Consider the following 284813-nt stretch of genomic DNA (forward strand, 5'->3'; position numbering starts at 1 on the left):
TGCTTATAAGCAATAAGTTACTTACCTGTAACTATTGTGCTCCAGCATGGGTCTGGCATGGATTCACATACTCATCCATCTGTTTGCGGCGTCTGCGAACTCCAAATGCCAGAGGTTTGCCAGCAGATTCCACCAACCGAGGAGCCTGGGGGGACACATTCTCCTTCCCATGGAAGGCCTGTTTCTGTACGCGTTCCTGCTGTTGCCTCACAGTGCCGATGCAGGATGATACTCATTGCCCTGGCATGGCTGAGGCAGATTTGGTACCCAGGCTCTTTCAGCCGGTGACAAAGGCTTTGTGAAAAACGCAGGTAACACCAAAGGCTCGTTGAGGTGGAATTCCGACGGAACCTCCGGCATTAAAGCGGGGTGCATCCCCAGCACCACCCTTGACTCGTGGAAAGTCAGATATGGCTGTTTGCAGGATAGGGCCTGGATCTCAACCCTCCTGGCAGAGGCGATGGCCACAAAGATAGCCGTTTTCCACAAGAGGAACCTGAGAGGTGCCTGATGCATAGGCTTGAAGGCGGCCCCTATGAGCCTCGTCAGCACCACATTGAGTTCCCACGCCGGGGCAGGAGCCTTCACCGGCGGGAAAAATCAAAACAGTCCTTTGAGGAACTCCTTGATGAGACGGTGAGACCAAAGAGAAGATCTTCCTGGAGACCTGGTGTAGCAGGAAATGGCCACCAGATGCACCTTGTTAGAGGCATGAGCCAGTCCTGCCTTTGCCAAGGACAACAAGTATGGAAGAATCTGCAGGGCTGTGACTCTGAGGGCCGATCTTCTGCGACTGTCACCACGTAGCAAACTGCCTCCACTTGTGACCTTAGCACTTCAAAGTCGACGATGCTCTAGCCTTGGCATGGACGTCCCTTGCAGTCTGGCAGCAACTCATATCCTCCAAACTCTAGGGCTGCAGGAGCCAATCCCGCAGGTTCAGTGATCCTGGGTCATGATGCAGGATTGTGCCTCCTTCCCCGGTGAGAAGATCTGGGACCACTGGTAGTTTGACCGGAGGCAATGCCGACAGGCTGAGAAGGTCCGGGTACCAAATCTGCCTCTGCCATGCCGGGGCAATGAGTATCATCCTACAACACTGTTTGAGTGTGTTAATGACTCGTAGCAGGAGAGGCAATGGTGGGAACCCGAACAGAAACAGGACTTCCCACAGGAAGGAGAACGTGTCCCCAGGCTCATCGGTTGGTGGAATCTGCTGGCAAACCTCTGGCATTTGGAGTTCAGCGCCGTAGCAAAAAGACCGATGAGCATGTGACTCCATGCCACACCCCATGCTGGAGAACAAGTATTGACATTGTACCCTTCTTGTTGGCTTTAGGCAATGCTGGCGAATATTACGAATACGAGAAGGAACGACCCACTCCTTGCCCAAAACAATGCAGTGAACGTAAAAGGACGAAGAACCCAGATGGAGGGAGAATCCAGAGCAGAGGTCGAGCCTCTGACGACAGCATATCTAAGAAGGGCGGAATCCCACTGGGCCGGCGGTAGCGCGAGCACAGAGCAGAGAACAAAGGATGCTGGAGGACCGGCAATACGTGCGATGGATGAACCTCTGAAGAGACAGAAGCAGAAAAACAGTGTCCACTGGTGGTGTGACCACGCAGAGACTTTGGTGGGCTGGGAGACCACTAACACTGATACCAGAATCCTGTCAAGGAAGGAAAGAAGTCTGTGCCGAGACAAGACTACCAGAGCTTGTAGCAGCAGCGGTTCCGGAGTGGTACCCACATAGAGAAGAGAACCAGAGGTTAACGGAGGAGTCATCAGAGTGGCCCTCGCAAGCCAAAGAGAAGCAGACACTGGAGCGTTGGCCTGTGGAGATGCCAAACCCAGGGAGCAGACCAGCTGCAGAGATGGGTAGCAGGGTTGCTCTGGAAAGTGGAATAAGACTGGAACGAAGAGAAGCAAAATATAAGTTTGGTTTCAGGAACATAAGAAACCCGAAGTGAACAGTATTAAATATAAAACAGCCATAGGGGTCTGAAGGACCCCATTGAAGTAACAAGTGGGAAAGAACTAGGAAGGTTCAAATATATGGAACACGTATAAAGAGAACATTACAATTGAACAGAAAAGGGAGATGAGAAGAATCCCTCGAATAAACAGAATTTTAAGTTTAAACCAATATCAAGAATTGATGCAGTGCATTAAGAGTGTGAAGGGGGTGAATTCTAGTACTTTGTTGTGAGAACAGATGAAGACATTTTCACCTAGAACCAATAAGGGAACTTTGGTGATTTTTTCTAATGAAACATTTTTTTTTTTTCTCATGTAACTGAAAACAGCTTTTGGTTATCAAAGCCAATACCTTGGCCGGGCAAGGCCAATCAACTAGTAGTAGAAGCCTCTGGTTATTTCGGTTGTTTTCAACAGTGGTCGGGCTAGATAGACATTGACGGAGGACAATTTCTTATTTCTTTAGAGGACAGACAAGCACCCTTTATTTTAGTTTTCTGAGTAGGGAATACTCTCATAGTGAAAAGGATAGCAAGTCCTTTCTTTATCATTTCAAAATAAACATCCTTGAAATGTCCTCTTTTGATCTGCCTCCTTCCGGTTTGACACATACAGTGTCGGAGGGGAGATTGCAGTGACCCGATAGAATCGCCCACATCACATGTCCAAACATATAGATCGCCTCCTGCCAATAGAGGTAGAACACAATTAGGTGCAACTCCCAAACATCTGATATCAGAGAAACACCAACCTACGGCCCTCTCCTACAAACTCACAGTAGATTCAGGGGATAAAGAGGAATTTGAATCCCCTCCTTCCCCTGAATTAACAGCCAAAATGGCATCACCCAAGACTCTCCTAGAGAGGATTATTGAAAACCAGGCCAGGGCCAAAGAATGGCACCCAGAAAGTCTTGACCACCTGGGGATAGGGAAGGGTCACATATTCCTCCTTCATAGTGTCTTACAACCATACCATGAGGGAGAAGATCTCGGCAACTTCCTTACAAACTTTGAAAGATTTGCTGCCAAGTTTCAATGGGACAAAACCTTTAAGGTTTGCCATTTAGCGCCTCTACTGAAGGGAGAATTACATGCGTCCTATCAGAATATCAATCCCAAAGGAACCACCTCCTTCGCCAATATGAAAAGGGCCTTGTTAGAGCGAGTGGGACAAACAGACCTTCTTCTGGCTAATGTTCAAAAACACTCAATTACTTCCTAATGAAAGTTCCATGGAATTAGCCAGACTAATCTAAAATCTTCTCCCCCAATGGCTCGAAAAAAAACCATTGCTCCAAAGAGATGGCTTCTAACATTTTGGGTAATGTATTAATGCCATACCTCAATCCCTGCAAAGGGCTCTGTTGCACCAAGCCCAACTTTCCCTAGAAACCACCCATCCAAATAGTGCAGGCCCTCTCTGAGTCACTTAAATAATTTAGAGCAACAGGGAAGCCGTTGGAACCATGACAGGAATTTAACCCCAACAATACCATAGAATCCTGGGTATTGAGACCCATAGAAAGCCAGAAAGTTCTGGCCTTGGTAAATCAAACCCGAAGGAGGAGAAAATTCAAAGATTCTATCCCACCACCTTGATGAAACAAAAAACCACCTCCCAGAAAGGACGTTGGACAGACAAAGCCCATTTTTTTCCACCCTATCCACAAGTTTCTCCTGTGGCTAGAAAGGCATTTTCACCCGTGCTTGTCCTAAAAACCTCATTGAGGAACCTTTGGAGGTGGGGTGGATAGAAGCAGAAGAATGGGTAAGAGAAGAAGAGGGCAAAGATAGCCTGGAAGCAGCTGAAATCTGCTATTGTAACCCTTTGCCCTTCCAAACCCAAGAAAAGATTAGTGGTAATAATATCTGGGTGAAAGCCCTCATTTAATCAGGGGGTATAAAGACGGCCATATGCTCCGACATAGTATATCCCCAAATACTTAAAATGGGAAGGAGCAGTCAAGATTACTTGTGTTCATGGGTATGTGGAGACATACCCAAACATTCATCTCATTTTACAGTTATGGGGTTGTTCCACTAAAATAAGTGGCCGGAGTACCAGGTTTACCAGAGGAAATCATCATAGGTGCTGACCTTGCAGATCTATTAAACTATCCAGTTGCCAAACATTGCTCTCTTTTAGTCTGCCTTCTTCTGGTGCACCACAGTGGGCCCATGTACACAGAAGCCAGTGATCGAGTGACATGCACACCACCGACCATTCCAATTTTTGAATTTCAAAAAAGCAAGAATGTATGCTCCGAGCCAACCACTAGATGCAGTCTGATGCAAAGCATGCAAATCTAAGCAGATTCACAAGCCTCAGAAATAATTTTTGTGCATATATATTTTACCACAGCATTCAATTTGCCATGCCCAAACGTACAACTTTTCATTTTGTGTAGATGAACCCACCTCACACTCAATGGGCATATTAGATGCACTTGGTGGTTCTTGTATGCTCCCATCATCTTTCTCCCACACCTAGCCCACTATGCAGGACTTCCCTGTGAGCCCACAGAATAATCAATAGCTGTGTGTGCAGAATAAGGAGGCCACACACTGGGGCATGATAAATGGTCAGAAGGCCAGGGCCTGTGGACACAAAACCATTGCAGGATATGTGAACACAGCAGATTTTTGAAAAGTACAAGGCTAGGTTGTGATCTGGGGCACATATTTGGCATCAGATCTGAGGATATAGTCAGGATTAAATCTGTAGATTTACGGCCAGGCTGCAGGATTGGATTATCATCAATTGGCACATGTCCAAGTGTGATTTGTAGGCAGTCCAGGGTGTAACCGAAAAAGCTCAAGACAAAATGGTAGAAGCTGCTAGCGCAGAGCCAAAATGATCTGTGATTTAGACTAGACTCCCGTTAAAGATCTCACCTTGGTGCTGTCGGGATCTAGTTAGTCTTGCTGGAACTATCCAAGACCTTTTTCAGAACTTTGGATGAATTTTATTAATCAGATCAACAATTTATCATTATTCTGATAGGTAATGTCTGCATTATGTTAATGTTAAAGGGTACTTGTACTGTACACTATCACCACCGGAGTGGTGCCCTAGTGCTCTGGTGGATATGAAAAGGAGGTTGTGGGTAAGAAAAAAAGGGGAGGTAAGTGAGGGGGTTAGTAGGACATAGCGGGGATAGGTCAAGTGAGAGTTGTGATGTCCTGTTGACAGCTTCATTTCGGTTTGCATCTGTTATATCCAGCCGAGACTAGCCCCGTCGTGTAGCCTAGGAGGTCTTCCCTGTATTGGTTAAACCTTGCAAGATAGGATGCAAGACGAGACACAGGAGGCGCAGGCCTGGAACACGGGATACTGCGGTTCCGCTGTTATAAATAATAAATATATCAACAGGCGGTTACCATCACAAGACAACAAGACTGATTGGTAAACAAGCGTAACCACACAGTAATTCAAGTAACCACTGACCTGATACACACAAGATGCGGAAATAACCAGGTAGGTTGACGTCTGTGCAACAGTTTCCTGTCTGGATGGCGTAGAGAAAAGATGTGCAGGAAAGAAATGTCCAAGTAATTCCAGTTATGCTGAAAACCCCAACTGGCTATTCCCGACGGCACGAGGACGCCTCTAGACTTATGGCACACCAATTTGAAGTCTCTAGTCCGTGTGCCAAAACCCAAAAGTCACTGATTGGTTTTGTGAATCCTAACAGGAAGTTCAAAGGCAATCCGTATGTGTTCCGTAGTCGGCAGGAGGTGGGCAGCAGAGAAGGCAAAACGTGGCCAAAAGCAGTCCGTTTGGAGTTCCGTAGTCGGCAGGAGGCGGGCAGCAGAGAAGGCAAAACGTGTCCAAAAGCAGTCCGTTTGGAGTTCCGTAGTCGGCAGGAGGCAGGCAGCAGAGAAGGCAAAACGTGTCCGGAGACACTCCGTGAGTAAGCTGGATAAGGGAAGGTAGGAGGGCAGGATAAGGACGGGTAGGAACAGGAGCAAAAACGAGAAAACAGGAAGCAAGGAATTTCAAGGGACCGAGGCAGAATAGCGCTAACTGTTCGCAACGAAATTCAGAAGCACCGAAACAACAATGGGAGGTGCTTAAGTCACATGAACCGGCAACCACGCTCGAGTCGAACGTGTCACGTGACGGAAAACAGGCTGCCAGCGTTGCCATGCCAACTTCCAGACGCCTGGATGAGAACGTGGAATTCTTTGTTTACTATACACAGGGACGCCTGGATTACGGTGTTTATAGGGTAAAGCCCGGGCTGCCATGAAGCGTGAGGGAAGCTTGACAGATTCCTCCCCCAAAGATGGCTTCCCCCACCGGGAGGACCAAAACTGCGACAGAAGAACTGGGGCATGAATGTGATCAAAGGGTTCCCACGTACGCTCCTCGGGACCATAGCCTTTCCAATCCACGAGATAAAGGCGTTTGCCCCTCCGAACTTTAGTGTCCAAGATACCAGCCACCTCATATTCATCAGAGCCCTGCACCTGTACAGGAGGGGGACGCGACGACAGTCGGGTCGCAGGGTGACAGGGTTTTACCAAGGAAACATGGAATACAGGATGGGTCTTCCATGAGGAGGGGAGTGCAAGACGAACCGCCACGGGGTTAACGACCTCCGTGATCCTGTAGGGGCCCACAAAACGCGGAAGAAGTGCTTTGCGACCCGGTAATCGGAGGTTGTGAGTAGACAACCATACCATCATGCCTAAGTGGTATATTGGGGCTGGTAGACGGTGGCGATCGGCACCTGCCTTGGTTCGCTCCTGAGCCTTCAGCAGATGTTCCCTTATTGAGAAGTGTAGTGCAGACAAATCCTTAACGCAGGCAAGAGCGGCAGGAGCATGTAGGGGAAGCTCAGGACTCAAGGGCAAGGAACGAGGGTGCCTCCCATACAAGGCGAAAAAAGGGGAGACCCCTGTTGCGGTGTGCAGAGAATTGTTGTAGGCAAACTCTGCCAGTGCCAACACCGACACCCAAGTGCCCTGGAGTTGCAAGGTGAGGCAACGTAAGTACTGTTCCATGGTCGAATTTAGACGTTCGGTCTGACCGTCAGTTTGGGGGTGATAAGCGCTAGAACACCTCGCGTTGACACCCAAGGCAGTAGTCAAGGCCCTCCAAAAGCGTGAGGTGAATTGCGACCCCCGATCCGTGACTATGATAGAAGGCAGCCCAAAAGACCTATAAACAGTCCCCAAGAATAGGTCTGCTAATTTGGGAGCCGAAGGGATACCCCGACAGGGAACGAATAAGGCCAACTTGGTAAAGTAATCTATTACTACCCATATGGTGTCATAACCGTCCACCATAGGCAGTTCGACGACGAAATCCATAGATATCATCGTCCAAGGTTGATCCGGAACAGGCAGAGGGTGCAGTAATCCAACGGGTTTGCCATGGGATGCCTTGCACTGTGCACATACTGCACAAGTGGAAAGGTACTCAGTAACGTCCTTCTCCATTGAAGGCCACCAGCACCATCGTTTCAGGAGATCCATCGTTTTTCTGATACCTGGGTGTGCGGCTGCTGCTGAGTCATGACACCATTTTATTGCGGTAAGCCTAGTGTCACGATTTGGCAGGTATATTTTACCCTGTCTGTAGGGGAGTGAATGGTATACCTTTAGGCCATGTTGAACCACCTCAGAAGGGTCGGTTTTTAGCCAATCTTGTACCTGATCCTTGAGAGACGCACCTAGAGTACAGCCGCAAACCACCTGATGGGGTAACACTAATTCCCCTTTATGGTGGGTTATGCCAGGGCCTCCGTATATACGAGACAAGGCATCCGCTTTGGAATGCAGTGAACCAGGACGGTAAGTTATATTGAAATTAAACATCGAGAAGAACTCATGCCAGCGGGCGTGCCGAGCCGTAGTGCATTTCACTGATTGGAGTGCCAATAGGTTCCTATGATCAGTATATACTTGAACCGGATCAGAGGTACCTAAAAGATGATGTCGCCATACCAAGAAGGCGTCGCGGACCGCCAGTAATTCCTTCTCGGTGATGGTATAATTCTTTTCATATGAAGTGAGTTTTCTTGAATGGTAAGCAACAGGATGCAAACCACTGGCGTCCGGACATTGTTGTGAGAGAATGGCTCCTAGAGCCACATCCGAAGCGTCGGCCTCCACAATATATGGTAAAGCGGGATTAGGGTGTTGGAGCACAGGAGCAGTGGTAAATGCGGTTTTGAGAGTATCAAAGGCTTGCTGAGCCTGGTGGTTCCACCGAAATATTTCTTTGGGACTGGTTAGAGCAGTGAGAGGGGAAACAATGAGAGAGAAATCCTGGATAAACCGCCTGTAAAAATTGGCGAAACCCAGAAAAGACTGTAGGGCCTTAAGACCGTTGGGTATCGGCCATTGGAGAATGGCAGACACTTTGGACTGGCTCATTTGTACTCCCCGACTCGTGATGTTATAACCAAGGAACTCTACCTCTTGGACATGGAACAAACATTTTTCCAGTTTGGCATATAATTGATTGTCCAATAAACGTTGCAATACATTGGTAACATGGGATACATGAGTCTCATACGAGGGAGAATAGATGAGGATGTCATCCAAGTATACTACCACATACTGGTCTAGCATATCGTGGAACACATCGTTGATGAAATACTGAAATGTAGCCGGTGCGTTGCAGAGTCCAAACGGCATAACGCAGTACTCAAAAAGGCCGTATTTGGTTTTGAATGCGGTTTTCCATTCGTCTCCCTTGCGTATGCGCACCAGGTTATAAGCCCCTCGCAAATCCAACTTTGTGAAGATCACTGAGGATCCTAACTGGTCCAACAGTACAGAAATAAGAGGGAGTGGATACTGATTCCTGATCGTAACGGCATTTAACGCACGGTAATCGATACAGGGGCGGAGATCTCCTTCCTTCTTAGGTACAAAAAACAAAGGAGCTGCCGCGGGGGACCGGGAAGGACGAATGAAACCGGAGTTCAAGGATTTGTCGATGTACTCCTTTAGAATGTGGTCTTCCTTTTGGGTCAATGAATAGACACGCCCAGAGGGTATCTTGGCCCCTGGAACCAATTCGATTGGGCAATCATAGGGCCGATGGGGTGGCAGGACCTCAGCCCCACCAGCATCAAAGACGCCTCTCAATGCTTGATATTCTTTAGGAAGTACATTGCTGACCACAGCCCCAATCGTGGAAGCAGAGTCCAGAAGAGCGTGACTAGGACTAGAGGACTCCTGGTTAGTACTGAAACATTTCGCTTCACAACACACAGATGGGAAGCTTACCTCCCCTGTGAGCCAATCGATAGTAGGATTGTGTAACCGCAACCAGGGAAGGCCAAGTATAATACGGTATTGTGGGGCAGTGATTAGATCAAACTGTATGCTTTCCTGGTGGCCGCATATTGTAGTCATGGTTACTTCTACAGTGGAATCCGTAACAGGGCCAGACACTAACATGGTACCATCAACGGCTTTGATCAATTCAGGGCATGGTTTCGTGACAGATGGGATCCCTAAATCATGAGCATAGGCACTATCGATGTAGTTGCCCGTGGCACCTGAATCAAGAACGACCGAAACACCTGATTTTTCTTCCCCAGAAAAGGCAAGAGTGACAGTCAAAAAATAGGGAGTTAAACAAATGGAGTCGCTTTTCGAAGTACCCGGCAATACGACTCCCTCTATTGCCGGGCTTTGGAGTTTCCCTGTTTCTTGACAGGTTTCTTGGGACAGGCACGTAATAGATGGTCTGATCCCCCACAATAGAAACACAAGCCATTTTTCCTTCTATGTTCTCTTGTTTCTGCTGACAAAGGACCTCGTATGGCACCTATTTGCATGGGCTCTGAGGTACTTGGGGCAGCGGCCGGAAGACCGGTTGGTGTTAAAGGGAGTGGCCGTTTTTCCCCTTTCCTCTTTGCGCGCCTTGAATCTATCTGTAGAACAAGATCCAAAAGCTCAGGAAAAGCAGTGGGTATGATCGGCACGGTAGCAAGGGTGTCCTTCAATGGATCAGACAACCCTTTGTAGAACAGGGATGCCTTTTTGTCTTCAGGCCATCCTGTTTCAGCTACTAATTGGTTAAACCTTGCAAGATAGGAAAGGAGAGGCGTGTCGCCCTGTTGAAGCCCAAGCAACTCTAAATCTGTAGCTTGCGTGGCATACCGGGTGTCAAAAACACGGCTCATCGCCTCAATTAGGGCATCACAATCGTAGAGGAGGTGACTGCCTTCTTCTAGTAGTGGATTAGCCCAAGCCGCGGCAGTTCCCCCCAGATGGGACAATAGAAAGGCGGCCTTTGTAGTGGAGTCAGGGAAAGAAGCCGGACGACACAAAAAATGAAGTCTACATTGATTCAAGAAAGTTCTGTACGTTTTTTGGTCACCATTGAATCTCTCTGGTGGTGCCAAAGGAAACTGAGCGGTCATATACACCGGACCGGAGTCTTGTCGAGGTGGGTGTACCCCTGACCCAGAAGCCATGGCCTGTGGTGATGCATCAGCGCCAATGGGCGCCCGGAGCCCGACCTGTAGGTCGTCTATGCGCCGTTGCATAGCCGTATGAGCTGCAGTCATATCGTTACGCAACTCTGCCACTAATTGCAAAATAGTGGCCATGGTCTCGTTTGCATCCATGGTATATAAGGCTTCTGAATATGTTATATCCAGCCGAGACTAGCCCCGTCGTGTAGCCTAGGAGGTCTTCCCTGTATTGGTTAAACCTTGCAAGATAGGATGCAAGACGAGACACAGGAGGCGCAGGCCTGGAACACGGGATACTGCGGTTCCGCTGTTATAAATAATAAATATATCAACAGGCGGTTACCATCACAAGACAACAAGACTGATTGGTAAACAAGCGTAACCACACAGTAATTCAAGTAACCACTGACCTGATACACACAAGATGCGGAAATAACCAGGTAGGTTGACGTCTGTGCAACAGTTTCCTGTCTGGATGGCGTAGAGAAAAGATGTGCAGGAAAGAAATGTCCAAGTAATTCCAGTTATGCTGAAAACCCCAACTGGCTATCCCCGACGGCACGAGGACGCCTCTAGACTTATGGCACACCAATTTGAAGTCTCTAGTCCGTGTGCCAAAACCCAAAAGTCACTGATTGGTTTTGTGAATCCTAACAGGAAGTTCAAAGGCAATCCGTATGTGTTCCGTAGTCGGCAGGAGGCGGGCAGCAGAGAAGGCAAAACGTGTCCAAAAGCAGTCCGTTTGGAGTTCCGTAGTCGGCAGGAGGCGGGCAGCAGAGAAGGCAAAACGTGTCCAAAAGCAGTCCGTTTGGAGTTCCGTAGTCGGCAGGAGGCAGGCAGCAGAGAAGGCAAAACGTGTCCGGAGACACTCCGTGAGTAAGCTGGATAAGGGAAGGTAGGAGGGCAGGATAAGGACGGGTAGGAACAGGAGCAAAAACGAGAAAACAGGAAGCAAGGAATTTCAAGGGACCGAGGCAGAATAGCGCTAACTGTTCGCAACGAAATTAAGAAGCACCGAAACAACAATGGGAGGTGCTTAAGTCACATGAACCGGCAACCACGCTCGAGTCGAACGTGTCACGTGACGGAAAACAGGCTGCCAGCGTTGCCATGCCAACTTCCAGACGCCTGGATGAGAACGTGGAATTCTTTGTTTACTATACACAGGGACGCCTGGATTACGGTGTTTATAGGGTAAAGCCCGGGCTGCCATGAAGCGTGAGGGAAGCTTGACAGCATCGTTCTCTGAGCTTAGGTGTGATTTTCAGCTTAGAGCGATTCCCATGATCTGTTGTGCAAGGTTATGTGTTGTTTGTATGTTGTAGAAGTAGTGTGGTGAAGTGCGTGCAGATTGCCGTGCAGAAATGTGGTCGTGTGAGTTTGTGTACGAGAGGTGTGTGTGTAAAAAAAGAAATTGAGGTTATAGAGTTTTGTTAGCTGGGTTTCTTTTTTTTGCTTCTTCTTCCTTACCTCTTTGCTTTGGGGTTCTGTGTTCAGCAACGCTGAACATCTTGTGTCACGTCCCCCCCCACCCTTGATAGAGACCATCAAGTTACGGGGTTGTGGGTCCCTCCCTGGGCTTTCAGGTTTTCCAGTTGCCTCAGGGCTCAGTTGCGCTTTACAAATAAATACAAAATACAAATTTGTTGATATCCCTGCAAACATATCGCCATACAAGAATGGTGCCATATTTTTGAGGCGATATGAACCCATTAATCCTGCAGGGGACACCCCTGCAACCCCCATAATATTTTTAAGGGGAGTGGAGGACCCCCCCTGCACCCCCAAGTCCCATTTACCCCAAGAATTATCCCCACTAATAATATCGCCTATGGCCGTTCATGATGACCATATATATATGGGGATATTATTGGTGGGGATAATATTACCTGATACTGCTTCCAGTTCCAAGCTGAGTCCATGTTTCCCAGTCGTTCCCTTCTGATTCTGATGTGAAGAGCCAGGTTTTAAGTCGTGTTTTGAATTTCAGGTGATCATTTGTATTGCTTATGTTTTTTGGTAGGCAATTCCAGGTTTTTGCTGCTGGTGAGAGAAAGATGATCCTCTGAATTTTAATTTGTTGTATGGTTTTGGTTGTAGGCGGATGTCGTTGCTTGATCCGAGCGGTCTTGCCGGGTGGTAGATGGTCATTGTCTTTGTTAGGAATTCTGCTCCTTGGCTGTGGATTACTCTGTGCGTTATGCACATTGTTTTGAATCTTATTTGTTGCTTTATCAGTAGCCAGTGCAGCACTTTCAGCACTGGGGGGTAATGTGTTCTCTTCGTAGTAGTTTGAGCAGGAGTCTGGTTGCTGCGTTTTGGATACGCTGAAGCTTCCTCAGTAGGCATTCTGGCATTCCTAGGTATAGACTGTTGGCGTAGTCTGCTCTGGTTGTGCGCAAGATGATGGTGAGTGTTATGGGTGAAGGAGAGGAATGGTAGCATCCTTTCTACCGTCTGGAGGAGGAAGAAGCATTTCTTGATTATTGCATTTACTTGTGGTTCTAGTGTTAGTTTGTTGTCCATCAATACTCTAGGGTTTTTTACTGTTGTTGACAGTGTCAGTGCCGTTCCTAGTTCTGTTGGCCATAGGATGTAGTGGTTATTTTCCCCACTTTGGGATACAACCATTATTTATGTTTTGCCAGGGATGAGTTTGAGGCGGTTTGTGTTCATCCAACTGTAGATTTCTTGTAGGCAGATTTCTAGCGTTGTGTTTGTCTTGTACTTTGTAGATGATCTGTGTGTCATCAGCCTAGTTGTAGCATGTGAGGCCATGTTTATAATGAACTTTTTTATTGGAGTCAGGTATATGTTGAAGAGCAGTGGAGATAAGGAGGATCCTTGTGGTGCTCCACAGGTGGTTTCCCTTGGAGTGAAATTGAAAGGTTTCATTCAAGCGGTTTCTGTTCTATCTATTAGGAATGATTTAATCCAGAGTAAGGCTAGGTCAGTGATTCCCATTTCTTCCAACCTCCTGATGAGGATGTCATGGTTGACTGTGTCAAATGTTGCAGAGAGATCCGGGAGGAGTAGAGCTGCGCTTGTGTCAGTCTGCATATCAGACTATTAATATTAAAGTTTAAAATTGATTTATTCCAAAGTTCCAGCAGGTTTTTATTTTAAAGGTTAGATTATAAATGAAATCACTCAAAAAGCAGTTAAATATTTAAAATTGCAATTAATCAAAAGTTTAAAAGCAATGGGTTGCCAGCACTACATTACTATTTCTTTTTCTTGGGCAGGAATGCAGTCCTCGGGAACTCGTCCGTCTTCAGTAAAACCAAATCTTTGCACGGGAAATAAAATGCTTCTAGATCATAAAATGACTTGGCACTGCCCTTTGTCGCTTTAAGGTACCCACGCCAAACAATCCTGCTCTTTTGCGTGCCCTGAGTGAATATGGCTGCAGTTCTATCCTTTGGGAAAAATGGCTCAGAAATTCGAGAAATTAGCATAAACATGGAAAAATTTAGTTCACTGGCCTTGACTTCCTGGAAACAATAAATCCCGGTTGGCTCAGTCTTTTATTTAAAGCGACAGTGTGCTTTAGGAACTTGAAAATCCTCACGCTGACTTTTCTTTAAAAATAAAATGTAGCAGGGTTCCATATTCAGACACCAGGTCCCAGAATCTTTGGGCAAAGTTACCATGTCTGAAAACCTTGGGAGGATTCCCCCAATGCCCTCTCCCCCCCCACCCACCCCCTGCCAGAGTCCCTCACAGTGAATCAGGGGCGTTGCTAGGGGGGGGGCTTAGCGGGCTATAGCCCCTGATCTTTTGGTTGTAGCCCCGGATAGAATCTCAGGAGCTACAGCCAAAAGACTAGCTAGCCCCCAGTCCCAACATCAGCTTAGCCCCAAGTATTTTCCAGACCTAGCAACTCCCCTGCAGTGAATACAGTCCAGGACGTTAAGGTCTTTCAATCTTTCCAGACTAAAAAGTCGAAAATTCCCATTCCCATCCGAGTGCTCCATTTCAGCAGTGTTCCTACTTAGACTGGGTGAAATGTAAGCACTGTGCAATCACCATAAGATTTTGTTCTCAAATTTGGTCAACCCAAGTCTGCCACCAATGAGCTAGTTCCCTTGAGGATCTCAAAAGGTCTAACAAAACGTGGTCTCAATTTCTTGGAAGAGCCACATTAGATGTTGAGAACCGTAACATGTGTTATTCTCGCCTACGTTTTCATCGTTTGCACTTTAAATGTGCATTTTTCCTCAATGTGCTTTTCGTCTAATGCTTTTTGGGGGGTAAACGTTACTGACTGTGTGGGGGTAGAGGGGTGGGGTTTGGGGAGCCCTCCACCGCCCGCAATTATAAAATAAATTCAGGAAAGGTACGAGGAGAAATGCATGAGTAAAGTGCAAACGAGGAAAACGTAGGCGAGAACAGCACGTAAAACCTACGGTAGCAATACCCATTGCCCCATCAGGAAGGGCCAGAGTTTTTCTTTTCTTGGTGTTCAGGCCTTGGCATGTTATTTGGGTTTATCCCATGCACCGCCGCAATTTGCATGGCGTCCACGCACTTTTGTGGAGTTGAAAGGGGGGAGTATACCTCAGGGTATTTAGATCACTTGGTGAGGTTTGAAAGTGGATTTGAGAGGTTTGGGATGTTTAGGTCAAAGGAGGTGGTTTGCTCTCGCCTTTTGTGTGTGCGTGGTTAGTCAGCATTTGGCGTGTGACAGTGAGTAAGCGTGAGGTTGTTCATGAATTTCTCAGGGACACCTAGGTATTAACAACACAACAGGGAACAATGTGTAACAATGCAAGGAATTTTTGCGGGTGCCTAATGGTAAACTTTGTAAACATAATAGACTACAATCTAGACATAATGCAGCACGCTACGAGATATGAAACAGTATGTTAAACAATACAAGGTGCTGTGTTAGGGATACCAGGATGTAAACATCATACATCACTAACAATACAGATTAATGCACGTTCAAAGGGACACATGGACATTTTCAATGCCCTATCTTGGGGATACCTAGATCTGAGAAACATGGAGACACAGAAAATGCAATGCGCTTTCAAGGGGTACCTAGATGCAATACCCAATTTTGTTGGCAATATAGAGATAATGCACTGTCCATGGGATACCTAGATGGGCACAATAATAAAAGGGCACAAAACAGAACAGATGCAATGCACTTTGTCTGGCTACCAAGATGACCAGTCAAAATGTAGAGCGTAAAAACTGCGCTTTCTTAGGGAGACCTATATGCAATACAATGTAAGGCACCATGTAGATACAAGTTACAAACTTGGGGCAGCTGGGGCCTTGGTAGACGTAGCACAAGCCAGGGGTAAGAGGCTGCCATCCATTAATTAATTGTAGAAGGTCAGGACCAAGAGCCCTCGTAGGGCAGAGGCAGCAGGCAAACAAGAGGCACATTTAGCCTCTGCCATTTGCCAGCTGCTTGGTCAAGGCTGCACTAGGACAGGGTTGGATTGGTCCCTCGGCCTTTCGGCCCGTGGCCAGGCCGAAATCGGCCCTGTGGAGTGGGGACCGGTTTCTGGCCATGCCTGGGCCGGTTTGGACAAAAAAAGTGGCTGCTTTTCCGACTGTAACAGTCAAGGGTAAAAGGATGGAATTTTTTCCGACCAGTGTCTTTCCACAGGAGTTTTACCAAAAAAGTTAATCAAAATGTTTTTTTAATTATTTTGGGGGGGGGTTCCCCCCAATCCTCCTTAATTTAATTTTTTTTTTTTATTTCCCTCCCCCACCCCAGCCCTTTACTCACCCTTAAACACCCACCCTCCAAAACAAATTCGATGAATATTGTCACCAAAACTGCCACGGTAAGACACCCATCAGAAAAACGGGTGTTGGCAAAAGGACGCTATACCGGGATGGAACTTCAATTGTGGACCGGATAATAGATGTGCAATAGGAGGAAGGCAAGATAAATGGGAATACAAAATACCATTCACGTGTACAACCGGGGAGGAGTGGGGACTCTAGTGAAAGGTTTGGGCCGGAATTGTACCCAATAACAGACACCATTGAAGTCCATTGAGAAAGTACAGCAAGGGTAAAGGCGACTGGTGTCAAAATAAGGAAAACGTCATTGCAATAGATGGGGTCTAAGGCCAATAATGTGAAGAATATTGAGGAAGGGTTAGACGGGCCGCTGAAGTTTATTGGGGCCAGCAAAGTGAAAGATATTTTATCAAACAGATCCATTGTGCCAAATTTCCAAAAACAGGTGCAAATAAAAAAAGCATAGAGGGACAGAGTTAGATTGGCCCCTCTGCCTTTCGGCCCTGGGGAGTGGGGATCAGTTTCTGGCCATGCCTGGGCTGGTTTGGACAAAAAAAAAAAAAAAATGCTGAAAAAAATAAAAAGTTGAAAAAATATATATATATTTTTGGGGAAAAAAATACCTGTGACGGCATAATTCATCAAAGCAAGGTAACGCATGTCACCTTGCTTTGATGATTTATTTGCATGCATGATGTGTGCATCATAAATTATGATTCATGCATCATTCACATGCTGCTGCAGCATGCAAAGTTGAGGCCGTGGCTGCCGCCGGCTGTCACTGTGCCGCCACTCCAGGGGACACGGTGTCCCCTGGAGTTGCTGTGCTGTTGCATTAGTGATATTAGTGATAAACAACCAATTTTAGCGTAGAACAAGCATCCATTTCGAACTATGTATTTTGCCTTTCGCAAGTGGCAGTAATAGCATGTTTTTTCTGCTGTCGTCTCCATTACGATCACCACAAGACATTCCGTCTCGGTGTGCTCGGTCACTTGACAAACTCCTTGTGCCTAAAAGCTTCTGTACAGTGTAGAAATATTTCACCATAGCACATCAAGTGGCCATTGACTTCATTGTGCCACAATGAATGCTTTGTTGTAATGTGTCTATCTTTCCCATCTCCCTGGCATGCTGTTCGGGATGTTTGTTTGCATGTATGAGGTAACTAGTGCTCAGAGTATGGGATGCCCTGTGAGTGCCCTGCTTTCCCTATTTTGCCAACCTCTGAAGCCTGAAAGTAGATGCATGCAGGCTTGACATGCGGCCAACTTTGCACCAGACCTGCAGATGAACTTAACTGGTCTGCTGTTAAATCTCAGTTACCAGTTTAACGGTATCCACTACAGAATATTTGCTAATTTTACTATAGCCGATATGATAGCTCAGTGGGTTGAGCGCTCGCTGCTGCGATGTGTGTGTGATCTGCAGGTTTGAATCCCAGCAAGGCCATCTCAGCCTTTCATCCTTCTTAGGTCGATAAATGAGTACCAACACAGGCTGGGTGAAATTATATGCATATTTGTTGTATAAATAAGAGCTTACGCATAAGTGCTATACAATAACATTATCATTTGGCCTTGGACGTCTACTTGCATTCACAGTAATTTGACAATATGAATCTATACACACAGATCTTAATGATACTTATGGGGATCCATTCTTGTATGAAATGTACATCACATTAGTGAAATCATAACCATTTTTTCGTAGTGCACTTAGGAACAATGCCATTTGATGCCACTTCCTGTTTTGTGAAGGGGTGAAAGGTCATGTTTCATCGCTTCCCGGGATGTCATTTTGGGGTGGGGTCAAATAACATCACTTCCGGTGATGTCATCAGATGTCAAGGGTCGTGAGGCGAGGGGTGGACCACGTTTTTGAGGCGAGGGGTGGGACACTTTTTCTTTGGGTGTCCGGGCCCATTTCTTGTCCCAGTCGGACCCTGCACTGGGATATCTGCAGAAATAGGACTGGGGTGGGTTAGGTGACTTCCTGGGGCTAAAGGAGGCCTTGAATTCACAATGGGGTTGTGTGAGAGGGGTGTGAAGAATGGATACCTGCAAAGTTATTTCAAAGGTGTAAAGGGGGGAAAACACAAATGCAAACAGGTAGGGAGATGAGATTCTTAGAGCCTCCATGAGATAAGTATGCCTGGTCTGCACTTGAGGAACAGTGATGAGACCAGATTGTAGGGTATGGCGTTGTGCCCACAGTAGACTTAGAAAGGAATGAGCTTAGCGGCATTGTGGACACTGTATGGGCAAATCTAACAGTCCAAGTAAGGTTCACCAAGTTGATGTCGGTCTTCTGAACAGAACAGTGTAAATGTTGCCCACCAGTTTGGTTAACCCGCTCTGAGCATGGATGAAATCTTGAACACTAACAGATTTTCATGCTTGGTGCCTTGCAAGAGCACCCCAAAACTGTAAGGTAAATACAGTCCGATTTGATATGATGCAATGCGGAGCCCAGTACCACTGAACTATATGTTGCAAGAGCAGGTCTGCTAATCCGATAGCTTTTGAAATCCCTTGCTCAGTATAAAGTGTGCCATTTTGGGAGTCAATCCACGTTGACTACGAGTGTTCCAACCATTACAACAGGAAGTTCCATCAAGAAGATAACACGTGGCATGCCAAGGCGCTGGCAGCGATGCTAAAAGACTAGGATCCAGCTGCCTTTGTGGTGTTGACTTTTCTCCTAGAACAAATATCAAATGTCTGTCGGTATTGGCACATGAAAGCTGCTAAACCAGCCGACTCGAAATCCGTACCGGAGAATCTTATTTGGAATACAATGCCCAGCCAGAGGTGAATCGTGGCACCTAAGTGATGTCTGCCAGTGTAAGGAAAAATAGCAAGCCTTAGTGTAATGATACACCTGCACTGTAATGGTCCTATTGGGTGTGCCATCTACCCAGTTACTTTCCTTTTTAACAGTTAATACTTCCCCAATCTGTTCAAGGAAGTAATCTGGGGTGAGCTCTCCTATCCGTGACGGGTGTCCTACAGGAAAGGGTGGGGGTGCTGTTCTATTGGGATTCTTTCGGGCAAATCTTGATATCTGGATAGGATTCCTGCTCTCCGATTAGGCTTCCCCCCTTCCCCGTATGTGGTCTTAATAATTTAGCAAATATCTAGCGCTACGAACCCTCAGGCATCTGAGCGCTGCTTATTATTACCCACGGTGTGTGGTGCGCATTTATCGACCTCTGATGGAAGAAAGGCTGAGTTTGGCCCTGCCGGGATTCAATTGCACAGATGTCAAAGGTAGAGCTCTGCTCGCTGTGCTATCGGACCGGCTGTTGTTGCTATACAGGAATATGTATACACTGGAGGGTAAATCCCCTACTCTGTGGGGGTCTGGGGAAAAGAATACAACAAGAAAGAAAATATAGTGACCCCACAGGGTGTAAAATACAGGTGATGTGGTATACTAATTACCGATACTCACCTCACTTTTTCAAACCTCAACAAACAAACAACTAATGTACGACACTGTAGCATACAAGAAAAATGCCACAGACTAGTCAACAGATCTAGCACAAGGTTTCCCTTGGAGGATCACTCTCACTTAGATCTACTATTTTCTGATTCCAAGGAGTGTCCTAATTAGTTCTGGCTCTATATGTTTTACCCCTGGTTAACAAGTAGTCATATCATCATTGCTATACATTTAACACTTGAATATTAACCAGAGTCTTGGCTATAATTCTCATTATTTTAATAGAAAGCATAAAACAACTTTTGGTGCAAAAACTTCAGTGACATTTTACACAAAAATTATTATTTCTCAAAAGATACATTGATTCGAATATAATCTTTCGATCAGAATGTCAACATTTGAATTAATCATGCACCATAGAGAACAATAAAAAGTTAAGTACAAGTAAAACAAAAAGACCGTACAAGTATTTTTTAAAAAAAAGACCCAATGAGACAAAGTTTTCATTTGGACAAAATCTATGAATAGCACAAGAAGTAAATTCTATTCCTATGGCAGAGGGATATTATAACATTACTTAGTTTTCACCCTATTTTGGTTTTACATTGCTTAGTTTTCAACCTATTTAGGTTCTGAAAATCCACATATGTGTTCGCCAAAAGGCCCCAAATAGAGAAAAACAAAAACCAATTATTGTTCCTTTATGGGGTTTAGGAATAGATAACTAGTGTCAACTAAACTTATATATTCACACTAGACTACTGTTTCTTACAGTACTGCTCAGCATTAGATGACCCTTTAGCCCATGGTTCTGTTGTACTCTGTGTCCCGTTTTGCGATTTGCGAATTAAACTCTGCAAGAGCCTATACTACAAAAATAGAACACACACTTTACATGCATTATCACTAGGCTTTGCTGAGATGAGGCTAAAAACTGCCTGCCCACTGGTTGGTGAACCGTCATTACATGTACGGGACTCTGGGTGCAGGAAGCCATGTCTAAGATGGATGAGTTGGAAACAAAAAGGCATTTCACGGTTGCGTTTGCAGTCGTTACAAAGTTGATGACTTATTTAATTATTTATTGATGAATGCAGCCAGTTGGTTGTTGGGGGGGGGGGGCCAAGTCAAGCGGAGTCTGATGTTATGCATATATGCAATCAAATTCAGAACATCTTTCAAATATGGGCTGCCTTTGGGATCTAATCTGCCAGCTGAAGCAGTGTTTCAGTTTCTTGAGCCCGTGATCACAGCTATACGTAGTGGGTCTCGCTCGCCCTCCCCAGAGTACCTTGGGGCCAGCGTATCACCCAATGGGAGCTCACACACCCGTCTGGATGGCCCAGATCATCCGCGTAGGGCTGCCTGGTCTTTACCCTTGTGCTCTGCCCTGACCCCCCCTCAGCCCATTACTAAAGCACAGTTATTCACGTGCTGGTAAATTAATGTGCGAGTCCAAGCAGGGTCGTTTAACCGTAATGCCCACAGTGTCTACTTAATACAAATGTGGGCACGGGAGCATAGTGCGGATGTGCCGTTTGCGTGCTGGCACTCACCTTGCTTGCGGGCATTTAATAAAACAAATTAAACTCTAAGGGGCAGATTACAGAAAGCTGGCACCAGTGCAATTCCAAAGTTTGCACGGTATTAGCACTAGGGCAAAGTTTGCCCAATTTTTTTAAAAATTGGACGCATTAAAAAAACCATTGCACCGCGATAAGTGCAGTTTGGCATATTAGAAAATCCTAGCGGGTGTTTCTCAATGATTGAGAAATCTGCGGGCTATATGAACTGGTATAGCCCGCAGATTGATCACAGCCCGCAAATCGGGTGTTCGCAAAGCAAGCAGCTTCAACATTGTATTCTGCAACACTGAAGCTGCTGGCTTTGGTGTATGAGAAAGTGTTCCTAGACACCACACGGGTGTATATGAACACTTTCACATACGGCCCTGTTCTCAGCAGCATTTTTGGAAAATAACGAATATGTTGTTATTTTACAAAAATGCTGCTGAGATTTCAGGATTGCGCCCGTTATAACTAAAACAGGCGCAATCCTGAAGGTGCACTGTCGTGCACTACGAGGGCGCCCAGGCCCACTTGAAAATACTGGTGGAACCTGGGCGTACTGATTTGGCGCAGTAAATCCTGCTCTTTAGCTTATTCACTGCACCAAGTTCAGAATCGAGCCCCGAGGGTGTTCTAATAGCTTTATAGACCTGCAGCTTTGGCCGTACTGGGCGTTATTGTCCCTCATACTTCGTTAACTCGGTCTTCAGGGCCCATAACGCCCAGTACGGCCCTTGCTGCAGGTCTATAAAGCTATATTATTACCTACCAAGTAATGCCCCCCTACCCCCCATCGAGATGTGTATTGCTATTAGAATACTGGCACATTGTGCCAGAATACTAATCGTATTTTTTCTGAAGTTCTCAACTTGAGCAGCCACAGCAGGGAAGGAGATGCAACGGGAATATCAAGTGTTCCCAGCACCATTGCGGGATGGAGGACCACAAGTTAAGTGGGGAGGGGTTGGGGTTGGGTGGGGTATGTGGAAATTGAGGTTGGGATTAAGGAAACGCAGCACACTTACCCGATTCCTGGCTGGGAAGATGGCAGCCTCCCACTTCAAGGAGGCTCGCAACGCAAGTCCCTGTTCTGAGCATACTAATTGGCTGGGATGCCACCACCCGCTGGGTACTAATTTAAGAACATTCTGCACTGCTCACCTTGATAACATTGTTCCAACTTCTCTAAAAAAGCAGGATTAGCTACAATGGACTAAGTTACAAAACAAAATAATTTTCTGACACAGAAAAACAGGCGTTGATTTCTGTATGTTTGGCGTTTTGGGGACTGCACACCCACCACTATTTAGGCCACGCTACACATTAGATGTCCCGCTCGATTTGTCATTGCACTTCAGGCACTGAACGGACCAACTCTCCCCATGCCCCCTCAGTTTTCGTGCGTATCTTAAGGATTCTCCTAATCATGCTGCATCCTGCAGTATCCAGACTGGCTGACATAGGTTCTTGCATCAATGTCCTTTTGGAGCCAAGGCTTTTGCACATACAGGCATCAAGTGACTGGTCTCGAGAAGTGGGGTCTCTCCATCAAGTGAAGTGGGGCTCCAAGACTTAGCAGTTCTTGCTTACCACCTACCCTGAAGGGGAAGAGAGGGGAGAACTGGCAGTGAATGGCTAGCAATTGGTGCCTTACCTGCAGACTGAACAGAATTGTCTCAGGAGCATAGCTCAGGGGCGACGCGCAAGACGCCGCTGAGCAACACAGGTTCGATCCCTGTGTCCGCGCTTAGAAACCTCTGGGTATTAAGCGCTTTATAAATAACCCATTACAATGGCAAGTTAACGCATCACATTTCTTGACCCCCTGCCTTTTCAAGCTGTGACCGTGACTGCTCCCCACCCCTATACTCACACTGGCTCCTGGGCAGTGCAAAGGATCCAGGAGCACACAAAAAGAAACATTGCATTGACTGAACATCACCCTCCCAAATCTCAAACCCACCTTACTCAACCAGAGAGACAGAAGCCACTCAAAGGTCCAAATCATTTTATTTGCATGGCATTGCAATCTAGGCTTATAAACACAATTACAGAAATACTGCATTGAATGGGGAGGCATTTAGCCCTCAGGGAAGGGAAAGGGTTAGAATCATTACTCTACACTTATTTTTAATACAGACAAAATGGACGCAATTCACTTTTTCCTAGATACACAACACTTTAGACCAGGAGTCTGGACATTCTGCTCACCAGATGTTTTGAACTACAACTCCTGCCAGCCCTAATCAGCACAGTCAATGGTGAGAGATCATGGGAGCTGTAGTCGCAAACATCTAGAGAGCCACCTGTCGCAGACTCCCGGTTTAGATTGTCCAATCGACTGCAGAAATATTTCGTTTGGAGCACATTCCGGGTGGAAACGTACACGTCCAAAGTAGAGCGACTCGGATGACGCTACCTTGAATGTACGGTGTACCAGTCAGAAGCAACTCTATAAAGAGCGTGATGCCCAAACACAGGGCAGACTTTTCGTTTTACACGTGTGAAACGGTGATTAGCAACTGTGATTGTACAAACCCGAGGGAGTAGCTCGCTTGGCACCCTAAGGGTTCCCTCTTTTTGTGAATAAATACAGACCATGTGAACAACCCCAAACACAAAGCAATGACAGACTTCAAATAATTAAAAAAAGAAAGTTAAAAAAGGCGGATGTCCTTTTCCACGTGAGGCACTTCAGTAGTATATACAAGTAAAATATCTCTGGCTGCAGTTAATAGGCTTTATACTCAGTAGTTTTACACAACTCCTTGTCACCGAGCAGGGTTAGCTGTGTGGCACTCACTTTGAAATGTTTGGATGAAGGCACCAAATAGTGGCCACATTAGAGAGCGTGAAATGCGTTAGCTTCACTCTTACACTGCAGGTGCCCCTGTACCCCCATTCATCCTCCCTCTCTCGTTGGGGATGGCAATATGGCACACTGGTTCAATCCCCTGCCTTCATAACAGGCCACAGGTTCACGCTGGCAGGTTGTGGGCAAGAACCTAGAACGACACGTTGCATAACACAATGCGGCACTCAAGTGTTGTGCAGGCAAGCGGTAGCAGCTGGCTTGAGGAAAAAAAAAAAAGGTTGCTGGGTATCTGAAATTGTGCCCACTACAGGAAACATGGGCGTAATTGTACAGGGGGACAAGGGCGTTTGTACCACCCCCCCTTCCCCCAACTTTCATGGCACACTATTTTGTCCCCATTCATTTTGCTGGATCACTTTTCCTTCAGATGTCATACCCCCCCCCAACATTTTCAGCAAAGTTACTCCACTGCCAGGAGACCAGAATGATCCCCCCCACACACACACACACACACACGTCGTAAGGTTATTTGGGTGACAATTGACAGGACGCCCACAAAGGTCTTAAGGGTTTGCTTGGGGCAGAAGACAAGGTTGTAACTACAAGTCGTATACATTAGGGACACCTTTGTGTTGTATGCCCACCCTCCCCCCCCACACACACACACACACGCTTGAACATTGACACACAAGTGTCCAGAGGCTTGAAATGCAGAGTGCTGCTCTGACAAATGTCTGGCATCTACGTTATAAGTGTGCGCTAGAAATATATTTAATTGTATCCTACAAGATTGTCATTGTTGAAACTAATCTTAGGGGGCACAGCAACAGGTGTGCCCTGCACCATGCCATGGTGTCCAGACGTCGACCGTCTGCCACACAAAGTCCATGGTACTTCAGGTGTCCCCCGCACAGCACTCTCCATGCAACAGGCAGAGCCCCCACAGTAGTGGTGTTCACACTTTACTTTGCTGAGCCCCCCTTGAGTAAAATGATTGCAGAGCCACAGTTTGAAGACCACTGCTATACAGTGACAGAAGACTAGGTGCAGTGGCGAGAATGAACAGTGAGAGGTGGGCGCAATGGGCAGAATGATATAAGCGGAGTCTGCCCGATATGCATTACTGGCGCTCCCCAAGCCAACGTGAATCCGCAGAAACAGGGCCCAGGGGTCATTTCATGGATTGCCGAAGAGACCCACCCCCGCTGCACTTTCTAACTGCAGAGTCGATCCCGCTGCACTTAGTCGCCACTCGCTGCACTTTCTAACAGCAGAGTCGCCACTCGCTATGCTTTCTAACTGCAGAGTCGCCACTCGCTGCGCTTTCTAACAGCAGAGTTGCTTCCTGCTGCAATTTCTAACTGCAGAGCCGCCCCCGCTTGCTGCAATTTCTAACTGCAGAGCCACCCCTGCTGCAATTTCTAACTGCAGGGCCTCCCCTGCTGCACTTTCTAACTGCAGAGTTGCATGGCTGTGTCACCAAAGGCATTTCGGGGAGTCAGATAAACCAAAGCCACACTTGAAGTCCCCAAGAGGCCTATTTCTGCATCAGCACATTGTATTGTCAAAAAGTGATAGGTGAGTGGGAGGGCACTTCATTGCAACTTGGAGACTTAACCCAGGATGGGAGACGCACCGTCAGATTCATCTAAACACACCAAATAGACACACACACACACACGTCGGGGGGACGTTGAAAATAGTTTCCAGCGACAGAGCAGCCATTTGGCTATCGTGGAACTTTGGTGGCAGACATTTTCTTCATGCCCGACATCACTCAAGGAGGGGAAAGAACTCATTGAAATAGGTTCACATGATTAAAAGTAAAGCCATTTTGGTTGGTTGGCATCTTCACAGGGACGAGCAAGCACCCTACCATGCCCAATCCATGTACATGATCCACTGTTGTACCACTATCAGATCTGAAGGAATAGGGCCTGGTCTGTAGAGCTGGCTGGCTTGCCCGGTCTGGGAAGCAATGGGATGGAGCAGCGAGTTCCCAGCATAACAGTAGCCCATCATTAGGCGCCCACCTGCTTCTTCTTACATGAGTCCGCGTATTGCGTCCTGCCAGGGCCTGGGAACAGGATTCTCCGGTCTCCAGCAGGGCATTGGTTTTGCATAGTAAACTCGAGGGATTAGAGGAGGCAAAGGGCAGTCCGGCCTTCAGTACGACGAGGCCGGGTGGGAAGAAGAAGAAAGGAGGCAGAGGGTGGGGACGCTGCAGTGTCTGTGGAGCTTTAGTAGGGTTCCGACTTGAGGCTCTTGTACAGGCAGCACGTGAAGATCATGCCAAAAATCTAGGGAGCAAAAAAAGAAAATGGAGGTTAGGGTAATAATAATAATGTCAAACACACCTGAATGGGAAACCATAGTCTCTGACCAGCAAAAGGTTTCTCAGCAAAAATTGGCTTCTTGGCTCCACCTGACCTGCCACCACACTTCCATGAAAAGCAGTACACAATCGATTTACTTACCCTCCCCATTCTAACGGAACCCTCCCCCACAACACACTCGCCTCAGCATTTTTTTTTAAATCGGTTTTTGCATGACTTTGCAATGGCAAAGTGCAGTGTCATTCACCACATCATTCGGCCTATAGAGGGAACCTCATCAGCCCTGACTGAGGCTGAAGAGAAGGATTTGCACTTAATGTTTTTATTTGTTTATTAAATACAACAGGCCAGGTTCTCAAAGCCTTTTTTGGTGCAAGTGATTATATGTGCTTGTGCACATCATCAGTGGCTCAAAAAATAGATGTGCCCAATGCTCAAAGGGCATGTATATTTGCCCATTATGGATGCTCGCATTCAAATGCCCCTTTCCACCTTTGCGCAAATAAGGGGGTGCATCAGTGCATTTTGAAAATTGCACTTTGTATCCAAAAAAGGGATGCACTGAAAACAAGGGCACTCCCCTGCTTCTGATTGGCAAAGGCAAAGAGACGGGGGCAGTACAAGGCAATTTCTATCTCGTTCATGCTTTTTTTTTTTTCAAAAAGTGCAACAGCAGCAATGTAAACCAATGCGGTCCCACTTGTATTTCTAGCCGTGGAAAAGGGATAGAAATAGCTTTTCTCGCCCATCAGATTTCATGCACTGTGATTGGTCCTTTAGTGGCCTGCCATTGTGGAATGCACTCGCCGCACCCACTCGGGATCTGGGGCCTGTAATACAGAAGTGACCGGGGTGCACACCCAAAACTGACACATGCAAGGAGGCTAGATAGTGCCTCTTTTGCACTGCTGCCCAGCCCCACAGAAAACTAGTGCAAAAGGAAAAACATAAAAAAAAATAAAAAAAATACTTATCCCTCTATGCTTTTTTATTTGCACTTGGAAATTTGGCACAATGGATCTGTTTTGCATCTGTTTGGCAAAACTGGCCCCAATAAGCTTCTGCGGCCGTTCTAACCCTTCCTCAATATTCTTTCCATCATTGGCCTGGGACCCCATCTGTTGCAATGGCGTTTTCCTCATTTCGACACCAGTCGCCCTTACCCTTGCTGTACTTTCTCAAAGGACTTCAATGGTGTTCCGGCCCCAACCTTTCCCTAGAGCCCCCACTCCTCCCCAGTGTTGTACACATGAATGGTACTTTGTATTCCCATTTGTCTTGCCTTCCTCATATTGCACAACGATTATCCGGTCCACAATTGAAGTTCCATCCTAGTATTGCGTCCTTTTACAGACACCCGTTTTTCCGATGGGTGTTTTGCCACGGCAGTTTTGCTAAACATTTTCATTGACATTTTTTTTTTGGGCGGGGTGGGAAAGGGTAAATAAAGGTTTGGGTGGAGGGAAATAAAAACATTTTTTTAAAGGGGCTTGGGGGGAACCCCCCCCAAAAATAATTAAAAAAAAACTAACTTTTTCAGCAAAACTCCCGCGGAAAAACACTCGCAAAAAAATTCCATCCTTTTACCCTAGACTGTTCCAGTCAGAAAAGCAGCCACATGCGCGGACTCATTTACTTATAGAGCGAGGCAGTCAGCGAGTCATGAAAGATCACAGTGGGCTTTCCTTCAGTGCCCCCAGAAGAGCACAGAGGTGGCCATTAAGAAAGATCCAGTTGACCCTCAAGCAGGCCCACCTCATCATATATGGCAGACAATCCAGAGGATCCCTTTTTGGGCCAGCCTAGCGCCCGACTGCTCAAGCATATGCATGAGTAACAACTGCTGCCCATCACTGGCTGGGGGGGGGGGGGGGTGAGCACATGCTGAAAAGGCAGGAGGAGTGCATTAGAAAGATGCAGACTTCCGGGGGCTGCTTATTTGCAGAAAAGGGCTCATCCTGGATGGCGGAAGCAACTGTGGCAGCGTCGGCTCCAGACAGCATATAGACATCACTAGAACTTAGTAAAAATAGCAACAGCAGAGTCGGGACACTCCAAGAGTTTTGGATCCATGTTTTCCAGACTACACTGCCCCCTCCATTTGTGTCAATCATATACAAAGCCAACGGCTGCATCCCTGCCGGATATTTCAACATTTAGAATCGAGCAGATGTCTTCCCCATTCCTCAAAAGTGTTACTCAGACCAAACTGGGCCCAAAACAATTCAAAAGGTGATTTAGACACAAACAAGATAATGTGAAACAGAACTATTGGTGGCATGCAGGATTTTGAATTAAAAGCAAACAAGCCTGCATCCTCAATGCATACACTAAATATTACAAGAGAGGCCTGCACACCACCCACACTGGAATCTGGATGCGGTGGTGGCCGAAGGTGACTGACAGCAGGCGGCCATGGCAGCAGGCGCTGGAGCAGTCTGCGGAAAGAGGACAAGCTCCGACTGCTGAAACGCCTCCAGGTCACCCAGGGAAGAGGTTCATGGACCGTAAGTTTAATTTCCTTCAGGAGGGGAGTCTGTTCCTCCTCCGTCTAGGGATCCAGAAACTGGGTCCTTTGTCGTCATCCCTTGGAGTTGGAAGTAGTGTCTTTAGAGGAGGGCTTACACTCCTAGATCTGGCTGGCTCCCGAACGGGGGGCGGGGGCTGCAGATGTGGCGCTCAAGAGGTTTCCCCCATCCCCTTTTCTCGTTGCGACCCACCGTCGAAAGCCTTTGGCTGTGTTGGCTGGCAGGATTCATAGGCCTCAGTGCTATGGAGCCGTCCAAGACACCAGACAGTGCTGGCATTCATCCGCCCACCTCATCGGCCTCTTGCACTCCCTCCAAAGCTTAAATCCTGAAACCTCCAGGGGAGACCGAACGCATTCAGCGTACCAGCATACCTGGTGCACGGAAACCAGGAGCTGAGGTATGTGGGCCTACTGCTCAGCACACCAGACAGTTGGTGAGTATATATGTGTATTATATTTCACATATTCTAAATCTAGGCACAGAGACAAAATTATTTCCTATGAATCACATGATTTTTGTTTTTGTTTTATGCATATTTAGTGAAGACAGACTCATCAAATCCATCCTATCTGAATGTGAGTAACTGGAAGGAGGGCCCTAAGACAAGCCTGCACACAGAACACACAGTCGGCGAAAGCATGGTCCGCTGTCTAGGGACGCTGCGCGGCGCCCAGGGGGACAGGAAGAGCAATGGGCCGCTAAGGAGGAACAGGTTCGGCGAGAGGATGGGTGTGGAGTGGCGCAGGCTAGGTAATGCCAGAGTTATGACACTCCTCTGGCAATTGGAGGAATCATTGAGTGGATGTTCTCCTTCCTGCTGTGCAGGACCCAACAGGTGCACATGAGGTCCCCAAACGTGTGTGTAAGCCCTGTCACTTAAAGGGGTGCCACAATGATTGGTCCGCCGCACAGGTTGTTCGGAGGCATGGACTGCAACACCACTGGCATGCTGAGGAAACCCATGTGTAGCTCAATTGAAGCCATGAGCTAGCACTAGGTTCCCTTTGAACATGCTTGATTGAAGACCATTTGGACGGAAACAAACTGGCTGAAACTGGAGACATACGGGAGATCACTGTGGAGTCAGAGAGACCCATGGGTCTAGGCCAAGTGGGGCTAAGCTGCCAAAAACGGATTTAGCGCAAACACCCCATGGAAAACAAGTTCACAAACCTGACGTCCTGTTTGGTGACAGTTTATTTTATTTATAGTTTATACAGCACTTCTACACATATGAAGTGCTTCAAAGCACTTCAAGGCGGGAAGGGAACAAGAGAATACAATAATCATTCTTAGGCCTTGAAGATTCCGAATGATCTAAACAGAAAAAGAAGACTAGAATACTAGGCCCGACAACATTTCTTCTAGTGTAAGTGCATGAAGTGTTACAGTTGCAACCAAGCTCGGGGAGGGGGAAGACAAGAAACGGGGGCGGGGAGAGCGGCGGGGAACAGGACAGACAATTAACTGGTCCTATTACATTTAGGTAATGCATACGTACATACAGAGGTGTGGGGAACGGGGTGGGAGTGGGAACGAGTCCGGTCCGGCGGGGTCCTGGGATTAAGTGCAAAGAGGTTGACCGGCTGATGGAGCGTAAGCTGAAAGTGCAGTAATGCTGATCAAAGTGCAGCGGTTGTGGCGTGTGAGAGCAGGTTACCACAGTGGTCTAGGCTGGGCACTTCCAGCTCAGGCTTCTCAGGAGGTTTGGACCACTTTGTGTCACCTACAACTCGGGAATCAAATGCATTCTCTGGTATTGATGCAGCTGGACTACGTAAAGCGGCACAGGAAATCCAGCTGGCGCTAAGCTTGCTTGCGTTTTGCGCACGTTACTCCAATCATGCACACTCTGCACTGGCTACCCATTATTTTGTGTGAAATACAAGTCGTCTGTCACTACTTTTAGAGCACTGCAGGCAGGAGCAGGTTATTTGGTTCATCGTGGTGGCACATCTACTAGAAACCTCTCCCAACCTTATGTCCTAAGAGGAAGGGTCCAATGTTGGGAGTAGGTTCCATCTGGGGCGAACTGGTCTGCTCCCTGCACTAAAATACACAGTGATCGTGTCCCTTTACTGGCTTCACAATAAGACCAACATTTTTATGTTTGGCTGTTTTTTCCATCTTGACGTAGAGGTTAGATGTTGTTCCATCCATTCAATTTATGGATAGTTCTGTTGCCTCATCACATGGGGACAGATTTCGGCTTCATTCAAACTTACAAGGATGAGGTGTTGTGGAGAACGCTACACGCAGGCTGGTGCCGGGGCCCCAGCCAATTCCGTCCTGCCTCACGCTGCAGCAGTTGCCATCTTCTGCAAACATATGTCTGCATATGCAATCCAAAGCCATGTGACCCGCTTAGTGGGTGACCCTCTTCATATATATGGCTCTCTTCCAATGATCGAGGTCTGCCAAGGGGCTAGCAGGGGGGCAGCGGAAGAACTGCCGAGGAGACAAGAGATGCCCCGTTTCCCAATTCTTCCCAGATTTAGTTAGGGCAAGCAGTAGAATGATCTTACAGTCCCTCAAAAGGACCTACGCGGGAAGTAATACAAGACCAAAAATATTTCTGAGGAGATTTTGGGAAGACCGCAGCATCAGAGTAGCGACGAAACAGAGGCGAGATAAATACACAACAAAAATGTTCTCCTGTCATAGTATTCAAAACCAATTATTTTGTGGAGTTGTAAAAAAAAAAAAAATAAAAATAAATAATAAGTATTAGAATGTAGCCCCGGTTCGAAGTGCTGCTCTTGAAATGGAGGACTTGAACACGCAAGGTAAGCCCAGGCCTCCAGCTGCACACTATACTCATCTCAGCCAGTCTGTGTCAATGGCGCCTTCTTCCTCCAAGCCTCTCCACCTTGGGTGTAGCGAGTGTGTGTTTTAAACCATGTGACCCATGTGTACATGCCATATTTGCAGAGTTACATGCCAGGCTCCAGATGATAATGTAAAGTAGCGGTATCTTATTATCTTATCTGGGAAGTTGGGAATACAAGGATTTTTAGGTAGTAAACATCTAGTTCTTGTTCCCAACTGGCGTTCATATGCCATCTCTGTATCTGGCATGGGCCCACGTTGCGGACGGCATGGTTCATGTCACTGGTCTGAACACATCGCCCCAGGAGTGCAGGTGGCGTAAAGGGTCGGCCACATGCTTACCCATTTTTTTTCTTCTAAATTTGGATTAGTTACCTGATTTTAATGGCGTAAGAGAGAGACAGAAACACTGCTTGTCCCGGAGACCTGGGGTTCTGCTCATTTGTACTTTTTCCAAATCAAAGGCGGCACCTGTGCTGATTTGTAAATGGTGGATCATATGATGTGCGGGCTGCGTTTATACCACTACACGCACCTTTGTCGTGCCACCCTCACGCCGTAAGTGAGCGTGTACTTCCAGGGGGTTTGCACTAAAAGATCGAATATGAAATGCCGGATGCAAGTGTTGGTCGCATTCGCATAGGGAAAAAAGACCCGAACTGGGTGTCCCCGCTCCCCTAGTTCGGTATTTTCGTGTTCGGGGGCGTCCCCCGCATACATGGAAGAGAAAGTGGGGACGATTGCGCTATTTCCGAAGAGCTCGAATTGCAAAATGCGGCAAAGTGGGCTTTGCTATTTTGTAATTCGAGCTTTTCGGAATTTGCAATTACAAAGGTACATCCTTTCCAGGTGCACAGCTGCATAGTTTGCATTTGCCCATCTGCTCCGGGAGCATTTTCCGAATGTACTGAACTTGACAGTAACTTTCAGGACCAAGCCAGACTAAGGGTGCAAAGTGCAATATTGTAATTTGCACACGCAGGGCCTGAGCCCAGATTAAGGCGCCTGCCCCTCTCTCACGATAGGCTGGCTAATCCGCAGCTAGTTCATACTGCAAGAGAAAAGCCATTGGACACCCTATGTATGACATCCTCCAGTCATGACAAGCAATTTGCTTTGACAGAGTAGCGAGCAGGCGAAGCAACTGCGCACACCCTTTTCCCACACGGGTTAAGGATTTCCCCGCTATGGTCTGGTGGCAGCCACTCAGTTTTGATCAGGGAACTGCCTCGTTACTGTTGGAGTCTGGGTTGCGGAAAGGGGCCTGCGGCATAAAAGAAGGGATTCCAGGGACGTCTTTGCATGACTTATCAGGTATACAAAAGCTTCCCTTATGCTAGCGGCATAAGGGTGGTATCCTTGGCAAGCTCTTAAGTTTTCCTATAGGAGAATGGCTATATACAGGTTTCATTTGAAGCACTTCAGCTTCACAGCCTTTCTTGCATGTGAAACCTACAGGATAAAATTCTCAAGTAAAAATGGTGGATAGTTCGGTAACCGGACGGATAACTGAGCGAGGTGGGAGGGACCCATTGTCAGATTCAGGTTTTTGCAAGCTAAAACCATTTCAATATTTGCATTATTTATTTATTTTTTTAAACAGATTAGTTTAGTTTATGGAGGATTTTAATAACCACACTTTTGGGGCTCCCACTCCTTGATGTAGGCGCTCGCCAACTCCTCGGTGTTGGCGCACTTCAATAGCTTCACTACAGTCGACCAGACGACCCGTGAGCCTGCTTTTCCACAAACCCTCGTACCCCTAGGGGAAATACATCCTAGTGTGGCTATGTTTGAGACACTGCATAGGTTAAGTTCCTGTGGACCTGTAATTGGTCCTTGGTTCCGTTTTATTGATGGCGGCCTTTTTATTTTTTTTAATTCAGAATGTTCTTTAAATAGGATCACTGCTGGCAGGTGGGCATATGTGAAGGAGGTCAGACTATTTTCTTTTAGGAGCAATGACAAATGTACAACTATGCGGCGCAGTCCTTCTGAGCATGTGTAACTTCCATTTGTCTGAGGTAGCCCAGGCCAAAATTGTTTGGGGAAGAAGCGGTCACGGGCAGAGTCACAACCAGTGATGACATTCAGTATTTGCGATTTTTGGAGCACCACCCCAAGTATTCGTATGTACTTCTTTTCGGATCACATTGAGCAGTTACTCCTCAGGCCCCTAACCTTCCCGCACAACCTTTGCATTCACCGCCAACAAGGCTGGAGTCTACGATCAAGAAACCCACCCATTCCTTCCAGATTTCCTTGGGAAAGGCCAGACTCTTGGTCACCTTGGGAGTTTGGTTTATGGCATTACCTTCAATAAGTTCTTCATTAACTCCCTCCTTCCCAGGCAGCTTTCCTAACTTCTCAGGCACCTCTTGATGGCCCAGGCTTGCACAGAACTAGGTCATTGGATGGAATGGCACAAATGCATGCAATCATATTTTCAGCGGTGTCAGATGTAATGGAAAAAGCTCGGAACAGCTTTGGCTGCTCTCCACCCAGTACAGGGCTAGGGATGGAGGTCTAATGAGGGAGACAGCCACCTCCCAAACGGCTTTCAGAACTTGTGTCTTTTTTGGTGGCCCATCATGGGCTGGATTTTCTATTCAGATATTTAATTGCAATCTGTGCAAAACGGCAAGTTTAAAGAAAGTCCCTTTACTGGTTTTACTGGTCAGTGGCACAGTAACGACGCCTCTGGCTGCTTAAGGTTGTAGATCAGCTCCGGTACATGTACTTGCTCCGGCACTATCCAGACCATGGCAATCTGCATAGACCACTTTCCAATTTCTCATTAAGGCTCCAAGCCGTTGTTCAACAGCATTAGTCCCACGTAGCATCACTTCCCCCTGGTCCCGGCCTTCTGGACCTTTTCATCTCTGGAGTGGCTTCCCATCCCCCCGATTGAGAGACGATTTCACTAACGATCACAGCAACTGTGCTCAATGTTCTGAGCTAAATGCATGGCATGCCGCACCATGGCATGGCAACTTCCAATTAAACCAGGTTCGCCGGCATCAGTGCATACTGCCAGGAGTGCTGGGTAGTGCTCTTGCTCTCTTCCACCGTTCCCCCATTGTCTGACAGCAGTCAAAAACAGGACTTGGGAGGACAGGCACTCCAAAAGGAGTATTATTTGTTCAAGCTAATTTTCCAGTGGGATGATCTACTCTAAGAAGCACAGTGGAGGAGGCCTGTAAATGACAATGGGCTTCATTACAAGTTTGGCGGTATTCTGGTGGTAAATCTGCAAGAGTACCACCAGATACTGTTACCGCCACTTTGTCCAGAGTAATTACCGTCAGATTACGAGCGATGGCATCGCAGTATTAGTTGGCATTTATGGAGTCTATAGGACTTCATGGGGATTTCGGAGGAATTGCGACCATTATTGGCAATAAGGCGGCAGAATTACCTTCAACATTTTGCTGGAGGTTTTTCCTCCGCCTCACCACAAAGTTGTAGTACGGGGCTGCGGTAATGAGGGGGTAATGCAGTGGTAATGAATGAAGTTACCACTGCATTACTGCCATTTTTACCCACACAGCCATACTTTTAATGAGGTCCAATATGTAGTCCGGTGGTAACAGCTTACAGCATCGTAAATCCGATTCAAGGGGTGATGGTGTCTTTTCTGGAGCACTCGAGACCTTGAATCGGTGGGAAACGTTCCTGCATGATACTTCCGCTACCTAAAGCTACTGAAACAAATAAAGGTGAACTCAACCTCTACGCTAAAGCACATGTATACATCGAGGCAGGCTACAAATATCTTAAACTCGATCAGTACATTCATTAACTGGTACTGCCTGCTTTCCAGGCATTTTGACTTTAGAAGCAGTCAGGGAAACAAAGAAAGCACCCCCAGCAAGAGTTACTTCAACACGACACTCTAGCCCATGTTAACACAACATGAAAGCCAAAACGTGGACCCAAGCCTTCAATTCTGCAAATAATACAGGTTTAACACTGCACCTAAAGGAAGCTCATGCTAAAACTGCCCCAGTTCAACCAAGTTTTACAATTAAAATGTTTACCTTCTAAAAAAAACAACACAGCTGTATAAATATAGCTAAATGAAACCACATATAACATGTCTGTGTAATTGACTGATTAATTAGATTAGGAAAATATATGGATGGATTGATAGAGCGATCTCATACTGGGTTTATGAAGCAACAATACGGTTATGACAATATTAGAAGTTTGTTGGACATTTTAAGTTTACCAGATTCAGAGGTTAAGGAAATGTTGTTGATTATTTTAGACGCCGAGAAGGCCTTCGATAGGGTAACTGGAGTTTTTTAAATTATACACTGTTGAAATTGGGCTTCGGACCATTGTTTATTAATGCAATTAAAGCATTACAAACTGATATAAAGGCTAAAGTGTGGTTGAATGAGGGTTTCGCAGCATCGTTTAATCTATATAGGGGTACTCGGCAGAGATGTCCCTCGTCTCCCTTGTTTAATTTGGTGTTGGAGCCTTTATTAGCATATATTAGGCAGCATTGGGGAGTTTGGGGTTTGTGTATAGGTGATGGTGAGGTAAAGACATTGGCTTATGCTGATGATGTAGTGGTTATTCTGAAGAACCCGGTTTGAGGGGGGGTCGACTTCTAAAAGACATTTATGAGGAAGTAGGAAGATTATCAGGTTACCAGATCAACTGGGGGAAGACTGTGGTATTTCCAGTTAAGCATTCACCAGGGGACGAACCATCATTAGATTGGAATTGTAAATGGGAAAATTCACGTGTGAAATATTTAGGTGTTCACATTGTTCGGGATATAAAGAAAATGATGCAATATAATGTAGATAGCATTACTGAGATCAGACAAAAAGATTAGAAAATGGGGACACAAAAATATGACCATTTGGGCTAAAGTTAACACGATTAAAATGCTCTTATTGCCTAAGATTCTGTATGTGATTCAATCACTGCCGCTACACTTCCAAAAGTGGGTGATTGGGCGTATTTAACGGGTGTTCCAAATATTTTTATGGGGTGAAGGGAAGAGGGCTTGAATTCCAAGGTATATCATGGTCAAAGGTGTAAAAGACGGAGGCTTTGGATACCCAAGTTTGAGGAACTATGTTAATGGTTTTTTGTTAAAGAAGGTGCTTAACTATTCTTACAGGGAGCGGGATCGGATGCCACGGTGGGTACAAACCGAATTGCAGAAGTTTTCATCGTATTACCTAAATAGTCTATATTGCTTTGGGAAGCTACCTGGGAGAATTTGGGGTTTAAAGACTATTTTGGCAACTAAAGATGCTCTGACTTCCTGAATAGTTGATAGCAGACAAGCCGTATTTCTGTATGAAGAGGCCTCCCTTTGGTATAATCCGGGGCTGCAAATTAATAACAAGGTACTGCATTGGAGGAGCTGGATTAGTAGAAGCATTTGGGATGATGGAAGAGTGGTTCCGTTTGAAAATTTGGTTGAGAAATGTGGTCTACAATTTAGGGAGTTGGTAAATTTAATTGCCGAGAGGGTTCAGATGATGAACGCCCCACTTTCAAAGAAACCTGAGATCTTCGCTGTGTTGACTAGTGGATCACAGTCTGTTTCGAATATTTTGAGATGCATACAGCCGGAAAAGAAGTGGATCGATTCCTGGGAGAGATTAAGTTTGCTGTGGTCGAGGATTTGGTTAGTGAACTTACACAGGAGAAATGGGATAAGATATGGAAAGCTCCGATAAAGGCTAAAGCAGATTTGCAGCTACGCTTTATAGATCAAAGAATAGTGGGAAGAATTTATTGGACCCCGATGCGTATGTGTGCTTTGGGAATGATTGATTATGACAACTGTTATGGGATTGTGAAAGGGTGACATTTTTGGAAGGATGTACTTGACAGAATCTAACAAGTCTGGAAAATTGCTTACCCCACGTAACCCTTTAACTGTCATTTTACAGTTACATGGTTGTGGACATAGTATGAACTGGATGGCATCAAATTGGATTAATAAAGTGCTATTGGTGGCAAAGAAGCAAATATTAAAGGTCTGGAAGACAAGGAAGAAACCAACAATAAAGGACTGGATTTTAGACGTGCAGGTCTTGTCAAGACATGAGAAAACTATGTTTTATAGGCAGCATAAGGGTGATCTTTATGATGAACTATGGGGGAGCTTCACTGATCTTTATGGGTGATCCTGGATTGTATGGTAATACATTGGGGTTGCCTTTGATTTTATTTATTGGGTTGGGGGTGGGTGGGTATGTTTGTTGCTTGTCTGTGTGGTGTTCTGTTTGTGGTTGTCGGATTCTTACTTGTTGGTTATATTTTGGGCTGATTTATCCTTAATTAATTTATTTATATTTTGACTGATGTTCACTGTATATTATCAGTTTTGTTATTGATGTGGTGGTGTTTATTCCACGGTGGCCTAAGATGTATCCTTTGCTGTACTTGATGCATTTCTGTTTTTTTATTGATAATAATATATAAAGAGTTGGAAAAAAAAATAATCACACCTGTTTTAATTCATCACCACAAATCCAAAACCTTTATAATTGCTACTAGTAGTATGTGCCAATAGGCTATTGGGACTGGCCATCCCCCCTTGGGATAATGATCTTTTCCCATCTTATGGCCCGAGGCGAAGACTTCGGAGTGGGCCATTGTCCTGCGATTTTGACCCCGCCCTTGGTCTACACTGTACTGGTGCCTTGACTGTCAAACGGAAAGCGGACAAGGATTTGGAAGGCAGGCTCCAAACTCCAGTGGATCGGGTTAGCATTTAAGCCCAAGGAAGTCAAGACCATACATTTGCATTGAGTAGCGGTCAAAGCATGTATTGAAAGGACAAGCGAGCTTCGCCATCAATGTGTTTGCCTTTTTCTGAAGGAGAACTGGAGACACGGACAGCCTTGTTTTGGAAAAATACTAGAATCCACTAGGCCTCAAATGACAATAACTGGACCAATGAACGTTGGGTTGAAAGGAGCATATCTGTCACCTTCCTCTTTTCTGAATATAAGGTGGCTTGAAGACACTTGGGTTTCCTTTCTCGTCCTTTAAGCCAGACTAGCCCTCACACTCAATTTAAGGGCCTTCATCTCTAATGAATGGTAAACCCCACAGATAAGTGGCTCGCAGTTCAATGGCAGGCAGAGCAGGCCCTCGCTTTACATTTCAGTTCAAGACCCAAACAGATTCGGCTAAATGAAATCCGAGTAAGGATGTAAAGTACCATGTAATCGCAGAGCCTCAAATGCAATCATTTGCTCCATGGATAGAGCGTCTGTGTATATGCACGCTGCTTGCTGTGCATTTTAATGCAACTCCCAAACAATCTGAAGTGCTGCGAGGCCATTACAATGGCAGCTGGGTACTATACAAATGTCACATAACATAACGGATCCCCATCTAAGTAGGGATTGACCTTCAAATTTGTGCAGAGGAAAAAAATGATATCAAAAAAAGCTTTCAGATGAAATCAAAGGAGTTCAACACTAGAAGCGTCTCACAAGTAGCCAGAACAGGAGAATGTATGAAGTGTTCTCATTGGCCATGCAGTAACCTACAGTGGAAGGATAACCCAGGGTTTCTATCAGACTTCGCTATGTTGCCTGTGGGAGGCGTGATAAATAAACACAGCGAAATTGGAGCATAAGATGGTAGGTTTGACCCGGAGTGTTACGGCTGCTGAAGGGGCCAATGATCTAGCATCCGAGAATAGTACAGAAACGGGACCTGTACATGGTCCAAACGGTGCTACACATTGCCCTGAATAGGGCATAGGCAAGACCAGACCATCCTCTCCAGATGCGAGCACTGGGCAACCTACCAACCTTCATTTGTGGTGCACAAAGTTAGAGTCACTTGTCCCAGTGAAAGACAGAACACCAGAAACCATGTTTTATGCTCTCCATTTTATATTCGTTCCTATTCAATAAACAGGCCTTATTATGCTGTGCACCGCCAAAACACGTATCCAGTCCAATTGCTTTTCGGTGGACAAGCAGATCAATGTCTGCAACACTTGCTGCAACCTTGAAATCCTGAGATCTAGGTGAACCAATGAGCACAGGAAATCTTCCACCATAGACATGGATCGGCTGAGGAGTCACAACAGAGTCGAGTGATACTCACACCCCAAGTCTGCATCCCGTCTTACAGGTCATGTGCGGATGTGACCGAGGTACTCTGAATTACAGTGCGTGCGTGGTGTCTCATGCAATGCTGCGAGTGTGGAACCTGTGTGAGCCTTCTATCAATGTTAGGCCAGGGTCACAGGAAACCTGCATGTGCTGTGGAAGTCTCGCAATATCTTTATCTTGGAACCCACTGTAACCTGAACTGGTGCTACATAAAAAAATCAAAATAAAACTCTGTTCTTCGATAACCGAGTCCGCACTCGCTACGTGGATTTGGACCACCAGCTTTCGTTATTCCACCCTGCTAGCACAGCTGCAAGATTTCACCTCTCATCTCAAGTCATTTCCAAGGCAGAAGCAGCAGCACACCTGAGGAAAAGGGGTAGCGTTACAGTCCACTATAGGATGGAACACCAATTCACAACCGACTCCATATTTAGCTGGGTATCGCGTCCTTTTGCCAACACCCGTTTTTCCGACTGGTGTTTTGCTGCGGGAGTTTGGCCGAAAATTCCCATCAAAATTTTGGGGGTTAGGGGTAAGGGTTGGGTGGGTGAAAGTAAATACAAAATGTATTAAATTAAGCGAGCATAAAGGGGAACCCCCCAAAAATAATTCTATGAATTTTTTCGTCAAAACTCCAGCAGCAAAACACTCATCGGAATAAAGGGGGTCGGAAAAATGACATGGAACTATTTAGCTGTAGTCTTACAAGGTCTAGCCTAGCATGCCTCGGGTGTTTGAGGCCCATGCTACATCACACAGCACAGTCAGACCGCGTGTAACTCACAGGCAGTCATCAACATGCAGCCAATCTCTGGGTACACAGTGATGTAATAGTTCCCCAAAACGCTGTTCACAGAAATGGAGACAAAAATAAAATGCAGGAATTTAATAATAGCGGCACATAATGTCGTTCTACAGCATATAATGTCATTCTACATTCTGCTAAAAAAGGCGAATATGATGGCAAAGGGGTGGTGGGGGAAGACTACGAGGAGACGGCGGGGTGCTCCCCCACCTGAAAGGGTTAGTAGGCCTGCTACATTCCTTCCTTTCCGTGAGGGTACGTATTCCATTTGGTTTCTTCTGTCATGAAGCCAATAAAACATGTTAAAGAATGACTTCACAGTTTAAAGCGCGATGCTGCACACTATTTCACTGGCCTGAAACTCTGCTTTTCATAGCTGTGGAAATGCGGCTGTACAGCAGCGGGCTTCTGTGATCATTAATCTCGCTTCCTAGAGCAGACTGGCCTCAGGCTGAAGTGCTGGGATTCTTAGCTCGCTTGTTTAAGCAGTTCTACATTTCCACACGCTTTTCAGCTGCACAGCTTCGTTAATCACTGTATGACATTTCTTTGTTCCTTTCACTTAAGGGCTTAAAAATAGAACAAATATTTGATTTCCCCATCGCCAACACCTCGAATATGGGCCATTATTTTTATCCGCGCACAAAATGTAAGCACTCTATTTTTTTCAATGACAATTCTACAACACGATGTTTTAAAAACAATCTCCCATTCAACCCATCCGGGTTGCCGGCTAAGCTCCGGCGTATGGGTGTAGTCTGAGTGCACGCTGCCTCTCGACTGAAGCAGAGTTGTAAGGAAGCCACGTTTTGCAGATGCTGCATTCTCACTCAGAACAGATAAATATACTGCTAGAAATCGACGGTGAAGCCCGTGTCTTCAGCTTAACGTCCATGCCAAGCTATTCAGATTGGTTGCAGGTGTAGTCCTGAATCTTTGCTTGCAGCCACGCCAGCAGTACACAACAAGACCATCAAACCAGGGGAGCACTGGATCACAGAAGGCTGAGAAGCTTGCCAAAGTGCACTCTTCAGACTATTTCCTACAAAGATAAATCTATACCTTCCTGGCTGCGGAGTCAGGTGGCCAACAAATGCCGCAGAAGGTCCTGATTGTATGCACTGCATGTACATGGGGGGGACGAGGGGGATACGCCTACAATCCCCTCGCTCCCGCCCCCTGCCGGATAGCAACACTAGAGGTGATCAGCTGCTCACGTGACAAGGATTTCTGCAATCGGACAAAAGAATGCCATTATGAGATTGCTTTTCACAAATAATGAGACTGCTCTCTACAAGATTGTTTTTCAGGAACAAATCAATACATACCCATTTCTCTCTGAAATCAATATGTACAGCCGATAGAAATATGCTCAAAACAATGGAATAATCCATTTCGTTGACTGCGTCATGGACTCCATTAAGGGGTCGCCTCTGAGCTCTCCCTTGCTTTTTTTTTTAGATTGAGGCTTATGGGCTGTGGCCATCAGGATGTGGCTCTTTGTTTCTGGAGTGGCTGGTTTTCCGATAGCTATAGCCGGTAAGATAGCTCAGTGGGTTGAGTGCTGGCTGCTGCAATGTGTGTGATCTGCAGGTTTGACTGCCAGCAAGGTCAACTCAGCCTTTCATCCTGCTGAAGTTGAAAAATGAGTACCAACACAGGTTGGGTGATATTGTATGTATATTTTTTCTATATGAAGCGCTTAAGCATAAGTGCAACATAATAATACATTATCGTTTGGCATTGGACGTCTGCTTGCATTCACAGTGATTTGGTAATATGGGCCTATACGGACTGATATTAACGATACACATGGTGATCCATTCTTGCATGAAATGTATATCACTTTACAGTCATATCGTAACCATATTGTTCGTAGTGTACTTAGAAACAATGTTATGTGATGCCACTTCCTGTTCTGTTAAGGGATGAAAGGTTGTGGTACATTGTTTCCCGTTATGTCACTTCAGGGTGGGTCAAATGACATCACTTCCTGTGATGTCATCGGAGGTCAAGGGTTGTGTGATGTCACTTCCGCTACCCCTAGCATTTTGGTGAAATGGCATTCCTGGACTGCATGAAGACTATGATCTACCAATTTGCATACTTGTTATGCTGGGCAGATCAGCCATTAGACCCAGGTGCTTAGCGTCATTATTTTGCTTCCAAGAAAGGGAATGCAAGCTGCAGAAGCAGACAGGGATCATCTTGAACTACTCTTCGGCTTCGGTCCAGTTGTACCAACACCTTAATAACCGGACTGTCAGTCAGATGTTCAGACAAAGCTCTGCCACAATCTCCGGCACGCATGCGGATTCAAGAAAGTGAATGCGCAAGAAGAATGCTCAACTTACGTACAGAAAACACTTACCCTTGGATAGACGTGCACAACACTTTGGCAGCTCCTGCCCCAAGGCCTTTCAAACAAGCTAGAGTGAGAGCATTCCGAAAAAGAGGAAAAACACAAACACACCAAATTACAGAAGGGGGAGAAGTGTACCTACTAAGAAGACCTCTCTCAAAGCACCAGACGCACACAATGTCAGAAGACTTGGGATTGAAACACAAGTGACACCCGTAAATGCGTCGAACTGAGAAAATAGTCTTCAGAAATATTGGTCTAGAAGGAAAGTCATGCCTAAGGTATCCTCAAGGGAAGGGAAGCTTTCCAATCAAGATATTCAACTAAACAAAAACAAAAACGTGGCATGGAAAAGGTCCACACCAAAAACAATCAGCATTTTAATGGATAGTTAGGAGAATTAATAGGCAGCTGCTTTTTCAGATTCAATGCCTCTAAAGCCAAAAAGGTACTAGATCCTTAGTTACACAAGAGCATTCACAAAAAGGCTGGTGTTGATTTCTTCTGAAAAGCAAAAGGTCTCTGAACAAACATCTGGGATATGAAGATGCTGACCGACTCCATACATGGAGGAGGCATACCTTGGAAGACCATAACCTCCAGATGACTCAAAACATTTATTACAGACACAGAGAGCTCAAGATCCGCAGAGCCTTCCTCTGGCGAGGCACCACAAGAACCTAGATCTGTAAAAGGCTGTCCACAGGCAGAGAGGGGACAAGAACCTAGATCTGTAAAAGGCTGTCCACAGTCAGAGAGGAGACAAGAACCTAGATCTGTAAAAGGCTGTCCACAGGCAGAGAGGGGACAGGACCCACTCCAGAGGAGCATCAAAAATGTAGTTGGGTTGGAAAGAATGTTCTGTGCCACGGTAACACGCCCAAAGTTGCTACAATAACAGCTGGATGATCATGCGCCAATCTCGACCATAAGGATTATTCCCAAAAAGCTTTCTTTTGGAAACTTTCCTCTGTTGACTCCAATGAAGTCCCCCTCATATCTGCATTGTGTCTGGATCCTTGGTGATTCTTTTGGTATGTGAGGCCTGTTTGCCTGCCTCACCCAATTCACTCATTTTGTTTGGGGTGCACTGATCAGTCACCGTCGCTAGCAGTGCAGGGAATGTGTCTTCCATCTGTTTTCACCTTAGTTTTTACATTGTAGTACAAGCCACCATGAGGGTAGTGAGGCAAGCACACTTCTCTCTAGTAACTGCGCCATTTGTGATGTGCTCTGAACAGGGTGGTAGCAGTTGCACCGCTGTGCACCTAAATATTGCAATGCCATAATGCCTTAATAACTGCACCTCACAGTACAAGCCCTGTTCTGTGTGCCATCCTCTGCGTTGGACATTTTCTGCATCAGTATGGAAATGGTCATGTAGGGACATTCACTTTTGTGGAAGTCGGACTAATGACGATCTAAGCAGATTCCACAAGCCTCAGAAATATATATATATATGACAATGCATTACTTACCGTAAAAGCATTTCTGATGGTTGTATCTGCTTAGATTCACATGCTGTGCATAGACTAGCGAGCAGTACCCGGAGTTGGCGGTGGGTTATGAGAAGGAACAGTAGAGAAAAGATGTCTTAATACCGCCTGTCCCACCTGGGAGTCAGATCTAGAGTGTGCATCTAGACAGTAGTGTTTTGTAAAGGTGTGCACAGAACTCCAGGTAGCCGCTTTGCAGATGGACTCAAGGGGAACATTTGCAATGAACACTATGGAAGCCCCAGTGCCTCGAGTGGAATGTGCTCTTGGCTTGAAGGGTAGTTCTCTCTTAGCAAGAGAGAAACAGAGAGTGATGCATTGTACAATCCATCTAGATATAGTGGACTTTGAAACTGCATCTTCCTCTCTTCCTGCTGCCACCGAGACAAAGAACTGATTAGTCTTTCTCAGTGGTCTGGTTCTTTCCATGTAGAACATGACAGCTCTGCGTACATCTAGTGTATGCAGACTTTTTTCTCCCAAGCTGGAAGGGTTTTGAAAGAACGTTGGTAGTTCTATTGACTGGTTTACATGGAATTTCGAGATGAATTTTGGTGCAAACCTTGGGTGAGTGCGTAGAAGCACCTTATCCTTGTGAACTGTTAAGGGGTCTAGAACAGACAGAGCCTGTAGTTCACTTACTCTCCTAATGGAGGTGATAGCTATTAGGAAAGCAGTCTTAAGAGTGAGGTCTTTAAGAGTTGCCTTGTGCATGGGTTCAAAAGGAGGGCCCATGAGTCTAGAAAGTACCACATTTAAGTCCCATCCGGGAGCTGGGTTAGCTATCGGAGGGTGTATTCTCTTAACCCCCTCCATGAAGGCCTTGATAACTGGTATCTTCCACCACGACACTTTAAGTTGGGAAGTGGTGTATGCAGAAAGTGCCGCTAGGTGGACTTTAATGGAATTGAACACTAGACCTGAATCCAGTAAATGGGTCAAGTACAAAACAATGTTAGTGGGGGAGCAGTAAACCGGATTGATGCTCTTACCTCTACACCAGATGACAAATCTTTTCCACTTGCTAGAATAGCAGGGGCGAGTATTAGGTTTTCTGGCTTCCCTGAGGATGTCCATACATCTCTGCGGGAGTTGTAGATATCCAAATTCTATGATCTCAGGAGCCAGGCTGCTAAGTTCATGGTCTGAGGGCATGGATGCAGTGTCCTGCCCCTGTCCTGTGACAGCATGTTGTACGGACAGGGAAGTTTCACTGGGGGAGATAGGGACATCTCCATCAAGTGAGCGAACCATGGCTGCCGGGCCCACATTGGGGCCACTAGTATCATGGTAGCCTGCTCCTGGTGCATCTTGTGCACCACTTTGTTGAGAAGGGGAGACGGGGGAAAGGCGTAAACAAATTTCCGTGACCATTGAATCGACAGACCATTCCCCTTGGACTGGTTCTGGGGGTACCTGGAGGCGTAACTTTGGCATTGTGAGTTCTCCAGAGTTGCGAACAGGTCTATTACCGGGAATCCCCATTGCGTGAAGACGTCTAAGACGATGTCTTCGTGCAATTGCCATTCGTACTCTTCGGGCAGGGGGGAAGTCTCTGCTGAGTTCGTCTGCTAGCAGATTGAGTTCCCCTGGTACGTGTTGTGACGGTAGGAACATGTGTCTGAGAGCCCACTTCCATATATTCTGGGACAGCTTGGACAGTCCTGGAGAGTGGGTGCCCCCCTGCTTGTTGATGTAGTACATGGCTGTGGTGCTGTCTGTAAGGACCATCACTGTCTTCCCTTGTAGGTGTTCCTGGAAGGCTTTTAGTGCTTTGAACACCGCCAGTAGCTCCAGTAGGTTTATGTGCTTGGATGCTACGTTCGGAGTCCACACTCCGTGAGCAGTCTGATGGGATAGGTGAGCCCCCCATCCTGTGAGGGATGCGTCCGTGGTTAGAGTGGCCTCCACCGCGGGTGTGGCAAAGGGTTTCCCTATTATCAGGTTTTCCTTTGTCCACCACCGTAGCGAGAGAACCAAGGCTTGCGAGACCACTACTAGATCGTCCCATTGTCCGCTGGCCTGACACCACTGGCTGTTGAGCCACTCTTGCATTGGGCGCAGGCGCGCGTGAGGTACCAAATAAATACACGACGCCATCATACCTAGCAATCGCATCGCTTTGCGTACCGTCACCTCTCGACCTGCCACATATTGGGGGATCTGAAACAGCATGTTTTGGACCCTCTCGTTGGAGGGGAAGACGAGGCCGTCCTTTGTTCGAATTAGAGCCCCTAGGAATTGTTTGACTTGGCTGGGGTCTAAGCTGGACTTCTTCTCGTTGATGGAGAAGCCCAGTTGGAACAAAAGGTCTACAGTCTTTTGGGTGTTTGAGAAGCATGTCTCGTAAGAATCCCCTGTTATGAGCCAGTCGTCGAGGTAAGGGTATATTGGGATGGATAACCTGCGCAGGTGGGCCACTGCCAGTACTTTCGTGAATACCCTTGGTGCAGATGCTATGCCGAAGGGTAGCACTCTGAACTGGTAGTGTTTGCCCTCTATCATGAACCTGAGGTATTTTCTGTGCGCTGGCAACATTAAAATATGAAAGTATGCATCTTTCATGTCCAGTGTTGTCATGTAATCTCCCTGTGATAGCAGTGGGATTACTTCCTGTAAGGTCACCATACGAAACTTTTGGGGTTTGACAAACTTGTTCGCTGGGCGCAGATCTAATACAGGGCGCATGGTTAGATCCTTTTTGGGTACAAGGAAGTACACTGAATAAATACCTTCCATTACCTGAGATAGAGGCACAACCTCTATGGCTCCTTTTTCCAGCAGTTGGTCCACGTCTTGGAGAAGGATGGCGAGGTGTTCTGGTGTCATGCGGCGTCCCCTCGGGGTCTGTATGTTGGGGAACTGTTGAACTCTATACAGTAGCCGCGGGCTACGGTGGAAAGTACCCAGCTGTCTGACGTTATTCCCTTCCATGCTGGAAGAAAGGATGTTAACCGGCCCCCGACCAGCGTTGCATGGGAAGGGACGCGAATCTTCGCGTCACTTGGTGGTGTTGTTGGCTTGGGAGCCTCTGGGGGTGGAACCCCGGCCTCTTCCCTTGCCACGACGTTGACCCCTCTGATTGTACTGGCCGCTATTACTCTGGTAGTTGCTGGCAGAGTACTGTTGTTGTTGGTTTTGTTGCTGGCGTTGTCCACGAAAAAAGCGCTTATTACCAAATCCCCGCCTGTTAGGGGGTTTTGAAATTTGGTCTAAGGTCTTTATTGTATCAAATTCTTTCTTTGCGTTCTCCAGCGCGTCATCCACTGCTCTCCCAAAGAGGTTGGACTCCTCTATGGGTTTATTAATAAGGGACGCTTGTGTTTCCGCCTTAAATCCGGAATTGCGAAGCAAGATGTGACGCTTCAGTAAAATTCCTTGTACCAAAGTGCGGCCAGCCGTCTCTGCTGCATCGAGGGTATTCTTGACGATGCTTTGATTGACCAGAGAGCCCTCGTTAACTGTAGCCAGTAAACGAGTCCTTAGGGGTTCGGGAGCTTCTTCGATGTCCTGTCTGAGCTTAGCCCATTGAGCATCGGCGTAGCTTGCCAATAGGGTATTATTATTGGCGATTCTGGTAGAGAATGCTGCAGAGGTGGTGATTCTCTTGGCTAGGGCATACAGCTTCTTCCCCTCTTTGTCTGGGGGTGCCTCGCTAGTAGATAGTGGGACTCCTGCCCTTTTCCTGGTGTTGGTCACAACCAGGGAGTCCGGGATCGAGTGACCCTTAATATATAATGGGTCTGATTGAGAGGGAGAGAACAGTTTCTCAATACTTGGATTGACCCCTCTCACCAATGCCGGAGTGGAAAGAGAAGGTGTAATACGTCTCTTAACTGAGGAGAGGATGGGTATAACCTGGCTAGTGGGGTTTTTTTCTTTGATAATCCTCTCCACAAAATTGGTGTCTGGGGTGACCTCCCCAGTTTCGATCTCAAAATGTGCTGCTGCCTTCTTCAGCAGTGCATTGAAGGTGGGTTGATCATCGACAGGCGAAGGGTTCCTGACTGGTGTAGTTTCAGTAGACCTGATGACTATACTGCTACTGCCCGTGTCAGTCGACCTAGCCGGTGACTGCCAGGGATTTGGGTCGCCCTCGCCTGTGTCTTCCTGGAATCCTTCCTCACATAGGTTAGTTTCCTCGTGAAAACCTTCCTCTTCTTGTTGGTCCTCAGCATAGGTGAACTCATCTTCCTCTTGGAAGAAGGTGTCTTCCTCAGTGGGATTGTAAGAGTTTATGTCCTCCTGTATGGGGTTATAAAACTTCTGGTATTTAGCCCTTGGACTCTCCAGGGGTGCCTCCCTTGGTCTCTTGGGTGCCCCGTCTTCTGGGATGGACATGAACCTATCTAGTTTGTCCATACAGGTCTGGAACCTTTCAAAGGTCCACTGAGGTCGGCCAGGACGGTCTGGGAAAGAAAAGGTTTTTTTTTCCTCCTGTAATAGTATGGTTCTGTCCCATAACGTCGAAGAAAGAGAGCCTTCACCTTTTGAGTATCCTTCTTGCTGGCTAGGGCCTTCTGTCGGCGTCGGGAACAGGCCTGATCTGTTTTCCGGCGCCTTTGGCGTATCTTTGGCCTTGTGCGCGGTTTTCGGCGTTGCACTCGCCGTGCGTCTTTGGCCGTCCTTAGATGCTATGCGCGCGAGGCTTTCGGCGATCATACTCTTCCGAGGGATCGGTCGCCGACGCGCTATGAAACGTCTAGTCCTTGCTCGTCGAGTCCTTGCCCGTCGAGTCCTTGTTGGCAATGTGAGCGCTCTTGCGATGCGCGTCGCCGGAAATTTTGGTGTTAGCGCCCTTATTTTTAGAGTGCCCAGTCGCCTGTCGCGGGAGCGGGGAGGGCTGACGACCCTTACGGTCGGCGGAAGACGTCAGTGGGCCCGGCGTCCCTGTTGGCGCTATGGCTGCCTTCGTCTTTGACGAATGTGTGCCTGGGGGTATGTGCTTTGGTGTTTTTCTGTGTGCGTCCTTGTCGCCGGGGTGTTCATCCCCATAAGCTGGGTGTGAGCCGGGCTTGTCGGGGCCGGGGACGGACGAGGAGCGTGAACGCTCCTTTGAGAGGTCTACAGCCTCCGTTACGGGGGCCGTGTAGTCACTGTCCTCGTCACACTCGGCGGCGGCGGCAGCGGGCGAGGAGTCAGGCCTAGACATGGCGTAGGCCGCCCACCTTTTGACCCTGCGGTCTTTTAGAGTTTTGGGCTTTAGTAATTGACAGGCCGCACAGCTGTCCTCCTGGTGATCGAGGGGTAAGCAACGGTTGCACCGTTTGTGCTTATCCTTCCAGGTATATTTACCCTTGCAAAGCGGGCAAAACCTAAATGGCGTCCTCTCCATAGCGGAAGGTAATAAGTGTGACTACGACCTCGAAGGAGAGGGAGGGGAAAGAGAAAGGCATTCTTAAAGAAAAGAAAGAAAGACCACAAAACCCCACTCTCCCTACTGTGTATGGGCGGCGAGGCCAGGCCACGTGTTAGGCAGCGCCGAAGGATCCCCTCCGCTCGTCCTTCCGTCGAAGATCTTGCTCGGCGGAGAAACGGCTCGGAGTCGAGGGAGGGATCTACGTTATTGATATTAATAACAAACAACCAAAGGTCGAAGAAACTATTTGGCAATGTCTCTCGAGGAGCTCCGCATAAAGGCGACCAGTAGCTGGGTGGAAAAAAACAATCTGAGGGACCTCGACGCGTGAGGGATTGTGGGTACAACGCACGTCACTATAGGGATAGTGTTACAGACACGCCTTGTCGACATCCCCTTTTCGACTACGAAAAACAAAATGCAATACTCCGCAGTGACCACTGGATGTCGGACCTATGCACAGCATGCGATTCTAAGCAGATTAACAAACATCAGAAATATATATATACTGGACAGCCTCCACTTGTTTCAATGTTGCATAAAATGATAGGGTCTGGAGCCATTGAGACAGTCTGCTACAAGTTCCAAGCATCTGAACCTGAAGGACCAGCAGAGAGCCGCTGGAGTCACTGTATACTGGACCTCCTCCTGCAAGAGGGCAGAGAAGACCCGACTCTGGTGTCTTCCGGACTGGTGAGAACCATTCCAAAGCCCTGCTCTGCAGTCATCGTATCCCCAGGTTCGGAAGTGCCGCCGGGCCTGCATTTGGCCGCCACCTGTCTAGGTTTGGACTGCATCATGAGCACCTTTCCCACCTCATCGCTGGACGCTTGCCGGCACACTGGCTGCTCAGCTGAGAGCTTGCCAACCTGCTGCTGCGGCCTCTTAGCAAGCGCCTGCTGAAACCAGAGTCTGAAAGAATTGATCCTTAAAGCCTGCAGACCATGTCCTGGATAACACCAACATCTGGTCCAGTCTACTCCTTCTGAGGGACCTCCCATGCTGCTCAGCTGGTCTCAAAACTGAAGTCTTCACCCTGATACGGGTCCTCTACGAGAGCCTGACTTAACCATTGGCATAAGCTTTGAACCTGCAGTGTGTGAGCCTTCAGCAACTAAGCCTGCAAGGAGCCCTGTTGTCTCTGATTCCCTGTCCTGGGGTGTTGCTGGTTTTTCAAGTCAGAATTTGGCGGTCGAGATGGCCAATATCTCTCCTATACCCATTCACTTGCACTGGGTGTAAAACTGTAACTTAAAAAGTAGCTACCTTATTGGATCATAGGCGGTTAAGCCTGTGCCAGAGGTCCTCACTACAGACCACCAGGGTCTGGAGATCGGTAGTCTACCATCTCCAAAGCTGGAGAAGTAACTGGGAACTTTCTTCACAGAAATTGTTGAACCAAACTTGGACTCTGGGAAGGATAAAGAAGGGCTTTTAAGGCATTGTTCTTATGTGTTATATTCACAAGCCTTTAAATGGATAAGATAGTCTAAGGTCCCCCCCCCCCAATGTCCCGTTGCTTGCAGTTTATAGGCCTATGCGTTTCACATACCTGCGTGGACCTCTGTTCCTGAACAGACTTTGCAATTGTTGGCTGTACTTCACACCAAGCCCTCCTCCTCCCGCCTGTAAACTTGACTGCACAGTCAATATAGCTTTGAAAGGTTGGTCAGAAAGTAAGTGTAACCTAATTGCACCCCCGTAGTTGGCTTCACAGAACCCCTCACCATGCTGCATGTTGCAGGCACAGCAAGTACACACATTTCAACAGGTCAGTGAATTTCTAAATGTACATGCCAGGTTTCAGAGGTTAAAGGGTACATAGCAAACATGCCACATGATGGAAAGAACATTTTGTATGCAAGTTGGAAAAGCCATTGACAAGACAAAAAGGGAAATGGGAAGCTAAGGCACTGAAGGCTCTACAACACTGGACCTCTTGTGAAGAGGCTTCTCCACACTACCACTGTCTTTTCAGGGCTGCACTCATTACAGCGCACAAGGGCAGCGGAATTAAGAAACCAAGTGGTACCATGAAACCTTGCACATGATAGTGGGGGCTCAAACGTGATACCTACTCCACCCGAGCACCCCGGCCATGAAATGACATTGCCTTTATTTTCAGAGAAAAGGGAAGAAATTGCAAACAATGGGTCACGGACACCCGATTTGATAAAATATGGTGACACATTCCACCTGTTAAGGGAATTATTCAAATCAGAACATACACATATACTGACAGGGGATGTTCACTTCACATTATACAGCAAGCAATGAAGGGGCTCTCAGCACCCCAACACAAATGGAAAGCGTATGCAACACATGCCCCCGATTTCCAAGGAGGATGGGACACTACAGGCATATTGCACTAGAGACCTTTGAACACATGGTAATATAGTCCTCGTCGATGGACTAGCCCGATTTCTGTCTCTTAATCAATGTATTTGCAGTAGGAGAAGGGGTATGTTCTACCCAGAGTGGGTTCAGCAGGCCCATTCTCCTTGTTGCTGGTATTTTACAGCGTTTATGGCCCCCATTTACCAGTAGAGCTGTGACTTGCTCTTGTACACAAGGCTTCAAATTGTGAGTAATACTTATTTTCCCAGAGGGTGCATTAATCAGGTTGGTTTAACTGAAGTCTGTAGTGATCACATGCCATTGGCCATGAAGACGCAACCATATGAAGTGAGGTGCTGTAGTCAAGGAGAGGGGGTAGAAAGGAACATCATATGCCATGTCACCTTGTCCTAGCACATGAAGCGATTGGCAGGAGGGACATTCTGCCATTTCCGGGCCTCTAAAGGTCTCCATTAACCAGAAGGCAACTGCTTAGGATTCCTGGGGACAGTTCCAAGGGACTGCAAGAATCTTAAGGCCTCCCAATAAAGTTTAAAGGAGGAGGAAAGGGACGTTGCGGTGGCCAAGAGGTTTGGGATATGTCTAGGGAGGACGGACGATTGGCACTCATCTGGTCCAAAAGTAACCAGGCGCTCCAGTGATGGAACGGTACAATGTAAAACCAGAAATGGCAGCAGGTAGGCAGAAGTTCTTGCCCTGATACTGACATTGTCAGTAATACTACCTGTATAAAGTTTGCAATACGATTGTGCAGAAATCCTAGATCTCTTGTTCTGTCCAGTTACCAGGACTCTGCTGTCTAAAGGGCCTTGCACCAGTTTCCATGGAGGGTCAAACTGCTGGCTCTTAGAAAGTAGCTCAAGCTGCTCGTGTCCAGTCAAGGGAACAAGGCACCACAAGTCCTTTTGTGGTCCAGGGGGCTCCAGTATCAGACACCAACAGTGCTTCACTGTCGAGACTGGTCTTGGATGGGCTCCAAATCTAGCAGATCTACTGCACAATGCCTCACCAATCAAATCATCCCATTTGTGCTTCAGGCACTCACTGCAGCAGTGAACAATGTAATGGTGTGGGCCCTCTCCCTTCATGTTACTTTGAGGCTGATGTCCAATCAGACACGCATCAATGCTAGTAGCCAGTGATTTTGATCCATGCTAACATTTGGCAGCCACCCGTTCCTTTGGGGGCTGCCACATTAACATTTGAGTGTTTTATTTGCGACTTTGGGTTAGACAGTGTATTCACAACCAAAGCACCGCACCATTTCACAATCGTATTTGAGCTGACCCAGAAACAGCATGCCATCAGGCAACACCCATATAGTGCTGAAGCCGTGACATCCATTTTGTCCATGCTGGACTGGTTTCCTTCCCTACCTGACATCAGTGGTCAAGTGAGGAAAGCCCCACACGCAGGTCATCATGCATTTCACATTGGCTGCATGTGGGCAGCCAGAGCTTTGTACGTCACATTCTATTTTAATAGGGGGCTTGGCACCAATCTCCAGGCCTCAGATTAGGATTTGTGATGGAATAATAATAAGAAACGGCCTGGGAAAAATGCAATAATCACAGGGGCCTTTTTCCAAAAGAGCAGCATAATAGCTTAGATCCAACAAGACCCAGAACCCGATTGGCCCATAGTGAGTAACTAGGACCCGTCTTCATTTCAGTATCACTTTGTGAAAAAGGGGTGGGGAGGGAGACCTAGAACAATGGTCCTGTGCAATAAATTAGGAAAAACATCTTATACAACAGTGGTCTGCAACCTTTGGCTCTCCAGATGTTTTGGACTACAACTCCCATGGTCACTCACTAATACTTATGTGGACTAGGGCTGGAGAGCCACACAATGCAGACCCTTGCTATTTGGAGAGGATTCTAGCCCATCCCTGAGCCATATGTTGGGCCTTTGGGATTCTGCTCGGCAACAAACACTGCATTGTCGAGATATCCACGAGAAAGGGTCAGGACTGTGAGGCAATCCAGCCATGTATAAATAAATAAACAAACTCCAGCAGGGATACTTATTTACTTATAAAAATGCCCAATCCCTGAGGCATCACGTCGTTGTTATGTTTTTTTTTAATTTGTTGTAGGTTTGTTAATATTGAATGGAGTGGGTAACGCATTCCAAAGGATCGGTGCGGAAACTGTAGTTTCAGCAAACTGCACCCTTTGGTGGTGCTGAAGAGCCATGGACTGCATCTATACCGCAAAGAGACAGTGGCCCAGATTGCGTAACCATCCATCATAGTGACATAAAATATTGCAGTAGTGCTGTTCGTCTACATGCTAATTTACTTTGTGGCGCCAAAATAGATGGGTATGTGTAGAGGGGGGAAAGAGTAGTGCATGGGGGGGGGCTCCCCATTACAAGTAAAAACATTAGTAAACCTCCCTATAAGTACATTACCATGTAGTAATTAAGTTCGATGAAACCATGTAGAACCTTTTCAAGTTCTAAAAAATTGCTTTCTGCTGCAGAATATTTAAGTGCAAGTACATGTGGGGACCACCAATCACATCCCCACTTAATGAATTACAGGGGGGAGTCCCCCCCACTATAATCTAAGCACTCGAGGAGCCGTTCCTAAACTACCACTTAAATTCTTTCAGAATAAGGTCTGTTTTTTTACTTGAAAGACAAGACCAGTGTGGTACAGCACTGAACACCATTCAGCAGATCAGTAATCATCCAGGAAAGTCCTCTTGACAGCTTTGGATGATAGCAAGACTGCATTTGCACCCTAATACCAAAGTACATCTCAACAGTGTATTGCACCGAAGACCAAGAATGGATATAGATAGATACAGGAGGTACAGCACTGATCATGATGAGACTGTCTCACCATCCACAGCCAATGGGTCAAGTCACGCACAGCCCAATTTTGAAGCAAATGAAATTCATGGATCGCAATGAGCACTAAATATTTTTGTGGGCCTACAGAATATTTGCAGGCCTATTGCTCAATTCTGTGAGGAACCCAAATGCAGCGATAAGCCACCAGTTAAGTGAGCTATCGCTTATTCTAAAGGTTGCTGGGGGAGGCAGTGGGCATCCAAACATCTTAAATAGTGGCCAGCAATGGGGATGACTGCATGTCCTCTGCATATCCTGCATGGGCTCCTGTTATTTTTATTTTGTATAATTAAAAGCAATCATAATGCGAGCCTTGCCTACCCGGTTGTTTGGGTACTGTACTAACGAGGTTAAAACAATTTGACAATCATAAAATCAATCATCTCAGAACACATAATATTATACTGATAAACAAAATCAGAAACAACCTAAATAAAGAAACTGAAAGGTTCAGATAAAAAACCATTAGTTATTTGGCAAAAAGAGAAAAGTGATCAGCTCCCTACAGAAGGACAAAATAAGACGTCAGACACAAGGAGATGAGCAAATTAATCCAAGATCATGGTGAAAAAGGCTGGTCTCGGAGTCTGAGCCTTTTTCATTTGGGGATCTCCAAGAGTTGCGTACAAGCTCTACGGGGGTAAAAAACTGCTGCTACTTTAAGACGGAGCAACCCATGTAAGTAGTGACTTGAATAGAATTCTAGCCTTAAGCGTGAGCCAGTGAAGAGAGGCCAAGATTGTAATAACTCAGTATTTATTTAAATTTGTATAGAGCGGCACACACCCGTAGGCCTCAGAGTTATGATGAAGACCCAACCTGTGACTCAATGAGCGTCCAGACATTACTTGCCTTTTCCCCCACATTGGTTCGCAAACCCCTTAATGTCCTATAAGTCCCCAGGCAGAGCCTCAAGTCGGCGCTCCCCATAAATACCCCATAGTCATGAGCCGCAAAGAAAGTGGATCTGCTCTGCTCCCGGTCTAACACACTGGCTGCTAGCAGCACATTTTTCGTTTTTTTAAGAAGACTACACACTACTGCAGCTACTTTGTGATCCAGTAAAACAAACCCAAAAGTCTTGTTCTAGGTTTAGAAGTCCATTGAGATGTCACAGTTAGGCTTCATTTACCGGGAAACATGGAAACAATGTGTGCCATATATTATGATCATAGCCTTGCCGTGACTCTGGGCTGGGATCTCAGAGTACCTTCACCAGATCTGGATGAAGGCATAAATGTAGGTCTCCAATTCGGCACTGGATCGAAATCTTGGGACTGCTTGCATGTGGCAACCACCTCTGCCTGGCTGACCTCCAAAGGTCCGAAAGGTGCAGTGTGCCCGATGTGAGGATGTATTTTCAGCCAGCCGCCATGAACTGCAAGAGAATGGGTATCTGCATCATAACTTTATCAACTACCGGGACTCTCACCCGAGGAAGATGGCGGAAGCTCTGCTAAGGTACCTGCCCTGAGCAACTGATGAGCCCTACGCAACACAGACATCTTTAAAGTACCAGAGGAAATCACACCGCTGCTCCCTTCGCATGACTTAGAGAGCACAGTTGGGTAGTTGGGTCTCTCACCACCACGACTCTAGGCTCAAATGAATGCCACTTGTTAGTCAATGCACATCTTGCCTTATTTGTAGGATCCCTAGATCCTCTGCATAGGGGCTGGCAGTAGTAACAGCTCATGACCTACTACGCCTAAAGCCTTTATCTTAATGTCTTTGTACCTCAGTGACATCCTCATCACCTTTTTGGTCAGAAAAATGTAATCCAAGCTACTGGAGTAGCTGCACCAAATCTAAAGCATGTTTCTGTGCTTCAGTTAAGCGGTCAAGGGTGCTTCTGCCGTCCTCCTTCACTTGGGGCTGCAGACGACATTCCGTGCTGGACCAGGATGGCTTCCATAGGTTTGCCACTTGCCTTTGTTACACTGAACAAAGTTGGCCCATAGGAAAACTTAAAAGTGCAACCAGAGCAAAACCATGACGGCCTAAACTTTGTCTACTCAGCTTCCCAATAATCGCTGTGCTTCCTATCGACTTTGTACTGTTGGCTTTCTTTAGCCCTAACTCCAACCTCTGTTTTACGGAGTCAAGTCTGAACCCTTACAGGCGAATCCTAAAAAGCTACTCTCTCGGGAGGCAACGTGCTTCGCCTTGGAAGCAACATGACACGTAGCAACAGAGGTTCGATCCCCGGGTCAGCGCTTAGAAACCTCTGGGTATTAAGCGTGTTATAAATAACCTATCATATTATATCCTGTGACATACTACATTTAGCATTCACTTTTCTGGTGCGTCATTGCATGTTCACCACCTCTTTCCAACAGTGCTCCCCCATTACGAGTATATTTCAGACTGTTCTGCTGTGTTTTCCAATGGGAGAGTCAGGCATGTAAAGAAGAGACTTGTAAACTTGGCGGCGTGTATTCAACATCCTGAAATCTAAACAATAGTCGAGGAAAATCCTAACATATGGTCACATTTACAGGTTAGAAGGGGAGCAACAGGATTAAAGCCCACTCTCAACAGGCATTCAGCGACTCTCCAGCCAGTAAGGTATTGCACTCATTAACATGCGATAAGCCCAGGTGGAAGAAAAGGCTTTAGTTGCCAGAGAAGGTATAACCTGCACTCTTGCTTGAGCTCACTTAGCAATAAGGATTTTAAAAGACAACTTGGTATCAAAGCAAAAGCCAAGTGAGAAGATACAAAATGGATAGTCGTTTATTAAGATACCTGGAGGGACCAACCAACAGGAACTCAATCTTGGTGGTGGTCAATCTCAGATTGACCAGTGCATCCGGGCCTCAATGGCAGTCATCAAGAGTACCGTTGTCCTCCTCGAGAGACACCCGAAGATAGTATCTTGTGATCTACACACCGACTAGATCTGACAACAGTTCTATATACAGACAGAAAAAACAGGGGGGGGTACAGAACTGACCCCTTGAGCACTACTGTAGTCTACCAGAGAGGAACGATCCTATCACCTCCAGGTAAACAACACATAGGCGTGACCTACTTAAACAAAAAGGAGTGTCTTCTGGTCCACGTTGTCAAAAGGGTACAATAGATCATTTGGATCTACAATTTGGGTGAAAGGATCCCTTCCTGAAACTGACGTTTACCCATGCAGCACTCAACATTTTGAAGGCTATGCCAATTTGACCGATTCCGCCATTCCCCACAAAACAGAGGAAACCATCTTTAAATGTCTGGCCAAAGCCTGCCAGACTAGTCCCACAGAATTGCACTCATACTTCCGAATAAACAGAAAATATGCAGTTGATGACTGAGAAGTGAAATATCTCCCTTCATCAGCATGGTCGCCTTCTAATGTGGCGACTGCACCTTCGTTCTCTGAAGACTTAGGGCTTAGTGCAGTAGTGAAAACAGCCTCAAATTAAGCATTTAGGAGAAACTATCTGACCTGCATGTATTCATGATATAACGTGATGCCAGACAAACTAAGTGCTTGTAGAGTTAGGTTCAAAGCTAGGGGAATAGTAGGAGCACACGCACACGCACACGCACACGCACACGCACACGCACACGCACACCATTGCCACAGAGAAGATTTTGTCTGGCCCGACCACTAATAGCAGGATACAAAATGACTAATTAATGCAAAATTAAATATATTCTATATTCAAAAGAATTAATAAACACAACCTCCTTGTAGGATTCTGTAAACAAAGTACTGTACATGAGTGAATGTAGGTCAATGTAGATGTCCTATTTTTAAGTCCGGGCTTGAGACAACAACTCACAGGGCCATCTCATCGCAGACCCAAGTGTACAAAGACCACCCTAACTGCTTTTGTAGAGGTAGAGTTAAGAACTATTTGAATATGAGGAGTGGGGGTGTGGAGGAATTGGAGATTATGTCTTGGCATTGCCCAAAAGAGTCTGCTTGTGCTCGGCGGCAGAGTAATGTGCTGGGGGAAGCATATGTCACATCAATAGAATATCCTGTATTTAGGCAAACAAATAGGCTTGCCAGCAGAATATGTATTACTCAAAGACCTAGAATTTGGATAACACTAGCCACACATGATACTGAAAACAGTGCATTGCTTTTTACTAATTTAGTATGGCATGAAATGGGAATCCCTTGTTCTTGAACTGCACAGAAAGACTCCAGCAAAGTAGACACTGGGCAGTACTGATGGAGACCGAGCAGCCAATCATGGCCAGCTTCCCACAGTGCCCCACCAGTGTAAGCCTTGCACACTAATCACAGCCTCAGTTTGCAGACACCTCCTAAATGCACATTAACTCTGAAACATGTTTGCAACTGGAACCCCATTAGTGCCCATTTGTGGCTATTGCGTGGGGGTGTGTTCAGTCTCTGGTGTTAAGAGTCTGACCAGACACCACACACTTCTATTCTTCTCCAACTCCAGAGGTATACGTTGGGTCAATTAAGTAATGAGATCTTTACCCCTCAACACTCAGACCTTTTTAGTTGAGATGCCAACTCATATCTTTTGGATTGATTAAAGCCCAAGACTTGACAGCGGGGTATGTGGGTTTTGAGCCAAGAGCGCAATAGGATCCAAGGACCACACTATTTTCTCAAAAAGGGAAAAGGGGGATTAAAACCAAGATCTCCTGGTTGAACAGGCAACATCTTAACCACGAAATAGGACAAAATGACTGAGGGCAAAAAGTCTGAGGCCCAAAAGTCAGACCACTATTTCTTCGCAGATATACATATATGTGTGGGGTGGGTAAAGTTAAAAAAAATGTATAGGGGTAAGGTGGGGGGAGATGTAGGGGGGGTTTCTCCTCAAATATATATTTGCGAACAAATTGAAAAAAAAAAAAAAAGTCGGACTTTTGGTAATCTACTTTTGCATTCGGTCATTTCACGCAGATCCCTTAACCACTACATGCAGGTTCCTTTGTCACCGTTTGTAAATACTTCCTTAGATCCCCAAAGATTAAATATTTTCTTCACTCGATGAATTCGCATTTTGTTCAATAGACACATTATGTATGTACCCGTGAACATAACTGTTTCCCTTCATGGATCACAACTTACCTGTACAAAGGCAATGCCGAGCCCCACGGCCCCAATGATCCGCAGATGGGCCTGGATGAAGTGCTCTAGCTTGGAGATGCAGCCGCCCTGTGGAAAGGAGAAATATAGAGCAGACAGTCTTTATTTAAACAGATATGACATTCCCCGCTACTTGAAAGCCACAGAACCCTCTCAATAGGGGATGAATAAGAAAACCACATTGTACAACTGGGACTGTTCCTCACAAAGTCCTGTTGGACACAGTGAAAAACGCCTTCATGGTTGGAGCAAGTCTCTTCCTATGAATCACCTTTCTTTACTTAAGACAAACACACTAAAACAGATATCCTTCCTTGCCTCATCTCTCGTTCTTCAAAATAGACAGACAGCCTGTACTTTGCCAGCACATAACCTGACCATCATATAGGAGGCCGCTCTTCTCCCCAACATAGACTCACAAGGTGTTTGTTTCTCTCCCCTTTGCATCCAAACAGGGGTGCTAGGCCTCTTAGAGATCATACTTAATGTCTTGTTTCCATTCCATCTTTGACCCTCTCCATTAGGCACCACTTCACCATTTGCTTTCAATCTTGGTCTCCTCTTTCCATCAGTTACAGTGTCTTCTGCTTTCCACTCTGTCAATTTTTATAAAGGAAACCAGTTGCTATTTCCTCGCAGTTTTCATCTCCCATCTATCTATTACAGATGGCATGTCTCAAATTTCCCTTCATGCATGTCTCCTCTTTCCTACTACAGACACCAAGTTGTGCCTTCCTTGCAATCCTGGCCTCCACCTGTCTACCGCAAACAATGCCACTCTCTTTCCAATAACACAAAAGATGTTGAATATTGTTCTGTGTGCGGGGGTGGGGGAGAAGGGAGGGTCAGCATTTACTAATGATGTTTTTAATGACCAATACAAATGTGTTTCAGAAACACTTGAAAAGGGGTCTATGGGAAAAGGGACTTCTTTTTTGCACTGAAACATCTACTCGCTTGAGTCCTGCCATCGCAAGGATCTACAGGCAAATCCCTCTTACCTGGTAACACAGGTTTGTCCAAATACACAACTGAATGGAAAACAATTCTAAAGACCAGCGCACATCACAAGATGTGGTTGTACAGGGGATGTTCTGCAGAACACTCTGTACTGGACCTACAAAAAGCCCAACAACAAGCAGAATAATACCTCGAATAATAAAACCAGAGATCAGCAAAAATAGGAGTCCTGCTTACTTCAATCCTGTAGATGTTGGAAGGGTGAGCTCTCGTGCCGCATAATGGGGTGACTGTCTTGCAGCAGCTGTCAGGGACATGGCGGCCCTTTGCATCATCAGACTTGATCCACGAGCTGACAGTCCAGTCAGTGTAGTTTGCACTGCCACAGCACTTAAACTTAAGGAACATGAACATCAAGCGGTTAGCAATGGCAGAACGTAGGCTCATCCTGAGCACGTACAAACATTTGTGTCCTAGTTCTCAGAAACCTAATTGGGGCTTGTGCAATTTCTTGTCCATTTCATGTTGTCACAAGCCCTGTGATAGATTCAGGATCTTTACCGGGAAGGGTTGGAAATCTGTGGCCGACCTTGAAATACAAGGTCTTGCCCATCTATGGCTGCACGGGTCAATGACCTTGCAAACCTCCACGGGAAGAGCAAGGAGCTGCCCATTCACGACACTGATCATGTAAGGAGCAGAAGTTGTCAACAAAGAAAACTGGTATTGAGATGTGCAGCCACGAGGGAAGTATTGTGTGCAGGGAATCCAGGAGGCAATGCTTGGGCACACAGTACTTGCCACCTCCCATGCCCCTTGCGCTCCCTCTCGTTTTTACTCTCTTCCTCTTTTCGCTCCCTTACTCTGGAATGCTCATCCGCTCAGCACTACTTCTTCCTCTCCCTACTAATCCCACTCTATATTTAAATCCAACTTCCTAGCTCTCCTCCTTTCTGAAGAACCATTTGCATAGCATTCTACGTTGCACACCTCCCCCATTCTCATCTCCCCCTACCTCTCTACGACAACTCCACGGCACTTATCTCTCACCGCTTCATCCAAAAACGTAGCACTTCCCCACTATGCCGTTCTTATATCATGCTCTACGTTCCTGGTCCCTGCATCAACCGCCCCTTCATCAGCTGGTTTTATATCCACATCCTCTCACCCACCGTTAAGGACCCTGGTCCTCCGCTCTGTAAATCAATCTTAAAAGGTTTTATAAGCATTTTTATGCAGAAAATGCATCGTTTTCCTTGTAATTTCGGTTTAATAAATAACAAATAAAGTTAATTATAAGGTGCTCTCAGTATTTATACTCTAGGGGAAGGTACAAAAGCAACCCACAAAGGAGACAGAAAACTAGAGAGGCAAATCTGTAGCCATGTTGGGGCAATTAATTCACCCGATGCCTCAGTACACATGAAGGGGAGCAGCGGCAGCAGGTCATGCACAAGCACACCACATCCTCTACGGAGCGGTTCTTACCTCCTGCTGTAGCTTGTCCACGGCACTGGTCACCTTCTCCTGATCCGGCTGCTTGTACTTCATGGTCATAGTGTCCCTCAGGTTCTGCTTGAGTTCCGTATTCAGCTGTGAAAAGATGTTGAAATGAGGGAGACACCATGACAGATTGTTCACGATTCAGCTTTGATAATCTGCTGGCACAACGGGGGCGCGCTCCCAGCCGACACAAGAGAGCGTGCTCCCAGCTGACAGATAAAAGCACGACGACTGGCAGAGAAAGATGGTAGCCAGCAGAGATGGAGCCACTAGGAGAGAAGCAAAGCAGTTAGCAAAGATACACAGTCAAGTGAAGAATGAGAACCCTTCCACCAGTTCAGAAGCACAGTAACAGATACGAATAACGGAGAATGACAGCCAAAAGGACACACACACACACTAGTTGATAAACAGGACTTGCCAACAGAAACACTCCTGTAGGAGAAACTCCATCGGAGCAAAGACTGATACTACCTCGAAATAAAATCAGTTAACGAAAAGACAAGCCAGCCTTTGCCATTCAGAGATCCTTTACATTGACCTCTGTGTGAAAGGGCATAGATCCTCCTCTACTGCGTCTCAGCCAACGTCATGCTCAGATGGTCTCTAAGGTGTTGACATGGATTCCAACCTTTGCTACCTTTCTTTAGCAGACGTGGGCTTCCCCTCCAACACTCAACAACCTCGGCAGAAGCAGAAAACAGATGCCTCCAACTCGGACCTTATGCAGCACCATGCACAGCAGAAACAGGACCCTGAATGCAGGCCGCTTTTCTCAGACAACCCAAGCAGTGCATGACAGTAAATTTGAGTGGCAGAGGGGAAGTGGGAATATGCAGCACATAAAGGTGGGGAGAAGGTTTCTGGGGAGTTAAGGGTAGGGAGAGATGTCTTCATGCACTAACTACATTCATGTCGAAGCAACGACTCCCAACACACAAAGTTACACACAGATCTCAACCTGTCGAGTATGCAGAGCGGGACAAGGGTGATACTTTGTGGGATACCACCACTTAAGCCAAAGGATGATCCCACTTAAGCCAATAGATGGGACCTGATGTGTGGAGGGTGATCCCACTGAAGTTTCTGCAAGGATTCTGACTCATTCAGCAGTTGGAGAACAGGATCCAAAAGGAGGGGGATGCCAAACACAAGGCAAGTTGAGAGTTGTGAAAGCATGCAGCAGATTCAGCACAACAGGAAAGAAGATGCACGTTTACCTGCGCACACATGGGGGAGCACTGCAGCATTAAAACAGAGACAGCAAAGAACCAGTGTTACGCACAAAGCTGCAGAGAAGACAGGCAAAGCTACAAAACCGGGGCAAAAAGAACAGCACAGAGAGGCAAAACAGTGGGATGCAGAATCCAAGGGTGTATTAGGGGGTCCAGGGGCTTAACTTATGCCCAAACCTCTAGGCACCCTCCCACCGCACATACATGGCGCGAGGAAGCAGCATCAGAGCAGCTCGAGCCTAGTACCCCTACCCTTCTCCCGGACAACCCCATCTACATAATATAGGGCTGAAGTGCAATACATAAGTCCAATATTTCCCTCAATTGTCTTGATCCCTCCAGGCACCTAGTGCAATACCACCCACCTCCAGACCCTATTAGTCAACCTAGCATTTACAGACCAGGCCACACCCAAATATCCTCACAAAAATCTCAACGAGGGTATCCCCACACAGACACCAGCAAACAAACTGTCCCAAGCCACAGCAAAGGGGATGCAAGTACTTGATGGGCACTATCCAGTTAAAGAAGCATTGGCAAATCCAAACGGGGTATGCCATTCCTAGAGTAAAGCCGCGTTTGGGTTTGTAGTATGAACATACGCTATGCTCGTCTTGAGAAATCAACACATACAAATTAAGTGCGAGAACAATCCCAGAAAGAAAATAAAACTTGTTCCCAAGCAGAATATTGAACAGATCCAGCATTGGCAGTGCAAGCTTCAATCACACACAGATGGCAGCAGAGCAAGCTTTGCTCACATTGAACATGTGCAGACAGCAGAAGTGCAAAGGTTTCTCAGACTGCGACACTCCCTGCATCGACACTCCCTGCATCGGCCCCAATCGCTTTGTCTGTGTCTAGTCTTCAAAAACGTTTCTTTTCATTTTAAGATAGGTTTGCTCCACTTGCGTTCAATGTCAGGCCTTTCTGTGAATTCCTTATAAAACAGACTTTTCTGGGCAGAGCAACAGGTATACAAACAGTGTTAAGGGAATACAAAAAGGAAAAATAGTGCATCAAAAGAAATGTCAGAATGGTTTAGGTAACTCCCTTCCCCATGTTCAGCAGCACAGGGTTTCGAGAGTTTCTTAAAAAGTATAGGTGGATGGCACAATTCTCTCAGTCTTGCACACTTTAGCTTAGTTGTACAATTAACAGTTCAGGTTTGGGCTTCAATAGTTTGGCAGTCCAATCAATTCCTTTGGCGTCGTCCGCCTTGTCATAAATACTCAGTTATACTCTGACTTTTACTTTGCCACAATTCAACACAGGTTTCCCTCCACCGGGCACAAGTCTGCCTCTCTTTTCACATTCACCTTTTCACAGTGCAGCACAGGCTTCCCACTGCTGGGATCGGGCCTGTCGTTCTATTTGTGGGGATTCCCTTCCCCACTTTCCTTCACACTTTTCACATTCACCTTGTCACAGTTCAGCACAGGCTTCCCTCCCCGGGCTCGAGCCGGCCTTTCTCTTTGTGAGGGTTCCCTTCCCCACGTTTTGTCTTTTCACTGTCGAAGACTTTCGAAACTGCAAGGATTTTTCGTAGACCTCTGCATGACCACTTCGACTGCTCTTTAAACAATTAAACCATCACCAATCTTCCTCATCTCGCAACACCAATGCCTTTTGGTACTTGTAGTTTCTCATCTTCTTCCCTTTGGCCTCTTTCAAAGTTCATATGCAATACCAATGCTTCTTGGTATTTGTAGTTTCTTATTCTCTTTACGTTGACCTCTTGGCATCGTTCAAAGTTCATGTGCAACACCAAAACTTCTTGGTATTTGTAGTTTTATTCTTTTTACTTTGTTCCCCCTTTGGCCTCTTTCAAAGTTCATATACTTTGCCCTCTTGGCATATTCAAAATTCATATACTTTGCTTTTCACTCCTTCAACTTTTGTTTGGGATTGCGGTTACTTTCTTGCGTTTGGTTACTGTTTAATACATTTCAACTCAGAACATTTTACAGAAGCATTTGAATGTGTGATTCCGCCTCGAAGGACCACTCTGTTACTTTGTATACTTTCCTTTCACAATTCAGCAATTGTCCTTTCCATTCTGTGTTTTATCGGCACACGCGCAACCTTCAACTTTTGGGCTACAGTTACTTTTCCTTTTAACACAAACCAGGCTTTTGTTGCCTTTGAAAACGCACCGGTCGCGTCAATTGGTCTTCAGTCATCAATGACTTTCATGCAGCAGTCAAGGCTGTTACCAATGCCTCCTCTGCCCCTCCTCAACTCTCGTTCTCTTGGGAGGGCCAGGCTGCTTTGAAGTACCTTGGAGATTTCTCTCTTCCGCTCACTCGGTGTCAGTCTTGGAATGCTTACGGCTTCCAGAAAGTGGGGGATTCTCACCTTACTCTCTCTCTCTCTCTCTCTCTCGTTCTTCGCGACTGCTGATCAGCCCCTTAGCCTTCCAACTTCCACAGCCTGAACCGCCTCAGCCCCAAAAGAGCTACACCTTCTCGTAACTAGCCTCGCTCAGAGTGTTCCTGTGTGCACCACCTTTTATCCTGAAAGAGTGTTAATAATTGGCAGGTGTGCATCGTTAGGATAACGTGCCTGGCATCATTAAAGGGACAGAGACATTGCAAGTCAGGAGAGGTCATGTTTCTGGCCTCATTCTTCATCTTCCTTGGCTCAGTAGTGTTGTCAATGTGATGTGGGAGGAATTATGGGAGCTCTAGTTTCCCATAAATAAGCAGGGATTCTAACTCTCAAGATGCTAGGGTTTGTTGTGCTAAGTTTTAAGAATAAATGAAAGGGCCTACAATGTTCCCCGTGCCCCCAAGACCATGCCTCGGACATACAGGTTATGCCACTAATGTTCATGCATTGTGAATGTATTAATGTGATACCGTACTTACTTTAAATTGGCTGCGACTGGAAGGTCTCCCAGTCATAGTAGACCAGACATTGCTAAAATAAGGCTGTGAATGGGTTGTTACTAAGTGCTCGAAGTAGAACAGATAAGATTACTAGATAAATCAGTCAGACCGATATGCCCTGCATCAACTAACTGTTCTTCAGTGGATAAGCAAAGATGAGATGCATGGATTCACTGAAGTCATTTACCAGTTTACGCCTAGTGCCCCATACTAAAGAGACCAGATGTTGGTGTTGGTCACACACAAAAGGTGTTGCTGCTTGTTAGTGATGCCCCACTCCCATGCCAGTATCTGATGTATACTAGAGTAAGGTGCAACTTAGTACCCTGTCCAAAGGCAGCAGCTTTAACAGTTACGATTATAGCAAGCCAAGAAATATGGGGTTTGCCAAACCTATGAGCCACCAGAGTTCTGTGTCCGTTAGCGCTGTACTTCCTAGCTGTGAGGGAGGATGAATGGAGACAAATTGAAACGACAGCCAGTGACAGTGTAGAATTTTGGACGTTTGGTCTCCTTCCGTTTTTGTTGTCTCACGTAGGTACTGCCCTTTCACTAACCAGGCCAGAAAGGACAGTGTGGGGAACATTTACCTGCATAGCAGAACTCCCCAACATCACCAAACTGCATTTCAGCAGTACAAGAAGAATGGCTGCGCTGGCTCCGTTGAGCACGATTGACGCCTCAAAACTGCGTTTTGCAGTCACCAAAATAATGGCTGCACTGTCTTTACCAGGCACATATGAGGCGAGATGAAGCATTGAACACCCCGTAAATTGCTGCAAGTTATTTTCTCCATTTGCATCCAAATGAAGATTTCAAAAGCAGCCCAGTGCAGCGCTGCTACACTGGCAGCTTCAAAACTTCCAACCAAAGAAAAGTAAATGTTCTGCGGTGGAAAGTGGCTTTGCACTGATGCCATTTCCATTTTTCAACATGACACAGTTGGTTGCTGTAAGACACTTTTATGTCCAGTTATCTTCAGACCATACATCAGCAAAGGAGGGCAGTCCACCCTGAAAGGCATGATGTGTCAAGTCAAATCTGTAAAATAGCAGAGACATTCACTCCAGCCGCATGGCAAACGCTTTACGTTTGCAACAATATAACAGTCCCAACCCTTCAGAAAAAGCTCTCTCCTTTTGCTTGATGTCAGTTTCAGAGAGCCCTTGTGTTGGACAGATTTCTGTGTATTATAAATCATATTCAGAATATAGATGCAAGTAAAAATCCACATTTGTGAAAGTGACATCCAAGAAGAACTAACCCATGTGTAAAAGGGTGCTTTTGACAAACAAGGAAATGCCTTTTAAAAAGTGAAATGTTAAACTAAGGCCTGTGCTTGCAGATAAATGTGATGGGGGTTTGCTTTAAAATGTATACATGATACTTGCTTTCTGGTTAAAGAAAGGAAAACAAATAAATAAAAGTACTGTGAGGCCAGCAGAACAGGTTTGGCAGGCCTTGGCTTCAAAGGGCCCTGCCTCCCCTAGGAACAGAATCACTTTCTGCAAGTGGACCTGCCGCCTTTGGCACATGAAAGGGGCCAATGTGTAGAATCTAGCACCCTCGTCAGACGAAGCAGCACTGCTCCAGCATGAGACAATGGACTGCCCTGGCACAGAGGTGTCAAATCCTCGGACACTTCCTCAGCTGGAACAGGCTAACTTCAAAGGCAAATCCATGGCAACCACTGGGATAAGTTGACCAGAGCCTGACCTTTGGCTGGGGATTGGAAGGATTGCCCATATTTGGAAAACAAAGCCAGCCTTTTGATTTCAGAGACTGTTCAGATAATGCCATTTATTTCAGTGATCAAAAGGCATATTGTGAAATTATGACCGTTTAAATGTCATGTTTGCGCCATTAAAATAAGATGTTGTAGGTTTTCCTAGCATGTTGGGGACGCAAACGCCAGGAAAATGGCATTTCTGGGGAAAGCTTACATGGTACAGCTTTGAGAATTAATGAAAACACGCCCTATGATAATATGTATACATATATACAATTGTAGAATGTTAGGTGCATTGCACCGTTTTGAGATTTGAACGGTATATTCTTGGTAAAATATGTGATCTGTTGATATAATTTTCATCAGTGTAACGGGTATTTTGGTGAAACAAAGGTACATCAGAAAAAACACCCCCTAAAAATGAGTCATAGGCTGACCTATCAGATTTAGAGGTATGTCTAGCTGAGTTCGGCCCACATAGTAAAAATACTGTGATGTCATCCGGCCTATAAAGGGGGGAGACATTCAGACAGACGGGACAGATTCCAGACACACAGATTCCAGAAAGACAGACATTCAAGACATTCAAGAAAATCCAGCATTCATAACTCAACGTCCAGAGATCCAGATATTCCACATTCACCCAGCAAAACTCCAGATTCCAGAAGCCAGGCCAGAGGTAGCTGATCTTACCCAGGAGGCTAAACCTCTGATCCTGAATTAAAACCCTACAAAAATCCCAGACTAGGCCCAGCTGTCCCTTTCCAGGAGAGCCCAGCTGATGCACCTCGCTATCCAGTGACTAGACTAGTCCCAGCTGTCCCTTCTAGGAGAGCCCGCTGCGCAGTGACCAGATCTTGCCTCGCTATCCAGAAACCCAGTTCGCTGTCCAAGGTACCCCATTCAAGTGCTTATTGTGAGTATTTCCCTTCCGGAGTAACCACAAACAGCATCCCTTGCTTTGTTACCTTGTAGTAGGTCCAATCCCATAGAAATCCTATAATTACCCTAGGAAAATTCTTCAAATTGTCAAAATCCTCTGTGTATCTTGACCCTTAATCTCCATGTGTTAAAACCATTCTTTCCAATCCTTTTAGTCCATTGTATAGGTCCTTTGGAATACATTAATTAATTCCCACATAAAGAGACATGATGTGAGGAGGTTAAAACGGCAGCTTAACCCTTTTCACGGCTGCGTTCCCTTTTCTAGCCACTAAAATATAGTCTTAATGAAACTTGTCATTTTCCTTTTCAAACCGATTTTCCAGATTTCAATTGCTTGCATTTCAAAACCGATTTTCCTTCCCCTTTAAGAATCCCATACTGTCATTCATTCTGAGTTACCCTTTCACTCTCAGATCATCCCTGTGAGGTGTCTTGGTACTGTAGCATCAAAACCGAATTCCGATGTTGCCCGTCTAGCCCAAATTCCAAACCGTTTCACCATTTTAAACCTGTGAATGAATCAATTGCAATTTCTACAGGAGTTATTTTGCTTCAGTGTTTTAACTTCCAAAGTTGATTTTCTGAACTGTATGCCTATTGTTAGTGCATTACCTTGTAGTTTGCTCGTTTTCTGACTTCTTTGATACTGCCATACTCATTTTTGCCTTACTCATTCAACCGCACATGTAAAACCGAGATTTAGTCATTCCGAGTGCTATTTTGCTCAATTTCAAGGATTTTCAAATCGATTTTGCCTCCCATTTGGAGGGGGAGGTCGGATTTTCATTCTGTTTGATGCCTAGCATACTTGACTCCACTACTCCTTTCAACCCACACAAAATTGCGTTAACAGGGGTTTGAGGGAGTGTTGCAGGGGGAAACAAACTGTTGTGCGATCAGGAAATTCCACCCGAAAAGTAATCTTGCCTTTATTCAATTGGGCGTTGTACATCTTATGTAACAAAGTCAAACTAAGTGTATTCTTTCAATTTACAGTGTAATTATCACCACACTGGTGATTGCTGCCCTATATTGAATGTGTTTGATTCTTATCCATAATTAAAACTAAATAATTTTAATTTTAACTTATCACACACTGGCCTGGGTTCATGGTCTATTGCGACCCAGGGTATTTGTAAGGGGGAGGGGGGCGGGGGGTGAGACTGGTTGGGTGCCTTCCCAAACTGAATTAGTAATAAATCAAATAAAAAAGTGTTTTATTGCGCGCTGCATCCCCGGCCAGTAGAAAGAGTCCTGTCTGCACTGTACTGTGCCTTTGAAATCCTTAACAGCCTGCCACTGCAGATCGCTTCCAGGTTGCACAAGAACCAATCCTGTGAAGAGAGCTCACTTTCACTCTCTGTACTGTTTAGCAACGCAATTCTCCCATAAATAAATCAGGTGTTGTATGGGCCTGCATAAGAGGATCTGGACCCCAATGACTAAACATTTGAGTATAAGCATAGGACTCCTCTTGGGAGGAAGAAAAGCATTATTTAAAGAAACCACGAAACATCTATTTCTCTTCTTTGTGAAACACCCAGAAAACCTTTGGCCCCTGTACAGAACCGCAAGGGCCAATCAGGAAGTGGCTTCCTGGGGTTACAACTAATCACTGAACTTGCCATCTAAGTGACAGTAGAGAGGTAACAATAACAAAAAGCAAGGCTGCAATGGCTACAATGATTCAGTGACAGTGCAGGCAAGGAAGTAACCAGCACACCTCTATACTTAAGTGCTTAGGTGGTCACAGAAAAATTATTAAGCCCCGAGGTGGGTGGGCCTTAATGCGAGACTTATCGCCAGTGTGTTTATAGCCGTTCGCAACCTGGCATGATTGCCATGGTGCCAATAGCTTTTTTGATTTTAAATTTGAGAAACGGTGCGTTTGCAGTTCTTAACTTTCAAAAAACAACAAAACAAAATGGCTACCATGGACGCAGGGAGGAGTTAACTACACATAGTCACTTCTCCCTTTCCACAAAGGCGAATACTGCAAAAGGGCGGGACTGTGGGTGGGGCGGAGAGCAGCGGAAAGGCTAGGAGGCTGCAGTTAAGTGGGACCTGGGATGGAATGGTTTTGTGAGTGGGTGGGGGAGGGTGAAATGGTGAAGCACGAAGGGGGAAACTGGTGCGGAAATGCTTTCATCCAAGGAGGAAATAGGAGAGCCTCCCGCTTCGGAGGAGGCTCAGATGGCGGGCAACACCATAAGGTAAAGTGCACCTTTGGAGCTTGCGGATTGGCTTGGAAGTGTCAGTAAATCACCAGCCGGATGCAAACATAATTTAGCTTTCCCAATTTAGGATTATTTCATGGTTTTTTTTTTGGAGCAAGCAATGAATAAGATCTGCTTTTTAAACATGTAACTTCTCTTTGCTCCTAGCGTGGACATGATTAAGACACTAAGGGCCTGATTGACAGAATTGTTTTATAATGGTGCAATCCTATAGGAAAACGCTCTGTGAATCAGGCCCAAAGTCTGAGTCTTTGGAGGCGCTAAGCCTCACCGGTTTTGCAAATCCTGTTTTTACAGGCTAAACCACCCTTAACCCAAGCTTTCATTGTAAAAGCCACTTCCCCCTCCGACCCCATCATAGTTACCACAATTTACTAAAAGAGGTTCTCTATTTTTGAAATGGTCTAACCTGGAAATTCCAGAATACATTTCTTCACTTTAAGCGATCATTGAAGTACTATCATTGAAGTACTATTAAGCTGCTCTTTCCGAGGTGACCTGTGCATGCAGCCACAAGCTACCGTGGAAGGAGACTACATTTGAGCATTTAAAAGGGACTTTCTCAAATCAGCGGAGGTGAAACTTAAAACGTCTCCTTTGGAGGGGGGAGTTCTAGCGTCCTTGGCTAATGGTGGAAAAGCATACATGAGTAGATACGTGGGTGGACAATCACGGAAATGTAGCCACAACAACAGACAGATGCGCACTCATTGAACCACACCCTCCGCCCACCTCCTGCCCAGCCATTACCTGTTGGTAATAGATGTACGCCAGGATTCCCGCAAGGATCTCCAGCAGGAATATGCAGAGAAGCAAAATGAAGTACTGCAAAAAAGAAAAGAACATGCATCCAACTGTTAGTATTCACTTCAAAACAAGGTGTCCAGGTACAGGTTTGGTCATTGGGTCCCAATATGAGCAGTTCAGAAAAGTAATACTCATCGAGATGTGGGCCGGGCCAGGTTCCCTACACCCCGAGTCACCATATATGTTTTAGCTCAATTTGTTTCAGCAATGATTTAGGCGCACTTCAGAACACACATATACACAGGCTTCCCACTTGAGTTTTCTAGTATTGTAACGAACTTGGGGAAAACCATGTGTCAAGTGCTTGAAGTGGGCCGGGGCCAGGCCCCTGCACTCTCCAAAAAGTGGGGCTGAGCCAGGGCACTGCCCCTGGTACCATCATAACGTTGCCGGGACACATCCCCCCGCACCTGCAACGGGAGATGCGCCTGCATTAAATCAGGAAAGCTGACAGAAGGGCCAGCCAGCCACAGTGATATGTGACTGGCTGGCACTTTTATCAGTCACTGTAAATTCCTCTGGTGAACCCTCACGCGAGGGGCCACCAGAGGCAGTTACTGTGCCTTTGTTTCCCCAGGTCGCCGTAACCCTCGGCAATCCTGGGGATTCCTTGAAATAGTTTGAGGTTTATAAAAGATGGCTTGAAAAGTACACAATTCTGAGGCGTCTTTGTCCGTTGGCAAAGCTTAATAAAAGATGGATTGAATTGTGTAGTTTTCAAGCCATCTTTTATAAACATACAAATGTTTACAAAAGATGGCTTGAAAAGTACGTAAACCGTAAGGTATATACATAAAAAAAAAATGTATATATTTGTGTGCCCACCTTACTATGGTTTGTGTACTTTCCAAGCCTTCTTTTATACACATAGAACTATGTTACATATTTCTATATTTATCAAATATGTCTTGCATGCTACACAAACCATAGTAAGGTATGCATACAAATATATAAATGCTTACATGCATTTATATATTTGTTTGCATACCTTACTACAGTTTGTGTACGTTTTTAGGCCACGCCCATCCCTCAAGCCACGCCCGCCATGAGCCCCCCCCTCGATTTCTTCCCCCACTTATAGCCCTGCCTGTGTCGGTCCCATTAACTTCACTAGGTTTAACAGCCATTAGAACAAAACCTGTATTAGTAAAATACCAGCAAGAGGGCTACATTACACACATTACAATGAAGTGAGGGGCTGCATGGAGGTACGGAATCAAGGGCCCCCAATAGTTAATATGAAGGTGTTGGTCCCCCGGTTTCTTTGGTCGATAACCTTTGATCCGCAAATGGAGCGTTTCCTTGTGTAGCATGGGCTCTAGACACCTGATAAATTTAGGGTGCCTATTCAATAATGGTGAAAGCTGCCATACAGACCACGGAGGTCGAGGTTCTCCAAAACAGTACAGGGTGCTTGCATGGTCCATCAGTGCACATCAAACGTGGGCATGGAAAGGGTTTGGTGGCGGCTGCTAACTGGGGTGCCAATTTTGTGACCAGTGCGTAAATGGCTTGAAGGACAAAAGAAAGGAGAGGACACTACATAGTCCGTCCAACAGGGACAAGAGAAACGATATTACATTTGAGGTGCTTTTAGGCCTCGTTTCATCAACGTCTACTGGGACTATGGCATGCAAAGGACGCAAGATCCTTAGTCTTGGGGGTTGATCAACTTGTCTTCAGCCTTTTAGGTTGAGGAGGAAAAAGAAGCACGGTTGAAAGCGTGAGAACATGCAGAGTTCCACAGCAGCCCATGTCATTGGGAGCGCCGTGTTCTTAGTCCTATGAACAAGCTTCAACAATTTTCCCTGCATACATGGATTCTGCACACCACTACTCAGTGCCGCAGTTCACTTTTCAGTAGAGGAACAATTCCATGTTTTTGGAAGTCAAAATAATTTAAAGCTTAACCTTTTGGCGCAAACGTCTTTAGAGGTAGACTTTTCCTGTCTCTAGTTGTTTAAGTCTGAGAATAAATAGAACGGAAGACAAGGTACTGTATTGTATTGCCATGGTTCTGGACAATGCACACAGGTTTACTTGCCCGGTTCCGTTTGAGAATTTTCAGAAATGATAGGTGCCAGCGCCGTTGAAAACGGCTTCTCGGCAGGTACCAACCTTAGCAGGGATGCCCACCAAGGGAGGCGGCAGGGGGCCTCTGAACCCAGCTGCCCCGGGCCATATATGGGAGACACGTCATTAGGGGGCGACGGGAGGGGAGGCAGGGCCAAAGGGCTGCCTATTTAAGGCGGCTAGCGCTCCTGGGCACCCTCTTTGGTCCTGCTCCCACGGGTTGCAAACCTGGGGAAGAGAAAGAATTAGGGGCAACGGAAGGGATCATTGAGAACAGAACGAATGGGGGAATGGAAAGCAGTTGGAATTGGGAAAGAATGGAGTAATTGACAGATTTGAGGATCGGGAAGAATTGGGGACTGGAAGAAATTTGGGAATGGATAGAAGATGGGGAAAGGTATTGGGTAACGGAAAGTGTTGCGGGTGGAAACATTGGGAATGGGAAATTGGGTATGCGAGGCATTGATTTTATTTTATTTATAAAGCGCAAAAAACCAGGCCCAGGGACAACCGGGCGCATACTCTTAAACATGTTACAAAAAGCATTAGTTACAAAAGTTACAAAAATATGACAATGCATTACTTACCGTAAAAGCATTTCTGATGGTTGTATCTGCTTAGATTCACATGCTGTGCATAGGTCCGACATCCAGTGGTCACTGCGGAGTATTGCATTTTGTTTTTCGTAGTCGAAAAGGGGACGTCGACAAGGCGTGTCTGTAACACTATCCCTATAGTGACGTGCGTTGTACCCACAATCCCTCACGCGTCGAGGTCCCTCTGTTTGTATTTTTCTGCCCTGAGGGAGCCTTTTAGCCGTGAGTGAGTACAGAAAAGAGAGAAATATATATAAAAGGATGTCTATGTTCCTTCCATCCGAGCGGGGAGGAAGGGTGGGCGCATGTGAATCTAAGCAGATACAACCATCAGAAATGCTTTTACGGTAAGTAATGCATTGTCTTCTGATGTTTGTTAATCTGCTTAGAATCACATGCTGTGCATAGACTAGAGAGCAGTACCCGGAGTTGGCAGTGGGTTATGAGAAGGAACAGTAGAAAAAAGATGTCTTAATACTGCCTGACCCACCTGGGAATCAGATCTAGAGTGTGCATCTAGACAGTAGTGTTTTGTAAAGGTGTGGACAGAACTCCAGGTTGCCGCTTTGCAGATGGATTCAAGGGGAACATTTGCAATGAATGCTATGGAAGCCCCCGTGCCTCGAGTGGAATGTGCTCTTGGCTTGAAGGGTAGTTCTCTCTTAGCAAGAGTGTAACAGAGAGTGATGCATTGAACAATCCATCTAGATATAGTGGATTTTGAGACCGCATCTCCTTCTCTTCCTGCTGCCACCGAGACAAAGAACTGATTAGTCTTTCTCAGTGGTCTGGTTCTTTCCATGTAGAACATGACAGCTCTGCGTACATCTAGTGTATGCAGACTTTTTTCTCCCGAGCTGGAAGGGTTTTGAAAGAACGTTGGTAGTTCTATAGTTTGGTTTACATGAAATTGCGAGATGAATTTAGGTGCAAACCTTGGGTGTGTGCGTAGAACCACCTTATCTTTGTGAACTGTTACGAAGGGGTCTAGTACAGAAAGAGCCTGTAGTTCACTTACTCTCCTAATGGAGGTGACAGCTATTAGGAAAGCAGTCTTAAGGGTGATATCTTTAAGAGTTGCCTTGTGCATGGGTTCGAAGGGAGGGCCCATGAGTCTGGAAAGTACCACATTTAAGTCCCATTCGGGAGCTGGGTTAGCTATCGGAGGGTGTATCCTCTTTACCCCCTCCATGAAGGCTTTGATAACTGGTATCTTCCACCACGACACTAAGTTGGGAAGTGGTGTATGCAGAAAGTGCCGCTAGGTGGACTTTAATGGAATTGAACACTAAACCTGAATCCAGTAAATGGGTCAAGTATAGAATAATGTCAGTAGGAGAGCAGTCAACTGGGTTGATGCTAGTACCTCTACACCAGATAACGAATCTTTTCCATTTACTAGAATATCAGTGTAGAGTATTAGGTTTTCTGGCTTCCCTGAGGATGTCCATACATCTCTGTGGGAGTTGTAAATGTCCAAATTCTATGATCTCAGGAGCCAGGCTGCTAAGTTCATGGTCTGAGGGCATGGATGCAGTGTTCTGCCCTTGTCTTGTGACAGCATGTTGTACGGGCAGGGAAGTTTCACTGGGGGAGATAGGGACATCTCCATCAAGTGAGCGAACCATGGCTGCCGGGCCCACATTGGGGCCACTAGTATCATTGTAACCTGCTCCTGATGCATCTTGTGCACCACTTTGTTGAGAAGGGGAGTCGGGGGAAAGGCGTAAACAAATTTCCCTGACCATAGAATCGACAGACCGTTCCCCTTGGACTGGTTCTGGGGGTACCTGGAGGCGTAACTTTGGCATTGTGAGTTTTCCAGAGTTGCGAACAGGTCTATTTCCGGGAATCCCCATTGAGTGAAGACGTCTAAGACGATGTCTTTGTGTAATTGCCATTCGTACTCTCCGGGCAGGGGGAAGTCTCTGCTGAGTTTGTCTGCTAGAAGATTGAGTTCCCCTGGTACATGTTGTGATAGTAGGAACATGTTGTGTCTGAGAGCCCACTTCAATATATTCTGGGACAGTTTGGACAGTCCTGGAGAGTGAGTGCCTCCTTGCTTGTTGAGGTAGTACATGGCTGTGGTGCTGTCTGTGAGGGCCATCACTGTCTTTCCTTGTAGCTGTTTCTGAAAGGCTTTCAGTGCTTTGAACACCGCTAGTAGTTCCAGCAGGTTTATATGCTTGGATGCTAAGCTCGGAGTCCAAACTCCGTGGGCTGTCTGATGGGATAGGTGAGCCCCCCATCCTGTAAGGGATGCGTCTGTGGTTAGAGTGGCTTCCACTGCGGGTGTGGCAAAAGTTTTCCCTAATAACAGGTTTTCTTTTGTCCACCACCGTAGCGAGAGAACCAAGGCCTGCGAGACCACCACTAGATCGTCCCATTGTCCGCTGGCCTGACACCACTGGCTGTAGAGCCACTCTTGCATTGGGCGCATGCGCAGGTGCGCGTGAGGTACCAAATAAATACATGACGCCATCATCCCTAGCAAGCGCATTGCTTTGCGTACCGTCACCTCTCGGCCTGCTACATAATGGGGAATCTGAAACAGCATGTTTTGGACCCTCTCGTTGGAGGGGAATACGAGGCCGTCCTTTGTTCGAATTAGAGCCCCTAGGAAGTGTTTGATTTGGCTGGGGTCTAAGCTGGACTTCTTTACGTTGATGGAGAAGCCCAGTTGGGACAAAAGGTCTACGGTCTTTTGGGTATTGGAGAAGCATGTTTCGTAAGAATCCCCTGTTATGAGCCAGTCGTCGAGGTAAGGGTATACCGGGATGGATAATCTGCGCAGGTGGGCCGCTGCCACTGCCAGTACTTTCGTGAATACCCTTGGTGCAGATGCTATCCCGAAGGGTAGTACTCTGAACTGGTAGTGTTTGTCCTCTATCTTGAACCTGAGGTATTTTCTGTGCGATGTTAACATTAATATATGAAAGTATGCATCTTTCATGTCCAGTGTTGTCATGTAATCCCCTTGTGATAACAGTGGGATTACCTCCTGTAAGGTCACCATGCGAAACTTTTGGGGTTTGACAAATATGTTCGCTGGGCGCAGATCTAATACAGGGCGCATGGTTAAGTCCTTTTTGGGTACAAGGAAGTACACTGAATAAATACCTTCCGTTACCTGTGATAGGGGGACGGGCTCTATAGCTTCTTTCTTTAGTAGTTCTTCCACCTCTTGAAGAAGAATGGAGAGGTGTTGCGGTGTCATGCGTCGGTTCCGTGGGGGTTTGTACTTCGGGGAACCGTTGAACTCGATGCAGTATCCGTGGGCTATGGTGGATAATACCCAACGGTCTGACGTGATTCCCTCCCATGCTGAAAGGAACGATGTTAGCCGGCCCCCGACCGGTGATGCATGGGAGGGGACCCGAATTTTCGGGTCATTTGCTGGTATTGGGCGTGGAACCTCTGGGGCTGGAGCCACGACCTCTTCCTCTGCCACGGCGTTGGCCTCTTTGACTGAACTGGGTGTTACCCTGGTTAGTGGGCCAGTTGGAGCCAGAGTAATATTGTTGTTGTTGGTTCTGCTGCTGTCTTTGGCCACGAAAGGAGCGTTTATTACCATAGCCTCGCCTGTTAGGGGGCCTAGAAATTTGATCAAGAGTCTTGATGGTATCAAACTCTTTTTTAGCATGTTCTAGGGCCTCATCATACTGCTTTCCCAAACAGATGCGTCTGTTCAATGGGTTTATTTATGAGGGAGGCTTGGGTTTCGGGCTTAAAACCTGAATTGCGTAGCCAAACGTGGCGTTTGAGAAGTATTCCCTGCACTAGGGAGCGGCCAGCCGTCTCAGCGGCATCTAGGGAGTTCTTAACGATGCCCTGGTTTACCAGTGTGCCCTCTGATATTATAGCTAGCAGGCGAGAACGCAGAGGTTCAGGTGCTTCCTCTGCTTCGCTGCGCAGCTTGTTCCACTGTGCATCTGCGTAGCTAGCTAAAAGTGAGTTATTAGCAATTCTAGTAGAGAAGGTGGCGGAGGTCGTGATTCTCTTCCCCAGTGCGTACAGTTTTTTGCCTTCTTTGTCTGGAGGTGCTTCACTAGTGGATAGTGGCACCCCTGCCCTTTTTCTTGTGTTGGTAACCACAAGGGAGTCCGGAATAGAGTGTCCTCTGATGTATAAAGGGTCAGAGGATGAAGGGCTGAAGAGCTTTTCTATTCTAGGGTTGACCCCTCTTACTAAAGCTGGGTTAGTAAGGGAAGGAGAAATTCTTCTTTTAATAGAAGCCAGGAGTGGAATAGATTGGCTAACAGGGGCTTTTTCTTTGATGACTTTTTCTACAAAGTCAATGTCTGGAAGAGTTTCCTCTGTATCAATTTCAAAATGCGCTGCTGCCTTGCGCAATAGTGCATTGAGGGAAGGTTGGTCATCTATGGGAGAGGAGTTCCCATGTGAATCCTTGAGAGGAGAAGGGAGAAAGGCATCAGGGTCTGAATGTACTGATGGGGATTGCCAAGGCTGCACTGACGGTGAATGCCAGGGCTGCGAGGTAGCTGTATCCTCTTCAAAACCTGTAGCAGTGGTGTAAGGATCTTCTTCGAACCCCTCTTCCTCAAGTTCTACCTCTTCTTCTCCACCCAAACACTCCTCATCTTCTTGGAGGTATTGCTCCTCCTCAGTGAGGTCAACCAGCCTAGGAATCTTGACTCTAGGGTCATCCTGTGGCCATTCTCTTTGTCTTTTGTGAGTGGGTGGGTCTTGGTTTCCTAGAAACCTTTCCATTTTCTCCATGCAAGAATGGAGTCTTTCAAGGGTCTCATGGGGTACCCCTGAATAGTCTAGAGGGGGGAAATTAGTGTTTTCGCCTTCAAATCGTTTCGAACGCTCCCACAACGTCGACGAGAGGTTCCCGTCTCCTTCTGAAAAGCCTTCAGGTAGTTCGGAAGCGTCCTTTGGAGAAAGGGGCAGTTCCTGGCTACTTTTATGTTTTTTCGACGCGGTATTCGACGTTTGTTTCGTCGTCCGCGTACGTTTGTCTTCGGCGACAATTCTCGCTAGGCTCTCGACCACGATTTTGTCAGTCGAGGGCTCTGGTGTCGACGTTGTGTGCGTTGCGCGTTGTACCTCGACGGTCGCTCTATGGAGCGTTGCGTCGGATGTTTTTGGGGTAGCGCCCGTGTTAGATGGAAGCCCAATCGCTGGTCGCGGCTGCGTTTGCGGGTGGGGCTTGTGACCTTTACGGTCTGCGGTAGACGCCGGAGTGCCCTGCGTCCCCTTCGGCGCTGATGGATCCTTCGTTCTCGACGAAGAAGAGCCGTGGGTAGTGTGTTTAGCCTTATGGGGTTTGTGTGCGTCCTTGTCGCCGGGGTGTTCATCCCCATAAGCAGGGCGTGAGCCGAGCCCGTCGGGGCCGGGGACGGACGACGAGGAGCGGGAGCGCTCCTTCTGGGGGTTCATGACTTCCGTAACGGACGTCGAGTTATCGCACTCCTCGTCACTTTCAGTAACAGCGGCAGCGGGTGAGGAAACTGACTTCGACATCGCGTAGTCCGCCCACCTCTTAACCCTACGTTCTTTAAGAGTCCTGGGTTTTAAGAGCTTGCAGGCTGCGCAGCTGTTCTCTATGTGATCAAGGGGTAAGCAACGATTACAGAGCTTGTGCTTATCTTTCCAAGTATATTTGCCCCTGCAGCGTGGGCAAAACTTAAATGGTGTCCTCTCCATAGCTGAGGCAATAATAGCTGGCGATAACAACCCCAAGGGAAAGAAAGGGGAGAAAGAAAGACATTCTCAAAGAGAAGAGACAAAGTTCTAACCCCCACTCTGCCTACTGTAAGTTGGCCGTCGAGGCCAGGCCACGTGTTCGGCAGCACCGAAGGATCTCCTCCGCTCTTCCTCTCCGTCGAAAATCAGTTCGGCGGAGAAACAGCTTCACAGCTAACGTCGAGGGGGAGGGATCGTTATCAGTATATTAAGTTATGACAAAAGGACCGAGGTCCGTGGCAAGTATAGCAATGTCTCTCTAGGAGCTCCGCGAAAGGCGACCAGAAACTGGGCGGAAAAAAACAATCTGAGGGACCTCGACGCGTGAGGGATTGTGGGTACAACGCACGTCACTATAGGGATAGTGTTACAGACACGCCTTGTCGACGTCCCCTTTTCGACTACGAAAAACAAAATGCAATACTCCGCAGTGACCACTGGATGTAGGACCTATGCACAGCATGTGATTCTAAGCAGATTAACAAACATCAGAAACAGCATATATACATGTACCGAAGGGTACCATTAACAGCGTATAATACAGGGACAGAGCAGAGAGAAAATGTATATTCAGTTCTGTACCCCACATGGAGTCTGGACTGTGTCAAGGTCTCATGAGTCTTGGGAGAGCAGCCATGTTTTAGCATTGTTCTTGAAGGAGTGGAATGAGGGTTCAATTCTGATAGGTGTGGGCAAGGTGTTCCAGAGTTTGGAGGCCAGGACGGGGAAGCTCACCCCACCAGCTTTTTGGAGTTTGCATCTAGGCACGATGAGGCTGTGAGTTTGGGCTGCTCTGGTAGGTCGAGTGGAGGTGTGGCGTGAGAAGCGAGTGGACAGGTAAGGTGGGGCGTTGTTGTTCAGACATTTGTGAGTCAAAGCTAGGGTTTTCAGGGCAATTCTCTGTTTTACCGGGAGCCAGCGTAAGTTCAATCTGACGGAGGAGATATGAGAGCGTCTCGGGATGTTTAAGGCTGCCCTTAAGGCATTATTTTGTACAGTTTGTAATTTATTAAGGTTAGCCTGACTGGTCCCTAGGTAGAGAGCACTACAGTAGTGGATTTTGGTCATAACAAGAGTTCTGGCGAGTGTGATACAGTTGGTGGAGTTTAGGAAGGGTCTACAGGCAGTGATAAGTTTTGCAGGTATAGGCCGAAGCTGACCTAACTGCATTTATTTGCCTGTTCAGAGAAAGCGAGGAGTCAAGATAGACCTCTAGCGTCTTAGTATCTTTGGAGACTTTAATGTCATTGCCGTCAATAACGAAGGACTTGTAGGTTTGGTCTAGTTTGTTGAGCCGATGATTTGATCCTAAAAGTAAGAGCTCAGTCTTATCATCGTTAAGGCAAAGTTCGTGCTGTGCCATCCAGGCCTGGATGACTCAGTAAACATCGTTAAGGGCTTTGGTGTCAGCTGTGTAGTCTCCTGTGATAGGGATGAGTATCTGGGTGTCGTCCGCGTGGATGGAACAAAAAGGAGCTGGGTAAGATTGGGGGGGGAACGAGCAGTGTCAAATGCTTGGGGGGGTGGAGAGAAGGGGTGTATGAAGGATATGATGAATGGGAAAGTATTGGCTTCAGAGAAGAGGGGTTTGTAAAGAAAGAGTGGACAGCAAGAACCGGGGCATGAGAGAATCGGGCAAGGGACAGAATTGGGGAAAGCAGAGGATTGGGGAATGAGAAGAGTTGGGCTAATGTACGGATGGGGGTTTGAGCAAAGATGGGGGAATTAAAGAATGGGGAAGGAAAAAAATGGGGAATTGAAAACGTTGGAGAAATTAAAGTAGAGTAGGGAAATGAGCAAAATGGGGATAGAAAAATGAAAGATGAAAAAAAAGGGAAAAGAAAATGAACATGGGTAGAGAGGGATGGTCTAGGGAGGGAAAGGGACCACCCGACAAGGACCTCGAGGACCCTGATGGGGAAGGGAGGGACTAAGAAAGCCACACCCAGCGCAGAATCCGGAGGTGTGGCGGAGAAATGGATCACCTGTAAGAACTCCTGGCTCCGATCAATAAAGCTTGCTGCGGAATTGTCAACTTCCGCTCAGCCACCTGCTCCAGTCTCTTTATCCAGGGGAACTATGCCATCATTTATATAGGAACGGGTGGGTTTACGGGGAGCGCAAGGTATGACTTAGTGGTATGCTGAGAAGGGCTGCATGTGGGGGCTGTAAGCGCCAAGCGGGTGAGGAAGCTTTGCTCTCACCGTGAATTCCTTTGATGTGTACAGGGAAAAATCCAGAAAGGACTGCAGCTTTCAGAGACGTAGAACAGTGGGCAGGGTCTGACCAGAGCACGGATTTAGGGAAGGGTTTCCTTCCTGGCATTGCTCGCCATTCTGCCTTAACTCAGGTCGTGCCTACACGGGGAGGCCCTCATCCCTTGGGCCTATCAGATCGCAGGAAAACTCACCAATTCCTCCAACTGTAGCCAGAGGACCCCGAATTTTCAGTCAAAAATGCAGATGTTTTTTTTTAACTTTCTCATGCAAAAAAGTGTAATTTCCTCCAATGTAAATTAATGGAATAGACAACAAAAAAAAAATCATTCATCCTGGTGCTAAATCTCCTACTTAACACTCAACTGTCTTCTCGGCGGAAAGCTCATCCTCTCTCGTCACCGCTCTCTCTCTCTCTCTCTCGCTCCAACCATTTAACGATTTCATGAATTGCTTTTTCTAATTTTTGCGATTGTTATTTACCGGATTATGTAACCCGATTTTTCAGTGCTTTGGCGAAAGCGTGATAAAAATCGAAATAAAATACCAAATGTTGGCCGGTATTATTGCAGAGATTTGGGTCCACGGGAGGACAGGCTAGGGGGTTTGGTGGGGGTGCGGGTGGGAGTGGAAATATAGCCATGGGACTAGTACCAACGAGTTATCGTTTCAATTGTGATGTAGGATTAGCAGCTATCACCGGTGTGCGGGCCGAGAAGGAGAAACGGAGCCCCTGTCACTAGAGAGTAGGAATCCATTTAACACACATTCAATCCACCACCTGCCTCGTCAGGAAGTATCTGCTGGAGGAGACTAGAGCAGGGTGCAAATGCCCACTTCTGCAATGCTCTCGAGGAAGCGATCAGACACAAGGTTGGCATTAGAAACTCTTCTCAAGTGTCCATACAATCAATCACTGGCCTCTCCAGACAAATTACAGCCGGGATCAGGGGACCTATGAACATAACCCATGACGCACTGATTTGCAGTTGCTAATGCTTCTGGCTCAGTTGTACAAATCAGGTGCCTTTAGCTAATCAGATCCCATTATTACGAGCTATATCCAAGAAGAATAAGCAAAGGTTACACTGCTTTGCACTTCCAAGACAAGGCAATGTGAGAGGATTATGGACAGATCTGTGGTCCAACAACAAGAGGGTAGGTCTGGCTGGTGGCATAACCTGATGGCGGCGCTCGGGACATCCTCTGCATACAGTCTTCCACAGGGCTGGTGGGGTGAGCAGACTGCTTCTGTTGAACCTCTACATGAGGGAAGGCCCACTTCTTAGTCACAGTGGTACTCACAAAGAATGTCGATACAAGGCATCAACGTTGGAATCAAGCCGACAGGTGGCGTCAGTGAGCCCCTTCCTGCAACCCTAGTAACGTCACCAGAGGGCCAGTAGGAGACAATTGGGCGAACCAGCCAAATCAATGACAAACGCGCAACTTCGATAGGGAGTGACAGGATGACAATACGTGCCACTGTCTATCATGATCCTCATTTGCTTTGCTGATCCAGTGGCGCTGCATTCATTTTTCTCTCACTTCTAAAAGGAAACCAATGCAGAACCTTCCACCATTTTGCCTTTTTAGTTTTAGTTGTGGGGTGGCACTTTAGCAGGATCTATGTGCTCTACTCTAGCTGCGAGTGTACATGGGCGAGAGCGCAGCATTCATCCCGCGCTTCATCCTACTCAGTCGGTATGCTGCCTTTGAGGAAGCAAGGGCAGGAGGAGCACACAGACAGTGGGTTCCTCTGCTGACCGACTGCTGATAAAACCTGGGGATTAGTGCAGGGACAAAGCACTCACCCCTAGCTGGTCTCCTTTATGGGAGTACCTTGCAATTAAAGGCAATATGTGGCTTAGAATTTCAGAACCAAGGAATTTGGGGGAAATAACTGCCATATAAGAGCACCCCAGACTCTACTCAAGCAGCTCTATTCAAAGAAAACAAAATACATTGTAGCCATCACTGAAAGATGTCTTTCTGAGCACATCTCCTTCAAAATCATTAACTCAATCACTCATCTGTGTGCTACCACAACAGATCTTTGATGAGAGGTGGTAGCATTCCCTTCATTGCACGGCCCATTTAAGACCAATGTCCCCGCATCACCAAGCCATCAGCTTTCTAAAGCTATTCTCAACCCAAACGCCTCCAATTTTCACTGTTTTACCAACATACTCCCCCCAACCCTCCACGAGCTCCCACTTCCTTTCCTATGCATTTGTTGGCCCACCTTGAAGAAATCACTCTCCTTGGCAATTAAATGACAAAGATCTGGGCCAATGAGCTGGAAGTCCTGGACACCTTAAACAACGTCATCTTCGCTCTTCAACCATGCGTCACTCTCAGAGTTTTCATAAAATCTTGTGTATCCTTAATCCCTCTTTCAACGGACGACCAAGCATTTGTAATGAATATGTTGCTTCACCAACCTGCACGTTCGACCTCCTTGCCTCTTACAAATAAAACCTTGAAAACCCAACCACCCATAAGTGAATTATTGTCTAGTAATCCGGCATGCACAGGAAACGCAAGATGCCCGAAAGCCAATGCAGAATGTCTAGATCACAAGCCTACAAACTCACTTGCCAGATTCATCAGAGGCGCCTAAATTTTTTTTTTTTTATTAAAGCAGTTTCCAGACTAAAAAACATCCTACCTTTTTCACTCACCATTGAGAAGGCTGAAGCATCCAACGCTCTCCTTGTCAAGTCCTGTGGAATCAACCCCAAAAAGCCTTTTCCTAAAAAATCCCCAGCTTCAAGTAAAGATCATCCATTTTACTCCTATAACCTTTTCCTCAACTTCCTTCACATGCGCAGGCGACGACTGGATCCTCAAACTTCAGGCCATGCACCTCAGGACATTTTGAAAGCAATCCAAGCCACTGGGCATTCAGGCACCACCACAGACCGCAGCCCTGCCTCTATTTCACTTAATTCTGGCTGAACCCCCAGACTTAGCAATCAACAAATATCACCTCCAAGACTGAAACATGGCGTTGTGCCCCAGCTTCTAAAAATGCCAAGCTTGGAACCCTTGTTCAGCACAGCTACCCACAATTGCAAACCACTTGTCAAGCTGTTGGATTCCTCACACAGCACAGAATCTGCCCTCCTCAATATTCAGGAGCACCTTCTGAAAGAACTGAATGCATAGCCTGACCTTACTCATCCCTCTAGAGTAGTCAGCTGATTTTGACACAAAGGAGCTCATTAGGAATACAGAACAATGCTCTCCTGGCAGCACAAGGCATTGCTAAAAGAGAACACATCTCTGAAGCCAGAAAACTAGCCCACTTGCTCCCTATAAAGGAAAGGATTGTATTCCAAGCCCTAACACTGACCCACAAGTGCATTCACTTCACTGCTCCAGCATACCTCTCTCAAAGGATCCACCCCGTCTCCACTACCAGGCCTACCAGATCCCCGTACACCAACATGCTCTCTGTGCCACTAGTAAAGAGTAAAAGCGGGCGGATCCAGCTTCCCCTATCTCGCGCCCACTCATTGGAATGCCCTACCTCCCACTATCCGTGCTGAGGACTCCCTCACCACCTTCCGCAAAACTCTGAAAACTACCCATAAGGCCCGACACATCAGCACGAATACTTATCATATATGTTGTAATATACGACCAAATGCAATATCTGTAACAGTATGATGTCTTGTAGTATTCATAATGTGTCAACAATCGCTATCATGCCTGTACCATGTAACTAAGTTATTGCAAGTACCAGCGCCTCAATGCCCCTGGGCTGCTTGCGCGCTATATAAATACATTTTTAAAAAAGGAGTGCCGGTCTGGTAAACATGCCAGAACAAATGCCGGTAATACCGGCTCTGGCATGTTTACCAGACAGGCACACTCTGAGTTGGCCAGTAGAGGCTCTGATCCGCTGGCAGGCAGTCGCATGTTATTTTATCGAATTATCAAACAAAGAATCCATTTTGAAAGAATACAAATAAAAAAAAAAATTAAAATACTATTTTCTTTTTGTTGTTTTGGGGGGTTCCGCCTCCAAGCCCCCCCCTTTTTTCTTTTTACTACTTTTCGCCCTCCCTTAAAACCACTATTCCCAACCACATAGATACAGTTTTACAAAATTCTTGATTTTTTTTGTTGATGTTTTGGTTTCGTTCAAAATTGATTCTTTGTTTTGTAACTCGATAACATCACTGCATACCTTGGCAGGCCTGACCTGCCGGTAGTTCATGCCCATACCAGCAAATTATTGCTGCAATCCGCAGCACGACCGGTGACGGCGATTGCGGCAAACCCATTCCATGGTGTCCTATCGGACTCCATGGAATGGAAACTTACCGCTGTTGCAGGCACTCTTAATATCCCAGCAATACTGGGTAACTGTAAGGCAGGTTTGCCAGTAACCTGCCAGAATTCTCTGCGGGTTACCGGCAAACCCGTAATTTGCCCCAAAGTATCTCTTCATGCCTCCAAATGCCTTTCAGCATTACCAACAACTCTCTTTCCTGGCTGGGAGCCTTCTTGTCCAATATATCGCAGGTCAAAACGGTTCCTTGCTTTCCCCAGTTTACCGCCACACTGTGGAGTCCCTCCAGGATCTGCTCTGCTATTCTTCAATGCTTCCATGTGTTCTTTTGCCGTCTCATTGGTTCCTTCAACCTCGACTTCCACACACATGCAGAAAATAGCCAGCTTATGGTACACTCACAAACCCAAGTCCGAGACTTCCTACGACCTTTCCTGTCAAACTCCCAATATCCTGCTACTAGAATGCCTTCCAAATCGCCTCAAGGCAATGACAGTTTGGATGAACCACAGAACACACACTCAATGCAAAAAACAGTCTCATTCTCGGCACACCCAAACCCACTATACCCCATGTCTCCAGGAGCTCTGAGCTGTGCACCTTCCTGCTCGCCAACACCGGTGTCTGCATTCACAATGTTCTCTACAACCATAAGCTCTCCCTAAGCAATCAGAACAATAGGGTTAAATCATGCAATGTCAACCTCAAAACTCTTGTGACACATCACGACTTCCACCGGGCCCAGTTTCTGTGCCACCCTCCTACAAACCACCATCCCCCTTCGATCGGACTATTCCACCAACTTACTCTACATTGGCCTCCGAGGCATTCATCATTCAAACTTAATTCCTTCTCAAACAAAAAACCGAACTAGCCATGCTTATTCCAAACCTTAATCCGTATGATCACACCTCACAGGCTCAGTCCACATTCACGCCACATATCCTCCAAGAGAAAAAAGAAAGAATAATCAAAATATCCCTTACAAAGCTCCACACAGCCACGATTCCAATCTACCTTCAGAACTTCATTGATTCCCCAGGGTTCAAAATCCGAGGGAGCTCAGTTATTTGGCTCCTGCTTGTAGTCTAGTAGAGCCTGGTTAGCTTGACAACAACATCTACCAGGAGCTACTTTTAGCTCCCCGGGCCAGTGGATGCGGAACAAACACACCTATGTATATTTGGGACAATCTATAAATAAACATTAGGACAGATCTATACAACTAGAAGGGTAATAAATAATGGACCAAATTATAGGTTAGCATCTTATGCTGAAGTCACATTTGCGGTATGCTATGTACTAACTCCTCGTTCCCCAGTGATAGCTCCTGGTCATTGGTTAATGCAGGATACCCAGGAGCTCTTTAGTGCCCGCTTATCCAATCTTAATTTCAATCCCTGCATAGACCTCCAAGGCAATCTAGCTCGGGTCTCCTTCCTTAACATTTGCAAAGGAACATTGTCTGCAAATCTACAACTCCAAAAGCCCCACCTTCTGGGGGTGCCTTTACTTACAACGGTACCTGAAGCAGAACTTCATTTACTGCCACTGTGCTTTAAGGACACTCGTTTACCTGGTACACCCACCCTTTTCGTGCAGTCTACCCAACTCTACCACTAACAGTGGCCTTCGACCATCTTATTTCACCCACCTCCGATCCACCTCTCTTCCCTTTGATGGCCTGCTCATGGTACCAGCACACATCAAATAAACTGTCGGAGAGCAAAACCTGGCATCACAATACCTGCCATTGGATGGGAATATCTAGCAAACGGAGGGAGTATCAGGTTTATTATGCGACTGCCCAAGGAGCGGGCAGGGGTGGGTTTAATGGATTCGGGGGCAGGGCAGTGCTGTTTTCGAGTCATATTCTGGGCTTTTAATCACAAGAAGAGTTTGGAGGCATGGGCATACAGTCCGACAATATTATGCAAACTAGACCTCCATGGTTCTGCAGCAAACACCAAGACCACCCAAAGTCCCACCACAGGAGCACTAAAGTCAGCATAATACCATCGACACAGAGGTGACATGGGGAATGGCACCTGAGAAGGAGATGCGCCCTATTACGAACACCATCTTCAAGGAAGTAAAAAGGACTGTACAAGGCAATTATTCAAATAATAAAAACTGGGTCTAAACAGGCTCAAGTTTTGAAACACTGCGATTTGGGTGGGGAGGGGTCACATTTCACCTTATTACAGGCCTATACAATGCCAATAGTTGAAAGCCAGCAAAAAGATATGAAACACTATGCGTGCCCCAACACACTTTCTGGTTTGAGGAGTTGGATAATCACATGGTTCTAACTCCCAGCGTTTATTGGATTTCCCCCCTTCCAATTAAACAGTCACATCATGGTTGCTCAGAGCAGCTGGTGCCAAAGACCGCCAGGCTCCGAGCCAGAAGAGATGAAGCAGCGAGGGATGGAGTAAAACAAAGAGTAACCATAGCCATGATGTAATCCGGAGACGGAGCCTGTGGCAACACGAAGGCACTTCTCGCTGGCAAAAGCCCAGGCATGCATCAGACACTGCCAGTCAACGAATGTCTTCAGACCAGAACTGTGGCTCCCCATGTCAGCTCCAGCAAAAAGGCACTTCCGACAATCGGCTTTCAGGAGGAACATTTCACAGAACCAGGAACATATAGGACTATAGTATGTCATATGGAGAGTGTCTTCAGCAGTCGCAGAGCGACTACTGACGCCTCATAAAAATAGGACCCAAACAACCAGGATTGTTGTGGGCAACAACACTGCATCACAGCATGGAGCATTACAACCCCCGCCCCATTTGAAAGGGTGGGACGCTGTTTTAGCTAAAACGTTGATATGGGCAACAGATTTTCTTTTTCACATAATATATCCCTTGAATGCAAATTAATTGGCAAACACAGTTTTCCCGCTGAGGCATTTCCCACATAATTGTCCCCAAACATTGGCATCCACGGCGAAGACACACCCTCCTGGGAGAGTTGACAGGCAAGTTGTTGAGTTGTGAAACATTTTATGATCCGGCATAAAGCATTTCTCTCCCTACATCAGAAGCTGAGAAAAATGGGGGCTCTTAGAAAGCAAAATGAAACCAGAAATGGACACTATACAACAAAGCGGACATTTACTTAACATCTATTCATGTTGCATTCCCGGACCATAACAGGATGCCACAGTCTTAGAAATGCAAATGTGTCATCATTTTATTAACACAGTCCGTTCCAAAAGGTAACCAGAAAGTTGACCAGAATCGGTAGGACTATTCCTCGGATACAACCCACTAAGGAGGAGATGTACATCCTGTATGGAGAGCATTGTATCAGCTGCTCTTCCTTCCCCTTCCCACTTGCTCTTGCCTGGGCCCATACGGTATCCAACCACTATCTGGAACCCAGGGCGTTGGTGAGAGTTGGTGCTTAATATTTCTAACAATGTGATTGAGCACTTAAAAAGCCAACACCACAAATAAAAGTTACTCTTAGTTCTTGAATGGGTGCAAGCTCCAAAATCAATGGCACTTGATTTATGATTGGAGGGGATTTCAAAGATTCATGCAGCCCTAATGATTCCCTTTTAAGGTGATGGGATTTTGAGGCAGGGGTGAGAGAGGCAAGGAGTGAGGTATTGGGGTGACTGAGGAATGGGCAGTAGGAAGGATGGGAGGAACAGAGGAAGAAAACTAGAGGGGGGGTGAGAAAGAGCAAATTGCAAAACAAATGTGGATATGAAAGCAAGACGAGAAGACCAGATGATGGACATGGTGCTAAAAGCGGCTACTCGCAAACACTAGAACAGAAGCACCATGCAAAGGACGGTGCACATCTTCTAGGTCACATGCTCCACGCACACATTAATGAAATCTAGCGCACTCTGAACCAGAAGGTGATCCACCCAGGATGCATTGCATGAAATTGGCACTCACCGCTCGCAGCAGGCCCCTCCGCTCTTTAAAGGTAGCGCAGCAGCCTAGGATGCCTGTAATCATGACGATGACTCCAGCGATGACCAGGATGTACGCTGTGGCCGCATAGGTGCTAGATGACAACAGGCTGATGTAGTCGCTCTTCTCCACGATGGTCCACAGGCCCACGGCCATGACAGCACCGCCCGCCAGCTGTTATGAAGCCAAAGGGTGGGGGTTAAAGAGCGATGTATAGGCAGTGAGCAGATAATACAAATGGTTAGATGTTAAGTGTCCAGTAACGTGTCCTTCAGATTATAGACCCTTACTATTTCCAACTGGGATTACAGATTATATTCAATTAGGCAGCCTTAAGTGTGGGGTCTACAGGAGGAATGTGGAATGAGAATCTAGTCAAAGATTGGCTAGGCACACCCACCAAAGAATGGTAACGCACCACCTCAAAAGTCCACCCTTCGACTCAGATCAAAAATCCTTACCAAACTTGGCAGGCCAAGCCAGATTTTTGGTTCTCCACAACCTTATAGGTTAAGCAAGGTTGTCCACCCCAAAAACGGTAAAGTTGATCTAATTTCCAGTGCATCGCGACACAAGATGGCACGCATTCCACAGTGAGTCATGGTGATTGGAGATGGTGAGTGAAAAGGGCAGGAAATGCCTGTTCCCCATGCTCACTTGCAGTACATCTCCAGATGTGTAACTCCCCTTCTTCCAGCTTTCCCGATTAGTGGCCATTTTACAGCCATAGAGTTCACAAGCGCCCCTAGGTTCTGTATGCATATACGGTCCTGTTTTGTCTTTGCATTCTGATAAATTTAGTTCTGTATTTTACTTCATGTTGCAGTGCTACTCATAACGGAATAACATGAGGAAACAGGATTTGAGGAGGTATTCGCATAGGCCATGGAGCACCTTCAGATATCTGGGGCAGCGAGGGGCAAGTAATCGGCTTTATCTGCTTAAACGTTGGCTGTCTTCAGTTTGAGCAGATACTTCCATAACTCATTAAATGCAGTTCTGCTTTGGAATTGCCTAACCAAAAGCAGCGTGGGTCATACAGACATTCATGCAAGATAAAACAAAACCATGTGAGTAATTACTTGACTTGCTCCAAGAGTGGACACTTGGCCCACCAGTACAGAGTTGCTTACTAGAATGACAGACTGGCAGTTTTCACAAGCAACTAGACATTGAGGGGCTCAATGCAAGCTCGGTGGTCTCTAAATTGGCTGTCGAGTGCCCTGGATAACTGATGTTCTTTAGAGCTGGCATTATTAGTACCAGATTAAGAAAGATCACTAGAATAACCCAGGACCCTACCCATGAACTCAAATCCAATTTCAGGGTGACCCACTTCTATGCTGCTATTCCGAAATGAAGGATCTTTTTTTCTGAAGGCAAGGTATACAAACAGGGTGTTTACATTGTCAAGTGTCTTAGGTGTTGGCCCATTCCTCCAACTAAAACTTTAACGCATTCTATTGACTAGAGAAAGGCAAGGAGATAAGCATATTCACATGTATTTTGGGACAATATTGTGCTCTGAAAAGAAGTAGATATTTATCTGGGAGAATGGTACTATGGGGTGCAGTGGCTCTTCTAGTCGGGGCCATATTGACCCAGAAGCTCTAAGAAGGGAGGAATTTGCTCTCTGTTGCATGTCAGGTAGATGATAACCATAAAGCTCAGCACAGAAGATGTGGTGAAGACGGTGTCCCCCAAAGGAGTTCTAGGAAATAAAGCATTAGCATAAGATAGGCAGAGGCGGCACTCCAAATTCACAAAAACCCGACCCGGCACGTTTTTGCAATTGCTGCCTAGAGTACTGAACTCTTTCGGTGATCTTGGGGCCAAACAACCTGTCCGCAAGCCAGGACTCAGGCCACAGGTTACTAGTAGAGGATACAAGTGGGAGCTATGCGTGGGGCCAAGAGGAATGCATAGGATATAGCCATGGAGGGGAGGCTAGTTACCACTCTAGCCAAAATGAGTCACTTCTTAAGCACTGACTGACCAAAAAAACAACTTAGTACATGCTTAAATAGTGTATTTATTAAGTCCCACCCCAGGCATGCAGATGGCACAAAGAATGTAAATTGGCTAAAAGACCACCAGTGAATATTTTCTAAGAGCTTTACTCAATATTTAGGAGTATACATTAACTGCTTCTAGGAGGGAAATGCTCATACATCACTGCTTTAAAAACTTATTTAAGCCTACAAATTGCCTGAGAAGCATTTGAAAACCGTAAGCAAGCATCCCCCTTCCTGTAGGACATGTAGAGAAGAGTGGGAGAGATGACCAGGAGTCTTACCCAGAAAAAGAAGTTGAAGGTGAAGAGAAGGTACTTCAGGCAGATGGTGCCGCAGGTCTCCTTTTCAGCGTATTCCCCCATGGTTCCTGATGAGTGAGCACTTCTGGAAAGAAAAGGAGAATAATGTTAGCAAGAGATGGCCTAAATGTCTCAGCTTTACATGGCAAAAGCGACTCAATAATCAAAGTCACCTAAAGCAGACCACTTTAAGTTTACCCACAATGCATCCACTCAATGCACTGATTTCCACCCGTATAGGCGTAAATGAAAACAAGGGTCGGTTAGGAGGAATCTGGGTGCAGGTTACCTTCCTTAAACACAGGCAATACTTAGACTTTCCAGGCTCACTTAGAAAGTGGCTCTGTGTTAGCGTTCCTCGCCAACTCGTAGGGGGCCGGGGGGGGGGGGGGGGCAGGGAAGCAGGCAAGGTTACATGGTAGGACGTTAAATAAAGTTATGTCCACACACAGAGGTATATGAAAACATACTATACATCTTGCACATGGTAAAGTGTTGCTGCAGCTCACAGGTTGCTAACAGGTTTTGAATTATTCTAGCTATGGAAGAAAGCGTGTTGGTCTTGACCCAATCTCATCCAACACCATGGCCGAAAGTACAGAAGTATACCATAGAGGGGATTCGTGGCCTTTCAAATGCAAATGCTATACAACTTGCACATTGGAGCACCATTGCACTGCAAAGGTTTGTTTCTTTAAATGTTGGTAGGCCAGGATAGTGGACAACCAGGCTATTGCCTACTACCCAATCGTCAGAACAATGGATGCAAAAGTTTCTAAAAGATATTAAGACCCCATCCCCAAAACGGTTTCTAATGCTTTGGGGATGGGCTTATTTTCTCTAGAGCCGAGATTCGGCTTCACCCCCAACACACATTAGCTGCCCAGGAAAACAGCATTTAATCTCAGTCTACACAAAGGACAGATATATATGTATAGACCCAGAACAGGGTGCAGACACCTGTAGGAAGAGGGTTCTGTACTAGAAGAAAAAGAGTTAATACGATGAGTAACTTCTGCTTATTTCACCATCTGACCCCCGAGAGGCCTAGGCAAAATGTTTCTCATCATGGCTGGGCCAAACTCTGCTCTTTAGGGGAGCATTGCAGACACAAGATGTATATCAGACAGAGTAGCCAAGGTGGGTTCTGTGCATAAAACACTGACCAAAATATGCCACTTGTGAATGATATTTTGTTTAAGGTTTAAATTATAGGTTTACATTGAGGTGAACCGATTAATCTCATGTCCCCGATATACAGTCCCACCCCACAATTCTGGGCAAGAAAACAGACAGCGATTTATTAAAACTCAAAATTGATTTTAAGAATTGAGGTCAATCTGAAAAATGGTGGGCTCCAGCTTTATACCAAGGAAATCACTACAATGTTAGAGGCTCATAAACAATTGGCCAGTAACGAGACTTTACCTGCTTACATGAATCTCGCCAATATCAATTCACACAAGCATTAATTTCCATAATCAACTCTAGGTATGCATTATACTCTAAAAGATACTAGGCATTCTAAATACACTTCTATGACCGCTCGCTTCTACCTAAGCGGTAGTATAGCCCAGTTGCAACGCAATGGTCTTGGAAGCAAGACAACGCAAGTTCGAATCCCGGGGGTCCGCGCTTAGAAACCTATTCAAAATTAAGCAGTTTATAAAAATAAATAAGGAACAGTCTACTCAAATGATAACATTGCCTCTTATTGGCCAGTGTGTGTACATATTATTATCAAACCATTTCAAAGTTCTTCAAAAACACTTGATTTTCTACAGTATCAAAACAAGTATTGTGTCAGAGAAAAGCTACTTGAACAAATTACATTTATAAGTACATATTTAGTCTACTTGGCTCCCCTGTATGGGTGTGGGGCTGCAAATGTATACGCTACTCGCATATCATTTACATGAAGGCAATCACTTCCGATTCCTACAGGTTAGGATTAGATAGATAATACTTTCAGGGATAGTGCACTCTTCCATGAACACATGTGCAGCTTTCAACGAGCATGTGTGTGCAACTGTCTGTGTGTCTGTAGTTTTCAATCTTTTCCTATTAGTTTGCTATCGAATTTACAGGTTTTGGGCTGGGATGGTCATCTTCTGCAGTAAAAGGTACCATGGTAAAGCACCCTTGCCTTTTCACATTAAACGTAGGTCTGCCTGTGCATTTCAAGAGAAGGGATTAAAGTTTTTCAACACTTTACATGATTTTCTAAGAAGACTGAATTCTCTGTGCTAGGTTATGTTACACAGACATCCAATTTATGACTAGGCTCCCCTTTAGCTGCAAATTTGCATGATATCTTATTTGTCAATGATATTTCACGATAATGCTATGGCCCGAATGATTCTATGTCAGCATAAGCCAGGGATTCCATTTTAAATGGTGCTTAATTTTACAAAAAACAATCTGCATTTAAGTAGTACCAAATTCAGTCAGTTCTAAATTGCGCCTCTGAATACAAAAATGCATTGAGTTTTAAGAAAATGACATCTCACTTGCATTCAGTTTCAGAAAGGCGACAGAGCATTTTATTTAATACTTGACCTGTATCTTTGCTGGTTAGCATTCCTCTTGGCTCAAATCCCGCTAATTCCCTGGATTTATCATGGACAGTACTTATAGGGAATTTCTATTTATATTGGGGGCAGGAGGGGGTTCCATAGTTGCATTTTAAAATGTGGATACTTTATTTTGGAGAATCAGCTAGGACCCAGTCAATCTGGAAATAATGCCTCTGCAAACCAGTTTCCAATACGAGCTGATCACCACCCCAGCCATCTCCAGTTGTATCCAGAAGAAACAGTCTTCAATATTAATCTCCCAATATTAAGTATATCTGCATGCTAGCTATTTTATAATAACCAGCTCCTCTCCTCATTGTCTGACATGAAAGGAGGGGCTCTTCCCTCGGAGTCCCATTACTGAAAAGGGCGGTAGGGAGGGAATTTCACTCATGTTATTAGAGGCATTTATTTTAAGTGCAATACCTTTTGATTAAGCATGCTAGTTTTGTAAAATATAGACCATAATCTATATTTCAGGACGCAGAATTCAAGGCGGTGAATATTCTTGTACAATGTGTATTCACAAAGATAAATAATTTATCTTAATTTTTTTCCATTCGGCCCGAAGCTGATTTTAAGTTGAAAGACATTGTTTGCTCCGATTTGCAATTAGTCTCAAGTTTTTAAAAGCTTCCCTTATAGTTATTTTTTTATGATTACAGTTTGGGCTTTCCACACAGCATAGGTGACATTCTTATTCAGTTTGTAAGTAAAGACCTGTTGATTTCGGCCAACAGAGGTCACTGTTGATACAGCAGATATACATTCACCTTCATGAGGTACTTCATGTCCAGGCAAATCCCCTGACTTTAGCTAAATTGATTTTATGAGGGCCCTACACTTGATGGAATTCACAGTCCTTTTTGAAGTTATACACAAGCCATTATCTGGCAGGGTGAAACTAATTTGAATGCAATGCATCAGAGCCTTTTTTTGGCCTCCTATCTTGTGATGTAGCTGGGGTGCAGTGAGGTGAATCTTGGGTCAACGCAAGACAACATTAAGCTACATCCAGCTATAAGCTTGGGCACATCCAATTTCGAGTTGAATAAAATATAGAATTATTCAAAGTGAGATGAAATGCATGGCAAAATACAACATAACTTTGAATTATGCTTAATTTGTATTTTGCACTTTACAATATGTTTCCTTTTAAATAATAAAATGTGATCATTGAAAACAAAACAAAAACGTTTCTTATAATACACAAGTGTTTTTTTTTTTCTTTTATGCTTGGAATCCAGGAACAGTGAAAACCAGAACTTGTTCATTTACAACTCCAAAAAACATTCTGAGGCCTGTCGAATTCATTTGGATGCAAGTACACTCTAAAAGGTCTGGACCTTGCTTTGTTTACCTGCGACATACCACCAACTTTAATGCGTATTTTTCTGCATGTTTCATTCTGATCAGGCCGTAGTTAAGCATACACGGTTTACATTTGTGAAGAAACACTAGGTTAGATTAAATGCACAACACAAGGAAAGGTGGACAAAGGAATGCTGGTGTACTGATCGAATGGTATATATATATAACTTGAATCAGTCCCAGTACACCAGCAGTTTTGTATTTTATATGAAAGGGGGGGGTAAACCCTACACCTGGGCCCATCACGACTTATACACATAGATTCTGTTTGGGAAATCCATTCTACTTTCTTCCCCAACAACCATATACTGACTGCTGAGGTGAAAGAGCACCAGTGACTCTGCTACCAGGACCCTCATGTTGCATTAGCAATACCTTTGAACAGAGTCTCCTTGGTTGGTGGAAATTATCAACAAAACACTCTGGATAGGTAAGGCCGTATGTCACTTAAATGACAACTGTGCCCACTTTTATTCCACTCCTGCTTATACCCTGGTTTATGACAAAGAGCATAGGCATTATTTCAGATGATGTCATTGTAGACCAGTCAACACTCTTGATACTACTAGTGCCACAGCCACTCTGAATATTTTGGGGGTAAATGTTTTGTAGTGGATCGGCCTATGAACGCCTTGTAGGACAGGAAAGTTAACAGGCAATTTGTATGAATCTTCTCTAGGGTCAGCCCCTGTTGGAGATCCTTCAGAGAGGTCTGTGCTGTTGCCCTTTTTGTTCGATGAATACATTAAAGCACTCTTATGGCATAGTACAGAGGCATGGCCTACGTGTCGTCTGGATACTTACCACAGTAATGCATCATTCTGCAGTTGCCCTTTAAGATCCTGAAATTGATTCCATGCGTTATGGAAACAAAGCTGTTTGAAGAGACAAAAATGGGGAATCTCAAGCAGGAAGAGAGGATGTATTCAATAGCAAGTTGGGAGACACGCCATAGATTGGACCAAGCTAAGTGTGAGCTGTGCTTAATCAATGCTGTTCCTTTACTTCTTGTGACCCAGGCATTCAATTTCTGGGCCTTTCGTAGCCAGTGAAAATCAGCATTTCCCAACATCTAATTTTCTTGTTCCTAGAATCAATCGCAAATACCTTTTGCCAACGGGCCATCACCATGAGAAGGCCTTGTACGCAAAGATCCCATTGGACCAGACCACGCGGCTTTGAGAAGTGCAGAGCACTTCTGCTAGGACACAGACAAATCTCTCAGTTTGAATATGCGACGCCCTCTCACGCGATAAGCACAGGTTAAGAGTAATCTTCCATCAGATAGGAGATAGCAATTACAGGGTTCCAAGTACTGAAAGGATGGGGTGCCCGTAGACAAGGGGTCTGCAACCTGATGCTCTCGAGATGCTTTGGACCAAGATGCAGATCAACCCTCACCATTGAATAGTTGTCATGGATCGACTTGTAGTCCAAAACCTTTGGAGAACCATAAATTACAAAACTAGAAGGGAGAGATCTGGATCACTAATCCAGATGGAAAATAAAGCCTTTGGTCCTCAGCCAGTGTGCCTAAACTGAACAAGAGACAACAGTGCCACACCAGCCAGCACAGCATTTAAATCCCAAACAAAGTTGTCTTCAAATTGGAGATCCAGGTGCAGGAGAATATCAAAATATGTTTACAAAGACCTTACACAGATAACTTCCTGATCTGAGTGTATACAAGTGCCAGACACTGCCAAATAGAATCTGCATGATTTCACACACTATACTTGCCCATGTTAGGTGAGAAACAAAACAGCACATGGTCGATGCATGGGAAATATGGGTAGTTTAATACTATTTTCTAGAAGATATTTACAAAAGCACCTCTTGTATAAGTGACTGGCAAATTAATTTCCATCTGTCTTTTATTAAATGTCTTCAGACAAGCCAAGGTTGCAATTGGGTAGCGCATCAGAAACCAAGCTAAGTGATTGCAGACAGGAATGAAATACTAGCCCCACCTGTGGAGCGAAGATTCTCGTAATCCCTAAGAGGCAGAGACAGATATACAGCTGAGGCCTTGTAAACTCCGAAAAGTCAAAGAATAAAATCTGTTGACCAATCTATGAGCTGCGAGAATCCATGATTTTACAGGTCTTCTCTATTTTGGATCAATTTGGAAATAAAGCTCACAAAAAAAATGTGTTTACTTTTTTTTTTAAAAAAAGGAAAACAAGAATGTCCTCTGTCATCCATCTAACCTCCCCCAGGGATTTCCTAGACTGCTCCCTATGCCATTCAGGGTGCCTTGATCAATACTGCTTTGATCATCATGAATTCCCAGTCACAGGTTTCAATCCACCCAAACACAACTCTGCTTTTCATCAGCTTTCACACAGATGCTTTGTTGTCTGTAAAGTTTGGTAGGAACCGAGAGTAGTAGTCGCCCATACCTAGGAACGACATCAGTAATTCTTAATTGGCTGGAACAAGTGTCCTTCCTATGGTGGTGATCAAGTGTCTCCCTAGTTCAACGCCTTTCTCTAAAATCACATGACTTAAGTATTCGATGTGGTCCCTGGTAATCTTGCACTTTTCCCTACTAAATATCATAGTTGCAAATGTAATGTCTACATGATGCTTGAGTGTTTCTTGCGCTCCCATGCTTACACTAAAATGTCATCTTGAAAGCAGAGGAACTTCTTCAGCTCGTACATGATGTTGTGGAACAGACGTGGATGCCAAGCCAAATGGCATCCTCAAGTATTGGTATAAACATTTGGATGTCATGAAGGCTGTTAAATGGCGTATGTCCTCAAGCAGTTTGACCTGTTAGAACATTGCCATGAGATCCAGAAATCATTTTTCCTGAGCTCATCATCAATATTAGTTCCTGTGCATTAGGCAGATGACGACGACCCAGTAGGACACGCTTGTTCGGTGATTTGGAGTCCTCCCATAGTTCGTTTTTCTGTGGGTTTTCCCACAACCACTAAAATTGAAATCCAATCCGAGGCATCCATTCTATGTGGGATGCCATGCCTTTCCAGGCTTTCTAACTCTCAATGCTCTCATCACTGGCGTATTTTGCAGCTCTTGCACCAGTTGCTTTGTACCTAAACACAATCTGATCCGATGAACGAGTCATGTAAAGCATCCCACAACCTGTTGCCAAACCTTATCTGCAGTTTCACTGTCAATACTGCACATTTCAGTTTCCTTTACGTTTTGGGTTCAATTTTACTTTGATCGTCTTTTGACTCACCCAGATTAAGAGCAGCAGGAATCTTTCCTTGAAATGTATCTTTCCTTTTTTGCAACAATGGTTACTCTGCCTGAAACCATCCCAGTAAGACTACGCATAAACCACCCTATGCTAGGGTGGTCGATAACCTTGATAGGGCTTGATGGCCAAAAGTGGCTTCACTACTACCAAAGACCACCTGTGACTACTTTGCTCCAGAGACCGTCATGGTGGGGTTCCCCAGCATCTACACTGACCATGGCTTTGGGCCCGTCATGGTCTTACTCTTCTTTGTTCACCATAAATATCGTTCCAAAATAGTTTCTCGTGCTGGTGGATTTGCAGCATGTTGGTGAATGGGCTCTCCGATGACAGGTTCTTCAGGTTATGTAGGTAGCCTGGCAATTGGGACCGATAGGCACATGGAAGGCACTGTTGCACCAGCCACAGTGCCTTCAGGAAGGAGCCATGCATTCAGTTAATCTACCCATGGGCATTGGGTTCCTATTCGAGACAGGCCTGTTGCTCCTGTGAGGTAAGAGTGCCTGCCACACCAACCCCGCTTGACGAAGTGATTTGTATGGCTTGGCAGTTAGCCTGCATGCTTTGCTGGTTTCCATTGTGACGCCCCATTGGTCACTTTTTTGCAGAAAGTAAAACACTTGGTGTGCTGTACCTCATTATCGATGCACAGCACCTTGTCGAGGGACGGGTTATCTAGGGGACACAAGTTGACTCTCACCTTTCCATCCTTGCATGAGCATTGATCGCTCACTCGTCTGCCTCTGTGGTTGCCAAAGCTGCATGTCATGACCGTGCCACGACATACCACCTTTTCCCCTTCTTCCCCACTACTCTTAATAAAGTGAGAACATTCGGGTATGAGGCTCGTTTTCTTCTTAGTGCTTCTCGATTTCCTTAAGGCATTTCTCATATTCATTACAGTCCCGAGATTCTTACTCAGTCAGCTTCAGCAAGTCTTCAAACTTCTTTTGGCCGCAGTGCCCACGCAATGGACGAGGAGCATTTTTCCCCCCTTCCCACGCCAGTTTGCTCCACACACTACACTAGCATAATGTTCAAATGACTTTCCACCACTTCCATTGTATTCAAAGGTCACCCAGGGTGGGAAAGAACACAAAGGGGGGCGGTATGACTTGCTGCTGTGGCTCAGAACTGGAGGTGAACTTCCAGCGATGACTACTAGGTGGCGTTGTGGAATGTGTGACTTGGCTCAAATAGACTTTCCTTATTTTCACATTTTATGTGTACGTTTTTTTTTTTCCCAAACCTTTTTAAACCCACCATAACTCTTGGTGTTGTGAAAACATGGCCAAATGCTCCAGCCACAAGGCTGTCAGGACTATACTGCACTGATGATCCCCAATAAGGGTGAAACCAGGTATGTAGTTGTCCTGGCAGCCTTGCAAATGCCTGTTTTGGGTTGATTTATGTATAAATTAGCACTGCCCTCTGAGATAAAGACAATTTCCAGGAGAAAAGGGTTTGCATTTGAGCGAATGTGCATACCAGCAATGCCTTGCTGTTGTGGAGGTGAACTTCCAGCGATGGCTTCTGGGTGACGCCGTGGAATGTGTGACTTGGCTCAAATAGACTTGCCTATTTTCACATTTCAGGTGAAAGTTTTTGGGGTTTTTTCCAAACCCAAAAATGGAAGGCAAGCAAGACGGACTCTCAAAGCTTTTTTTATGCATTTACAGTGTGGACAGGACACATTATGGTCCCCTCGAGAAAGAGGTAAGAGTACAAGCCTGGACCCCGGATTTACAGCAAATAAAAAGGAAAACCTAAAAATAATGAACCCGCAATAAGCGTGCACAGCTTCTGGATACCAAAGGAAAGCGACAACCCCATCCCTCCGCGCCCCCCCCCCCGTCCCTCCGCGCCCCCCCCCCCCCCGTGCCGATCCCCCACCCAGGACTCCGCTGTGAAGTGGAGGGCAGTGGAAGACAGAAACGGAAATAGCTAATGGCAACAGCAGTGCCAGAATGACAAATGCCAAGGCCGACATAATCGCTCTATCATATTAAAGGAATTAAGGGAAACTTTATGAACACGTTGCTGCCAGGGAGGCAGCGGGTGTCTGCACAGCGCCATGAGTCAGCAGGCAGGCAGGCAGGAAGGGAGGGAGCGGTGAGTCAGGCCTGGGCTATCCGTGGCTCATTCGGGGACGGCTGTGATCGCAGCAGTGCACCATGCACCAAACCCACCCTTTGTACCTCGTGTCTGGTTACCTTCCCTCTCCCCAAAATCCATTCCTTGACCATGATGTAGGTGCCTTTAATCCTGTGGTCAGAGCTTAATGGCCATCGACACCCCACCCCCACCCCATCGCCTCCCCCCATACTCCACCCCTTGTCCACACGAATCTGTGCCGCAAAAAGTGCTGACCACACTCCTCAAACCAACGTCTCCTACAACCTTGAGTAATTGACTCATAATCAGCAAACACTTGCCCCCAATCGCCCTCAGCAGTCAGCACACCTCCTCGAGTGAGTGATTGCGCCCAGATCTTATGGTTTGGGTAACCTTATGGCCTGAGAAAATTGGAGACCAGAGGTGGAATGGGCCTAGAGTCTGAACATGACCCTCTACCGATGCAGTGGGGTTGAGGGTCTCGTGTGTGCAGGGCAACAACCTCATTGTGCTGTGGGGGGAGCGAGGAGGGGGAAGAGACCATAAACACTAAACTACACAAGAAAACGTTAACTCACACGGGAATAGGCAGTGCAAGACAAAGGCTGGCCTAAGGCCAAGAGCAGGCACCTGCGATTATCGCACCCAATAAACCTATGATTACAGCTGCGCCACACCTGCGGCATCGGCTGTGGCGAGGACACTCTCTCCACCACGCCTGACAGTGCAGACACCGCTGCTTTTTCAAGACAATGCGCTCATTGAAACAGCCCAACAGTAGAACCGGGGCCCAGGGGGCATGTCTGATGGACCAGGCACGCCCTGGACCTGGCTGGAGACGGGCGTGGTAAGCCATGGGTGTGCCTTATCCGACTGCAAAGACACCCTAGCTAGACTGGATGGTTTCCCTCCCCGAGGGTGAAAGTTAGACGAACAGATTCCCGCACGGACTGTCGAGTCAGGTCTTAATGGAACGAGAGATAGGCTGTTTGGTGCCGTGACTGCAACGTGGCGCCATGGGGGGCAGCCCCCGCTGCAGGGCCACCAGATACTTTCACGCTGACCCAGTGCAGATAGATGCAGCATGAGGCACCCACTGTGCAGGGCGATGAAGGCCTTTGCCATCACTGCAGGGAGACCAGGTGATGCCGTCACTGCAGTAGGAGGAAGGGGGAACGATCACGGACGTTCAATGTAGGCAGCAGAGGCAGAGCATTGCCACTACTACCATAAGAGTGTTGGGTACAGCAGTTTTGCAGGCCTGCAGCCAGAAAGTGCAATGGCAAGGGCTCGCGGCCCTTACCAGTAACGACCACACCAACGCTATTAGACACTTGACATCCATTCCTGAGGGCCACATGTTTTGCTTCAACACGATTAAAAAAGAGCCCCCTCCCCCTTAGATGAAAGGAAGTGCTTGGGCGTGTGCCGTGTCATCATAGACAATGAGGCCGCTGGAAGATGGCTGCCACAGATTAGCAACACGGGGCTCCAGGACAGCAGGACATGGCGGCACATTCTGCTACCCTCTGTTATTTCCTATGGGGTGGGCTTGGTGTAGTATTTATTAGCTATTTTTTTATTTATTTTTTTTTGACATATGGTTTTAACGTAAACCTTTATCAACAGAAGTATCTAATGCCATATGCATCATATTTACATACACAATAACCGTCAAGATCCAGAAAATAACCACTTAATAGAAATTCGAAACATCAATTAATCAGATCAAAGTGAAAAACACCTCTTTCAGAAAATGCAACAGAGAACTAGTGATGGGGAGACTTCGCCCCCCCCCCCAGACTCTTTCTCATCCAGGGAACCATATGATCCCACTACCTTGATCATATGCCTAGTCCTTAAGTCTGTCAGGCCCGACAGAATAGTTATTTTGCAGGTGGTGTGTTTTATTATACCCATTTCTATAGAACCTTGATTGCCCATTCCCTTTATTTTGCACTGTTATGATTTGCTGTTTGGGTCGCTACTGAATCACTTTCACACCCCTCTTGAAAGCATAGCCTTCCCTCGGCCCACATCACTACAAAAGGCAAAGCCGGTCTATCTCTTAACTGTGCCTTTTTTACCTTTACGATTGGGTTGGCTCTTGGTTTGAAGCAGTGTGACAGTTGAGTGGGCATTTTAGCTCCGACTCATCCTTATATCCCTGCAGGGCAGCCTCCAATTAATAGCACCTGTAGCCAGAGAACATGTGCCAAGACCCAGGAGCCGCACATTTCATCAAAGCTGAAATCATCCTGATGTCTCTCTGCTGAGAGTGGATGAACGTCTCTAAAACGGAAGCTCCCATGTGGTGGGTTTTGTCGAACCGGAGGGAGTACGTTTAGTCTTTCTTTTATTACTACATTGAGTATGTTTAGTCTTTCTTTTATTACTACATTCTTAAGCAGATCCTACCAATCATGGAGGAGGATGGGAGGCATGGCGGACTTCCATACCACCCCCAGTCAATGAAGAGGTGTGAGGGAGGGAGAGGGAGCTGCTGCCCGCTTCCAGCCAGGCAACATTAACCCAGCTCATATCTGCCTAAACTCTGGGATTTCCCCAGAGACTCCGGGTTTTTAGCCATTTCTCTGGGTCTCCAGGGAAGACCCTGGAGTCTCTGGGTTTTTGATGCAGTGTCGGGGTCCTGTACAGTCCTCCATCAGATTGGCTACAGGCAGCTGTCTTTTGCAGCCAATCAGATGGAGGATTGGAAGGGAAAATGCACAGCATTAGCGCGTTTATTTTGCTTAAGCTTTCCTTCTTTTTGGGCAGTTTGCCTTATGTTTTAGTCGCCCTAAATTGAAGGGCGACTAAAACATAAGGAAAACTAGACAAAAAGAATGTAAACTGAATCAAAAAAAAAAGACAAAAAAACGCGGAATACTGCTTTCAATCCGGTGTCACTAATGACAACGGATTGAAAGCAGTATTCCTACTTTTTCAGCTTCCATTCTATTTGGCCAGTTCGCCAGGGCTCAAGTTGACGGTACATGCGGGTGGACTGAGTCTACCCACTTTTTTCAGAGGGTGGACTGGCCCCCACCCTCCACCCAGCTAAAATGAGAAACCGACCTCAGGGATTAAACCACAGCCGCACTATAACCTCATAAAAACAAACAACTAAAGGTGAAATGTCCAATGTCGGTGCTGCAAGTTCCAGGGAAAACTCTTTGTATTGCTTCTTGGAGTTTAAAACATGCACACATGTTAACGCTTTCAAAAATACTATTTGAAGAAACTATCCTCTCTTGGTTTTGTGTGTGTGTTGCTTTTATGAAAGGCGAAAGCCATTTCTGTGGTTATGCATGTCCTTGGTCATTCACATTTATTGCATTCCACTCTAACGTGCAAACTGCAAAATTTATAATGACAGCTACAACAACCGAGTTTACGTTTTTGACAGGTGGGTGGGGCGTGTGGGCGGAGCCGTGTGCAAATGGTGGGGTGTGAGGGGGAAGTCTTGTGGCTGTGGGAGGGGCATAAATCTCAGGGTTTTTGATTTTAAAATCTGTGCAGCTACGATCCAGTTCCCCACCTCAAAAAAAATAAATAAATAAATTTTAAAAAAAAAACACCTTTCCGAGTACTGTGTGTAAGCGGAAAAGGCAATGCGCTCACTCAGCCTGTGTGTTGGGCGGTCACTGACGCATAACTCTAGTGAAGGTCAAGCCTGCAAATTGGCCAGAGTCCCGCCTGGCCAGCCCACGCCAAATCTACTTGATTGCAACATTGTGGGCCTGGTTCAAAAAGTAGGTTTGCAATCACAAATAGAGTTCGAAAAGCATAGTTTTTATGTGCACATACTGCAAACCATTTCACAAACTGCAAATGGGAGCGCAGAAGCTTGCACTGCACGCGCGCCCATTGTGGCACGTGCAGCCAATTTGAACAACATTAACCATTCTTGCTCTCCTTTATTTCTTTTGTATTTTTAAAGCGCTCACACAGCCCGTGGGCATCTAGGCACTGTCACAGGAATATGTTTTTTAGTTGCGTAACGCGCTTAATACCTGGAGGTTTCTAAGCGCAGAACTGGGGATCGAACCTGTGCTGCTTCGTGTGGTCTTGTTTCCAAGGCGAGCACGTTGCTGCTCAGCTATCTCCATCTCTGCCTTTGCCCATACTCCACAACTACTTTCCGGGGTGGAAATGCTTCACACACAGTGACATTTAGAAGTGGTCTAAAAGCGCTCGTGGGCCGTGGCAGTGCACGCAATGAAAACACGAGCACGAGATTTAGCGGGCAGCCGTTAACCTCTGCCTCCGGGTCCCATTTCCATTCTGTTGCAGGGCCTCAGAAGTGAAACCCGAGTCGTGCACTGTGCCCGGCCCGTGCCGCATGCCTCAGGCGGAGACTGGCATACTCATTGACTCCTATCGCATTTAAATGTAAAACGTAGGCCAGTATCGGGTGAAGGTCTCCAAACGTGATCCTGCACAGGCCCCAGCAAGCCACTCGAAATATACTACCTTACAGGGGGGGCAAGGCTGTGCCGCCCCCATAGCACAAGAGTCAGAACCGGTCCTCTGTGCAGAGCCCGCAGCTTGCACCCTGCCCTCTAACGCAGACAGAAGGGTTCGGCGGGGCCCGCCTTTTAGACACATTGGCATTACATGTAGGAAGCATCCCAAGTATGTGACCTGGAGTGACCTCGGGCTGGTAATCCATCCACGTCAGAGTGATGCTTTGGTATCAGCTACGGCGAGCAAATTCCCATTTGGTCCCTCTGGCAAATTCCAGAAGTAAAACTCTTTGCTTTGATTCTGCTGTGAAAAGCCTGCGCTTACTGCTTCAGGGCGCTGAGCATCCACATCACAACAATCCCCTGCCAATGACTGCGGTGAATGCTTTGTTATTCGCCTTTTTAAAAGCCTGCTAAGTAAGGGGCGTCATGTCGACCAACTGGAGGCTAACGTAGGAACCGTCAGAGGTCACTCACCCGCCAAAATCAGTCTGTAGCACTGGCAAGGGGTGGAATTGCACCTGGCGGCAGGGTGCAGTGAGGAGGGGGCGCCAGTATCACACAACCTGTCCACACTTTTTAATTTTATTTATTTGTATTTGTAAAGCGCCCAACAGCCCACAGGCATCGAGGCGCTGAGAACTTGGAGAATACGAGGGCTTACTTTAAGGGTTACAGTGAAGCCGCCCAAGGACACATTCATAGCTATGGTACATGATTACACAGATAGATACTTGGCCAGACAGAAGAGTGACTAAGGGTACAGGCAAGTTACATGAACAGGCAGATTTAGATGGCTTTGCGGAAGGAAGCCTGGGAATCAATTTGCCTAATGTGTGGTGGAAGGGCGTTCCAGGTGGTGGCAGCCACGGCAGGGAAGCTAGAACCACCAGCGTGTACTCTGCGTGTCCTGGGTACGATTAACATGTTGGCATATGCGGATCTGGAAGGTCTGGCAGCAGAAGGTGCTACTGCATTACCAGGCAGGTGTTGGTTTCACCGACCAACAGGTCAGCACGGCCAAGCCATGTAGCCTGGCCATCTTGCTGCTCCCGTCCCTTCTATGTATGTGGTACTGAGTTACAAGTGCAAAAGGATGAGGTTCTGACAGTAAAAAGGAGCGCAGCTTTGGTCCTGCTGGTCCACTCTTGCAGGAGACCAGATCACCCACCTCGGAACCAGGAAAACTCGCTGTGTTCCTCGAGAATCACCCATACACTTCCTCTGCACTAGGACTGTTCCACAGAGCCGCACCTTAGGCCCCTCACACAAAGTCTACAGATCAAACTCACCTCTGACGCACCAGTTGCCCCGCACAAAAGATTGAAGTGTAATAGAAGTGACTTGACACCGTACCACTAGTTTGTTGCCTTTTTACAGAGCATACATTTAGTTCAAAGGCTCAAGAAACGCATACTTGATGCTTTTTCTTTCCCCTGAGCCAAATATATAATCTGTTTTCTAACATTGAGGAACTTTTTTGAGATATCATAGGCCTGTACCTTCGCGACCAAATCGGGGTTACTTGGTGATTATTAGCCTTTTTAGGGTTTTTGTCTTTTGTGGTTGGTTCTTTGTCGCATGAGTGTAGGTCACTACGGAGACACTGAGGGTATACACGCATTTCACCGCAGTATTTTTCATCACATGTTTTTTCATCGCCGTTTGTATTTCGGAAAAAACGCATCTTTTTTTTCTGGGGGGGTTAAAAAAATAAATATATGGTTTTGGGGGACCCCCCCCAAAAAAAAAAAAATTCTGTTTTTCAACAAAAAATAACGGCGATGAAAAAACCTGCGATGAAAAATACCGCAGCGAAATAACGTAGAACCACACTGAGTTCCTCTACTCCATTTGTAAACTGTAGGAAAAGTTGCAACTGTGCCTGCACTTATTTGCGCCAAGATAAATTACTGGTATATTTCCTTTTGCTATGAATGACAAATCCAAAAGTTCGGTTATATTGATAAAGTTTTTTATTTTGAATTTTCAGCCCCTCTTGGATGACACGTGTTTCGGCGTACAACCTGCACCTTTTTCAAATCCGGGCTAGTTTCATTAGTCAAGACAATGAAAAAATATAAAAACACAACATTCAGAAACTTTTAAATGAAAACCATGTCAATTTCAAAAACAAAAAAGAAAAGAAAAATCTTGTCAGTGTTTAGTCCCATACCATATATTATTCAAAAACCACATTACACCTCGTGCATTCTAAGGAACCAGACTTTTATAAAAATAGATATATGTGCGTCATTGTAACGGAACAAAGGTGGAAGGGAGGGAGGTTAGGAAACTCCTGCTAATTGTATTTCATCTTATTCAAAGTGCTGTTTACGGTATCATTGCTGTCACTAAATATGATTGCCTACTTTATTACTGCCAGTGGGTTACATGTAAATCATCTCTTACCCTTTAATGTGTCATTACGGTTCAGACAAAGAATAATGTTCTTGTTGTAAATTAAGCACTTTTAGTCTTGGGCTCAATCCCGCCTGTGCTAACAAGCAAGTGTAAAAGTCAAATTACTTGTTTAAATTTTTCAGCGTGTAGCGTGCATACTACTATAACACACAATATATGCAATTATAAACAGCAATTGTTCACAGTTGCTGGCTTCCGTTTGACCAGGCGCGGTACTGCCTTAACAATTTTAGAATGCATAATGTCGGTAAACACAGGCTAAAAAAACGTTATATTTGGGACTAAGTCCCATCATTTGCAAATACATTTCAGTTTACTGATAAGAGGTTCTGTTCAGCACGATATGAAGCGTGTAAGTATCTTGAAAGGTGGGCTTCCCTCCCATTCCCAGGGCTTACCTGAAAATTCTGATGCTCGCGCTACAAGCGTCGGGTTTCCTCTCACTCTCACTTGGGGCTTTCTGGTTGTTATTAAAACCCCTAGGGACCCAAGTCCTTCTTCACTTGCTGTTTTGGAAACGTGGCGGCCATGTTTTGGGATGAATTAACATTTTCCTCTGTAAATTAGGTTAGTATTGCCCCTTTCCAATCCCAGTCATAAATCACCAGTCGATTTTAGTTGGTAGAAAGACTATTAAAATTTCAATGTGAGTAAATGTTTGCCATCATAGGTAATTGCTAAACCCAAATATTGCTAATATTACTAGAGAGTACATCCGTCAACCACAACAAGCCGGTAGGCGTTGAAGCTTTAACCCCATATATGTTGACAGCATGGGGAGCAGCTGTGGGTGGTGGCAACAGTGGGCAGGGAGCTGCCCATCCTGATGTGTCATGTGCGTGTTAGAAAATATTTGAGCCCCAGCACTTATTGCTTTACAAATGAAACACTGGCTGGCTCAGGAAGGTTTGGACCTGGGCCCTCCTGAAGACACAGCACCATGAGGCAGCTTCAGGCAGCGATCCAGGACTCGAGGGATGCGCTTGAGGGTAAGGTCCAGAGGTATTACAGCCTATTTGTTTGAAATTGTTTGATCGACTCAAACATTTGATTATATTTCACATGTTTGATTTGACCTTCTGTGTACTTTGCCCGCATACCTTTGAAAATACAGAACAATCGAGAGCGGGGGTGTCCCCTGCTCCCCATTCTCAGTATTTTTGTGTTTCAGGTGTGCAAGGGTGTCCTCTGCTTCCTTAACATTGGAGGCGGGGAAACAAAAAAATTAAATTTGAAAAAATGTGCGTTTTAAATGTGGGCCAGAGCAGATGCATAGCAGTCAGTTTGCCGCAAACAAAAAGACAACAACCAACCCCAATTCAGGTCCAGACTGTCAGTTGAACTCTCCCTGGTGCGAGGATCCAGAAATGAGACGCGGATACAGACTCCTGATGTTTATTTGGTTATACATTTTTATTCAATAATGAAGGGGTTGGGAAATGCCTCACTATCCCTAATCTAGGAGGAGTTTCCCCAACCTCAACCAAAACGAATGGGTCTGTCCTTTGTCAAGATGTCCAAAATCCTGGCCCTCACACTGCAAAACTAACTCTAATGTGCGGAGGATATGATATTGTGTCTGGTTCTCAAAGTGCATACACATTCGAATCGAACCCAAAAGTAGTAATCCAATCAAAAAGATCCAAGTGGACAATGTTCACAGTTCCAGGTAATGGCTCCCTTCCTCAGATTAATTTTCTCCAAAATGAAAAGTTCAAACAAAGAATAACCAAGTTCCTTGTAACCAAAGAAGATCACTCCCTCCTCTTGATGGGTTCACTGTTCCTGAAAATGGCTCCCTTCCCCAGGTTTCTCTTCAATTTCAAGATAGTTAAAAATCCTAAGGGAATGCGTCTTCCCTGGGATTCTCTTTCGCTGTATTTCAATTTGGGTGCAGGTTCCTGGCTCGCGGGTCGCCTTGTAGGCTTCCCTGCCAGGCTCTTTCCCGCATTTACAATAATTCACAATCTTAAGGGCATGGATCTTCCTTGAGATTCTCTTCTTACTGTAGTTTAAACACACACTCTGGACATTGCCTGGTATACTCTCCTACAAGGTCTTGGATGCAGTCCTCATCACTTTCTTGCACACACTTGGCTTTGCCTGGCATACTTCCCTGCCAGGACTTTTATGCGGTTTCTTTCAACAACGTGATACTTATTCATAATCATTCAGCTTGCTTTCCAAACACCTGGTATATTCTTAAACCAGGTTTCAACACGTTGCCTCCCCCAAGTTGGTAAAGAGGGTCCCAGACCCCTGTCCCACTGCCTAGGGCTTTCGTTATATTGCCCAACATGATTCAGCGTTCCAACCCTTTCCCTAGGCTCACTGGTTCTCTTCCTGGGGTTTCTCGGCACTCCCGACTCCAAGTCAGATGTTTCTCTGGCTCCTGAGTCTCTCGCTGGCCTTGCTAGTACCTCCAATAGGTGTTCGGGCTTCGGTCAGATTTCCAGCCTCTGCAGCGGTCAGGAAGCATGACTAACTTCCTCGCACTTTGTTCCAGTTCCTGCAGAACCTCCCTGAGCACATCGCTCACCGAGCTGTCCTCTCACTCCGTTTAGCTGCTTGGACTTCTGCATCGTCGCCGGTACCTCGCTCTGTCTTGAGATGAAGAACTCCATGCTTCTGTTCCCGGCATGGTTTTAAACCATGTCGGGCCAATTGAATTTCCCCAGCAACCCGAGTACTCACAGTGGTTGACATTAAGAGTAGTAATCATTGCTCCTCGCTGATTCCTCGTCTCAGTTGTTGACAAACTATTGTTTAGGTGATATTGGGGAATACTTGAAGTAGACTTGGCAAGTGGTTGATGGAGTTCTACAATATGCCACCAAGGCACGAGGAAGGGAAGAAAGCTCCCTAAAAGGGAATAGGGGGTATGTGACTTCATCCAATGATGTGTCATCCCCAGAGGGTCGCCTCCCCCATGTGGCCCGCTCTCATACAGCCGTCCCCAGGGTCAGGATCAGGTAGAGGTTGCCTTCCCCTGGCCACGAGGAGAAGCTACCTCTGGGCAAGGAGTAATGACATTATGAGATTTATCACACTGTTAACAGTGGACATTAGGAAATTGGGGGAGCGTGTACCTGAAGCAGAGAATAGGGTTGGAGATGTGGAGGACACGTTACCATTCTATAAGCCTGGATGGATGCACGCGCAACTGCTACAAGAGCACTTGAGGTCAAAGTGGAAGGTGCAGAGGGACGCTCCAGACGGAATAATATCTGAATTTTGGGGATCGCAGAGGGGGGAAGAGGGCCCCAGTATGGAATTGTATCTTGAGTGGCTGTTCACAGGTGTCCTGAAGGTTAGGGGGCTGCAGCTGTGGTATACTTTTGAGAGAGCGCAAAGGGTCTCGGGAAAGAGACCCCAGATTGGAGCTCTAACAAGAGCCAGTGTAGCGAGACTATCGAATTATAGGGAACAGACGCAATTTTGCAAGATGCTTGGAGATCAGCAGCCTACAAGGTGGGTGGGCATGCGTGCGTTGGCATTTCTGGACTTTACCTAAGAAGTGCAGAAGCAGCGCAAATCCTATGATGCAGTGAGAAGGAGGCTTCAAGGCCTTGGGCTGAAATACATGATGCACTCCCCCCCCACCCCCACGAAGCTAAGTGTGCTAGTGGGTGGGAGCTCTCATTTATTTTTCAGCACCTGAGCGAAGTGTGGTACTGGTTGGACTCTGAAGACAGGGATAGCACTACAACAGGGCATCAGAAAAGCCATGGATTGAGACCGGGCAGTGAGAGCATTCCCCATCTTGCATGGAGTCCAAATGCGAGCCCAGGTGCCGTGAGAGTATGCGTCAGTAAGGAAGGTACACTAGAACAGAGATGAACTGATCCCACAACCCCAAAATCCTGGCCGTGTCCCAGAGTCAGAGTAGACGATTGATCCGAGCTTGGGGCCTGAGGGTGCACAGAACAATGGCTGAAGGATGCAGCTCTAGCCATTGAACGTGACTGTCCCTTCCGCTTAAGTGTTAATTATTTTTTAACCAAAAGCTATAGGGAGAATGCGCGGGAGGATGCGCGGGCACACAGATAGCCTGAGCGAGTTGTGACTTAATTGGTGGCTGGGAATCGAAGGAGAACTTGGCGGTGCATTTGTATTGGGGTGGTCAACCAGGGTGGGGTGGTCAATCTGGGCTGGCTGGAGCAGCCTGCCTACAGTGTACTACACTCGCTCCTATCTTTGGCCACCTGGTCAGACATGGGGGTGAGGGAGACTTCAATCTGAGGTTGAGTTGGGTTGAATTGGGGTTGATGGGGTTGCCTCCTGCGCTGGGGTTGTGGGCACAGGGTGCTGGGGGGTGTTTTTGGGGTTGGGCGGTTAGTACATTGTTGCTCACTTGACTGCTTTCTGAGGGGTGCGTCTGGCTGTTAGATCTGAACTGGCTGGGTATTTTTGTTAGTGAATGGTCGAAATGGCCAGGCGGAGAATGCTTAGTAGAAATGTGTGAGGGATGAACAATGTTGACATGGCCATTCTGCAAGAGACTCACCTGAATGCACAGGGAGTACCGAAGCAGTGGAAAGGGGTGGTGGTCGGTACAGTCTTCTCTACTTATGCAAGGGGGTACTTGTATGGCTCAGAGACACTGCGCTGATGAAGGTATTGCAGACTATGGTGGATAAGAAAGGAAGTTATGTGGGCATTGCGTGTGGGTTATTGGGTAGGCCAGTGTATCTTTTTGGGACATATGCACCCAATTTTGCTCAAGCACAGTTATTTTACGACGTTCAGGACTTACTGGTGCATCATAGGAATACTCAGACCTTTTGGGTCGGGGATTTTAATTGTGTGCTGGATGGCACGTTGGATGTGGCTAGTGCCACGGTTAGACAGTTGGGTACCGTGACAAATGGGTGGTGGGAGAGTCTATCTTAAGGATGCCTGAAGGGTGGTACATGGGAACGAGCAGAGCTACTCTTATTTCTCAACAGTCTATGGATCCTATTTGTGGAAATAGGATGCATTTGTGGGGAAGGAGAATTTTGATTGGGTGTCTAGCATTGGAGCACCTAGATAGGTCACTATCGGACCACTCGCCTATTGTGGTGCAATTGGTTCAAAAGGATGCCCGCCCGCTTACACACAAGTGGAAGTTCGATAACCGGCTGTTAGACGATGTTGGATTCTGGGCATCACTGGGAGACAGCAAACGTCAGTTTCTTGAGGAAAATTGGGGCACCATGGCACACAGGTCTACAGAGTGGGATGCATTGAAGGCTTTTATAAGAGGGTTGTGCATATCCACAAGTGAGGGGGTCTACAGGGTCCTCAGTCGGGAGATGAGTCTCGAACTGAAGGTAGCGCAACTGGACTAAGAATTGGCAAGAGGGGGTGTCTGCCGATGTGTGGACTACTGCGAAAGGGGAGCTAAGAAAAGCTATGGAACACTTGGACACTCATAACTATGCTGGATATTTCACCCGACATGACTCGGAGGGAGAAAAAGCAGGCACATTATTGGCCTGGTTAGTCAGTAAGAAAAGGGCATGGGGATGGAAGGGGGGGAGGAGGGAGGGTACTGTGACGGTGTGAAGGTATTCGTGGACCAGAAGGGACAGTCATTACAGAGAACGTTGGTATTTGTGCTGCATTCGAGACTTTTATTCCACTCTATATCAGGAGGAGGAAGGACTTTATGCAGGACAGGCAACTCAGTGTTTAGGTGAAGCCAAGTTAATACTGAATGATCATCAGAGGGAACAGTTGGAGAAGGATGTTGATGTGCACGTGGTGGCAAAAGCAATTAGCAGTCTGTCCCCGGGTAAGACACTGGGGTCAGATAGGATCTCGATGGAAGTGTATAGGGAATATGTTGATATCTTGGCCCCCAAGTTGCTTGAAGTTTTCCTAGAGGCTAGGTCAAGGGGGTTTCCCAGAACCAATGCTGGAAGCACTGGTAATAACTCTGCTTAAGGAAGGGAGTGAGGGATCCGGCCGAGTGTGCATCACAGCGACCCTTGTCTATAATAAATGTGGACGTTAAAAGGATGTGCAAGGTGTTGGCGAGTCATTTGTCTCTGCTTATACAGACTTTGGCTCACCCCGACCAGACTGGATTCATCCCAGGGATATACACAATGTATAACCTTCATCGGTTACTTTTGATACTTGATGAGCACAGACAAACTGAAGAGGAGCTAGCGGTAAGACTGTTGACTCTGTCTCATGGGAATTTAAATGGATGGTTCAGGAGAGGAAGGGCCTTGGGGTCAGCTTTATCGAGTGGGTGAAGCGGATATACACAGGCTCAGCATCCGGGGTATAGGTGAACAGGGTGAATTCTCTCCCATGTAGGGCGAGTACGGGAACGCAACAGGGGTGTCCGCTCTCCCCTCTGATACTTGCATTGGCCAATGAACTTCTGGGGTGGGTGTATCAACACAGACATGAGGACACAGGTTTTCTCCTGGGGAGGACCAAACATTGTATATCCATGTATGCATAGGTGTTATTATACATCCAGAAACCAGAGGCAAACCTCTGTCAAACTATGAACACGATCGAAGAGTTCCGCGAGTTATCTGGATTGGTTGTCAAGAAGTCCAAGTCGTCTATTTACACGCTGCCTACCAAAACTTGCTGGGATTTAGCATAGTTTGGGATGCAGACGTCGGTCACAGGATTTAAATATCTGGGGATAAGTGCAAGTGCGGACTGGGAGTGGATGTATAGCCAGAACATAGGGACATTTATTATAGCATTCAAAAGACTCACTGGATTTTGGATTAAGTTTCCCAGATTATTATGTTGCCCAGATTATTGTATGTTTTTCAAGTAATGCTGATGGTTCTGAAGGCTTCCTGGTTCCAATCGCCGCATAGTACATAAACTAGGTTACTATGGAAGGGGGAGACCCTGAGGACTGCTTTAGGTACCTCGAGATTGGGACTTTTACACATGTGGCGGGATTCCATCTGTTAGAAATGTTTGTATTCCTTGCAGTGCGATTCCAAATCACAAGCAAACACTGCTCGTTAGGGCCACTTCCTCTGGAGAAGGGCACGCGAGGGAGAGCTGTGACTAAAGCATTGGCACTGATATCGGTGACGCACTGTGACCATCACCTGGGTCCTGGAGCAGAGCGAGTGATCCGCAATTCACTATTGTACTGAGATCACCTTTGCCTACCAACTCTTTCCCTACTTTCAGTTTCAAATCGAAACTGATAGGGGCTTGGGAAACCGCAGCCATTGTGGAATTAGCCCCCTACACACATTGGCTCAGCTGAAGACTACAGACCCCGACCAAAGCACCAACTGAGCAAGAATGGCACATGCGCCTCAAAGCTCCAGCGACTTTACACACATCAAATAAAGCAACAGGCAGCAAATTCAGAAGCATAAAAATCTCCGGCGGTCACAGCTGTACTGTCCATATAGTGGTAAAGGGAACCAGAGGTTCAATTCAATTTCATTCCATCTAAGCGAATTGGGCAATCTAGTCCTCCCTAGCTACACCCCTCCCCCTTTCACACTCTTTCACTTGATATCCCGCAGCAGGGCTTATCCTCGATAGCACACCTTCTTGGAACACCTTCTCGCAGTCACAAGAAGAGACACTACAAAATTAAAATCACTGTACAGCCACTTGGACCAAACCGAGAGAGACTACGGCACGCGATCACAAACCCTAGTGTCACGGCAAGGCGATTTGCTTGCTTAAGCTAGGATCTACCTCTGTAGCCTCTACTGGGACTCGGCTCCAACTGTGCACACTCTAGTGGGGCTCCACCAGCCCATGAATAGATACCTCAGCTGGGCCCCAGTATCGCACCCCTCAAGCCTCCACGCCCGAGTGATGGGGATCTTCTGCTCCAATGCCACAATATCAAAGCTGTGTTGCAGAGGACACACGCAGGTGTTCCCTCTTTAATGCAAAGACCCCACTGAGGAGAAGTAAGGCCATGCTTCTCAGCAAGCAGAGCCACCGAGACGCACATACATCTGTGATCTCTCTTGGATCCATCTGCACACCCCTTTTTATCCCAGCCCTAGAGGGAGAGCCCCGAATTGTTGCACACGTGGCAGAAGATTATAGAGAGACCATACGCCTCGTTTGGTGGCACATGGACCACAGAAGCAGGGATCCCTTAATGGTCTCCATCTCAATCTGACCTGTATGGAACTGCCCAATCAGTGGCACCCAGCTTGTCCATTTGGCTTCCTATCTAGGAGCAGCTAGCCCCATTTGAATTGCATATTGTGCATTGCGGTGCGCGGTATACACAACGGATAACAGATTTTTTTAAATGGCAAGTGCAACATTAAACTCATAATGATATATGCAGACTCTTTATATATTCCCTCTCATACAGACAGACACTGCAAAAACAAGGAAAACTGAAGAGCGGGACGGTGACTTTCCTCCAGCGTGTGTTGGGGGGGTATACTTCATTACAATTGGCTAGTCACACCTACTTACTGCACGTGTACGGAAATATCAACTTTTTTGGGTCTCAAAAGGTGATCTCGAATTTGGTTGATCCAAGTTTCAAAATGTTTGCCCTGCAGCCGAAGGCCAGAAATCTCAAATACCGATACCGACGACTTTGAGACACGGCGGGTTACAGTACACATTTTGTGCCTCTAGGTAAAGCTCAATGGGGCGGGGGGAGGAAACCGCATGTTTTTTTGCCAGCAATTACTTTAAGCATGAGAAGGTTGATAAAACGTGTCCCAATTTGGCATGAGTGTTTAGATTTGCCCATATCAGTAGCATGCTAACTTCGGTATACGATTACGGACGAAAAGAAAAAATTACTGAGGAAAACAGTTTCCATCGGGACAATGGAAATAAAGTGCAGCGTAGTTGCTACCATGACTCTAGCATCTGTAGGGTGAGACTCAAAGAAGGGTAATCTGGTGTGGCATTGGCTAGAAACTCTAGTATTGCCCCTGTACCATGCGTGCCTATGGGTGTATTACCAACTTCTCTCACGCAAGAGCGTAGCACGCCTGTGTGACCAACACAACCCATGCGGCTGGACTTACAGATCAGCCTCATTCTCCTTGGACGGGCAAGAAAACCTGGTTTGGTTTTTCACTTCTGCATGGCGCGATCAGTGTAGAACATAAGAGCTCCATTTACATCCAGGGTAGGCAATCTTTCAGCCCTTCGACCTGGCTTTTAGAAAATTGATGGTAGTGCAACTGACTGATCTACACAGAATTCGCAAAACACACCTTGGTAAAAACCTTGGGTGTGGTCTGAAAAACACTTGGTCTTCTTGTATGGTAACAAAGGGCCTGCCTACTAACAGAGCCTTTAGCTCACTCGCCCGCCATATTGAGGTGGTGACTATTAAATCAAGGTACCTTCTATGTTGCATGTCTTAAGGAGCACTTGTGCATTGGTTGCAACAGCAATCTGTGTAAGACTAGTTCATCTGGCTTCTTGCTCGGATTTAAACACTGGTGGGTGCATGCAGTGAACACCTTTCCTGAAAGCTTTAATGAATGGGCCCGTCCATCATGAGCCTTGCTTTGTGGCTTGCTGCAAGCAGCGAGCACTGCAAAATATACCCTCTGGTGAGTTAAACACCTTTGCCGAGTCCAACAGGCAAAGTAGATAAGTGGCTATGTCTGATGCTTGGCACGCGCTTTGCTCATTAAGGGGTTTCCCCACACAAAATGACCATTTCCATTTGTTAAAATAACAAGCCCTTGTGTTAGGTTTCCATCACTCCTTAATGATATTCATGTATCTTGGAGGATGGAACAAATGACCAAATTCTATCACTTGAAGTGCGAGCTGACAAGTTCACATAAGTTCAGATGGTTTAGCTGCTAGTTCTGTTGTGTCGAGTGCGAACTGGATCTAGCTTGATCAGACATCTCATGCGCCCACATCGGAGCAATTAGAATAAGGAGTCAAGCTCTGCCGTTGCAGTTTTGCATTGCTTTATGTGTTAGGAGGTGCCAGGGGAAAAAAGCAAAGGTGAATAACTCTAACCAAGTCTTCCACAGTGCACTGCCTAGGGATCCCTCTTCAGGTTTCCTGGACACAAAGCTGTGCACATTGTGTTTGCAAGTAAAAGTTAGACAAGTGAGGGTCAATGGTTGAAAATTGGCTCGAGTGCTTTTGTTCCAAGCACACACTCCAGCTCCTGTTGAACTTGCCGACTGGGGCGGTCTGCAAGATAACCGTCTGATCCGGGGATAGGCTGCACCTGCAGCCATATCTGCCTGCATGTGCACCAAGGCCAAATGCATTGGGATATCTGTGGCCTTATCAGGGAGTGTTTTTTTCTTAGATAAAGCTCTGCTGTGATTCACTGTTTTTCAGAACACTTGTACGGTATTAGCATGTGAAAGCTTCAGAACACCTTTTTCATTGCCAAGAGCTCCGCGATATTGATTTTCAACTGTGCCTCCTAGGCGGTCCACCAATTGTAGGTTGTGACCGAGTAAAGGTGTGCTCCCCATTTTTGCTGGGAGGCATCTGGTGGGAAGGCCACTTGTATAAGGGGACTTGAGAAGGGTTGTCCCTTTAAGATGGTTTGCAGCATTACACATTTTCAAAGCCAACACTGCCTCCTAATCACCCACACTGGCCTCCACTCCATGCTCACTGGTGCCTTTCCCTGCGCAGTTACTCCCGCTTGACACCCCATCCTGTTTAAAGACACTCTACCTCCTCTCCAGACTTCGCTCCCTTTCCTTCATACCATTTCATATGTCCTCACTGCATGGCATTTTGCTCGATACCTGGGATTTTAACGAAAACATGTTTAACGAACCGAAAATACCGAATACATACGGATTCTTTGGTTTTAAGTTTGCGGGGTCCCCCCCTTAAGCCCCTTGTTTCCCTAGGTTTAAACCCCGCCCTAACTCCCTCCCCACCCGTTTGAATACTTTGTACCCCCCCCATACATTTGTTTACTAAAAGTTAGGTGTTTTCGATATTTTAGGTTCGTTAATAATGTTTTTCGTTATTCTCCATTCCTTAACATTACTGGATACCATGTTGCTCGCTTCAGCGAGCTCCTTAACACTATCAAGCGATTTTATGCAGCACAGACACAGTGCATAACCTAGCAAGGAGCCGCTTGGGGGCACAAGGAAACAGCAATGCTGCTCAAGGATGCGGCAGTATAATGTGCATGTTCACATTTTCCACAGGACACGGAATCGGTCTGCATCAGGATGCAGTGCAGGCAGGTGGCCTCCAGATAAAAGAGCACGCACTCTTTCGGGAAGTTGCTATTAAAAGGATTTTGCGCGACTATCGAATATTCACTGCCAGCGCAAAACCGATTGCAATTGGGGCTGTGTATTATTTCCTTTGTTGACATTCAAAAACAGGTTGTGCATTTATCCGTGGCTTTTCCTGAGGACTGTATACCCCCGCAACCACCCCCCGCCCAACCCATCCGCCCCCCCCCCCCCAACAAGATACATCTTAGTGAACATTGCAAAGCTCCATGCACTTGCTTGCGGGCTCCTTGAATTATGGCTTGTACCGGCCATGCATGTGCAGAATGAACTGTCATCGCAAATGGGCCTGGCCTTATTTCTGCAATGTATATGCGGCCACGTGCACGCACCCTTATGCAGAGCAACCCCTTCCTGGTGTCAAAGGGTAGCGGCTACAAGCAGCTGGACACAGCCGCACGAGGGCACACTACACACAGAGTTAAAGTTGCATATGCAGATTTTTGTTTAACGTAAAAAGTGTATACATTTGGATTTACAAACTTGTGCTAGGCAATATTTTTTATAAACCCATTCTCCAAAACGGAGTTCATTTCTTAGGCAAATGTACTTGCGCCTTCGGCAAGGGCAGCGACCAGCCCCTTTTTGTTTTCAGAGAAGTTCGATTGTGAGGAAATTACAGGATTTAGCCATGGATAAAACTCCTACTTGGCCCCACACTGCTAGTAAACCAGCGGTGATCCCAATCATTTGGGTCAAACAGGCACTGCCCTATGGAAGCCTGGGCAGAGGGCAGGTTATAATACACTTCAGGAGGGATGCGAGCTGGCACAGCAGCAGTGCAAGGAACAATAGTACCAACCAAGGCTATTGAACTAAAAATATACACACAATAAAAAACACCAATGACTCACCCCTGTAAGGGGTTTGAAGATACGAGCAGCCGGCAACAGTTTCTGCAGCAAATTTCCAGTTCGAGGTATAGTCTTAAAAAGGTCAGAGTGGGGTCTTAAATCTCACTAGGGCCCTTTAAAGCGGTCCAGGAGGACAGAACCAACATCAGCGCCGTCATTCCTGCTTTGCAGGATTTTCAGCATCAAACTGAGAGTCTGGGTGCTTTTGGGGCTGAGTCGGGGAGCAGCTTTGACACGATCCAACGACCCAGTTCTGCAACTGCTGGTGGGTTGAAGGTGCTGGGAAACAGCAGGTGGTGGAACATCAGTGGCCTTGAAGACTCAACGTCCTCCGATACAGTGAAGCAAAGACTTGCAGGTTCTTCTGGTTAACATGGTATCATGATACTGCTACAGTGATTACGGGGGTCTGTAAAGAGTAAAGAAGCTGGTAACCAGGCAACTTGTGTAGGGTTGGGGACTCTAGAAAACCCAGATGGTCTTGGATGCAGAGACAGCAGAGCTTCGGCAAAAGCGGTTAGCGAAAGTCAAAAGGTGCAGAGGTGGTAAAGCGTCAAAGTCAAAAATTACTACAGGGGTTCCATTGCAGCAGCTTGCATGGTGCTTCCCTTAAATAGGGAATATTCTACAGTGGATTTGTTCCTTTCTTGGCTTTCGGTAACCGGTCCAATCCAGACTGCTGTTTCAGAGTCTTCCCTCTGGTGATGTCATGCCAACAGCACTTTGTCTGCAGGAAGAGGCACAGGAAGTTTGGGTGCCTAGGGAGAATCCAAGATGGCAGGACCCTTCTGCATACTAATGCCTCTCTTCTGAAAACTCCAAACTCAGCCTTCTTCCATTACCACCCTGGTGTGATTTCCTTTTGCCTAAAAGAGCCTGTTCTTTGAAGCACAGGCCCTCTACATGGCCAATGGGGCAAGTTTCTGTCTTTCTGGAAGGTGTTAAACCTTTCACAGGGAAACTCAGTCCCAGACAGTCAATACAAATTATACCCAGACAGGAAGGACATTAGAAACCAAGCGGACAATAAAATAACAGAAGGTGTTGGCCAGTATAATTGTGGATTCCCTGAGACCACCATTTCATAATTGGACAAGTTATATTTTCGTCATCAACTGCCACCAAGCCCAGAGGATACACAATCATGTAAAAAGTTGGTTAGAAAGGGCAGTCCTGGGCTGTGTGAACTTTGGGTTCCAGCAGCTGTTGGCGGGAATTCCCATGACTTTTTCACTGCCATGTTGATAACCAACAAAGCAGCTGCTGAGAGGCATCAGTAGACAGGATCAGCATGTTTGCACTATGGTTTTTAGCAGAGCATTATGAAAGAGTGGTCTGATTAGAAGACTTCACTTTCAGATACAGATCCAATAGTATAATTGAATTAAATAAAGCTCTGGCTATTCCGCTCTCAGATGGAATTCAGTCACAGTAATAAATAGACTTTATCGGATGAGTGAGTGGATGGACTCATATGGAATTTAGCAGCATTCACTGTGGCAACCACCTGTAAGCCCGGAGCAAAGAGGCTTGGAGGATGCTCCTATCCCTGGAGGAGGTTGATAAAGGCCCATCATAGTAGGCTGACCCTCTTGCCATACGTCCGGCTTCACTGGTGGACCAGGGAGTGGAGCTGGGGGAAGGGCAAGGAGCATAGGTCATTTCTTGCAACCCCTGGCATCTCTGGTTAGGCTGAAGCGGTGTGCAGTCATAATGTCGACATCAATAATGTCGACAGTCAAAATGTCGACAAATTAATGTCGAAAAACAATAATGTCGACAAACAAAAATGTCGACATTATTCGATATTTTTTCGACATTAATTTAGTGTATGCATAAATAAATAAATAAATATATATATGATGTGTTGAGTATGAGGGGTGGTTGGGGGGGTGTGGGGGGGTGGCAGGGGGGTGTTGGGTGAGGGGGGGTTGGGGGGGGGACCCCCCCATAGTAAATACAATTTTTATTTATTTAATTATTGAATAAATAAATAAATAAATAATTGGTATGTGTTGAGTATGAGGGGTGAAAGGGTGGTTGGGGGGGTGTGGGGGGGCGGCAGGGGGGTGTTGGGTGAGGGGGGGTTGGGGGGGGGACCCCCCCATAGTAAATACAATTTTTATTTATTTAATTATTAAATAAATAAATAAATAAATAAATAAATAAATAATTGGTATGTGTTGAGTATGAGGGGTGAAAGGGTGGTTGGGGGGTGTGGGGGGGGGGGGTGGCAGGGGGGTGTTGGGTGAGGTGTTGATAGTTTTAAGGGTTTATAGTCATAATGTCAAAAAAAAAAATGTCGACATTTTTTTTTCGACATTATGACTTTTTACATTAAAAGTATAGAATGTCGACATTATTATTTTCGACATTATTTTTTCGACATTTTTGTCTGTCGACATTTTTTTGTCGACATTATGACTATAAACCGGCTGAAGCATTGACATCATTCCACACTACAACTGTTTGCCAAGTTTACGTCAAGACATCTTTTGATTTGCTTCTCCTTTTCGAGGCATCACCAATTTAACCCCAGCCATCTCAGAGAAAGCCAACTCAGAGAAGGCCAACTCAGAGAAGGCCAACTCAGAGAAGGCCAACTCAGAGAAGGCCAACTCAGAGAAGGCCAACTCAGAGAAGGCCAACTCAGAGAAGGCCAACTCAGAGAAAGCCATTTCACACAAATCCCTACTCACTGTTCATCAATTCCTTTGAATGGAAAATTCGCAGAAATTTGAAGGAAAAGAGCGTGGTGTAAGTGACTCCAATCAAGCAATCCCACTAAGTCAGTGCCTTGTCTGGGATGCCCAAGGGAAGCCCTTATTTATATATTTTTATGGCAAGTTGTAATCTGGATGATGAACCCTTGTATAACACCCTCTCTTAGAATCCCCCTTGACCCCGCTGAGCCAAGAAGTATGCTTGTTTTGCAAATTTAAAAGGTTTATTTGAAAATTTAAACAATATATATCTATCACCCTTCTATAAATAAATTGATAATGGATAGCACACTTGTGAATATGAGCAGTAATCAGCAATAGGTAATCCTACAGTAGCACAGTTCTTGGTTACTTATGAATAGGAAAAGAAGAATAAGGTGGTAGAGAATGCCTTTATGGCTTCAAGGACAATGCAATTATGAATGAAATGCAGTACAGAATAAACTTGATATGACCTCAACAAAAGACAATGTAATCACTTTTCTTTGACAATTCACCCCCCCTTATGCAATATAAGGAGATGGAAGAGAGAGCACACAGTTCTCAGGAATGCAATCAAATACAATACGAAATTCAGTTCCCCACCCAGCAAGCTTAGAGGAAAACAGGTATGAGTTTTTAAACACAGGCAAAATGCTTTTAATGTGATGACAATGAAGTGAGAAATGTGCTAAAAATGCTTTTAATTCCCTCTAGAGGTTCAGGGTGGGTGCCAGCTAGTTTATCCCAGTTCAGGCTCACTTTAGCAATGCTCTATGAGTAACTAGCAGGTTAAAAACGAATTTTAGCAAAGGAAAGCAAGAACACATATTTTCATACGTGGCTAAAATGATTGCAAAATGTCAAATCGCGGCAAATTAGTCGCGTGCGTCGAGCGTAATTACGGAGGAAGTATAAGGAGTAGAAAGTCGGGTCTAGGTTCTCTGGAAAGCCTAGAATCTTAGCTTTAAGATGAAAGTTAATTCTCGCTCAAACGGTTCCGGAGATACGGACGATTTTGTGAAGGTAGTTTTTCGGATTTGAAATTTAAAAAGTTCAAAATGGCAGATGACAGTTTTTCAGCTTTAAAAAGGACAGAATGACACACGCGATTCCTATGAGGTAGTTCTAAATAGGTTAAAATAGTTTTAATTAGATTATTTTAAACTAAGAGATTGGGTTTTGCACAGTTCCGGCAGTACTCGCACTATATTTTTAAAAGGAATGGCCTCGTCACAATCTGGTCAGGTTTGGACTGCGGTTCCCTCGCCAGGGACGGTCTCTGCCTGGTTCTGCTCACAGCGATCTGGGACAGCTCTGCTCTGCTTGGTCTGTCAGGCACCGGTTCTGCTCACAGCGGTCTCTGGTTCTCTCTGGATACAGCACTGCTATCTGGATCTTTCTGGCGCAGGGTTTCAGGCCAGAATCAACAGCTCAGCCCGGCTGTTTGAATAATTTAGCAAATTATTTTTAGGCCTGCTGAGAATACTTTTGCTTGCAGTGGGCCTTCTTGGTTCAAAGTTCTGTAGTCTCTGGAGATTGATGAATTTGAAGTCTGGAGTCTCCCGGCAAAGCGTTCCGTAAGAAAGTGCAAAGTGAATGTCTCCACCTGGGTTTCAATGTTCTTTTTATGTGTTTTGAAAATGGGCGCGTGCCTGGGCCTAGCTAAGCCTGCCCCTCTCACTTATCATTAGCCAAGCTTTCCTCTCTCCCTGGATTGGGGGAAAGAAATGGAGTGTCAGAGTGATGCTGTAGTGTTTATGGTCAGAGGAACCTGCCCTTGTCAAATTGCGCACAAATCTATTTCTGACCCAAATACATATTTATCTATGTACCATTTTTCTAATATTATAGGTCCAGTTAACATATTTTCTGTAGCACCAAACCATCCAATCCCTGTCTTTGTGCGATGTCGTGTCCACTTATGACAGAATTCTCCCCTTTTCATCCAGATAACAACCTCTAAACCTTTCCAGATTTTACGCAAATGTGCACCAGGGATATGGGTTTCAGATGATAAAGTGTCAGATTTTTAACATGCATACATTTGGAGTAACAACCTTTTTTTCCGCTACTATACCCCAAGAACATACCACAGGGTCCTAACACCTCTTAAAATGTGCACAGAAAAATCACAAAAATGATGATGTTATTTATATAATTTTGACAAGTCCGCACTGTGAATTATCCATCTTTTTAAAATCATGCTCTAGCCCCAAAGGGGTGTGGTCTTCCAAAGCACATGGTGGAATTTCTGGTTTATCCACTTCCCCCAAGCTCAGCTTGCCCTCACAGGCACTGCCCCTCCCAGTTTCTCCCAAGAGGAAGCCATTTTACGACCCCACCAATAAAACATTTGCCTGAGTCCAGGACAGGGCTTTGTTCAACTTCCTGCAGTCTGCAGGTACCAATCCCCTAATTCAATCAGAGAGGTGTCACCTCCTTTTGGTGGGGGCAGCAGGATGCATCCAGGCCTGGGAAGAGTTGTTGAGCCAGTTCAACTCCTGTCGGGGGTAGTTGTCAGGCAGAATTCAGCTAAATGTCACTTTAGTTCCCAGTTTTCTACATTCAAATCACACTGACAATTTTTGAACATGCAGCTAGAATGCTGATTCTAAGTTCAAAACTATGACATTTAACAGTTGCAACCTATGTTACACTCAAAAGTAGGTCACTCATTTATTCTAAACATTTCGATTTTAGTGGCTTTACCCCCAAATTCACTTAAGCTGTTGACATCCCCAGCTATTTTTTTTATATAAACATTAAATAATGACTTCCTTCAAGTCATTTCAGAATATATTTTTACATTGTATCCGCCTCTTAGCAAGTCTTTCCTTGGCCTGGTTTGGGTTCATTTGCTCAGTTTTACACAAAAGTCTGGTGGTTTTAAAACGCCGGCTTTCTGATAGTGGTGAGCACCAGTATTGCATCCATTTTTGACATGAAGAAAATGAATTCCCCACAGTTCTGGGTTGCTTTTGGCAGTCAGCATTGCCATTCCCAATGGTTTCAGTCTACTGTGTGTGTAGCCCAATGGTGGTTTTAGGCAGTGCCCTCCTGTGCTCACAACATAGGCAAAAATGGGTGGCAGCCTATTCTTCATGTTTTCCATGTGCACTCTCTGGGGAGTTCTGGCCATCACGATGTTTTCAATGCCAGTACTGCACAGTTTTATGGTAGGGCTTGGATGCATGGGTAAAAACATCCCACAGCGGAATAACTGCCAAAAATGTAACTTACAATTGAAGACAAAAAAAATAAAATAAGTTTGTGGGATACGAAGACAAAAAGATGAGTAAAAGGAAAAGGGGAGGGCAAGGTCTGGTGGGATGACAACTAAAATATCTACCTTGATCAGCAACTGAATATCAACCAGTGTTCTTCATTAATCAAGCCCAGCTAAGCTATTAAACTAAGTACCTGAGTCCGTCTTTACTTCTTGGTTAATACCTCTTTAGCCCTCGGCTGCATACCACTGGATTAAAAAAATAATAAGACCAAAACAAATAATAATTGGATCCACCTGAATTGAGCAATTCCCTGCCCTATCGTACAAAAATCCTGGAGCATTAGCTACAAGCACTCACTGAGCCGTTCAGCCTGCTACATAATAATCAAGCAAGCTGTCTGTGCAGAGTCCATCTTAATGTGCTCGATGGCCTCAAGATGGCAGCAGCGTAGAGTTATTTGCCACAGATTTAAATCACTTGTTGCGCAGTCATACATATCTGCTGCAAAGCCAGGCTCATTCAGCATAGTTTGTTCTGCTGACATTACATATTTAAATTAAATGCCCGCATATCCAGACGTACTTGTTGCCAAATTGAATGAACAGTTGCATATCTGCTGAGTTCGGGGACTTAACTCATACCAGCAGCAAATAAATCTGACAATGCAGCCCATAAATTAAACTATTGCATGGGAGTTTCACTCTATTTAAATTAATAGTTGCCCAGAGCCCGTTGATTAACAAATGACTTGCTGCATAGCCAGACATATTTGCTGCAGATCTAAAAACAGGCTGTCTACCCAGAGATGTTTGCCACAGATTCAAATCACTTGCTGCACAGCCACACTTATTTGTTGCAGACTTCAACTCATTGATGCATAGCCAGATTCATTCTACATAGCCAGTTCTGCTAAGGTTACTGGTCTGAATTAATTTGTTGCATTACCAGACTTAAAGGGATGGTCTAGTAAAAATGTTTATATAAAAAATAGGTAGGCCACATAAAAAAAAAAAATACTAGCATCCTCCGTTTTAAAACTTCCTATGTAAAGTTTTGAGCTATTCAAGCTCAAAATTCGAAAAAGCAAGTACAGGGGCGCAGCCATTTTGTGAAATGGAGGCCCTCCTGTGCTGGCTTTTGCGGCACTAATGAAGGAAAAGCCAGCCAGCTGTAGTAAACAAAGTCTACCGCTGGGTGGCTTTCCCTTCATTCAAATGGTAAAGCAGATTCAGGCAGACACAACGCAGTTGTGTTGGAAAACGCTGCAGTTTTTCTTTCCGTGTTTCTCAGGCTCCTCCGAGCCGGAGGAGCCTGAGAAACTTGGAAAGAAAAACCGCAGCGTTTTCCAACACAATAACGTTGTACTTATGTTTGCGATCGCTTCAAAAGCTCCTCCAGCCCGGAAAACTTAGAAAAAAAACCGCAGCAAGTGCTTATTTTTTGTAAAAAAAATAAATAGCACTTACCGAGATTCAGCTGCAGCTTTCCTGCTCTGGTCTCCGGTCCGCGTCCTCCGAGTCCCGGCACTAATGAAGGGAAAGCCACCCAGCGGTAGACTTTGTTTACTACAGCTGGCTGGCTTTTCCTTCATTAGTGCCGCAAAAGCCAGCACAGGAGGGCCTCCATTTCACAAAATGGCTGCGCCCCTGTGCTTGCTTTTTCGAATTTTAAGCTTGAATAGCTCAAACATTTACATAGGAAGTTTTAAAACGGAGGATGCTAGTATTTTTTTTTTTATGTGGCCTATCTATTTTTTAAATAAAATGTTTTACTAGACCATCCCTTTAATTTACTACCAATCTAAATCAATTGGCTGCACAGTCAGTTATCTGCCAATACTTGCTGCACAGCCAGATCAGATCTATTATGTTGCCGAGTCTAACCACCTCTTTCATAACTAAAATTTCTGTTGCTGACTTGATTTAAATCATTGCATAATCAGACCATTTGGCTATTGATTTCAATGCATTTTTTGACAGTCAGAATTATTCGCCATCTACTGTTGCATAGCCACATTCATTCTGAATAGCCAGATCTACTAAAGTTACAGACTTGCATAGCCACATAAGTATTTCAGAATCAAAATCACATTTTCCATTTTTTAACGAATCATTGGATGTTGCCCCTCTTCTCACCTCGGGGGAGCCCCTTTGCATTAGGCCAGGGAGATGGGACCACTACCCATTAGTCCCCCTGGGGGTGGTACGCAGTGGGTGGATCTCATGGGGAGGGATTCCCCCTATGGGACTAGGGCAACTGTCGTGGCATGTCCACAAAATGTCCTCACCCTCCTCTTCCTCGTAACCTGTACCGACTTCCACAATCCCCCCCATATTTCCATGTGCTACTGTATGGTAGATAATGTGGCCTACCTAAAAAGTACTGGGACAAGGGACTGCATATGTAAATTACATACAGACACTGGGACGAAGAAGACCACGTGCAGCCCAGTGGAAGAGGGTGGAGGGCGTTAAAACTGAGACAAGGAAGAGGCACAGAGCAATACAGAGTGCCCAGTGGAACCGACATGAGTGGTCTAGTTACCTGAAACAAAGTATGCAACCACTCAACATAAAAAGGGGAGCAGGGCAATTCAACTTGTCAATTTCTCCCCGGATGCACCGCAAGCAGAAGGGATAACCCGCATCCAGAAAAGCAGAGCCTGCAGTCGCTGACTGGTATTCGGCAGGGGAAGTCACGACAACCCTACCTACTCCTGGAAGGTCCGAAGAGCCCAGGACGGAAGAGGCAGAGGACCCCGTCGTAAGAGAACGCAAGGGATGGTTGAGCAGGAATACACAGCCCGGCTCCCTGTACCTCGAAGCCTTGTATGGCAGAGTGCCAGCAGAAAGGAACAGTGAAAACCCTTAGGAAACCACAGAGAAGCCCAAGACCGAGATAAACAACCAGGGCCCCACACAGAATGTACAGGGGCTGCCCCGTGATCCCAGGGAGGGTGGGGCATCAAAAAAATAAAAAATAAAAAATAAAAAAGCTGTGAAATGGGGTCTGGGACCCAAGAGAGAAGCATAAAGGGATCTGGGATCCAAGTCAAAGGGTCTGGGATCTGAACAAGAAAAGAAAAACCAAAGGGGTCTCAGACCCAAACAAGAGTAACCAAGTGAAAGGGGTCTGGGATCCATGTGTGAGAGAAAGCTGCAAAGGGGTCTGGGACCCAAGACAGTCTCCTGACAGAAGAGTGCACCAGGGCTGTTTGTTGAACTGCCAAGAAAGGCCTGAGAAAAGCCAGGGGAAGGGAGACATTCCCCCAACTTTGTTGAACTGCCGAGATAAGCCGGAAAAAGGCCAAGGGCAGGGAGTCATTCTCCTGGCGTTTTGAGAAACCTGCGAAAGACCCGGGGCAAGGGAGTCATTCGCTCTGGAATTGGGAACATTGCAAGATGCCCGAGAAGGGTCAAGAGGAAGTAGTCATCTTGACATCAAGGACTTTAGTAGGAACTTTGCTATGTTTGTGAACTAAGACTTTTTCAATCTGGAACTTTGGGTGCTGCCCTTTCAAAGGGGGACCGCAACCTGGGAAAAGGAGGCATTCCCTCAGAAGATGGTCCCTCTCGACTACTTAGTTTTTGCAATGCCAGACTCATCCTTGTACTCAGATCCATTTTGTCTATTTAAGTCAATTATTACATAGCCAGGCTCAGCAGTCATGTAATCAGCAGGTTCTACATTGCCAGGTAGATCTATTGTGTGGCAAGAATGATCTGTGGTGGAATTAAATGTAATTGACGCCTAGACAGACTATTTGCTGATCATTTGTACCAACTGTTGCATAGCCATATCTCTGCTGATATGATATGATGTATGATATGGCATTTGTAACGTGCCTATACACAAGTGTTTCAAGGCGCGACGAGATAGGGGGGGGTACACGGGGAGACAGACAACGATCCTACTAGGCCAGGTGTCATTCAGACCGCGCAAGTGCAAGGGTAGAGGGGACTGGGAAAGTGCAGGAGGAAGGGGAGAGGGGGAAGTGCTGTACATGGTTAGTAGAATACAAGATAAATAATAGGGCCAGCTGGTGGCAAGTGCAAGGAAAGTGCAGTAAAGGTTAGTAGAATACAAGATAAATAATAGGGCCAGCTGGTGGCAAGTGCAAGGTAAGTGCCGGGAGAAAGGGCTGTGGGATACAGAGACAGTCCCGTGATGCGGGTAGGCAGTGCAAGGGAAGAGTGGCTGGGCCAAGGACCGAGATCGGTGAGTGGTCCAGTAGCAGATTTGGTGCAGGTTGCGGAAACCAGTCACTTGTTGTACAGCCTGTTAATTATTAATTTAGTCTGGTCTGTTGTTGTACAGCGAGAGACTTCTTTCTCTCACCCATCGGCTGCCTAATCAATTCTATTTCTACATACCCAGCCTAAATTGGAATACTTGAAGCCCAGCTGGAGTATAATCAAACCATTCATTGCATAGCCAGGCTTACCATTGTTAAAAGATAAGTGAAACATACTTCCTGTGGGCCCCCTTAAGAGCTTAGCTCACAGAACGTAACTACTCACCGGTAACCTTCATAGAGCAATACCGCACCTTGCCTAGAACAAGCAAATATAGCAGGCCCAGTTGAAGAAAGATGTAGGAGAGTAAAGCATAAGGTCCACGCACCAATCAACGAGGGACACTAGACGAATCCCCATTAATCGTCCAAAAGATGGATGACAGCCTTCATTATCTTCTCAAAGAACTCCAACATTGGAGCAAGTCATCCTCTCTCATCTCAGATCAGCAACCCAATGCAAGGAGAACACACAGAAAGCAATATAAACTGTGCCGACTTTCAAACAAAAAAATCTATGCCAGTGGCCTGTGAAACGTCCAGACGCACATAACTCCAGGAATCAACATTGAGTATACCTTACATCACGAAACAGCACCCCAAGGACACCCCTCAGTGAAACCAGGCCAGCTAACCAGAACTTCCTCAGCTTGTTCGAAGATGAAGACAACAACCAAGAACCTTCACGGTTGACAAACAGTCAAACAGTGAACAATTACATCAAACTTCCGTCTACACAACAGAACCTCATAGGAGTGGTTGGTACTAGGCCACGTCATTATTGCCCAATTAATTTGATCTTCTATGTAAGGACAAAACAGACCTACTTTCCATCGCAGAAACCTTGCTCTCAAAGGATTACTCAGCATCCACATACGATTCCCAAAAGCTACAAAATAAGGTTTGACCACAGAACAGTGAGGAGAGGATGAGGAATTGCACTTGTCCACAGAAAATCCATCAAAGTTACTACTCCAAGCGTCATTTATATTCTTGACTGCGAATCGCTCATCCTAATCGGCTCAATTTCTCACATGCCAGCACTAGCCTTCCTTCACATATAGATGCCACTGTCCTGCCACCCTGATTTCACAGACAACTGGACATGATCTTTTGTCTATTTTTAGACCACTCACACCTCACCATAAAGGGAACTTCGACATCTGGCTTGAGCAGGAAGACAATACGGCCACAAAGTCCCTCTCTGTAAACCTCAGGGAAGCTCACCTCAAATAATTGTTAAAGAATCAACCCACAAAGCCAGAGACACCATGGATGACGTATTTTGAAATTACGTGTACAACTGTTTTTCCCCCCCAGTCCACTTGCCTTGGGCATACCATTTCTCTATCCCATTTGTCTGCATCAATGTGCCAGCAATTGCGAAACCCTAAAAAGGGGCACCCCCCCCCCCCCCCAAATCCCCAAATGGTACGCAGAACCTGCAAAAGGCTCATTATGAACACCCTGCTGGAAAAAACAAAGCATCCAAACCCAATATAACAATCAAAGTCATAACAAAACATGGATGATCAGCTCAACCGGGGTAAGAATTCCAAGTTGGAAGCAGATAGCCAACCATAGAAAGTCACTTGCCGCCTCAGTTCTATATTATATATTTGGAGAGGCTGTTACCTTGAAACCAAGAGCTACCAGGAGCTACTTCTGACTCCCCAGGCAAGTGGTGCCATAAAAACATAGCTATGTAATATCAACTGTGTAGGTTTGGGCATGTGTATAAAAGAGAATAAATTACACACTGAAGAGATATTTAAAGCATATTGGATAATATATAAATGGACAAAAGGTTAAGACTTTGCATCTTACGCAAAAGTTACATTTACTGTGCACGATGTACTATCTCCTGGTTCCCCCGGTGCAGCTCCTGCCCAACGGGTGATGCCCGATACTGAGGAGCTGCATTTTGCCCTTTGAAAAAAAAATCCCAATTTCGACCCCTGCAATGGGAGAGTGCACATTTTGCATCCTGAACTCAACAACAATTACAAATGGATAAACAGCACCTGGAAAGAACTGCACTAAGAAAGATACACAATACATAAACAAAAGAAGCAAGTCTTCAAATGGCTTACCTGCCAAGCAGAAGCAGATCATGAAAAGTCAACAAGAAACTCCAGAAAATCTGGAAAAGAAGCAAGCTACCAACAACACGTATCTACATCTGCAACTCTGGTACTGCAGAGGAGAAACCAACAAAGCAAAGGAAGTCCACTACTCACATAATATAGTCTCTGTGCAACACAGTCACAAGAACGTTTTTAAAATCATCGACAAATTCAACTCCGTGGCTATTACATGACTTCAACACCTATGCAAGAACTATGTGATTTTTTGCAACTCACTTTGTTAACTTAATTCAACAAATCTAAGACCGCCTGAACAGGAAAGAAGCAACACCCCTCTACTAAACTAGGCAAGCAATACCTACAGATGTTTCTACACAATCAATAATGGTTTACCCCCTTATACCCCAGTAATTTCTCTCTAAAATCAACTCCAGCAACGTGCGCCCCAAACACCAATATCTAAAAAACGATAATTAGGAAACAGGGTTTAGCTGCCGTTTACCTATACCATTTTAGTGGCTTTGTCAAGCAGGGAATCATTTGGCTAGTCTCCAAAATATCCTCTCTTAAATCCCTCTGTATACAACCCACTGCTAACCCAAGTGACCCAGTTAACTACTGTCCAATCACCAACAAACCTTCCATTGGCAAAGTTCTAAAAATGTCATATAATGGCGCCAGGAACATGTCGAGATCAACACAGTTTCAGGCCTATAAGAGTAACAGAATCCGAACTTTGCTTGATATGGGACATGCCATAGAACAAAGACAACTCAAATAGTGTATTCATCCTACTGTACTTTTCTGCCATTTTCAACACCACCAGTCATGAGATCTTATTAAAAAGGCCAAAGGACACTGGGGTGAATAGCATATCCCTAAGCTGGATGGCATCCTTCCTGACTGAGCAAACAAACACTCATGGCCCCTTTCAGATCACCACCCGACATGCAGAGTACCCATAGGCTCTAACCTTTCATCTCTTCTGTTATATTTATTTATTGGTTATTTATAATGCGCCTATACACAATGTGTTTCGAGGCGCAACCAGACAAAGGGGGGGGGAGGCTTGGTGGACAGAACAAGGGGAAAGCAGACGAGTGCAGGGGAAGGACGGTCCACAAGCTAAATGTGGGGAAAAGGGCAGGACGGGCTACTAGGGCACAGGCCCAGCCAGGCTAGGGCGGGGGGGAGGGGCCCTGAAGGGGAAGTGACGGTTGGTGGGGAGGAGGAAATCAGGGGAAACCAAGTGCAGGCATAGACTGGATTAGAGAGGCCTGGTGCCCTGTAAGACTCTGAAGGAACCAGGCAGACAGTCAAGAAGCAGATAAGGACATTAGAGGCAGGGAGGGAATAAGGAAGAGATAAGGAAGGTCTTAAGAAGCTTCCTGGAACTTAAGGAGATCTGGCTCAAGTTTGGGAGGCCATTCCATAGGGAGGGGCCCTGTAGAGGAGAGATATACGCCCCACTCTCCGCTTCGGAAAGCATCTGATCTGCAGAAAGTTAGAGCTGGATGACCGAAGGGCTCTAGCAGGGAGGTATTTTCAATGTTGAAAAGCGAAGGCGAGAGGATAGAGCCCTGAGGGACTCCACAGGTGGAGAGCGAGATGGTGGAGAGAAAGGGACCCAGTTGAACCTGAGATGGTCAGTCAGAGAGGAAGGAGGTCAACCAGTCCAAACCCACGTCTGTGATGCCAAGGGTACCAGAGCAGATTTACCACAGTGGCATGACTGACTGTATCAAATATAATATATGCCTACCCTTCCTGAATCTCTTCAGCAACACAGGCCTTGCATGTTTCAACTATGCAGACAACACACACATTATGTGCAAACTCACCAACGACTCCACAACCAACATGGACAACCTCAAAGCTTGCCTTGACTCCTGGATGACGTTTTACAGGCTTAAGCCAAACTCATACCAAATAGGCTCATGATTTGAAGTACAATGAGACCTTACTCCACAACAAACCCCTGGCTGGGTGCAAAGGGCCTTTGCACACAGTCTGCTTCTACCTTTAGAAAGCTTAGAATCACAAAAGATTGAGAACTTCTGCTAGAATCACAGGTTAAAGCTATTGAAAGGAGTTGCATAGTCTACAACCTAAGACAAATCATGCCTCATCTGAATATCACACACAGGACCCCTTGCAGGTATCACTGGTACCATCAAGTCTCAGTTATGCCAACAGCCTTCATCTTGAACTCACAGAATATACCCATAGACTTCAAAAAGTTAAAAACGCAGCAGCTAGACTACTTCTAAAACGGAAAGCATACAAATACCGAAACAGTTGCCCACACACTGAACTGGCTCCCAATCAATACCGGATTAAAGAAGAAGAAAAAAAAAATCAAATCTATGCATCTGCCGCCATTACCACGATGGATATAGCCATCAAAGGAAGATTCTCCAACTACACACCACCGAGAACACTACGATCAGCAAAACACCTTTATAAAAACGGTATTAAACTAAGTAGACATGACATGGAAAGTCCACATTCCCCCTCTTAGCAACCACACTCCAACCAAAATACCTCTGTACATACGGCAAACACTTCACTTTCAGAAAACTGCTAATAACCTGGCTCTTCAACTGAATTCATTATTAACACTGCATCTGCATGCCACCCAACCATACACAAATCCACCTCTACTTTGTCCCATGAACGCATCTTCAAGCTCCATAAATTTCCAGAAACCTGTAAGGATCTCAACGGCTACCCTACTGTGACTCATTTGGATCTGAATCCGCACAGCAGAAAGGGAACTGAATGATCATCACCAGAAACTATGAAACCGAAGCTTGAAAATAGCCGCCTATTCACTTCTCAGAAGGCACATACTACCTCGCTCCTAGAAGGTACCCAACATCTACTTCTAATCCCATTACTGGTCTGTCTATTCCCCTTGTCTGACTCCTCTCCAAAGTCTCCAACACCCTTACACTACACTCAGCCCCCACAAAGAATCCCCACAGGCCTAGCCGATTCCACGTGTACTTTATCAAGCTATAACTAAAAATCCCTCTTCAGTCGGATTACACTCCCAATATCAGAATGTATCATTTTACCCAAAGACAGTTTCCTTTGCCTACCTTGGGCTCTCCCTTTCAGATAACACGACACCAAGGAACACTACCAAACCTATAGAAGAATACTGCACACAGGACTCAAGTACTTCGATCCGCAATCAACCAACAGCACAGGTTCCTCATCTTTTTTTTTTTTTTTTTTTTACAACGGTAGCGGGCGCCCCTCTCTCGAAAGAACAGACTTGATAACCTGTTCAGTGGTTATAAACCACTTGAGAGTTCGCAGCCACTGCTTATCAAGTCTGTTCATTCGAGAGAGGGGCGCCCGCTACCGTTGTAAAACTATTTTTCAAGGAACCTGGGATTGGTAACCCTAGGTCTCCTGGGGGCAACCAGACGTGGTCTCCCTCTCACTGTGCTTAGAGAGGCATCAGCTTCACCTCACTGATGATCCCCAACAAGGGTGAAACACGTGTATGGGGTTGCTGGTGGTACTCTCGTTCAGGTTGGAGTTGCCATTGCATTTCGGTGCTGGACTGCCCCTGGGCAGGACAAAGACTGATATGCAAATGGATATTTCCCATCTGTGAAAGGCACAGTGAGTAAAAGCAGTGGCTGCGAACTCTCAAGTGGTTAATAACCACTGAACAGGTTATCAAGTCTGTTCTTTCGAGAGAGGGGCGCCCGCTACCGTTGTAAAACTATTTTTCAAGGAACCTGGGATTGGTAACCCTAGGTCTCCTGGGGGCAACCAGACGTGGTCTCCCTCTCACTGTGCTTAGAGAGGCATCAGCTTCACCTCACTGATGATCCCCAACAAGGGTGAAACACGTGTATGGGGTTGCTGGTGGTACTCTCGTTCAGGTTGGAGTTGCCATTGCATTTCGGTGCTGGACTGCCCCTGGGCAGGACAAAGACTGATATGCAAATGGATATTTCCCATCTGTGAAAGGCACAGTGAGTAAAAGCAGTGGCTGCGAACTCTCAAGTGGTTAATAACCACTGAACAGGTTATCAAGTCTGTTCTTTCGAGAGAGGGGCGCCCGCTACCGTTGTAAAACTATTTTTCAAGGAACCTGGGATTGGTAACCCTAGGTCTCCTGGGGGCAACCAGACGTGGTCTCCCTCTCACTGTGCTTAGAGAGGCATCAGCTTCACCTCACTGATGATCCCCAACAAGGGTGAAACACGTGTATGGGGTTGCTGGTGGTACTCTCGTTCAGGTTGGAGTTGCCATTGCATTTCGGTGCTGGACTGCCCCTGGGCAGGACAAAGACTGATATGCAAATGGATATTTCCCATCTGTGAAAGGCACAGTGAGTAAAAGCAGTGGCTGCGAACTCTCAAGTGGTTAATAACCACTGAACAGGTTATCAAGTCTGTTCTTTCGAGAGAGGGGCGCCCGCTACCGTTGTAAAACAGGTTCCTCATCTGCCTCTCTCGCTATCCAGCTTGGCTTAGAGCCACGCACAACGAGGCCAACAAGAAAACGCAAAAAGCTGCTATGCAAGACCACTTCATTCTGTTTAATCTATACTTAGCCCCCATCCCAATCACAGCGGCTTCAATCCTTCAGTTTGCACTTTATGTTCGCCGACACCACTCATATCCTCTTTAGAATAGATTGAAACTAAATATCTTGTATAACTTTGAAGCCCGTCTACCCTTGGTAGATATTTGGATGTTCCGTCACACAGAAACAAAACACTTGCTCCTTTCTCCTATTGAGATCTTTGGTGTACACCTCTTGGGCCTTCCTGTCTTGGGCCCTGCCGCTCTCCAGCTCCCCCTGTCAACAGCTCCCATTAGCGCCACGCCAGCTCGGGGAGTCTTTCAAGGGCTTGCAAGAGCTGGCACGGAGGGTGAAGTGTCGCAGGCGCCCCATTGACCCAAAATGCGCCCGCTCTCATGCGGATGCCAGCACAAGAGTGGGGTGCATTTTATCATTGTATGGTGCGACTGTCAAGCCAGCATGGGACAGCCTTTGAAAGACGGCCCCATGCTGGATTGACAGCTGCAGCTGTATTGAAGTGATTAACTCCCCACTCCAGCACGGAGTGGGAAGTTAATCACTTCATTAAAGGCAGCGCTGCCGATAGTTTTGCAACAGCACTCCATTTAATTTGCCCCCTCAGGGGTGCCAGGGGATGGTAGTGGGTGTGCCACATTTTGGTGACTCCGCCTGGGCACTTTCAGTGCCAAGGCCAGCCCTGCTGGGTAGGAGGAGCTGGAAAGGAAAGCCAGAGGACAGGGATGTCCCGTCACCAAAATGCTAGGAGTAGCGGAAGTGACAGACGACCGTTGACCTCCGATGACATCATAGGAAGTGATGTCATTTGACTCCATGCCAAAGTGATCTCACGGGAAGCGATGGAACACAACATTTCACCCCTTGACAAAACAGGAAGTGGTATCACATAGCAGTGTTCCTAAGCACAGTATGAAAAATATGGTTACGATATCCCTATAATGTGATATACATTTCATACAAGAATGGATCGCCATATGTATTGTTAAGATCAGTGTGCATGGGCCCATATTACCAAATTACTGTGAAGGCAAGCAGACTTCATGGCCAAATGATGTGTTATTATATAGCACTGGCGCTTATGCGCTTTATATGGAATACATCCAATATCACCCAACCTGTGTTGGTACGCATTTATCGCCTGAAGAAAAAAGCCAGCCACTCCAGAAGCAGAGACACACATGGCGCTGGCCACATCCCAAAAGATTGCATGAAAACAAAAAGTTATGTTGTTTTTGGTTTTATTTTTTTAAAAAAAAAATGTAAGGTAGCAAGGAAGATCACAGGGCGGGGAGACCTCAGGGGTCGCAGTTGCGAACACTAAATGACATCCCTGCCAGAGGCGAATCATGGGAAACCTGAAGCTGAAACTAGGGGTCTAGTGGGGTGGATCTCGAGCCCTCTTGTTGATGCAACAAGGAATTCCTCATCAAAACTTTTTGGAACACAGTGACCTCATACAAACGCAATGACGAAGGCTCAAAAGAGGACAACGGGGATTCGGAAGCAATATGCAGCCACAAAGATGAACCAAAGAAAGACTTAAAGTCCAGTGCCATACACTTGCAGCAGAAATAACCAGACACACTCACCTTCCAGGAGCAAACACTCAGGATGAGCATGACCAGACAGTGAAAAAGAGGACTGACCCGCAGCAGTACGGGTTCTATCGGGAGGCTGTTAATAACTGTCCCCCTGCAGTCAGAACATGCCTGTATTAAGTGGAAACGTTCATATATTGTAGCAGGTTTTTGCGAGAAAAGCCCCATACCTAGATTATGCTGCTAGAAGTAAACAGTTTACTGTGACTGGGTTTGTGACAGAAAGCTTCCATTACCTTTTCACTTATTTTCCTTTAAGTATCAATTAACTGCAGCCTGTATTTGCAAATGGTTATTAAACTTTACTTTTTCACAAGTTCGTTACCCTAATGTGAAGGCGAGAGGGACCTGCCGAGAAATGGACGGCATCACACCATGTTCAGTGTTCCAACACCATCCTAACACATAGTTTGCATGTTGTTTGAAAGCCCCTTAATGCAGAAACTTGAGACACGGTTGCTTGGACCGATACATTTGTAGGAGCCATTCCTTGACGGGGAAGGTCTGGAGTTCTTTCCTGAACTGTAGAAGAGATGGGGAGAGTCGCAGGTTGACGGGGAGGGGGCCCTAGATGCTTGGGATGTAGACAGAGAAGGCCTGTCTTCTGGTTCTTTTCCTCAGGCACCGGCGGAGTTCAAGTCTGCATACGTCGTTACTTCTGGTGGACCGCAGGCTTACGGAGATGCTGAGTTTCTCAGTGAGGCAGCTTGGGGACTGGTGGACCGCAGGCTTACGGAGAAGCGGAGTTTCTCAGTGAGGCAGCTTGGGGACTGGTGGACTGCAGGCTTACGGAGAAGCTGAGTTTTGCAGTGAGGCAGCTTGGGGACTGGTGGACCGCAGGCTTACGGAGATGCAGAGTTTCTCAGCGAGGTAGCTTGGGGACAGGTGAACTGCAGGCTTACGGAGATGCTGAGTTTCTCAGTGAGGCAGCTTGGGGACTGGTGGACCGCAGGCTTACATAGATGCTGAGTTTCTCAGTGAGGTAGCTTGAGGACTGGTGGACCGCAGGCTGATGTAGCTTGGGACTTCCGGGTGACCGGGCATGCAGCGGGAGCCAGTGCAGTTCCAGGAGGGTCAGGGTAATTTGGTTGCATTTGCGCAGACCTTTGCTTAGTCGTGCTACTGCATGCAGGACACATCGCAGGGTTGCGAGGGTAATCGCTGGAAGTCACCTTCAATAGAATAAAGAATTAAAAACAAAAAAGAATCAGCCATCCCTCTGCAGGGTTTGAACCCTTGTCTGCTGTGTCATAGCTTGATAATCAGTGAAGCTAAGCATTAAGCCAAGTTCTTCAGCACTCAGCAAATTAGCATCAGAATATGCACTCGTTAGTGTTTGCTATTAGGTGGTGCAAGCACCACCTATCAGCCAAAACTAATGCATTAGAGTACAGCTAGGGAGAAATGGAATATGAGGAGGGACAACGATTGTAGGCGGGGTTTGATTATTTACCCACTGTTAATTGCCCACAGCCATGCTAATCCCTATGGCCATCCTACCCACTTCCCGCTCCTCCCCGCACAAAACACATCTTCCTGGGATCTTTTTCAGCTACCGTTAACAAGGCTTGCGACCAACCTTTGTGACCAAGTGCCTGCTAGTGTTTTTTCAAAGCAGTCTTCTGAGAGTTAATGACTTAATTGGTGCTCTAAACGCATTACTGGTGTAAATAAAATGGCTTAACCAGGTCTGCCTTCGGTCACTCAGATTTTTGAAGCACTAGGCTTGTCCTTCACTAAAGTCCAGTTAAAAACAAACATTGGCAAAACCAGTATTTTTGGCTTGTGTATAAGTATAAGGCATTTGCCAGGCATTGCTATCATATGCCCATGTACTTGCATCATTTTGCAGCTACTACCACTGAGGGCCTGTTAATACCACCATGGCAGTGCCTGGAAAATGCCTTTCCCATCCCATACCTACACAAAAGCCCAAACTATTGGCATTGCCAATGCTTGTTTTAACAGATAGGGGGTAGGAATGGGAAGGTAGGATTATGAATGCAGTGACATGCATATTTATCCAATCGGGATCAGCCCGGCACTGATACAAGGGTGCGTCAAAAACCTGATTGGATAAATGTTGTACAGTAAGAGAACAGCAAGCGCAACTACTTTGTAGCCTTACACGAATATGAAAGTCAACATATGTAGGAATACTTAGTAAAAGTTGTTGGTGCCAATGTTCAGCCGAAACTAAAAATAGAAAGAATGCTGCTTAATAATGCCTAAGAAAAAGCATGCCATGAAAACAAGTGATGCAGTAAGAGAACCACGAGCCAGACTGTGAGCGGACTAGTTGTACGAAAGGAGTAAGTGTATTGGAGGAAACAAGAAGTCACCTCCAGTTCAATTAAAAAACATATGTATAAATACAATTTAAAAAGAGCCAAACCATGGAAAGGATCACTGGAGTCCTACGTCACAGCTCTTCCACCCAAACAAGCACCGCAGGGAGTCCGCGGGTTTACATTGTAGGTTTCGAAACGTTGCCTAAAAAAGCCTTCTACCGAAGCTCAGCAATAGGCTTGAGCAATATAATTTGGAATGACGCAGATTACTTGCACACATCTTTTTAAAACATCCCAGTGGGTCCATTTTACATATCGTGCCATGCTTTTTATAGTGCCACAAAAAGGTACTGAAAGCGTATGGATACAATTTGAAATGATCAAAATGTAGTCATAGGCGCCCCCCCCCCTACGAAAACGAACATGGCCCATTGACCTGTTCTTTGGGAAGGTACCCACTCGAGAGTCTGCAGCCACACTTTAGCTCACAGTACCTTTCACAGAAGGGAAATAACCATATGCATATTTGTCCCACCCACATGGGCAGTCCAGCAGCGAAATGCTACGGCATTCCCTTCTGAACAAGAGTACCAACAGCAACCCCATACACGTGTTTCAGCCTTGTTGGGCTTTAGTGAGGTGGAGCTGTGCCTGAATACAGTGAGCAAGGGGTCCACGTCTGGATCACCCTAGGAAACTTAGGGTGACTAAACCTAAGTCCCTTAAACAAAGAAAAAAAAAAATAGTCCATAGGCGCCCCTCTGAGAGAACGAACACGGCCCATTGACCTGTTCGTTGGGAAGGTACCCACTCGAGAGTCCACAGCCACACTTTAGCTCACAGTAACTTTCACACATGGGAAATAAACATTTGCATATCAGCCTTTGTCCCGCCCACATGGGCAGTCCAGCACCGAAACGCTATGGCAATTCCCTTCTGAACAAGTACCAACAACAACCCCATGCACATGTTTCAGCCTTGTTGGGCATCATCAGTGAGGTGGAGCCGTGCCTCTGTGGGTACCTTCCCAAAGAACAGGTCATTTAGCTGTGTTCGTTCTCGCAGAGGGGCCGCCTATAGACCATTTTCATTTAATTTCTCTTTTGTTACCATTTGAAATGGACTTTATTCTGGAAATGCAGAATGGCTGTGTGTAACCCATTGACAGGTTAGAAACGGGGTACTGGACAGAGACTTAAAATGCTTTACTTGAGGTCCCAGGATGCCTTTCGCTGGCAGATCTGCGAAACCATCTAACCCCATTTCCGGCTCAACAGTCCTCACTAGAACCGCAGAGTGTGGGTAAACATGACGCTTTTGAGAAGGTTTCAAGTTAGACTTCATTGGGAGCTGGCAGGGCGGGGTCAATGAGGTGGGTTTAAGGGTCTATGGTTTATTTTGCTGGAGAAACTTATGTTTTCCCTCATCTTGGTGTTTAAAGGTACTGATGCGTTTATTTTTGGCTCCAGTCAAGAATAGCCGTTTGTGTACTTGTCCTCTGCAACCTGAAGAATAAATAGTGCCGTGTCGCGTTTTTTTTTTCACGTTCTGATAGAGCGTGATTTTTGTTCACAGAGCATTGTTCGTCTCTTCTGGCAGTCCAAAATATTCTGAAGAAAAAAAACACTGCACCGAAAAAGACAACTTCCATTAAACACGACGCGCAAAAAATCGAGTTTTTAGAGTGTCAGTGGCACTCTGCTTCCGTCAGACCGGGCTTAGGTCTATCAGAGCAGCCTAATCATTGGCCTGGCGTTGGGCTGCGTCATGCATCTACAGGCTGCCGCAGGCACGAGGTGGAGGCGGTATGTCTGAGCTGTCGTCACTTCCAACCCCTGGAAGCCTCAGACAAGTCCAGGCAACCCCGAGGAGCCCAGAGTCATCCCTTCTAAGGAGCACGGGATGGTGGGAGACCGAACATAGAAAACACTCGCTCAACACAATACCCGAAGTAACGATTTAAGGAGCCCCCCTGAGCAACAAACTATGGCATTCATAGCAATAGATTGGTATTTGGAGGACTAAATTATGGCATTTCTCCTGACACCCAGTAGGAAACATGTGCCTAACCTAGAGGACTGTCACTGCTCATTCCAGTACAACACACACACACACTACATCTCATCCTAAAATCCCGGCTAACAGGCCAGTGGCTATCATCTTCCTGCAAGAAATGGCTCCTGGTGAAGCGCGGTCTACCATCTATTTACATGTAGCTAGCTGTGCATGGCTGCAACACATCTGGGATCTTCCTACATACAACGCAGTGCCATTCCTCATTATGTGGCATGGCAGATAAAGTCAAGCTTGAGATTTTCCCTGCATCCCTCCATTCTGGGCAAAGTCTACGCTTTCAACCAGGAGAAAAATCCTGCGTTGCTTTTTCGCATTAACAAGAGAGATTTGCTACAGACCGTGTCCGTAATCCGTTTGATGGCATCCAGTCTGATGTCCTTGCATTGAGACAAAGGGGCAAACGTAATTTCCATTAGAGGGGATTTACCACAATCTCAGGTTTGAGTCAATCGACCTTGCCAACAGGCCACCATGGTGTACCCTACTCGAACCCACCCCATCAGTAAGCCGACATATGTCTCAAACTTCGGTCAAAGCCCCACCAGGCCACCAAAGGGTCACTAGCCACAGTAACCGCCCCCTGCAGTCTCCAGCTCACCAGCTCCATCAGTCCAATCTACCCATCTGAAAGGACCAAGCAGAAGCGTTCTACCCCATTCAGCCAACTCTCCAACAGGATCAAACAGGGTCACCAACTCAAAATCGATACACAAACCTTTAAGCCCTTCTCCAGCTGATCAGCTCAGTTAAAAGGAGACCAAAGGCCCTGTTCCAACTCACCATTCACCACAAAGCAACATCAAGACCCACAACCCCACCCAATCCCACCCCAACCCACTCCAATTACCCTCCCCTGTTTGCAGTCCGCATACCCAGTTTACAGGAAACCCCAAGTGCTTACTGTGAACCCGCTGACTAAAAGCCCTCCATCCCACCCAATCAACGCACGTCAGGCCACAAGGAGAATGCTACAATGATTTCCATCGACCACATGAAACCCCCAGTGACAAATCCCCTGGCGGTAGCTAATCTGCTGCACACACCATCCTAGTTTGGAAAAACAGCCGCGAAAGAACGCAGATGAAGATCCCACCCCCGTTTGCGGAGGAGTACGCAGGGAGAGCAGTCCTAGAGCAAGCCAAGATTAGGGTGACCAGACGTCCCGGTTTTGCCGGGACTGTGCTGGGATTGAGCGTTCTGTCCCAAGACTTTTTGTTTTTTTATTTAAAAACCCTGTGCCGGTTTTAGGGGCGGGGGGAGGAAAGAGTCCTGATTTTTGATAAAGGTACAGTAATTATAAAGTAAATATGCATCTTAACATTTTCAGAATGTTGATGTGGCAGGTTGGGCTCCAACCCCTCCAACCTTTCAGGTACTGCATTAACGTTGAGGAACATAAAAAACAGTAAAGATTGTCAAATCAATCAGAGCAATCGCTCCTTTTGTAAACCGAACATTCTATAAGCAGGATCAGTGCCGGGAAATAGAGAGGGGAGGGGGGGGCGGAGAGGGAGTCGTCGTGGGGTGGGTTGTTATGGGGGTAGTCCTTCGTTTATTTTGTTGGCAGTCACGGTTTTTGTCACCCTAGCCGGCTCACATACCGCTCACGAGCTCTGAGCAACCACACAATATAGATCAAGAGATGCCGACCCTGCTGTGTACTCAGGCTGGCACGATTTACTCTTCTCAGCCTGAAGAAGACTTTAGATTTTCACCCCTCCCCTAAATCGTTGTCTACAGTCACATGACGGCCATCAATGACCCAGTCTCACAAGGATAGGTACAGGTAGATCCACACACAATACATTTACATAAATATACCAACATGCGCACTACACCTACATGTGTGTCGAATAAACACTAATCCATACAAACACAAAGACACGCAATATGTGTCCGCTGGCCAACAACGCGTTATAAAATAGGTCAGTGTTGAGCGAGAGAAGGGAGGGGCCAGCTGGTCTGTGTGCACAGCTGCTCGGCAGCTTCGTGTGACATGACGACAGTAGCACGTGTCAACAGGGATGCGACTGCACCCCCTAACCAGCCTCCTTTTACATCCCAGCTCCCTCACTTCCTCGGCATCACAGTGCCTTCATGGAATGTAACCAGGCCCCACCCCCACCAGCCAACGTGCTATCAAATGAACACAAAACAAAAAGAGTGCATCGATTAGGAAATGTGGTTACGCTGCCATCACAGGTACGATATTAAATTCCGGTACGTAAAAATGGTCCGACGCCCGTATCTAGTGTTAACCCTTTGAGACGCGGCGAGAGGCAGGGACTTGGCCAGCATTTCCGCAATGGAGCTGCCCCATATTCACGGGGTACAGTTAGCAAGACCCACCCCATGTAAGTGGCCTGATTTCTGAAGACATGACCCCTTCCGTGCAAGATCCTCGGCACTGAGCATGCCTTTTAAGAACACCCGCTTTTCCAGTGCACGGCCGAGGCCCCTCAAACTCAAGGCGACATTCTTACAGAGTCAGGCAGCATGGCACTCGACAGAGTTTCACTTTTGCGCAGAGGGTCCCAATTGCACCAAACGGGACAATCTGGTGGTCCAAGCTGCCGGCCAAAGGAGGTGGGTGTATTTGGGAATAGGATATAAGGCAGCGACTGTCAAATGCAGAATGAGAACACCCCATGTCCCATTTGTGTAGTGCTCACCAGTAACCGCGTTGGCACTTGTACATGTTATTCTTGCCTAATTAAATTGTAATCAACCTCCGATTGAAGCGTTTCCCTAAAACGTATTCCGAGCAGGAGGTGTAACGACTGTCACAAGTTCACAACAGGAACCCTTCTCTTTCTGTTACAAGGATGTATACAGGTGTATATGTAGATGTGGTAATCCAGTAATATGCAAATATTCATATCAACACATTTTGGATTGCTTTCAATATCCTCCAGGAGATTAGGCCAGATTTCACAGGCAAAGCCAATCCTCAATCTATGGCAGAACAAGAATCTGTACTCATAGTCCATCCTCCTCACATTAGGCATTATTTGACCTTTTATTAGAGTGAATCACACAATGCATTGGGCTACGCGTACATTCTGCTTAAGGCGATTTCATTGCTGATCAACCTATGGCCCCCGTAGACTCTCCTCTTACAGTTACCATGAGATGGTCTGAAACCTCAACTTTCACACCTTTGTGCCCACAGGCCTTGAACTGTCTCATTAAACGAATCCTGTGGAAGATGATGAAAGGAAGGCCAACTGAGATTAGCTAGTTTGCATTTTATTTTTATATTTTATTAAATTTATGTAGCGTTTTCATCAGAGCACTGAGCAATTTAACAGCAGACAGTACAATTTATAATTACAGGTATACCGAATTTCAGCTTCCAGCGAGTATTCAGCCAAAATTCAGCCAAAATCCAGCTATTCGGCCAAATACCTCTTAGTGTACTAATTCGAAGCCGAAAGTCAGGTCCACACTTAGACTCCACACTCTCCTTCTCTCCTCACATCTCTGACGTCTCTAAGAATTCACACTACCAGCTGCACCTCCTCAGAGGTATTCTTCCTTTTTCTCTCCTTCCCCCAGAAGCTCAAGGTCTCCAGAGCTCTGGTTCTCTCTAGGCTGGACTACTGCAACAGCCTCTTTCTAAATTTGCCTGCCTCTACTCTCTGCCCTTTGCAACTTATCCAAAACAGGTATGCGAGACTTGTCCTTGGCCTCAAGCCCAGGGATCATATCTCTCCAGGACTGAAATCTCTGCACTGGCTCTCAGTTGCTGCGAGGATCAAGTTCAAAACCCTCTGCATTGTCCACAAGGCCTTCTCTTAGTAAATCTCTTCTTTCTCAAGCTCTTCGCTCATCCGCCTCCAACTCCCTCAAGGTAAGTCGCTTCTCCAAGCAATGAGTTGGTGGTAGATCCCTGTCTTCAGCTGGGGCATGCCTCTGGCACAGCCTCCCTGCCTCTGTGAAACTTGAAGAACCATCTCCGGTTCCGGAAGCACCTCAAGACCTTCCTTTTTGCTTCGGCTTTCTCTCCTCCTTGTTAGGCAGAATCATATGCAGTACCGTTTGGGAACACCACACACAATTAAGACTACAAGTGTAAGTACAATTTCACCTTTGGTACAAGCCTGTACTACACAGTAAAGTGGTAGCGATGGCCGAGCAGCCAGACTTCTCTCAAGAGTAAAGTGAGCAGTACAAGAGGTTACACAAAGGACAACAATTACTATGGTTCAAACAAACACCGATTCAAGGTTTCTGAGTAAAACAATATATTTATTTACACCATCAGTTATAAAACAGTTCACCAACATAAAGCAGCAGGAAAATCACAATGTTAATATACTACAATAACCCCCAATCAATCGGGGACAAGTTAAGCTCAAAATGAAGTGTGAGCAAAATGACACTCCAGCTATTTAAAAAGGGTGAAAAGACAAGGTTATTCAAAATCAACAACACCAACAAGTTATAGGCAGGGCAACGCAGAAAAGGTTACTACAACTAGGAATCAAGTCAATAGGCCTGGGCCAATGTTAATGGTTCAGAGTAGTTCGCGGTTATGTCTTTGCCAAGAGTTCAAAATGAAGTTGGTCGGAAGAAAAGTTATTCAAAGGAGAAGAGGACAAGCCTTCGAAGAGGTGAAAGATTTCAAGCATTTTCACCACGGTCGGAACGAACAACTGGATTTGCACAGTACCTTAAAATGGAGAAAAATGCTGTAGCTGAGGCAGTTGTTCCTGGCAGTTCCTGCAGGCTCACGGCTCCTGAAGCTTCAGTCGTGGAGACAAGGACGACGTCTGGAGGGTCCTGCACTGCCCAGGAAAGAAGCCAGCAGCCGAGCAAAACTTTGAATAAAAGGTGCGCTCCTTAAAACCCAAACATGTTCCGTTCCTCCTGGCAATCCGGTTCACTGCAGCAATAGAGAGCAAATTCGACCAGGAGAGGGAGGCCGGCGTTTGGCGAGCTGGTTGGTCCCACCAAGCTCAAGGGAAGAAGATTCCTTGCAGATCTTCTCTGTCGTCGAGGTTTCCGGCGATTCGGAACCTGCAGCAGGGCTTCTCTGGGATGTCCAGTAGTTGCAACAGTCGTCTTCCTTCAGCTTCTCTTTGGTTCTCTCGATCCAGTGGCGACTCTGCCTTCCAGTCCCAGAGACTGGCTTTTTATGCACCAAATCCCCATTCACACAGCCTGGCTGTCAATCACAGGGCAGGGTGGCTGTCCAAGGAGACCCTGTGCAGGGGGCCTCAAACCCCTCCCTCACATCCTATCTACCCAGACACTCAGGCGCCTAAGGAGGGCTTCTGTGCAGAAGCCCGCCAAAGGATAGCAAACAAAGGAACCAAACCTGGTTTGGCGCACAGAGTAAAACACTAGAAATATCTTTACAAAAAGATATGGGGAAAAACCTCGACCGGAACTAAGTTAAAATAAAAGTGGATTCAGTGGGCTAGAGTTTGAGGCTACCACCATAGCCTCGAACGGTACTGAGGCTATTTTCATAGCCCGCGGTAGGATAAAAATGCTAGATACCATTGCCACCAGCCAAATCTTAGAGAAAGGGGAACATAAAAATGTCCCATGCAAATTAGATAAAAAGGGATAACTAGTAACCCTTCCAGTACTCTATTCGAAGATAGAGTGTTCTGGGTCTGTACATTTAAGTCAATGGTAACTTTACATGTTCTGGGAGACAGTAGTCAGTCCCAGAAAATGCAGTTTAAAGTGGGAAGTCTGAAAAGACAACCCTGTGTCACTGCACTGACACAGTAAAAAGAAGATGCCTATGGAGTGGGTTACACTCCATAACCAAAGAACACAAAAGAAAAACATATGGCAAATGAAAAGTTCAAAGCCCCAAAATATAGCAAAAGAGCTGGAGGGCTCTAAGGTAGAGGGAATTTAGCACTTGTGTGAGAAACCTCCCTAAGACTCCTCTTCCCTGCTGAACTCCTGGTTAAAACTAAAACTGCACTGGTCACCTGGCTACCCTTTGATCTCGGGCCCAGGTCCACTCTGCGTCAGTTGCACACCTGCACTGCCCCCCTGGCAACTCTTTCACTCAGGGGCTATTTCTGCATCCCTACAGCCCCCTACCAGCACTTGACACATGATGTCTGCACTTACCCTTGCACTTGCCACCAGCTGGCCGCACTTTTTATTTATTTCACTGTTTCTCCTATGTACTGCACTTCCCCCTCCCCTTTTCTCCTCCCCCGTGCGTGCGCAATCTCAATGTCACCTGGCCTAGTAAGATAGTTGTCTCCGCCTTCCCTCTGTTCCCCCCTCCCTTGCCTCATCACGCCTTGAAACACTTGTGCATAGGCATGTTATAAATGCCATATCATATAAGATCATATCACTTTCTATTATTAGATATCTCCCTTTGTTTGAGAGCGATGGCCAATCATCGAAAGAAGGGACAGGCTGCAGAAGCCAAGTCATGCCTTTCCTTATTGGCCATGGCTGCCTCCCCTGCTGCTAGGGGAATGCAGGAATTTGCCCCCAGCAGCCTCTGTTGCTGCATTTTTTTTTCTTCAAAAACAAAAACAAAAAAAAAATACAGCATCTGAGGCCGCCAGGGCAAGGCCTGGTGACCGCTTGCAATTGTTGTGTGTATATGGTGGGAGAGGTTACTGGGCCTTGCCCCAGTGGCTTCTATGCTGCATGTAAATTAAATTAAATGCAGCAGTGGGGGCTGCCAGGGCAAGATTCGGTGACCCCCGCAATTGTTGCTGGGAGGGGTGTGGAGGGTTGGGTCACCAGGCCTTGATCTGGCAGGCCCTCCAGGCCATTTAAACAAAATTGCAGCAGCAGCAGGGGCCACCAGACCAAGAACCAGTAAATCCTATAATTGCTGCTGGGGGGTGTTGGGTGGAGTCACCGGGCCTTGCCGTGACAGCCCCCCCCCCCAGTCCGGAGTAATTTTAAAAGAAACGCTGCATCAGGGACAGCCGTGGCAAGGCCTAGGAACCCCTCTTGCACATGGTTTTAAAAGAAAGCAATATGGGGGGGAGGGGTCAACACAGTAAGGCCCACTCACCCCTCCCCTGCAACAAATGGGGGAAGAAAGGGTCACTGGGCCTTGCTCTTCCAGACCTCGCATTGTTTCATCTTTTAAAACTCTGTGCAACATGGATTAAAAAACAGCAACTACTCGGCTCACTAGTCGGCTCCAGCCAAACACTTGGACCAACTATTCGATATTCGGCCCGAAGAGTACATTCACTGTTCACTACAGCAATAAAGATCATTTAATAATCCGGGGATGAGAAGGAATGTAGCAATCTGAAAGGAAAAAAGATGAGATGTGAAGCAAAAGCGTAAGATATGATGAGAGGTACAAGACTGGCTATGTAGTTTATATCCGTGCTTAGGAGCAATGAGAGTGTTCAGATGATTTCTAAACTCTGACCTGGTGGCCAGAGGTTTAGGAGGCCACCCTAGTTTAGTGGAACAGGGGAACCTTCTGGATAAGCCAGACCAATCTAGCAGGCGATCAAGAATAAGTCTTATGAGAGTGATTGTAAGCCCACAATGAGCACACACAGTAAAGAAACACAGATTACTCTTAGACAAGTGTATATAAAAAATATCTATACATTTATTGTCGGCCGGGCCAATTGATACAAGTAAACTTCAGTTATATAAAAAGTTACCACACAATTTCTATACTAAATAATATATATACACAGTAAGTTTTCTAATGCAATAAAGGAGTAAAACACAGCCATAACCTCCAAGGAGAAGGGTGAGTTAACACACTAGGAGCATTAGACAATTCTTCAGAGTCGTTCCCCAATTTTCACAGTCCAGCCCTAAGAAGTGTGGAGCCTTGTGCTCAACAGTACAACTGTGCGTAAAAATGCATGATCGCGCAAGTAGAACAAAAAGTGTGTCTTCTTGAGAGGACTGTAGCAAGGCTTGGGGTGATGAAGAATTGGTTCCCACTGTTAGAGTAGAGTCTGCCCTTGGCGGCAGAACAATTTCCAAGAGGGGGGAAATAGCTAGGAAGCACAGGCTAACCCAGCCAAAAGCGAGCATCTTTTCAGGGATATTTGTGCGTAAAAGAGATCGGTTGTGCCAGGGGACCACTGGTAAGTGATGCAAATGTAGTGGGGCAGTTATTGACTAGAGAGCATGTTCAGGCTCTGCCCTCTGCCGTCCTCAGAAGAAACTAAATTATAAGATAGGAAAGGACTCATTTGAAACTGCACTTTGAATTCTCCTGGAAATGCAGCTGTCACAAAGAATAGTTATTTTGCGCTACACAAGTAGAGACCAGATAACGCATTAGCTTGCACAATTAGTGTGTTTTAAAATAGAATATATTAGGGGACAGGACGGCATGTATACAAGTGTATACAAGATTGGGACTCACTACACAAGTAGGGCTGAAAATTGTAGATAGATAAGGTTGCTGCATACACATAGGGAGGGAAATAATGTGACAGACATGCACCAGGAAATCGGTAGATAAAGCAAATGTGTCCTGCAGAGGATACAAACTTGATAAGCAGTTGCCATTTTAAACTGCACAAGCACAGCAGAGAATAAAGTCTGTAGCTTTAAGAATGCCTCGCAGCGAAGCATGCTATTTGAAACAAATACATTTAATTCAGGAAAAATGCTGCAGTGGTTGGACATGGATGCATCAAAGGAATGTCGAAAGCCAGGACACCAGAGGGGAGGTTTACATAACGGAACAAGAAACCAGTGTCTAGACAACAAGCATTCAACCATTAAGGTAAATCAGTTACGACAACACAGCAGACTATTTGAAGTCCATGGGATGAACGGAGAATCCCAGGAAATCTCCTAGTGGCTGACTAACAATCGGCCAGGCGTGACTGAAGCGCAGATGCCACTAAAAAGACAAATAATTGCTGCAACAAGATATTAACATGGTGGAAGCAGCACGACTCATAACAATAATCATAATGTGTGAAGAACAGAATGGCGCATTTACTGTTAAAAGACAGGGGGGGCCGGAAAACTAAAAATTTGGGCAAGGACATAACTCTCAGAAACTCGGAGATAACATGGCTGGGATAACATGGGCTGTTTTATTAATTAAGAACAAAGGATATATGCTTGTCCTCTCCTCCCATCTACATACACGTCATCATGCCGCCAGTTCACAGTGAGCGTGACTGCATATTTATTAACTGATAAGCAGATGTCCTTTTCATCGCAGAAGTAATTTGGAGCTTACCAATAATATTCAAGCATGATGAGGTGGTACACTTTATGGGATGTTTTATGGGCGGCACCTTAGATAGAGAGTTACCCAATCAGTAGGGTGGGATGTATAGATACTATATGTAGCTTAGCAATTAGGACCAATGAGCAGTAGAGATAGGTTTTCATAGCTCAGTGATCATGACGACATCAGAATGACTAATTTGCATTATATAAACTGTTTTCTGTTCAAACGGGAAAGAATTGGAGAGAGAGCTTGGTTGTTGACCTCGTTTTCGCCACAGCTTTTGCATACTTCTAATAAAACTGGGTTACCTTGCATTTGGCATACCACAATCCACTCTGTGTTGTCTCTTTATTGGCAAATACCAGGTAGAGGGCTGTACTGTTTTTGGGCCTCTGTTTACATCTGGTAGCAGAGTATGTTTTGGCTTTTGTGGACTTTGGGCCCCCCCCGCAACCCTCGTTTTTGGACAGCGGATCGGTCAGGAGAGCAGTACTTTTTGTGCACAACTTATCAGGAGGTCAGCAGGAACTGGCTTTGGAGTAGAAGCCTGCCTGGTCTTCCACCACCCGCTGGAAGCAAAGGAGGAGCTGGCAGATTGAGGGTATCCCAATGCCCAGAATCCTCAAAGATTCACAGATGTAAGTGAGCATGCTATGTGCATGTTAATGTTTGGCGGGTTGGTAAATGTATTGTACGATATTTAAGAAACAGTGATGCTGATAAAGGATATCCCTTGACAAGGTCTTGGAAGGCTGTGCGGTACTGCCCAATCTTCTTTTGAGGGTCGAGTAATAGAGATAGAGAGATAAGGATACCTCAGGGCAAAAACTGGAAGATAGCTGTTATTTTATTGTATTGTGTTTTAAGTGATTCATTGTTGATTGCCGCCATTGTGTTGTAAGGTAGGTCCTGTAGAGGTGTCTTTCCTTGTGTGTTGTAGGCGTGTGCAATGATCCGGATGCTGCTGGGAAGGGAAAATCAGATCCCTCTCACCCCTTGCAGACTTTATTTCCTCTTCATTTCTCTTCTAAAACTAAGGCCAGTGATTATTTGAAACCGGATTCTGAAGTGCTTTCTTTATTTCTAATAAGGAAAGGTAAACAACCCGACTAGCACTAATATGCCGTTTTGCTTTAGAAAAATGAAACTCTCCTGAGGATCGCTTTAGATCTCAAAAAGGGTAAAACACGCGTAGAGAGTACTGATCACTTGTGAATAAAACAATTTTCTTCATGATCATCAATAGTGTGAAACTCATATTTTTGGCGTTCACAAACTCAAGTTCAATTACAAGCCTATTGGATTGGCGCAATAGAGATTGTACATTTCACTGTGTATTTTTCAAGCATCTATCTCTGGTAATCAAGATAATTGTACATACTCAACTGCTGATATCCAAACCTCAATTTCAAATGCTTTGTTCTTTAGGCGAATTCAATGACAGTATAACGAAGTCCTCACTATTTGATTACCACTTACAAATACAAACAAGTAGCAGATCGTATTGTTTGATACAGATTGATGGGGTAACTATGAACATTTAGATTGCAAGCAGATTTTGTTGTTGTGACCCCAGAGGTAGGATTTGGACATTCAGGGGTGGCCCCAGACAATACAAACTGATTCAATGGTGGTGTGCATTTGAAGTGGGGAGAAGGTGTAAGGGAAAAGTGTGAGAATTGTGAAGAATATTTTTGTTTTGATTATTGGTAATCTGTACACTATTTGTATAGTTTATTCCGTGTAAGTGCCAAGCTGCGCGCTGCTTAAAAGTGGTCACCATGCCAGATACCCCAAAAATACACCTATGCAAAAAGTTCCTTAGATATAGTACTAAAATCATTAGGTATCATGCTGAGTGGGTGAAAGGGACTGCTGGAAAGATGTACATGTCATGGCCACAAGAAGGCACTCACTCGAAAGATTTACTCCAACATATGTGCAAATACTTACACGCCATACACAAGGGCAAAAAGCTTGAGAACAGGCTCATTATATTAGAGTTCTGGAAGGCCTTTGAGGAAGAGACAGAGGGGCCTAAGAAGGAATTAATGCTTAATGTGTGTGAATGGGAGAGTGAGCAGCCCACAGCGCCGCTGCCTCCTCCCTCTGAGGAGAGCGTTCACACACAGCCAACAACCCTGCCATCACCAGCCGAGACAGGCATTTACACACAATTCACAGTACCGCCTCCGTATGAGAGCACACCAGCCCCGACCATTCCAGGAATATACCTGCTACAAGCAGCACCTGTAGGGTATAGTAATCCCAGATATGAATCCCCTGATGAGGAAAATGATGACTACTATGGTTATTATGACTACACACAATATTCACCAGATCAGACAGCAGGTGCAGCAACCACAAGGGCCACAGATACAGCCACAGATGGCGCCACAACAACCACAGCCAACATTGACACAGCAACCACAGAATGCAGCGGAATCACAAGCAGTAACAGTGGGATACAAACATTTTGCCACGGACACTCCAGATAGGAGGAGTGACAGCAGTTGGGGAAGGAACCCTTTTACGGGGACAGGACTGAACATGTATCCCTAATAGAACAGCCAACAGAATAGCTTGATGTGCCCTATCCTATCAGTAACCACATACCCTGAACAGGAACCGAAGGTGGAGGTATCTATAGGCGACTGCCTCTTTCCTTCTTAGTGGACACTGGGGCAACATAATACTGTGTCAGAGAGCAGATTTCCGATGTCAGGACACTGAAGGCTTTTCTGGGGCTACAGATTTGGTTCATTTCACTGACAGTTTGCCTGTGACAGTAGGAGAGCAGACGGTAGCTATCCCATTCCTGTATTCCAGGAAGACACTTGTTAACATATTGGGAAGAGATCTTATGGCCTCATACAAGCCAAGTACAAGTGATGTTAGCATGGCTTTCCCCACATTGAGGGATAGCTATTGAGACTGCCCACAGACTTTCTATTCAGAACACAGATACCTACAGATATAACTAAAGGGTAACTGGTTACAATTGAGCTAGAGATGGCTGTATTAAGGGAGGATAGAGTGATTTTACACGGCACTGATGAGGAAGGGGCGAGTTGGCACACAGTAATAGCACTTAGCACATCACACAGACTGACCCAGATTAATTTACTACTGTGACTCTGATGATGAAGTATTGTTTGAGATAAATATACCATGTCAATTTAGAATAGAATATACAGAGGTGCCACAACAAATAATGCTAGCTAAAAAAGTACCATAATTTATGGGAAAAAAATTTGGCAAGGGCACCCAGCACATTATGGACGACCAGTCCATATGATGTGGGGTTGTTAAAAGGGATTGGAGCAATAAAAATAAAATGAAAGAAGAGGGCAATTTTACCTCAATTGAAACAGTATCCAATGTCCAAAGAAGCTGATGAGTATTTATGAAACCATAAATGTGCTCCTGAAGCAGGGAGTGATAGTGCCATCAGAGTCTCCTTGCAACACTGCTGTGTACCCAGTGAAAATAAATCTCAGGGAGGGTTCTGGAGATTCATATAAGATTTACGCACCTTGAATAACATTGTTAAGCCTGAATTTCCAGTGGTATTGTGTAAAATACCTCCCACGGCCACACATTTCACAGTGATTGAAATGAAAAATGCATTTTTCAGTATACCCTTTCATGAAGATTTGCAGTATTTAACCACATTCACCTATAGAGGAGTAAGACTGGAGTACTGTGAATCCCACATTGTGTTTAACAGGGTGCTGCAGATGGATTTGGGAAACATACAAACTCCCAGTGCCATCATACAATATGTAGATGAATTGCTTGTATGCAGCGACTGTCAGGAACAGTGCAGAAATGACTCCATGCAGCTACTGACATTGCTAGCCGAGAAAGGATACAAAGCTGACAAACAGAAAATGCAATATTGTCAGGAAGAAGTACTATAGTTGGGCAAAATAATCTCCAAAGAAGGGAGGACGGTGACACATGAAAGAGCAGAGGCAATCAGTAATGCACCTGGTCCAAACACAGTGAAGGAGTTGCAACAGTTCTTGGGACTATGCAATTATTGCAGAGTATGGGTATTTGACTACAGCTCATATATCCTGTTGGAAGGGCTAAAGGAAGCACAGCAAAACAAAGATCTCATGCAATGGAAAAGAGAAATGAGCAGCATGTTTGATTAACTAAAAAAGCCATAAGTACAGCACCTGTGTTAGGAATCCAAGATTACAAAGCAGAATTATTTATTTTCTCCCATTGCAATGCAGTAGCGATGACGGCCATCCTCGCACAAAAGACGTCAATGGGACATAAACCTTTGGTATATTACAGCAGGTTGTTAGACCAAGTAATGAAAGGGCATTACCTATGTGAACAAGCTTTGGCTGCAGCAGTATTTGCAGTTAAGAAATCATCCACTGTGACGATGGGCTGCTCAGTAACATTCTACGTGCAACAAGCACTTTTTGCAATACTTGTTAAGCCTAAAAGCACATGAACTACACAGGGCCTCAGGATTTGTGCTCATTCGAACAATCCATCCAAAACATTATTTTCTTTAGCCCTATCTGAGACACATTTCATGCCCCTTGGATACCTCTCCCCTGAGACAAAGAGCCAAGAACCAGGCTGGTGTGAGGGAAATATATTGGTATTTAAAGTAAAAGTAATAGAAATAAGCACGAAAAACACTTTATCTGTGGCATTACCCAATCAACTTCTCTCAGCATGAATAAATCACAAACGTGAGTTCAAAATAACAAAATCATAATTCTTAACTTTCGGCAAGTTTAACCTAACTTAATTACATTGAGCAATAAAGGCTCCTATGTAATGTTGTGCGATTTTGATTTTCCTGCAGCCTTAAAGGGTAGCAGTAGGATTTCAAGATTGGTTCAAATACATATGGCAATTATGATTTTGCCCACACTTTTGGTTTAAAAAAAGCACAAGGCGATTTAACTGTGTTTTTCAGACCCCCACCCCGTGCTTTGTTCCATGTTGGGAAGTCATACAGAAAAATTGGAATGATTTGGGGAATTTTGGATTTCAGACCCTCCCCCGAATCCCTCACTTACTGACTGAAAGGCCTGTGTTAAAAAGGTTGGACTGATTTAAGAACAAAGACACCCCTCTTCCTAAAAGAAGTTGGGGTCAGCTGGACAACAAGGATTACCCAATTAATTTATAGGCTATAGTTTTCAGCGCACACTGGGAAGTGAACTTTGTTAATTTTAATTCACCCCGTAGTTGTCTGTCGAATAGGGAATTAAATGAATATCTTTGGTTAAATATGCTAAGGATCTACACAGTCGCCTCCCCCAACCCATTATTAAGGGAAAGGATTAAGCAGACTCCCCCCCACCTTTTGGTTTCCCAGGGCTCAGTTCTACTTACATAGCAAGCATCTGTTTAAGGTTCATGAAAGCCAGTTACATCTCAGGACCGTCTGGAAAGATAGGGCAGGGGTGTGGTCACTCCAATCTCAAAGATGGCCTCCCGCGCTCCACCGTAGGACTCAGTCAGCATTGAGGCCTTCCTAGAAAGACAGCTCAACCCAGATGCACTCTCAGCAATCTCCTCTGGTGTCCCCTTACAGCTGTCAGATGGTAAGTATCAGCAGCTGCCTTCCTGATGGTCTGTCTCTTGTCTGTCGGTTCCCATCTTTCTCCTTTTTCTGCTTCTCTGTCCTAGTGCAGTTCCCCTTATATAGCAGCAATGACACCACCAATTTTACAATTTTGAGGAAGTACCCTGCAATAATCCCTGATGCTAGGATTGGACATTTAACCTTCTCTCTCCTCCCGAACCCAGCCTCCAAACCAGGATTGGTTATGGGGTCTGGAGCAAAATGGGAATTATGGCAATTCCCATTTGTCATCATCCTTTGCTCTCCTTTCAACTTTTTGGCAAAAACTAGTTAGGTATCACAACTTCATAATTTTACTACCAACTGCCGGACTAAACATTTTCTGTTTCGGCTAATCATGGGGAATTAGATAAGCCGACCACCTTCTGTATCATGTAGCACAGCTATGTGGCACCTTTCTGCTGGTTCCATAAAAAGCACATCCGTTATATATAAGTTATTAAGCATATACCCAATTTCAATTTCCACCCGTTCACCAACTCTCACACATGTTCAGAACAGCCAGAAACCTAGTTTAACTGGCCCTTACCGTTCCCAGAGTTACAGGAAGATGAATTTTATATTCCGAAAATCGCCTGGAAATTGCATGAGAAAATGGTACATAGATGAAATCCATCAGCCTTATGATGGCAGAGAAAAAAGCCCAAATGATAATAGTCCTTTTAAATAAATTGTGAATCTTCCTGCTTGCGGCCATTTGTTTTCACTGGTCAGCCTGAACCTTTATCAGTCTCCTTGGTGTTGGAAGCTTGCTCTTTGAAGTGGGTGCCCCCATTTTCACACATATTAGTCGTGCTCCAGCCAAGGCTGACTTTTCTTTAAGTCCATGCTTTCAGAGCCAGCAGGTCTGGAGAACACTGAATTTAGACGCCTGTAGCAGGACATTTTTATTGTGGTTGGTGATTACATGTGAGATGTGAAATCCGGGCTGGAAGTGGGAGATTTCCTTGTGATGTTTTGACCACAGCCAGCAAAAGGGTCTGCTTTGGGCTGGAATTTTTCATGAAGACAAAGTGGCTCTTCAAATCGTCACTGGTGTTTTGTAGCTGAAACATAATATACATTGCCTTTGGTCAACCCGCAAATCATGTGTTGTTTTCCTAACATTTTCTGTGAGCAGTGATATTTTTTTCACTTTTAAATTCGTTTTTATTTGCACACACATGTGCAGGCCATTTTTGTTTTCAATGTTTAAAAATCCTGTTTTCCAGTTGGCAGGGATCTTTGATTTCTCCTCCTTTTGTAAATGAAAATGCTGCTTGTCCATTGGTAATGACAGACAGGCCCTTTTCTACATGGCTCTTTTAATTTTACTCTTTTATTTAAACACTGAAACAAAAACAAATGCCAGGCCGTTTTTGTTTCAGTGTTTAATGTGAAAGGCACTTCTGTTTGGGGCTTTTAAATGCACTCCACAGGCCCATTCAGACCCCAGCATGTGGATTACATTGATATGGCCCAAACGTTCAGGGGATGCAAATATGTTGGTGTGGTGTGTCCCTTCACCAGATGTAAAGAAGCAGGACCATGCACCAACCCAGATGCCATATCAACAGCGAAATTCCTTTCATACAAAGTGTTCCCCCGATGGGGAGTGTGCGAGGTGCCGACATCTGATAATGGACCTCATTTCGCAAATGAGCTCTTTGCAAAATTAACATCCTTATTAGGCAAAAACTCTGTTCGGATTACCACCCACAAGCAAATGGTGTTGACGAGCACCTCACTGGCCTCCTGATAGACCGCACAGCAAGATTGTGAGACACACTGCATAAGAAATAGCTGTATTGCCTTCCGCTGGCTCTTTTGCCCTACGCAATCAACCAGGCTCAGACCATCACCTGACTTCTCATGAGTTAGTGACGGGTCGCAGGATGCATGTTCCCATTATCTCGCCAACACGCGTGCAGACAGATACCCAAAACACTGCGACTGTTAGGAAAAGAGTTGCATGACTATTTGATGTCCATGATTGAATCTCTCTCTCTTTCATTTCTCAACAGGTAAAGGAAAGGCAGGGATGTATTGCAAAAGGCACAGAAGATGACGAGACATAATTGGACACTGCCACAGTTATTCCACCTCTCCAACTGTTACCTGGGGACATTGTGCTGTGCCGCAACCATGTGCAAAAGTGGCACCACCTAAGTTTCTAGTGTCCCCCATATTGTCACTTATTTTACCCCTACATCAGTAAAGTTGCAGGACAAGAAGGCATGGGTCCAATTTACCGGTGTAAAACCATACAAGAGTGCCGCCTCACTGCCCAGCTATCAGGATCCCGAGGGAGAAGAGAACGAAAACATCCCCAGCACCAGAGCCCAAGTGTGTGCCAAACAAGAAAGTGATGAGAAAAAGGAACTCAAGAATGCAAAAAATATAAATTAGGTTGCACCACTTGAACATTGACGCTGAACTATCACTGGAACAGTAAGAAAGGAGTTGATGCAGAGGACTTGCTGAATATATCATCAGCACAGTATTAAGGACTATTTTTCACAAGAGCATACATCTATAAACAGACAATTTCTTCTACTTTCCTATCTTTACATTTTTATTGGGCCTATTTTTTATATCTTTCACATGTTTATGTTTTATTAGCACTATTTTTATATGTTTATGTTCTTTATCAATGAACCACATAATAGTGGAAGTGGTTTGATAGAAAAAAATATATACAATCTTTTATTATCGTCATCATCATCATTGGTTGCAAATGCTTTGAATAAAAAGGTATATACAGCCTGCCTCACTCACCATTGAAAAATAACAACCTACTATTGCCCGGGAGTAAGTAAACTGTACAAATGATTTCATATCCCCATGTTCCTGATCTCTTCATAATACCCAGATCAATACGCAGCACAGTAGAGTGCTGTACTGTTTTTGGGCCTCTGTTTTCATAAGTACTCACCGAACCTCAGCACGGTCCGGACCAAACTTTGCCAGTTTAGTCGAGGTGGCTTGTAAGTTAGAGTTCTGCAGTTTCACGGCACTCCGGTTCTCAGCGGCTGTGGTATAGGACGATCATCCGTGACACGACAGTTGCCCTTAGCTTCCAAAGGAGGTAACAAAGAGTTCTGGTGCAGCAGGCTTCAGGGCACAGGAGGGCAGGTCAGCAAGGCACCTATAGTGACGGTCGGCAACAGGTAGTGACGCAGGAATCAGATGTGTGCAGCATTACGCACTCTGCTAATTCACAACCCAGAGGAGCTAGGCCTGTGGAATTTGGCACGAGAGGGCATGGGACCACAAGCAATTGAAGTCCCAAGTCTCAGGTTTCAACTCGAGAAGGCGTTAATTCTGCGGGATACCGCGAGGTAGAGCTGGACAGTTCACTGGATGGCCCAGGAACACTTCCAAAAAGGCTCCTTCAGTGGCTAAGCAGGGGTCGCCGAGAGTAGTTATTCCAACTACTCCAAAGGGGTGAAGCACACTTGCAGGCCTTCTTGATCAATGAAGAAAACAGGGGTCAGACGGGAGTACTCAGGGTGCCAACCTTCCAATGCGTCTCCGGCGGGTTCACAAGTCTGTTTCTTCGCTGCAGGATACTTGGCTCCTTCTGTAGCTCACCCAAGTTCTGGAATGGATGCAGAGCCCCTTCTCTTATCCAAGGCTAGCTTTGCACCAAAATCAAGGACTTTCAATCGAAGATCTGCTCTCATGCAGGCATCCCATTCGTGGACCAATTATGACCCACAGTGGTCCCAGTCATTCAAGCACTCCAGACATCCTAGCACCAGTAGTGTGGATTGGGACCAGACAGTCCAAACCCGCTTCCTGGGCACACAAACGTGACATGCAGAAGCCTGAAAAAGATCAGTTTTTGCAGGAGACTGTATGCCCAAATAAGGAAAACACGAGTCACTCGACCTGGGGGAAGGCAAGGGACGAAAATGGCCGTAGGACAGAACAAATGACTTTGTGGCTCAGCCATTTTTCAGACCTGGCCACAGTCTTCAACCAAAAGCGGTAACTGCGATGTGATCCTGTAAAAAGAAGTAAAACACTTAGTAACTGCTGCCACCAGTTTGTCCTAGGCACACTTGTATCACCCAAAAAGTCATTTGAGGGTGTCTAGGGCCATAAAACAAAAATGACCCAACACACTGTACTAAAAAGGTACATTGTGCACTGTTAAAAAGTTTACCAAGAAATGGCAACATAGTCTAAGATAAAGGGAAACAGTTTCCCAGTACTGACAGTCTGAAGGACGTGTCAGTTTTCCCATAACAAGTGAGCAGCTGAAGGCTGTGCTCCACTGGCAAAAGTCAGTATAGGAAAGCCAAACCAAAGCAAAAAGTTTGGGTGGGTCCACAAATGGAGGGAAAATTACACATTCAATAAATCTTTCCTAACACAGAAAAAGGGAGAAGAAGTGAGAATGAGCACATGAAGGTTTAGGGACAGAGAGGAGATGTAGCGAATAAGAACATTGCGGGGAGGGGGTCAGAGAAGAGGTTGTGGAAGATCAAAGCGGACAGACAGAGGAGCAAGATCCTGGATGCATTTATGTATTCTGTAGAGGAAGTGGAATAAAAAGGTGACAAAGGAGAGTAGGGAATAAAAGAGAATGACTAAGAGAGGAGGAAGAGAAAATACATACGACAGAATTAAAAAGACTGAGCAGAGTAAGGTGAGATGCAGGGAATAACCAGAACAGTGGAGTAATAGTCAGGATGGGAGAATATAAGAGTAAAGATGAGAAGTTTAGCTTCATGAAAACAAGAAGGGGCCAGCTCTATGAATGTTAGAATTATGAAAGAGACTGGTGCAGGCAGTGTTGGAGATGTGAAGGGAGAAAAAAGAGACACGAGTTGAATATAGCACTGAAATTGCAGGCATAGGCAGAAAGGAGAGGGAGGGAGGGAATGTGGGAACATGCAAGGATGAGGAGCGCGGGAGTAGCAGGGAATTTTTCTTTTTTTTTTTTTTAAAACTACTTTGGTTTTAGTAGGATTAAGATGGAGATTGTGGGAATTTATGCAGGACTTGTTAGCAGAGAGATAGAACGTGGTGTGAAGAGTATCAGCGAAAGACAAGAAATATAAACCTAGGAATCATCAGCATTGAAATGACAAGAAATATTAAATGAGGGGATTACATCACAAAGTGGAATAGTATGGAGGAAGAAAAGGAGGCGGCCTAAGACAGAACCTTGGGGGAACGCTGAATTGGTGAGCAGTGTAGAGAAGGAGTTTCCAGCCCAGGAAACAGAATAGGTTCTCTCAGAAAGGTAAAAGCAGAACCATTGGAGAACAGATCCTGAAAACCCTAAAGAGGCAAGCATGGAAAGAAGAGCAGGTTGATGTTATCAACAGTGTCAAAAGCAGCACACAGATCTAGGAGAATAAGAATTGAAGAAGGTTTGGCAAAACTTGCATGAGGGACAGTTTGATCTGTGAAATAATAAGGGCAAAATCAAAATTGGAAAGGAGTAAGAAGGGAGAAAGGACTGTTGATCGCAGAAAGAAAAACATGCACATAGAGAGCATGCTTGACCACTTCAGAAAGAAAAGGACGAAAGTGGTTCGATGGAAGTTAGCCAAAGTTTGTTACAAGCCATTTCACAGGTTCCATAAATGGAGAAAGCCCAGCATGCGCTTAAAGGCAAAGAGATTACTGATGCCAGATCTGACAGTTCTGCCCACCAGCTGTCTGTTCAGTCTTCCAAGTAGGATTTGAGCACTGGATGCTGAAGGACAGTGCTGGTCATGAAATGAGGCAGCATTGGGAGTATAGAAGCAGCTATTTAGCATCAGTTGCATAAATAATAGGCTCAACACAGAATTGAGTCAGATCTTTCTTTCTCCAATTACCTGTGGGGTGCCTCAGACATCACCTGTGTGAGAAAACTGAGGGTATTCTCCCAGGCAAACCTCTAGGAGCCCTTATTCAGGTGACCAAAGGAAGCTTGACATGATCAGATCCCAGCCCTGGGGGCAAAAGAGCGAAAGGCAATCACCTGGGTAGGGGAGCCCGGGGTTGGACTTGAAAAAATGCCTCAGGTGAGACGCGGTATTGTGACAAAGAAGGAGAGGAGTGAAAGATATCTGACACTTTTTAGGCTGTATTACATCTAATGGGAGGAGGGGAGGCAGATCTCGCTTGCCGAGATTCAACAACCTCTCTGTACGTAACCAACCCTCTAAGGTCCCAAATCCGGTTGCACCCAAAGACCATAATTCACAGAATCCTTGTTTCAATGGTCTCCATTCGAACACTCCCCATCCTTCTTCCCGCCCCTCTGATTATTTTCCACACTCCCAACCTTATCAGACAAAACACTATGGTTCCCACAATCCCCTTTGTTCATTTCACAATCCCAGCCATTCCCATTTACCCCGAAAACCCTACCAATCCCATCTCTCAGATTGTCATCTTTCGAACACCCAATCTAATATGACAGAACACTACCATTCTCACAATTCCCTGTGTTCTGTTCTACATCCGGGTCATTCTCATCCTTTGCACCAACCTTCCCTATCTTGTACCGTAAGATACTCTGACACTCCAACCTCCCCCATTTCCAACAAATACTTTTTCACATAACAGACAACAGACTTGTAATAACCCCGTTTACCTAACATGTCCCAAGCAGAGGGTCAGGAAAAGTCAGGCTATTGACTTAAACCATACAATCCTGACGGACCTTCCATTTGCTCACAGGGATAAGTGGAGCAAAAGAGCACAAGGGGGGCAAGGCAAGTACAGCAGACAGCAGGACGAGACGGCTACCACGCAGCAGTTCAAAAGAGGGAGGAAGGTGGCAGGAATAGAGAGGGTGGCGAGGAGAGAAGTGACCTTGCCCTTTTTCATCCCAGGCTCGGGGAACCTTCGTGGAAGAGAGCCCAAGACAGCGAACAATAGCACGAGTGTCCTGTAGCAGATGTCAATGGTACACTGGGCAAGCCTATGCCGATAGACAGGAGCGAGGGAAGCTCCTGCGCCGTTGTACCGGCCTTGACTCCAAAAAAGCTAACATCTAAGAAGTTCATCACAGCCAGTGAGTCGAGGGGAGAGCTGATAAGAACCGGGCTGTGTTGAGTGAGAATCACAAAGTGGCAAGTTTTTGAATCAAAGCTGATGAACTTTGAATAAACTATTAGAAGTGTGAAGGGGAGACCAGTTGCAGAGGGAAAGCGGCACAACGTGGGTTCCAACTCGAGAGACTCTGGTCGAGCGTCATATGACAGAAACTAAAAGCTCCACAAGGCCATAGGAGGAACAGCAAAATAGGTCAGAGTGGTCATACAGAGGGTCAAGCTGAATCCCTGTACAATCTAAAGACTTTGATCTACAAGCAGTGTGAGAAAAAGGGAAGTTAATCCCACAGTGAAAGTGAACAATGAGAAACCAAGGGAATTGAATCCTGGTAAAATCAAGAGGGGTCCAAGCCCGACTGAGGGAGATCCAGGGGTGAAGCCATGACCCAAAATTGATTGATGAAGAAACTGATATATGATCCAAAGAGGGTCAGCACCCAGAAGAGGAAGACCAAGGGTGAAACCAGCACCCTTTCTGAACTGTGGTAATAAACCATCAAGAAGGGTCAGCGCCCAGAAGAAATGGGACCCAGAAGTGAAATCGTCACCCTACGTAAAAAACAGTGATACACTATTGAGAAGGGTCAGCACCCATAAGAGAGGGGACCAAGGGGTGAACCTATCGCCCAGCGAGCATTGGAAAAGAACTTTAATTTGTTAAAGAAAATATTGTTTTGTTGTTTGGACACGTCTGGTCCTCGAAGGCAAGAGACTTTCAAGTGAAATGAGACTTGGCCTTCGAAGGCCTCGATAACTGAAAGCTCCCGGGTTAAAAGCTGAACTGTCATCTTGTGAAAAGCAGAGAGTGTGTCCTGAGAGCTACCATTAGAACTGTTGTCTCATGCTAGAGGAGCCCGACACTGTACTGTGTGCTTCAAGCTCCCATTTTACCCTGTGTCTAAAACGTGGGGAAGGGAGGCCCAGGCTACCACATCCCGACATATTATTTGAGAACACTTCTTTCTTTTCTTAAGAACTTTCCCACACCCCTTTTTGTATTAGTTGTGAGGTTTTGCAATAGGTTTCTTAATATAGGCCTTTTTTTTATTTGACACAACATCACTAGGACTGCCTTATTTTTCCATTTGATGGTTGACACTTGTTCCCATCTTAGATTTAGGTTTAGATTAGGAATTTCTCCAACCTGCATACCGCATTCACTGTTCAATAAACGCCCTTGAACTGGGATCACTTGCGTCTGTCTTACTTGTCACCATGGGTTCCTCACACCCCCGTCTCCGGTTTTGTTGAACGTCTACCCAATACCATTATTCTTAAAGGAATATACAATCCTATCTCTGAGGCTACTCCGGTTTACATGAAGGTCAAGGGAAGGATGGGAGAATATGAAGTTCTATAGCTCTGCCAACATACTTTGCTAAATTGGATGAACACACCTTGTCTGCAATTAAAATGGTACAAAAACAGAACTTATTGGATTTAGCACCAGGAATACGGGGGGGGGGGGTTTAGCAGAAATACCACTCACCATTACTTGGCTTCCTCTTCTTTTGGAGCCCTGTAGTTACAACCCTTTGAGTTTCTTTTGATGAACAGATGCTTCTATCAACTTAAGGTGTTGGAAAAAGTGACCCTATGAATTGACATTAGACATGGCTGTGATTGCAGGAGCAGCTGTGAACTAAAGACTGGACCACGCTTATGCTTATGTGGGTCATCCAGGAGGGTGACCTACATAACCTCAGAGAGTACAGAATGTTAGAGTTTGGCTAGTAAAGGACTTGAAAAAAGGAGACCCAGTTTCAGCCACACAAAGATAGTTACTTTGGTTAAGTGTGGCAAATCCAATTCAAATTGAATCATCCTGTTTTACAATTGGGTAGACTTTCTCAACATACACCCTCCCAGATGCAAAAGAGTGATATCCAATTCCTTTAATCACTCCATCTTGCTTCACTCTCTCCTTAAGGTAGTCGCACTTTTTCTGTAGAAGCAACCTCACAAGTGACTAGTCTTGTTCTTGAATCAACTTCCGTTCGATCCCCCCAATCCCTCCCGCCCCGGATCCCTGTGTTCAACTTCTTAAAACATCCCCCCATTCTATTAGGCAGGTTGGTCACCAGTGCCTGAGAAAAAAACTATTTGGGATGACAGTACTATTAAAAAAAACAATAATACATTAAAAAAAAAAAAAAACATACCATAATGGTGTACATATAAAAAAATATACATAAATATATATATATATTTTTTTTTTTTTTTTTAGGTATGGTACACATACCAGTGCTGCTTACTTCAAAGTAGAAAGACCACCTCATGAACGGGCTACGTGACCATTAAAGGCTGAATGTATTTTAACCATACACAATACAAAATTGAAAGTTATCCACCACTAGAATACGGGGTGGGGGCATAAGGAGGTTGCAGGCAGGGGGTATTTACCAATTAGCATTCTGAGGGGCTGCACTGCAGGAGGCCCGGTCAGGATTTGTTTGCTTACCTTGGAAAATGATTTATGCCCCACAGCCATGAAAGCAGAAATTACCAGGGAGATGTGTGAGGGGGGGGCATTCACACCTCTAAGGTAGCACACTTTCTCAAGCAGGCACCCTACAACTATCTAGCAAGGTCATGTGTTTTGCTTTTTTGACTGCACTGTTCATCTTACTTACATTTCAAACCCCACATTTATAAGGTAGCTATTTTTTCAAACCGATCAAGTTGATTTCTATAATTTAAAGTTGTTTTTTATGTGCGCAAATATAACTGTTGTTCCCATCATGCTTAATAAGAAGGTTAACTGAGCAAACAATAAATGGCAGGTGGTAGTGCTTGGACACAGATTTCTGCAGCATGTGCATAAACGGCCGGGGACACTGACAAATTATATTCACTGGAACACAAGCCACTGCAGGCATTTTTAGGCCCTGTAGTCCAGCAGTTTGGGCAGGGATACTCACATTAGCGGCAGGGAAACTATGGCTGATTTTCAAACAACGGTGTGGAAGCCTGCCCAAAGCAATGTCTGTGGTTATGATTGATTCAGAGACTTACATCCATCAGACTGAGGGCCCTTACAAATTACAGTCAACGTATATATTTATTCTGCTGCATGAACTACTTGAGTATAAGTGAAACAATAAGGTTGGTAGTAAGAACTATGTAATTCTGGAGAGAAGAGTGCAGCACCATCAAAGTGATTTGATTGGCTTTGAATTAGGCTATTAGGTGTAAGCCAGAACGATTGCATTGGACCACAGCTAGGATAGAGAAAGGATGTTAGGAGGGGGACACATTCTATGGATGCATTTGGCAGTTCACCCATCCGTTGCCATGTTAATCCCAATGGTATTCCCACCAACTACCTGCTCTCTCCCCGCTGAAACATAGTCTTGGCTGCTCTTTGAGCTAGCTCTGGCACAAAGGAACATCAAACTGTGCTGTATTGGGCCTGCTTGTGTTAGATCTAAGCATTCTTTTGAGTATTTGATGACTAAATTACCTCTGTAAATGAGCTCCTGTTATAAAAAAAATAAAAACTCAGTGTGTTTTCAGCCAGTAGATTTAAAAGCAACATGGCTGTCCTTGCATCTGTTCCTTACACTGCAATCCTAAAACAAGCAATCGCAAAGCCAATCGTTTTGACATGTGTATAAGTATTAAAACAGACATTTGCAAGACAATCATATCCGATGCCTAGTTACTCGCACCATTTTCAAGAGGTTCCCACCTTTTTGCCAGGTTGTACCCTCATGGCAGTGCCTGGCAAATGCCTTTCCCATGTGTTTTCAAAAGCCCAACTGACGGCTTTGTCTCCCTAAGTGAAAGTATATATATTTATATATGCCCAGATTTGGGTGCCTTATCCGCTACACCTACGGAATCAAACTGCACCTCACCGAGTAGGTCCAACAGGAACCTACCTGCACATATCAAGGCTAGGACAGCATGCATGGACCAGCTTCAGATCTTCATCTCATGCATACTTACCAGTGGGGTTCTGACCTAAATAGTATGCATGTTTGTGTGGAAGCATAGCCTGCCTGGCCAGAACCTTTCCTAAAATGAACTGACGAGTACTGCCTTCATAACATCAAACTGTTGGAGTAGCCATTAACAATGTTTGTATGCAAACAGAATACATCATTTGCATTGTGGGTCTTGTTTGAATGATATAACTGTTGGTTGTTTAGGCAGTGCCAGACATTGTTATTTGCTGTGGGATCCATCAGTGAGAGGAGGTGGGGGCGGGGGTGGTGGGGGCAAGCGCAGGACTGCAGGATCGCATCCCCAATAAACATTTGCCTCTCAGAAGATTGATCATGAAACCTTGAAAATACACAAGAAAAGAGCATTTCCTATTATGTTGCTGGCAAGGAATAAACTGTGCACATCTGTTAAACCTAAAAAAAGGGTATTGAAATATATACCTGCAGAGTGCAACCAAAGGACAAATGCCCATGTTCTTCCTTTCTCTTCTCAAAGTCAGCCGGGGCTGCACAGGACATCCCAGTGAGGCCTTATCTTTTTAACATGTGTCGGCAGCAGATTATTTAAAACATGAAGTGATTAGTGATGGCAAAAGGTACTTTTATTCTTTAAATTATAGTAGCTCTTAATAAACTATTTAAGTGTGATTGTTGGGTGAATAGACATTATAGGGTACAGAAAAAGCTGTGTGAAACAATGACTTTGCAATGCATTTCATTTCACTTTGTGTCTGTATGAGCTTTTTTGTAAATTCTCAATTTGCATTCTGGAGCTTGTAGGTTTCCACCGAGGATGCAGAAAATAAAGCTACAATCAAATCATTTTACTGCCACTTTTTTCACTCTTGGACTTGGAAAATGACCACCTATGATTGTAGCTGTATTGGTAAAAGCAAGCAGATTCCCAATCGTTAATTATGGGCGAGATTTAAAATGTTCGAGCCACGTAGTGTAAAAGAGATGAGAAAAGGCAATTTTGCCTACGTTTTGCTATTTACTTTTCCAGTACTTTGTGGAAACCATTCAAATTGCCTGTTGGGGCCCTTTTGCAAAGAAGTGCCAACAGGAGTGGTCCCCTCCATGCAATTTAGGATTCAAAACAGAGTTACCCCAATACTCTTGTTCATCAACCCGTTTCTACAATGATGTTCACATTGTCGGGTTGTTTTAACATGTGGCTTGTGCATTTATAACGTAATCAGTATCAAATTGAGAAAAAGAAACTAAATAATTGGAGAAAAAAAAGTTACGATAAAAATCGAATACAGAAACTTAAAATAATAAATAACATTTCATTTTCATGGCTTACAATCATTGGTATATAAGTATACAATTCACAGCAATACATTTTCTTATCCTATGAATCATCCATATGGCTTAAAATGTCTTTTATATACAGAGTAAGTGGGCAAAAAGTGACTTCTGTGCAACGAGTCAGAATTGTATTACTTAAAACCAATCTTCAACACATATTTGTACCAATTTTGCTGGCAAATCATTTAATCTCACTGTGCGTTTCCTTTCAAAATTAGGATCCCCTAGGAATGATTCGGTTTGTAGTAATAGCTATTCAAAAGAGCCCCACTCATGGTTTAATAGATGGGCAGTACAGGGGTCAGGACCCACAAAGCACTCGCGCACACAGACACTTCTTTGGAAAATATAAGGCCCCATTTATTGAACGAAACTGACATTCAATAGCAAAGCAAAGTAAACATGTCAAGTAAGAAGTCATCACTGAATTGCATATCATAAAGAGTATGAAGCAAATATGTATAAGGGTGGCAGGGGAGCAGTGGCCCCTCCTCCCTGCCACATCCAACTGGGGGAAGATACCAGGAGGCCGGAAAACCCTCAACCTGCATCACCTACCTCTTGATCCCACACTCTCCTCCATGCAAGCACTCCCACACACCATCAATTCAATTAAAATGTGCTGCAAAACTACAACAGAAAATGCAATTTGGTGCTTCAAAATGTAATTCTGTAAGAAACAAAATATCCTATTCCTTGCTTCAATATTTATGTAGGAGGAGGGAGGCTGTCTTCCACAACAAGATAGCTGGATCACAAGCACCTCGTCCGTGGTCTGTATTCAGGGGAGTATTATTGAGCGCACACCATCTTAGATGGAATAAGGACTGCGGGCCACGTTGCTCAGCCCCTGCAGAGGAGGAGGTGGCATCATCCTCGATTTTCCCCAGCCAGGCCAAGAAGACATGGTGGAGAGGTAGTCAGAGGGAGCTGATGGGAGGTTACAGGGGGTGAAAGGTGAAGGAAGAGGGATAGAAAGGGGAGAGCAGATGGGAAGGAAAGATAGTGGTATTGCCTCACTATATTTTCTGCTTCTATTTTGCTATTTACATTTTTTATATACATCTCAATTATAGCATGTTGAAAAAAGGTCCAAAACATTTGTCTTGGGGCATGATTAATCTCTTAAACTCTTGTAAGGGTTCTGCAGTATACAGCCTTCATTTTGCATGCTTTGGCAATAGTTTTCCTTATGGAGATGGTGGAGCGTATGGAAGGGAGTAGCGAATGGAAGGTGAGAGTAGTTAGGGAGCTTATGGAAGGAAACAAAGGAGTAAATGGAAGGAGAGCAGAAGATTGTGGAAGGGGTACTGGAGAGCCTGTGATTTTGGAAGGGATGAGCAGGTGGCAGGCTAGAGCAGACTTCCCACTTAAATAAATGGAGTGAACCTGGGCAAATCACCTTCTGTCAGCAAAACCTGGTGAGGTGAATAGGGTGTTTCCAGCCAGTCCTAGCCCTAAACACGCAGCTCCAATAGTAGAAAACACAATATAACATGTAAAATGTGTTGCACTCACGACAACCATTAACTATTCTCACCATAAACTCTACACCCATTCCCCACCTACCCGGAACCATCGGTCAGCCTTTCCCAAGAATCCCTTTGTCTTATATGTGCCACAGAGTGCAAGCCTAGCCAGCATCTTTATCATTCTGGTAGCCTGGCGGGTAAATATGTCAACCATGGTCCTAACAACCTGGGTTTCAATCCAGGATTCTGCACCTTATAAAGCAGCCTAACATACTGAACCAATTTAAGGGTGTATTTTTCCAGATCCAGGAAGATCTGGCTTAATGACAGTACTTTTATTTAGGAAAGTTGGGCCCCCCTGATCACAGGAGCTACTCTTTTCGGCATGTTCAGCACAGCCGCAAGAAGCTAAACTGCTAGAAGCTCCCATCCTTAACACCAGGCTGACCTTGCAGTTAAAGTCTTGAGGGGCAGAAGAGTACAGGGCGCCGGCTTCATAGGCAGACTGGCATTTAATTGAGTCACTCATTGCGCCTGCGGCCACAGGCAAAGCAAAAACCACACATTACATCCCCTTTCCGCGATTGCTTGCACCCTCAGGGTGCACGGCACACCGTCAGAACCTAAATGGAGGCCCCGAGGCTGCTTGCTTGCCGAGGAAGAATGTGGGCAGGGCAGCGGAGTGTGCGGGGGAGGCAAGCAGGGCCCAGGGAAGCCCGGCTGGAACATACTTGCAATTCCTCCCAACCTCCCATCCTGCGCATTCCAACAGCTTTATTTTCCCAGGTGTCAGTACTTCGGCGGCAGAAACGGGGACGCCTGACCCTCCTAGAAGCGAGCATTCGGATTAAACGTTTATGTTCTTGTACAAACAACAAAATTGGGATTCCCTGGTGCGCGGCTGACCTGACGCAATACACATCCACGGTGCACTCGCTTGAGCACAAGCACGAGGCCGCTCCAGTGTCACACACCAGGAGCCCGGTATGTACATTTCCCTCGTGCGTTGGGATGGAGGGGCAGCGCAAGTCACGTCAGCTCATACGTACATTTTGCGATTGTCCCACTTGCCAATGTTGGTTAAAGGCGAGTTGCGATGGGGTAGAGACAGTCTATGCCCGCCTAGCGCAGCTTTCAAGAGACAAGGAACGACCAAGACGGCCAGTTTACCTAGGAGTGGCTGTGTTAAAGTTTGTCCATTGGCAAGAACCAAGCAAGCAAAGCTTGGCCAGAGCGTGCCACGCCCTGTCTGGACAGTGGCCCTCCTCTAACCATCAGTGTCCACCCAAGGGTGGTACACACTGCGTCAATGCTAACGTTGGGGCGGTGAACGAACACCAATCCTACTTGGTCCTTTGAAACACTAAGGCAGTGGTCTTCACATTGTGGGCCTGGCCCTCCTTCAAAGGGGAACGAAAGATAGCTATATATATTTAGCTTGATACGATGTTTTTTTTATTATTATTGTCACACGTCCAAGACTGTCTTTATGCCAATGCAATGCAAGCCACGGTTTACCTCCGCTAAATACAATCCTGCTACTTGATCGAAGTGGCCGCCATTTTAGTATGCACTGTGAGGCGTGGCCCTACAAGGCTGCTATCATCCAGGCGACGTTCTCAACATTGCAGTGAGGATTATTCTCCGAGGCTACAGGCGAGGGGGCTTCAATGAGGCCTGTGCGCGAGCAGTTTATAGCAGTGGTGACCTCATGGCAGACTGACGCTCTATTTTAGGTCTTCCATTTGTGCTGGCGAGCCCCTCGGTCAGGCAGTGGGAGGGCTGCCATTATTCCGGTGCTCCTGCTATGCACTGCCCCAATGCCACGTGCCTTTACCCTGGAGAGGCAATGTAGGGAATGTGTGGATGGTTATTTAAAACGAGATCTGAACAACAAAAAACAAATGCCACCAAAAAGATGAGACCTGGGAGTGAACATACACATCACTAAGCGATAAATCATGGTATACCTCGGTTACACCTTCCTGTGATTATTTCCCCAAATTTCATAATCCAAAGTGGGCAGACACGGGAGCAGGTTTTAGGAAAGCGGCATCTTCTTACCATTGCAGAGAGAGAGATTTAATTAACATCCAGGAAAAGTGTTCCAAGTCTGCAATTCAGTCTCCCCAGCTGCTCAAGAAATTGCACATATCTCGCCAGTCACACAATATTGTCACCAAAGGGAAAACGCTATAATTACTGCTGTCACAGTGAAATGTCTCGAGCAGGTTCAAGTGAGGTGAAGAAAAAATAAACATCACACACAAGCCTTGGTGCTGAACCAAGCAGGTGAAGCTTGGACCAGCCAAGGTTAGTACATGCCCAACCACGCTCCCCTGCCGTTGGCACATACAGGAGTGCTGACACTGGACTTCATATCCTGCCCCAGTCAATGCAGTGGCAGATGGGAGGGAGTCCAATCAATACCCGTTATGGTGTGAGGTGAGCAGAGCCGAGACTAGAACGGAAACTGGTGTTGACTTTGAAGTATGTTTCTTCATAAGGTAAGTGCTGGGCTGCCGGCTATTGTTTTCCACTCATCCCGCTGAGCACCGCAGCCCACTTTTCTCCCCAAAGCCCCCTTCCTAAGCAAAAATCCCCGCCTAAATACTGGCTCTAATTTGAGTGCCACTGCCCCCCTTTCCTCTCTCCCTGGCCCATTGCCCACGTCCCCATCCATTGCCCACACTTCCATTTTATATGGCCATTTTCCTAGTTTGGCTTGCGTTTGATCCCAAGAGCAAGGCCAGACCCCCACACTCGGTGCTGAGAGATCTCATGGCTAGACCGAGCCAGGGCCAAGTCTGCTAAGGCCAGATTTTTCAAAACACAAAGACACCTCCATCTGAGAAAGGTGGCAATTCAAGACTGCCCCAGGTCAGTGTGGAAAGAGGTTCCATGATCCATGGCGCAAATGTTTAACGGTTCTACTCAGCACCAGCGTAGCCCACCCATCCAGGCAATGGCAGCGGTGCACGGCATCAATCCTAGTAACATTACCAACCCAGAGATCAAATAGGAGCGGTTCCTGCAATATTACATGAGTAGAGGGAAGATCCATGCAGATATCAGAGGGCGGATGCCCAAATAATAATAATAACTAGGTATGTCTGCATATTAACAATTTGCCACCACAACTGCTAAATTGTTATACTTCCTTAATGAATGGACACCAGACATATACTATCCCAGGATATGTGTAACCCCCCCCCACCCCTCCCGGTCGAGGGATAAAAGAAAGGATCCCCTGTGCGTGAAGCTGCTCCGGGGATCCCAAAACGAAAGAAGGAAAACACGATCATGCCGAGACCCGGAAGAAGGGAAAACTAAATAAAGTAAGGGACACGCAAGCATGCAAAGGTCCCATTACTCTAAAGAAGAAAAATAAATAAATCACCAGTGCAAGCAGAGAGCCAGTGACAGTTGGAAAACCCTTCAACAGCTAGGACCTCTATGCTGGCGCTCCCCTTGTTAGGGAAGCGCTTTTGGCTGTGCCCCAGGTGGCTTCATTCACTGCCACGGGACACTGGCACATCTAATTACTGGCGCTCCCCACAGCAGTGGAGCGCCCAATGTGCGTTTAGCCCTTCTGGGCTTCATATAAGTGAAGGGGCACCGACTCCCAGGGCCACACCTGGCAGATGTGGCCTAGCCCATATATAGACTTGGAGGCCCCCGCAGACTGTTGCTGCTGCCTGCCGCACACTGCCAGAACAGCCACCATCAAAGAGCACAGGAATGGGGAAGATAAAGAGAGTAAGGTCTTTTTAAAGAATTTTTTAATACAGTGCACTGTACAGACTTTGTATATATTTTAAGGACATTTTATATTTTTTGTGTTTTATTAGTAACGCAGCTGCTTAGGAGTAACTTAAGTTGTATATAGTGACTTGCGTTTTGCCCCGACTTACTAACCCACTCTCCCCTTCCTGCTCCTCCAAAATAACTGACGGCATACTAGACCATGGGCTAGCCACACTACACATTAACAAACCAAGAATCAATTCTACGTTCACACCCAGCATCTCTAGATGCTGAACCACACCTCTCACATTGTCCACAAAAACATCAACAACGCAACTACACACCAAGACACTGGATAACCCTACAGCTACCCCACTCGTGACTCTGGATCCCTTACGGTCACTATGTAATCAGTGCACACAACCCCACACAACACAAAACACTACCACATACCGAGGCTCTGAATCTTACCCTTATGGTTACAACACGAGGCCTCCCGCACAAACGCCCACATACAAAACAACACTCATCCGCAATATTCACAGTTCCTCCTAGTTCTGAACCTTTCCTCTCACCCTATCCTCACTAACCTCCCAACACCTCTCTTGCAGAGCCACGCGAGCGCCTGGAGACTGCCTCGGAATCGCTTGCACCACTCAACTGCCTAGCACACCAGCAAGCCTCAGCAGTCCACCTCAACCCAGCCTTCTACCCCAGTATCCCATGGCCAACCCTGTCGCCTTGCCTAGGCCCAGCCAGACTCGACCACCTCGCCACAATTATATTCTCCCCGTCCCCCCAATGCCTCCCCCCACCACCACCACCACCACCATCAGAAACACACACCTATGCACACAGACCCTCACAGCGAATGCTCCCAATGACATTATCCTTCCCCATAGTCACCTTCCCACACAACAGCACACTCTGCCACGTACAGCCACAGGAAATGCACATCCAGCAATCCCCGCCCCACTCTGCTGCCCCCCCCTCAAATGCACATTAATTAATGCGAGATAGATCCCTGGGGCATGCCCCAGATATTCACAACCTCATCTCCACAAACTATCTGAATAGTCTCGCCATATCTGAAACCTGGCTGCAGCCGGACCTGCCTTAACTATCGCCATCTCCCCAGGTTACACCATCCTCCGCAGCGACAGAACTGGCCGTAAAGGCAATGGAGTAGTTCTGATCCACATACTCTTCCCATCAGAGTACTCAACATGACCCCTCTGCCCCAATGCGACCTCCTGTCCGCCAAACTCCCACTATCCCTCACTGCCATAACATTACACCTCATCTACCGTCCCGCAGGTCCGAACCTCACCTTCGAAGAGGACCTTATACAACTACGCTCTACTGATCTCAAGCCCAACACCAGACTTGTTTTTCTAGGCGATCTCAACTTAGGCCTTAACTACACAGCACACATAATCGCAATCTCCCTAGCGAATGCCCTAAAATACCTTGGTCTCACTCAACGCATATCAGCACCTACTCGCATCCTAGGACATACACTAGACTGGCCGACAGACCTCAACGGCTACATTTTACACCTACCTAACACACTCTGCCCCTGGACCAACCATCATATCATCACCTTCTCCACCCCCACTGCAAAACGTCACACAAGCACACCCACCGCCCTGCCATTCACCCCATCCTGCTGCACCCGCAATCTCACCAAAGACTACCTCCTACCACTGCTGGCAGACCTCCAGAACACTTTAGTTCTCAATAGTATGGCCCCCCAACCAGTAGATGTGCTTTCCCCTCTAAAACACAAAGCCAAACACACTACTCGCATAAACTCAGGGTTCAATCCAGGGCTACAGGCCTCCCGCTCCAAAAAACATTCCACAGAGGCTACGTGGTGGAAAAGAAAAATAAACTCAACATTAACAAACAACTTTTCACCACCAATGAATACAGGAAGGCCATACATGTAGCCAAAGCCGCCTCCTACAACAGCAGAATTGCTAATGCTAAGTCAGACACGCACAAACTCTTCACAATCTTGAGGGAACTAGAATCTCCAACCACGCCACATCCCCCCAAAATTCACCAAACATGATGCCTGGTGTGGCAGGATTCAAGATGCCCTCATGAGTAAGATCTCCTCTCGCCAATAAAAATAAATCTGCTAAAAAGAAAACAAAAAAAAAAAAAAAATTTTTTAAAAGGTGCTCTCCGCAATAAATCCCAACCCCCAACACACCAACCATCTCCCACCCCAGGCTATACCACCATCCTGCCCACCACTCATCTTCCACCCCTTATCAGATGAAGAAGTAGCCTACCTCATCAAAGGCCTAAAACCATCATGTTGCAAAGGTGATGTTTGGCCTGCCCCGCTTATTAAGGATTGTGCAGAAGCGCTCATCCCCCTCATCACCCCCTTCATCAACACTTGCTTCTCCTCTTGTTCTGTCCCTGCCAGCCTCAAGGAAGCTCGGCTCTTAGCTCTACTAAAGAAGCCATTGCTCAACCCCACCATACCCACCAACGACCACCCTATCACTACCGTCCCCTTCCTCCTAAAAATTCAGGACTGAGCAGCCTACCTCCAAATCCAAGACTACCTGCAACAAAATCATATCCTTGGTCTGTACGAATCGGGCTTCCGTCCTGGTTATGGTACTGAATCTGCATTACGTCACGGCCAAACGGCATCGCACATGCAGAATATGAGCCGATGACGTCATATGCAGCTTCAATAAAAGCTGCGTTTACCCAGAATGCTACATCCGCCAGGATCAGCAGGCATCCCGACTTGAAAACAGACTCAGTGACATCCACTTAGGAATTTGAAACACTTTTCAAGTAAGACCTCAGATCACACCACTAAGACAACTTTGTCTTCAAGATTCACATAAAACTTTTTTATAATTTTGTCATTTTTATTTAATATTTTTAATGTTTATTTATCTACATATAGGAAAAGAAATACCTGCAGATAAATGCAACACCTATTTTCATCTCCCCACAGCTCCCTGGAAGGCCTATGGGTGAGCATGGCTTAAACTGCTACAACCCTTCACCATTTTTTCCTCATCCTTCTCCCCCCCTCCTCTTCCTTGTATTCATTGATTTGTTCAGATTCCTACTCACATTTTTACATTGGCATCTTTTCTAAAGCAAGCACTGTATTTACTATTTTTCTAGACAGAGCAAACCATTATGTCCAATGACAATGTGAACGTCCAGGATATACTATACTACCCCTCCTGATGAGCCACATATTTTAAATGGAGAAACATGTCTAGAGGGCTTGGATAGCTACATCAGCAGAGACAATATCTAATTGGTCACGGGAGGATAGCTCAGCGGCAACATACGCGCCTTGGAAGCAAGACAACACGGAGTAACACAGGTTCGATGCCCGGGTCCGCGCTTAGAAACCTCTGGGTATTAAGCGCATTATAAATAACCAATCATAGCATAATCAAACCTAATTAAAACTTAACTCAAATTGGATCAACCCAAACGGATTTAGTGGGCCAAATCACTGGATGACCACTAAGAAAATTACGAATTAAGACATTGGGAAAAACTAATTCACTGATTGGACTTGAGATTAAAAATGTTAAACATTCAAAACCATATACAATATATTTGGAAGATGATATGCAAGCAATGGGAACTGGTGGGTATTGCAACAATGGGAGACATATGGGAAGATATTGGAATTTAACGCACTGGTAGAGGAAATGGGCCTACATCTAGGGCAACATATTACATACACCAGACTAGTGCGACGGGTGAAAGAAACATGGTCTGAAATAGTGCTGGAAGACCAACCAGATACGGCCATAGAAACAATCTATGACATCGCAGAGGGAAGGCATGAGGTTTCCCGAATTTACGAACCGTCGATGTCCAGGGTAGGGATGGAAGTGACCCAGTTAAAACGGGATTGGGAAGAGGAAGTGGGAGAAAGCATGAATGTGGGAGAGGGCCGACGGGTACCATAAAAAGGTGTCCAGGAATGCAAGGCTGCAACAAATCCAGCTATACGTAACTCACAGAGCATATATTACCCCCCCTGAGGATGGCCCGATTTAAGAGTGCAGAAATACAAACATGTCCCAAGTGTGGAGAAGTTAATGCTGGGATGACATATGTTCTGGGCATGCCCGGAAATTGGTAAATTCTGTAAATAAGTATCCCCCCACCTGACAGAGAAAGGGATCACGTTAGATGTGGAATCGGTGTGGGGGGGGGGTTCCCTAGACCACGCAAGCTAAAGCAAGTGAGTAAACTTAAAGACCTGGCTTACATACTTGCCAAGCGCGGAATCGCCATGGGCTGGAAAGCATGTGACCAAAAGGTAGAGGTTTGGTGGAATGATCTCAAGAAATGGGCTAAAGCGGAAACGGTGGTATGGACTGAAACAGCCAACAGAGGGGGAGGGGGGAGGAAGAGGCAGATACAATGACGGCCTGGAGGGACTTAGTGGCCACATTGTCTGGGTCCACCCAGGTATGCCCAAGCAAATATGATAACTCCCAAAACACGGAGGATATAACTGCGGAAGGCGAAATGGAGTAGGCTCAAGTTAGGGGGGAGGGTAACGGGTAAGCAGTGGCTATGGTCCAATATGATACGAGATACTTAAAAACATGTAACATATACCGCTAACTTTGTTTTTTTTATGTGTTGATTGGATGCTGTAATAGTTCATCAAAATTGTTTTTAAAAAAATATATATATTTTCAATATATTTTCCTCTCAATACCTACCAAAATCTGGTCGGAATGTATCCTTTTTTCTAGACCAATCAGTAAAATCAAGCGACAACACAGAAACCTACAGGAGCGCCACAGAATAGTTCTATGTCTGCCAACTAGCAACCCTGAATCTGCATTACTTGAAAACACCAGAGACTCAAACAAGCTGGCCCTCCTGATCCTATTTTTTATCTCTGCTGCCTTCGACCTTGTAGACCACCAAACCCTCTACAACCACCTGTCGACCGCAGCCAACCTTTCCTTAGAAGCCACCAAATGGAGCTCTACCTTCCTCACGGACAAACAACTTGAGTCTTCGCCGTAGAGCACACAGTGCCACCCATACCAGGTCACATGCAGTGTTCCGCAGGGCCCTGCATCTCCCCAACACTACACAATATCTACACAAAACCTCTCTTCGATCACCTGAACGCTCTTGGCATCACATACACAAACAATGTAGACAACACACAAATCCTCCTCCCCCTCTCAGGAGACTACTCTCAAGCCTCCACCACTCTCCAAGCTACATACAAGATTATCCAAACCTGATGGATGGACTCCCACCTGCTATGCCTGAATGATCCTACTGGTCGCCACCGAGACCCTATTCAACAAGCTAGACCCAACCTACCGATCCTTTGCGATAGACTGAATCACAATTCCTGTCTTGCCAGCAGTAAAAACACTGGGAATATACCTGGACGCCACAAGTAAGTGCCATTGCCTCCTCTGTCGCCCACACCACAAAACTCAAATTTCAGCAGGCTATTCTGCTCCATTGACAACTGCCTCGCCATCGCCAGAGCCATCCCTGCATCCAAGTTAGAATACAGCAACACTCTACTTGTAGGTACCACTGAGTGCAACTACAACAAACTGCAAGTGATTCAAAATAACTCCCTCCACGAAGCTCTGGGCCTTTCAAAACAAGAACACATCTCTGCAGCCAGAGCTCTGGAACTCTCTTCCGCTTACCCTCCACAATGAGCCTTATTATTGGACCTTCCAAAAAACACTTTAAAACTTGTCTATTTACTAAGCTGACCGTCATAGTATCATTCACCCTCATCCTAACCAAGCATCTGTACTGTAACCAGCACCTAGTTACCCACTCAGGTTAAGTGCGCCACCTATAAATGTAAAAATAAATAAACGTGTAATGGAGCATTCATACACTGTGTCCTCAGCACCCTTGAGAGAGTGCAAAGGCATCTGGGATCAGACTGGAATAGGACATCCAGGTCAGGCTCCTTCTCGGGGAACGTGGAGGCGGTGGGGGGCATGCGCATGAAACCTATATGATTGTTGGCCGCAAATTTGGGTTATACATGTTGAGCAGTCCACTCAATGAGTTGTTGCCAGGGCTTCACTAAGAGCTGAACTGCTGTTGTGAATGACTGGCAGCTCCAAAATCAGCACTGAGCCTTTAAATTGTCTTGAACAAAGTAAAGTTGCCTTTAAACCACATCGGCGTGTCATGAAGTCAATCCCCCCCACACACCTCAAGGGCTTCTTCCAGACTATTGTAGAATCCCAGGATCAATATTTAATTTGTACTGAATTTAGAAATGTTCACACCAAATTCATGGCATTATGTTTAGATTTTGCCAGCATCTATTCTCCAAGAGAGGTTTGCAGCCAATGACAATGCATTACTTACCGTAAAAGCATTTCTGATGGTTGTATCTGCTTAGATTCACATGCTGTGCATAGGTCCGACATCTAGTGGTCACTGCGGAGTATTGCATTTTGTTTTTCGTAGTCGAAAAGGGACGTCGAGAAGGCGTGTCTGAAATACTATCCCTATAGTGACGTGCGTTGTACCCACAATCCCTCACGCGTCGAGGTCCCTCTGTTTGTATTTTTCTGCCCTGAGGGAGCCTTCTAGACGTGAGTGAGTACAGAAAAGAGAGATATAAAAGGAAGTCTATGTTCCTTCCATCCGAGCGGGGAGGAAGGGTGGGCGCATGTGAAACTAAGCAGATACAACCATCAGAAATGCTTTTACGGTAAGTAATGCATTGTCTTCTGATGTTTGTTAATCTGCTTAGAATCACATGCTGTGCATAGACTAGCGAGCAGTACCCGGAGTTGGCGGTGGGTTATGAGAAGGAACAGTAGAGAAAAGATGTCTTAATACTGCCTGTCCCACCTGGGAGTCAGATCTCGAGTGTGCATCTAGACAGTAGTGTTTTGTAAAGGTGTGCACAGAACTCCAGGTAGCCGCTTTGCAGATGGACTCAAGGGGAACATTTGCAATGAATGCTATGGACGCCCCCGTGCCTCGAGTAGTGTGCGCTCTTGGCTTAAAGGGCAGTTCTCTCTTAGCAAGAATATAGCAGAGAGTGATGCATTGAACAATCCATCTAGAAATAGTGGACTTTGAAACTGCATCCCCTTCTCTTCCTGCTGCCACCGAGACGAAGAACTGATTAGTCTTCCTCAGTGGTCTGGTTCTTTCCATGTAGAACATGACCGCTCTGCGCACATCTAGTGTGTGCAGAGTTTTTTCTCCCAAGTTGGAAGGATTTTGAAAGAACGTTGGCAGTTCTATAGACTGGTTTACGTGGAATTTCGAGATGAATTTCGGAGCAAACCTTGGGTGCGTGCGTAGAACCACCTTATCTCTGAACTGTAACAAAGGGGTCTAGAACAGAAAGAGCCTGTAGTTCACTTACTCTCCTGATGGAGGTGATAGCTATTAGAAAAGCAGTCTTAAGAGTGAGGTGTTGAAGAGAAGCTTTGTGCATGGGTTCGAATGGTGAGCCCATGAGTCTGGTAAGTACCACGTTAAGGTCCTATCCGGGAGCTGGGTCAGCTATCGGGGGGTGTATTCTTTTTACTCCCTCCATGAAGGCCTTTATAACAGGGATCTTCCACCACGACACTTTGAGTTGGGAAGTGGTGTATGCAGAAAGTGCCGCTAGGTGGACTTTAATGGAATTGAACACTAGACCTGAATCCAATAAGTGGGTCAGGTATAGAACAATATGTGTGGGAGAGCAGTCAATCGGGTTGATGCTTTTTCCTCTGCACCAGATGACAAATCTCTTCCACTTGCTAGAATAGCAGTGGCGAGTGTTAGGTTTTCTGGCTTCCCTGAGGATGTCCATGCATCTCTGCGGGAGCTGTAGATGTCCGAATTCTATGATCTCAGGAGCCAAGCTGCTAAGTTCATGTTCTGGGAGCATGGATGCAGAGTCCTGCCCTTGTCTTGTGACAGCATGTTGTACGGGCAGGGGAGTTTCACTGGGGGAGATAGAGACATCTCCATCAAGTGAGCGAACCATGGCTGTCGGGCCCACATTGGGGCCACCAGTATCATGGTCACTTGTTCCTGGTGCATCTTGTGCACCACCTTGTTGAGAAGGGGAGTCGGGGGGGGAAAAGCGTAAACAAATTTCCCTGACCATTGCATCGACAGACCGTTCCCTTGGATTGGTTCTGGGGGTACCTGGAGGCATAACTTTGGCATTGTGAGTTCTCCAGGGTTGCGAACAGGTCTATTTCTGGGAATCCCCATTGTGTGAAGACGATGTCTTCGTGCAGTCGCCATTCGTACTCTTCGGGCAGGGGGAAATCTCTGCTGAGTTTGTCTGCCAGCAGATTGAGTTCCCCTGGTACATGTTGTGACAGTAGGAACATGTTTTGTTTTAGAGCCCACTTCCATATATTTTGGGCCAGTTTGGACAGTCCTGGAGAGTGGGTGCCCCCCTGCTTGTTGATATAGTACATGGCTGTGGCGCTGTCTGTAAGGACCAACACAGTCTTGCCTTGTAGGTGTTCCTGGAAGGCTTTTAGCGCCTTGAACACAGCTAATAGCTCCAGTAGATTTATGTGTTTGGATGCTACGTTCGGAGTCCACACTCCATGAGCAGTCTGATGGGATAGGTGAGCCCCCCATCCTGTGAGGGATGCATCTGTGGTTAGAGTGGCTTCCGCCGCGGGTGTGGCAAAGGGTTTCCCTCTTTCCAGGTTTTCCTTTGTCCACCACTGTAGCGAGAGAACCAAGGCCTGCGAGACCACCACTAGATCGTCCCATAGTCCGCTGGCCTGACACCACTGGCTGTTGAGCCACTCTTGCATAGGGCGCATGCGCAGGCGCGCGTGAGGTACCAATGAGCCAGTCGTCGAGGTAAGGGTAAACTGGGATGGACAACCTGCGCAGGTGGGCCGCTGCCACTGCCAGTACCTTTGTGAATACCCTTGGTGCCGATGCTATGCCAAAGGGTAGCACTCTGAACTGGTAGTGTTTGCCCTCTATCATGAACCTGAGGTATCTTCTGTGCGCTGGCAACATTAAAATATGAAAGCATGCATCTTTCATGTCCAATGTTGTCATGTAATCTCCCTGTGATAGCAGTGGGATCACTTCCTGTAAGGTCACCATACGAAACTTCTGGGGTTTGATAAACTTGTTCGCTGGGCGCAGATCTAATACAGGGCGCATGGTTAGATCCTTTTTGGGTACAAGGAAGTACACTGAATAAATACCTTCCGTTACCTGAGATAGAGGCGCGACCTCTATGGCTCCTTTTTCCAGCAGTTGTTGTACTTCTTGGAGAAGGATGGCAAGGTGTTCCGGTGTCATGCGTCGTCCCCTTGGGGGTCTGTATGTTGGGGAACCGTTGAATTCGATGCAGTATCCGTGGGCTATGGTGGAAAGTACCCAGCGGTCTGACGTTATTCCCTCCCATGCTGGAAGAAAGGATGTTATCCGGACCCCGACCGGTGTTGCATGGGAGGGGAAGCGAATCTTCGCGTCACTTGGTGTTGTTGGGGGCTTGGGAGCCTCTGGGGGTGGACCCCCGACCTCTCCCTTTGCCACAGCGCTGGCCTCTTTGGCTTTACTGCCCACTATTGGTCTGGTAATTGGTGGCAGGGTACTGTTGCTGCTGATTCTGCTGTTGGCGTTGGCCACGAAAAAAGCTTTTGTTGCCATAGCTGCGTCTGGTAGTGGGCTTAGAGATCTGGTCAAGAGTTTTGATAGTATCGAACTCTTTTTTAGCCATCTCCAGAGCCTCATCCACCGCTTTCCCGAAGAGGTTTGAGTCTTCAACAGGTTTGTTTATTAAAGACGCCTGTGTCTCCGGTTTGAACCCTGAGTTGCGCAGCCATACATGGCGTTTTAGGAGTATTCCCTGAACCAGGGAACGTCCCGCTGTCTCTGCAGCATCCAGAGTGTTCTTTACAATACTCTGGTTGACCTGGGTTCCTTTGCCAATAGTTGATAGCAGGCGTGTACGTAGTGGTTCCGGCGCTTCTTCGGCGTCTTTGCGCAGTTTGGCCCACTGCGCGTCCGCGTAGCTAGCTAGCAAAGAATTGTTGTTCGCAATTGTTGTTCTTGCCGAAAAGGCAGCCGAGGATGTGACTCTCTTTGCAAGGGCATATAACCTCTTGCCCTCCTTGTGAGGTGGTGCCTCGCTGGTGGACAGCGGCACCCCAGCCCTCTTCCTTGTATTAGTTACTACAAGGGAATCCGGAATGGAATGTCCCCTGATGTACAGCGGGTCTGAGGGTGAAGGAGCGAAAAGTTTTTCAATTCTTGGATTAACTCTCCTAATTAGTGCGGGTGTGGATGATTCTTCTCTTCACTGAAGCGAGGAGGGGAATGGTCTGACTGACTGGGGGTTTCTCCTTAATTACTCTTTCCACAAAGTCTATTTCAGGAGAGATCTCCCCAGTGTCCAGTTCGAAATGTGCTGCTGCTCTGCACAACAGGGCATTGAACGTGGGCTGATCGTCAATGGGAGACGTGTTTCTAACAGGTGAATTGTCAGGAGGATTTAGGTTCAGGACATCAGTGTCCGAATATACTGATGGGGATTGCCAGGGATGAGAAGGTCCTTCTTCTGGATTTTCTCTGGAGCCTTCTCCTACCATGTTGGGCTGTCTTCCAGACCTTCCTCCTGGTTCTGTCCCTCTTCATCGTCCACAAATTCATCCTCCTCCTCCAAGTATTGTTCCTCACCAGTGAGGTCATACACATTATGGAAATCTGAGGCTGTGTCCTGCTGGGGATTGAATAGTCTCGGATATTTGGCCCTGGGGTCCTCCTGAGGCCCTTCTCTTGTTCTATTGGGAGTGGGAGGGTTCTGGGTCTTCATAAACCTCTCCATTCTCTCCATGCAGAGATGGAGCCTTTCCATGGTTTCATGGGGTACCCCTGAGCGGTCTAGTGGGGGAAAATTAGTGTCATCTAGCTGAAAACGGCTCGACCTCTCCCATAACGTTGAGGAAAGTGTCCCGTCGCCTTCCAAAAAGCCTTCCGGTGTGCTGGGGGTCCCCACGACTGAAGGGGGTAGTCCCTGTCTTTCTTCGGGCTTTTTCGGCGTGTCTTTCAACCTTTCCATAGCGCTCGACGTGTCTTTCGGCGTACGCTTCTGGGCGTCGGCTACAACGATCCTCGCCAAGCTCTCTGCGACTCGTTTGTCAGCGGAGGGCTGTGGTTTTGACGTTACGGGTGTCGATCGTTCTACGGCGGCGTGCGCTCTCTGCTGGTGCGCGCCGGCCGATGGTTTGGGGGCGGCACCCTTATTTGCCGAAAGCCCAGTCGCTGGTCGCGGCTGCGGTTGCGAGAGGGGCTTCGAACCTGAACGGTCCGAGGAGGCCGCCGGTGGAACCTGCGTCTCCTTGGGCGCTGATGCTTTCTTCGTCTTTGACGAAGAAGAGCCATGGGTTGTGTGCTTATGTGTGGTATCGTGTGCGTCAGTGTCGCCGGGGTGTTCATCCCCATAAGCAGGGCGTGAGCCGAGCCCGTCAGGGCCGGGGACAGACGACGAAGAGCGCAAGCGCTCTTTAGAGGGGTCTACGACTTCCGTAGCGGAGGTCGTGTTATCACGTTCCTCGTCACTGTCTGTGGTAGCAGCGGCGGGTGAAGAATCGGCCTTCGACATACCGTAGGCCGCCCACCTCTTGACCCTACGGTCTTTTAGAGTCTTTGGTTTAAGAAGCCGACAAGCCGTGCAACCCTCCTCTTTGTGATCGAGGGGCAAGCAGCGGTTACACCGTGAATGCTTGTCCTTCCAAGTAAACTTGCCCTTGCAACGCGGGCAAAACCTAAAGGGTGTCCTCTCCATAGCCGAGGCAATAAATCGTGATAACGACTCCAAGGGAAAGGAAGGGGAAAAGGAAAGGCATTCTCAGAAAAGAACCAGAGATGTCCCACAACCCCACTCTCCCTACTGTATTTGGCCTGCGAGGCCAGGGCACGTGTTCAGCAACGCCGAAGGATTTCCTCCGCTCGTCCCCTCCGTCGAAGATCTTGCTCGGCGGAGACAGCTTCACAACTGCGTCGAGGGAGGGATCGATGTGTTATATATTAAATAGGAAAATGACCAAAGGTCGAGGAGATGAAATCTGCAATGTCTCTCGAGGAGCTCCGCGTAAAGGCGACCAGTAGCTGGGCGGAAAAAAACAATCTGAGGGACCTCGACGCGTGAGGGATTGTGGGTACAACGCACGTCACTATAGGGATAGTATTTCAGACACGCCTTGTCGACGTCCCTTTTCGACTACGAAAAACAAAATGCAATACTCCGCAGTGACCACTGGATGTCGGACCTATGCACAGCATGTGATTCTAAGCAGATTAACAAACATCAGAAATATGTTTTCTGATAAAAAAGGACACTATACGTTTTGTAAGGTGACACAGGTTAATGGATGTGTCAAAACCTTGGCAACCACTGAGACAAGAACTTGCCTACATTTCCAGCGTTCACAACATTTGTAGTCACCGTCAATGGAGCGACCATGTAAGGTGCCTTTGAGAAAGTCATGGATTGGCCTTCTGCCCTCAGTGTTCAGAGAAGACAGAAAAAGCACAGCTTGGGGGGTAAATGAGTCTGCAACAAAACCATAAAACCATAATTCTTCAGGTGTGCTAATAGAAAGAGAAGCAAGAGCACACCACCTTGCGAGCTATCCTTGTTCATGTTTGCCACAAAGAACCCCAACTTGACAACAAAGATTATTTCCAAGGCTTTGCTCGCAAGCAATCCATCTTGCAGAAGTACTCCACCAAAATTCTTTGCTAATGTTTGATGCAAAGACAATTCTCCATGGGTCCAAGGAATGTGGGGGAAGCCATGAAATTCCTCAGCAGAGCAGAGCTAGCGCCAAGCCAGAGTGTTCAGCTCCAAGAAACCAACACGGGCTAGCAAAACACCAATGCCTGACCCTGGGCAACGTGCATGCCTGCAGCCTACTACACAAAATCCATTCCTAGCACCCTGCATCCCACCTACACAAGACACAACCAATTCCCGATTTCCTGACCTCCTACCCCCAACTGCATGAAACCTATGCCCAGTTTCTCGCTTCCCAACCCGATACCTGCCACCATGCCGCCCCACAACAAAACTCGCACCCCACGCCCCACCTCCCCATGGTGGCAACTCACACTGGCAGGGCACCGACAGGTCCATTAAACATGCAACTAATACACTTTGTAGAAGTAATAGATACGAGAGAGAGGAAAGAGAGAAAGGAAAGAGAAAAGAGGGGAGAAAGGGAGAGAGGGAGAATATATGCAGCAGCTTAATGCCCCTATGTTATCAGAAGCACTCTTGCAGTACTACCAAACAAAGTGCGCCCTACTTGCAGAAAATTATGATTTATAAATGGCATTCACACATTATGACTCACATCCTTAAGCCGTGCATCTGACATGCAATCTCTTAGGTAGAAAGGCGCACAATCCCATTACACAAAACTATGTTGGCAAGTTAGCTCAGGATGTTGAAAGCGGTTCTTGCTGCAGGACACAGTTTGGTTGCCAAGCAAGGTTATTTTTCTCGCAAGCAGTCGGGGCTCAGCCCGTGCTTTAGCCAGGCACTGGCTCCAAACTGATGTCAATCTTGGGCGAGGGGCGTCTCAGGCCTACCCCAGTTCTGGTTAATGTGATGTGTGACCCTTCCATGTGTATTACCGTTTTAAGGGGAAGTGTCCCCTCCCACGTGGATTGCCCTTTTAAGATCGGCCATGATTGTGTCACGGCCCAAGCTAATAAAGGAGCCCTTGCGGGGAAGTGCAGGAGAATGGCTGCAGACTCCAACTACAGAACTCCTGTTGTCTCTGTCTCGCATTGTGGGCCTGCAGGCATACATCGTGTGATCACAGTCCAGCGGCCTGGCCTGCAGGCCCCACGCCATGTCACCATGGTCCTGCAGGTCCCTACTGGTCTGGGCCCCCCAGACCAACCTGGTGCCCTGGGTCCAGCCCAGGCACCCACCATCTAGGACGCTACCAGCACCTCGGCTGTGCCCCACAGCCTCACAGGGCCCTGCCCTGCACCTACCTATGAGTCTGAGTGACCCCGGCACACCAGCATGCTGCTGGGACCCCCAGCACCATTGAGGCCGGCCGTGTGACCGCCACCGCCCCCACAATAGCAACGAGTGAGTGGAACCCCTGTGACATCCCCCGCTCCTTCCGGTCCCTTTTTTTCCTTCTCCGTGGAAGAATGAGGCGGGATAAAAGAAGGAGGAGGGGCAGTCATCCCTGTGCAGACGGGAGGGGATGCCCCAAACACTGCCCCATCCAACATCAGACCAGCAAAACACGCTTTTGAAGTAATAGTCCAGCTAGGCTGGATTTAAGATTTTTGTCCAGAATGTTTTTTGGGCAGGACTTTCCTTTAAGTTCTATATGGAAATTAAGACTGGAAAAAAAATCGATATGTCATAACAGAGCACAAAATGTCACATACAAATCACGAATTACCATTTTTTACTAATTTACAATAAAAACTACTGAATTTAGTCCTCCAAAAACGGGGGGGGGGGGAGGGGAGTTGGTGGGGGGAGACCTCCCCCTGTGCCCATCATGCATTGGTTAATGTAATCAGTGGACCCTAGTAAGGAATCAGTGATAAAGAGTCTTCCCAATATAACCAATATAGGAACCCACCAGTCCTTTATTTCAGATGGAGTCTTATTGGAATCCTACTTATCCAGTGTCTCTTTGTCCAGAGCAGGAGTTGCACATGTTGTGACAGCTGAGGCGGTGGCAGCTGCCCAAGTCGGCGCAGCCTACGAGTCACACCCGAAATCAACCATCCTGACATGGATAAAACTGCACATCCCAGACACAGGGTCGCCTTTTGATTGTAGACCTGAAAGTTTCACCAGTTGTGACAAACAATACATCTGTGTTAATCAGAGAAATTGAGCAGTTTCATGACCAGCCATTTTGTTTCTGCTAAAAATTCCAACAAGGAATTCACCCCATGAAACAAGGGGTCTTCATATTTTTTAACTTCCCTAAATAAGCCTGTTGCTTGGTTTCAAGGGACACTCCGTATAACATATTACATAGAGTTAAGAACGGTGTGTATGGGTGGGCTGCTGTCCCATTCGATATACACATCACAGAAGCAAAACATTGCTCTTGTTCGAGGAGGGTTCATCTCTTGCCCTGGCCCCTTAGTATTGTGGCCATCTAATGGTTCACATTTTGGGTAACTGGATCAAGTTTAGTGCTAAATTAAAACTCTTCTATATGCGCAAAATGAACTTGACCCCAAGGGCCCCTGCGTATAATCTCTTTGAAGTAAAATCTGATCAAAGACAATCTGGACTTTTACAAGAATGGAGACAATTGATGGCCGAACAACTGATTCGAGCAGGCATATTGCAAGAAGATCTGATTTTACGTCCCCAATGGGCTAAAAGGAAATTCGAGCAATGGAGTTGGATTGAGAACTATGATCAACGTGCCTTAATGCCAACCACGTTGAAATCTGATCTAGTAGTTCATAAACTAAATGTCCCTAGTCGATACTTGACAAATTGTCCATCAAGACACCATCGTACTCAGTTCCTGCGACTTCGTCTGAACGCTATTCCGACCAAGGCAATGCAAGTTTCTCGTCATATGAGAGAAACGACCGACAATTTCTGTCGCTTCTGTAAGCTTGAAATTGAAACCACAGAACATCTACTGTCGGGGTGTACGGCGCTGGTTGATCGGAGGATACAACATCTAAGTGGTTTTGCCCCCGAGACATCAAATAATCATCACTGGTGGCAATATGCAGCATCTGGCCACAACGTCAAACTGACATATGGGGTAGTGAACTTTCTAGACTCTTTGAAATTACACGAAAACTAAGGGATCACATTAAGTCTAGTCTTAACGACTAGGAGGGTGACTGGTGACTGGTGAAGTGTCTTTTCTACTCGTTGGATAATCTTACTTAAATAGTGGATTGTTTTAGATCAAATGTAATAAAAGCACGGAGACCTGTCGGTTTACACACAGGTCTATCGAGCTGAAATTAAAAAAAAAAAAAATAAATTAAAACTCCTCTATGTATAGACAAAAGATTGCAAAATGTTTTAGAGATATAAGCTACCTCCATTTCACCTTTAATCACGCTGCCGGTTTCAGCATGCTATAAAGCTTACCGAGATGAACTAGAGCTGGTTCCCTTCCAGTCATGTATTTCAGCCATGTCTTTAAAGACCGCCTGATTAACTCTTCAAAGAATTGTATTTTTTAAATTAAAATATGCGATGGCTGCATGAAAGTGGCCAATAATTCCTTTTGCTTAGTGTGAGCCGTCAATTTTACACGCAATTCCGGTAATGGTGTCAGATATGCATTTTATATCTTAAACTCGGATCTACCTTATTTTCCTGCTAGGCCTCTTTTGTCAAATCCTCTGCTTCAGCACTGCAGGAAAAACGTGTGCTCGTTCCCCCTCCTCCAATGTGTGGGGAGGGGAGGCACAACTGCAACAGCAGTTCTCTTGCCAAACCCTTCGCCCCCCCCCCACCTCCCATGTTCTTCTGAGGGCAGCCCCCGCAATCCCAGGTCTGCCTTCCCGCTCATCACTCCCCATCCCTTTCCACCACCTCCTCACATCCCAGGCACCCTTACCCATTCCCCACTAATTCTTACAAGAGGAAATCTTGAAGATTGGAGAAAAATTCATGATCAGGGTGAAACCATCTGGTCCATCGAACAGGGAGGCCTCGCTGATGTGGATCAACTTGCCACCATCCCCAGCAGCCAAACAAGTCAATGGGCCTCATTACGAGGTAGGTGGTAAGGTATTACCGGCACTGGTAAGGACACCAGTGCCGGTAATCCCTTAGCACCCTATTCTGAGGTCCCTTGGCGGGTCACTTCCTTAACGCCTGGTTTTACCAGGCATTATGGAAGGGACCGGTTAAGGGACTTCAGAGCTAATAACGGTACCGCAAATTGCGGTACCTTTATTAGCTCCACCCCCATTCCCATTGAGCCCCATGGGGGCTCGAATGGGGAATGGTTCCCGGAATGGGGATTTACCGGGTCCTCCAGGGTTGGAATGACCCGGTAAGTCATTATTTCGGGAACCCGGACCCGGAATGCGTTAAGGGGGTCCTGGTAGGACTGCCACCTCCTAATGAGGCCCAATGTTGTTAAACATTCAATTTCTCCAACTACGTTTGGGGATTTTAGAACATATTTTGAAAAATCTTCCTGTCGAGGAGACCACGTTGAAATGCTAAAACAAAAAGTGAATGCCTCTTGATTTAGTTTTATTGATCACTTTTCAATCAGGTTTGACTGAACAATAACATTGATCCGTGTTTTTATTTTAATTTGCGAATATGGTCACTGGAAATGACATGTCCCTTAATCCTTAGCAAACACTGTAGTTTTCCGTTTCATGACCAGAAGTGCGTTTCCTGCCCATCTCAGCCCAATCGTGGCAAATAGAAGCTTCACCACACCGCCCTCCTGAATGGCTGGCTGGAGAAACTTTGGTAGCTTTAGGATTTTACAGCATCTATTTAAGTGCTTGTATTGTTGTCAAACGTTGTGCAATCAATTAAAAACGATAATTGACGTTGGTACTTTTGGCTTGAAGTGTATTTGAGCCTTTTTCTGGTTTGGATTTTCCACTTCAAAAAGGAGCATAAACTTCAGAAACATGTGGCGGTAATGATGGGATTATCACTCTATTCCTTAGTTCCTGCCATAAGGCAGGGAACAAACCGAGACCAGGCCATAGACCTCACCTCGTCCAGGCCACTCATCCTCCAGATTGGGGCGTACCGGAAGCCTTTGGTTGCCCCAACAGATGTCGCCAGAGTTAGGCACGGGACTTTGTCACACTGAACGGATTGTACCGAAGACCAACTCGCGAATCAAGCATTGAACAATCCAAGGTCTAACTGGTTGCCGGACACAAGAGGGTAACGTTAAAGCAACACAGCAAAGTGAGCCGAGCCACTCCCGTGATTATACCCAGAGGGGTGCAGCAAGCAGCCTGTTGGCAGTGCAAGTCTACTGGAGTGGATGGAAGACCCTTTGCTCGTCTTGGAAGATCGTGATAAGGCATTTGATCCGTGAAGTCCTGTATTGTGCACATCCACTCCACTGGAGACCTGGGGAAGGGCACGCGTTCCTCAAGACTCTGAAGAGCAGGATGTCTGAAAAGAACCACGGCCCCACTGCGTAGCTGCCAGAGGAAAGCGGTCCCCAGCTTCCACACGGGTTAGGGAAGCTATGAGCAGAAAACCATTTTGCGTTTGAGATGAGCCATAAAACTTAAACAGCAAATCCATCTAAACTCAGCTGCTTATGGATAATGAGTGCTTCGATATTGTAGATTTAGTACTGTGTAAAAATACCCCCAGCTGCCCCAAAAATGACGAGGTCCACCAAGCGCATTCAGTCTTCCTGTAAGAAAACCTGCTGCAGTATCAACAGGCCCAACAATTACACTCACTCTGTTGTGTCTGGAACGCATAAATACTGCAGCAAAGACTGTTGTATTTATTTATTTAATTGTTTTTTTTATAACTCGCCTAATAGCATACCCGAGTACGGGGTTCGAACCTCTGTTGCTCTGCATGGTCTTGCTTCCAAGACCAGCGCTTTGCCCCTGTGCTATCCTCCATTCACAACTGTAACAGCAACTTAATGCATTCAGGAAACATCAGCATTAGTGCATGCAGATCATTAAGTAGGCCGTATGGTGCCATCCCACGCAGAAGTTCTGCCAATGGAAAGAATACTGCAAGCTCAACTACATGGCCAATTGGACTATATCGGAAGCGGGCGGTGGGAGGGCTAGGTGGCAAAACCATCCGAGCCTAAAACCACACAGTAATCACTGCCGGACCCATTTGAAAAGTCATAAATGGCCAACAGTCAACGTGAACAGGACATGAATATTTCAGCAGCCAATGTCACGGTCCCATTTCATATTGGTCAGTAGTGCCACTAGGGAAAACACCTGCTACAATTCGAGAAACCTTGTCAGAACACCACCCCCCTGGACCTTCTGGCTGAAGTGCACCCCATTAACATAGTGTATACATATAATAGGACCGAGGTAAATTCCTCCTTGGTAAAAGATGTCCACACTCCCATCTGTTCCACTGAACCCAATGTGTGCACCAGTCCCTCTTGACACGCACACTTTCTTGAGAAGAGACAGATGCACACAATCCACAGAAGAAGGTGCTCAAGACCCTCCTCTTCAAGGAATGGCTCCCCCCTAACACCTAGGCCCTCCACTCCCCACCCTACCAGAGACTGGGTGCTCTGCACCCCTCCGTTTCCTGCCCTGGGTGCTTGTATATCCTTTGCTGCCAAATTGCCGCCATCCACTGTTGGCTCCCGCTCCCTTGTTCCTCCGCTTCCCTCAGAGTGCATTTCCCCCTACCATTGTAAGGCGCTCAGTTGCTTCCAGCAGTTAGGTCTGCGCTCATTCAATACCCAAACAATAATAATCATTCTAGTCACGCCCTAGGCCGCCTTTAACAGCAGTAAACACTAGCGCAAAAGATAACGGCTCTATGTTGTGCGAAGGTCGGGGACGCCTTCCAGAATTCCACAAAAAGCGCTTTCGGTAGGGAACGTAGGCCGAAGAATGCTGGTCATCGAGCCAACATCTCTTAAAACGCGCCAGCAGCAAACAAGCAAGAAAAGAAACCCGCGACGGTAGCCCACGCTCGACCTTTAATGAAAGCAGCCCCTTGTTCCCCACCAGCGTTACTTAGAACGCACACACCCACCTAGCTGGCTCTGGAGTGTGACAAAGAACAGAATGAGAGCGTTACCTAAAAATCCCGTCTCACTAGAACTGTACTTTTCACATTTTGCGATGACCGACACTTACAGTTTTTGAATGGGAGGAGCCCACAGCTCAAGACGACCTCTCCTAATTAGCACGCATCACCCCGCCACCCCCAGGGTGACGCTGCATATTGTTCTGGGACTTGGATGGAAAAAGGGTGTAGGATTGGAATGTTTTGTAGGGGTTTGAGAGAGACAGATTCTGGCGCCGTCTCTGGGGGGACTGACGGCTGTTCCTCTTAAACTGGAACACACATGTTAAGTCACTTACGTGTGCCATCCACGGAGACTAATGTTGCCAAGGTACTTATGCATCAGAGAATATAAACATGCTTATTTTGAAAGCCCTGTCTTGCCCTCACAATGGAAAAAAGCCATTGCTTATGCACATGGATTACGCCTGCCTTCCACCTACCCCTCCCAGCCGATTCAGGATACTGAGCCTCATTACAAGTTTGCCAGTGAGGAAATAAGGGTGCTGGCGAGCTGCACCCTTGTTTCCGGACTGGCAAACTACAGGTTTGCCTGCCATGGCCGCTGCGCCCGACAGGTCTGATCCTGCCGGGCTCAGCGGCCCGGGTAGGCAGACTCTTCACAGAAGCGCCGGCATAGTTGGTAACGGTGCCGGAACTTCCAAGTCACCACTCCCATAGAGTCCTGTGGAACTCTATGGGAATGAGGATTAACAAAATGACCGGCGCCTGACTTCCAGGGTTACTGCCGAACTCGTAATTAGGCCCTATGTCAATGTTTAGTGATTCTGTTTCCATCTCGGTACCGGTCATCTCACCTGCTGGTTGACGAAATCATCTCCCAGTGGCTTCCTCATTCTCCCACCATTCTGCAAGTGTGCCGTGGACAACTGTTCTGATGCCCCTACCATGCCAGAGCTCTGCACCAGATCTCTTTTCTGATCCGTGGGGTAGCACCTTCATCCTTTACAACTGCACGCCTCCGACAAGCGCCTTTGGTTACCTCGGCTCATACCGTCCTTCAATCCTCCAAAGCACATTAGCTATTCTGCATCTACCAGATCCCCTTTCTACACTCATTTCAATAACTTTTACATGTTTATAGTGTCTACTATCCACATAAATTGCAGCATATTTCCTCAATAACCCATACCAGGGAACCAGGCATTGAAAACTCGTCCCTCTACTTCCGAGATGAGACCATTCTGCTCAACTTTACCCGGTTAGCAAAAAGCATCTCCAAAGTGTGCTTTTAGTAAACGGATCAAATGTTGCTTTTCATTGTGGGTCCACCTTCAAAATCAATTTCTGAAACATCACCAGAAAAGACCCGGGTTCCCTCTTCCTTAAAAAAATAATTAGATAAAGCCTTCTGAAATGGAAAGCCCTCACAGGCCAAAGTCGAGACTACTTATCACGCGGCATTACTCGCATCAGTATTTGCCCGTTATCCAGGACAATGCCAAAGCACCACCGAAGCCTCATTTGTGAACATCCTTCCCAATCCTTGGCCCCTATTCAGAGAAGCTGTGCCACAATGAGGTCAGGACTCCAGTCTGCTGCGCTGGAGGTGCTCAGACGCTTAAGCACCTGCTGCAGGGATGTGCACCTAACCAGAAGGCACAGGTTCAAGTCCAGGTTCAAATGATGTGGCGATATTATCTAGTGACCGTTCGAGAAACAATTAAAACAGATATATCGGATTAAGTTTGAGATTTTCATGGTGTATTTTCAGAAACAAACCAGGGCCAAATTTGCTCTAGGCACTGGCTAGTGATCTTCGACTCTTGGCGAGTAAGAAATGGTGGGGATTGTATGTATATAGTTGAGGTGCTGAGTGTTTTTTTTTTTTTATGCCTGGCTAGTAGCTTGCAGCTTAAATTTTTGCACCCTGATCCAACTTCATATAAAAGATTTTAAAAAATTAGATAAATATCGTAGACTATCATGATTAGGCTATGCAACAGCAAACCTGAAGGTAAAAATTTGAGTTAATTGTAGTCAGCCATACAGATAAGTATAATACTGACTATTTTTACTCCATACAAAAAAAAAAATAATAATAATAATAAATAAATAAATAAATAAAAAAAGACAACTGCTCCATAAAACAATACTAGGCAACAGATACTAAGGAGGCTACCCGTTATTCCACCCCAAAACTATATTCAGGTCAGTGGTGCAGGGAGAGCAATGCCACGGGAACACATTCTAATATTACTACATGATGTGAAGAGGAACTTTAAAAAGTCCAAAAAAAAAATCCGCATTTGCATGAAATTTTAGGTTCAAAGTAGCACGGAAAAAAATGAAACCAGTTTGAAAGTTACAATATATAGATTTACCCCAGTAAAAAAAAAATAACTCAAATAGGTAAAGGATTTACTTCTCCCCCCCCCCCAACCCTCTAAAAATTCTTTTACTCCCAACTTCAAAAATAGGGAGTCAAAAACTCTGACTGCAAAGTCTTATCCGGAGCTCCGACTGTAATAAAAAGTTGAGCAAAGTTATATAAAATGTACAAATTACCATAGCACCGTTATAGTACAGGCAATAAAATAAAAGCAAAAAATACTAAAGAAAAGGTAGAAATAAAAATCAAACTTGAAAGGAAATAAAAGAAAATGCGAGATGGGGTTCCTTCTTGTGAAGCAGGCAATGCAACCAAAATGGTGGCTTGGTCTGTAGAAAGAGGCCAGTAACTCGGTATGTTTAGAGCTAGGCAAAAGGGTGTGAAGTTGACCAAGAGTACACTGCGTGCTGCAGGCAATGTCAAAGCACTAAAGGAGAGAAAGGAAACAAAAAGTCAAGGATCTACCCACAGCGAAGAACAGGTGGGTCTTTTGAACTTCATACGGTCAGGCTCGCCGTGGAGAGGCCATGGAATTAAACTACAACGCGATTAGAGGGTCTTGTTAAGATCGAACACGTACTTAGGTCGACTGAATAAAAACACGCAGGTTTTTAAAAGCAGCCCACGGCGCCTGGTCGGGTGCAGCAAGTTAGTACTTTAAGTACGTAAAAGGACGCAGGGTCCTACAGATAAACGGTGCACCTGCATTGCAAAACAAAAAAAAGGAAGGGCAGGGAGCAAAAGACATGCAGATTTCTGCCTTGAACTGCCACCAACGCTGCTGTGTTAACGCGTTCAAGTCAGAGATGGGAACCGTGCATGCCACAAAGAGCAGCTCGACCGTTAGATCTGATCCCAGGCGGGCCTATGAGATTTCAAATAAAAGAAAACATTAAACACATTTATATTAATTACTGGGCATAAACAAAGTATGTGTAACAAGAATAAGACTTTACAGAAATTGGTGTATAGCTGCCTATAAATACCCCCACCCCCCCATTAAAAACTAAAACGAATGTTTCACTACCTGAAAAGACATTCTATTTCTAAAAGTACACACAGAACTACTCTGACCTCATCAGGCCGCCTGGGGTGCAAGCCACGGATGACTTTGTTGTGCCAAAATAATCGTAAAATAGATGCTCTGTTCAGTCAGTAGCCCGGATAGGGGTTTCATGTCACTGAAATAAAACCAGTTTCCTCCCAGAGAAAAGTGAAACAGGCATCCTTCTTCAGATCACTCAATTTAAACTGGGAGCCCAGCATTGATTACATTATGATGGACTAGCAGGACAAGACCAGAGCAAGGAGAAGTGTGATCCTCCGCCACACCTGAAGCCAGGAGAAGATTCCACGCAGGACCTTCAGGCAACACTGGTGGAAGAGCGGCTCAGAGGCTGCACTTGGGGCCTGAGATTACTGGTCCAAACTTGCAGGACTGGGAGCCAGTCAGCCGACGCAAATTGTAGCCAGCGAGAATCCGTAGCAAAAGCCACATTTGGAGGCATTCAAGCATAGGTGCTTGATCCCAAGCATCCAATGGTATGACGGAGATAAAGGGCCACCATTTGACGACCCCCAGAGGTCTGTTAGATTATGAGAGTAGCCGGATGTTACTGCAAACGCGTGCAAGTCAATCTCCTAGCAGATCCACATGTTGGCCATCAGAACCATTCAAACGCAGAAGACCATAGATGGTGGTGAAGCAGGGGTAAAAAATGGCAAGTTGGAAGCCACTAGCCAGGCATAAACGGTCACTAGTTCCCCCCCCCACCCCCACTTCTCCACATGCACGCAATGTCTTACTTAGTAAGAGTCAATTATCAGTAGTGAGTGGCTGGTGGGGAGTACATTTTGGGCCCTGGTCGAGGTACGTTTTGAGCCCAGGTGGAGGCATCCCACATCTAGTGGAACGGAAAACGAAGAGCACATTTAAACCTAAAGAGTATAATGTTGATGGAACATAACTTTCCTCAGATTGGTTAATAAATGCGTCTAAAGCTGCCAGCAGGACAGTAGGATTAAGGTGGAGAAGCACTCTGGTTTCAGGTCCGATCCAACAACTCCCAGAGTAGATTCTCACAGCAGCAAAGGACAACGTGAAGTGTTCGCTCAGAATAAATGAGAATCCAAGAAGACGTACAAGGGACATGATCATCGCCGCTACTTGCCGCAATATAGGAACAGAAGGCACATGTTACATGGAATTAGAGTCGCACACCACATCCAGGAGTAGAGGGTACTTACGCGCCTCCGTAAAGAGCACATTAAACAATTTCATAATGGGATACACATGGTTGTATATCACAGTATTCAATTTGAAATTCCACACAGTGTTATGAGACCCTGGCATGTCCAACAACAAATGCAAAAAGAAAACACACAAACACAACTACCAGTTAAAAACCACTACACAGACGATAAAAAAGAAAAACTAAGCAAAAAAATGATTAGAAAAAAAAAAAGAATCCTTCTCAATGACTTGAGATCGAAACCAAGATTTGAATGCCTGAAAGGCCAAGGTTTGCGAATCTTGCAAGCTAGGCATGCTTTTCCAGACTCACAATGCCACGCCTGAAAAAGCGTCTCAGCCAAAACAGGCCAACCTCCAAACAGGGGAGCACACAAGTTTGCATGTTTAGCAATCCCACCGAGATGATGGCTTGGGGGCCAACTCGCTTGGTGTAGAAGCACAAACAGCATTGCGAGCCAAGCAACGCTTTTAAAATAATATCCCAACCCAAGTGTGAGTCAGTGTCTTACTTACAGATGCAATGTGCAGTGACGCAGTAGGTAAGTGTTCTTCCCTCTCTAGGCCCTGGGGTAGGAGGGGGTGTAGGGACTCCTTGTGGTGCGCCTGTGCCTTCTTGTAGGAAGTTTAGTTTCTGTGTCTCGGGGAGGGAGACTCAGATTGAAAGTCATTTAGTAGACTGTTCCAGTTAATGTGGGCAGCGGGCCGGCCGCACAGTGACAACAATTTCAAGAGCTTTGGCCAGGCACAGAGCCCTGAAATACTTCAGGGCTTGGACAGGGCATCTGGATCTGCTTTGGGTTTGGTTTTTATTTTTTGAAAAGGGGGCAAAGTCAGCCGGCTTGAGTTTGCAAAGGGGTTCACCGTGAATAAGGGAAGTCTTGAGTATAAAGATGGGTGCAATAACAGCAACTACAGCACTCCAGGGGTGATAGCGAGCAACAAGAGGCTGGAAAATAAAATTAGGGTTTCGGCGACTACAGACAGAGGTTAACTAACAGTGTTGGCAATGGGAGTTGGAAGTTCCTGACTATGGGTGAATGCTGCAGTCATTTTTGGTCTTGGGTCCTCAACCTTCCCCATCACAGAGTTATGGTGGGAACGTCAGGTGGAGTGTAGGAGTCAGCGCCCCAATGGTTTATAAATAAATTATTCTGAGGAGTGGGTCACTTTGTCAATCGGACACGGGGCATTGTTTCAGCAAACTTGTTTTTGTAGCCTCTATTGAAAATAGGCTCGCGCTTTTGATGTTTTTATTTTTACACTGTTTCTATCTGTATTTATCCACATGTATGGTTTATTTTTTAAAGCAAGTGAATGGTATTTTTCCACATTTGCTATGATGAAAAACTTACTTTTAATGAAATGGCCAACTCCTCTGACTGTTACAGACATAGGACGCTGCTTAGCAGACATTTAAACAGCTTCAAATGGGATATTGCTTAAATTGTACACTCACTGTGGGTCCAGTTTGCAAAATGGCCTTTGAGTTAGGACTGACAGCTTGGACAACCAGGCAGAAGGACCTGTTTTTTTCCAGTTTTTATACATTAAAACTGATTTTGATTGTATTTATGTGCAAAAATGGAAAACCTGGAGCATGTGTGGGGTTTAATGATAGCCCCAGCATGACAAAAGGAAAGGCCAGGTTAGGCCTTACTGTGAAATACATTGATTGGTCTCATGGGAGGAGACACACGGGATGTACATGCCAGCCCAAACCTTTACACAGCGAACAGGCCTGGTCAGTGAATATGCGTGTCTCATCAGATGACACGGGGAACAGGGTGTCTTTCTGCAGCTGAAACATGGAGTATGCTGAAAAGTGAAATCAGATTGTAAATTCAAAAGATACAGTGTTCGCTGAGAGACAAAAGCAGCATTTATATTGACACTGCCACACATCAAAATGCTGTGCAGTATGACAATTCAGAGCACAAAAGTAGCCTTGCTTACAAAATACAAAACTATGTTTGCATATTTCATTTCAGGGGACTAAGGCCCACTTTTCAGCACATAAACAGAAATTGTGTAAATAAAAATGCATTTTTGTGTGTGATCAAAATGAACAACTTAAAGTTTGCCACATTAATAAAAAATGCTATGTGCAAAGCAAAAGAAAGACTGCAGGACGCCAGAATTACATTTCTAATGGACAGAGGGGTTAACTTCAACACAAATTCAAAACGAACTTTCACCACTTCTGGCTTTGCTCAGTGTTCCACAGCTGATAACAATTGCTTTGAACCTCTCAAGCCCAAACAGAAGGATGTAGCCAGAGCATAACAAATATTTATTGGTGGGCTGTATAAATAGAGGCTGCAATCAAGTGAAGCTGAATTTTGAAAAATACCCCAAATTGAAGAAAGTGTTTGGACCCATTCCTGGCATCACTGGGGGATGGCAGGTCATAGAGAAAGAGATTTGATGTCTCCTTTAGCTCAGCTTTTGGACTCAACAAGGAGTGTCTGATCATGTTATTGGCCTAATGGACAGGCCTGGATCACGTGGTTTCAAGAAAATGAAACTTAGTAAAAGTTAAGATTTGCATACATGTTGAAGATTTTCCAATGATTTAAATGGACTAATATAACTGGTGATTTTGTCAGCAACGTTATATCACACCAAATATATTCTGGTGTCATTTTAAAAGGGTAATTTCAAGGCGATTGTGTCGTCACAATTTTCCCCCACATGCGGTTTTGTCATAATCAAAAAAGTGTTTCTAGCTTCCCCCAATAGTGTTTTGAACCTGAAAATTGGGGAGCTAATGAACTATTAAATTAGATTGGATGAGCAAGTTTCATATTCCCCCAAGTAGGTTTTTTGTTTTTCAATAAAGGCTGAAATACCATAGCACCCATGCTATAGTGTGCTGAAATTAAAGTAACCTCTAACGATCAGTCATGAGGAGGGGAATATTAATAATATCTATATATTATGTAATTTATCAGTAAGTTACAAAACTGTGCCATGACGGGACTTTGAAGCAAAAAGTTGTCATGAAAAAATGTATAAATTATAGAAGGCTTGTCCCTCTTCACTTCAATCATAGAACTCCGCTAGCCTATCCGCAGGAAGGGGTTGGCTTTTGGGAGGAGGAAGAGTGGATAATCCTTCAATGAGAAAGTTAGCACCAATAAACTAGCACCTCCTAATTGTAATAACGGGAAGTGTGGTTTATAAATTAAAAAGCACTTGCTATATGCAAAAGGGGCAGAGCAAGGAGAAAGGCTGCCTAAAAACCATCTTTGAGGAAGAGCTGGCAAACATCTTCCAGGACTTTCCCTTAATCTACCGGGGATATCCTGGGACAGCTGCCTGACATCTTTGGTGGAGAGGCATGAACATTGCGAGGGCTTAAAAACTTTGTATGGGAGAGAGAAACTGGAGGAAGTCAACAGCTGACTACGACCTGATCCTTAAGGAAATCCCAATGAGGGATGAAAGCCGGTGACGATCTCTGACTGAAATGACCAGACCCTGTGCTGTCCAAAGAAGAGCATAGCTGTCTTCCCCAATGCCCCAAAACAGAGGTCCCATATAAGTAGAACTGATCCACTTGAAATCAAGTGTGTGGGGAATCTGCCCGCCTCAATATCTTCCCTTCATACTGGGTGGGGGGGGTGGGGGTAAATTGTGTAGTCCCTTAGCATATTTTACTGTATATTAATTTAACTAACTCGCAAATAGATTGATGCAAGGGGAGGGGGGGGATCGTGGGAGAGTGTCAAACTTCTACCCTCTCTCCTACCGGGAATAATGTTAGGCACCTAAAGTAATTGGGTACCTTTACTTTGGCTGTCCACCCAGATTACTGTAATGAAGAGGGATGTCCTAGCCACGAAAATGAAATTCCTCACTGTTACCACTCCTTAAACCTTGCCTTCAAGCAAAGGGGTGTTCCAGTCCCAAAATGAAATGTATAATTGTCACCATTCACAAACCTTGCCTTTAAACAAAAGGGTGTTTTTGCCAACAAAAGAAATTTCCAACTGTCACCTCTCATTAAACATTGTATTTAAACAAAGGGATGCCCATGGGCCCAAACAAAATTCCTAAACTGTTCCCATGCCCTGAACCTGGCCTTTAAACAGTGAGGTGCTGCATATCACGATACCTGGGTTTTTGGTGCTGGAGGGAAAGAGGCGTTTTGAAAAGTGAAATCAGTGTAATTTCCATAGAAAAATAGTTATGTCATTATTGCGACTTTATAATGTCGCCCACTACTAAAACTGCACCTTTGCGCGGTACCAAAGTCCCGACCCCCATTACCCTGGCTAAGCGGAGCCCCCCTGCCCTTCAGTCAGGGTAATGGAAGACAGGGGTTGCAGGGGTTTCTACTGCTTCCATCGGATGAGGAGCAGGGGGCAACACCCTTTTTAAGGAAAAAGACAAAAAAGGACCCTGCGGTGCCATCACACGTAATGACACTGCAGGGATAGAGGGCAGATGGTGGCACACTTCTGTGTGTGCTTCCGAATAGGCAAGTATGTTGTTGGGGGCGGGGGTCAGGGATGCAGGGCACCGTGATCTATGTGATCACTGTGCCGTGCAGTAATGAAAGTTGGCATTTTCGTGGTCGACATCACTTCGCTGCACATAATCACATAGATCCGAAAAAATATACACCATCTCCTGAGATTAAGTGACCCTGCTAGCAGAACGATTTTAGACTGGTTGGGGTGAAAAGGAAACAGGGTGCTATTTACCACATGTATTTGTCCAAATCTGTGTTTCCAAAACTGCAGGCATTTTAACCTGTGCAGGAAATTAAACAAAGAACCGCATGTACAATGTGGTCTACTGTTAAAACTGTGTTTCGTTTCCACTCTAAACTTGATCAAGTACTGTTTACCTGTTTATTTTTTAAACTTGGTTGTGCGTCCCACAAAAAGGTGGCGTGTATCATCAATAAAGATAAATTGAACAGGAATTATAAATAAATATATATTCTACCTATACTCCTGCCTGGTTTACTTTACTTTATTACATTTATATTGCGCAGCCATAAACCCATGGGTGTGAGGGCGCAGACAAAACAGATAGGGTTTAAATAGACCGGTAGGTGCCGGGAGCAAGATGGAGAAACGGAGGATCGTATACTACTACTTAAAAAGGAAGGTTTTAAAAAGGTCCTTCTTGAAGTTACTCAGGGCTACAGAGTATCTTAACTGAACTGGTAGGGTGTTCCAGATAGCTGGTGCCACAAAGGCGAAGGCACCCCATTGTGTTTTTTTGGTTTTGACTTTGGGCTGGTGAAGCAAGTTCTGATTTTTGGAGCCAAGATTTCTGAGATTGGGTTTTATTCCTATGTACCTTCGTAGGCAGGTGGGCATAGTGCCCTTGAGGCATTTAAAAAGGTAATAACCATGAGTCTGAAGGTAATACGCGCATCCACGGGCAGCCAGTGCAGAGCGTGACACGCCTCAGAAACATGTGCTCTATGGGCCAGACCAGCAATAACTCTGACCGCTCCATTCTGCACCACCTGAAGGCGGCTGATGGTCTTTTTGCTAGCACCCGCTAAGAGACTGCAGCAATAATCCAGTTTCGATCCTATGATGGCACGCGCAATGGACTCTGCATTAGGTTGAGAAATAAGTGGTCGTGGGATAGCAGTTTAATATAATAGGTGGCCTCGGACACAGTACTAGCCACATAAGAATTCATGGTAAGCGATTGGTCCAAAACCACCCCCAGGATCTTTACTTGGGAAGAAAGGGGATGAGAGCATCTCCCAGCTGAAAATGTTTATAAGCTGGGTCTAATTTAGCCAGAATGCTGTCAGAACCCACAACCATGAGTTCCGCTTTTCCACGGTTTAAGGCGAGGTTATTCAACATCATCCAGTGTTCAATGATTGAGAAGATGCAATTGAGTTCTCTTTCATCCTGGTTGTGTGGCCAGTGAGGGGGATGACACACTGTGTGTCATCCGCGTAATTAGAGAATAGAATGCCTTCCTGGGTAAGGTGGGCAAAGAAAGGAGTCATGAAAATGTTATATATGCAAGGTGACAAGCTGGCTCCTTGAGGTACACCAAAGTGTATCTTAATTGCAGGAGCTTTGGCATCATGAGCACATACTCTACTGGATCTATTAGATAGAAAGGAGAGTAGCCAATTAGTGGCGGACCGCGAGAGGTTGGCTACCGACATAAGCCTTTTTGCCAATATAACATGATCAACAAGGTCGAATGCTGCCGATTGGTCCAAAGAGATGAGAAGGGAGACCTCCCGATTGTCCATTCTTTGGAGCAGTTGTGACTTGAGATCCAATACGAGGTCTCTGTGCCGAAACCTTGTCTGAACCCTGACTGGAAAGGGTTAAGAATAGGGTGTGTGCTAAGATGTTGAGCCAACTGAGTATAAGCAGCCCGATCCAGGATCTTTAATAGGAACGGGGTGTTAGTTATAGGCCTGTAGTTAGTTGGTACGCCTTGATCCAAATTGGGTTTTGTCAGTAATGGGGTAACCCAGGCTTTTTCAGGTCATCTGGGACCGTACAACTCCGAAGAGAGGCATTAACGATTGTACATATGGCCTGTACCAGAGTAGGGGGGCACGTTTAATGATAGTAGAGGCACATGGATCACCTGTGCAATTAGTAGCTTTGAGTTTGTCGATAACGGAGGCTAGCTCCACCTCCGATATGGGTATGAAGTGAAAAAAGGGGATGTCTGGATCCCTGGTAGAAGTATTATTGACTGTGTGGGTGCCCTGTATGTCGAGTGCACTTTTTTTTGGTGGCTATGGATTCTTGGATACCATTCAGTTTATTAGCCATGGTATTCTGAATATCCAGGCACCAGTCGTCATTTATGATCACCGATACTACAGGTTCTGAGACAGTCTCTTGTTCTTTCAGAATTTTGAATAATTCCTTAGAGTTCGAGGTAGCCTGTAGGATTCTGAAGTCCAGATAAGATTTCTTGGCTTCAGTGATAGTTCTTTTATAATTGTGGGCGGATGCATTATAGTTAGATAATGCTGTAGGGGATTGATTAGTTTTCCAGCTGTAGAATAACTTAAGGGAGGCAGCTTCCAAAGATTGAAGTTCAGAGGAAAACCAAGTCTCCTTTCAGATGATATTTTTTTGGCTTTCATAGGTGCGAGAGAGTCCGCTACCAATTTAAGATTAGAGCTAATTTTCTTAGAGAGCACATCAATGTCATTGGTCTCTAAAATATGTAAAGTCTGAGAAGTAAGTGCTTCTATCTTATCCAGAGTAAGAGGTTTAGTGTTGCAATATGAAATCGCTTCTGAGTGAATGGGCTGGACTTTAGTGACGAAGGGTACTTGGATCGAGAAATGCACAGCATTCTGATCAGACCATGGGCAAGGGGATACCAATACGTCATGATGCGGGATATTAATAACTGCTACCCAATCCAGAGTGTGTCCCAGATTGTGAGTAGGGGCTTGAACTATTTGAGTGAAACCCAAATCTGTAAATGATTGTGCTAGTTCAAGTGCAGCCTGGTCTTCGGGGTGACCCAGCCAGTAGTTGAAATCTCCAAGCACTATAAAACAGGAATTGGGTTTCAGTAACGGCAAAAGGTAACTTGCGAGATCCAAACTAAATTTGCCTATGCATGATGGGGGCCAATAAATGAGAACAAGAATCACTGTGGTTTTGAGTTCATCCCTATTTTTATATGAAGGAGATCAGTTCCTTCCATAGAATGTCCCTTAATTTTCCAGGCTAATAAAGATTTCTTTAGGATACAGGCTACCCCCAGTCCCCTCCCAGTCTCTCTAGCCTGCCTTATCATACAATACCCATCAGGGATGGCAAACTGGAGTGAGGGTCCCGATGATGCGATGCCCCAAGTTTCCTTTATAGCACAGACATCAAAGTTGTTTTCTTCGATATATTTGGAGACTTAAAGGGCATGCCTGACCAAAGATCTGGTGTTAAGTAGCATGAAATTCAAGGAGCCAACGGGGTGTGTGATGGTACGATCCCCTCCTTTGTTGTTATTATAATGTGATGAGGTGGTAAGAGATTCTGGATGCTGATTAACGGGGGATGCTGCAGGCGGAGTCAGCGACGGGGTACAAGGGATCCTATCATACTGAGAATTATTATTGAGGCATGATGGATTAAGAGTGGTGGCATTTGGGGAAGGAGGGTGGGTTTCCATAGCTGGTGTAACAAGATCTTACTGCAAACGAAACGCTGACACACCCAGCCACGGACCGGCACAGACCGGCTTGTCTCTTTTGCGCCGGCGTGTTCGCACCGGGTTTAGGAAGATAAGGGCACAAAGAACTACAGGGCTGCTGGGAAGTGTAGTTAACTTCACCAGTCAGTTCGTGCTCAATGGAAGCAGAATGAAGGCTGATGTTACAAACAGTATAAACAAAGCAAACTAAGTGCTAAAGCGGGTCACTGGTGATATTAATTCAACTCGAAGTTGCTTCTATTAAAATATGCTTTTTAAAACAAATGAACGCAAATACGGCGAAGTGCTAACAAATAAACAAATTCTTGGTTCATTGTTGGCACAGGGTTGTGCAAGTCAGACAGTGCTGACGTATCCAAAGAAATTGATGGTCTGTTGTGGGCTCTCTTCATTTGGGGGGGGGCAATTAAGTCCCTATGTTGGGAGTCTCCCAATATATCATTACACCTTGATTTGTGAATCAGGCAGGTGTGGAAATGGCCGTGTGACTTACATGTTTCTGAAGAGGGTGGGGGATGTAGGGGGGAGGGGGGAGGGGAGGTGTCTGCCTTGCAGGTTTAGTCCGCTCTGTCCCCCTGTCCAGCCCTGGGAAAGGACTCCAAAAACCAGTTCCCCTCCCTGCTACCAGAATTCCAGACCCAACAATCTGGTCTGACCTTTTTACCCACTTGTCCTACCCTGTATTTTCCATCTGCCCTTTGACCGGGCCTTCTTGATCCCTGCAAAACTGGCTCCACTTGTGTCCATCATGGGGAGGTGGGGCATTATGGAAAGCCACTTGTCCCATACCCAACAATTAACCTCCCATGGCACCTCAAACTGTCCTGCCCCTGACCTAGGAATCGTACAGAATACCTGAAAATGTGTGCGTCCAGCCCTGCATTCCGTCTCCCCAAAGAAACCAAACAAAACTTGTCCCTGACCAACCGAACAAACCGGTTGCCTGTTCTCCCCTTCCCTGGAGATCACACACAAAAACATATCACTGGCAACCACATGTGTTCCGGGGTGGGAGAGACAGCCTTATATAAAACCTGTGGAGAGAGAGAACAGCTTTTCTTTTTGACTACTGGCTGTGTGGTGTTCTGGATGTGTGGGTTGGGGGCAGAGGCCCTTGCCCTTCTAGCTGGTACCCTTCACCCTGTCTGGGTTTATCCTTCGCCCCAGGTTCCATTCCTCCCCAACCTGCTCTCTTTCCACCAATGGGTCTCCTGGCCTCTCAGCCTCTGCCCTCTGCCTGCCTCTGTGCCCCTCTCCTCCTTCTCCAACCCTTCCCCTTACATCCAAGGGTACTCCCCAGGCCCCGGGTTATATGCCAGTGGGTGTGCCTAGCTAGTCCAGTGTGTCTAATTTATCCTGCTGGCAATGAGTTTACTCCTCTTCCTGAAATAAATATTTTCTAGTTTCTACAAAGACAAAGACTTTGGTGCCTTCATTGTGTTCCCACTTTTCCGTGTAACCTGCCCGTTATTACCAAAGGGGAGGACCTAGTCCCTCTGCGTACACAATGCACCCCCGCCGTGTGGTTCCATGTCTTAAAAATCGTGGCAAAAATTGCCGTTTATACAAAATGTTGCAGCAAAAATACAGTGGTTTTGTCACCACAATCATGCAAAGGATGCGGGGGGACACCCCGGACCCATTATACCATTTAAGGGGACCGGGGACACCCCCGCTCTCCTTAAATGGTATAATGGGGTACACCTTTACTGGGTCAAACCACAGCATTTTTGCCACGATTTTTTTTTTTTTTTTTAGCAGCCACATTTTTGCCACGATTTTATTACCCGATACCCACCGGGTCTGTTGACTCCCTGGTCCACAACTGTGGCTCTGATTGGGATCTCCCACACTGCCTCCCCCACACAGGCAGGTGCAATGTTATGTCCGCTGGCACTTCAGGATAATTTTGGGTACACAAGTCATTGTTAAACTATCTATTGGCCCTATCTTTACCAATAAACTTTTCTGCGATCCATGAGCCAGTTCACATCTTTAGCTTGTCTAATGGCCACACCTACTACACACAGGCTTGGGCCACGTGTGCAACTGCCTAGGACCTCGTACTCCATGCTCACCTGCAGACACCTGATTTGGAGGATGCTGGGACCCTAACACTACTCCAATTGGCATTAGAGCCTCGCAAATGCCGTACACGCGTCTGTGCATTTTTAACTGCAGTTCTCAGAAACCATCTAAAGCCCAACATTGCTCTCACAGGCCAGCCATCTTCCACCCCCGATTGATAAATAGGACAACAGAAGAATTTCTGCTAATGTCAGCCAGCTCACATTTTGCTACCTAACCTGCTGCCCACCAGGAGTGCCGTTAGCTCACTTCATAGGAGCTGGATCTCCACTCATGGCACAGACAACCTACACTCAGTGGCCTGTCCCTGTACTCATGGGGTCGCCATCTCTGGAGCAGGAATAGCCCTTCCTGAGGTCTGCACACCAAGTGACCCCATCCCCCCATCATGTCACTTACACAAGGCATCTTAGATTAAAGGGCACGGTGACTACGGCCAAGGCCTCTGTGGCTTTTTAAGCCTAGGGCTAGTTGTCCTGTCCACCTGGAATCCCTCAACACAGAGAAACAACGTCTCTCTTTTCCATTCCCTATGTAAATAACACTTGGGATATCATTCTTTCACACTAACGAGGCAACAATCTCTTTTCTAATAGAGGCATCCAGGGCTCCCATCTGGACACAAATGCCTCCATGCCTTTGACACAGAGAACCTAGAAATACACACAGAAAGTACAAGGACACGTGTGATCTGCATGCATCAACACAGCAGCAAAGCCATCTTGCATTTTCCCCCCTCCCTACTAACCTAACCCAAACGCCACCCCCTCCGTCAGAGCCCCAGAGCACCTGGAAAGCATGCAAATGGCAGTGGTCCACAGTATACATCCTAGCAACAGAACATAATGGAACGTTACCACTGGCCCTTGTCCATGCACCTGGTATATGTTAATCTCCCAGTCTGAGTACAAAGAAGTTAACTGTAAAGGCACCATACCCATGTACTTACTACCCATGCTCCGGTTGCCAAGTACACCATTCCCTGTCGAAATTACAGCCCACTGTTAAATAAAGGCAAATGCATCAATGGTGAGTGGCAGTAAGTGTCCCTAATTTAGCGTGCATTTTTGGGTGGTCAGAACCGATGGGGGAGTTGTGCATCTGAAAACCTCCAGACAGTTCCAGGTGGCTCCTGAAAACGGTCTTCCCAAGACAGTACAGCAGAGTTAAAAGAGAATTCCTTCCTCGCTTTTTAAGTGCATAGTTTATTTCTGTGATGCCTGTGCGACACCAACAACAAGTTTTTTTTTTCTTGGTTCGAAACTTCACATTTTCTCTACACTGAAGATAATTACAAGAGGACGGCCTGTGTCAAATAATGACTGCAAGCAGGTGACCGTGTCCAGTTGTCATGGTTTCTTTTGTTGGGCGTCTTTCAGTTTTCAATGTACAGTTCATAACACAGAGGGTAATCTTGTTCGACCATTCTGCTACTTGATTAACTTCAATCAGACAGGGGAATATAAAGCTAAATGCAGGGATAGACTTTTCGCTCTGCAGATTTCTATAAGGATTTATATATGTTTCAAGTTCATATTATATATGTTTACCAACAAGAGCTGAGAAGATATGTGGTCAAGCAAGGGTCTAAATTTAAGACTGGGTCCAAATTCCATCTTCATGAAAAGTGTAGGACCTTGGGAAACTTATTTTCTCTTACTGAGCCTTGATGCCAAAATTGTGACTTTGTAAAAGCGATTCCATTCATAGTGAATGTTTTTCGAAAAAAAGTAACGTGAATTAGTTATTTATGTGGAAAGGGGCTCCCTGCTACGAGACCTCCCTTTGCACCGTGAGACCCCTGGTCAACAGGAGACTGCTTCCCGTCCGGGCTCCACGTGCCTGCTACAGGGACACCACAATTTACACATCAAACGTGACTTGCTCGTTATCACAAACTTGTCCTGAATTGGCACTACTGTGATTTCAATACGTATGCAAATTAGTGGCCCACGCACTTCTTTTCCCCCCACACGGGACCTCGCAAAATCCTAGACAAATGAGCGACAAATGAGAACTACATAAACGCGCTGCAAAAAAACGAATGTCGCAGACTCAAAACCGTCTATGGGGACAGCAACCTATAACAAGCAAAGAAAACCCAGCCAACTAGCATGGAGCTCTTGACGCCAGCCCACCGCACGACTCCTCTGAAGAAACTCACAACAGGCAGCCAAAAACCACAGGAGCTATTGGGTCTTGCAACACTCCCCTGTATCCCACTCACCCCACCCCAGTAGTATCCCAGATCTGCAGGGAAACTACCAAGACTGAGGTTGCTTTGCTGCCAAATTCAAAACAGAAGTTGGCCTCAGTAGGCGGTGTAAGTGGCATATAAATACAAGATAACACCAGGTGCAACATCCCCCCCAGCCTTTTGCCTCGAAAGTCTACCAGGAAGCAGGCCCATCGGTGAGCCACACGGGGCAGGTGCATTCTGTAGCATTCTTCCAGTTTGGAATTAAAAAGGTGGGAACCCTACAAGTGGTTAATAATTAAACCGTGTACTTTTCAGACTTGGCCAGACACGATCTGATAAGGTGTGGCTTGACTTTTCGCCTGAAGTGGGCGAGGTCTAGGGATCAGTGCAGCACTGGGACTCCCCATAATGAGCAATGGTCACTAATGCTAAATAGTCATGGGCTCTTTGCAAATATTTCAAAGGGCTACTTAGTGAACACAGGCGGTCACGTTAGATCTCAGAACACAACCAGGCATCAAAGAAAGGCAGTGCTGGAAATAGAAGAAATGTTACGGTGGGATTCCACGTGGGGCGGTGGGGGCTGCTCAGGTTAAGGTATGGGAGGGACGAAAAATAGGGACCTGGAAGTGGAGGCATGGCAAGCAAGTGATACTCACTTCCGGCCTGCTTAACTGTGGGGTGCCACCATACTGGGAGGAGGAGGAGAGCATTGTTAAGTAGGGCAGAACTCAGGACATGTACTCCTCCCCCAACTCCCTAATAAATACACATTTATATTTGAACAGATTCATTAAAAAAAATCAAAGAAGGGAAGCGCATTTCCTATAATGTTGCAAGCCAATTAGAAAAGATGCACAACTTTACAGATCTGTACTTGAATAGCTACTGCAGAGTACAATCCTGGCAGGATTATTCACATATTTTATAAATCAGAAATTCCAGTACTCTAGTGGGTAAGTTACTCGACTTTGGTGCTGATGACCTGTGTTCGAATCCTGGTCTCGGAAGAAATTTACATCAATGGGCATAGATAGTTTCCGGGTACAGAGACCCATTTGTTGCCGGATCTCGAAAAATTCGGCACAATGAGTAGCGCTGGTGATTAGCTTAGGGGAAAAAAAAAAAAAACAATGCGACTACTAAAATGGTATGACCTGAGCATATGGTTAAGCAAAAAGATAATGCTTCTAGCTTTATTTTCGCCATCCTGAATGGAAGTCAACAATTACCAACAAGAAAAGTAATGCGAGCCTAAAAAAAAAAAAAGAAATTAAAAAAAAATAAACACACAATCACGTCTGGAAAGAAACACTAAACGAAAATGTAAGCCATTGTGTCAGGCAACTTTATGCACTTCTCCCGTTTCTAAATCAGCCATCAGTCGCACCCCTTCCTTGTGCGACAATAGCGACTTCAGGTTTGCCATTCCCTTTCTTGTAGCCATCTGAGTGAACGCAAGACACAACAAAAACAAAAAAAACATGCTGCAGCAGAGCTCTCCCGGGCTCGGAATGTCTGGGCCCTGGGAACAGCTGACCACCACTTTGCAGTGTGCTGTAGCAGGGGCTTTTGGTTCCACGGGATTCGGAATCTGAGGAGACAGCCTTTGTCAGAATCCAGGGAAATCCAGCCCAATTACAGCACTGGACAATGGCCTATCCTGAAATCCTTACCGGGGTGTTCATATAGGTACGGCTAGCCATCCCAGCCGGTAGAGGCACACCGGACAGGGTAAAGGGCCATGCACAACGAGGCCCCTTAACTAGGACAGTGTGAGCTGCTACGATCTGAGATCAGCAGTCCTGCTGTGCATTTAGTCATGTGCCATACATGCCAACATTATCCGTTCCATTTGAGAGACGCTAGCCCAGTACTGAATGCAACTTTGGATTCTGGATTTCCACAGTAAAACCCCACAACTGCAAGTTCCCGAATGCAAAGTTAAAACCAGGACTGGACTACTGTCTCCTGAATGGAATGGATAATGTTGGCATGTATTTGTATTTTATTTAATTTATATAGCGCACCGGGTCCGAAGGCATCTTGGCGCATATCATAGGAGGAAAAGTTGCGATTACATACATGGGTATAAGGAGCCTCTACCAACTTACAATAGACATGCCAGTAAGGTTCCAGAGTGACACAATATATACCGTATAGAATAGTATGCGGTAAATACAAGCAGAAAAGTTATGCTTGTTATGGTATGTAGGTTAGCATCTGTGTGCAATGGGCACAATTTTTAAGAGCAGAGTCACAAAAGGAGCTCAAACCGGTTTACCAAAAATAAGAAACAAAATAAAAGGTGGTGACTAGCACACAAACTGTAAATGTAGCCTGTTCAAAAAGGAAAATAAAATCGCTTCTCTTTTCATCGAAGTACACAGATGAACGTGAAAAACCAAAAAGGTCGGTACGTGCAAGTTTTATATTTCAAAGGAAAAATATTGGTACAAGGCACATGACGAGCAGTGGGGGGTAACAGGCTGCCAGCCAGGTACCAGAACACACAGCCCACATTCTGATTGCTTTACAAAACTCTGTAATGTGTTTTCAAACCAGGACTAAAAGTACCAGAATGCAATGGAAAAACAGATCTGCAATGGAAAAACAGATCTTGAAAAGCATCCCTCAAACTGAATGAAGCATTTATTTTCTGATGATTCGTAAGTAACCCTCTGGTCAGCATCTGCTCTAAGCCACAAGATAACGGGGAGGGGGTGAAGAAATTGCTGCAAGAGGTAGCAAGCAGAAAACAAAATCGATAAGTCTGATCATTCCCAGTGCAGATCAGGCAAGTGTTGAGGAGAAAGGAAAATGAACTATGACACGTTTCCGATTAACACAGACGGGCATTTGTCGTGTATGCAGGTATGCGTAAGGGCACTAATGTGTGTGACACACACTGACACACACACACGAAAATGTAATGTCCCACTACTAGATAATGTCCAGGAGGGGATGTTTAGTTTCTGCATCAGTGGTACTGTTTAGTGTAGACGACCTGGGGGCAGCATTGTGCGCGTCTCCTCTATATATCGCTGAGATCCGCGATTAGCATCTGTACAACACAGAGCAACGAACTGAAAACTACTGACAACTATAAAACTTCACAGCACCATCGCCCCACAACAAATATCCTGCCCCAGATCGATCTGTTTGAAACACACTGACCAACCTCACCGATAGGACGAGAACAAACGCATCATTTATCCAATACAGGTAAGAGCATTACTCACGATCGCCCATCTGCGCGGCTCACTGCCATGTTTAGTAAAAACAGAAACATTTTCCTACATAGAAAAACATGCTGACGGGTGCTGGAATGCAACAACATACATCAATCGCTGCCATCAACGATTAATGCAGATCTACGAAGCGGAGTTTAGTCGGCGCTGCTCCAGAAAGCACAAGATGAAGAATCGATTTATTTTTAAATATCATATTTGTGTGCGAGTTTTAGTGGCCACAAACCACACTCGCTGTCCAGGCTACAAAACACAATGTATTAGCTCTCAGCCAGTCCCCAGGTCAGCCTTTAGTGTGACGTGGCCCCGAAACATTTTGAAGCAGTACAGGGGTACCTACCTGCCAAGATCCTGCCGTCTGTACGCTTCCTGTAAATCTCCAGATTCCCAAGAGTTGGAATTGCCCAAGGCAAGGAAATAATCCCTCCTCCTGTACTGCTACACGGCCACTCCCAAGAAAGCACCTCGCAGTCACACTAGTATGCTTCTGCGAGCCTTCACACACGGGCCAATCCGGCGGCCATATTGTATGGGTTTGTTGTTGCTCTGGCAACACCATATAACAACGTCGAAACTTGAGCTTGTAGTGCCCATTTTCGAATGGTATACTTTCTTTGCAGCCCGTTATGAAAAAGGCTTCCGTCTTAAATCGGCTGCATTTTCAAGAGCAATATCTCTAAATCTCCTAGTATCACATACCAGTAACCTTCATTACTCCTATTCCTACTCCCCCTAGTCACAGTACCTGTCCTTTGAGGTATTCCCCTTCAGCCCCAGGGACCCATTCCAACTCTTTCCTTTAATTGTCCCTTCCCAATAACCTAGTATACATTATTTTTTAACTCGTTACAGTTTATATGTACAAATCGTTCAAAAAGAAAAGGAAAAAGGCAAGGAGATCATTTCCAATTTCAATAAGCACATTACATGCAATAATAAATAACGTTGATTATACATCATTTAACTTGAATAAAGTACATAACCTATCTTCAATAAAAATCCACAATTTCATTAACTACTTTTTCAAATAGACTAGTGACTTTCCTTTCAACTACCGAAGCCAAGTCAGTTTAAAACGTGTTGTAATTGTAAACACATTTCTGTAAATATTTCAAACAATATGATGTAAAAATATAACATTTAGTTAACAGATGCCGAGAAGTTTCCAATTTTGTTGGATCCTTACATAAACCACAAAACCATGCAGCCCGGCAAATGCCTCTGCACGGTCCAATCACCATTAGGAATGCAGTACCCAGTGTTTTGGCACAGTCGATTTGGTGCTGACCATTTTGGCGCCAATGTTTGGCGCAGCTCCCATTCATGCGTGCCCCGTTGGCCGCAGCCAAGAGGGAGCAGTGTTAAGACGGATTTCTGAACTCTGACCTGGTGGGCAGAGGTTCAGAAGGTCAGCCTATTTTCTTGGAACAGGGTAACCTTCTGGACAAGCCAGACCAATCAAGGTAGCTTGGCGGTGGTCAAGACTAGGTCTCAAGAGGGGTGAGGGTGACTGAAAGACCTCAATGAGCACACAGAGTAAAGGACACTTACAAATCACTCCTGGTCAGGTGTATACATATTAAAAATACAAACACATTTATTTCAAGGCCTTTGAGTTTCAACACACAAATCAAATCACAGTAATACTTTTAAGCCAACACAATCCTATCTAAATACATATATACAAGACCAATGGGGTCTAAAGGATTAATGCACGAAATGGGTCCACAACCTAAAAGGGGAAGGAAACAGGCAGTGCAAATAGTCTTTAGTCCCTGCTGCATCCAACACACTACTAAATAAGAGGAAGTCCAATCCCTAAGAAGAGTGGAGCCTATTGCTCAAATGTACTTGCAATGCTGGAGTAATGCAGATGGGCAAAACGGGGTCTCTTCAAGGGTCTGTAGCAGCTCAGGAAGGTGGGTGAGGTGATGAAGAATAGGTTCCCACTATTCAAGGAGGGCCTCCACTTGAGGGCAGAGTCGATTCCAAGAGTTGGGAACATTTCGCTAATTCACACTAGCAGTGGAAAGGAGAGGGGCCCTCAGGGGCCACTTGTGCGTAAAAATGGATGGAGGCGCTAGGGGCCACTGGTTAGGGTTGTGATTACTCCCTGACCTCCGGCGCACTCTGATCAAACTTCGGCAGTTGAGTACACTTCGGTTGCAGGTTCAAGTGAAGCAATTTGGCAGCTCTGCGGTTTTCAGCGATGAAGATACAGCGTTGATTCCCAAACGGGACAGTGGCGATTTCTCTGCTCCTGGTGGATGGATCGGGCCAGTTTCACTGCAGCAGGCTTCAGGGGCAAGAGGGTCACAAATGCAGCTCACCTGCAAAGTTCATCACCACGGCTGGGCGACACGGTAACCGCATATACTCTGGTTTGGGCGCACTCACTTTACTCCAGACCTGGAAATGCCAAGTGTACGAAACTTGGTGTGATAGTGCTGTGAACACAGAGCTAGCGATGTAACAAGTTTCGAGTGTCTCCACAAAATGGTGGCAGTATCAGGGCAAAGAGTCTGCGTAAGCTGGTCAGCCCACTGGTTGGCCCAGGGACACTTCCGAGAAGGCTAACTTGCAGGGTTTGATGAAGGTGCCGAGAATAGTTGGTCCCACTATTCCAATGGGTCAAAGCATCTTTGCAGACCTTCTAGGATGACCAGATGCAGAGGGGTCCCACAGGACGACAGCAGGCTCAGGGTGCCAAACCTTCCAGCGAGTCACCATCGGTTCCTCGACTCGGCTTCTTAGTTTCAGGATACTTGGATCCTATCCTTCGTTCAGTTAGAACTCCAGAGATTGACATGGTATGGGTGTTTTGGGGCCTTCTCTCATCCAGAATCTCCTTTGTACCAAAACGAAGAGGACCCAATGGGAGATCTGCTCACATACAGGCATAGCATACGTGGACCAATCACGGACCACAGTGGTCCCAGGCATTTACAGCACCTCAGACTCTCTGGCATCCAGGATGTGTATTGGAACCAGACGTTCCAGCCCACATCCTGGAGGCACTCACACAAGGGATGCAGAAGCCTGCAAAAGCTTGGCGTTTCGCGGGAGAATGCATGCCCAAATAAGGACTGACCCGGGTCGGCTCGACCTGGGGAAGGCGAAGGGGCAAGATGGCCAAAGGACAGGACAAAGAACCTTGTGGCATGGCCATTTTGGTGCCAGGCTACCTATTTGTGCCAAACACGGTAATCGCGGTTTACGTGGCAGGAAAGGGTTAAAAAAAATTGGGGGGGCGCTGTTGCGCGCAACTAAAATGGCCGCCTGATTGGAGTGCTCTGATCCCGAGGACATCCTTATCATAAATTAATCCTGTTTGGGGCCACGAAGATAGGAAGCGACTACATCTGCTGTTGCCGGCATTCCTACTGCACGTTGTGTGCAAATCCTGTGTGAAACCGCAGAGGCGCGGCTGAGTTCGGAGCTTCGTTTTGCGGGGCGGCCCGCCCGGCTGACTGCAAGCCGCCCCTGAGATCCAGAAGAGTCACACGCCAGACCGAGGCTCTGCAAACGCCGGAGGGCCGTGTGGGGGAGGGGTGCTGATCCCGGCGGCGCTTCCTTGATATGCGGGCCTACGGGCAGACCATGTTTGTTGGTGCCGAGGTCCCTGCAAGACAAAGATTGACTGCTGCTACTGCGCACCTCCCGAACAAGGGCTGGGTCGACGCGCGGTCTCCCACGCAGGGCCCCAGCTAGCTCTGTGGGTCTGCCGCCGATCGGGTTCCGACTGGCGCTACGAAAGCAGGTGAGGGGCTTGAAAGTGCACGGACCCAGCTGCATCGGAGCCTATATACAGCGTTAATATCCTTCTTGCAGCGCCCGTCAATCGGAGACGCTGATTAACGTGGGAAAGCACAATACATCCGTAGAGGGGACTTTGCGCTATAGTATACCGGCAAAACCTCCGTGCTGTGAACTTGAGGGTGCTGCTCCTTGTTTTGTCGCTGGGAGGAGGCCTGTACATTTCTACTGATCCTTTAGCAGACCTGCACCATTGGGAGAAGTATGTGATCCATGGCAATTTGGCTCCCTAACACAGCTGGCCAGACTGCGCCACAAGTGGCTGGACATCAGTTGCCATGGATGAGCGCTAAAGGCGACCCGACACACTACCAGTAATCCGTTAGAGGGTCGTGAAGAGGCTGGCTGCTGGCGTGAGTGGTGGTAGTCCTCCATATATAAGGACAGGTGCGATCAGAGGCGCTGCTGCCGCGCTGCAGCTCAGCCCCAGACACACTGTGATACTTTGGTTGGCAGCTCCTATAACGGGCATAACCCCTGCCTGTAACTTACCTTCAATCTACATTATCAGGCAGGATACATGGGAATATTACCGCATGCTGGATCAGCCCGGAACCCAGGCAACAACGACTCCTTTGGGTTTTGAGAGTCGATATACCGGCACTCATCGTGTAATGTAACAGAACCAACTGCACGAACGATACTATATCATCGTGTGAGTCTGGCCTGACCCACGTCATCTGTCCTTGTTCTGTAAACACGGCTCATGGGCCGAAACGAGAAGAAAAGCGCAGGGGGGGAAAAAACTGGCACGATGGACTCCTTTGCCAGCTCCCAACCTCAGGGGTCGCCGGCAGCCACAACCATGGAAAATGACATACTTGCTGAGACGGGGCATGACGCCAGAGAAGACCGTCTTATGACCATGGTGCAGAACGGCTTCCTAGCTGTGAATGTCAAGTTAGACGATATTGTTTCGACCATCAGCTCCCTCAAGGCTAGAGTGGACAAGGAAAGCTCTCACATTACAGAGGCCGAAAGCAGAATCAGTACTAACGAAGATGCGATAACACAGCATGGCCGGGACATAGCACAGCTTAAAGGTGAACTGCGCAACACACAAGCAAAATGCGAGGACCTTGAATCTAGATCCAGGAGAAACAATATCTGTGTTGTCGGCGTTCCAGAATCCTTTTGCAAGGGCCCGATGGAGAGACAGGTAGAGGCCCTGTTGAAAACCCTTCTGGGAACGGAATCCTTCTCTGACCACTTTCTGGTTGAGAGGGCTCATCGTACACTTGCGCCACCGCCCAAGCCTGGGGCACCACCGCGCACGATCATTGTCCGTCTCCTCAATTATAGAGACAGAGACACGGTGCTCAGGCTGTCCAGGGAAAAGGGCTCTCTGCAGTACGAAGGCAACAAAGTCCACATATATCCTGATTTTTCGACAAGCATCCAGATGCAGCAAGGATCCTACGAACAGGCCAAAAAAGCTCTTGAGATTGCGCCGTGTCCCGTACGCCCTCATCTTCCCCGCGAAATTGCGGATCCAACATGGAGGCAGATCGCATTTCTTTGAGAACCCGGCGGATGCCATTTCGTATATTGAGTCGTCCATCCCCATGCCTCCGGAAGATTATCCACGAGATCGAAATAGGCCCCCGCGACGGGGGGATGACATCCCGGACTCAGCAGACTGAATTGAGATTATGGAAACATCCTGTTCAAGTCATGTGGCTGACCCTCTTGGGTATAATGGCCCCAGTTGTTATTGTTTTGGAAAAGTTGGGATCGTGAGCCTCTATTGATGGAGGCCTGACGACTGCGACTAGCGACCCTCAGGAACGTTCCACAGGTTATGGGGGAAGGGATACATCATCGGGTTGGGGTTTATGGTGAGGGTGGGGGTTGGGAAAGGGCACAAATTGTTGCCAAAGTTGGCAAATGTTTTAAAATACAGAGTCAGGTTGCAACAGGTACGACAGTTACGGTTTGTGGCACGGGCAAACTACTTCACTCATTGATATTGACATTATGCTATGGTACTGAGTGACAAAGTTGTAAGTGTTAAACTCCTTTCATGGAACATACGTGGCTTGAACAACCCAATTAAATCTAGGAAAATTGCAGCATATGTTACCAGACATAGACCCCAGATTATACTGTTGCAGGAGACGCAAGCACTAGGGCAGGTTTTCTCCGATTTCCTCTCTAGGTGGGGCCCACTGAGATATTATACTGAATACTCCTCCCAATCTAGAGGAATCCTCACCCTAATACATCCGAAACTGGGCTTCCGCACTCATGACGTTAAGACTGATCAACAGGGAAGATATGTGTTGGTATGGGGAGAGTTGGCAGGGCGAAATATGGTTTTGGTTAACACGTACGGCCCCAACATGGATGACCCCGAATTCTATAATGCTATATATAATATGTTGATTGAAGCTGAAGATAGTGCGGTGGTCTGGGGGGGAGATTTCAATACAATCCTTGACACATCTCTTGACAGGTCTACAACATCATACAGACCCTTAACCCGAGCCGCATTAGCCATACGACAAATAATGCAACAAATTACTATGGTAGACATCTGGGGAGAATTACACCCCCTACAGCAGCGCTTCACATTCTACTCATCAGTGCATGATTCAGAGTCTCGAATTGATTACTGGTTAATGAGCTCCACACTTGTGAATATGGTCCATCATTGTGAGATGTATCCCCGCACTCTCTCAGATCACTCCCCTGTGTCACTTACTCTGAGTGTTGATGAGGCTGTTCCCAGGGCCAGACACTGGAGAATGCCCCCTGCCCTACTTAGAAACCCGAATGTCTGCGAATCATTGCGTATTGAAATAGAGGAATTTTTTCAACTAAACGAGGGGTCGGTGAAAAATGCACCACGTTATGGGAAACATTTAAGGTGTGGGTTCGGGGTGCAATTATGGCTAAAACCACAGGCTTACTTAAAACAGTTAGACAAGAGTTGGACACCACAGAAGCCAAACTCGAGCTCCTGGAGTTTGAATACACCTGTACACATAGTAAGGAGGCCCTTCTAGATATCCACACAACATTGGCAGACTTTAATAAACTTGCTGCAAGGGAGGTACAGTATATGGCTGCCCCAATCCGTGCTCGTAGATACGGGGAAAGTAATAAAGCAGGGAAACTTCTGGCCCAGATGCTCAAAGCCGAACATGGTCACCCCCCAATAGCAGCCATCCAGGCGCCTAGTGGGGACATAGTAAATGGTGAACAAGAAATCAATGACATGTTTGCTGCATTCTACAAAACATTATACTCTAATAGAGACACCAAAACTAAAGAAGAAATAGCAATGTACCTGCATGTTATTGATCTCCCGACCTTGACCTCTGATACGCGCATGTTATTGGATACCCCCATAACACTAGATGAAATTACGGAGGCAATAAAAGCGTTAACCTCTGGTAAGGCCCCTGGTCCTGACGGACTCGGTGCTGAAATTTACAAAGAACATCACGACATACTCGCCCCCCTTTTACTGACAGTTTGGGAAGAAGCAATGGAATGTGGTATACTACCAGACACCATGCGAGAGGCAGTCATAACTTTTCTGCTTAAACCTCATAGACCCCCTCATGACATGGGGTCATATAGACCCCTTTCGCTTATTAACACAGATGCGAAGATTTTCGCCAAAATCCTGGCCACTAGACTGCTGCCCTATATGCCCATACTGGTGGATCCCGACCAGGCTGGCTTTGTACCAACGAGGTCTACTGCTCTCAATCTGCGCAGACTCTTCGGAGTTATGGCACATATAGATCCAGCGGCAGATGCGGTGGTGGCCTCCCTTGACGCCGAGAAGGCATTTGATTTTGTCTCCTGGGTCTATCTGTTTCAGGTCCTTGAGAGATTTGGGTTGGGAAGCTACTTTGTCAACTGTGTTAAGCTATTGTACACCTCCCCGGGAGTGAAAATACTAACTAATCAAACCATGTCATCCCTGTTTCGTCTGGGTAGAGGCACAAGACAGGGCTGCCGCTTTTCCCCAATCCTTTTTGTGCTTACCATAGAACCCATGGCTGAATATGTCTGACAAAATCATGCATGTAGAGGCCTTCGCATGACTGGGAAACCGCAAATCATCTCCCTATATGCGGACGATACCCTATTATACATTAGGAACCCGGAAGTAAACCTAGGGCCAATCATGTTGGAGGTTGAGACGTTCTCCAAATACTCGGGATACAAGATCAACGTATCCAAGTCGGAACTGTTCCCGTTCACGCCCAGTACTAGAGAAATGTCGGATACACACAGATTTAAATGGTCACCTATACATATCCGCTATTTGGGGATCATGGTTTCAAAAGACTGGAGCACACTGTACACGGAAAATCACGGTGAGCTTTTACAATCCCTTACAGCTAAACTACAATCCTGGAATAGGCTCTCCTTATCCCTATATGGGCGAATATCCTTACTTAAGATGACTGCGTTACCCAAACTCCTATATTTCTTTTGCAATATACCGATCTGGCCGGGCAGAGCCTTCTCTAATAAACTCAACGCTCTAACCACCACTTTTGTATGGGGAGGGAAGACGCCTAGGTTGAAATGGTCCAAAATGATAGAACCCTTTGAAAAGGGTGGGATTGCAGCCCCAGACTTCGAACTTTATTACTTAACATCTCAGGCACACTTTGCGAGACACTGGTTTGATCCGGAAGACACTGCTCCACACATTCCCCTGGAAAGATTTGCAGCTTCCCCTATAGAACTACGAGCGGTCATGTTTGATCTTAAATGAAAAGAGCCATGCAAATATGACCCTGTCAACGCCACTGTACGCGCATGGTCTATGATATACAATAGGCTCACCCTTACAACCCCGTATGATCCAGAAGTGCCACTATGGAACTTCTCAGGCATAAGCCCCACGTTTGTTAAGGCCCTCCAGGGTGCTTGGGACCCACAAAAGCAATTTCGAATGCGAGATATGTTTCCGGAAGGGAAATACTGTGCTCTTGACGATTTTATTGGGCCGGTGGGTGGAGATCACCTTAAGCGATTTCAGTTTCATAGAATGAGGGCTGCCTTTGCCACTAAATGGCCCTCGTTCCGAGAGGAACCGGCCACACATGAATGTATTGCAGCCATGACGGAACCGGGTAGACATGGTAAAAGTCTGTCTGCGCTCTATAGCCTTGTTCAAACACACTCCAAGTCAAGCAATGATATTAAAGGGAACTGGGAACGGGACCTGGGGGTGGAACTGGGTGAAGACACGTGGTTGAGATACTGCCCGTTGACCAAACATGTATCCATGAACTCAGGGCTTCGGCTCATTCAGTTTAAGGTTCTTAACCAGCTACACTATACCCCAGCTGAGTTAGCTAAATTTGTACAAGGTCACACAGGAAAATGCCCTAAATGCGATGCCCGTGATGCAGACTCTTATCATATGTACTGGGCCTGTCCACCGGTCACTGCATTCTGGGGGGAGGTGGCGGAGATCCTGGAAGACATCACGGCGATAACTGCCACACCTTCCCCACTGAAATATCTCTTTGGGGATATCAGTAAAGCCGCTAACACCACTAGACGGTTATTTAACTTGGCATGTGTGGTTGCAAAACGTAATATACTGAAATGTTGTAAATAAGTACATCCTCCAAGGCGGCTGGACTTTTTGAAAGACTTGTCAATGATTAACGAACTGGAGGAACAATTTATTATAACATTGCCATCGAGATGCCGTCCCAAACATATATGGGCACTGTTCAGGCTATATTTATGTAATATGATATCTGATGGAGAATATAATACGACGTCGCCACTCTAGTACTGTTATGCAATGTGAAAACGTGCAACCTATACTGTTAATATGTGTCTATGTTGTTGTGATCGATGTGCTTCGCCAACTGCCAACCAGTTTAGTACTGTTGTAACTCTCTGAACAAAAATAAAAATGATCTCCTAAAAAATCCTTTGAGACATGACTATTAGACCCAAGTGCCCTGCACTGTAAGGTACTTTGTACTTTGTACACTTGTTACATGTTGCAGAAAAGTTGCAACATGGACAAGAACTAAGGGAAACAAAGTCTCCCAGTACTCACTGTCTTTAAGGGCATGTCAGTTTCCCCATAAAAAAGTGAGCGAGAAGCCGAGAGGAATGCAGCAGAAGGCTGGGCTCCTCTGGTGAAGTCAGACTATGGTGTTTAAACAAAGCAAAAAGTTGGGGGGTTTACAACTGGAGGGAAAATTACACATAAATAGAAATCTTTCCTAACAAGCAGAGAGCTGTCCACACTGGGATAGATCTGCTAACAGTAATATCCTGGCTCAGAAACCTATCTGCACTGGGATATTACTGTTTGCTTAAATATATTGTCACCCAAAGCACTAATAAATGCAGTGCTTTGGGGAACAATACATTTATACCAAACACTATGCGCTCAGTACATGGAACCTTACAGTTGCATGTACTGAATGTGTGCCCTAGCTCCCGAGTTCAAGACAAAGGGTCTGAGACGCCCGTGATCGATACCTGTATGTTAACATTCTTGGGGTGTTTTGGCAGAGATGTTAAGAAAGGAACAGATACATCATGGAAGTCCTGCCAAGACGAGATGTTGGATGTAATAGGGCCATTTGCAAAATCCTGCAAATGGCAGGAGATGCCAAGGAGTGGAACAGCGCCATAGATCCGAGCATTCTAATGGGCTGGGTGCAGTGAGCCATATGTTTGCTAGCCAACGTGAACTGAGCCATAGCAACCAAGTGCAGGAGATTGATTTTAGTGAACATAGACCTTAAGATGGTGCAACTCACCACCTCATCAGCGGCGGATGATGCTGAGGGCATACTACATTAAAGATTAATTAAAGATATGACCAACTTTGCCAGCACCTGCACAGCGCTGGGCAAAGCGCAGGCTTCCATTGAAAGGGTATTCAGATTGAAAATGTTTGGAAGCGCTTGCAGAGGAAGGGGTCGCTCAGCCAGCCGCACCACGTTCCAAAGATACATCACCAACAGAGCAGCTTGGAGAGAGCTAGAGGACCGTAATCCTAACCGCTTCTTCCCCTCCAAAGAGGTAGAGGCTGTAGGAATGGAAGCAGACAGCAGAATGCCACCTCAGGTGGCAGAGACAGCAGTGCAGCTCAGCACGGTAGCAAGCGCAGTGATTCCCGCCATAGAGGGCTTGCAGAGCATGCAGAGAAATGGCAAGTGCTGACTGGAGATGCCTTGGTTTTACAGACAGTGCAAGGGTCCCGTTAAGAGCTCTATCAGTATCCTGCTAAGGCGCAGGCCCTGAACGGATCATTTTCTCTAAAGAGGACGGTTGCCTATTGGGGGAAGAGATCGCCGAGCTGCACCGCAAGCGTGTGACCGAGCAAGCAAAGCTCAATGCAGAGGGGTTCATGAGCAACATGTTTTTCATCAAGAGGAAGCTAAAATCAAGACCAATCATCAACCTCCAAGCACGGAACGCATCCCTGGTTTACCACCATTTCGAAATGGAGGGGATTCACCTTCTGCAGGACATCTTACAGAAGGGAGACTAGCTGGCTTGGATTGATCTCAGGACACTCATCTGACAGTTCCAATTTTCAATCCCCATTGGCGACTCCTGCAGTTCCTGTGGCAGGGACAAAGATGGGAGTTCATGTGCCTGCCTTTCAGCCTAGCGTCCACGCCATTGTGCTTCACCAAACTGCTGAAGCCAGTGGTGAGTAGGCTGCGCAAGCCAAGAATTAGGCTCATAGTCTACATGGATGATATTTGTATTATATCCCAGGACAGCCATCTGCATTAGAGACATATGAACCAAGTGACCACACTGCTAGAGGAAATGGGAGAAATCAGAGACGACTCAGTGCCTGACGCTTGGAGTTCCTGGGCTTCGTAATACACTCAGCTCAAGGGACGCTCATTCTGCCTCTGGTGAATGCCATAAAGAAGGAGATTAGAGCGATCATGTAGAAAGACTTGACATCACTGAGGGAGCTAGCGAGGCTGGTAGGTCACCTTGCTTCGTGGATCTAGGTGATTTTCGCAGGGCCATTGCATTACAGAGCGCTGCAACGTTTGAAGATTCTGCATCTCACGAAAGGCCTGTCATACGACCAGAGAATTATTCTCCACCAAGAGGTATTGCCATCTTAAAGGACTGGAGAGCTTGATGCAGAGAGTAGCAACCAGAGGGAGAAGGTCAAAGAACAAACTCAGCTTGCATATCAACTGGCTAGAGTTATCAACAGGTTCATTTGCAGTGAGATGCTGGACACAGAGATCAGTGAAATGCTGCATTCTCCTTAAGATGGACAACGTCTCCGTAGTCAGTTACATAAACCAGCTATGAGGGACGAGATCCAAACTCTTGGTGGAACTAGCCAAGGAACGTTATCACTTCTGCCTCCAGAGGAACATCAGTGTAGCAGCAGAGTACCTGCCCGGCCTGGCCAATCAGCTGGCAGACTGGAACTCACAGTATCTCCAAGACTCCAGTGATTGGCAGCTGGATTCAGTAATCTTCAATGAGATCATGAGACACAGAGACCATTGCCAGACAGACCTCTTTGCAACAAGGCTAAACAGAACGCTTCTGCGGTTTTACAGCTGGAGGCCGGACCCAAAAGCAGTGGCAGCAGATGCTTTTCGGCAGGTCTGGTGTCTGCAAATAAAGTATGCATTGCTGCGGTTTACAATGATACTGCAAACACTAACTCAAGCAAGGAGGCAGCGTGCAAACCTAGTTTTAGTGACTTTATGTGTAGAGAGGACAAGCCTGGTACCCGGGTCTGCTGGAGATGTCTTACAGAAGTCCCATCCTGCTTCAGCAGCAACAGACGCTTCTCTGGGATACAGTAGGAGAGCCACATCCCTTAGTCCTGCAAGTAAACCTGAACCTGATGGAATAGGCAATTTCAGGGGAGCCCGAGGCTGAGCACTTCATTGAAGAGTTTTGGGAACCCTAAACAGAGACATCTTAGTGAGCAGCTGGGTACACATGAAATAGTTGGTGCATGGAAAGGGACTTACATCCCGCTAGAACAGTTGTGAACCATGATCATCAACTTCTTGGCCACTATGGCCGCACAAGGCAAAGCCTACAGGACAATTAATACATTCAGGTCTGCAATATCAGAAGGTCATGAGAGTGTCCAGGGGATACCTATCTGGGAGCATTCCTTAGTGTGCAGACTGCTGAGAGGGGTCAGGTTCTTGAGATCCCTGATGCCAAAACATTCACACTTGTGGTACCTGAACAAAGTTTTACAATTGTTCTAAAAGGTGGCCCGACATTGGTGACTGGTCAAGGAAGGCCCTTTCAGCCAAACTGGCAACTCAATTAGGACTGCTATCAGGCAAGAGAGTTTCTGATGCCAGAGCACTAGAAATTAATAGAAGGTTGTATTCTACAACAGAGGGTATCTTCTATATCATGAAGAGGACGAAGACAGCCATCGGGTCAGTGGTTTATCCGGTGTTCCCAGAACAGCTAAAGCTCTGACCAGGCAGGGGTCGTGTAGCTTAAAAGACCATGATGGAAAAGCTCAGGCCGCATAGGGAGTCACGGTTCCTTAATGTCTGGCGGAGGCTGTTGAAGGCAGTTTCAGTCGCTAGCTTAGCCAGGTGGCTCAGATGTAGCAGGTAACAAGCAGGCATAGATACAGAAATTTATGGAGCATATTCTGTGGGAGGCGCTGTAGCATCCAAAGCCTTTAATACTGGGGCATTCCTGGTGGTCATATTAAAGGCTGCAGACCAGTCGAACGAGTCAGTTTTAATGCTTTTTTATTTTAAACCGATCAACCAGATTTCCTCATCTGTGATGAGTAAGCTTTAAACAAGCAAAACCCATTCTTCCCGTCTTGACATATTACAGGTTTACTATACTATTGTTAAGTAAAGTCATGATTCTATTAAAGACACACAGACAAAGGATTATCCCACCCACACAATCACTATAAATAAAGATGCGAAAAACCTTAAGGTTAAACAAGAAACAGCAGAACAAGCGCGAGAGAGAGAGTGTTAGAAGATAAGTAATTTCTTAATGATTTGTGGAGTGCATTTAAAGGCCCCAAACAGAAGTCACTGTCACATGAATGGCAGGAATTTAAACACTGCACTGTAACAAAAACGGCCTGGCTTTTGCTTTCCCTGTCACATGAATGGCAGGAATTTAAACACTGCAACAAAAATGGCCTGGCTTTTTCTTTTGTTGTTCAAGAAAAATTAAAGAAAAATGTGGAGAGGGGCCTACCTAGCATGACAAGCAGCAGCTTAAATCACAAAAGAAGGAGGAATCAAAGAATCCTGTGACATGGAAAACCAGAAGCAAAAACGGCCTGCACATGTGTTTGCAAATAAAAACGGCTTTAAAAAGCCACCATGGAAAAATATATCACTGTTCACAGAAAAATGTCAGGAAAGCAGAACAGGATGTGTGGGTTGACCAAAACAATGTATATTATGGTTCCCTCACAGAACTCCAGTGACAGTTGGAGAGACACTTACTTCAGGAAAAACCTGTTCTGGCTGGGTGCGGAAACTTCACAATGAAAAGCCCCACTCTAGCTGGATGTCACACCTCCCATTTAATAACCCCACAATAAAATGTGAGGCTCCTATAAGCGTCAAAATTCCCTATTGTGCAGACTGGCTGGCAGGAAAGTAGGGACTTCAAAAGAAGGCAATCCCTGGCTGAAACATGACTAAAAGGTGTGAATCCTTGTTGCACTAACTTCAAAGAGACTCATAAAAATCTCTGGTCAAAGGCTGACCCAGGGTAAAAGATGGCTGTGGGGGATGAAGCAGCCATCCCATTTGCTGATGGAAACACACATAATTTAATTTAAAAGACTATTTCCTTTTTAGGCATTTTGCGTGGGCAATCAGACTGAGGATTTATTTTGTTTGTATGCCATTTATCATGTAATTTCCAGGCAGTTTTAAGGGCATAAAATGCATTTACCTGTGACTCTGGGAACTATAATGGCCAGTTAGACTAGGATTCTGGCTAATCTGAACATGTGACAAATCTGAGAGTTGGCGAAAAGGTGGGAAATGAAATTAGGAATATGCTGTACATTTTATGAAAATGACAAAAATGTGACATATGGCCATGCTGTATCGTACGGATTTGGCGGTCAGTTTATCTAATTCCCCATGATCAGCTAAAACCGAATATATGGTTAGTGTGGCAGTTGCTAGTACAATTATGAGGTTATCATACATAACTAGTTTTTGCCAACAAGTTGAAAGGAGAACAAAGGATGGTGATGAATGGGAAAAGACAGATGTTGCTCCAAAACCCCTAAACTAATCCTGACTGTGGGTGGAGACAGAGAGAGGGTAAATGTCCAATCCTAGCGGCAAGGATTATGGCAGGGTACTTTCCCTAGATTGTAAAATTAGTAATGTCATTTCTGCTATACAAGGGTGACTGTACTAGGACTCATGACAGACAGACACACAACAACCAGGGAAGACAGAAAAAGGAGGACAGAGAGAAGGCTGCAGAATTTTACCATCTTTGGGAGTGGAGAGACCAGCTCCCCTACCCTTTCTTTCCAGAGTGTCCTGAGATGCAGCTGGCTTTCCTGAAACTTAAACAAAGGCTTGCTATGTAAGTAGTAATAACCCCATCCCTAAATTGCACAAGCCTTTCATTTTTGTAGCAGTGCATCCAATATTACCCCATTGAAAACCCCAATTGCCAGTGTAGTTCAGCCATCTCCCTATAGAATAATCTCTTGTTTGCCTACGTACGTTAGCATATCCCCATTGGAAACCCCAATTGCCAGTGTAGTTCAGCCATCTCCCCATAGAAGAATCTCTTGTTTTCCTATGTACATTAGCATATCCCCACTGAAAACCCCCTCATTTGACTGTTTAAATCCTTAGTATTTTTGTAAATAAATCAATTAATCCCCCCATTGAATTTCACAGGATGGGGATTGTGGGCGTTTGAAACCAACCATCTTTTTCCCAGTGTTGTTGTTAATTGTTATAGTCATTAAAGTATTGCCCAAAAAGAATTAATCCCTTTGTGAGTTGAAAAGCGAATGTGTCCCTGTGTTTAAATTATGCCCTGCTAAACGAATTTTCATTTGCCAGTATCATTCCTCTTTGCATCTGTCAGCATGTACCAAAACCGTTTTTAGTTTGGTGAGCCAAACCCCTTTCCCAGAGCCTGCCGGTCATTATAAGCCTCAGTGTAAACAAATTTCCATTTGCACTGTAATTTCCCTTTGCATTTTCCTACTTCATTTCTATTTTCCCTGGTGTGCTGATTAATATTCTCGAAAACTCTGCCTGTCTCCCAAGTGTAAGCAGTGCAAATTTGCTTCTATTCTGTCCCATAGCAGTTGTGAGAAATAATAAAAAAAACATTCTTCCATTTTGCTCCAGAAATGGGGGTTCCCTGTCTTTGCTGGCTTCCCATATTGTTGTGATGATCTATTCCTACACCTTGCCACTGCCTTCCATTCAAAGGAATCAAGTCCAATTGATGTTTTGGGGTTAGTGTTGCAGGGGTGTGCTTAACTGTAGGTGGGTGTCCAGTCATTTGGTCGACTGAAAACTGGTCGAATGACATTTGGTCGACGCAACTTGGTCGAAAACCAAATGGTCGAATTTTTTTTTTATTTATATATTTATTTTTCGGGTTTTCATTTTTTAAAAAAGGGGTTTTTAGAGAAAAAAAGGGGGTTGGGGGGGACCCCCCCAAAAAAATAAAAAAAGGGGTGAAAATAAAAAAAATAAAAAAATTCGACCATTTGGTTTTTGACCAAATTGGTTCGACCATTTGTCTGGTCGACCAATTTTTTTCGACCAAATGTCTGGTAACCCTGTAGGTGCTATCACTTTGTGTGGAATTGTTATTTTCCTGTTTTGTCATAAAAAAAAAGCGAGTGTAACAGTCTATTTCAACCTGGTCACTCTAGATAGGATATTGCATTTGTGTTGCCACTATTTTGGTAGTTGTTGTATTTTGATGTCCTCATTTGCATTGAATAATAAATGAATAAAATTTCTTATTAATACACACCAGCCTGGTTCCTAGTCCATTGTGACACAAGGTGCTAGTGGAGGTTGGGTGCAAGATCGGTGGGTGCCTACTCAAAAATAATCTGTGGTATACTAAAAATAAAAAGCGTTTTATTGTGCGCCACATTCATTGCAAGGGAAGGAGTTCCCTGGCTGGTGTGTGCCGTGTAATAAACCGTAACCGCTTTTAGGGATAGGGAGGGGATTTTTCTGTTTTTTGTTGTGGGGTTTTTCTGTTTTCATATTTCTTCTTTCTAATTGCATTATTTGTTTGCTTATTGCCATTGTTTATGTAGAATGGTGATGTATTTGTTTATGCTAAGACCAAAAATTGTTCATAGAAAAATAAAAGAGATGCGTTTGTCTGCCAAGATATGTTACATGATTAAGATTGTTTATGTCTCCACTGCAGGCGCAGAAGCCAAGTCGACTGGGTCGTGAGAAGTCAAGCCAAGCAAGAAGTCAGAGTTGGGTGTTTTCCAGTTGGGGCGCAGAGCTTAGTTTTTACGTCAAAGCAGCTAAAGAAAGAGGAGGAGTAGGAGGCCAAGAGAGTTTAAAGTGTGGACAGGACTAGGATTGGTGGAGATACGGACATGTGACAAGATCAGGACCATTCAAGTTCAACTAGGGAAAAGACTCTGTTTCATGGAAGTTGTAGATCTTTCTCATTTTAACTTCAATTTGTTGTTTTGTTGGAATACTGCTCGAGAAGTAAAGAGAAGATAAAAGCATAATCCAAGCCTCTGGTCTTGACATAGAATCGTAGGTCAATCTATATGTCCAATCTGCCAGCGTTGCAAGGGAGTCTGAATCTAAGCGAGAAGAGCTATTTAATGTCTTCCTAATACAAGTCTTAATAGCTTTGATGTTTCCTTGCATCCACCAAATTCTGTATTTGTGGGAAATGACTTCAGTAGTACCTACTTTGTGCTTGTATTAAAAAAACGATTCCAAATTCTAAAATAACTTTCTGATTGCATGAACTCTAAATGAGTTAAATCTAATTTCAAAATTCCATCTATCTATCTATCTATCTATCTATCTATCTATCTATCTACTGTGAGATTTGCATCATCGAAGGAGACACAGACAATGGATACGATGTGTTACATAAGGCTTTTTATTAAAGAAAAAGTCAGGATGGAGTACGGCCTAACTTGCCCTATGCTAAGGTGGGACTTACCTACCTAAATTAAATAAGGAAAGTCTGTGTCAGTCTGTTCAACTGAAAAGCCTGTCTGTATCCAAAACCTATGCGTGCCATCACAACTAACATAACACAATGTGTAGGGATGTCAATCATAGACCAAAACAGTGTTCCAAACATAACATTCTGAGCTATTTTCAGCTCCGGCGTATTGTTCAGCTTCTCTTTAACCACTGTCAATAAGTTCACAACAATGTTCAATTCACCCTCATCTGGACTTGAAGAAATACAGTTCCACACTTTTGTGAAGGTCAGGATGCCCTTCCCCAAGTTCAACACAGTTCCAGGTCAATACGTCTCAGGACTCCCTTCCCCAAGTTTAATATTAAAAGGATAACATTAAAGAAGCATCTTGAAGCATTATCTTTCCACTTGATTTCCACACTTCTTTATAACTCAGGGCTCCCTTCCCCAAGCATGGTATTCACCAGTAGTTGTGTTCCTTCTTTCACCACAACAAACTTCCTTGTTGGCATATAAGGGTTCTCTGATCTTGGCACAGTTTTAGACCACAAGTCCACCCATTACAGGTCACGCAACCAGGAACCTGGCATTCACTTTCCACAGTTATTTTATTCAAAAGGCAGTAGCTCTCTGGTCTTAGCACAGTTTCAGACCAGACAGTCCACCATTAAAGGCCATGCAACCAGGAGCTTCCAGGCCTCCTTCAAAAGTTCAATATTCAGCCAGAAAAGGTGTTTCCCAAATGCAGCTTCACAGGTTTAATATATGATTGGTTTATCAATCTTGATTCCTCTTTATTCAGTCTTTCATTCAACTTTGCTTGCTCTTTTCTTTCAGTTCCTAATTCAATAAATGCAGCTTATCTTATTTCATTCAGTGAATCACTTCAGTTTTCCATAAAGGCTGCTTTCACTTCAATACATTTACCTTTGCTTCTTTCTTTCAATTCAGTATTTAAAAAAGACAACTTTGCTTGTTTCATTCAGTTTGTTATTCAATAAAGGTAACTTTGCTTATTTCGTTCAGTTATGTAATCAATAAAGGTAGTTTTACTTGTTTCATTCAGTTCAATATTCAATAAAGGTTGTTTTGCTTGTTTCCTTCAGTATGGTATTCAAAAAAAGGTTGTTTTGCCAATTTAGTTCAGTTTGGTATTCAAATAAAATTAACTTAGCCTGTTTATTGACTGATACTGCATTCACGGTCTTCTTCAAGTGCCCCAGTGATTTAAGTGTCCCTGACACTTACCCAGACTCGGCAGCTCCTTTTCCCAGCTTATCTCCCTTCGCAGGAAAACCTGCTCCGCTTGGCACACTTCGACTCTCGTGTGCAGCTCCGCCTCTGCTCTCCAACAGCGTCTGCTGCACGCCTTCCCTTCTATTGGATCACTATCCTGCATCAGCAATCCAGAAGGACTCCCAGGGTCTCGATCGTTGTACTGATGTCTCGGGTTCTCTCGCTCCCGCACAACACCTTGTGCTTCCTATTTCTCTGTGTTCCTCTTCTCCTGCTTGTGCTTCAGTGTTCCACCCCTTATACACCTGTGGTGTGGTAACAGAATACAAGTATGTTCTATTAATTACTGTTGCCTGGCTCTCATTACCAGGACATGCCTGGCCCCCAGGAATCTGCTTCATCCCAGTACCAAAGTGGTGAGAGAAAGTGTTGTCTATTACTCTCAGTTGCCTTGTCCTCATCTCAGTACTTGAATGGGAAAAGGGTGTCATCTTAATAACTGTCAGTTGTTCCTTTCTCTTCTCAGTACTGTTGTACATCCGAAGAGAGGAATGAAGGGGAACAGTCTTATAATGACGTAAAAAGCTTGGGGGAGGGTTAAGCTGTTTGTCCCAGGGACTAGGGGTATACCATGTCTTGTTCCAAGATACCTCATCCCCAATCCTTCGCCTTCTCTGTTTAACATGTCTGGGATCTCCTACCCTTCTCAGAAACAAGGGATGAAGGTGAAAACTATCCCATAACCACTTCTGGGATAGGGGCTTCTTTCTGAAAGGAGGATCGAGAATACTGTGTCTCACCTAAGGGCACCCCACTTCCAATCCTCTCCGATCCAGGTGATCCTCCCTCGCTTGTTCACCCCCAGGGGCATGTTCCAAAAGTTATGGCCTTTCCCTGGCCACCTGCATAGGTGGGGAGTAGATGTGAGAACATCCATAGATTTCTCGTATTATCTATAACTATATATAAAGCATTAACATAGCTCAACTGTCACCAGAGGTATCAAGGCGCTGCAGAATGCAGAGGGCAAGGCAGACGCTAGAAACTAATAAAAAAGATATGCTTTAAAACCACGTTTAAAATGATTGAAATCCTGTGTGCATCGAGGAGACAAGGGTAGAGAGTTCAATAGTCTGGAGCCAGCAACTGAAAAAGCATGGCCCCCAGTACGCTCTCACAATAATGAGGAACCTCTAAGAGTGCCACATGCGAGGAGCAAAGTGAACGACTGGGACAATATTGCCTAATCTTTTCCTGCAAGGAGAGACAGCCTCTCTTGTGTAAGGCACGATGGATAATAAACAGAGCCTTAAAGCCTTTCAGAGCAGGGAATGGAAGCCAATGAAAGTCTTGCTGAGCAGCAGAGACTGAATGGCCATATGGAATACCTTCTACCAGACAAACAACAGAATTTTGCAATATTTGGAGATGCTGAAGTGAAAAAGTCAGTTGGGAGAAAAGGGCGGCATTACAATAATATAAACTGTCATTTAATATGGCTGCTACAGCGGAAGCCTGGAATAAAAGGTAGAATTTTCCTAAGCTGTTTCAGTTCCAAAACGCCAGTACAGCAAACAGGATTTATCTGGGCTTCCATGGAGAGAGAGGAGGAGAACTTAACCCCTAGATTTCTCACTGTTTTGTGTGGGATCGGTTAAGGTCCCAGCATAGCTGGCCAGCCATCAGAGGACCAAAGATCCCCGGAAGCCAGGGGGTATAGGGAGTGAGAGCAACTATCAGCACCTCTGTCTTCTATCCATTTAGCTTCAACCAATTGGCACCCATACAATCACTGACTGCCTGAAGACAAGACTTCAAACATTCAGCGGTGCCTCTTTGGTCAAGATCAAACCCAAACAAAAGCTGTGTGTTATCCGCATAAGAAAGAAAACAGAAACCAAAAGACTGAATAAGACCTGCAAGTGACTATAAACATTTAAAAGTTGCAGGCGAAAGGGAGGAACGCTGCGGGCACCACAAGTGACAGCAGCAGGAAAAGATTTAACAAAAGAACAGGACACAGATTGCATTTGGAATGCTAGAAAAGCTTAAAACCATTCAAAGGCCAGACCCATAATACCAGCATTGTGTAATCTGGATGAGAGAATATGTTGATCTATAGTATCAAACGCGGCCGACAGGTCTAACAAAATCAGACCTGCAATGCCACCTTGATCCCTTATTAAGGTGAGATCATCAAGCACTGATAAATTGAAAGTTGCTTTAACTAATGCACGATCTGCAGTAAAAATGCAGTAGCCGAGGCCACCAAGGGGTGCACAGGTTATGACTGCCTGAGCGCCGTGCTCCTGCCGGGCCAGGTGGAAATGGTCTTGAGCCCCCTCCCAAATGCCCCCCCAGGGGAGCGGAGAGCCTGCACCGAGACATGAACCCCCGCCCCCACGCAAGCTGATAGAAAATCCACCGGTTGTAAAGTGGGGAACCCGGCACAGCCAACGTGGCACAGCAGCCACTGGTGACAAGGTGACTTCATTACAGAGCAGTTGTCACGATTGTGCCACTGGCGCACCAATTGGCACCCATCGTGGACTATTTGGGACTCATTTGGTTCCGTAATACTCCCTGGATAAAACCTATTCATATTATTGTCTTTACTTTCTGTTTGCAAGGCTTTGGAACTTTCCTTTTTACTTTTACCAACTACATGTCCCATAATGCACCTTGTGGCTGTTCCCATTTCCTGGCTATTCCTATGCAGCAGTTCTAGCACTACACTCCCCAGAAGCCTTAGAGACCAGTGCAGCTTTCGCCTTCCCAGGACTCAAGAGGGCGGAGGCCAATTACATTCAGGTGTGCTGCTCCAGGTGCTGCTAATTAGGAGCACAGGTCTCTTGCATTGAGCTTTCTACCAGCCCTTTGTTGCCCTGTTCCTTGGATATTTGCTGTGTCCTGTGGTTTCCAGTTCCTACTCTTGTTCTAGAGCCTTGTGCTTCCTGCCTTGAAGCCCATGCTTCCTTGTTTGAAGCCCTCTGTTTCCTGGCTACAGCTTCCTTGTTCTCTTCCTTGCTTGCAGCCCTCTGTTCCCTGGCTACACACACTTTGCTTTCTACCATCAATTATCTTATTCCTTGCCGTTTGCTGCACCCTCTGCCCATGATTCCTGTCCTTAGCTTCCTTGAGTCTTCAGTTCTCCCCTTTTTCATCCACTTCAGTAGTTCTGTTTCCTTGATCTCTCTCTGCTAGCTTTCTCTTGTCTTTCCAGCCCTTAGTTACCATTCTTGATTCCCGTGTACTGTTTTCTGGTCGCCCTTTCCTGCATTTAGATATTATTTTTTTACCCTTCCTTTCTTCCGGTTCTCTGTCCTGAACCTTGCTCTCTCTGACTTCCTTTTTCCCTGGATATTTCTGTTCTTGTCTTCACTTGTGTTTTATGTAATTCCTATGTACAGAGTTTGGCTGATGGATTTCCAGCAGGCAATCTCTGCCTCTTCCCTTGTCGCGTTTTAGTGTTGTACTTCGCGTCATTGTTACAGTGTACTGGTTCCTGTTTCAGGAAGCAGTCATTGTTCAGTTCCTGCTGGACCTGTACAGGCTTCAGTCTTGTGAGTACTGTTACCTTGTTCGTACCTTAGGGTTCAGATACAGGCACCCACTGCTGTTGCTCCCAGCCATGAGCATTCAGAGTGGGCCTTGTAATAGCAATCTGTGCAGAAGGCTGGAGTTTCCCAAGGTCCGTGGAACACTCTTTCCCCATTCTGTGTACACCCCAAGAGGGAACCCAGCTTGTTTGTATCTTTGTATTCCCTGCCCCTTTTTGTTCACAGCCTTTGTTGCCTATCCTTTCTTGTCTACATGACTCCTTGTAATCCAGCTTCTTGTGTGCTTTTCTCCCTTTGGCTTAGTGGGCACCCCTGTACCCTCAGGCCCCTGCTGACAGCAGTGGGCCCACGACGTCCCCGCCACCACCGGTGGTGCAGTGGAAGGAAGCGGTGCGGACGAGGAGTGGACCCCGAAAGAACCCCCCACGTAGCACAGAGTGACGGACCCCTTTCGGAGGGAACCCATAACAGGGTCAGAGCTGGGGGGAGGAACTGAGTCCCCGTGCCGGCGGACAGGGTGCGGACAATCACCCGCCCAACAGCTGCGGCCAGCCCCCAGAGGATGCATAATGGACAACAGCACAGCGCGGCCTTCCCGCCCTGCCAGAGACGGTAGGAGGAAGGGGGAGACCTGCTCTGAGACCCTCGGGAGGGAGGTGGGGGGTCACCCGTAAGGATCGAGGTGAGCTATGAAGGGAGGGAACAGCAGAGAGATACCACCCTGCCCCCCCACAACTGGAGTTAAGAAGGCTTAAGCGGGAACAGAAGAGACCCTGCACCAGGGCGAGCCCCCGCGGTTATTGGCCCACACGGGGACACACAGGCCCCACGTGTATGTCCAGCGGGGATGTGCCGCCCCCGCCGGAAAGCCCAGTCACTGCAGGCCCCTCAAGGCGGGGTCGTACATCCCAAACCCACGAGGCAGAATACAATCCGGCGGGGGCTCAGGCGCAGGATACAAGTGTGGCATTGGAGATACCCATGAGAACAAAGGCGGGCCACAGCAGAAGAGCTTTGAGAGGGAGAGGCACTGCTAGCTCGCATTCAGCTGGAACGGGAGCCCATATAGAGGAAAAAGGGGCCTGAACCACCCACGTGGTCCTCCTCCCTGTACTGACCTTCAGGCCTCTGGGCACAGAGTAGTCCCGACACGACCGGGGGGCCTCTGGAGCCCCGGATCTGCTTGGGTGGTGGCCCCGGGGTTCCGGCCAGGGGCGAGTGCCTGCACTAGACCACTGCTAAAGGGACCCCCAGTCACCCAACATCCATACTGAGGTTGCTCCCTCAGTGCAGATCACACGGAGGGGGTGACACCACATCAGAAGAGGATTGCACACATCCCTCCTGGCCCACGCATACCATACGAAGCTTTGGGGAGGCCAGAAGGTCCTGAGGTGAGACCCTCCAATGGTGGGCAGCGGCAGGCTGCACTGGCACCCCTAAACCTGGGACGGGAACTGTGGAAAGGTAGAAGCTACCCCCGCACCCCACATCTAATCAAGAGCCCCCCACCGGCCATGAAGGAAAGCTGACACAGCACACAGACGAGAAGGCCCTGGCCCTTGAAAGAAAACTACCCTAACAAACACACAGGGTCACGAGAAGAGCTGATGGAGGCCCCCGAACCCTGGAATCCCCTGGGAGGTGGCCCAGACCCAGTTTTGGGGCATGTGCTCACCTAGGGGACCCTTAGGAGACCCCCAGCTTTTGGTCCCCGACACTCGGGGCATATCCAGGCATAGAGCTCCCGGAAGGAGAGAATCCATGACAGTGAGGAGGAAAATCATCTCTCCATCTGACCCACAGACACCTCTCAGGAACCAGTAATGAGCAGAAAATCGACCAGGGATTGCGGCGCACAGGGTCCACACCCCCCCGCCCTCAAGTGCTCCCTGATCAATGCCTACCACTATTGGACAAGGTGTGGGCCCCCAGGAACCTCAACTGGGTCGTGTGCTCGCCTTGGACAAAGCTACTGCACAGCTAAAGGCCGCTCTAGCAAAGAAACTGGAAACAAGTCTAACCCATCCACATGCAGTGGCAGCCACCGGAACCGACCACCCCCCGTCTGCCTGGCGTGTATAACCATAACGCACCCCCAGCAAACATATCAACACCGCATGAGCTGGAAGAAAGCCCTACAGGAGTTCCGGTTCCAAGAGGTGCCTAGAGTCAAAGGTGGTCTGTGTGTGGACAGCAATATGGATTAACCTGGGAATTCGACGAAGGACGCCTCAGCCATGGAAAAGGGATTTGCCGCCGTATTGCAGGAAATCCGGGACATGCGCTCAGACATAAATCAAAAGCTGGAGAAATTGGACCAAAGAGCAGATAAAGCAGAAGACAGACTGAACCAACTCGACTCCAATCAATCATCGTCCTCCGTCCTGGAGGCACAGATAGACGCTAGACTGGCTGCCCTGGAAAAAAAGATGAAGAAAGAGCCCTGCAAATGGATGATTTCAAGAACAGGGAGAGGAGGAATAACATTTGATTCTTTGGCATCCCGGAGGTGGATGGGGATACAGAGAGGGATATTTGTTGGGTGGTCAGAGATGTGATTCCCCTATTATTTGGAAACAAAGCGACCACGGAACCCATGACAGATAGGGCACACAGAGCAGGGGGCAGGGCAGGAGGCCCCGCTCCATTCTAGTCCACTTCCATTACTATACAGAGAAAACGAAAGTCCTGGAGGAAGCCAGGAAAGCCAGAGAGATTACGTACAACAATGCAAGGATCTCGATCTTCCAGGACTTATCTGCCTTCATGCTGGCCAGGCGACGGTTGTGCCGCCCCTTGACGCAATGCCTGCAGGAGAAAGGGGTGCGCTACCGATGGTGCTACCCAGTCTCTCTATACTTTGAGTACATGTGCCAGAGAACACGTCCGACATCAGAGGGGCAATCCAAGAATATGTAGATTCCGACGACGACCAGAGAGGGAAAGGAAACGCGAGGGACAGGAGAAGGATCCCCGGCTCCAGGAAAATAAAAAAAAATGGGGCACTTCATCTCCGACGCGTGATAGAGACCGGAGAAGCCCCGAGGTATGATGGAAGCCCCGGTCTGGTCAGGAGAGGCAGTCAACTTTTCTGAACTAGAACATGACGAGCTTCCATAGTAATCAGTGTTTATGGGGTGAGCTTTTGCTAAAGTGCATCATCTGCGAAGGGGTAACAATTTAAAATGGGACCCAGCCGCAGCGGGCACGATGGTGGTCCAGTCAAGCGCCAGGAATGGTCGAACTTTTTGGCTGGGCGCCGGGGAAGGGGGGAGGGGGTTACAGGGAGTGAGTGTGGATGGTTTGGGGGAAAGGATGGGGGGCAGCTGGGGTCCAGCTACACCAAGGAGGAGTGGCACAGGGGAGGAGGGGGGGAGATGGAGGTGTTTGGGGGTTTGGTGGTTTCTAGTAAAAGACAAAGCCCAGTCTCTGGGCAAAGGAAAAGCGGAATTGGCCAAGGAGAAGTACCAATGACACCACTCAGAGACAGCCGCACGTTAGGTCATGGCTGACCAACTGCATGTGTTGGAGATAGGCTCCCTCAATGTTAGAGGAATAAGCTCACCCACGAAGAGGTCCTTGTTCGCCAGGGAGTTTAGATGAGCCAAATTGGATCTACTCTTCTTACAAGAGATGCACTGGACAAAGGGGAAAGAACCGAGGCTCCGGGACAGACGGAAAGGGGAGGTGTATCACGCCTCATGCAAAACCAAAAAAAAGAGGGGTGGCAATCGTAATGGTCAACGATTTGGGCTATACAGTGGAAGCTTCCATTAAAGACCTGGAAGGGCGCTATCTGTTTGTAAAAGGTCCGCTCTGAGGAACCCAACTGACCCTGGGGGTGATATATGGCCCGAATGAAGGTGAGGTGTTGTTTTGGGAAGGGGTCAAGGATAAACTTTGAGGCTGATTCATGGAATTAATGTGCGCTGACATTTTCGGCGCAAGCGTGCGAAAGTGTGCGAATCGCAGTGCAAGTGTGAAAATCGCGGCGAAACCCACGCACAGCGATTTATGGAAGTCCGTGCGCGTGTAAATCCCTGGATGTGCGCTAAAATTCTGCGTGGAGCACGCTGGCGCACACGTCTCCAAACAGCGTGTGCTAAGCGCACAGCGAAAGCACACATAGCGCAGCGCACACAACAAAAGTAGGCGGAACAGGGGGCGTAACACGTGGAATGGGGAACAATGTGTGAAAATGTGGGCGTCACGGGGAAGTACAGGAGGCAAATGCGCGGAACGCCCACACGTGCGTCTACAACATGTATTCATGGAATCGAATGGGGCTAATGCGTGTGCCAAAAAAGACGCGCTAATCTGGAAACATGTACGCCAGCAGGAAGCAGGCGTACGTGGACCCGCGCAGCATAAAAGTGCACGCAAACAACAAACAAGCTCAGACGCCAAGATGAATATACCGTTCCTAGCAGCAGTGGTCGTGGGATACCGCAGGAGGAGGAGGAGGATAGTCAGGCCCAGAATGTTTACACCCAGAACCAGCCTTTTTGGGATGCCTGATGACCAGGTGTATGGGAGGTACAGGTTTCCACCTCACATAATACTCGACCTAGTGAGTGAGTGGGAGGATGACCTCACATCACCCACTCTGTGCTCCCAAGCACTCAGCCCCCTGGAGAAGGTCCTCAATGTACTGCACTTCTTGGCCACTGGATCATTTCAGCGGACAAGTGCTATAGTGGGGGGGGGGGTGTCACAGGCCACACAGTCACGCTGCCTACACCAGGTGTTAGCCATCATGACTGCACGCCCATCAGTCCGCAGGCACATATGCCTGCCCAGAACACCTGCAGAAAGGCAGGCTGCCGTCCAGGATTTCTATGGGGTGGCACAATTCCCCAAAGTGCTAGGCGCCATTGATTGCACCCATGTGGCTCTACGTCCCCCCAGGGCATCTGAGCACATCTATAGAAACCGCAAGCACTGCCATTCCATCAACGTGCAGGTAGTATGTGATGCCAAGGGAATCATCACCTCATTATATGCCAACTATCCAGGGTCCACCCACAACAGTTTCATTTACAGAATGTCAACCCTAAACCGGGACCTAGAAGCTGGGCAGCATGGCGATACATGGCTGCTTGGTGAGTATAAATGCCACTGCACATGCATGCATGTCAGATACTTAGTAATGTTACAACCCCACTAATGATACCCATCACCACCTCCCCAGGGGACAGTGCCTACCCTCTGAGCACCCACATGATGACGCCAATTCGGAACCCCACCACGCCACCCGAGGTAAGATACAACACAGCCCATATTGCAATCCGGGGCATAGTGGAGCGCACATTCGGAGTGCTCAAGTCACGCTTTCGCTCCCTTGACCGCTCTGGTGGGCAGCTGTTATATGCTCCCCCAGTAGTGTGCAGGATCATAGTGGCAGCATGTGTCCTGCACAACGTTGCAACACGCCGGGGCCTGCCGGTGGACATGGTGGTGCCCCCACATCCCCAACCACATGCACGCCCGCTGCACATGGGAGGGGAAAGGGCACGTGGAGAGGCAGCCCATACGCAGCTGGTGGCTAATTACTTCACATAAAATCATACCCCTGTGGAGTGCACACAGCCCTGGCACATATCAGCTGACAATCAATGATGATCACATAAGGGGCACTCAACTGTCACAACCATACCATCCTGAGATTGGTCACCTGGAAGTGTAACATTGTGTCCATCCCTACCTCCCCAAACACCACCAATGCTGTGTCATCAAAAGACATACATCTATGCTGCTAAATTCATTACCCCCTTGCTAAATACAACATGAGAACAGCGCCATGTCACCCAACCCCTCCCCAGCTCCACCACCAAACACACCATGGCATGAATGGATAGAGCGGATGAGTGGATGAGTAGATAGAGCGGATAGAACGGATGAGTGGATGAGTGGGTGAGTGGATGAAAGGATAGAACGGATGAGTGGATGAGTGGGTGAGCGGGTGAGTGGATGAGTGGATAGAATGGATGTGTGGATAGAACGAATGAGTGGATGAATGGATAGAGCGATTGAGTGGATGAATGGATAGAGGGGATGAGTGAGTAGAGGGGATGAGTGCGTAGAGGGATGGGGGCGTAGAGGGGATGAGTGCATAGAGGGGATGAGTGCGTAGAGGGGATGAGTGCGTAGAGGGGATGAGTGTGTAGAGGGCGTGTGTGCGTACAGGGGGTGTGTGTGTAGAGAGGGTGAGTGCGTAGAGGAGGTGAGTGCATAGAGAGAGTGAGTGCGTAGACATTTGAAAGCGCATATAACCCATCATATCTCACCACCATGCTTACTCTCTCCTTTACACTGCCAATTCACGTGTAGGACTCCCCGTGCACCCCCGAAAATCACGTACCCCGCTCTGACAGCAAAATCACGTTTGAAACTTCCCACGCACCCCAGGAATACACGTACCCCACTCGCACAGGGCATTTCGCGTGTGAAACGTCCCGCGCACCCCAGGAATACATGTACCCCACTCGCACAGGGCATTTCGCGTGCGAAACGTCCCGCGCACCCCAGGAATACACGTACTCCACTCGCACATGGCCTATCGCGTGTGAAACCTTCCGCACACCCCAGGAATACACATACCCCACTCGCACAGGGCCTATCGCGTGTGAAACTTGCCGCGCACCCCCGCAATACACGTTCCCCTCTCCAATCGCGTGTGAAACTTCCTGCGCACCCCAGGAATACACGTACCCCACTCGCACAGGGCCTATTGCGTGTGAAACTTCCCGTGCACCCCCGAAATACACGTTCCCCTCTCCAATCGCATGTGAAACTTCCCGCGCACCCCAGGAATACACATACCCCACTCGCACAGGGCATTTCGCGTGTGATACATCCCGCGCACCCCAGGAATACACGTACCCCACTCGCACAGGGCATTTCGCGTGTGAAACTTCCCGCGCACCCCTGAAATACACGTACCCCGCTCCAATCGCGTGTGAAACTTCCCGCGCACCCCAGGAATACACGTACCCCACTCGCACAGGGCATTTCGCGTGTGATACTTACCACGCACCCCAGGAATACACGTACCCCACTTGCACAGGGCATTTCGCGTGTGAAACTTCCCGCGCAGCCCCGAAATACAGGTACCCCGCTCCAATCGCATGTGAAACTTCCCGCGCACCCCCGAAATACACGTTCCCCTCTCCAATCACGTGTGAAACTTCCCGCGCACCCCAGGAATAGACGTACCCCACTCGCACAGGGCATTTCGATTGTGAAACTTCCCGCGAACCCCTGTTATACACGTACCCGCTCCAATTGCGTATGACACTCCCCATGCAGCGGGGTACGTGTATTCGGAGGGGTGCGCGGGGAGGTTTACAGGCATTTTCGTGGTTGGGGGCCTGTGCGCCATGTACGGGATTTGTGCGCTGTGCATGGCGCACAGGGAGGGTTTGGGGGCGTAACTGGCGCTGCTGCAGGGTCACTGCGCCACTCTGCGCCACGGCTGGTTTTGGAAACTAAAATCCATGAATAAGCTGTGCGCGGAAATGGATTTTAGCACACGCGGCTGGCGCAGAAATTTGCACGTGCACACTGTGCACCAGCCGCGTGCGCCACTTGTGCCCTGAATTCTATGAATTACCCTCTAAGGATCTTTGCCGAGGGCACTCTAATTGTAGGGGTGATTTTAATATGGTGATTGATCCGGCGAGAGACTTCATGTCCAGGAGCTTCTGCAGAATTAATCGGGAGTTGGGTCTGGAAGATAAGCTCTCGAGCTTGGCCGAGGCCGATCCCCCATGCACGTACTACTCTAAAATCCATGAAACCTTAACAAGAATTGATTCCATCCTGGTGGACATTCCCTTGCTTTCCCACAAATCAGACCTGAGGACAGACCTGGTCCCCTGGTCGGACCATGACCTGGCGACAGTCTCCTTGAAGGGAGGGTGGGGCCTACGACGAAGGGGGAGATGGAAATGCAATGATTCCCTATTGAAAGACCCACTTGTCGCGAACATGGTGCTTGAGAATATAGTAGAGTACTTTAACATCAATGATAATGGGGAGGTTGGCCCATATACTCTGTGGGGTGCATTTAAAGCCATGATAAGGGAGACCCTCATAAAAGTTGGTGCACAAAAGAAAAGGGAGAGGGACTACCAGGAGAAGGCCTTTCCAGACAATATTGCAGGGCTACAACCGGGACACTCCATCACCCCAGCGCAAACAAAAGCGCTTGACCTACAAAACCCAACTAAAAGATCTTCTGTTGACCAAAACAGAGAGGAACCTTCAATTTGTTAAACAAAAGCACTATGAAAAAGGAGATAGGGCAGACAAAATATTGACATGGAAGTTGAGGGAAACCCAGAAGAGTAAAATGCTTAAAGCCACAAAATCCAGTGAAGGTACACTACACTAGGACACCCCGACAATAGGGGGGACATTCAAGCAATATTATGAAAACGTGAATAAGTCTGAATTTTGCGGTGATGAGGTGTCAGGAGTGGCACTCTATTAAGAGTGGCACAGGACACCCAGAAAGGGTTTGGGTGGTTGTGCCAAATAAAGTGGACAGATAAGAACACACACAGCGGAAAGGAAAGAGAACGAAGAGTAAGCAAGAGTAGCAAGGGAAAAGATACAGTATGAATACCCTCTTGGGGTGTATGCAGATATAGGAAAAGAGTATTCCACGAACCTTGGAAATACTCTAGCCTTCTGCACAGTTTGCTATAACAGAGGCCCACGCTGATTGCTCATGACTTGGAACAGCAGCTCTGGCTGTCTGTAATGTAGAAACAGGACAAGGGAAGGGGCAGAGGTTGACTGATGGGAACCAACAGACAAGCTCTGTACAAAAGGGTCTACAAACAGTACAAGAGAAGATACTACAGACAAATCCAGTAAATGAGGTGATAGCAAACTAGCAGAAGGAAATGAAAGGAAAGTCGTGTAACAGGATAGGATAGCAGAGGACAGTAAGGAACAAGGTTGAGAGCTCAGAGGAGCAGGAAAGCAATGAGTAAGCCCCCAAGGGTAGGACTGTAAGGTAGAACGCCCAGAGGAAAAGGGCTTAGGGCAGCAGAGTAAAGCAGACTGCATGGCAAGGATCCCGTAAGGGCCGGGCAGTAAGGAGTGAACCCTGAGGGACAGGGCCGATGAACGTAGAAGGTAGCAGAGGACTGTAGAGAGCTGCTAGGCCGAGAACCCAGCGGAAAAGGTAGGTAGTAGGCAGCGAAGCGGGATAAGCTGCAAAGTAGGAAGGCCCAGAGTACAAGGGCTGTAGGTAGCCAGAGAGAGGTAGGCTGCAGAGCAGGGAGCCCCAGAGGACAAGGGCTGAAGGCAGCCGGAGTGAGGCAGGCTGCAGGGCAGGGAGCCCAGAGGACAAGGGCTGAGGCAGGAAAGCAGCAGAGCGTGATCAGCTGCAATGTAGAGGGTACGCAGGGCAAGGGCGGAGGCTGGAAGGCAGCAGAGCGTGATCGGCTGCAATGTGGAGAGCCCGGCAGGGCAAGGGCGAAGGCTGGAAGGCAGCAGAGCGTGATCCGCTGTAATGTGGAGAGCCCGGCAGGGCAAGGGCAGAGACTGGATGGCAGCAGAGCGTGATCCGCTGTAATGTGGAGAGCCCGGCAGGGCAAGGGCGAAGGCTGGAAGGCAGCAGAGCGTGATCCGCTGCAATGTGGAGAGCCCGGCAGGGCAAGGGCGAAGGCTGGAAGGCAGCAGAGCGTGATCCGCTGCAATGTGGAGAGCCCGGCAGGGCAAGGGCGAAGGCTGGAAGGCAGCAGAGCGTGATCCGCTGCAGTGTGGAGAGCCCGGCAGGGCAAGGGCGAAGGCTGGAAGGCAGCAGAGCGTGATCCGCTGCAATGTGGAGAGCCCGGCAGGGCAAGGGCGAAGGCTGGAAGGCAGCAGAGCGTGATCCGCTGCAATGTGGAGAGCCCGGCAGGGCAAGGGCGGAGACTGGAAGGCAGCAGAGCGTGATCCGCTGCAATGTGGAGAACCCGGCAGGGCAAGGGCGAAGGCTGGAAGGCAGCAGAGTGTGATCCGCTGTAATGTGGAGAGCCCGGCAGGGCAAGGGCAGAGACTGGAAGGCAGCAGAGCGTGATCAGCTGCAGTGTGGAGAGCCCAGAGGAGCAGGGCTGTGAGGCAGGGAGCCTGGAAGGCTATGGCTGGAGGCAGCAGGGTGGAGGAAGCAACAAGGCAGGGTCCAAGCAGGAGTGAAGCTAAGCAGCATACAAGATCTGTAGAAAGAAGCAAAAGGTGGAGGAAGAACCCTCAGATGCAAGAGGCTGAGCCACTGCAGGCAGCAGCCTTTATACTGCCTAGCCCAGCACAGAGGCAGGCTAATTAGTTGCACCTGGCTAAGCACACCTGCAGGCAATCGGCCACCTCCCTTTCTGTTCCTGGGCTGGTGGAAGCAGGGCAAGTCTCTAGGGCTTCTGGGGGGTGTAGTTCCATTGATAACCAATAGGAACAGCCAGGAATCGATGCTTGTAGCCAGGTGCATTATGGTATGCGTAGTTTGTTGGAAATAATAATTAAGCAGCAAAGTCTCACAAATGGGAAATAAAGTTTCCAAAGTAAATATAGATGGGTCCAAGAGTCTGTTGTAAATAAATGATAAACATATAGTCCAAATTGAGCGTAAATGGATGTGCCCATGGCGCAGGCATGACATGAGGCTTTAATTGAGGATTCCTTGAAAAGATACCTATACCAGGCTTGGCCAGAGAAGTCGCAGAAAACTTGGAGTGCCCTATAGAAGAGGAGGAAATAGTCTGGGCGATAATGGCCATTGTAGGGAGGCACAACCCCGGGAGATGATGTGTTCTCTGTTAAGTTTTGTAAACTGTTCAGGTCCACGTTTGCCCCACGCCTGGCCAGAGTTTTCAACGCTGTCCTCCAGGCAGGGATCCTACCTGAATCAATGATGGGGGGCCATTATAGTGGTGTTACCGAAGGAGGGAAAAGACCTGACTTTGTGCTCTTCTTATCGACCCAATATCTCTACTTAATGTCGATGTTCAAATTTTGGCCAAGGTACTGGGGAAAAGAATGGAGGGGGTCTTACCATCCTTGGTCCACGGAGACCAAGTGGGCTTTGTTTAGGGGCGCCAAGGGTCAGAAAACATCCGGAAGACCATAGACTTGATCCATTACACACAGGATTCCGATCTCAATGCCAGTCTCCTTTCGCTCGACTCAGAGAAGGCCTTTGACAGGGTGGAATGGTGGTATATTACGGCCCTCCTGCAGAAAATGGGATTCGGTGAGCACATGAAAAAATGGGTAGCCGCCCTGCGCAGAGCGCCCACTGCAAGAGTACAAGTAACAGGGAACTCACTGAGTCATTCAGTCTCTCCAGGGGTACGAGACGAGGATTCTTGAACACCCTAACCTACGGGTGCTGTGGTCACTGTGGAGGGAGGGCCCACAAACAGAACACCTATCCACATGGCCTTCCCCAATGGTCTTGCTATGGGGCCCCATACTCAGACTGGGGGATAGGGGTTTCCTCAAGGCACCGACGTGGTCGGACAAGGGTATGGAGAGGACTGGGCAACTATTTCAGGAGGGGGAATTCCTATCATTCAAGGAGGTGGAGGATGTCCTGGGTGCTGACTCAATCACAGTCTTTGAGTATCTCAGGTTGAAGGGGATCCTATGTTATTAGAAGTGGGACAATAAACTCAAAAGACCACTGACCCCCTTTGAGAAAGCACTAGACTCTGCCTGCTCAAGGAAAGGGATGGTTTTGAAGCTCTATAAAGTCATAAACACTAATAACTTACCCAAAAGGCAGGGGTTCAGACAATACCCCAGAATGTGGGAGACGATGTTGCAGGTGGGGCTGGTCACCCTGGCGCAAAAGTGAAAGACCCCCTGTGTTCCAATTAAGGAAGAATGGCTGGCCAAAGTGAAGAATGTGTTCTTAATGGATAAATTAACGCCCCTGGTAAACGACGAAGCAGGCACCTTCCGGGCAGCATGGGACGGTGTTAGACAAAAGTGGGGATTGGAAGTGCACTGAGGAATCAGGACCGCTTGGAGGGTGGGCGGTGAGAGACGGGACATTGTGCAAGGGCTGTGGTGTGAAGTCTGTGACTCCCTCTCACACGGAAATCGGGGTAAGAGAAGTGGGAGCTTACGACTGATGAATTTTACATTGAGAATAATCAGGACGATCAATGTCAATGGTACCTTGGTACTGAGAATAGCATCCCCTCGTGTGGGACGTGGACTGATAGCAATCTCTTTGCCGAATTGTCACTTTCTTAGAGAGTTAAGAAATCACTGTTGTTGTTTTTGGGGTTAAGGGGGAGGTGGGTGGGGGGAATGTTATGACTTTTCGGGACACAATTTGCGCTTGATTGGACATGTATCAGTGGTACTTGCTATGTTCTTCTTTTGAAAATGCTAATAAAAAGTTAAATAAAGTAAAAAATGCAGTGGCCAGTCCTGATCGTATTGCCCTATGGGACTAGATGTGCTCTTTGTGACCGAATCATGATTTACACCTAGCTCCATGTGCACTTTCACCTATTGGTTTTCAAATTAAGTGGCTTAATAGAGAATCTCAAAACGGTGGTGATGTGGCAATAATTGCAAAAACCCATTTGAACTTATCTCATGTTCATTCTCTATCCTGGGACTCAAACTCCTAGATTTCAGCTTGCCCCCTTCATATCTCTTTTAACATATCATGTCAGTGTATTCTGAGTTACAGAGCCCCGGCTCCGCTAATTTGTTCCTGAATGCTCTGGATGCCTATTTAGGACTGGCAGCATTATCTTATTCTAATATTATCATTTTGGGTGGCTTTAATATCTGGTGTACAAGTGGGACAATGTAGACTGCACCCATTTTAAAGACATACTTCGATCACATGACTTTCAATTGCTGTTCGAGGCAGTGACCCATGTGGTATGTCACTGTCTGGAGTTTGGGACCTTTCGTGGTTTCTGACTATCGTGCCACAACGTCATGCCAGTTACCTGGTCAGACCACTTTGTGGTCCCCTTTTCCATACTTGCTGACAACACTCTTCACAGAACTAACTCTCACGTCATAACAGAGATCTTGACCGGATTATCAGTGACTTCCTACTGTACGAATGGACTCCCCTGCCTAACAACTTTAACTGTCCTGATATGTTTCAGAACTATATGATCAAGCTAACCACAAACTTAAATCTTATCGTCCCGATGAAAGTCCCAAAAACAACCCAGATCTAGTAATAACAAGTGGTATAAAGACTCATTAAAGAGTCTTAAGAGACATTATCGTAAGAGTGAAAAACTATGGCTCAGATCACGAAGCATCAACGACCAGATAACGGCTAAATGTGCACTGAAAACCGACAAAGAGGGAATAATCCTGGCCAAATCTCAAAGCCTCCAAGGACAAATACATCTTGCTGAAAATCGATCTAGGGCACGGTTCGATGTTATTCGAAACTTTGCCCATCCTACCTGCACTTCATCTAGTCTTTCCTCATCTATCAATCCTGTAAATGAGCCTAATAACTGTTTAGTTGCTATAATAAACATGATCAGATCCAATTCTGATTCCTCCATCATTACTACTGATACCTTGGTCGTTAGCCCAAAAGAACCTTCCATGCCAGGACACAATGCCCCATAGCTTCTACTTCTCACCCATTGATTTAGATACTATTTCTAACCTTTTTAGTGATCTCAAACCTACCAGGTTGAGCTATGACCCTTTTCCTGCTTAGCTAGCGAAGATACATGCTCCCGCTTTAAGTGGCACCATTCACTCTTTTGTGAATGCCTCTCTGTCCCAGGGTCATGTTCCATTAGCCCTAAAGAAATCATTTACTACCCCAATTTTGAAGAAGCCATCGCTAGACCATACACAGCTATTATTGTCCAGTAGCAGGTCTTTTATGGCCATATAACATATAGGAACACATTGTTACCCCCACAGCTTCAAAACATCCCAGAAGCACATCACTTTCTTCTTGATACCCATCAATCGGGATTCAAACCAAGTCATGCTACTGAATCGGCACTTGTCACCGTCTAGGACGACCTACTAAAGACTACCGATGAGGGTGAGGTCCGCATGCTTGTGTAGGGGAGGCATGGTATCTCTGACATAATGGGTACCGTTTGTAAAACCTTTATTGAAATTGTTGGGGTTGGATAAACTCCTACTTTGCCCTATAACTAAGATGGGAATAGTCTCAACCATCAACTAATCAATAATGCAGTCCTAGTGGAGTCTGTCAAATCCAAATGGCCCATCATAAAAAAACCTAATGCCTGCCCCATCTCTTGTACACAAAAAGTGTAAAAAGGAGAAATGCATGCAGAAAGAAAAACCAGTGTTCAAATGAATAAATGTGGTTAACCAGCTCTCCTCCCCACGTTTGACCTCGCGGAGTAAGGCTGTCCCTGTGATGCATAATGTGCTTTAGGTAGTTAGCACCACAGAAATAGATGGACATGTTTTTGCACATCAAGCTGACATCACCACTCCGGGTGATAGTGTGTGGTACAAATATCCTTTAAAATTAACATTAACATTAACATCACGGGCAATCAGCTTCAAAAGTTATTTTTTTTTTTAAAGCAATACTTGGTCATTCAGTTTGCTTAAGAGAACGCACAGATCGAGAAACGAATGGGGTCCATGATACACAGATGGTCGATACCAGGGATAATGGCCCTATTATTAACCAATAAGGAAAGCTGAGATTTGTCAGAGGAAAAGAGTGCAGTCTTCGTAATTTGTGGTGCAGATACTAAGGGTCTTGTATTGCTTTAAACAAAAACGATGTGGGGTAGCAGGGGATTTGAAGCACACTCGCAGGCACTGTTATGGTGCTGGTAAACAGTCAGAACACTTCGCCTTTAGGGCGCGTATGACACAGAGGCATCAGGTGGCTAAAAGAAGTCCTGGTTTCCCTTCAGTGTAGACCCATCAGAGCGTTGCAGAGCACACGCTAGATTCGTATTTGGACATGTCTGCAAGAACAGAATTAAGCCAACACCATTCACACTCAACGAACAGCTCAGATGTCCTCGTGAAGCTGATGGCGTCTAATGACTCCTTTGGAAGAGGGAAGGGTGCTGTCTTAATTTGGTGGAACCAGTGCAAATGTGATTACTAAAATGTCTCGCAACGTACAGTATTTTCCAATTCCTTCGCGAATCTAGTCCCGTTATGCACTGCTGCCATCTAGAGAAGGCAGAAGGCAATTACAGCAAAACCCCTGTTTTAAAACAGGAGCTGATAGTAAGTAGCGCATGAAAACCTCTGTGCAGGGCAGTCCCGGGCGCTGAATCACCCAAACCAGGATTTAATCAGGTCTCACCACCTGGGAATTTTTATCCCGGGCTCTCTGGAGAGAACTGTGGTGTGTTTGTATTTGTGCACATCGAACGTGCCCAAGTTATTCTCGCTTCTTCGTGCAGACCGTGGGAGTTTCTCAAATGCCACGCAAGTTGAGATTCTTCGTGTGAATTTCACTCAGCAGTGGTGCCGAGGGAGACGTTACATGGCCTCTGCAGTGAACTCTCAAGAAAAAGGTTGGGATCCCTGAAAGAAGAAAACCTAGGCCTCATTAGGAGGCTGGCGGCCGCGGAATGAACGGTGCCGGTAAGGGACCGGCACCGTTCATTCCGGCCCGCCACATTACGAGGTCTGCAGTGGGTCACGCTCTGGATGCTTGGCCAGATCAGACGTCCTTAGCGGGTCCCGTTAGCAGACCAGGATGCTAACAACGGGCCCGTCATTAACGGGACCGTTGTTAGCATCCTCCCCATTCCCATTGAGCCTTATGGGGGTTCAAATGGGAATGGGGATGTACCGGGACCGGGTCCCACGAATGGGAATTACCGGGCCCGCAAAGGTCAGAATGGCCCGGTAATTCCCATTTTTTGGGACCCGGACCTGAGTTTGGGGGTAGACATGCCGCTAAAAACAGCATGGCTACCTCCAAACTCGTAATGAAGCCCCCTGGCTTTGGATTCAGAGCTTTTTTGGTCTGGCTAGTGGATGGAATTGGGGTACCAATAGCATTGTTATGGTAGTCCCTTAGGGGGTCTCATGCGTTCCCTTTCCATAGGTGGCCTGTGCTGTTGATGTGAATGTTAAGACTCACAACAGGAACAACAGTTACAACCCTCGCTAAAAAGGGTTTGAGAAGGCCTGGGGCTCGTCATGTCAGATGTGGCGACGTTTGGCGACTACTCTGGGATAAAGATCAATACCACAAAATCGGTATTATTCCCACTCACAGCAAACACCACACAGGGCGCAGATGAGCTGGGATTCTAGCGTCACGATACTCACACCAGATACTTGTGTGTATATATATCTAGATCCGTGGAAGAACTGTACAAGCGAACCCACCACAAGGCGCTAGACCAGGCTAAGGAATCAGTGAAGAGATGGGTGGAATTACCAATCAATCTATATGGGAGGATATCATTAGTTAAAATGGTGCTCCTTTCCTGCTTCTTGTACTTATTCCTCAATGTGTCGATCTTACCCCCTAGGCCTACTTTCAGGAGATAGGATCGGAAATACTGTGGTTTATATGGGCCGGGAAACAAGTACGGGTGTCGTGGCAGAAACTGGTAGCACCCATGGAAAGGGGGGCCTAGCACTTCCCGACCTCGAGGTATACTATGAGGCAGCATAGGCTGAGTTTCTGTTATACTGTTTTGGGGGGCAAAAAGATAGACGGCACATTGAGGTGAAAAGGTCGCATATTTTCTAAAGGCGACCATACTGACATCCACTAACAGAGCCCAGCGAGTGGCAAACATGATAGAGTTGACCTGAAAATCGTGTGCCCACATCGAGGGCAAGAAAAAAGGTGAGGTCACCTAGACCCCGAATCTCCCAGTAACATATATACCTGGAGTACCGACTTGCAAAAAATGATATTGCGACCTAATTTGACACCTGAACATATCCAACTTTATTTCGAGGCGGGCATTTCTTGTCGATGGAAGAGACGAAACGTAGGGGGGTACTAACACTGCAGGATATGTTTCTATAATTTCGGTTGAGGGACTCCCTGAACCCGTAATGGCCCCCATAATGGCCCACATGATCTCGAGAAACGAAAGCACTAATGTAGTGTCAACACTGTTCTAAATGTGCATTGAAGCCAGAGCCCCAAGGGAAGAAGCCTCCCGAGCAAAATGGGAACAATCATTGGGGCGAGAGATAACAGAAGAGACGTGGGGTTATTGCTGTAGGGAAACGAGGAAGGTGGCCCTCAACTCCAGATATAAGCTGATCCACTTTAAGTACCAATGCTACTACACACCACTGATGTTGCACAAATTCTTCCCAAAGACCTCCGATAAATGCCCAAGATGCTCCATGTACCCGGCAGATTTCTTACACATGGCATGGGGCTGCCCAAGGGTTTGACGTTTTTGGGCACAAGTATTCAAGACACTGGGTGAAATAATAGGGGAAGTAGTAGAACAGGCACCACTGATTGCACTGTTGGGACACACTATAAACATCCCCAAATACACCAGAAAGCTAACCAGGCTGTTATTACGGCCAAGCACCGGGTGGCAATGGTGTGGGGCAGCACTCAGATTCCCAAATGGGGGCAGTGGAGGGCCGATATTTTGTACTCTGACGAAATAGAGACAGAATGTGGACAAGTAGCGCACCCGCAGTCGTGACCTAAAGATATGCGGCGACCATACACACAATACCTTATCAAACAATCTCACCAGGATGATGATAGCAACTAACAGTGCTCCACACTTTCCTCCCTTGTCGGGCCACAACGCAGACCTGACTCACAGAGACTACGACGGGCAACAGCCCACACCCTACAGAAGGGGAACCAGCGAAGTGAATAGAGGAATCTACTGCGTCACCGCATTGCAAGAGTTGCTGGGGGGAGCGAGGGCGATTGGAGCTTTCTCATTTTTGAACCATCATTGTAACATAGACGGCATGTGTTTTTCTTTTTGTTACAAAATATCCATAAAAAGAGTAAAAAAAAAAAGAGTGGTTGGGTGGCGCTTGGACCTGCATAGAGGCGCTACCCTGCCAGGCAGGGGAGTGCTCATAAGCACCACCACCCCCTGTACACCTCTGGGGCCCCGGGCACTTTTAGGTACTGGCGCGCTCCACAGCGGGGAGTGTCCAATGTTAACCCAGCCTCCCAGGTTGCATATTATTAAAAAGGACCTGCCCTGTGACAGGCGGCCCACCAGGACTCCCTGAGCCACACTTGGCATGCATGGCCAAGGTTTGGGAGAGTTGTGTGGGCCCCCCACCCCACGCTGCATCTGATTGCTGGGCTGCACCCTAGCATACGCACCCCCAGATGACGTAACAACGTTGTGGCCCTCCACAGATGTTCTGCTGCTGCCTGCCCATGCAACATAGAAAGTGGAACATCCAGGAGGGAAGAGGGGAAAACCAGAGGACAATCATGCAAGATGTGAAGAGGATAGAAGGAGAGAAAGGGGAGAATGGGGAGCAGGGCAAAGCACTGCCAAACATTGTGGAGGAAGGCTAAAGTAATAGTCAGACGGGGAAGGAGGGGGTGAAAGGTAGGGAGAGGGAAGGAGAGAGTGACAAGGGGGAGGATGTGACTAGAGAGAAAAAGAAACCAAGAGAGGGCTGGTTAAGGCCCGAGCCCCTACAAAGTCTCCTACCTTAATGGCAGAGACATCCCTACTGTAGTTCCAGCCTACACACTTAGATCGGCATATCTCCAGTGATGTCTGAAGAGATATGTGCATGAGTATGTGAACCCATGTGCTAAAGTGTCATGTTTTGTTGCGCAACTTTAATCTGCACGTGATGTAGCATATTATAAAGTCGGAGTATACAATTTGAAAAGTCCACAAAAACGACTGAGGTCTAAAACCAACAGTCTGTTTTTCTCACCTAACATTATGAAATAGCTCCATAGCTAACATTAAAGCTTCCAATTCGTAGTATGCAGTCCTTGCTTCTCTGCAGAAGCCCTTATACATTCCACCCCAGTATTTGAACTTTTTCACTTTATAAACGCAGGACGGACTACAAGTACCAGAATGCAATAGGAAGTGAGCTGAAAAGCCAATGAAAGAGTGATTTTCACACCAGAGATGAATCAACTTACAATTGCTGTAAACTGCGTTATGGGCTAATCTACTACCACTTAACTGCGGGAGTGGGGGCAGAGCCGACAATGATTCCTTGTGGGAATTCAAGACGAACGCCCACGCCCTTAGCACTTAAGGGGAAGATATAAAGACCTAGCTCAGAAGAACATGTGTTATAAAGTCACCTGCTTCTTATAGTAAGGCAGCTTCCTTTAAAAGAAGTACGGATTGAAAAGCCAACTGTGGCTGTGAAATGCATATCTACAATCGCAGGGGTGTCACCAATATCAGCACATAACAAAACTGTGTCACTGGCCGGGGTGTCTGTGAAGCCACAAAAGCACTGCTTAAAATAGACTGTGTCAACAGATACGCCAACCTTTGCCACTGTGCGCAGTGCTGTTGTGACGGGCTTGATGTCTTGGGACAATTCTTCCTCGGGCTAGTTTAGGACCATGTTGTCCTTTTTTTGCATGGGGGATTCAGCCAGCTGAAGCCAGTGGTCAGAGCCACCCCAGTATCTTAACAGACAGGACAACGCCAGAGTTCGCTTATAATTTGAAATCCATTTTCTCACCTTATTTTGTTAATCTCACATTCAGAGTTGTTGCAGAGTGGGGCTATTATAGGACTGTTTACAACTAGGGTGAAGGATTGATCAAGGAAGATCTTGAGAAAGATTTTAAAACCCTTTTTCGATTTGCAGAAAGTCCATAAAACGTGGTAGTGAGTGTGGAGGCTGGTCTGTGGTCACAGTGCAAAGGCAATGACGGCGAGTGCTACGCGCCCTGGAAGCGGGTCATTGAGATAGTAAAGAATCTATCTGCAGGGTGGATGGGTTACTTCATGAAGAGGCTCGTGTTTATCACGCGCCCACTTTACACAATGCCCCAAAGGATACATGGTAATAGAGACTGGCCACACCGAGTGGTGGGTATGATTACTGTGTGGGCCTCGAAGCGAGGTTTCTGTATGTTGTTTTAAAACTTACAATTGGGTCAGTTCAGGTCTGCCAAGAAATGCATTTTTCAATGAGCTGAGCCAGACGCTACCGCAAAAATCCGCTAGAGGGCAATAGAACACTAAACATAGTTCGCGTACCACCACTGTAAATTAGTTTCGGGGTTTCCCGGATCACACCAGTCTTGTAGGTGACATTCTACCAAAGTAATTTTGAAAGCATGCATATGCGAGAAACAGAGACCCCCTCCAGAGATGGGCATTCCATCCACTCGTGTTGAGTAGGTATGAAATGGCTATTTCTATAGCACTTGTTCGCCGTGATGGTGAGCGCGTGTGGGCAAGTTAAAAAAACTGCCCACGTAGGCAGCCCAAACCTCACTTTGGAAGTAAAACACGATTTTGAATTGCTTTACAGACAGTGGGCCTCATTCTAAGTTTGTCGATCCGGAAACAAGGGTGCCGATAAGCTTACCGGGCCGGCAAACTACGGGTTTGCTTGCCGAAGCCGTCGTGCCCAACAGGTCTGACCCTGCCGTGCGCAGCGGCCATGGTAGGCAGACCCATCACGGAAGCACCGGCATCGTTAACAACAGTGCCAGTGCTTCCGTGGTTCCCATTCCCATAGAGTCCAGTAGGACTCTATGGGAATGGGGACTTACAATTTGCCTGTGCCTGACTGTCGGAGCCGCAGGGGTTGTAATCTCGCGGTAGCACTGGGAAGTCAGGTGCTGGTAAATAGTTACGGGTCTGGCGGCAAAGCACAGGTACGGTTACCGCCAAACCTGTAATGAGGCCCAGTATGTTCATCAACAACTTCCCAAGTGTACAGAGTACGAGAGTTCCTCCAGAGCCAGTGGTATTCAAACTTCTTCTTATTGAGCCACCCTCCTGTGAGTAAAAATATTGTTTCTGCCCCCCCACCCAACTAGGGTTTGGGCCCCCCCTAAGGGTCCCAAAGAATGTCCAGGGAGGCTCAGGCTCTTTACAAAACAAGCAGATTTTCCACTGCTTATATTTTCTATTAAAATCAGTCACCTTAACCCTTTTTTATATTAAACACAGTCATCTGAATCCCTTTCAAAGAGTCTGGGATCCCCCTCCACCTCTTCTGGGTGCCAACCCCCCAGTTTGCACACTGCTCTAGACTGTGAACTGCCCAGCACCACTCATGCGCCACAGGACGTTTTTCAATGAGGAAGGCTACTTCCAGGCAGCATAATAAAGAGCACATGTGATGGAAAGCACTGTGCACAACGCACACCGTGAACACCGCCGAGAGGTTTGAATGTAACTATCTTATTGTGAGAAACCAAAGGGTGTCTCACGGCTAGTCTCTGGGGATCTCTCTTTCAGGTATCTAGGGCATGGCAATCGCCTTGGGATCCAGACCCTGGGGGTGGACCAGTGCAGGAGGATCACCTGGGTGAGAGGTCTTTGAGGAGTGGGGATGGGGCAGCTGATGGCGAAACGCAGTATTCCTCTCTTTCCCGTACCCATGAGCCCTCCTATTACATATGATTCTCCGATGTCCCAATTTACCCCCTTTCTACACAAGCACTGGGCCGAGGAAGAGGGTGACTGAGAGTAACAATGATAACTCTTACACATCGCATTGGACATGTCCCACTAATTGGGTCAGGCAAAGTCAGGCCCTTGACTCTAAGTGCATACATCTGATACCATTTAGCTCTCCTCACACGGATAAATGGCGGAACATGCAGATAAACTCTGAGCAAGGTGGAACACGAGTAAGAGCAGAACCTCCGTGGTGAAGGCAAACCTACTGGAGCAGAGCAAAGGACCGAGAGACGAGAGCCATGGGTGGAGAACCCCAGGAGTTCCCTGCAGGAGGTCGTTGCCTCGAAAAGGCCATGAAAGATATGTGGAGATGGCCAAATCCCAAACAAGAAGGCTGTGTTGTGTTACAAGGATGCCAGCGATCCTCCTGGGTGAATGGCAGAGTTGGGGGGGTGGAGGGGGCCAAGGCCAAGCCTGTGGTACTAACCTTGACTCATAAACTGGAAGACAGTAAAGAAAAGAAAGAAATGCACACAGCGACGTGAGAGACCGATGTGTGCTAACGAAAGATTGAAGTGGCAACATTATATCACATAGTGCACACATGTGGATGAAACACGAAGAAAGGCAGACCTGTGAATGAACCTTGAAGTGAGGACAGCTGTAAAGTCAGCGGTACTGAGTAACGGAGTGGTCCGGCGAAAAGGAAGTAGCCCACTCGAAAGTCTTGGTGAACTGTAAAAGCGAGGTGATTGAAATTAATTCAGAGAGAAGGGGAAAGTAAAAGGAGAACTTTAAACTTTGGTGAATAATACAGTGAATTACACAGACCAGGAAATACTTGGCCAAATAACATAGGTGTGTGAGTTGAAAGCTGGAAAGTCGAAGTGGTCCTGCAGAGGTTTGTAGAAAAAGAAGCCATGCACATTCGAAAGTCTATATCATCAGGAAACATTCGGCCCGACTGAGGGACACCGGAAGTGTAATAACTTTGGGGAAGGGAACCACTAAAGGATATGAGTTAAGCTTGGGGAAGGGAACCCCTGCAAGTGTTGTGAACCTTTGCTTTGAAAGAGGTCTGAGCCTGACAGAGGGGGCCGATGTGAACGTTTTGGTGAACTGTGCTTTGAAAATTGGAAAGTAAGACTTCAACATGGAAGGCCAGGCATCCACTGTTTTCATTACTTCCACGTCCCTCTTCCCAGTACTGGGAGAAAAAGGCATCAACTGTTTTCATTACCTCCACGTACATCCTCCATGTCCCTGTACTTACTCTATGAATGCGCCCTGCCTTCCCGATCATCCTCCTCACTTAAACCACCCCATTTTAATCCCAACCCCTCTCACTTCCCTGCTCTTAATAGGGACAGGCTTACCACCCAATTTCCTGTTTTGTTTCTGTCCTTCCAGTCTGGAGGGGCCTGCCGGGCTGGTCCTTCCCATAGTGAGGCGCCTGTGCTGACGGGCAGTTGGGGTGATGAAGAAGTGCTCCTGCCCCTCCTGCGTGTGCAAGCATGGGCGAGTTATGGGCCTCCAGGTGAGTATGCATGGGCCTATCAGGTGCAGAGTGTGACTTGGACTGGGTTAGGATCCAGGAGGCTTCTCCCAGGTTATTCCAGGCGATCCTTTGTTCAGGTGGCCAATGGGAGGGCCATTGCTCTTGGATCTTAACCCGGGGGGGGGGTGAGCGAGGGAGGATCACCTGGCCAGGGCGTCCTTAGAGACTGCGAGAGGAGTGCCCTTGGACGAGGCACTGTATGCTGTTTTATCTGATGCACCCCTACCCAATATCCCAGCAGTCTTTATGGGATATTGCCATCAAAATCCCATCCCCCCAGTACTTTCCGTTAAGGAAAAGAAGGAGAAAAAACAGGGGAACTCAAGATTATCTCTAAACCCCAATATGAATGTTGCCTCTCCACAACACTACACGTCCCATTATCCCCTTCTTCTCTTAGAATATCAAGGGGGATGTAAACCAACACCAAGGAGATATCTCCATCTTAACTCCCATAATCCCATTCCCCTATTGAAATCCATAAGGACTGGGACAAGGAAGAGGCAGATGGGAGTCATGAGGATTACCCAAAGGAATCAATGGGCAATGGATTCCTATGGGCAGTCTCGATCGTGTCCCAATAATGATGGCAGGCAGAGTCAGGCAGGGAGGGACAACTTCTCACACTTGACTCCAATCAACTCTAGCTGGGAGTATACAAGCAGCAGCCAAAAACAGCATTGTGAGTGAGTCGGGGATGCTGGAAGGTGCCGGAGAGAAGGAGAAAGTCCTAGTGAGCTGCAGAGACCCTGGGAGACCTGGAAGAGGAGAGAAAAATCGCCCAAACAATGGCCCTGCTACCCGAGAGGAGATTGCAGCGTGGAAGAGGAAGCTGTACTTCCAGAAGGCAATACCAGAGTCAGCTTGGGTTGCCTGGTGGTACCAACAGCTAAACTCCTCCCCTGGGCCAGGCCGGTGAACCCAGGTCTCCGAGTGGCAGAGAGAGACCCTGACCCCCTACTAACATCCACTTTTGGCTCCTGTAGCTCCAATGACAGAAAATGCATTACGGGGCGCAATGAAGTGGGAGCAAAATTAGCCCAGTGGATTGTGGGAACCTTTTTGTTAAAACTGAACTTTGGATGGAGGCTCAAGCCCGGCGGGGGGTGAATCTTTCTTGCTGAACTTTAAAAAGGGGGTCCGGGCCCAGCCAAGAGAGACTCTTGAGGAACTTGACTGTGCTGCTAAAGAGAAGACTCGAGCCCGGCTGAGGGAAGCCTTCTAGGGGAATTGTAAACTATGAGAGAAGACTCAAGTCCAGCCGAGGGAGAACCATGAGAAACTTTAAGAAGGGTCTGAGCCCGACAGAGAGAGATCCAGTGGTGAAGGAAAGGATGCAAACAAAGCCTTCAATACAGCTGGTGAGTCAGAGGAAACTGTGTGAAACCCGTCTGTGTCAAAAGAAGATTGCGAGCAGCGAAAAGTGTGAAAATAGCCCTTGAACTGTATATAAAGAACTGTGAAACCGCAAGTGAAAACCAGCTGCAGAGGGGTCCGGCGCCACATGGGTGCTCACTCGAAAGACTCTGGCTTATCATCCTTATTGATGAAACTACTGATAACAGAAGGACTTAGGAGAGCTGCACGGACAAGGTCAAGGTGGTCCTACAGAGGTCGAATAAAACCCCCCTGCACAGTCGAAAGTCTTTGACCGACAAGTAATTGGAAATTTAAGGGAAATAAATCTGGTTTCGTGAGAAAGTAGAAGGAACTGTGTGACTGACAAACATGAACCCGGCTGAGGAATGCCTGCTGAACAGGGTGAAGCATTATGCGCCAATGAACATTGTGTTGACAAGAGTGAACCCGACGGAGGGATATCCACAGTGGATTGTTTAAAAGGAAATTGAAACTTGTGAATGCAACAGGTGAAATCTTTGTAATAAAAGCCGTAGTGAACCCGATGGAGTCAGGCTCACATTCAAAAAGGGTCTCAGTCTGGAAGAGGGGGATCAAGGGTGAAAAGTCCTCACCCAGCGTACATACGGAAAGGAACTTTTAGTTTTGTTATTTTGAACACATCTCGTCCTCGGAGGCAAGCAACCTATTGTAGAAAAGAGACTTAACCACTGAAGATTCTGATACCAGTGGAATGGAACTCTAGCCTTGTGCTGGAAAAGTCTAAGGGCATGCTATGCTCAGGAGTCCCGCCTTGTCCCGTGCAAAAAATGTGGGGAAGGGAGACCCCCTGTCTAGAACATCCTCACTTATTATTTTTGAACACTTTTCTTTCTTTTCTTGTGAACACTATGCCACACTCTTTTTGTAACTTAGTTGTAAGGATTGGCAATATTTTATTTTTAAGTATAGGACCTTTTATTTGACAAGACGCCACTAGGACTGCCTTATTATTATTTGATGGTTGTAGCTTGCTCCCATCTTTTATTTAGGTTTAGATGAGGCATTTATCCCACCCATTTTACGTGAATAAACACCCTTGAACTGTGATCACTTGTGTCTGTTGTCTTACTGTGGCCGCCATGAATTCCGTACAAGGCCCAACACCTGCCCCAATCCGGGCTATACCTGGACAATGTTGCGTAATGGTGAGCTGTTGGAGCAAGAATGGACAAAGATGTATACTGTAACTAAGGACGCCTCCCCGCAAGCCCTTAAGTCACTAAGGCGAGATGTGCATGGCGAGGCAAGATGTGCATCGTTAAGATGGATTTCTACACTCTGACTCTGGTGGGCAGAAGTTTAGGAGGCCACCCTCGGTTTAGTGAAACAGGTGAACCTTCTGACAAGCCAGAACAATCTAGGCAGATTGGCAAGGGGTCAAGACTAAGTCTCAGGAGGGGTGAGAGTGATCGGAAGCCCACAATGAGCACACACATTAACAAACCACAAATTACTCTTAGACAAGTGTATATGAAAAATATCTATACATTTATTGGATGCCGGACAAATAGGCACAAGCAAACATTAGTTATGAAAACAGTTACCACACAAAATACTCTACTATATAACATATACACAATATGTTTCCTAATGCGAAAAATGAGTACAACGCAGCCATAACCTTTAAAGAGAAGGGTGAGTTAACACAGTAGGAGCATTAGACAATTCTTCAGAGTTGTTCCCTAACTTTCGAGTCCTTCCCTAAGAAGTGAGGAGCCTTGTGCTCAAAAGTACAGTTGTGCATAAAAACGCACAATCGCGTGGGCAGAACAAAAGGCAGGTCTTCTTGGGAGAGCTGTAACAAGCCAGGAAGACGCTTGAGGTGATGAAGAATTGGTTCCCACTATTCGAGTAGGATCTGCCCTTGGCGGCAGAACAGTTTTCAAAAGGTGAGAATAGCTAGGGAGTGCAGGCTTACCCATCCACGATCGAATACCTTTTAAGGGATATGTGTGCGTAAAAGGAATCGGTTGTCCAGTGTGCCACCAGTAAGTGATGCAAGTACTCACCGAACCTGGCACAGTCCGGACCAAACTTTGCCAGTCTAGTCGAGGTCGCTAGTAGGTTTGAGTCCTGCAGTTTTGCAGCACTCCATCTCTCAGTGGCTGCAGGATAGAACAGTCGTCCGTGACCGGACAGTTGCCTTTTCTCAGCTTCCAAAGGAGGTATGAAGAAAATTCCAGTGCAGCAGCCTTCAGTGCACAGGAGGGGAGAACAGCAAGGCATCTACAGCGACTGTCACCAACAGGTAATTATGCGGGAATCACAGATGTGGGCAGCGTTACGCACTCTCCTTATTCGGGACCTAGAGCAGAAATTTGGTGGAAGAGGGCACAGGACCATACGCAGGTAAAGTCCCAAGTCTCGGGTTTCAACTCGAGATGGCAGCGATTCTGCAGGATACCCTGAGGTAGAAGGGGACAGTTCACTGGATGACCTAGGAACACTTACAAAGGGGCTTGTTCGGTGGGTAAGCAGGGTGCACCGAGAATAGTTCCCACTGCTCCAAAGGGGCAAAGCACCTTGTCAGGCCTTCTTGATCAATGAAGAAAACAGGGGCCTGATGGGACAGCAAAGGAGGAAAGATGCCAAACCTTCCACAGCGTCTCCGGTGGTTCCGTGAGTCTGTTTCTTCATTGCAGGATACATTGCTCCTTCTGTAGTTCAAAGAGAACTCAGGTGATCAACTTGGAATGGATGCATAGCCCATTCTCTTATCCAAGATTAGCTTCATGTCAAAATCGAGGACTTCCAATCAAAGATCTGCTCTCATGCATACATCCCAATCATGGACCAATCATGGTTCACATGGTCCCAGTCATTCAGGCACTGCAGACATCCTGGCACAATTAATGTGCATTGGGACCAGACAGTCCCAAACAGCTTCCTGGGCACACACACGTGACATGCAGAAGCCTGCTAAAGAGATCGGTTTTCACGGGAGGTGCATGCCCAAATAAGGAAAACATGGGTTCCTCGACCTCGGTGAAGGCAAGGGACAAAATGTGCATGGGACAGAACAAAAGACTTTGTGGTTCGGCAATTTTCAGACCTGGCCACAGTCTTGAACAAAACGTGGTAAACGCGATATGATTCCATAAAAAGAAGTAAAACACTTACAAAAAGTAACTGCTGCCACCAGTTCATCCCAAGCACACTCATACAATCACCAAAAAATCCTTTGAGGGTGTCTAGGGACATAAAATCAAAAGGACCCCAGCCCACAGTACTCGAGGTTACCTTGTGCACTGTTAAAAAGTTACAAAGAAATGGCAAAATAGTCAAAGACTAAGGGAAACATGGTTTCCCAGTATGGACAGTCTGAAGGACGTGTCAGTTTCCCCATAACAAGCGAGCAAAGGCCCAGTGGGGAGCAGCTTAAGGCTGGGATCCACTGGCAAAAGTCAGGATGGGAAAGCCAAATACAAGCAAAAGGTTTGGGGGGGGTCCATAACTGGAGGGAAAATTACACATTGATGAAATCTTTCCCAACACTCGTCCCTCCAAGACCAAGGACAGGGGGAACTAATCCACCCCTGGATGGACCTCATGTTCAGGTCAGCTAAACATTCTGGACAACCCATCCACATTGCTAAGTTGGACACCTGGCCCTTGCAGGCTTATGAACCACCTGAGTAACTTTGGATTCTCTCTCTTCATGTCCATTAGCCACTTTAAGGGCTTTTGGTCAGTTTGCACAGTGAAATGGGTTCCATAGAGGTAGGTACGTAGAAGATGCGCACTAGGTTCTGGACTCCACTTGTGCTTCACTCAGTTTGCTTTATGCTATTGTTAAAAGTTGGTTACTTATGTCTAGCTGCATGGTCACGGGTGAGTAGAGGTGCTGCCCACACCTCTTTTGGCAAGCAAAGTTTGTCTGTACCCAGTTACCTTGTGCTATTTATTAGATTGATTGATGTCTACACAAAAAGTTTTTTTATTTATGTGTGTTTTTTTATTTAGTGTTTCCAAGTGGTCAGCCAAAATCATTTGTCATTTCCAAATGGGTATAGTGTGAGGCTGATTTGCCTGAGAATACATAGTCAATGCTTTCCAATGCCAATTTGTAATCTATAGAGGTCTAAACAGGGACGTCATTTCACCAAAATGCCTGGGGTAGCGGAAGTGACATCACATGACCCTTGACTCCTGATGACATCACACAAAGTGATGTCATTTGACCCCACCCTGAAGTGATATTGCGGCAAGCAATGGAACATGACCTTTCACCCGTTGACAAAACCGGAAGTGGCCTCCCATAGCATTGTACACTATGAAAAATATGGTTACGATATCACTATAATGTGATGTACATTTCATACAAGAATGGATCTCCATATGTATCATTAAGATCAGTGTGTATAGGCCCATATTACCAAATTACTGTGAAAGCAAGCAACGTCCATGACCAAATGATAATGATGTGTTATTATATAGCATTTACGCTTAAGAGCTTTATATAGAAAAAATATACACCCAATATCACCCAACCTGTGTTGGTACTCATTTATCGACCTCAGAAGGATGAAAGGCTGAGTTGAGGCGTTTAAGAACAGACTAAATCAGTGACTCACCCCCTGAAGTGTGCCTGAAATAAACCTTTAATGAGTCTAGCAATTATTGTATAGAATTCCAGAAAGACACATTATTTGGTATTCCTATTCTTTCTTATTTAGGGTCTGTGCTGAAAGTGTTAGACTTGTGGCACTCCTGTTCTTATTTTTCTTCTTTTTTTAAGGGCCCTCAACAAGAAAGCCATATACTCCAGAAGTAAAGAGCCACATGGTGCTGGCCACAGCCCAGGAGCTTGCATTAAAAAGAAAATGATTCTTTTTTATTTTTTATTTATTTTTAGAGGTCGCAAGGGAGACCTCAGAGGTCGCAGTTGCGACCTCTGGCAACCCCTAAATGATGTCAATGGGTGTAAAGAGCTTTAACATCCAGGGTTGCCAGGAGAAAGTATGATTTCCACTCAATTCTTTCCAATATTTGTAATGTATGCATTGAGTCCCTGAGGTAGGAGGGTATTGTTGGCACCTCTGGTTGTACCACATTATTTATATATTTGGCTAGGGGTTCTGTTATTCCACCTATACCACTCATTATTGGTCTGCGCCCTGGTACATCAATGTATTCCTTGTATGACATCGGTAAAAAATATAGGGTTGGCATTATTGGGTGGGTCACTGATAAGTATTGGTGTTCTTCATCAGTTAGCAATTTCTTGTTTACATATATTTTCAGCATTAGGGTGTGATCCCTTACTATAATTTGGATCAGATTATAAGTTACTTCCGTGTATCCACCTGGGGTGCTAAAGTGTGTGTTTGCCATTTGGATGTGATCTTTTTTGTCCCTTAGTATAATATTCCCACCTTTGCCTGCTTCTTTTATCATAAATTTAGGATCTTCCTTTAGTTTGCGTAGAGCTTCTAGTTCCTGTTTGTTCAGATTATGTCTGTTTTCCACTTTATGGTGTTTTGAGTCTTCTAGTTTGTGAAGATCACTGCTGTCTTGAAAGCATCAATATAATTTTCTGCAAAGAGTTGTGGTGTAAAATTTGATTTACGTTTGAGTTCTGGTATTTGTATGGACACTTCTTCAATGTCTAGATGTGCCATTAGTTCCTCTTTGCTTTCTGGGGTTTCGTAGTGTATTAGAGTTTGGAAACACCTTGTACATTTATACAGGTCTATTTATAGGTCCGCAAAGTTATTGCAACTTGCTGGTGAAAGGGATAATCCTTTATTGAGTATGTTCCTTTCTATTGTTGTTAGTTGTCTTGTAGATAAATTAATTACTAAGTCAGGGAGCTGCCCTCTCCAGATTGTTTCTGCAAGTGTGATCTTGGTAGTCTTTTTCCTATTTCTTTTTCCAAGTCGATGTTGGTGTTTACCAGCCCTCCTGCCTCTCCTTCTTTTGTTCCTGTTGCATATTTGTTAGGGGATCCGAAAAGTGGACATGTTTTGCTATTTTGGTATTCAAGCGATTTGCCTTCTTGTGTCATTGGATTTGTTCTAAAAAAGAAATCTTACTAGCTGTTGGCTCATTGTTAGTGGTTGACGTACTCTCCATATCCTTTCTGCTTCTGAGCTTTCCAGAGAGCTATTTGGCGTACTTTCCCGTGATTTAGTAGTTGTTTGGTCATATTTGGACTGATAAGTAAAGACTCGATCCTCGCTGTAGTCTCGATCATCTCTGAAGAATGTTTGCAATTTTCTCAATTTAACCTCATCCTGGTATATTTTTTAAATTTTGTACATTGTCTTTTAGTTTTTCTCCTTGGTGGTGGTTGGTGCATCATAGAGGTAGGGCCTCACTTCCTTAGGGCCCACACGACAGAGAAACATTCTTTCTCCACAGTGGACCACCTGAGCTCTCTTTCCTTAAGCTGGCGACTAATTAATCTAATCGTGTGTTCCTTGCCTTTCTCATCTATCTGTGATATTACAGCACCTATCCCAGTGTCAGAGGCATCTGTCTGCACAATGAAAGCACTTTTGTAGTTGGGGCCCTGAGGCCAGGGGCCTGGCACAGGGAGTCTTTTAAGCCATTGAAGGCCTTCTCACACTCCTCAGACCAAGAGAACTTCTTTGGCTTCTTTGGAGTTGTGAGAGCAGTCAGAGGGGCAGCTATGGTGCTATAGTTTACATAACATTTTGGTAGTACTCAGGGAGTCCTAAGAAGGCTCTCCCTTGAGTTTGTATAGTGGGGTTAGGCCAGTCTTGTACAGCTTGTATTTTACTGGGTAGAGGCTGAATCCTCCCTCCACCTACTTCATGTCCAAGGTAGACCACAGATCCTTCTGCATTGTCCACAAGGCTTTCTGAGGGCTTGGGTCCAAAATACCTTCAACTATTCCTCTGTAAATACCTCTCCTCTCAAGCCCTTCGCTTCTAACTCCCTCGCGGTCAGTCGTTTTTCAAAGAAACGAGCTGGGGGCAGATCTCTGTTTTCAGCTGGTTCCTCCCTTTGGAACAGCCTCCCGGCCACCTTGAAACTTGAGGGGAACCATCTCCGGTTCAGGAAGCACCTCAAGACCTTCCTCTTCGCTTCTGCCTTCGCCCCTAATTTCCCCCACTTATCTGTTTTTCTCTCTCTACACTGTGCACGTGGCCACCCTCTGTCCTTCGTGCCCAGGTACCTGCTCACCCTGCCTCCCTCCTGCACTGCCTCCGGCCCACCCCTTGCACAGGGATCTGTACCCATCCAGCCCCCCACTCTTCTTCTACACTTATCAGATATACTCTATCGGACTAATCATGCACTTGCCACTTGCTGGCTGCACTACCACTTTTCACCACCTTTATTTATTTATTTATTGCACTTATTATTTATTCTGATCCCTCCTCTGTTCCGCACTTTCCCCTTCTCCCCCTTCCACGCACTTTCCCCTTTTCCCTTTTCCTTGCACTTGCACGTTCTTAATCTCACTGGGCCTAGTAAGATCATTGTTTTTGTTCTCCCTTTGTTTGGCCGCGCTCTGAAACACTTGTCTATGAGCGTGATATAAATCAAATATCATATCATATCCTTTACCAATCTGGCACCTGCTGGCCTTTATGGTTAAGTGTGCCTTCTGAAGAGTCTGTAACACAATTCTAAGGTGTTCCACATCTTCCTCCCAGGTGGCACCGAAGACTGCTATGTCATCCAGATATGCAGGTGCATTTTTCAACCAAAAAGGCATTACCCTGAACTGGTAAAGTACTTCTGGAGTTGAAGATGCTGTCTTCTCCTTGTTGTGTTTTGCTAGGACTATTTGCCAATACCCTGCAGTGAGGTCAAATGTGCTGAGGTACTTGGAGGGACCCAAGGTATCCACCAGCTCCTCAGTTCTAGGTAGGGGGTGAGCATCTGTTCTGGTGACAGCATTCAGAGCCCTCTAATTCACAGTGAACCTGAGTTCAGAGGTACCAGCTTTTGGCACTATAACCACAGTACTAGACCATGGACTACTGGAAGGCTCAATCATCCCCAGATCCAACATCATGTTGACCTCAGCCTTCATGTAGGATCTCACCTTATCGGACATTCTGTAACCCCTATGTTTGGTAGGTACACAATCTCAGTGTCTATCTCATGTTTGCACCAAGGTTTCAAACCTGGAGTAAGTGAGAACAAGGATGAGAACTGTCTCAGCAAAGTTTTTACTTCCCCTTGTTGGTCAGAAGTCAGGTGAGGGGCCACTTGAAAACCCTTAATGGATCCATCTGAAGGACCATTCTGGAATAAGTCAGGGAGAGGTTCTGATTCCTCCTCTTCCATGTCTGATGGCAGCAGCAGTTCAGCTATTTCAACCCGAGGGATGAAAGCCTTCAGTCTATTTATGTAAAACATGTTAGGGGCCTATCTGGGCCTTCTAGGGTCCACCAAATGGTTAACCCCACCCAGCTGCTCCACCACTGTTTAAGGGCCTGACCATTTATCCTGTAGGGCTTGAGGCCTTATGGGGTTCATGATCAGGATGTCTTGGTAAAGTGAAGCTTTCTGGTCATACCAATGCCGGACCAGCCTTCAACATGTCACTGGCCTGAGCCATCAGGAGGACCATGTTCTCCCTTAACTCCAGCACATAGTCTACTGCATTTGTAGCTACAGAAGGAGTGGGGGCTCTCACTCTTCATTGACTATGGCCAGTGGTCCCCTTACAGGGTGACCAAAAAGAAACTCGAAGGGGCTGAAGCCAACTCCCTCTTCAGGTACCTCTCTGTAAGCAAAGTGTAAGCATGGTAACAGGAGATCCTATTTTCTCCTTTGGGTTTTTCCAGAGCCCCCATCATGTTCTTGAGAGTTCTATTAAACCTCTCAACTAAGCCATTGCTTTGTGGATGATAAGCTGACGAAAGCCTTTAAGTGACCCCACGCTCCTCCTTCCACATGGCTTGCATATACTTCGACATAAAGTTTCTGCCTCTGTCCAAAACAACTTCTTTAAGGAAGCCAATCCTAGTAAATATGCCAAGTAAAGCTTTAGAAACCACTTGGCAGTCACTGTATTCAATGAGATGGCTTTAGGATATCTGGCGGCATGGTCGACCAGCACCAAGATAAACCTATTGCCAGAGGATGTCTGAGGGTCAAGGGAACCAGTAATGTCAATCCCTACCCTCTCAAATGGCACTACCACAACAGGGAGTGGCATCAATGGAGCCTGAATTGTTGAGCCACTTTTCCCAGAGATCTGGCAAGTGGCACAACTCCTGCAATAGCCTTCTACTTGCACCCCCATCTTCGGCCAGTAGAAATACATGGCTAACACTTGCTTGGTTCTCTTGATCCCAAGGTGACCAGCAAGGGGGATGTCATGTGCCAATTACAGGAAGAAGGGTCTGACTTGAAGGGGGACCACCAACCTCCTATGGTCTCCTTCAGTAGACTCTGTGGGCTCACTGTACAGGAGCCCACCTTCCCAATAAATCTTATGTTTCCCAGGAGGTTCACCCTCAAGCTGGGATCATGCCTGTCTCCTTAGACCTTATAAAGATGGGCACTCACTCTGGCCCTTAATTAACTCTTCCCTATCAGGACCACCTTCAACCAACAAACTTTGGAGTTCAGGATGGTTATGTGGGTTGAGTTTTTCAGGCAGCACTTCTTCCTCGTCAGGTTCAGGTGCTTGGCCAACTACCTCCACCGCAGTGGTAGGAGAGTTTGGGGGAATGTTTCCTTTCCTTCTTTTTGGTTTTCTGACTCCCTTAGTCTTGGGTTTCCCCTTTGACTTTTGCTCAGCCTTGGACCTGGCCAGGGCAGCTCTTGTTGGTGACCTTGTGCAGGGCCTCTCTACTGTATCCTCCACAAGACCTAATTCTCTGAGGTCATTTCTCAGCAGGGCATTTTTTTAGGGACTTGCCTCTGTATGCTCACAGGAATCCTCACTACTGTACCATTGATAGTCAGATTTACAGGCATTACTGGGAACCTGAGGGGGGGCATCAGCTAACCTGGTGGGCTTCAGGGGAGCTCTGGCAAGCTCCTCCTGGTTGACCAGTGTGGCACCCACCACAGTTCTGTTGGCTCCACTATCCCTAATGGCAGGGGTGTCTACTCCACTGATAAGTACACTGTCTTTAAAGTAGTGCTTGGTCTTGTCAGGTATCCTAGAATAAGCTTCTCAAAGCTCTTGGCTCACAGGATCCCAGGGAAACTAAGACTACTTCAGACTCTTTCCCATTGGGGAAGGAGCCGGAACGAAGGATGCCCCTGTGATATTTTCTTCCTCATCGTAGGAGGGGAAGGTCAGACTCACAGTGTGGACTCCCACGGTTTTGACCTTACATCTGGGGTCCCCTCCACTTGGTCACTTGCTCCACAAGCCACACGAGATCCACTGGGTCTGTGTACATAGGGAGGCGTACTATTCCCAGGTGACTTACCCTTTTAAAACATTTTGTGGCCCTTCTGAGAGGAGGATTTTTCAGATCCTCCACCCTCCTTATCTTTGTGCTTTTCCCCCTCCCCCTGCTTACTAGAAGCAAGGTTGTCCTTATGGGGCACCCTGTGTGACACCCATAAACCTGCTGCAATGGCTAACTTCTTAGGATCTATCTCCTTAGAGTCAGCCAAGTGGTGCTTAAGCTCAGTGGGACAAGCTAAAATATGTCCAAGTATGACTAAATACATCATACCCTCAAGGGTGGTGACCTTGTATCCTTCCACCCAACCAGTCAAGGTTTTAAAGGAATCAGCCACATAAGAAACCCAAGCATTACCTTCTTTCTTTTTGTATTCTCTGAATCTTAAATATTGGGCAGGAGTCTTCCCAAACTTTAAGACAACAGTTTGCTTCAATTTCGCAAAGTCTTTTCTGTCAGCCTTTGACATATCCATAATAGCACTGCAGCCAGAATGGGATAGTCGACTGAGCAACCATGTAATATTATCAGCATCCACTACTTCTTGTACCTCACATGCATACTCAAATGCAGTCAAGCAGTCCACAATGTCATTCATGTCATCATATACACTAAGCAGATTTTTCGGAAATCTTGGATTTGAGGAGGAGCCAGACCCATTAACAGACCCTCTAGAGGAACCACTGGTGCTCTGCAGTCTAGCAAGCTCCAACTGGTGATCCCAGTCCTTATGCTTCTCTGATCTTTCCAGGTCTAGCTTAGTCATGCAGAATTCAAGCTCCTTCTGCCTGGAATTCCAACATGGCCTCAGCCTCCGAACCGGTCAGCGGAGTATGGGACGCATCATCATCATCATTGTCCCTTTCTACAATAGCACTAGTTGCAACATTACGGGTACTTGGGATTTCCCCACTTCCCACTCTGCTATCATAGGAGGGCAAAGCTTGAATCCTCATTTCCTGCCAATCTATGATTCTTTGGACCATTTCATTTTTGGTACCATTGGCCACCAGGCCCCTTTCAGTGCAAACCTTTCTTAGTGTCTCAGACTTTGAGGCACTCAAAGCAATGTCCATAATTGCTTCCGTATTATAAGTAAAGGCAGGTGGTTTACAGTTAGTTTTAACCTAAAGACACTGTCTCTTGTGTAAGTATTAAACCGGGTACCTCTGATCTTATCCCACCACTGTACACCAATTTGTTGAGATGGATTTCTAAATTCTGACCTGGTGGGCAGAAGTTTAGGCCGCCACCCTTGGTTTAGTGAAACAGGGGAACCTTCTGGACAAGCCAGACCAATCTATGTAGCTTGGCAGGCAGTCATGACTAAGTCTCAGAAGGGGTGAGATTGATCAGAAGCCCAAAATGAGCACACGCAGTAACAAACCACAAATTACTCTTAGACAAGTGTATATGAAAAATATCTATACATTTATTGTTGGCCGGACCAAAAGACACACATAAACTTTAGTTATGAAAATAGAAACAACACAAAATACTCTACTATATAAGATATATAAAATAAGTTTCCTAATGCGACAAATGAGTAAAACACAGCCACAACCTGTAAAGAGAAGGGTGAGTTAACACACTAGGATCATTAGACAATTCTTCTGAGTCATTCCCTAACTTTTGAGTCCAGCCCTAAGAAGTGGGCTCAACAGTACAGTTGTGCGTAAAAATGCATGATCGCGCAGGAAGAAAAAAAAGCGGATCTTCTTGGGAGAGCTGTAGCAAGTCAGGAAGGGGCTTGAGGTGATGGAGAATTGGTTCCCACTATTCGAGTAGGACCTGCCCTTGGCGGCAGAGCAGTTTTCAAAAGGTGAGAATAGCTAGGGAGCGAAGGCTAACCCAGCCAAGATTGAATACCTTTTAAGGGACTTTTGTGCATGAAGGGGATTGGTTGTGCCAGGGAGCTACTGGTAAGTGATGCAAGTACTCACCATCCTTCGGCACAGTCCGGACCAAACTTTGCCTGTTTAGTTGAGGTTGCTAGTAGGTTAGAGTCCTGCAGTTTTGCGGCACTCCGGCTCTCGGTGCCTGCGGTATAGAGCGATCGTCCGTGATGGGACAGTTGCCTTTTCTCAGCTTCTGACGGAGGTCTGAAGGAAATTCTGGTGCAGCAGGCTTCAATGCACAGGAGGGCAGAACCGAAAGGCACTTGCAGCGACCGTCACCAACAGGTAGTGATGCGGGAATCACAGATGCAGGCAGAATTACACACTCTCCTTATTCGGAACCTAGAGGAGCTTGGCCTGCAAAATTTGGCAGATTAGGGCACGGGACCACAAGCGAGAGATCTCCAAAGTCTCGGGCTTCAACTCGAGATGGCAGCAATTCTGCAGGATACCCTGAGGTAGAGCTGGAGCGTTTACTGGATGGCCCAGGAACACTTCTGAAGGGGCAAGTTTGGTGGATAAGCCGGGTGTGCTGAGAGTAGTTGTTCCCACTTCTCAAAAGGGGAGAAGCACCTTGGCAGGCCTTCTTGATCGATGAAGAAAACAGGGGTCCGATTGGACAGCAGATGGGGAAAGGTAACAAACCTTCCACAGTGTCGCCGGCGGTTCCACAAGTCTGTTTCTTCATTGCAGGATGCTTGGCTCCTTCTGTAGTTCGGGGAGAACTCAGCTGATCGACCCAGAATGGATGCAGAGCCCCTTCTCTTATCCAAGATTAGCTTTGTGCACAAATTGAGGATTTCCAATCGAAGAACTGCTCTCATGCCGGCATCCCAGTCATGGACCAATCATGGTTCATGGTGGTCCCAGTCATTCAGGCACTCCAGACATCGTAGCACCAGTAGTGTGTATTGGGACCAGATAGTCCCAACGGGCTTCCTGGGCGCACACACGTGACATGCAGAAGCCCACAAAAGAGATCGGTTCTCGCAGAAGGCTGCATGCACAATAAGGAAAACCCGGGTTACTCGACCTGGGTCAAGGCAAAGGACAAAATTGCCATGTGACAGAACAAAAGACTTTGTGACTCGGCCATTTTCAGACCTGGCCACAGTCTTGAACCAAACGCGGTAAACGCGATAAGGTTCCGTAAAAAGAAGTAAAACACTTATAAAAAGTAACTGCTGCCAGCAGTTTGTCCCAGGCACACTCGTACAATCACCAAAAAATCCATCCTTTCAGAGTGTCTAGGGCCATAAAACATAAAGGATCCCAGTGCACTGTATTGGAAGGTACATTGTGCACTGTTAGAAAGTTACCAGGAAATGTCAACATAGTCAAAGACTAAGGGAAACATAGTTTCCCCGTAGTGACAGTTTGAAGGACAAGTGAGCAAAAGCCCAGGGTAGCGCATCTGAAGGCTGGGCTCAACTAGCAAAAGTCAGGATAGGAAGGCCAAACAAAGGCAAACATGGGGGGTCCATAACTGGAGGGAAAATTACACATTGATGAAATCTTTCCTAACATGCATTGTGGGCTGGGCTGGTGGCTGTGCAGGCCTCAGGTGTGGGCAGTGACTGGGGTTCCTCTTACCTGGACTAGGCCCAGCCTCTCCTACTGTATCGGGCCAGGCTCGGTCTTCAGCCCTGGCATGTATGGGCGGTCCACCCTCTCCATAGTCCTGGGGTGTGGCGGTTGCCCCGATCCAGGTACACGGCTCCACCGCTGCAATCTTCCACACTCCCAGATGGTGGCGGGTTAGGTCAGCTAGCATTGCAAAAGAGGTGGGGCATTCCGTCTAGCAGGCTCTGAAAATATGTTTTGTAAGGACTTCGAGTCTTCCTGCACTGTCAAGCCATCTCTACTCGAAGAGTGAATTTGCTGTGCTGCGTGGCTTGTGTCAGCACCACTAGTGTCACTAGATCAGTGGAAAGGATATCAGTGCTATGTCCAGGGAGTGGCCTGAGGTGGCACGTGCTACCCCTGGAATCTGACTGGTCACCACATTATCCTAAACTATGATAATTATGTGTGTGTGTGTGTGTGTGCTCGTTCTTTATGCCACACCTGCATAAGTCAGTGCCCCACTTGGGCCATCCCAGTCAAGAGAGTCTGGACACGCCACTGAAGGATATTAAGGCTCATTAAGATGGTTCTAAAAGAAGACCAGGTAAGTGGGAGTAGTCCAGGGGCAAGAGGGAAATCCTTTCCCCGCCGACCTCCTGGAACTCTTTCCCTGCCTCATTTGAGGATGATGGAAAACCCAGAGGGAAGCTCATAAAGCGGTACAGACGATCTTGAGAAGGGACTTAGGAGGATTTTACCATTCAGGGCTCAAAGACTGGTCCAGGAAGGGGTTCCCTTTGATACCTGTTATTGGGAAGAGGATCCTAAGAGACTGGAAAAACCCAGGGAGGTTGGCCATCCCTCGGTTCATGAACAAACCCTACTCTCTGTTTTAGTACACTAACCTATCTGTGGCGATTGAGCTAGACTTGCTGCTGGCCCGTCTAACCGGCAGGTCATTCATGTCCTCTAGAGAGGTGACAGTACAAGATGCACTGATTGGAAGGTGAAATCTGCACTGAATGTATACTGCGCTGGTGCCCACTTGGCGCTTTGAGTAGGGACCTGCGCCTCATATACTGCCAAATCTGTGATGGAGGATTTTCATGCCCTCTATGATATCATGGAGGAGGGTACTGACTGTTCCGATCTGATTGGGGCTATGCATGTCCAAGGCAAATTTCTTTCTGACCTGGCTTAAGACCATGTGAGAGCAGCCTCCTTCTCCATGGGGACATCCATTACGGCCTCGAGACATAGACATGCTCACGTTTGGTAGACAGACAACACAGAAAGTCTGTGGTTCAGCATCCATCTACCCTTATTGGCGTCCAACATTTCTTTTGTAATTTCTTTCCTCCAGATCAGCAGTCACAAAATAATTACAAAAAGACAAAGTAAAGGAATGTCAAGTGCATTAGTCAAGCATACATTATCTCGATGTGCAATATGGTTCAAATGTGGATATTGATATAGCTGATAATATAATATATACAGTTCTTCATGTTCATTTACCCAGGTTAATTCCTTCAACCATTCATGTGTAGATAGAGGGCAGAAAGCTTTCCATTTCTGAAGTATACATCTTTTTGCTACCATGTTAAAGATGTTAAGAAAGGTTCTGGATTGTTTTCCACGGGATCTTGCCACTTCCCAAATAATACAGACATCGGAATAGCATCCAGGTTCTTAACAATAATTTCTGACATCACCTTGTATATATGTGTCCATTACTGTGAAAGATTTGGACAGGACCAGAACATATGCATATATCCTGCTTGCCTTGCCCCACATCTTGGGCAAAGTCCAGTATGATCAGGAAATATGTCTGTATGGTGTATAATGAAACATGGTTAGCATCTTATACTGTATTAATTTCAGTCGGCTGTTCATGGAGACTGACGTGGTGAACCTACACATCTCTCCCCATTGCACGTCATTTATTTCTTGATCTAATTCCCTCGCCTATTTCTCCAGGGAGGGATCAGCCTGTGTCAGAGAATCTCCCTATATAAGGTAGCAAGTATATGTCTACAGCCAGCGGAGTTGATATGTAGGCCAGCAACTTATTTTCAGGTGGTTCGATAGAGTATGAGTCCCAGCTAGCGTGGATTGCTGCACATAATCTATAGTACTGTAATAGCCCTACTTGTGTGCTTCTATGTTTTGTATTGAATTCCATGACCATCAAGAACTTCCCCTCAGGGAACAGGTCACCCATACATGTATATCCCAAGGATTCCCACCGGCTAATGATAGTAATGTCTTGTGTACAGGAGAGGTGTGCTAAATCTCACAGTGGTAGCCAGCGGTAGAATGGATTCTTCGCTTCTGTTCTGAGGAAGATGTGCTTCCACACATTTAGTGTGGTGGAGACAGGGTTGTAAGGGCAGTCATCTTTATATGTATCATCCATTATGATTGTCCTCATTTCAATGTCTTCCGCTGCTAATTTTTCTAATCTAACATGAGGTGGTGTTTCTCCCTGATCGTTCCAGTAGTGGCAAATTGTGCTTGAGCCGCTATCCAGTAGATCTCGAAGTTGGGTCCACTGAACCTGCCCTTTGTGTATGGCAGTGCCATTGGCTCCCACTTTTTCCATACAGCCCCGGAGTGCCAAAAAAACCTAGCCAAAGCGTTATGCAGTGCTGCTAAAATAAAACGGGCACCCGGCTAGATGGGTACATTTACAAATGTAGGTAATGCTTTGGGTACTAGTATTATTTTAATGAGCACGAGTCTGCCTTCTACTGAAAGGGGGATCCACAGTCATGCAGATATTTTCATGTTTGCATATTTCATCAAGGCAGGATAGTTCTCTGACAATAAACTGTCCTTCAATCTAGAGACTGTTACCCCCAAGTATCCCAGTTTACCAGTTTCCATTTTAACAGGGTTTGTGTCTGAGGTCTGGGCGTAGCATCTGTGAGGGGGAACATTTCTAACTTTGCATAATTTATTGTGAATCCAGAATATGCCCTGATTCGGGCTACATCCTGTATTCTGGGGTCTAGGTTTTGTTACGAGTATCTGATATACAGCAGAACGTTGTCTGTGTACAATGAAATTATCTCTGGGGTTCCAGCTATCCGTATACCTTTATTCGCATGCCTGGCCCGGATGAGATCCGCCATGGATTCTTACCGTGGCAAAATGTAGAGGGGACAGTGGGCACCCCTGGCACGTCCCTCTGCCCAATTCGAATGGAGCTGATTATGTTGTGTTAGTTAGGACAGAAGCCATGAGTTTAGTATACAATATTTTAATGTAGTCTATAAAAGGCTCGCCCAGCCTGCATTTTCGAAGGACCATGAACAGATAAGGCCATGACACCATATTGAATGCTTTCTGGGCATCTAAGGCTACAGCTACTGCATGAGTCTCGGGGGATATATGCAGGCAATTACATTAAGGAAACGGCTGAGATTAAGTGACGTTGCTCTCCCATGTATGAATCTGGCTTGATCCTGATGTATTAATGCAGGCATGAGTGGCAGTAATCTATTAGCTTGTAGCTTTGTGTAGATTTTGGTCTCAACATTAATCAACGATAGTGGTCTATAGGAACTGCACTAATCACACAGTTTATTTGGTTTAAGCAGGACCGCTGCAGTAGCTTCCCAGATGGATTGTTGGAGCTGTCCCTACTCGACTGCTTCTAACCACATCTTTAGTAGATAAGATGCCAAATGCACACTGTATTCCACATAGGATTCTGCTGTGAGGCCATACGGGCCAGGGGCTTTGTGTCTCACCAGTACCTTTATCACCAGGAATATTTCCTCTGTCATAAACAGGGCATCTATTTGAGTTCAGGCTTTCGCCGACAGCTCAGATAGAATTATGGAACTGAGTAATGCCTCAAGCTCCAATTTTCTTTCTGAATTTTGTGCCTGATATAATTCTTTATACAATTTTGTGAATTCTTAATTAATTTCCATTTCCAGGTATTGTGGTTTGTGGTTTCTATCTGTTATTGTCACCATGTGCCTGTGTCCTCTATCCAGCTTAACAGATGCAGATAGTACTCGTCCCGGTCTCTCACCTTCACCGTAGCGTCTGGCCATGGTGGGTTTAGCGAAATATCTCACTTCCCTGTCCGTTAGTTGTCTATACACCTCCAATTGCGTTTTATTCAGTGCTCGTTTATTGTGGTCCGGATTGCCTCCATATTCGTGTCTCCAGTTTCTGAAGTTCGCTCTCGCTTTTAGCTAAACCCCTGCGTATATCTTTCAGCACCCCAAATTCACACGATATGGCCACCCCCCTAATCTATTTGTTAAAAGCCTGCCAGTGCATAGCCTGCATTACTGTCCCATTATCATATAAAGAAAAATATGTACGAATATTGTTTTCTAGGTCAGTGAAAAACTAGGTCCTGTAGGGGCAGTGGCTTAAACCTCCAAGGATATCGGGTGCAAGTGGCATCATCCCAATGCACGGACAGCTTGATTGGGGAGTAGTCAGAGTAAGTGCAAGGTAGGATGCTGGATTCTACCGTTTGTCCAACCAGACGGTCTGATATAAAAAAAACATCTATTCTGGACGACATATCATGTACGCTGGAGTAATATGTATAGCCCCTCTTGCTTGGGTCCTGCAGATGCCATATATCTTGTAGCTCCAATGTATTCAACATATTTGTTATGCAGTTAGCTGCTTTTGATAAAGGTCTCGGCGCTCGACATGTGCGGTCCAAATCTTTTGTGTTCAGGTCTCCCCCATATCACCGGGTTCAGTGGATAGCCCATAACAGTGTCGGCCAGTGTTCGGTAATAATTTGGGTCGTCTAAATTGGGGCCGTATGAGTTTTCTAGTAATGTTTCTTTGGTGCGTATTTTGCAGTGAGCTATAACATATCTACTCCCCGGGTAAGTGTGTACATGTAGAAAATTAAAAGCAACTTTTCTATGGACCAGTGTCAATACCCCTCTGGACTGTGAAGAGTAATTGGTAAAGAATCTGTTTGGGCCCCAATTCTTGGCGAACATGATATTCGCTCCCCCCTTGGCATGAGTCTCCTGTAAGAATACGATCTGGGTATCTTTGACGATTGATGTAGGATATCACCCTACTGCTTTAGTAAAGTTACCAAGGCCCGCACATTCCAGCTCAAAACATTGAGTGACCCCAGTATGTTGTAAACAATAGAAGGTGTACCAACATTATGAGCGGATCCATGTACTCTTTTGAACATACAGACGCTGGCGATGCCAAATTTCGTGACAAGCTGACCATTTTCCTTCAAACCTTTCAACCCAACCTCCCAAATGTTTCCCCCTCCCCCACCCTCATTGCCCCCCTCAATTAGGGCTATGCATCCCGTAACCACCCCCCTCCCTAACCTACCCCTTACTGCACTCAATCCCAACTTGCGCATTAGTACTACAACAAAACAGGTGCAACCTTGCCTGGGGGCTGCTGCCTCTGCCTGTGGATCTCCTGGAGGCGGGGCACCTTCCTTCAGTAAACTAAAGATTAGCAAATCTATATTATGCTGGGTTTATTGAGCTCCTCTACATCTTGATACCAGTATGGATAATCAATACCATCATTATGATTTTCAACAAATATCTTATAAGTGAGTGGAGCCGACTACTCTGTGCCCATTGTCTCAATTAAGTACTCGTGGAGCGTTCTCCTGTTCCAACCTTCTCTGTTGGCTGGGGTCTGATGGGTATATTAGCTTCGATGAAGGGGTGCCTCTTCCGGTATTGTAAAAAATATAGTCTTTCCATAGTACTGTATGCAAAGTCTTGCTGGAAAGAGCATAGCATATGGTGTGGATCATTCTCGAAGCATACGTTTGACTCCCATGAAAGTTTTTCCCTCCTTTTGTACTGCAGCCAAAAAATCTGGGTATATATGAAGAGATGTGCTGTCATACTTCAGTGGGCCCTTCTGTCTAGACAACTGCATTACGGTATCCCTTTCATGGTAATTAAGGAGCTTCACTATGACTGCTCTTGGGGGAGCTCCAGGTTTGGGTCTTGCAGTGGGCGTTCTGTGGGCCCACTCCACTACGAACATAGAAGAAAAGTGCTGTGCCCCCAACAGCTCTTTCAATAGATCTTCTATAGCTGTTTCCATGGGACCATGTCCAAAGTTTTCAGGGAGACCCAGCATATGTATGTTGCTTCTCCTACATCTGGATTCCAGGTCGTCGCATTTGGCAAGGGCTTTTCTCAGGTGTGTGGTCACAGTCATCACCTGGGATTTGAGGGTATGCACATCATCCTCAACTGTGCTGATGCGTGATTCTGCTTCAGAGAGTCGCGTACTGACACATTCCATTTTGCCACTAAGAGTGGCTACATCAGATGTTATTTGATTGAGTTTGACTGTGAGGGAGGCACGCCCTGCCTCCATATTGTCCATGATTTGCTTGAGGCTGGGAGCCTCTGAGGTTTCCTCCAAACTGGCTGCAGGTCTTTGAGTTTCAGGCGGTACTCCTGTCTTAGGCTGATT

At 46.3% G+C, this 284813-nt stretch overlaps 1 protein-coding gene across 1 annotated transcript; it reads right to left on the reverse strand.

Annotated features, from left to right (window-relative positions):
- Window positions 1–23206: 23206 nt before the first annotated feature.
- Window positions 23207–217713, reverse strand: CD151 (CD151 molecule (Raph blood group)). The gene is made up of 8 exons (XM_069624019.1): window positions 217561–217713; window positions 93605–93707; window positions 91291–91482; window positions 72414–72488; window positions 62612–62716; window positions 61361–61519; window positions 60146–60232; window positions 23207–26328 (listed from the first exon to the last, which is right to left on the reverse strand). Exons 2-8 carry the CDS (start codon window positions 93683–93685, stop codon window positions 26269–26271), a joined length of 759 nt encoding a protein of 252 aa, XP_069480120.1. The 5' UTR covers window positions 93686–93707; window positions 217561–217713; the 3' UTR covers window positions 23207–26268.
- Between the last annotated feature and the right edge of the window lie 67100 nt (window positions 217714–284813).

Source organism: Ambystoma mexicanum, chromosome 11 (genome assembly GCF_040938575.1).
Source record: "Ambystoma mexicanum isolate Mex_15411 chromosome 11, UKY_AmexF1_1, whole genome shotgun sequence".
Taxonomy (NCBI): domain Eukaryota; kingdom Metazoa; phylum Chordata; class Amphibia; order Caudata; family Ambystomatidae; genus Ambystoma; species Ambystoma mexicanum.

Bases quoted from the DNA above. Each gene is read 5' to 3' on its own strand.
- CD151 (XM_069624019.1), bottom strand. From the start codon at position 93,685: ATGGGGGAATACGCTGAAAAGGAGACCTGCGGCACCATCTGCCTGAAG. The intron at 72,489-91,290 runs GTGAGTGCCAAT...TCTTTTTTGCAG, and splicing joins GGAGGGGCCTGCTGCGAGCG to TACTTCATTTTGCTTCTCTG. The intron at 62,717-72,413 runs GTAATGGCTGGG...ATCTTTTCACAG, and splicing joins CGTACATCTATTACCAACAG to CTGAATACGGAACTCAAGCA.